General features: G+C 38.7%; 14 protein-coding genes and 5 long non-coding RNA genes across 25 annotated transcripts in view; 10 read left to right on the top strand and 9 right to left on the bottom strand.

Moving 5' to 3' along the window:
* LOC137199589 (Golgi apparatus protein 1-like) overlaps positions 1 to 4,333 on the bottom strand; it is a 31,713-nt gene extending 27,380 nt beyond the window's left edge. The window contains exon 1 of one of the 2 annotated variants that reach the window (XM_067614017.1): positions 3,944 to 4,333. In XM_067614017.1, coding sequence (XP_067470118.1) covers positions 3,944 to 4,282 — 339 coding nt within the window. In that variant the 5' untranslated portion in view covers positions 4,283 to 4,333. The remainder of the gene's footprint in view (positions 1 to 3,943) is intronic. The other variant, XM_067614099.1, reaches the window with a different exon arrangement.
* Positions 4,334 to 15,989: 11,656 nt separating this feature from the next.
* On the top strand, positions 15,990 to 19,605 carry LOC137189144 (troponin I, fast skeletal muscle-like). Its single transcript, XM_067598841.1, has 6 exons — positions 15,990 to 16,098; positions 16,189 to 16,225; positions 17,365 to 17,493; positions 18,607 to 18,696; positions 19,055 to 19,231; positions 19,415 to 19,605. Exons 1-6 carry the CDS (start codon positions 16,091 to 16,093, stop codon positions 19,499 to 19,501), a joined length of 528 nt encoding a protein of 175 aa, XP_067454942.1. The 5' UTR covers positions 15,990 to 16,090; the 3' UTR covers positions 19,502 to 19,605.
* A 1,070-nt stretch (positions 19,606 to 20,675) lies between these two features.
* aph1b (APH1B gamma secretase subunit) lies at positions 20,676 to 30,422 on the top strand. Its single transcript, XM_067613895.1, has 6 exons — positions 20,676 to 20,987; positions 22,825 to 22,995; positions 24,523 to 24,596; positions 26,286 to 26,408; positions 27,597 to 27,724; positions 27,851 to 30,422. Exons 1-6 carry the CDS (start codon positions 20,875 to 20,877, stop codon positions 28,016 to 28,018), a joined length of 777 nt encoding a protein of 258 aa, XP_067469996.1. The 5' UTR covers positions 20,676 to 20,874; the 3' UTR covers positions 28,019 to 30,422.
* A 4,303-nt stretch (positions 30,423 to 34,725) lies between these two features.
* On the top strand, positions 34,726 to 49,008 carry LOC137188891 (otogelin-like). Its single transcript, XM_067598479.1, has 11 exons — positions 34,726 to 34,784; positions 36,142 to 36,199; positions 38,335 to 38,493; positions 38,550 to 38,934; positions 42,315 to 42,416; positions 43,092 to 43,249; positions 45,477 to 45,598; positions 45,899 to 46,107; positions 47,027 to 47,157; positions 47,576 to 47,682; positions 48,837 to 49,008. Exons 1-11 carry the CDS (start codon positions 34,726 to 34,728, stop codon positions 49,006 to 49,008), a joined length of 1,662 nt encoding a protein of 553 aa, XP_067454580.1.
* A 289-nt stretch (positions 49,009 to 49,297) lies between these two features.
* otog (otogelin) lies at positions 49,298 to 109,857 on the top strand. Its single transcript, XM_067613781.1, has 45 exons — positions 49,298 to 49,415; positions 49,637 to 49,745; positions 50,189 to 50,235; positions 51,413 to 51,558; positions 54,088 to 54,220; positions 55,908 to 56,085; positions 57,396 to 57,520; positions 58,149 to 58,361; positions 60,234 to 60,399; positions 62,091 to 62,165; positions 62,973 to 63,016; positions 63,495 to 63,660; positions 74,361 to 74,468; positions 75,156 to 75,294; positions 77,735 to 77,869; positions 77,980 to 78,126; positions 78,521 to 78,640; positions 78,839 to 78,955; positions 79,356 to 79,512; positions 80,021 to 80,047; positions 81,308 to 81,478; positions 84,321 to 84,599; positions 86,451 to 86,568; positions 87,650 to 87,729; positions 88,834 to 91,688; positions 92,054 to 92,231; positions 92,463 to 92,614; positions 92,716 to 92,805; positions 92,909 to 93,095; positions 93,724 to 93,944; positions 94,406 to 94,544; positions 95,049 to 95,237; positions 95,538 to 95,747; positions 95,864 to 95,968; positions 97,180 to 97,284; positions 97,398 to 97,499; positions 98,856 to 98,954; positions 99,433 to 99,473; positions 100,036 to 100,111; positions 100,270 to 100,448; positions 101,149 to 101,253; positions 102,106 to 102,225; positions 103,352 to 103,397; positions 106,416 to 106,495; positions 107,730 to 109,857. Exons 1-45 carry the CDS (start codon positions 49,319 to 49,321, stop codon positions 107,928 to 107,930), a joined length of 8,577 nt encoding a protein of 2,858 aa, XP_067469882.1. The 5' UTR covers positions 49,298 to 49,318; the 3' UTR covers positions 107,931 to 109,857.
* A 16,358-nt stretch (positions 109,858 to 126,215) lies between these two features.
* LOC137199389 (uncharacterized) lies at positions 126,216 to 133,503 on the bottom strand. Its single transcript, XR_010931780.1, has 2 exons — positions 133,412 to 133,503; positions 126,216 to 131,684 (listed from the first exon to the last, which is right to left on the bottom strand). It is a non-coding gene; the product is annotated as an uncharacterized lncRNA (long non-coding RNA).
* On the top strand, positions 133,486 to 136,214 carry LOC137199204 (myoblast determination protein 1 homolog 1-like). Its single transcript, XM_067613368.1, has 4 exons — positions 133,486 to 133,559; positions 133,648 to 134,285; positions 135,199 to 135,271; positions 135,574 to 136,214. The coding sequence occupies exons 2-4, from the start codon at positions 133,740 to 133,742 to the stop codon at positions 135,765 to 135,767; spliced, it is 813 nt and encodes a 270-aa protein (XP_067469469.1). The 5' UTR covers positions 133,486 to 133,559; positions 133,648 to 133,739; the 3' UTR covers positions 135,768 to 136,214.
* A 1,058-nt stretch (positions 136,215 to 137,272) lies between these two features.
* Positions 137,273 to 149,826, bottom strand: LOC137199275 (troponin T, fast skeletal muscle isoforms-like; the record flags this gene model as incomplete). The annotated part of the gene is made up of 12 exons (XM_067613496.1): positions 137,273 to 137,501; positions 138,475 to 138,515; positions 139,964 to 140,054; positions 141,142 to 141,251; positions 141,409 to 141,522; positions 142,014 to 142,091; positions 142,253 to 142,369; positions 144,010 to 144,055; positions 144,150 to 144,168; positions 144,804 to 144,824; positions 145,085 to 145,102; positions 149,661 to 149,826. Coding segments are annotated over 12 exons (858 nt in total), but the record flags the coding sequence as incomplete, so codon positions are not given.
* Positions 149,827 to 152,569: 2,743 nt separating this feature from the next.
* On the bottom strand, positions 152,570 to 158,157 carry LOC137199346 (uncharacterized). Its single transcript, XR_010931775.1, has 3 exons — positions 157,987 to 158,157; positions 152,725 to 152,764; positions 152,570 to 152,584 (listed from the first exon to the last, which is right to left on the bottom strand). It is a non-coding gene; the product is annotated as an uncharacterized lncRNA (long non-coding RNA).
* A 4,689-nt stretch (positions 158,158 to 162,846) lies between these two features.
* LOC137198994 (uncharacterized) lies at positions 162,847 to 165,854 on the top strand. Its single transcript, XR_010931720.1, has 3 exons — positions 162,847 to 162,985; positions 163,385 to 163,426; positions 165,785 to 165,854. It is a non-coding gene; the product is annotated as an uncharacterized lncRNA (long non-coding RNA).
* On the bottom strand, positions 164,956 to 199,394 carry LOC137198781 (non-muscle caldesmon-like). Of its 2 annotated transcripts, XM_067612768.1 has the most exons (15): positions 199,156 to 199,394; positions 188,330 to 188,470; positions 184,974 to 185,229; positions 184,726 to 184,862; positions 183,281 to 183,521; positions 182,058 to 182,192; positions 180,107 to 180,130; positions 179,380 to 179,421; positions 178,938 to 178,969; positions 178,398 to 178,482; positions 178,018 to 178,158; positions 176,839 to 176,937; positions 176,439 to 176,522; positions 175,274 to 175,376; positions 164,956 to 165,231 (listed from the first exon to the last, which is right to left on the bottom strand). In XM_067612768.1, the coding sequence occupies exons 1-15, from the start codon at positions 199,377 to 199,379 to the stop codon at positions 165,206 to 165,208; spliced, it is 1,770 nt and encodes a 589-aa protein (XP_067468869.1). In that variant the 5' UTR covers positions 199,380 to 199,394; the 3' UTR covers positions 164,956 to 165,205. The 2 variants fall into 2 exon arrangements, with proteins under 2 accessions (XP_067468869.1, XP_067468946.1); XM_067612845.1 differs by lacking the exon at positions 176,439 to 176,522.
* LOC137198913 (proline-rich protein 33-like) lies at positions 167,894 to 174,187 on the top strand. The gene is made up of 2 exons (XM_067612969.1): positions 167,894 to 168,032; positions 171,113 to 174,187. Exon 2 carries the CDS (start codon positions 171,152 to 171,154, stop codon positions 171,899 to 171,901), a length of 750 nt encoding a protein of 249 aa, XP_067469070.1. The 5' UTR covers positions 167,894 to 168,032; positions 171,113 to 171,151; the 3' UTR covers positions 171,902 to 174,187.
* LOC137199044 (uncharacterized) lies at positions 181,613 to 187,292 on the top strand. Of its 3 annotated transcripts, XR_010931724.1 has the most exons (5): positions 181,613 to 181,696; positions 181,895 to 181,945; positions 182,054 to 182,243; positions 185,088 to 185,257; positions 186,404 to 186,493. It is a non-coding gene; the product is annotated as an uncharacterized lncRNA (long non-coding RNA). The 3 variants fall into 3 exon arrangements; XR_010931731.1 differs by lacking the exons at positions 181,613 to 181,696; positions 186,404 to 186,493 and adding an exon at positions 187,023 to 187,292 and having other exon boundaries at positions 181,861 to 181,945; XR_010931723.1 differs by lacking the exon at positions 181,613 to 181,696 and having other exon boundaries at positions 181,861 to 181,945.
* On the bottom strand, positions 189,703 to 192,698 carry LOC137199169 (uncharacterized). The gene is made up of 2 exons (XR_010931749.1): positions 191,896 to 192,698; positions 189,703 to 191,856 (listed from the first exon to the last, which is right to left on the bottom strand). It is a non-coding gene; the product is annotated as an uncharacterized lncRNA (long non-coding RNA).
* Positions 199,395 to 209,639: 10,245 nt separating the features above from the next.
* On the bottom strand, positions 209,640 to 217,550 carry LOC137198627 (macrophage mannose receptor 1-like). Its single transcript, XM_067612525.1, has 6 exons — positions 216,360 to 217,550; positions 215,983 to 216,150; positions 213,883 to 214,107; positions 212,587 to 212,810; positions 211,171 to 211,487; positions 209,640 to 210,133 (listed from the first exon to the last, which is right to left on the bottom strand). The coding sequence occupies exons 2-6, from the start codon at positions 216,141 to 216,143 to the stop codon at positions 209,942 to 209,944; spliced, it is 1,119 nt and encodes a 372-aa protein (XP_067468626.1). The 5' UTR covers positions 216,144 to 216,150; positions 216,360 to 217,550; the 3' UTR covers positions 209,640 to 209,941.
* A 722-nt stretch (positions 217,551 to 218,272) lies between these two features.
* foxr1 (forkhead box R1) lies at positions 218,273 to 222,930 on the bottom strand. Its single transcript, XM_067612648.1, has 7 exons — positions 222,697 to 222,930; positions 222,320 to 222,412; positions 220,634 to 220,839; positions 219,757 to 219,819; positions 219,473 to 219,600; positions 218,832 to 219,064; positions 218,273 to 218,352 (listed from the first exon to the last, which is right to left on the bottom strand). The coding sequence occupies exons 1-7, from the start codon at positions 222,815 to 222,817 to the stop codon at positions 218,324 to 218,326; spliced, it is 873 nt and encodes a 290-aa protein (XP_067468749.1). The 5' UTR covers positions 222,818 to 222,930; the 3' UTR covers positions 218,273 to 218,323.
* A 2,368-nt stretch (positions 222,931 to 225,298) lies between these two features.
* On the bottom strand, positions 225,299 to 233,348 carry atp6v0d1 (ATPase H+ transporting V0 subunit d1). Its single transcript, XM_067612428.1, has 8 exons — positions 233,142 to 233,348; positions 230,948 to 231,119; positions 229,327 to 229,505; positions 229,110 to 229,189; positions 228,682 to 228,759; positions 228,201 to 228,377; positions 227,890 to 227,967; positions 225,299 to 226,148 (listed from the first exon to the last, which is right to left on the bottom strand). The coding sequence occupies exons 1-8, from the start codon at positions 233,266 to 233,268 to the stop codon at positions 225,987 to 225,989; spliced, it is 1,053 nt and encodes a 350-aa protein (XP_067468529.1). The 5' UTR covers positions 233,269 to 233,348; the 3' UTR covers positions 225,299 to 225,986.
* Positions 233,349 to 236,371: 3,023 nt separating this feature from the next.
* LOC137188883 (protein NLRC3-like) lies at positions 236,372 to 246,837 on the top strand. Its single transcript, XM_067598468.1, is given in 10 exon segments — positions 236,372 to 236,460; positions 236,553 to 236,669; positions 236,836 to 236,952; positions 237,059 to 237,175; positions 239,349 to 239,427; positions 240,307 to 240,526; positions 240,821 to 242,870; positions 244,103 to 244,276; positions 244,368 to 244,414; positions 245,247 to 246,837. Coding segments are annotated over 10 exon segments (3,588 nt in total). The 3' UTR covers positions 245,825 to 246,837.
* A 17,758-nt stretch (positions 246,838 to 264,595) lies between these two features.
* On the top strand, positions 264,596 to 269,516 carry LOC137198365 (high choriolytic enzyme 2-like). Of its 3 annotated transcripts, XM_067612357.1 has the most exons (10): positions 264,598 to 265,077; positions 265,178 to 265,261; positions 265,629 to 265,656; positions 265,776 to 265,826; positions 266,228 to 266,359; positions 267,017 to 267,134; positions 267,735 to 267,913; positions 268,567 to 268,648; positions 268,961 to 269,085; positions 269,263 to 269,516. In XM_067612357.1, exons 2-10 carry the CDS (start codon positions 265,208 to 265,210, stop codon positions 269,265 to 269,267), a joined length of 774 nt encoding a protein of 257 aa, XP_067468458.1. In that variant the 5' UTR covers positions 264,598 to 265,077; positions 265,178 to 265,207; the 3' UTR covers positions 269,268 to 269,516. The 3 variants fall into 3 exon arrangements, with proteins under 3 accessions (XP_067468286.1, XP_067468458.1, XP_067468374.1); XM_067612185.1 differs by lacking the exon at positions 269,263 to 269,516 and having other exon boundaries at positions 264,596 to 265,077; positions 268,961 to 269,093; XM_067612273.1 differs by lacking the exons at positions 264,598 to 265,077; positions 269,263 to 269,516 and having other exon boundaries at positions 265,124 to 265,261; positions 268,961 to 269,093.
* The last annotated feature ends 18,842 nt before the right edge of the window (positions 269,517 to 288,358 follow it).

The raw sequence follows: 288,358 nt of genomic DNA, 5'->3' as shown, positions 1-288,358 counted from the left end.
GCTGATGTTACATCACTGTGTGCTTCCAGGTGTTGGAGAGTCCTACTGCACATGTGTCAAACTGTGTCTCCAGAAGAAACTGTGTGAAATCTGATAAATTGTCTCAAGCGATGTCACTTCAGTCATCGTCGGTTGGAGCTGAAGACTAAAAGATTGAAAATAAAACCTGAAATATCACCTCACGGTTGTCTGCCTCCGCCAGCCGCTCGAGCTGCAGTTTAACATCCGAGGAATCACTCACACAACTAATCTGTTCGTATGAGTGCTTCTCGCAGGAGGCCTCGATGTGTGGAATAAAAAAAAAAAAAGATGATATCTCTGGTTCTGCTGCATCGGCTTTGATCTTTATCTTTAAACTGTCCGTTGTGAGTCTGACAATGTTGTAGAAGTGCGATGCTAAATAAGCGGAGCAGTCTTTAAAACATGAAGACGTTAAAAAAAAAAAAAGAAGCATTTTTCAAACTATGTAATAGAGACACTGCTTCTAAATTACATCAAACATATCTTTGGCATACATGTACTAAATTATTCACCAACAGTTAGATACCAAAATACCCGTGATAAGCTAAAAGTGGCTTCCGTGCAGAGTAACTGAATTTCTGCATCGCTCAGGGCCGGAGGAGGACGAGGAGGAGGAGGAGGAGGAGGAGGGAGTGTGTGTGTGTGAGTGTGTGTGAAAGAGAGAGCTATAAGAGAAAAAAAAAAAAACGGACAGATTAAACTGGGTCACCATGCTTGTCATCACCACATCTGATGTCTTCCTCTAAAGATCAGAGTCCAAACCTCTGAGGGCGAAGAGAGGAGACGACTGCAGTGATCAGCAAAATAATCACGACATGATTATTTGTCAAATCGTTATGGTTCAACCGGTCTGTACAGTACAGTTTACACAAGTAAACACACACACAAACACACACACGGCAGATTTATGTGAAGTCTGTTTTAACAAAAGCACTTCACACATTAAAGGGCGGGTTCACAATTTATCAAGAGTGTCAGGTGTCCATGTGAGCAGTGAAAGAGGTTTTTCCTCGCTGTAATCAGTCCTCCTGTTCATACTGGATATTAAAAGATCCCCTTCAAATGTGGTTCAGATGTAAGTGGAGGCCAAAATCCACAGTGTGTCCATGCAGTCATTTAGTGCAAAAATGCATTTAAAAGTTGATGTGAAGCTTATATGAGGCTTCAGCAGTCTGAGTTAGTCATATCAAGTGGATATCTGACACATTTACAGTCTTTTTAGCATCTTTTAGCATCTTTGTGTTTCCTCGGACAGTGTTTCCCTGTTGAGCTGCAGGTGGAAGTATAGTAACAAAAAGAGGGACTTTGGCACTAAAAAGACTGTAACATTGAAAGATATCTACTTGATTTGACTCAGTTGGAGGCTGAAGCTTCATATTAGCTTCAAATAAACTTTTAAATGCATTTTTGCACAGAAACAGAAGGAGGACTGTGGGTTTTGTCCCCCATCACTTCCATTGTAAGGTCATTATGAAGGGATCTTCTAATGCTCAGTATGAACAGGAGGAATGATTACAGCAAGAAAACATGTTTCAATGTTCATTTGACAGACTTGAAAAACTGTGATCTCATTTAAAACAACAGCCCAAATGAATCTGTGCATGCATGTGTGTAAAAACAGTATTTTCATTTGGTTTGTTTGTATTTCATTTTTTAAATCAAGTACAACAATGAGAGCAGCAGGCCTCATAAACGTCTGTGGTTTCACCTGACCCCGCCAGTCATGTGACGGCTGGATGACTGAACACACGCAGGCACTCATGTTGAACCTTACTCAGGTTGATAATTAGTTCAGTGAGGCACATTTATAAACCACGCTGAGGTCTGTGCTGTACAGTCTGCAAACCTCAAACCAAACTCAAACTCTACAGTGAAATAGTTTCTATGACGACGTCACTGCCAGATGTTCTCACCACCACTGTTTTTATAAAAGTGTGTTTTGATACTTTAAAATTAAAAATGCATGAATAAATGATTCAAGGCCTGAAACTGACACATATTTACAGAATCTACTTTTACTTTTTAGACTTATTAGTTAATTGTTTATACAATTTTAGAACAGTGACAAAAGTCACTTCAGGAAGGAGTTTTTATTTCCTCTCTTTTATGTTTTTTCTGCTTTTTCTTCTCTTCCTGTATATGCTGCTTCTGTGTCACATAATCTTTCTGTCACTGGTGGCAGGAAACTCTCCAAAAAAACAGATTTTGATCTTGAGATAACATCAGAAAGAAAAATAAACACTCATAACAATAAAATCTCTTTGCTTCACCAGCTGCAGGACTGAAATATTTCATTCTGTTTTAAGGTTTGTTAGAATTAAGAAGTAAGAAAGAAAGAAATACTGTTTAATGTTGCAACTAATGATTCTTTCTTCTTCTTTCTCGATTCATCTGTTGATTATTTGTACAATTATTTGAATAATTTAATTTATAAAATGTCAGAAAATATTGAAAATGTCCATCACAGGCTTCCAGAGCTTCAGGTGATTTCTTCAGATTACTTGTTTTGTCTGATCAACAGTTTAATTATTCAGTTTACTGTGATATAAAACAGCAAATCCTCGTCTTTGAGAAGCTGTAGGACCAGATAATGTTTAACGATTTCACTTCATAAATGACAAACAATTAATTGATTATTGTCGTTATTTCATTTTCTGTCCATTGACTAATCAATTCATCTGTTTCTACTTTAAAATTGATTGTTTTTCCACCAGAATTTGTTTCCTGGCAGATTAAAGAGAAGCGTTTAGAGCTTCATGCTGGGAAATAAAACTTACAGAAAATCTAACTGAACAGTCAATTGACGACAAATAAAATAAAAAATTTTTTTTTTTTCTAAAATCCTGTGTACAGCCCTCATTCACAGGTCTTTTAATACACTGACAAACATATGAAAGTTTTCTTTTACTGGACCATATTTATACTGTTTATAAGTCAAACTAATCGATTATATAGGCCTCTGGACTCGATTGGACTTTCGACAGTGCAAGAAAGTAAAAGTGCAGCGGCTTCACAAAATGAAAAGAACATAAAAACTGCAAATCACTGCTTGAGTAAATGTTTCATCTGACATTATGTCTGCAGCAAGTTCCCCTCCAGACCGATGGTTTAACTACCTGGTCCAAGGCCAACCAGTCGTTAAATCCATACAGTATCTTTACAATCAGGCCTCAAAAATCTTGGACAAAAAAAAAGCAAATAAGTTAACCATCACTGCCGCATTGTAAGTAAATGGAAGATTATAAGTTTTGCAGACTTTATTGATTTTCATTATGTAAAGCTTGTGTTTTAAATGCTTCAGTAGTCTTGCTCCTCAGCCTTTCTGCAAATACAGCAGAAGACTACAGAGCTGCAGCAGATCCAGCAGAGAGGCTTCAAGTTTCCACATCACACTTGTGTAAGTTACTGGACCAGGATGTCACAAATCATTGCTCGTGTACCCGCCTCTTAGAATTGGATTTTCAATGAGCTCAGAGAAACTTTTGCACTTTCAGCAGATGAATGTGAAAAACAAACTCTGCACATACATCATTCTGCACAGTGAAGCTCAAACATCCAACTAATGCAACAAGAAGAAAAACATATTTTTGAGTGGAGGGGGACTTTAAGTTACTCCACAGTAATCTTGATTAATTTAACAGGATAATTTGGGGTTTTCTGTAGTTTCTGGAGTGTCAGAAAGGTGTGAAATCTGGAGGAAACTACGCATGAGCTGTTCTGGAGCCCTAATTTACTCTAATGTGTGTGTGAGTGCAGCTAGTGTAACTGGGACACTGGTGCAGGTGATGAAGATGGTCACCTCTGCATCAGTGTCCTGCTGACAGCCGGTGTGAGTCTGACCCACCGGGGCGACACACCCAGCTGATGCCCGACACCTCCCGGGACCGGAGCGGATCAGGCAGCTGTGCCGGCGGCCGCTTACCTCTCTGCGGTCCTGCAGACACTCCAGCACGGCAAGGTTGTTGGTCCAGGTGTGTTTGGGGCAAAGCCGGGTCAGGTCCTCCCTGCAGGCCTCCTCCTCCGACAGCTTCCAGCCGGTCGCCCTTCGAGGCTGTGAGGCCCCAGCGGCAGCGGCGGCGGCGGCAGCGACGGCGGCGGCAGCAGGTGCATCTTTGCCAGGGGGATCCGCGGCTCTGATGACGGGCGGGTTGGGTGGGTCGGCCGGGCCGCTGGCAGCCTTCAAGCCGAAGACGGAGCCGAAGCCGCAGAGACACACTGACGACAACAGCAGCAGCAGCGGAGAGCGACTGTACGCCGCCATCTTCACACCACTGTTGAGCTCGCGCTAATGAGACTGCAGCATTTCCGGTCAGCAAGTGCACAGTAAAAGCCTTAGTGACCGACACAGATACACCACTTCCGGTTATGTTATAAAAACAAAGACCTCATTTCATCCAATATGATGATAATAAATCAGTATTTCCTCCTACTCATTTTTACACGAGTACACTGCACTGATTGGTTGTAATATAGGACCATTAACATACAGTACTGGGTAAAGGTAAGAGAAATACGGTGGCCCTGAGGTGCAAAACATGACGACATTTAAAGAAATACAACATTTTGGAAACCTCAAAAACATTTTGGAAAATACAATATTTCACAAAACACAACAGTGTTTTTTGATTATATTGTTGTGTTTTGCACCTCAGGGCCACCATAGATAAATTCTTAAAGGTGCAGTGTGTAGACTTTAGTGGCATCTAGTGGAACAGACTTGGCATAAATGGAATATAATATTCATAGGTATGTTTTAATCAGTGTATAATCACTTGACAATAAAAATCGTGTTTCTGTTACCTTAAAATGAGCCCTTCAAATCTACATAAGGAGCAGGTCTTCTTCCACGTAGGCCACCATGTTGCACTGCCATGTTTCTACAGTAGCCCAGAATGGACAAACCAAACACTGGCTCTAGAGAGGGCCTTTGGCTATTGTTGCGAGTTTCGTGGCCACTGTAGGTTCTCCTACATGCTTGGAAGGGCAGGGTGAGGGGATGGGTATTTATTTGGTTGCAATCTGCAACCTCACCGCTAGATGTCACTAAATCCTACACACTGGTGCTTTAAAGTCTTCAAATATTGAAGCTAAATCTTTATGTACCTACTGTTTTTTACATTAGTACACCATGGATGTATTATAAGAACTGGATACCAGACTCAAAGATGGCACCTATTCAATCAAATGAGAATTGCATGAGAATTGCTACTGTGCATCCACAGATAGACCTACTTGGGCGCATGAACTTAAAAAGTTTCTAGCTTCAAGGTCAGACTCTGCCTTGTGTGGCCAACTGAATATGTGCAGTAGTGTTTCTCCTGCTGGCCCCGCACACAAGTTCTTGCTTGTCCCATAGTCTTTACATTGGGATGACGTAATGGTCTTTAAAATTGCTTTTCTTGGCTCGAGGAAAGTTTTAAAAATATAAAACTTTCATGGATTAAAAATTCATAATAGAAAGAATCATAATTTACCTTTTTTGCAATTGGAGGTGTCCTGTTATACATCCATGAAGTACACTGATTGTGATTTAACATACAGTATTGTCTTAGAGTCCAGGGTAAGAGAAATATGGGGGCCCTGAGGCGCAAAACACAACAACATTTCAAGAAACAAAACAACAAAATAGAAATAAGAAGAAAAACACAGTGACATTTCACAAAACATTGTTGTGTGTTGTGGAATGTTTTTGTGTTTTGTGAAATGTTGTTCTGCAGCTGTTTTCCAGCTGTTTTGCAGCTCAGGGCCACCATATAGAAATTCATAGTCTCAATGTCCTCAAAAATTGAAGCTGAACCTTTATATTTCTCTCAGGAAAACTGGTTTAACTGTAGATCATCATATCCAAGGGATTTATTTCATATATGAATCCTATATCAACAGTGAGCTCGTTTTATTATCAACATCCTTGTGGCCTATAATATTATAACCTTTAGTGCATCGTGTAGTTCTTGCAGTGTTATAGGGGAGTCCAAATATTCACTTACTGAGATGTTGTTACACTGATGATTGCATTCAAGTTAGAGATATAAACCTCAAAGAGAAATACAAACCATCTGGAAAATATGAACATCTTAAGATGAAAATTTAAATTAGCTTAAAATAACATTAATATAGACAAATTAACCTGGCTAAGAATCAAACCTTATTGCTGTGAATGCAACTGATGCCTGCAGATGGTACAAGTGTTAAAATTGCAGCAGCACGTCCCATAATTAAATCTTTTTGGGAGGTTATCTAGGTGGAAATTATTTAAATTTTCCATCGGAAAATACTGTAAATGTTCATCCATCCATTCACCTCCTTAATTTTAATAAAGGGACATTTGACTTGAATAAATTTGAATTTAAACTTCTGAGAAAACTTTTGTTTCTTGAAGGGAAATTTATATCACTGAAATGGGTTGAGTCTGAGCCCCCAATGAAATATTTAGTATTCTACCTGTAGAGAGGTTGTCTACAGTCCTTAGTGGAAGTGACAAGAAATTTAGTCAAATATGGAGTTCTTCTGTAAATCATGAACCACGGGGGGTTGGAAATACCTTGTTTGCAGGAATGACTGCTATCAAATTTTCCATTATATGTATCACATCCTAATAATACGAGAAAAGAAGATCTATTGATTGATAGAAGATGAAAGGTAAATGAAAGGAATTGCTGTAGAGATATTATTTTATTCATGTTGTAGCATAGTGCTTTATCTTTATGGGGGTTTTCTGAAGATAATATGAGGCTTCAGCGGACAGTGATGGACAGTGTTTTCCTGTTCAGCTGCAGTGAAATGATCATAACAAAAAGAAGGAATTTGGAACTGAAAAGACTGTAACTTTGATAGATATTGACTTGACTTGACTAATTTGCACAGCTGAACCTTCATTTTTATCTTCAAAACAACTTCTAAACACAGGTCCAGACACTCAAGGTAGGTTTATTTCAGTGGGCTGGAGTCATTAAAAACACACCAACGCGTGTCGGCTCATATATAGCTTCAATCCTGCAGACAGTTTATCGATGTCTTCTTTTAGTTTCTTCTCAAATGGCAATGTGAGCTGGGCTTTCAATTCCTTAATCTGTGTTTGTAAGGCCAATTTCTGTTTTCTGGCTTCCTCAATTAGTAAAAGAATGACTCTAGCCCACTGAAATAAAGGATCTAATCTAGGGAAGCATTTATTGAGAATTGCTTCCCATTTACCTTTGAATTCATCATTGCCATAGCCAAATGAAGGGAAGCCCACTCGGGATCATATCCTTCCTCCAGTAATCAGACAAGTTGACTGTATGAAAATGTATCTTAAGTTCTTTTTCTGAAAGTTTTTGGAGATCAAAGAACAACTTACAAAAGTTTACCATCTTTGCAGGTTCCTGATCCAGATCCAGAAGTGTGTCTTCAACAATAATGCTTTTGCCCTCATCCTTGGTAGAGGAGAATGACTTGTTTTTGGCCATATTCATCAGGTAATGGGTCCAAAAAAATGATATTGAAGAGCAGAGGAATTATGACCAAAAATGGCATAAAAAATCCAGGTCCAAGCACTCAAGATAGGTTTTAAAAGTAAAAGGCCTTTATTTCAGTGGGCTAGAGTAATGACTGTAGCCCACTGAGCTGGACCCATTACCTGATGACACATTAATACATTTACATATGGTCAACTTATCTGATTACTGGAGGAAGGATATGATCCCGAGTGGGCTTCCCTTCATTTGGCTAAGGCGATGATGAATTCCAAGATAAATGGGAGGATATTTTCAATAAATGCTCCCTAGATTAGATCCTTTATTTCAGTGGGCTAGAGTCATTCTCTTACTAATTGAGGAAGCCAGAAAACAGAAATTGGCCTTACAAACATAGATTAAGGAATTGAAAGCCCAGCTCACTGAATCAAAGGAACACAGATTGCCTTTTGAGAAGAAACTAAAGGAAGACATGGATAAACTGTTTGCAAAATTGAGTCAAAGCAAAACTGCTAAATTCAAGCAAGATCTTGATGATTACAGCACTGGTGCTATATATGACTGGGGCAAAAAACTCAATCAGACACAGAAAAGCGTCTTTTGATCTCCCTAGTACTGATGAAGATGATAAAGATGATGATGATAATAATAATAATAAGGACATTGATAATATGAATGACCACTGCCGAACAGCTGATACGCTCGATATGGATTTTTAAGTCCACCTTTCTACCCGGTACTACTAATTCCACACTGACTACCGTTACTAAAAAAGTGTCTTATAAGGTGTTTAATGAACAAAAAAAGCTTAGAAGGTGCAATCTAACGAAAAAAGAATCTGAAACACTCAAATGGATATCGGACAGAGATGACACCATCATAAAAAGTGCTGATAAGGGGGGCGCAGTTTGCATATGGGGCAAAGAGAAATATATTTCGGAGACTATGCGCCAGCTAGAGAACACCCAGTATTACTCTATGGCCCCATCAAACCCAATGGACAAGATGGAAAGAGAGCTACAGGAGCTACTCAACATGGCAAAAAAACACCACTGGATTTCCAAGAAAGAACATGATTTTCTACTATGACAGCACCCATGTTTTCCTTCTTTCTGCATGCTCCCAAAAGTCCACAAAAACTTAGAAAACCCACCTGATAGATCAATTATTAGTGGGAACGATTCAATCACAGAACCTGCCTCCAAATTTGTTGACTACTTTATTAAACCATTCAGGACAGCACTCAGGTCCTAAAGAAAGAAGCACAAATACAGAATATTGGTTCTTGCATTATGGCCACCATGGATGTGGAGTCTCTATACAGCAACATTGTACATGATGAAGACCTGGAGGCTTTGAGACACTATCTGGGGTCCAGACCTGACTACATGATGCCTCCTAGTGACTTTCTTGTGCAACTCACTGAGTGGACTCTCAAAAACAAGGTTTTCCTATTCCAGGACAAACTGTATAGACAGTTTTGGGACTATGGGAGGAACAACACTTTTTTTAAAATAACCCATTTAAAGGAAAAATTGTGTGGTGGGGCAGATACATTGATGTTGTGATCTTATTCTTTTCAGGCTCAGAAAAAGAGCATCTAGACTTCCATGTTTATATAAACAGTTTAAATGAAAACCTGAAGTTAAGCTTGGAATATGACCTACAACTTTCTGGACCTACGGATCTCAAAGGATGACTGAGGATACTTGCACACCTCTATCTTTAGAAAAACCACTGACTGAAACATCATATTGCATGCGGATAGTTTTCACCCCCCCCCCCCCCCCCCCCCCCCCCCCCCATGGCTCATCAAGAATATCCCTTACGGACAAATCCAGAGACTAAGACGCATATGTGATTCTGATCAGGATTTCCAAACTCAATCTATGGACATGCAGCAGCGTTTTAAACAGAGAGGGTATCAACCCCAGATTCTCACTCAGACTCACAACAGAGCTCTGTCACTTGAGAGGAGGAAATTGCTCAGCCCTAAACCAAAACAAGAGCAAACCCAGAAACCTTACTTTGTTACACGCTATAGCAAAGAAGCAGTCCAGATCAAACACATTATTAAGAAGAATTGGGACATCATTGAAAGTGACATTTTTTTACGGGAGATATTCACTGAACCCCCAGGGATCAGCTTCAGAAGGGCCCCAATGATCTAGGACAAATTAGTCAAGTTACCTTCCTGCTCTCAATCCTGACACTTGGCTTCGCTGACCCAAAGGCAATTTTTGCTGTGGTAATTGCAATTACTGTGAGAATATGGTGAAAACTGACACTTTTAGAGATGTGTTTAGCAACAAAAATTATCCTATCACCAGTTTCATAAATTGTAATACTACTCATGTCGTGTTGGCCTCACTAAAAGGAGGTTGAGGGACAGAGTGGCTGAACATAAGTATGCCATTCATACTGGGAACTTGAATCATCCTATGGCCAAACTGTACTGTACAAACATGGGAGTGATTCAACCCTAAGAGTGTCAGGTATTGAAGTTATCAGCTAAGATGCTAAGGGGTGGGGACAAAATCAAAAGCCTCAAACAAAGAGAGGCATATTGGATCTATGCCCTTAAGGCCACCAGTTGTGTTTCCCTCAGCCAATCACTCCCAGCCTGCCCTGTTGTCTCATCACCTGTTCCCCATTCCCTGATTAGTTTAATCTGTATTTAAGGTCTGGTTTTGAGTTGAGTCTTTGTTGGATCATTTGTTTTGTTCAGCTGTTTTGTTCTGTGTGGTTCTGTTTTGCCCTATCCTATCCTATCGTATCCTATCCTATCCTATCCTATCCTAACCTATCCTAACCACCTCAAGATTAAAGGTTTTAGTCTACCCTCCAATCTCTGCATGCTGGTCTCTGCAATTGCGTCCATTCCTGCTACTCAACCTGACACAAACATTGTTCTTTTGTTTCTCTGAGGAAACAAAAGAACAAAAAGCTTTTTTCCTGTTCGGGTCCTTGAAGTGTACTCCACTTGGTTTCCTTATTGAAAGTATTATATATTGATATTGTTATTGTTTGGTTGGTGGTTTTATTTGATTTATTAATGTTGTATTCTGATGTTTGTTTCCTTCTGTGAATTTCCTTCTTTGCCGACACCATCCTCAGTAAGTAAAGTGTTTTCTAACAGCCTTTTTTTTAACAGCCTGTTAGAGGGCCTTGGTTTTGTATTTCCTGTGTTGTATTTGTTGAGTGATGTCCTCAGAGGCCAGAGATAGAAAAAAAATGTTTCATGTACTCACCATTGCCACTAGAGACCAGAAAGAAAATGATGCAGGTACTTAAGAGTTACACACCTGTGGTGACTGCAACTATAATTACTCTGTTTGTTTCTTTGTGTCTCTACACTCTGAAGAAGGCGCAAGCTGACATGCGTTGGTGTGTTTTTAATGACTCCAGCCCACTGAAATAAAGGCCTTTTCTTTTTCAAACCTACCTCGAGTGCCTGGACGTGTATTTTTTATGCCATTTTTTGGTCATAATTCTTCCGCTCTTCTTCAATATTGTTCCCTTCCAGGAGCACCAGTAGTTTGAGGGACACCAGTAGCGCTCCTGTTTCTTCTCTCTTTAACTTCTAAATACATTTTACACAGAAGGAGGACTGTGGATTTTATCCCCCATCACTTACATTGTAAGTGCATTATGAAGGGAGGAATGATTACAGCAAGACAAACATATTTCAGTGTTCAATGTTTGAGCATGTGACTGGCAGATTTAAAAAATAGTGAACTTATACTTTTTTTTTTTGCCAGTATAGGAAGAAGCGATGTGCAGAGAGCCCAGTATTTGTATTTTTTCTGTATTTGTTGAGGCAGCAAAATTATTTGTATTTGTATTCGAATAAAAGTGGAAAGAGGCTTAAAAATCCTGTTTTTGTTTTTATTACGCTTTTAATTTTAGAAAATTAGAGATGAAAATGAAAGTGATGTCCAAATTAAGAAATATGCATCATGTAGCAGGTGGATGTGACTCCCCTCATTGAGACCTGCTGATAGACGTAACAGTGGCGCAGGGGAGAGAGACTGAGATAGTGACTATAACCGACCTGCTCGCTGGTATTTGACATGTTTTGTTTTTTTCTTCCCAAAAACAAATAATTTAAAAAATATTTGTATGAAACAAATATTCGTATGTGCTTTGCCGAATAATGTATTTGTATTCGGGCACACCCCTAATAGGAAGGACCACAACACGTCTACATCTGCAGGTCTAAACCTAAACCGCTGCTGACATTACTTCATTATTTCCTGTACAGTACGTGGGGACAGGCTCACAGGTGTAAAACTGGTCTGAAAATGACTGAACAGCACTCCCCATGTAGTGAATCTGCAGCCTGATAAACATGAGTGAGTTTGTGAGCAAGTTTCCATAAAAAAAAGAAAGATTAATAGTTCAACAGACCCTGAAATATTCATAATTCAACCCTAAAAGATGCAACAAATTAATTACCTATGCATTTTGAATAAATATGAATTAATATACTTCCCATTTAGTCAAGTGTTGGAAAAGTTAATTTTGGTTTTGCTTTATTTTATTTAGTTTATTGTTTTGTTTTGATGCACACATATGAAAATAAGCCGAAAACTCAATGCTTTAAGAGAAAAAACAATACTGGGAGAACATTTGTATGTCTGGTGTGTGTGTGTGTATCTGTCCTTCCCTCCCAGGGTGCTCGAGCAGCTAGATGTAATGGAAACCAGTATGAGCAATAAATCCTCCCAGTTTAGAGCTGACAGCTGCTGGGAGGCTTTTTCTGGTTCTCCACCAGCTACACATCCATCCTGCTCTCTGAGGCAGTTACAGCTTTCATTTAGAAGATATTTTATGGTATTACTTTAGTATTGAGGATTTCTATTTCTGCTACTTTTTTCTTCTGCTTCACTACATTTAGGAAAGAAATATTTTTACTTTTATCTGACAGCTACTAGTTACTTTTCAGATTAAGATTTTACGTAAAAAAACATACCACAAGTTTATAAAATGGAACACATGTTAAAGATTAAACCAATATTTCCCAACATTTTTGGCTTTTCAGATGTTTATGAGTTCTTAGTTGTTGATTTTCTGTCTAAACTTCTCGCACGGTTTCATTTAACTATTTCACAAATGCAAAGATTAGAGAAAAGTTCACAACATGAACACAGATTTGTGTAGCAGAACTTCTTCCCTTTCCTCCTCTCCCAATACTCGACCCCTCAGATTTATTTTGTGACCCTTTGAATGGGCCTGACCCCCAGGTTGGGAACCACTACATAACACTTATACATTGACAAATCAGTAATAATCTAACAATGTAATTTATAATAATTAGTAATTTATCAATCACAGGAAACATTTTTCTGCAGAATGAGCACTTTTACTTTTGATACTTTAAATATATTTCACTGATGATACTTGTAGGATTTTGAATGAAGGACTTTTAATCATAATGGAACATTTTTACATTGTTTACTTGTATTTTACTGAAGTAAAGGACCTGAGTGTTTCCTCATTTTAGGAGGATTTTTACCCTCATTCACACACGTCTTGTATTAAATTTGTATTTTGATTTTCATACTGGAATGACAATCTATTTATGCAAGTTAAAGTCACTACTGTGTATATACAGAAAACATATTTGTGATGATCTGACAGATGTGTGTATGAACATCTGCTAAATGTTTTTTTCTTCATATATATATATATATATATATAGGAGAAAATAGTTTCCACTGAAATCTGTTCAGATCTCTACAAATCTGAGTAATCAGGACATTATGTTAGGAAAAAGTGTGTCAAATGTCATATTTTGAGGAGCAGAATTTCATTTAATAAACTCTATTATTTCCATTATGTGGGTAAGTTACAGACTAGGGAATAAAAATGAGAAAGTCAAAAATTTATTTGGAAATATTGGCAAGAACAAAATACAGTAAACATGAACTTAGACGAATATTTCCTTTTTTAAATTGTTTTATAATGAACAACATATCTACCCACCTAAACATCGACTACACTCACCTAGAGGAACAGACATTAAAAAAAAAAATATATATATATATCTTCTCTAACTTATGAATTGCATCAGGTCATTCAACCTCACACACTTTAGGTGGATTTGTTGATTTCCAGTGTAATAATATTCTTTTTGTAAAAGCAATGATGTTTTGTCTTTTCCTTATTGTTTTCTATCTGTGCTACCAAATATGTCTGCTGCTGTATCGGAAAATCAATATTAAATCAATATTAAGTGCCTCTGATAATGTTTTAAAGATCACAGACCAGTAAGTTGCCAGAGCAGGGAATGACAAGAACATACTGGTGAAGCTGGCAGGTGTATTCAGACACCTGTCCTTAAGAGAATTTCATTTTGGAAACAAATCCTGATTTCTCCATTTAAATGGTGTTTACCTCTTAACAGTTCTTTATGTTATTATATTGTAATTCTTTGCTGACGATGGCTTCTTTAAATCTGATATTTACATTTATAAGAAAGTCATCTTTTTCCATTAAGCACAACTTGCTTCATCTTGAAACTCGATGACAATTGATATCAGATGCTTTCATTCTTATTTGAGTCAGCATCCACAGCAAGATGTTTTCATTTCTACTTGAATGTGAGTTTTAATTACTTCTTCACGTCACTGCTGAGAACTCATTGCTGTTTGTTAAGTAGCAGGAATGAAGCAAACTGAAGACAGATGAACGGAGCAGTCAGCTGTTACAGACCGCAGCTGAGTTGATTAACGCTGACTCAGAGGAAACCGAGGACAGCAGAGAAAATCCCTCCACGGTTCAGGAGACTGAGCTGTCGTTGCCGTTATAGAGCAGCGTTGGTTTTATTTTTTTTTCTGATCGGGCCCCCGGAGGACCCCCTCGGAAACGAGATGATGCATCTCAAGGGGGTTTATCCTCTAATTAAATATCACAGGACAAAGACTTTCTTTAACATCAAACACTCTACTGATATCTGAGTTCTGATTCAAGCGTCTCATTCAGTTATGGATTACCTTTAAGCTGATTTACCACCGACTGCTTCATGTTCTTGAAGCCACTTATATCTCTCACAACAATATCATAACACAGACATGTGATCCTCGGTCAGAGTACATGAACACGTTATTTCAAAAAGCAGGGTGTGAGGAAGCGTATGTTTAGAAAGAATTAAAGATTTTGTTGTTTAAATACACTTAAAATCACCAGATTAAAACTTTACTGTAGGGATTGTTTTGACCCAGTTTTAGTGTTATTTTAGGTAATTTACATATCAGTTTATTTACCCAAACTTAAGCTTGTTATAATCCGCTCTACTCTTTTTAAACTCACATGTCACAGTTTGCAATAAGTTGTTAATAGCTTGTGTATCTTTTGAATGTCATATACACATCATTTTGTGCAAGAAACAATACATTTGTGGCAGTTTTTAGCTAAAGCTTGTTGTGTGTAACACTGGGTTAAAATACCAGATTCTTACTGGGTGAAGTTAATGTTGTATTGGTGCTATATTGACACAAACTGGGTAAAATTTGAACCCAGTGATTTTTAGTGTGAAGAAAAACAACTTAATAAGATTTGGAATAAGTCAAAACTCAGAACATATGATGGAATAAATAAAAAAGTAATCTGCCAAAAAGGAAAAGATCTCTGTGTGCCCAACTGAGATGTTGTATCTCACCTTTAAATTTAAAAACAGGATGTTATATTGATATTGATTACTTGGAAGATGCCTGGTCATTAAGAAAAAATGTTTTGTAAAGGCAGCTTTCATATTGTTTTGATTGAACATGAATGTCAATTGCTGGAAGTTGTTGTTCAGATGTTGTATTATTGTGTGTCATGTGGGACATAAAAATAAAAATTCATTCATTCAGTTTACAGTTCACTCTTAAGGTTTTTATGGCAAACCAACAATGTGTTAGTCTGTCTCTACTTTCTGACATGAAATCCCTGAATATAAATCTCTAAAAACATGTCACAAATATATTTTAAAAGAAGGTTCATTAACTTCCTGAAACAGCTGGTCACTGTGGTTTTTAGGAAACGTTACTCAAACAGGAGGAAACGGTACATTTGTCGGGGACTATTTTCAGCTGTGGATTAATACATATTTGGTGCTCTAGAGAGTATTTCTGGCAGCAGGACGGTGTGTGTGTGTGTGATTGAGTCAAAATAAACCACAGTGTTTGTGTTCATGGTGATGAAGGAACATGTCACCAACTGCAACTGTGTAGCTCACTGATGTATTTTTTATAGTTTTTTGTAATAATAATGTATCACCAGCTGTATCCTTTAAGAAGAGATCATTTTAAGATAAATCCAAACCTAAAAACCTTAAACTAGAGTTCTCATCATGGTCCCACATTGTCTGGAGATGCTTCCAGAAGAAAAATTCCTGGAGCATTTGTTTCAGGCTCAGCTGCCGCCGCCGTCGACCCTTGTGTCTGAAATTCAATTCTGAGGACAACTGCTGCTGGTCCCTCACACACACACACACACACACACACACACACACACACACACACACACACACACACACACACTGAACCAACATCTATAAAGAGACCCCGAAGTGTTTCCGTTCATCTTTCTTCTCCTCTACTGGCCGCAGGCAGGAGTCAGCTGCAGTCAGGATGGCAGAGTAAGTTATTGATCACACTGAGGGATGACTCTCTGAATCCACAAAACTCACAGACAAACTCTAATCGTTCTTCTTCTTTTTTCTATAAAGAAAAAAGATGTCGACGTGCCGGAGGAATCATCTCAAGGTACAGTAAGATGGTGATGATGCCTTGAGTTTTTAAAGTTTCAAATTTGTGTTTGGTATGTTGCTCTCCTGTTATCAGTCTGAAAGGAAATATCATCATCACCATCATAAATTAAACATGGTATTTTATTAAGAAAAATATGATATGATAATAATGAGAAACCCACATTTTTTCCTGTACATACAAACCATTTATTTAGAGATTTACCATTTATTAAACAACCAACCAGATTAAGGAGAAAACAGCAGAAAAAGACTGTCAACATTAATTCACTGCTGCTTTTTTTCATTAAACTGACATTTCTAGTGCAACAAATGAATAGATCATGAAATATACAGTATTACTTTTTGCCCTATCAGCAGCTTCTGTGATGATGTTGATCAGCTGTTCATTGGTTGTCCAAAAGGTAATCAAAAGGCATCTCTCAAATTTATACATACAGTACTGTGTAAAAGTGTTAGGCACTAAAAGTGGAGTGAGGAGGCTTTCGAAAATAATGCCATCAATAGTTTTTTTTATTTATCAATTAACTAAAATAAGTAAACAGGAGAAACCTAAATGAAATCAATATTTGCTGTGAGCAGCTCGGTTCACCTGCACACAGTGTTTCAGGTACTCGGCAGGTCGGTTGTTCCTGCATCTTGGAGAAGTTGCCACAGTTCTTCTTCTGTGGATTTCAGCGTCTCAGCTGCTTCTGTCTCTTCATGTTAATCCCAGACTGACTCCATGATGTTGAGATCAGGACTCTGTGGGGGCCGAACCATCTGTCGCCTTGTTCTTCCTGTAGCTGAAGATAGGTCTTTATGACTCTGGCTGGATGTTTGGGGCTGTTGTCATGCTGCAGAAATACATTTGGGACCAATCAGACGCCTCTCTGATGGTGCTGCATCATGGATAAGAATCTAAACATCTAAAGTGCCTAAAACTTTTGCACATTATTGTATATGTTCACTTTCCTCATTATTCCCTCTCAAGTCAGAAATGTGTTTTTCTTCTTGTTCCTTCAGTTGGATGTTTGAGCTTCACTGTGCAGAATGATGTATGCTTAGAGATTATTTCACATTTATCTCCTGAAAGTGGAAAGTTTCTCTGTGTTCGGCATGAACCTATGAGCATGGTTTGCTCCTCTTCCTCCTCAGAGCTTGCTGCTGCAGATCGGTGAGGCGATGCTGAAGGAAGAGGCAGAGGAGAAGGAGAAAGAGAAGATGATGTACATGGAGGAGAAATGCCCCGATCTCTCCATCCCAGGCTGCATGCAGGAGCTCCAGGTAAACCTCGACCACCTGGACGACAGAAAAACACTCACAGATGTTCACAACACCCTTCACACAAACATGACTGACGTAGTTGTTGGCAGGATGAGTGTAGTGACTGTAGAGCTGATGTACAGTTTTAGTTCAAGTCAACTGGGTATGTGCTGTACTTATTCTATTCTATTATATGGTATTTCGTCTCAAGGCCATCCATTTTAATCATTTGATTCTGACAAATAAAGTTTTATTGTCAGGTTTTAATAGCGGAAGACTAAAGGAAGAGCATTGTGTTGTGGGCAGATGTGGCGCGTTCGACTACTGTTTCGGGCTTTCTGCCATCAAAAGGTGTTTTATAGCCTGTGATTGTAAAATGTGAAGTTGCTCATTTAATTTTATATTTCCAAGAATATGTGGCTGAGGATATTTAATATGAAGTCATCTTCCTCAATTAATATTGAGCCACGTCATCCAAGAAAGCACTCTGCCGTAAAGTTTTATCTGTGAGGAAGCTTTGTCAGAGACGACCAAATGAAATCAAGCAAACCTACCTTAACACAGCAGCTGTTGTATTGGTTTGTCAGATAAATAGTTACATTGTGTTTAAAAAGTCACTTTAGCATTTTATTGTGAAGTCCTTTTTAACTTGAATAATTAGGAATTAGGACTGTAACACGAACTAGGAAATGCACGTAACCCTGTGAACTGGGGCATTGTCATCCTGGAAGAGACCACTCTCATCAGGATACAAATGTGTCATCATAGGATAAAGGTGATCACTCAGAATAACTTTGTATTGATTAGCAGTGACCCTTCCCTCTAAGGGGATAAGTGGACCCAAATCATGCCAGCAAAATGCCCCCCATAGCATGACAGCAATCACACAATAATAAAGATCTGGATAACAATAGTGTGAATCCTGTCGAGGAATATTGTGTTGTATGTAAAAAGCTTTATTGTCTTATGCTATATTCAAACAAACACAGAGAGCAGAAGCTGTATGTCCATAACACAAAATGTTCAGAGAGTGAGTCCCCTGTTTAGTAAGTTGGGCGTGTTTGTGAAAAAAGTTTCCATCAGCAATATAAAGACTCATCTACTGTCTCTGTTTCCTGTCTGTCACCCCACCAGGAGCTGTGCCGAAAACTTCACAAGGAGATCGATCTGGTGGACGAGGAACGATACGACATGGAGATCAAAGTGAACAAGTCCAACAAGGAGGTACGTCTTCTAAAGTTTGACTTCCTGTCACCTGTTTGTTCATTTAAATACAAATAAACTGTAAACCCAGTAAGTTATTCTTCACAGTCAGTTTATTCTGTCTGTTTGTTTGACTCTCACTGATTGTGACAATGTTTTACACCATGTTTTATTCAAACTAGAGCTCATTTGAATTAGAGCTCCAAATTGTCTTTTTCTTAAATTGTGCATTGTGTTTCTGGACAATGAACAATATAAAACATTAAAGCTAAAAGGTTTTACAAGGCGACACAACCCGCCTCATTTAAGCCGATCATAGGTGTTTAGACATACACACTTTCCTACTACAGATAGTCTGAGTAACTGTCTTCTCCGACAGATCGACGACCTGAAGTTGATGGTTCAGGATCTGAACGGGAAGTTTAAGAAGCCGGCCCTGAAGAAGGTGCGGATGTCGGCTGACGCCATGCTGGCCGCCCTGCTGGGGTCCAAACACAAAGTATCCATGGACCTGAGAGCCAACCTGAAGCAGGTCAAGAAGGAGGTGAAAGACGAGGTGCGTACATTAGACACTGACGGACAGTTTCAGCATGATTACATTTGATGTTTGACGTTTTCTGTGTTTTTATCTCTGAAATCAAAGTTTAAGATAAAACAACAAGCCATAATCGTCGTTATCGCCACCTCATATGTGCTTTGAAATCTACCTGGTTCTTGTTTTTGCTCATGTTTCTCTCAGGAGAAGCAGACCGGCGACTGGAGGAAGAACATTGAAGACAAAGCCGGGATGGACGGCAGGAAGAAGATGTTCGAGACAGAGGCCTGAAATCCAGTGTGTTGATCTGCATTATTCATTTCTGTGTATTACTGTGCGTCTGGGTGTCCACATTGTTGACAAGTTGTATAAATAATAAAAAGGAATAAATCATGCAGTGTTTTTGTGTTTCATGGCAATAATTCAACAGAATTTAATTTAATTCATGACTGAAATAACATGTTCTACACAGGTAAATCAAGATACATTTCAGGACTACAAGTGGTAACAAGGAAACAAGAGAAATCAGATACTTTAAAGTAGAAAAATGAAATGAAATAAAACAAGATTTAAAGAAGGAAAAACAAACAAAACAGATCAAATACATCAGAACAATAAAAATCTAATTTAAACCATAAAAAAGGCCTTAATAAAGAGTTTTGAGAAGTTATTTACATATATGATGAATATTATTATTAGTATCATTATCATTATGTAATAATAATAGTATTTAGGGAACACTTGAAAACTGACATAAAGGTGAGTTTGCAGATTTAGCAGCTGGCAACTAAAACTCAATTTTATTCATTTCTGGCTGTTAATGATAATATTATTATTTTAATTGAATTTAATGTTGTGTTTTTTTAGTTAACGGCAAACTTTTGTTAATTGAGTATGTTTCTTTTTTATTGCCTTGTGTGAAAATCAAATACGTGCACATGACATTAAACAAACAAACAAACAAAATGTTTACATGTTCCTGCAGTTAAAGTAAAATGTAGAGTTATACATTTAGTTATATATTCTGAATAGTCAAATAACAGAAATGTTAAGAAAAAGAAGGTCACAGTGAGGAACGGAGGCTCTGGATGTGGGAAACAGCAGTTTGCAGTTGAGGGAGGATGTGTTGGGTTGTTGTGCAAAGTGTTTGCTTAACATGTGGGTAGTAAAATTGTGCAACCCATCATTTTATTCTTAATAGCACAGCTGGATTACCGAGTGGGAAACTGTCCTGAGGCCCTGAAAACTCCAGTCTCATCTCCAAAACATTAATTTAATTGTCCTTTTTCATTACCAAAATATTTTAATTATTTATTCATTTTTTGTTTAATCATTAGTATCAATGTCCTTTTTGTAATTACATTATAGTTTTGTTAAATGCTGTCAAACATTCAATGTTGGTGACTGTTTGTCATTTCTTCCCTTTTTCAATAAAGTTTTACGGTAATTTTTTTTTTCCTCGGTCACGTGAGGACGTGTGACGACATGAGCTAACCTGTGATACTCTGCTGAAAGCACTTAAAGGAAACCACAGCAGCAGCAGTGACAAAAGCAGGTTAACTAGTAAAATAATAGAAGTAACCTGCTTATCACCTTTTTAGAGAACAAGACAAGGCGCTGTGTGTGGCGCTGCTGGCCGCTGATTTTACCCAGAAACAGCCAAAATGACGGCGGCAGTGTTTTTCGGCTGCACCTTCATCGCCTTCGGCCCGGCCATCGCTCTGTTCCTGTTTACCATCGCCCGGGAGCCGCTGAGGGTCATTTTCCTCATAGCAGGGTGAGAGTTAACGTACCTTCATCACAGCAGAGTGACAGGAAACTTATCTTTGTCAAAATGGGGCGATAACAGCACTTCCGCTGCGTTTAAATGGATAAACGGCAGTGTTTACCACAGCTAGCCTGTGAGCTAACAGACCGCTTCAGTAGCGAGCTATGCTCTACTTCCATTATCGGACACTGTGCTGTTATACTTCATTTCCTTCTTACTGTAAACTCACACAATCACCCAGTCAAAGGTGTTCAGACCTTTATATAAAGATACACACATAAATACACTAACCATTCGACAACTTTAGAGTCCAAATATTTTGTGATCACAGCTTCCGACTGAAGACATTTTTCCTGATGTTCTTCCGATCCTTTTATCAGCTGGTATCGTACACTGATCTCCTATTTAATCATGATAAAGTTATTTTAGAGACAAGGAACAATAATGAAAAGGGCCAAACAAGCACTATCGTAGATAATGGAACTCCGATAATGTCCGATAATGGAACTGTCTATGACGAAGGGTTTGAATGGGTGGCACCGATTGTCTGTCACTTACACACAGGCTGAACTTAACTCAACACTTCAGTAGCCTCAGCTGCTTTGACATTATTAAGACAAATAAACGATCGTTTAATAAACAGTACAGAATCAGTACATTAGCTTATTGTTTTTTCTGACAGTGTACACAAGCAGAAGAAATTAAAGCTGCACACACAAATTGCACAAGTGGTGCTAAACTTGAAGTTCAAACGGCTGTCTAAAATTAAAGACAAACATATACAGTCATTTGACAGTAATTTAAAAGATGGGTTTGCAATTTTTCAAGTTTGTCTTAATACAGTCAGGAGCACAAATGAACATGTAATCATTCCTCCTGTTCATACTGACCATTAGAAGATTCCTTCATAATGATCTTACAATGGAAGTGATGGAGGCCAAAATCCACAGTCAAGTTTATCTGAAGCTAATATGAAGCTTCAGCGTCCAAATGAGTCAAATCAAGTAGATATCTTTCAACGTTACAGTCTTTTTAGTGCCAAAGTCCCTCTTTTTGTTACTATACTTCCACCACAGCTCAACAGGGAAACACTGTCCTCTAATGCTTTCCAGTCTGTCAGTAATCAGTAGTGGCCTAAAGTGGGTTTGTAACTTGGAGGTTGCAGGTTCAATGACCAATTCTTAACTTTAAAGCTCTCCGTGTACATAAAGTGTTTAAAATGTTGAGTTTGGTGACAGTGTGTGGAAGAGGTGTTGATTCAACTGAACTCAGAAGGTGTTTTACCTCCTATACAGCATGAACGAGGGGTCGAAGGTAAATATTAGAAACACCTGAGATTTAAAAGCTCATTCTTGACCTTGTAAAAAGCAGTTGACAACACAGCCTCAAATCGAGGTCCATTTAGTAGCTGCTCTGAAACTTTCTATCATTATCTTCATTAGCAAATGTGATTGAAAGTTCCAGAACAGCTACTAAATGGACCTTGAAGTGAGATTGTTTTGTTCAGTTTTGTTTTTGTTTTTTTTCTTATTATTACTTGGTGCTGAATGGAGCAACCTGCCATTCAATGTCAAGGGTGATGAAATTAACATTCATGTCCGGCTGTCTTGTGCTCAGTGAGTCATAAAGGACACTTCTGCCTGGTTTTGTACCTGAAATGGACAACCTGTTGAAAAGTGAATGCCCTGTGTGAATTACTTACCTTAGAGCACTTATTTAGACAGTGTAAGACAGTATGTCTATGTAAATATACATAGAATCAGGCTGACTTCATGCAAAATAATACATTCCTCTCTTTTTTTCATATAATTAATCATGTATGTTATGTGTGTTTTTTCCCTGTCAGAGCGTTTTTCTGGCTGGTGTCTCTGCTGCTGTCGTCTCTCGTCTGGTTCATCTCGGTTCAGATCAGTAACAAAGAGAGCGCATCGCAGCAGAAAGGTCTGCTCATCTTCGGCGTGGTGCTGTCCGTCCTGCTGCAGGAAACCTTCCGCTTTGCTTACTACAAGCTGCTGAAGTAAGTCGCAGCTTTCACAGCTGTTTGATGGTTTCACACACTGTTGTTCTCAATTATTCAGATTATATTCACTCTGAGCCTTTTACCATCATAATGATTGTTATCAGGTTTCCATCACGTCCTTTATGACAGAAATTTACTTTCAGAAACTATTAATTTAATCTTTAGTATCTTGTTTCTGACAGGTGAGTTTTTACTGCTTGTATTTAGAGCTGCAACAGTTAGTTGTTTAATCGATTAGTTGATCACCAGAAAATTATTACACAATTATTTTGATAATCAAAAAATCGTTTTTGTAACTTTTAAAGAAAAATGCCAAAAATAAAAATTAATTTTATGTCAGTCGACTAATAGTTGCATCCAGCTCCATTTCCTTTGTGCATTGCATTGTGGGACAATAGTCCATGGACAGCAAAGTCAAAAGACTTTTTTCAGGAGCCTAAATTGTGTCATTTTTCCAGCTGGATACACGACACACTCAGACCAGCTCATGTTATTGAGCATCAGCAGCTACTGGAGGCCTCTACAGTTTTAATATGTCTGAACGTCTTTGCTGCCTAAAAAAACAACTTATTGACTTTCAACACGCAGAGACTTGAAACTTATTTGAGTCATGAAATCCATGACGGTGCAGATAAAAACCGTCTGATGCCAAAACTCTGAATTTTAGAACTAAAGTAAGTTTCAAGTTTGTACAGGAAACCAGTGGAGGAGCAGAAGATTGCAACAAGTGTTTAAGACTGTAAAATGCTACAACTTTTCTACAGCAGTAGAAAGTTTGTGAAAAAACATGTAAAATCTCTGCCATATTTGTTTAAAGGTCAGTCAGCTGACTGCAGTGTCGAGACAAGGCGTCGATTGTGTGACAGTAAAAAAGACACAAAGTGAAGAAAACAGAAACTCCAAACAGCTCACTTTGTTGTTATGGAGTTATGTTTCCTCGGTCAAAAATCTGATGGACACAAAGACACAATGTCAAACAAACTTTTAAAACATTTTTTGTTGATATTAATTTATATTCAACTTTATTGTCATTACACACAGTAAATACCAGAAGCCAAAAGTACATATAGAGATATATACATATAAACTAATACACATAATTGATTATAGACCAGAGGTTCTATATGATAGAAATAATGGATCTAATTGTGATGTATAGAAAATAAACAAAACAATATACAAAAATGTAAAAGATATGAACAGTACGAACAGAACCTAATAAATAGTATGTACACTAGAGTAATATATAAGTAATATTTCTGCACACACTTCTGTACACACTAATCATCATCGTTATCACAACTGAGTAGTTTCAGTGTGTTGATCTTCTTTGGTGTCACAGTTCGTGCCACTTTTCCCGCCTTTCATCTTTTTCTTTAAAGACTCATTGTTGCAGCTCGTGTCGTCTTCCGCTCGCTGACATACATGTTTCCTATTGACGCTCTCGTTTTACGGCGTCACAGTGACACTAACAGCTGAGATCATGATGTGTGTGTTTATGTGTGTGTGTTTGTTTTCCTGCAGGAAAGCCAATGAAGGCCTCCTCACTCTCAGTCAGGAGGAGACCATGCCCATCTCCATACGGCAGCTGGCCTACGGTACAGTTCGTCTTCATATCTCTTGCTTTAGAAAAAGTTTTAATCCAGATTTTCAGCTGCTGATCAAGATGATTATATTTTTGTTGAAATGAGAGAAGGCACCATGGTTCACCTGTCGTCTCATCACCTTTGATATTTAGATTAAAGTGTTTAAAAAAATCAGTTTTTGAGGGGGAACTCCACTGATTTTACACATCTAATTCAGTTTATTTGTCATGGTCGCACTAATCAGCCTGTGAAAATATTTGTATGATGTCTTTTGTGGTTCTTTGTCACATCTGAGAACATAAAACTGAAGATGTCATCGGTGTTATTTTGGTTTGCGGTTGGTGACTTTAATGGAAAGCCTGTGATATAAACTGGGGGACTGGACTTGTGGGTATTTACCAGGCAGAGAGGATCTAATGAAATGTGCTATCAAGATGCGTCATGGGAAGCGTAGGATGAAGGGTGTTTGGAGTTTAACTAGAGATTAAAAGTCAGGATATCTCTGTCTCTGCTGCAGTTTATCTTTAAGCCTCCACGCTGAGGCCGGAGGATTTATGTTATCAGGTTGTCTGTCCGTCCCGTTTTCATGAACGTGACATCTCAGAAACGCCTGGAGGGAATTTCACTACATCTGAAACAAACGTCCACTTGGACTCAAAGATGAAGTGATTAGAATTTGGTGGTCAAAGGTCAAAATCACCGTGACCTCACAAAACACGTTTATTTCGCCATAACTCAAGAATTCATACGCTAATTATGACAAAGTTTCACACAAATGTCTAAGAGGATGAAATGATGAAGTGATGACATTTTATATCAAAAAAGGTCAAAGGTCAACTTCACTGTGACATCATAATATTCTGCAAAAACACTTTTCTGCTCATTATTCATAACACCATAACTCAGGAACAGAAGGAGAGATTGTGACCATATTTCATATTTGATCAGATACTGAATCAGTGACACTAATCTCGGTTCTCGGTTCTAATCTCGGCTACTTTGCAGCAGCGTCCATATCTGAAGCAGCGTGTACTGTCAGGCTACTGTCAGCTTTATTGACTAAACATGTGAACACATGCAAGGAAAAATACACTTAATACCTTTTTTTTATTAAATTCCTTTAACGTCTTCACAACAAATATTATGAGTGTGGACAGACATGGACGTAAACTGCATGTTGACTGGTTGGTGGAGGCAGACGACCATGAGGTTGTATTTCTAGTCTTTTTTTAAAAAATCTGTCTCACTCACGTCCCCCAATGTTATAGAGAAGCAATACTACCTCACTGGAGTAAACATAAACACATAACAACCTGTTCTCCAGTGGACAAAGTATGTTTCGAAATTACCTTCAACACATCTTTAGCATTTCTGTTGCTTATCGTGTGATATAAACACCATAACTGATATTGTGATAAGCTAATGTCAGCTGATAACGCAGCTAGAGCAACAATCACTCCATCGACAGAAAATTAATTAAATCAAATCTGAGGATTTGATGATTTCTTTGTCTTCTGTGACAGTAAACTGGATATTTTAGGGTTTTGAAGATGTCGCCTCAAACATTTTTCACTATTTTCTGACATTTTACAGCCAAAACAAGTGATTGAAAAATTAATTGGCAGATGAATCAGCAATGAAAATAAACAGCAACTGGACTCCAGTGTTAAATGTTCCTCTGTTTTTTTTATTCTGTCTCAGTGTCCGGCCTCGGCTTCGGCTTCATGAGCGGAGCGTTCTCCGTGGTGAACATCCTGGCTGACTCTGTGGGGCCGGGGACCATCGGGATCCACGGAGACTCACAGCACTACTTCCTGTCCTCAGGTACCAGTTCCCACAGAAACTTAAAGCCCCTGGAAAGGCAAATCCATGATTGGCTATTAATCATGTAATTTGGGATCTAATGTGCATATAGTAAACACCTAAAAAGTATGAGAACACAGCCTTAGACATAGTCTATGTAATTCTTTAGAAAGTTTCTCTCCCTTCACTTGTTACTGGGTTGCATTTAGGCGGGGCTAAGCTAATTTAGCTAATTTATTACATAATAAATACCTGCCCAGTCATATTTAAGATAAAGATGATTGACGTGGCTATCTGGCCAAGCTGACTTCACAACACTCTCATCTCTCCCATGAGAAAACAATGCACTGCACTTTTCTTTGCTTCTTTGCTAGCTAGAATGAGAATTCAAATTAGCCTGATATGGTTTGAAAGTTACTATGTTAAGCTAACTAGCAGACTTGGGTACACCATCCAAATCTGTATTAATCACTGAGTAGATAAGTAGCTCAAAAGTGTCTGGGAGGTATAGTTCAATAAAAACAGATATGTGTGGTCTACTCTAGTCTGCTAGTTAGCTGATTAGTCAAGATAACTAGTAGACCACTGGGGTAATTGATAATAAGCTCAAAAGTTTTGAATAGAAAAGCTAATGCTAACCGTTTCATGTAAGTGAATGGAGAATGCTAAAACGATTAGCATCATACTCCGGGAGGTATAGTTAAATAAAAACACAGATTTGGGTGGTCTAACCTGTTTTGCTAGTTAGTCGATTAGTCAAGCTTTCTAACCAAGTAGAGTCCATTTGATAGATTTGGTTTTTTATTCCATATCAGCAAAACTTTTTAGTGAATGAGTATAAAATAAAACAGTACTTGAGCTAAAAGTGAGCTGTCAATCAAATGTGATCTGAAATGGTTTGAGCAGCCAAATGAGCTGTTTTTGAGCTCAGTTTTCTAATAGTTATGAATGTTTATTTTCATTCTGATTTTTGTGGATGCTTAATGAGACACTCAACTTTCATATCATATATGCATTTTTATGATTTCAAGCCACGTTTCCAGAGTCTTTAACGTTTTTTGGACAAAGCCGAATCCATCAGCTATTAGCTACTCTATGTACTTTGCCATTTTGTCTGGGGGTTGTCAAAAGGCATTCTGGGAAATATGTTAGATGAGTCCTGCATGTAGCGCTACACTTTTTTTATTTTTAACACTTTCGTTTTTTCAGCCTTCATGACCATGGCCATCATCCTCCTCCACATGTTCTGGGGCGTTGTCTTCTTCGACGCCTGCGAGAAGCAGCGCTGGTGGGCGGTAGCTGCTGTCGTCATCAGCCACCTCATTGTTTCCTGTCTGGTGAGTAATGAGGGGGGGGGGGTTAGGGTTAGGGTTAGGGTTAGAAGAAACAAAAGCAAAAGGCCGTGCTGGTGTGGTTGTGAGGCTTGTTTGGTGTTGATTTCTGTTTCCTGTTTTCTCGTGCAGACCTTCCAGAACCCGGAGTACGTCGCCAGCCTGGTTCCCACCTACGTCATCTTGTTCCTGATGGGCGTCTGGGCGTTTTACTCCGCCGGCGGCTCGCTCAGGAACCTTAAACTCTGCCTCACCTGCAAAGACAAGGACTTCCTGCTCGCCAATCACCGGCCCAGATAACGCAGCACGCCAGGCAGCGTGCAGGACTCTCTATCCAAAGATCACCGAGTTCATACACACACACACACACACACACACACACACACACTAAACACAGTTAAGGAGTGTTAACCCTCTGTTAATCTGCTTTTTCACTTTACACCCACCGGGGTATTTCATCAGCTAATGTCCACAAGAAAAAAAAAAAAAAACAGTTAAAAGCAGTGAGTGTTTCCCGGAGGAGAGACGCAAAGATGGAGATTATTTTTTATCTCTGACAGTGATTCATGTCTAGTTCAGAAGCTCATTTTGTTTGTATGGATTTAATTCAGATCTGATGAAAGCATTTTATTCAAAAAATCCAAAATGTTTGGCTAATAACAAAGTGAACAAACTGGCAAAATATATTTCAATTCAGTCTTTAATTATTAAACAGATTCCAATGTTTTCAACTCTTATCAAAGCTCATCAAAGCTTTCTTCTTTCAAATGTGTCACATCTTTCAAAGGGTGGATTTATCATTCATGAACAAAACTCTTTGTGTATATATTTATGCATTTTTAAAAATGTAGATAGTCACAGGTTTTCACCTTTTTTTTAAAGTTGTGATGCATCATCTTTAGTCCTGCCTTTGAATTTAAATGAACACAGCAGCTGAGAGGAGACACGTCTGGTATTTATTATTATTATTTTAATCCCAGTTAATTTGAGATCTTCAGGACATGGTATAGATTATGTCATCATGACTTGTTGTGGTGAATTATTTTGATTCTAAACTGGACTATTTATCTGCTAATTTGAAGGCTAAAATGCTCAAAATTTCCATTTCAACAAATGAAATTTGCACAGTCATGGACATCACTATGTTTTTTTAATACTGTTCCAGCAGATTATCTGAATGTCAGCGCAGTGATCACAAGTTTTGTCTCATTCTAAAAGGCAGTGAAGATAAAGTGGAAACAAGCAGAAGAGGAATCAGAAAATTGGAATTGGTCAAGAATTCAGATTTTACCTTTGAAAGGCTCCGACACCTGCAGCTTCTGTCATTTACCTGACAGAAAATTAGCTTTTTTATGATGATTGGGAAAAGATAAATGTTTAATATCTCCAGGTTAGAAGATAATAAAGTCTTTATCTAAAGGTACCCAGAGTCAAATAAAAGCTCTCGGCTTCTTTTCAGATTAGCAGACGGTTTTTTGTACTTTGTTTTTCCTCACCATTATAAATAATATACACCATCATAAACTCATAAATAAGAACATAAGCTGATGAAGGTGATCTTTGAATGTTCGATTTCTTTGTTGCCTTTTTTTTTTATGTTTTAGCTGTTTGTGAGCGAGCGCAGGAGTTGATGTGACATGTTAGTCATTCCAAACAATGAATGTTTTTCTTTTGCACCTGATTTTTGTTGTGTTTGTGTGTCGTCGTCCTACTTGTACAGTTTGTGTCGGTTACAATCTGCCGTGTTTTTTTTAATGAGGATCGGCCGAGTTTTAGCGACTAGTTGTGTGTTCAGCGTGTCGGGCTGACGATTAACTCCAGATAGAATTGAATTTGAAGTGTTAACACATGTAAAAATTGATATATGATTGAAGAGAAGCGGCATATATATGGCATGTGTGCAGGCTAGTTGTTGATCATTTTTCCCACAATACATCAGTGAATGATTGATGTGAATCTTGTATCTTTGGTTGACTTTACCAGATGCACTCCAGATATTTACATCTTAATTTAAAGAACAAGTAGACCTCTGAGTTTGCTGATCTTGTTGTCATATTAAACAAAACCTAGTAAAAAAAACCCACCTAATTCTGTTTAGTTTGGACCTAAACCTTCACTTTCCACACGCTCATTTCCCATCATTCTCGGGGGCTCGTCCATGCTGATCACACAACCTGCGTCTTTAAACTCCACACAGTTTGTCCACTTTGATTTTCAGGCTGTTAAAGGATCATTCCAGTCATCTTTGGTTGTTCAATTCTTAAATAAATCTGATTTTTTTTTTTGGTGTTTTGGTTTCTCCTCATGTTTTACTTAGACATGAATGCCTGAGAATAAACAGGAAGTATGTAAGAAATGCATGTACTGTAAATATCAAACTGACTGTTGTAACTGAATTTTTATGATAATTGATCAGTTACTTAAATTGATTTAACTGCAGAGTGAATTTTGTGGGTTTTTTTTAAAATCAAGATTGAATAAAGAAAAAAGTTAAAATAATTGGAAGGATCCTTTAAATCAAACCTTTAACAGTGAGAGAGAGAACATGTTTGTTGTCTTCTAATGTTTATATCTTTTTATGTTTAATGTCTTTTAATCTAAACATCACAATCTGTTGATTTCATGTTGCTGCACACAAACCTGTTGGGAGGAGAAAGCTGATAAAGTTGTGGTCATGAACTATTAAAAATTAAGTGAAACAACAGTTTGGATCCACACACAAGCCTACTTTATGATTTATAACTTTATGTCAACAAAGACGCCATGAAACTCTTATTTTAACTCAGCAGATATTCTGGAAATATGTAAAATACTGATTAAATAGAAGCTTCGTCATGAAATGCAGTTTACTAGAAGATTAATCGAGGAAGGCGAGTTCATATATTTGAGCTTCTTTCTTAAATGAATTTTTCTGTTTGTATTCCTGAATCATTAATAATCATTTTGAATGTTGGGTGTTATCAGTTCGGCCCAGTTTGTGTTTAAAGAGAAATTAATGTTCAGCTAGATGCAACTAAATGTAGGTTTTGTAGGAAAGTTAGTGTAGTTTTTCTGCCATTAAAGGTTAATTAGTTTATATCTTATCAATAGTTCATTAGTACATTTAAACAATCATTTCATCCGAATTTAACAGTGTAGATGCAGAGTGAGGGTCTCTGGCACAACTTCACCTACTTCCAAGGTGCACGGAGAAGGGAAATAAGTCTAGAAAGATGAGAACTCCTGCAACACTTGTAGTATGAGGAACGACTTTATTAGTTGATCGACGCGTTTCGGCTTGTGGTCTTCATCAGGGTCATCATAAAACACATTACAAACACCATTTAAATAAAGTAAGTTGGGTATGAAAAAAGGTGAAAAAAGTTTAAAAAAAAAATATAAAAGACAACCAATCATATACAAAGACACATATCAGCCAATGGGACATCTATATCTACAAAGTAGATGTAGATGTAGAGTTCTCATCTTTCTATCCAAATTTAACATTGTCAGATTTTTATCAGCTTTATTTACCTTTGTTACATTCTTGTATAGATTATTTGTTTCAATTTCATGATTTTTGACTTATTTTTCTTTTGGAAAATGACGTAATATTTGGGATTAAGGATGCTCACTCCGGCTCTACTGAAACTTCTCTTCTTCTGAGTTTTTAAATCGAACCACTTTTGTTATCATCATCAAACAACCCAGCAGTCCAACATAAAGCCACTGATCTGAATAATTAATGCAGCCCTTCACAACAACTTTTCTTTCAAGCGTTGTTCTGCAGCTCAACAGCTTCATATTATTTTAACATAAACTTTTAAATGCATTTTTGCTCAAAACGAAGCTTGTGAATTCTGTCCTCCATCATTTACATTGAAAGCACATTTGAAGGGGATCTTTTAATCGCCAGTATGAACAGGAGCAATGATTACAATGAGCAAAACCTGTTTCAATGCTCATTCGGACACCTGACTGTTGTTTTAAGGCGGACTTGAAAAATTGTGAACTCGTCCTTTAAGTCCTGCTGCAACATCTCATTTGATGCAGAATCACATAAACTACAACAGAAAAAAAAAATGTTCTCTTCATGTCATTTGGGACCTTTAATGAACAGTCTGCAGGGCACAAAGCAGGCGCCAGGTTTCCAGCACTGTGTATGTATGTGTGTGTGTGTGTGTGTGTGTGTGTGTGTGTGTGTGTGTGTGATGGGACAAAACCTTGCATACTTCAGAGAGATGCTTGCTTTCACATCCGTGTAGACCAGGAGCTGGAGAAGAAGGTGATTAAGACACTGACAAGAAATAAGAAATTATTTTAACTTCTTTTTTTTTTTTTTTAACTTTGCTTCCTAAACCTTCCCTCCAGTCTGCCCCCCTCCCCCCTCCTCTCCTGGTCCTGTTTCCATTTATGAAAGCAGACACCTCCCGGCTGGGCGACACAAAGCCTGTCGGGGTCTCTGAGGGCTCCAGTCAGTCAAAGGCCTTTTTTTTTTTTTTACCGGGACAGCAGACAGACAGACAGGCAGGAAGTGTTTCCTCTGCCGAAAACCAGACTTTCACATGCCGGTGACACCGGGGTCACCTCCGCGATATTAAAGGGGGTTTTCTCCTGAGATTTGTGTTTCCTGTCAGGTATTAGGAGGCTGTATGCTCGGGTTCAGATCAGGTCGTCACGGTCTGAACACGAGTTCACCTGATGAGAGATAAAAGAGAAACAGATTAAGGGTTTCCCTTTGAAACGCTATTATGGAAAAGGTTGCTCCCTTGAATATCTAAAATGATAAGAGAACAGGAATAAAAGCCAAAAACTCCACTAAAGGCCCCCAGAAGCTAAAGTGTTCATTACATCAAAAATGCAAATGTTGCATTTAATGAACAGCACATAAACTGGGAACGAAAAGATGATTCAAATCGAAGTGAGCATCTTGTTCATCACTGAGCAGGTTTCTAGTTTGCAAAGTTGATGTTTTAGCCTGCAGGTGGTGTTAGAGGAGAAGATGGATAACTGAAATTAAAGATCCTCCCCAGACATGTTTTAAGATGTATAAAAATACTCTGTTTTTAATAATAATATGTTTTCTACTTCACTGTAAAGTCTGTTCACAGTGTTTGTGTGCTCGAGGCTTCAAGTTTCCACATCAGACTTGTGTAAGTTGCATACTGGACCACGATTGGCTCCAAAATTGTTGTGATGTCACAAATCAGGCTCAAAGGTACACGCCTTAAAACTGTGAAACAACAACGATGGTGTAAGGTTATTGTGTGTCACATTGTGTGAGACACTTATGATAAACTCTTGGTCACAGTCTGTGTCAGACTATTTGACATCAGTTTGATGCTGTCAGACTGTGAGATGAATGTATAGTGAATCATAGCGCTACGATGGAAATAGAAAAAAGTAAACGAAAGCAGAGAAAAGTCATCATCTCGTCATCCGTCTGCAGCTCTGATGTTTTGAAAATTCAGCAAAGTTTGTGGACGTATTTAGACGTATGAAAGTTTATGCTGGCTACATGTCATGTTGTGTTCTGATTGGTTGGTTTGTAGATGTGGGTCATAGCAGCAGCCACATTGTCACAATTTTGCTTCAACATGTTGGTCACCAAAGCTCCAAATCCGTCGTCCATATACGAATCTCACAGTTAAATCTAGGACGCTGTTTTTGATTGACAACCGAAGATTTCACTATTTTTCTTTCATGATTGTCAACTTTCTTCACCGACAGCCCAGAATCACACAGTGTTCAACAAGCACAGAACATCAACTGAAGGAACAAGAAGAAAAACACATTTTTGACTGGAGGGGGACTTTAAAGACTAATTTAAAGCTGTAGTGTGGGATTTTTGTCTCCTCCTTCTGGCAGTGAGAGTAATTACAAAAACACTGTTGTCGACAGGTGTTTACGTCATCGGCTCTGCTGTAGTCTACTCTGTCACCACAGTAGCAGCTATAAAACAGTGGATAAATTGTTTTAAGCGTCACACAACCCCTGCAAAATGACCCGCTTCACTATCAGAATTTGAACCATTCGGTCTGATAATATTTAGAAAGTCTAGAAGAGCTGCACGATTAAATTAGTTTATCCACATTCAAGTTATCAGAGGACTAACTGGAAGTTAGCTGGCTCAGCTGGCAGAAGTCTGCATTCATGCATTCATCCGACCGGAATATCAAACCTGACACCAGATTAAAATATATATACTATATACTGTGAAATACAGAGAGATATACGTGGTGGTGATTGGTTTAATCAGCATTGTGTGAACTCATTCGGCAAGGGCTTGAATGTAATGGATGTTCATTTATATGTAAAAGTTCTTTGTTGCATTTCATATTCATTTTTCATTCAATACATTAGTTAACTTTCTAATGTGCTGCAAACTGTACTATGCTTTATTGTATAATATTCATATAAATTTTAAATTAAATTCTTATTGTGTGAAAGAAACACTTTTGTTGTGTTTCAGTCTCAGTTCATCCGTCACATCAGAGTCACATGTGCAGCTCAGGAATAAGAAAATTGGATTCATCTTGTGAAAGATGCAGAATCTTGTTTTTATCCTGAAAATCCTTCTCATTTTCATTCAGTGTGATAAATTCCAGTCCCTCCACATGCTGCTGTAATGCTCCACTGACTGTGGACCACAAGGGGGCGATGTTCAGTCCTGCACAATTACACCTGTCAGGTTCAGGTGCTTTGAACACAACACGTTTCAATACAGGTTTGTGCGGTTAGATTCAGACTCAAACTGATATAACTTCACAGGTTTAGGTGTTTGGTTAGTTATATCTGGATTATGCTGAATTTTATTGGGAATTATATCACAAATTGAAAGTTGAATCCGGAGAAGTGGTTTCAGTTTCAGTTGGTGGCTGCAGTTTTTTTCTGCAGCAGTATAAAGTCATCATAGCAGAACACCTATCTGGCTCTCTGGCCCCGCCCATCTGCGCGCTCACCTGCGCATATTTTATGCTAATGAGCAGGTGCAGCGGTTCTTGAGGCGCGCGGCGGGCCGCTCGGGGATGAGCCGGATGGAGCAGCGCAGGGAGCAGCGGGAGTCCAGCCGGAGGGTTTTCACCAGGTGATGCTGTCCAAACCCGACTGACTGCGGATCCGCGAAACACGAATGGATCCCTATTTAAGAGTTAGCTGGAAAAGGCTTTTTCACTTATTATCTTTGTATTTTATCCTAATTCATCAAGGTGAGTCTCCTCTGAGTGAAAACCTGCACACGACTCTGATCTGCTGTTTACAGCGCAAGAAAAATGAGCTGTGATGTCTGAGTGAAAGTGAGAAATACAGAGATATATTTATATTATTGTTACATAAATTTAGACTAAATTAGGAACATTAGATATATATATATCACTTTATGTGGCAGCTCAGCCTACAGTTTTAACTGTTCTCATTGATCTTAAACTGGGTTTGCTGTTCAGTCTGATTCAGAGTAACATTTTCTCTTTATTTATTTATTTCTGTATTTATTTCTGTATTTCTGTATTTATTTATTTATTTATTTATTTTCCTTGATTTCAGCGCAACTTTCCTGGAGTGTTGAGAGAGTGAACGTTTCTAACTGGGATGAATTTAATAAGTGAGTTAATTTTTGATATTTAAGTAACAATAGAAATGTGTTTTTATAATTTTATTATATAATATTATGTTTTTAGATGTTTGATTTATATGGTATGATGTTATGTGTATTATATGGCCTATCAGTATACATCTATGTCTATATCTATCTATCTATCTGTAGTCCACAGTAATTTTTCATGCCTCACTATTCATATAGTTTATCATTTAGAATAATTTAAAATAATAATAATAACAATATTCAAGGTACATAACTGTAAACAGAGCTGACATTATTAGTCAATTAATCCATTAATGACGTAGTTGAGCAACAGAATATTTATCTGCAAAAATCTTGATAACTGATTAACCTGTTAGGTCACTTTTTAAGAAAAATGCCAAATATTCACTGGTTGTTGCTTCACTAAAGTGAATATTTGCAGTTTTACTAATTAATTGATTAATTATTAATAACGTACTGTTCTGTGAAAGTAAATTGAAAGAAGATATTTGTCTTTTGGATGTTTGGTTGCACAAAACAAGCAATTTGAATATGTCAGCTTCAGAAATTGCAAAGGTCACTTTCCATAATTTTCTGACACCTTTTAGACCAAACAATTAACTGGTTAATTGAGAAAATAATCAGCAGATTAACCCATAATGCTATTTTGCTAGTTGCAGCCTTAGTCCCTACTTATGTTTATTTCAAGGAGCAGGCAGTGATTGTTTGGTTGGTTGATAGTTTGTTTTTTTGGCTGTTTGGTTCTCTGGTGGTTTGGTTGGTTAATGGTTGGTGGTGGGTTTGCAGAGTCAGGGGGGCAAAGCAAGAAGCAGGGACAAACCTCTCCTTGTTCTCTCTGTCCCAGCAGCGGGAGCAGCGGGATAAAGCAGCAGAAATGGGACACCGCTTCCCAGGGAGGGCAGGTAGGCAGCCGCATTGATCATTGATGCTGACGGAGCTGCTTCGGGCGGCGAACACACAGCCAGAGATCACCAAAAAAGCTGCGACGCTCACGCCAAAACACAGAGCCAGAGAAAAGAAAAGAACTGTCGCCTGACAGCCTCTATTCACATCATTTTATTCCCAATGTTCCAGTATTTCAAGTAAAACTTCCAAGATTTTCACTATTTTGTTTACAGATATAGATTCATGTTCAGTAGATGAACAGTAAAATATACTATTTAAATATAAAAGTATGTAAATATATAAGCATTAATAGGACGGTGTAGCTGTAGATGTAAATTGTCAACATATTTTCTGAATTTTTTTCACAAAATTACACCTTAAAAAAGTGGCAGTGATTGTTTTTCATATTAGTTTAAAATGTCTCTACACCTGCTATATTTTGTGTTTTTTTGGACTCTGTAAAAATATTTTGGTTATATCCAAATTAATTTATATTTAATAACCTTATAAGTTTGGGTCATGTTTCACTTTAAAAACCCATGCTAGTTGAGTCCAAACAGCCTGTAGTTTTTCAGATTAGACAAGTGTTATAATAATATATATATATTTAGTATAAAGTATGAGTATAGTTAAGTATAAAGTAAATAATATGAATAATAAGTATACATGTACAGTATTCCTGCACAAAAAAGTACACATTTCCCATAAGAGCTGACTGACACTGTACCTAGATGACACATAAAGAAGACAATATATGACCTGAAAATCTACTTTGTTCTCTGCTGACGTGCACTTTTATTCAAGCTCCTGTAAAACCTCAGCATAGTGAAAAAGTGAAATAGCTTCACAGTGACATTTTCCTCTCAGAAACAGACATGTGATGGAGTCCCAGCAGGAATATACAGTAGCTGCTCTGTTGTCTCGCTTGTTCCTCTATGAGAGCCTCTATCAGCCTGAATGCGGTCGCTCCTTTTGTCCGGCTTCCCTTCAGAGAGGCGTGAGAATCCGGTCCAAACTATAGAAGTTTGTAAACGAACAAAGCAATTAGTAGCACAGGTCACAGGTATAGATAGCAGATTTATCTCATGTCAGATCTCTGAACAAAACACTTCACTCATGGTTAAATCATCGTATCTTGACGTCTCTGCTTTATTTGTGTTTGACCTGCTCAGTCTCGATATCTCTGATACTGATCGGTGATTAATAATTCATAGCCATCCACCCCCTGAACCCCCCTACTCGTCACCTTTGCCATCTGCTTTGTTCCTGCTCTTTGAGATGAAAGCCTTTGGTTTAAGAGCTCAGGTATCCAGGGAGGCTCAAAGTGTAGAAACAACATTTGACTGAGTGCTGATGTATTTTTAAACCAAAGCTTTCATTACTATTTACCCAGTCAGTTCAATATCTGATCTACGGATACGTTTTCATTGCTGAACATACCAGAAGTCAGTTTTATTCTTGGAAAACCCTCTGAAATCTTCATAATCCGTTCAGCCTAGAAAAACTTCCCCACGCTGCTTACAGTATCTCGTAGAACAAAGATCTTCCAAAATGGGAAAACACACAAGGTGGAGGCAGAAGAGGTGGTGTGGGGGCGGTGGAGGGTAGGGTTGTCGATCTGGATGGGAAAGCTGTGTTGGAAGTCACAGAGGAGTCATTAATGAAGGTTGGATGACAGGTCTTTTCTCTCGAGCCTCTTCTTTTCCCAGCGCCGCCTCAGTTCCATCCTCACCAGTCAGGACTCTGGTTCGGAAACAATGAGCGTAATTCTGGGAGGAATTTCGCCCTAACAAAACGTAGAATTGTAAAAGTTTAGGGTGTCCCACGTTTTAATCAAATCTTTATTAATCTGTCACCTGAGAGCTGAGCTTGTTTCTCAGATTTGCTTGATATTATATTAAACTCCTGGAACTTCAGTGGGATTAATTAAGAGAATCAGACTGCGTTACAGACTTAGTTTTGGTTTGCTGAAACTGGCTCCTCGCTTACCTTGTCAAACTGTGCCAAAGCCCAATGTGAAAATGATAAGATTTAATATATTTAGCTGGAAGAGGCTCTGAAACATTGTTATGTGGTATTAAGTTGAGTTGGTTGAGTTGGTTGCAACTCTTGCATGAAATACCTGTTGATGTGTAAGTTTCTCTTCTTGAAGGACCTTCAGATAAAAGCTGCTGTATTAGAAACCAACTCATCATCCTCCAGTGGATCACCAGTCAGCCGGACCCCCGGGTCCAACCTGGCGTCCTACAGCTCAGAGAGGCCGCCGACCTCCAGATGGAGCCTCAGCTCCGACCAATCATCTGCAACCACAGTACCATCTAGTAAAATATCATCAACAACAGCTTCAGCCATCCAATCACCAGCTAGCCAATCATCAACCACTACAGCACCAACCAGCCAATCATCAACCACTACAACACCAGTCAGCCAATCATCAACCACCACAACACCAGCCAGCCAATCATCAACCACTGCAACACTATCCAGCCAATCATCAACCACTGCAACACCAGCCAGCCAATCATCAACCACTGCAACACTATCCAACCAATCATCGACCACTGCAACACTATCCAGCCAATCATCAACCACTGCAACACTATCCAGCCAATCATCAACCACCACAACACCAGCCAGCCAATCATCAACCACCAAATCACCAGCCCGCCAATCATCGACCACCAAATCACCTGTCAGCCAATCATCGACCACCAAATCACCAGCCCGCCAATCAACACACACCAAATCACCAGTTAGCCAATCAGCAACCACCAAATCACCAGTTAGCCAATCAGCAACCACCAAAGTACCAGCCCAACAATCGTCAACCAAGACAGTGCTCCCTAGCCAATCACCAATCAGCAAAACATTATCCAGCCAATCAAAAACAAGCACAGCACCATCTAGCCAATTAACAACCAGTGCAGCACCAGGCAACCAAACATCAATTAACTCACCAGCATCCAGTCGATCACCAGTCAGCAAAGCACCAACCAAGACCAAACCTAGCCAATCCCCATCCCGCCAAACACCACTGAGCCAATCATCAACCAGCTCAAACACATCAAACAAATCCTCGCTCTCCTCAACATCTTCTAACCAATCACCAACCACTTTGATAACAGCTAATCAATCCATAAGCAGCTCAAAATCACCACACCACTCATTCTCTAGCTTTACATCTCTTAACCAATCACTGTCAAGTTCAACACCATCTGACCAATCCTCAACCAACTCAGTGATACAACCAAACCAATCATCATCTGGTTCAGCATCACCAGGAAACGCAGCCAACGGAGCCTTTTCACCAAATGAGCGTCCAGTTAATACTTCACTGCTCACCAGACAGACGAAAGAAGCTCTGAGGTCGTCGATTCGTAGGATTTCAGGTAAGTTTAGAGAAGTTCATATGAATACTGCCATGTGTGTATTTGGTTAAGTACAACATCACAGGTCTATGTACCTCAGACTTAAATATGTTATAGATTTTATAAGCAATTTCAGCATCTTTCAAATTATTCTAACTGTATATGATTTTGTTGTTAAAAAATATAAGACTCCTGGGGAAAATTGGTGCAATCTGTGTATTAGTTTCTATAAATGAAGTGGCTTTAAAAGAATGGCTAGACATTTTTGGAAAATAAATAATAAGACGGCGCCCATTTATTCCTATGAAAGTTGCTCAGTGACACATGAAGCCAAAAAAGTCAGATATAATAATAATGTGTCTCTTTAAGACTTTCCAACTTTTATAAGACCAAATGGATCAAATTCTGATAATAAAACCAGTAATTTTGCAGGGGTCATGATGCCCAGAAAAAATGTATTCACTGTTTTACAGCTGTTACTTTTCCAATGATTGTGTGACAGAAATGTTTTTTGGGTAAATGTGCATCACAAGATGGACCTGGAAGTTGTAATTACATGGTTTGGCCACTATGTCAGCCCAGCACTGTTCTTGGGGGCCTGGTCTGTGCACTAGGTTGTGTCTAGATGGTAACCCTAAATTTGCAAAACTCTTGCAAGATTTGTACGTGTTGTTCCTTCATTGTGCGTGTTGTTTGACACTGTACAAAATAATGATGTTTTATGATGTGACAACGCTGTGGTTAAGGTCTGATTAGGTTTAGGCACCAAAAATACTTGGTTAGGTTTAGGGAAAGATCATGTCACTTACGCAAGATCTTTCGCAAATCTAGGGTTACTATTGAGACACGACTGTGTACTAAGTAGAGCTATAGCCAGAAGTTGATAGCTTAGCTTAGCATAAAGACTGGAAGCAGGGGAACAGCTAGCTTGGTTGTTAAAGTTCAAAAATACATTTAGCAACACATCTGAAGTTCACTAAATAACACATTGTATCTTGTTTGTTTAATCCGTACACAAAATGAAGTGCAAGATCAACAAGTTGTGGTTTTATCAGAAGTTAAATGCTGGAACTACTTTGTGACGAATTAACAGCCTGGAGCAGTGATTTGCTGTAGTGTTGTTGTCAGCGTGAAGCTATACCAGGCAGCTAGCAGAGACTGTGCCTCTAGTTACAGGATGTAACTCCCTGTAACCACAACTTGTTATTTTTACATTTCTCTTTGTGTATGGAATAAAGAAATTAGATATGACATATCCTATAACTTAAGAGGAGAGTGCCAGGAAAGCTGTTTGCCCTCCTTTGGAGTCTTCATCATGTTAAACTAAGCTAATCTCCTCCTAGACTTGCGATACCAGACAATCCAAGATCTCCCCCTACTGAGGTCTGGGGATTTCTAAATGCACAGTGGTTGCTTGAGTGGCAGCAAGAACAGCTGCTAATAAACCTACGGCCCTTACATTTTGAGTAAGGACAAGCCTTACTGGAAATTATGCTCTCCCCCCATTCTCATAGCGAACTGCGTATCACCCCACCAATATGAAGGGCCTCCCTAAAGACTTTGGATCGGTTCTGCAATGCAGGTTTTTTTTAATTGTTGTTTCCACTCAGTTTTAACAATGAAACCTGGGAGATTGTCCTCAGTCTCTGTTAGCAAAAGGTTTAGAGACAGACGTGTGAATCTAATCTCCTCCTGACTCTAGCTAGCAAGAAAGCTAATAAGTGTTTTGGAAAATATTGTAGTTATGGATATAAACTAGCTAACATCATTTGCTTGTCTGAGATCGGATGCAAACCTCAATGTCTGTTGTCAAAGTTGGACCGTTTACCCACCGTCCACCATGCAACCTCCTTGGCCTTATCAACATGCAACATAAACTGCACACTACTTCCTGTAGAGTGTTTGGTTGCAGGATCATCTCATGTCAACATATTTGGTTGATTGGGCTACACTAAATAGAAATGAGTCGCTCTGTTTGCTCTTTTACCTGTTTTGTTTGTGTAAGGCATTAGAGACGTGACATCACTCTGCAGGAGTTGTAGATAAAGAGGTCTAACGTTCTCAAACGGTTACCCCCTGATGCCATTTTCGAAGCGCTACAGACTGTGTAATGTGTCTTTAAACAGAGCAACAAGTAAGCCCTCTGTTTTACTTTCCCCCTCAGAGTGAACAGAAGGAAAATAGCTTTTATCTGATTCATTAACTCCCCCCCCCCCCCCCCCTCCCCCCTCACTCACCCATCCTCTGTATGGTACCTGTGCTTGTGTGGGACGTGGCTGACTGGGCAGACATGCTGTAAGCTCACTGAGCAGATGGTGTTACTGCAGGATGAGGAGCCATCGGTCAGTGACTGGAACATTTGTTGGGGCCCCACAGCTCCCTATGAAGTCTGACAATGTAACCTGCAGATACTCAGAGTCAGTTGTCTGTATCAGTGGTTCTTAGCATGGTTGTTCAGAGACAGTTTTGTATTTGACAGCGATTTTGTGAGATATAAATGTATTAGCTTATCAATTCTTTCTTACTGTTTTTTACCTGTGAATTACTGAATGAAAAAGAAACCAGAAATCCTGCATATTGCCAGTCATTTTGTTTATTTAGTCACAATGTTTCAGTCAGTAGATCTTTATTTTTCATAGTAGGTTCAGGTGAAATAATGAATGATGAAATTGGTGCAATTGGTATCAGTGAAACAAAAATTATAAACAGTTTTCCAGTGTGAAGAGCAGCTGTGTAATTGTTTGTTTTCTTGTTTTTTTCTCAGTGGAGCCATGTGTGTTTCCCTGCCTGAACGGAGGACAGTGCGTTCAGTCGGAGTCATGTGACTGCAGCTTGTATCAGGCCACCGGACGCAGATGTCAGACAGGTAAACCGCACAGCTGTCCTTCCTCTTTATTGAGTCTAAAAATGTTGTGAATGAGAAACACAATCATTAACCAGTTCAGATTTATGTTCTAACACTACATGAACAACAACGTCGGGGCTTATTTTTACAGCATGAAATTAAAGCTTAATTAAGGTTTAATGAAAAATTGGTTTCTAAACTGAATTAAACATAAATTAGTTTTTAGTTTGTTTCTTTTTCTTGAGTTTATCAACATTATTTGTTTTCATGGGTAAGAATGTGTCACAGTGCATTAACACTGAACGTTACTCACACTTGTTTTGAAGGAAATAATTTTGTTTATGTCCTTTTATGAGTTATTATGAGACCAAATATGAGTTTCCAAAATTAGAATTCATTTTGCACAAAAGAAGGCAGCAAGGAACTAATTGTATTAGTTATATAATAAAGTCCATTATAGGATGAACCAAAATATTATCTAGTAACACAAGTCAAAAATCTGCTACAACTATCTTATAATAAGATATTTTCTTTTTAATATAAATCAACTTCAGTGTTGTTTTTAGTGCTGAGATCTGTCTTATTCTGCCTTGTTTAAATAAACATAGGTATTAGAGTTTAATTACAATTCAATTAACTGAATTATGCTTCAAAAACCTCTGATATTTATGTTTTCTCTCCTCTGACTCATCTCAGTTCCAAATCCCGGCTTTGAGAGGGAGATGACGTGCAGGACATGGGGTCAGTACAACTTCGAGACCTTCGACGGCCTCTACTACTACTTCCCCGGTCGATGCACTTACACTCTGCTGAAGGACTGTGAAGAAACCACTCAGGCCAGCATCGTCGTCCAGGTTAGTTCAGACTCAGCTGCACCGGCACGAAATAAATCCTCCTGACTAGAAGCTGCCCAGAAGGTTTCGGTCCGACGCCTGCTTCTAGTCGGGGAAAGTTTGGACTCAGCGGCATCCTGATCCAAAACACACTCTCCTTCTTTCTGACTACCGTGAGGTTCAGTCTCAGCCTGAGGAAAAGATTTGCTCTGAAGATTAGTGAAAGCTATCTGGTTATTAGAGTCAATTACCATTAAATACTGCAATTACCCACTATGCCTTGAAAGCATCTGCAACAGACCGGGACTTTGTTCCCCTGAAAAGGCAGCAGATACCGTATCTGTGTATGGGAAAACCAAACAGGGAACACAAAAAGATCCAAATGCATTAAGACCACTGATAGTAATTTAATGATTATAATGAAAATAACATGTTATGGACTAAAATAAAATGTAAAACAGGCTGGAAATGTAGAAGCGAGAGCTTGTTAGAAGGAGGTAAGATGACATTTTCTTTTTTAATGGATAAACCTGAACTTTCTTCAAGAATGCTGTAAATGGCAATCTGAGATGGGTAAAGCCAGCTACAAAAAGGTTTTCTCTCGTATCTTTTTTCTTCAGATTATTTCTTTTTATCTTTATACGGATCCCTAGTAGAAGGTACAGTACATGCTGCCCTCCCTGTGCTCCACAGAAAAGACATTACAGACATAATATGGTCAAAATAAAACATGTAACTCAACCCTCCTTGACTCAAAAGCTGAAAAAACTCTCTCAGACAGGTAAAAATCAGGCATTTTTTAAAGAGTTAAAAGGATGAGGCTGGTGTTGTTCTACATTTTTCTAAATCTCATGAAAAGACCCAAAACAACATGTGTTCGTCTGTCTGTCATGACTTTCCTGCCCTTTCTGAGGCACTCAGCCTTAAGCTAATTGGTTCCTCCAGAAGACTTAAATCTTTAAAAACAGCACACAAACATATAATTAAATTCTTAAAAAGGCTCAGTAGTTTCCTAAAACAGCTGCTCACTGTAACTTTTAGCAAATGTTACTACAACAGGTGGAACTAGTGAATTTGTTGGGGACTATTTTCAGCAGCGGATGAATACACATTTGATGCTCCAGTGAGTATTTCTGGCAGCAGGATGGTGTGTGTGACATTAAGTCAAAATAACTACAGTGTGTTTGTCACCCAGTGCAATAGTGCGGCTCATTGATGTGTTTTTAATAGTTTTTTGGACAACAGTGGAGCTTTAAACAAAGGAAAGATATATCAGACTTTGGACACACACACAATACTTGATAATAGGATCATTTCACTGTCGGTTTTTGGGTCTTTTCGTGGGTTTGTTGAGAACAAGAAAGATGTAGAAGACACACTTTATCCTTTAAAAAAATAGTGTAAATGTATCACTATATCCCAGTTAGTAAAAGTTAACTTTCACTTTGAGAATGCCAGACTGACATTTTGAAACATTTCATATTAATACATCACATTCAGGAACACTGAGCAAACTGATAAAACATAACAGCATTATTTTCAGTCCCTCGCTGGTTGTTTTAAAAGAAGTAACTGAAAGACAATTTTTTCTGATAGCTGTGTGAATGTTCAGAAGTCGACTGTCAAATCTCAGATGTCACAGCGTCCTTGAATGCAGCAACAAGGAAGAGCAGGGACTGTTTAAACTCTCTGTTTGAGATTTGATTTATTGAACAGGACAGCGTGTGCAGCATTAAGCATAAATGATGCACTGCACCAGAGTTAGCTTGAAGCTAATTTGCATCTGTAGTCCATCACAATCAAAACATACAACAGCACAACAACAAACAGTACAGAGTTAGAGGAATTATAAACACCATTCATCACCATGAACATTTATTCCCTTTTATTGTCAAAGTTATGTTATCACTGAGCCTAGTTTACATTATTAATTTTTAATTGACATTGTGGGTGTATGTGATGTGCTTTTCATGGTGTACTGAAATTTCTAAACTGGAATGCTTAGAAGTGAGGAAACCAGTCAAAAAACTGTGTGGAAAGTGGAAAGTTCTTTGTTGTTTTTTTAAAGATTTGTAGTTAATGGAGTAAAAAAACATGAAAAACCATCAGTATGATGCTTTAAGTGGTACAGAGCCTGTCACTGCTCCATTCTGACTGTTGGAGCACTTCAACACAAACTGTTTATTTTTGTGCCACTTCAATATAAATACACACATTTTGATTAAATGTTGCATCTTGCTATTTGCAGGTCCACAATGACCCGGGCTGTAACTCTGCTCCTTACACCTGCCAACGGTCCGTCAGCCTCTTCCTTCCATGGGAGGGTGAGGTCCGACTTCACGCCACCAACGTGACCTTCAAAGGCCAAAGGTCAGCGGTATAAAACAAGACAAAACATCTCTTTATATAAAAAATATATTGATGTTTTTATTGTTTCTAGATCCTCTTTCTCTCCTTTAGGAATTCTTTATATCAGGATCTTATTTCTTTTATTTGACATGTATGCAAGACGCTCTAAAAGTTTATTACATTTTTAAAATCTATACTTATTCTTCATTTGTATAATGTTTGTTGAAAAAGAGCTTAACACTATATATCAGCCAGTCTGAGCTCTTTACAGAAGAGAAGTTGGTATCTGTATCATCGTGGATTCACCGTCTCTGTATCCAGTTTGCAGCTGCCTCATCACATCCACGACCTGCAGCTGGAGCAGATCTCCCAGTACGTGCTGGTGACGCAGCAGCATGGCTTCACGCTGGCCTGGGAGGGACGCAGCGGCTCCGTCTACATCAAACTCAGCCCAGAGTTTGTGGGCAGAACTTGCGGCCTGTGTGGGAACTTCAACGCAGACGTTCAGGACGACCTGAAGACCAGCTACGGTACGGTTTTGTGTAAGCGGTGCTTTGCAGGTGTTGTTCGACAGCGTTTCGACGATTAGATTTCAACGTGTTGTAAGAAGCTGTTTCACACTGAAACACAGTCATCTCAGTGCTTCGAATGATTTCCAGCAAGTTACTTAACCGGGTTATCACTCGGAAAATCTGATCATGAGGTGTGAGAGCCGCCCAGCTTGTTCTAAAGTTTCGGGTCACCTGCGTGAACCTGGATTTTAGAGGACCAGATTATCATCAGAGAGTACTTAACCACAAAAGAATCCTGGTGTAATCACATCCAGATAGATTGTAATCTGTGTAGAGAAACCTCATTAACAGAAAAATGTAAATGAAACACAAACAGCCCACTCACAGCAGCAACAATGACAGACATCAGCTTAAGTGTTTTGATTGAAACAGGAAGCTGAACAAACAGGCGACATGGACAGTAGCCATGGATTTGTTTTAATAAATCAGATATTCTTTATTCTTCATCATTTTCTCATTTCCTACCTTCCAGTTGGCAACATAATCCATCACAGTCATGAGCTGTGTGTCTGAAAATCACATGCTGAAGATAAAGAATAAGGAAAAATATAAAAATGTTGATGCTGAGAAAAGATTAAGTTTAATTTTGTTGTTTCTTGCATTTGAAAGATTGCTGGTCAGCAGGCCAGTGTCAGTTATCAGATTTCGGCATGTCCATGAACACACCAGAGTATTTAAAAACATGCATTGCATTACTACACAACACATATCGTAACTTTGATCTAACTCATGCAATTCAAGCTCCACGTACTGAACTAAAAACTTGGGATAAGCTTGGGAAAATTGTCAGCTGTGATGTGAAGTTTACACAGCATAATCTTTTTTAGACATTGATGATGTTTTTTAATGAAACACATCCTGTTCCTTTCTCTCTCAGGTGTTCTGACTCATGAGATAGAAATGTTTGGGAACAGCTGGGTGGAGTCGGAGCCACATCAGACCCGATGTCCGGTGGTGTCTTCTGGCTTCTCTTCACCTTGCGCTGCAGTCGATGCTCACGTCCTGCTGGTGAGCTTCTGATACAAACTGTAGGCTTCTCTGCTGCAGAAAAACCTCAGTAAACACAACACAAAAACCTGACTCAGTACGTACACATGTCAGTGACACAGCAGGTTAATGAAGTGATCAGGAAACGTTGAAACAGTTGAATGTACTTCAGTCAAAGAGTGAATTGTGAGATAATGTTTCTTCTTTCAGTTTTTTAACAGTTGTGAGTGAATGGTTTTTGTATTTATTGGATGATAATTTCTTTTATCTCTGCACTTGTGTTCTTATTTATTGTGTTCTTCTTAAATTGTTCTTATGATGTGGTTTTTGCAGCGATTCCTTTTGTCCAAGACGAATTTCTCCTGAAGGAGACAGTAAATGTGACCTTGACCTTGACCTTGAGTGAAAACTTTGTCTTTGTCTGTTTTTGTGTCTGCAGAAAGTGGAGGAGGTGTGTGCCATGCTGCTGGATCCACCGTTTCAGAGCTGCCACGACTTCGTCAGCCCGCTGTCCTACATGGCCAGCTGCTCCAACGACCTCTGCATGTAAGAACAACAGACTCAGATTCCTCGCGATAATTTTGCTGTGATGGTGGCCTTCAATGAAAGGTCAGGAGGTCACCAAAATCACAAGGGTTAATCTGCTGTGGACCATGAATATCCACAGCAAGATTTGTAGAAATCTTTTGATTGTCCAATTAATTAAATAAATTAATTGTCCAAAATGTAAAGGACTTCTCCTCAGGGGAGCATGAATGTGCTGAGTTAATGTCATGGTGAGTTCTTGAGATATTTCTTGTGCACAATTGGAAATCACTATGGATTATCTTCTGGGGACCATGACTATCATTTCTACACTTCATGAACATCTGGCATGTTGTTGTTGTGGACAGTATTCTGTCTTGCCTGCCGCTAGTGAGACAAAATACTTCCTTTATCTTGCTAAATATATTTTAAATGCATCAGGAAGGTATTTGAAATGGATTTCCAAAATGTAAGGACATGTGAGAGTGTATTTCTGCTCATATATTCATTTCTGGTAAATATTTCAGAGACAGAAACACATTTCAAAGACTTTTTTAAAATGCAACTACATCATGTATAAAAAATCTATTTGAAATGTGGTCAAAAATAGATAATTAGCATATCTTTTCTTCTCATTTGGAAGTTCATGCTGGACACCTGATGCACCTGATGACCCCCCGCTGTGTTTTTTTCTGTTCTTAAAAAAGAAGAGAGGAGAGCGTTTCACTTCCCCTCAAGTGTTTTCCTTCACTGACTCAGTAGGAAATCTGAGTCGGACAGACGCGGGAGTGCTGCACCATCTCCGGGCTCTGATCCAGCACTTTAAACTGGCATCTAGAGCTTAACTTGTGGTTGCACAGGAAACACTTAGAGTCAGCATTTATTCAGTAGTGAAAGATGCGCAGTTAATCAATATTATTATTTGTTTCTCCTGCAGTAATTACAGCCGAGTTATGGTTCTGTATTATGGGTCATGCTCCAAAAATTTGTTCCAATGCCAAATTTTTTCAGCTACAATCTTTAGCTTAGTTGGAAGATTTTTTGTCCTCCATGATGGAGACACAGCTGGTGGATAGTTGTCCAGTCTGATAAGTTCAGCGTACCTGGCTCTGTGGCCACACCTCTCCTGGCTCCACTCAAAAAGTCCTTCTCTGTTTGTTCCTCCTTCCTTGAAGGTCGGGTCCCAACGGTGATGTGGTATGCCAGGTGTTCAGCGAGTACGCCCGGGCCTGCGCCCACGCTGACCACCCACTGCACGACTGGAGGCGGCGCATTCCTCAGTGTGGTACGTTTCCTCTCAGCCAGGTGTTTGGTACCTTGAGCCATGAAGGACTGAAAAGGTTGTGAGTCCAATCAAACACTAGCTGAAGTCCCTATTTCCCAGTTTCTGTTTTATGGAAAATGCAACAATTCTGGATTTTGAAACAATGAAATACAGTTTCCACTCTGTCAGGGATGCTAAACTTCCCTAATATTGTTTTAATTTCTCAAAATCACACCCTTCAGACACAGGAAGTGCTCGGTTCATTGTCAGATTCGTCTGCTGCATGGGGAAATCTTTCGTCTGTCTTTGCAGTAGAAAGATTTACGTTTTTGACGTCTGTTTCGTATTTCATTTTTGCGACCAGCGAAGCAGTGTCCTTTAGGTCTGCATTACATGGAATGCATCAGCTGCTGTCCGGCGTCCTGCAACCTGGAGCGGACGTGCATCGACAGCAAGCTGGCCTGCCTGGATGGATGCTACTGTCCTGACGGTGAGTTTGTAATCAGGCTGGGTTTTGTTGTGCACATTAACCTGAAACATCTTTCTGTAAATACACTTTTTGTCATTTTTCCTGTTTTGTCTTCTCTGAAATACCACCAATTAACAACTGATTAGACATAAGAAAAAAACGCATACTCCATCTTGTCTGTATTCTGATGTTTTCAACTCCATCCTGCCTCTAAATCTGTCTCTGTTGTTGTCTCTCCTCAGGTCTGATCTATGAGGACGGAAGCTGTGTGACGCCCTCCGACTGTCCCTGTGAGTACCACGGCATGTTTTACCCGTCTGGACAAACGCTGCAGGAGGAATGCAACAACTGGTGAGCAGCATTTGACCTCTCTGTCACTTCCAATCCCATTGTTGACTGTGGATGACAATATTTGATCTGTTATCACTGTGACATCAACCTGAAGAGGAAGTTCTGCTTGACCTGTGCAAGTACTATTCTTTCATCACATAAAAACATGCTTTTGCAGTATTCAAATAACATCTCTGACAGCACTCAATCACAAATTGACAAACATGTACAAACCTTATTTTCCCTAATAACTGTATTTCACTCCATTTGGACCTTAAATGAACCATTAAGACCATGCATTACATGTCATCATCATGCATAAAAACACAGGATATTATCCTTTTAATCTTCTCAGATCTGACCACCTGGATCTGTGTGTCCAGTTTCTGTCAGTGATCCTGTTGATTAGTTTAGCCTTTCATGTTCCCAGAGCCACCTGTGGACGTCTCTGCTTTCTGTTTCAGCACATGCGTGGGTGGAGTGTGGAACTGCACCGACTACAGCTGCCCAGGTTTGTCTGCTTGTCCTCTGTAGGTGGTTACATTTTTACTCAATCTGCACTGTAAGTCTCGTTCAGCAAAACACTGTGATGGGTGGCGATTATTTTGTTTCATCCAAAGATGCTCTCAGCAACTCGCCTTTGCCTCAGGCTTGGTTTCTAAATCTGAAGCTTCCTACTTAGGGAGCTAGGAAGGAGAAAATGTTTCCTACTGTGGGACTCATTCAATATAAATTTTGCGTTGCCTGTAAAGTGGATGAAGGGGGCTGCAGCAGGACAAAGGACTGCAGACATGAAGGACAGGAAATCATAGAAACATTCACATCCCATTAGATGAAATCCTGATTTGATAAAATGCTGTCAGACCAATTTATTCACCTTTTACCCAGTCTCCAATGATTGTTGTTTTAATGATTTTCTGTAGAAGAAAGAGTAGCCATCATGAACCTCAATCAGTAGTCAAAATAGGAGGAAAAGCAGGGACACAAGACTCTGGTTTGATCAGATTGGTCAGATATTTAGACTGTCGGGGCTTCACACCTGTACAGATGTGTCTTCAAGAATCTTCACATCCCACCTGCTACCTAAAGTTTTATGTTGCTTCATAGAACTTACAAGAATTAAATATTTCTCCTTTCTGGCTCCCCAACTATGATAGTTCTGCTGGTTCTAACTTCCTTGCGGTTTTATTATAAGCTCCTTTGAGATGAGCCAGGACTCGATCAAGGGAGCAAGGACTTCTTCCTTGTTCCCTCCATATGGTGCAAGGAGATTGGTCATGAAAGGCCAAACCTTCCTAGTTCAAGAGCAAGGAAGATGTAAGCTCCCTTGGTAGGGAGACGGAAGTTTAAGGACAGAGGGGAGAGTATGAAAAGAACAAACTTCCTAATTAAGATGTAAAAAGCTGTCCTGGACCAGTAGAAAGGAAGAAGGCTGCTTCCTAGTTAGGGAGCAAGAAAGACTGAAGAGACATTCACATACTGTAGTCATGATGTTACTGATATTATGCTTAGAGGCTTTAACTCAGGAAATCTGGCTTTGGCCAATCAATTAGAAGAGCTCCCACTGATTGCTGGTGAAGTTCTTGTGGGCAAGACATGTGTTCAGTGGCTACCATGTCCTTCTAAGTTGTAGTTTTTCTTGGATAAATGAAGAACATGTGTGAGAAATGTCTCATCCCTCTCTACAGGCGAATGCTCGGTGACTGGCGATATGTATTTTCAATCCTTTGACGGGCGGATCTACACCTTCCCGGCAACGTGTCAGTATGTCCTCGTCAAGAGTCGCAACTCAGGGAGGTTCACAGTCACCATCCAGAACGCCCCCTGTGGAGCTGTGAGTCATGTTTAATCTGCGTTATTGTTGTTTTATTTTAAAGATATGATCCTTCTTGTTGAGTTTAGATATTTTTTTTCTCCTTCTGCCTTTGAAAAAAGTGTCTCTACATTTCGGAAACTCTTGAACAACTCTTCCACTTTAGCCTCTTCAATCAAACTATTCATGCTAGCTTGGCTCACAGGTTTCTGCAATTTGTCTGTCATGTAGATCATATCATAATTTAAGTGCTCGCTAATCCCTGCTGAGCCCAGGTCGTTTTTGTTTGAGAGCCACATTGCGACTGAGACGGTGCGCGGATGAAAGCGTCTAGGAAACGTCTCGATCAACCCTGGACAGATAATGAACATGAAAAACGACAAAAGGCTGAGAGCTTCTTTTCCTCTGCCCTTCTCTATAAGCCTCCAATTTCCCAGCAGCCTTTGAGCTGCTCAGCAAACAGGGGGGGGGGGAGCAGGGGAGGAGGCGAGATATAAGATGTCCCACTCATCAGAGCAGAGGCCCGAGACCTCTAACAGCCAACTGAACAGGATTACCTTATCTGGCCTGACTGACAGAGCTGTGGACGGCTTTGTAGTGAAGAGGGAGGTGAAGAGAGGCACTGGAGGGGTGGGGGACTTGGACAGAGAGAAGGTTATGCAAAAACAAGAGGTGAATGATGGGAAGAATAGAAGAAGGAGGGGAGCGGGGAGGTGGGTGCTAAAACCTTTCGGCTATGGGGCTCTGCCACTTATGAAAGAGACGATTCATAGAGGCAGATTGCTTACTGTCAGCGATGCACAGCGCAGGCGTCCTTAGTTTGAAAATATCAGAGTGGCTGAGCTGGAAAGTAACTAAGAGAAAGTAACTAATTATACTAAGTGTTGTTTTGAAGTATTGCCGAATTCTTTGAGTATTTGCATTTTGTGACACTTGCAGAAAGAGGTTTTAAATGCAAAATATATAACGCACTCAAACAATATGATGCACTGTCAGATTTTAAGCCAGTCAGTGCTCAAAATGTAACAATTACACATCACTGTTCATTAAATCCATTTATCTGTCTATTAGATAAAGAAATCAAAGTAGATTTGATATTACATACATTTATCCTCATATACATATAAGAATATAGCTAAACTTCATTTATATATACATATATATATTTACTAATACATTGTGCCGACAGAACAACAGGAATTTATAGCTAATCACAGAGGATAAAGTAAGCTAATCATCTGACTACTTGCAGAAAGAGGACAAGCTGATACATAATCTTTTTCTTTATGTGTAATATAATTTTGCGTTTTTTTTGTAATGCATCCACCATATTTTTTATTTTGTGAGTCAGTTTCTGACCTCCTGAATAGTGCTTTCCCAGCTTGTTAAGTCTGGCGTTGTGGTCTTTTACCATCCTTTTGTGATTTGCTTCAATCTTCTAATATTCATGGTCGCTGGAGAATGAACCCTTTGTGACTCCTCCACCTTTCCTCTGGTGCTACATTCAGACCGAATTTCCATGTGCACATAAGACAAATGTAATTGTGCCGATTGCCATTAAGTTTGCTGAACACATTCAAGCTCTTCAGAGAGTGAATCCCTTTGTTTTAAATGACCCTCAAGACAAACATTTCACTTTTAGTCTGACTTCTGTTGGTGCTCATCATTCTGGAGGTCGTCCTTATTTTTCATGGTGTGTTCACACCAAACACAAAGCCAATTTGAATTTTGCATCTATTTGTGTCTTTGCATTGACTTTGTATGTATTCTCGACGCGTGAAAAATTTGCTTCAAATTTGGTGTGAACACTCCATGTTGCAGCCCCGCGGTCCAATCGCACAGCCGGTACACACAGCTGTTCAGAAAGTCGCTGGTGCTGCAGCTTGATTGGCTTTCTTGATGTGAGCACTTATCACAACAGGAGGAGGAAGCGCTGCATGGTTCTGATGACTCATGCAACAGGTGCTCTTTAGCAGAGCAGGTGAAAACACACAAAAAAACGCCACATAAAGACAAATATTCAGCAAGACTTCCTGGATTTTGTTTTTTTTTTGCTTGTGTTTGAATTTTTGAATTCGTCCCGCCTTCTCGTAGCACCGCCAGCTTGGTCCACATTGCCAAGTATCCCAGCATGCTTTGTGCAGCAAATTAGTCACTTCCCATAGACAATGAATGAGTGCGGATTTTGTCGCTAGTCAGTCGAACAGTGGGGCGCCACCGTAACAGTTTTGTATTGTGTGGTGTATTGCACATTGCAGCCTCTTGGGGCTACTGGTGCGGCGTTCATTAGGTTTAAAAAAAGAGAGATCTGTAGTAGTTTTTCCACCACTGCAGACTGTTAATCTGACAATAACAGTTCATCATATGTCATGAAGCAGATGATTTATTTGAAAGGTAAATTGTTTGCATCTTCCTCCCGCTTCTTGTTGTCTTGTCTTTCCCTTTCTTCCCATTATTTCACCCTCATTGTGTGTCCTGTTATATGTCTGAATTGCTGCAGTTTGGGAAAATTCCAGGGTGCTTTATCAAGCCACTTTGTCTCAATTGCAGAATTTGGACGGGGCCTGCATCCAATCAGTTAACCTGGTAATTGACGAGGATCCAAGAACGGAGATTACACTGAGTCATGTTGGAGAAGTCTTCATGGCCGGACAGTACCGCATCTCCCTGCCCTATTCGGACGGTAACCTCCTCATCTTTTATCACCTTCCAACATTGTTCACATCCGACGCTCATCTCCTTTCAGTACTCTGCAGGTTATGGCAGAGAAGGATTGAATGACAGCTGATCTATTGAATGGAAATGTTCCCAATACTTTACTGGGTTAGCGCTTGTATTGTGTTGCACAAAATACCTTCCCTCTGAGTATTGCTCCTTTTTCATACCAGTGTTTTCATCGCTGTGGTATTCTGTTGATGGAGTCAACAGTCCTTTGTGTGTTTTGTGCTCAACTGTGTGAGAATGATCAGATATTTTGGTACCTTAAGGAATACAAACAACACTACCACTTACAGCACTTTATGTTCTGTTACAAACAGGTTCCGACAAAGTACTTTGCATTCCTGACTCAATTTAATTGTTCTTCTTGACAATACAAACTACTCACAACAAATTACAGACATAAATGAATAAAAATGAAATGAAATCTTGAAGTGCAGACCCAAACAGATCCACAACTTGTGCTGAAAGTTGATCAATTAATCTTTTTTTAGCAGGAAATTAACTGTGTAAATCGTTTAAACATTTATCAGTCCAAAAAATGGCAACAAATTCACTAATTCCAGCTTCTAAAATGGAGGATTTGTTGATTTCCTCTGTTTAACATCATTTTGGTGTAAAACAAACAAACAAATAACCCCAAAAAACAAAGACACCTTGTGCTGCTGATACTTGCAATATGCATTTAACCTTCCTGTTGTCCTCCCGGGTCAAAATTGACCTGACTAAACTTTTACATATACTAGTCTGCCATAATCCATCAACATATTTTCCTCTGATCTCAACTATAGTTAAAATAATTCATAATTTCTTAGTCAGGATACTGTTTTGAAACCATTTCATTTTTTTTGATGACAGCACATAATGACACCTGTTGTCCTCCCGGGTCAAAATTGACCCGAGGACAACAGGAGGGTTAATGAACTAAATGATTGACTGGTTAATTGGAGAGATAATTGCTAACAGAAATAATAATTAGTTGTAGTGCTATACCCAAGACACAATACAAATCACTATAAAAACAGAGCAGGAAAAACACAATTTATAAGTTGATCTGATTGTCTGTAAATGCTGTTTAAATGGACATGGTGATGTCATGTTGAGTTTGAAAGCAGAAACTATTTCAGCGATCTGAAACAGTAAATCTTAGGTTTTCTTTAGGTTTCTTTCCAGAGTCTCCATTCTGCTCAGTCAGCATACAGAGTGAAATCATCTAACCTGATGCAAGATGGTTTGTTACACAGAACCATCTGAGAAGTCGTCCTTGTAAAACTGTTTGGAAAAGGGAAGGCACTTTCAAAAAAATACTTGGCAGGTGGTTGGATGAACCATCTGTCTGTCACCATCTTACCTTGTGAGGCAGCTTTGCAAGATCACATGAGAATCCTCACAGGACGTTGACTGATCCGAACCACCTTGGTCAGACACAAGCTCATAACTTGAAGCCTGAGATGGATTCTCACGTGATGTTATGACCGTGTGAATCCAGCTACCCAAGGAATCAACATCCATCAAATATCCAGGACAGTGTTCACTTCCTGTTGAAGGTTTTTGACCACTAGCAGCAATGTTTTTATGAAGGAGTCCTCATTTTGTTTGTATTATTTGCACATACACTTCTGTGAAATGTCTTCCTCCTCCATCTCTTACAGACATCTTCCACATCCAGGAGCTTTCGTCCATGTTCCTCCAGGTGAAGACGGCGTTCGGCCTGCATCTGCAGTACAGCTGGAAGGAGTTTCGTCTCTACCTGCAGGCTGACGAGCTGTGGAAGGACGACACCGTGGGGCTGTGCGGCACCTTCAACGGCAACATTCAAGATGACTTCCTGTAAGTGTGCGCCGGCTGACCACTGAGCCCGCGCCCTCCGTTAACCCCACCCGAAATAATAAAAAGAAAGAGCATGCTCCTGTTTCAGAGGCAGAGAGAGAGAGATGACGGTGAAGTGCTTTCTCTGTCACACTCTCTCTCTGAAATGCACACTGGTCAGGCGGCTCGGCATCAAAAGCCTCGCTTTCTGATCCGCTCTTTTAAGCGGGCCAGATGAGCGCCCAACTGGACGCGCCACTTCAACAAGGAATTTACTGTTAGTGGAATAGGGGCTCCACTGTGCCGTATCGCAATGTCCAGCTAAAAAGGGCGGATGTTGTCTTACAGCTGTAAATGGATATACGTACATCACAGTTGGTGACTGAAGTGGTCGTAAGCTACTAGAAAGAAAACTCACTTTGCCTGAAGCTCTTCAGAAGCAACTATGACGACTTGTTGATTCCTGTCTTCTGACTTCTGTTGTGTTTTTCAAATTTTGTTTTGGTTTTAGTTGCCTTTAAGCTGCAGTGGTTAACTTTTATCGATTAATAGGGTTTTTGTACAACAATAGATCAAATTTGCAGAAACAGAGGTAGCTCCTGTCCTCTGCTATTCTCATGTCAAAATGAAATATGTGGAAACCATCTGACCAATGAGGGCAAGGCAGGTCAGTCACACTTAGCCTGTTGGCAGTATCAAAGAGTTTGCTGCAGTATCAAAGTCCACCTGCCTGCTTCATCAGACTGCAGAGGGGTATTGAGGAAAGAGATGCTGAGATGGCAAAACTAAATTTCACATTTATTGGCAAATGTTCCCCAAGCGTACATAATCTTCCACCCTCCCCCTCATTTGTTGGGTTTGGTGGAAAATGGACTTTTTCAGGAACATTTCAAGATGGTACCACAATTAATATTATTATTAATATGTTTGATAAGTGTGTCTGAGCCTTTGGAGTCTTGTAACAAATCCCATGTTGACAGGTGTGAATGGAGGTGAATGAAAAAGTCAGTCAGTCATGACTATTATACAAACCCTGGCCTTGGATATAGCTAGTGTTAATGCTAGCTGTGCTGTTGTTGCACTAGATATCAGCGTGCTCACATTTGTTCTTTCACAGTGGAAATTTTGTGAAATATGCTGCAACAGCTACCTTTCAAACACAACAATCAAAAGGTGGCACATCATTCACAGGGGTAGCTGGTGTAGTATACTTGACAGTAGCAACACTTGATCGGCTAATCATCGGTTTTAATGTCGGGAACTGAAAGAGAGTTTTTGTGATGCATCTGTTTTCAAGCTGATAGTGAAGCTGTGCTCTTGTCTTCCTTCAGGTCTCCGTCTGGTATGATAGAAAGCACTCCTCAGCTGTTTGGAAATGCCTGGAGAGTCTCGTCAGCGTGTTCTCCCAGCCTGAGTACTCCTCAGCTCGACCCCTGTGACACTCACCAGCAGGCCGGTCAGTTTCTCCTTTTCCTTTAACTTTTCCTGTGTCAACAATTCCTATCTGATTGAATGTGAGTGAAGAAGAAGACAATGTTTTAAATGATGCTCATGTTTATTATCTTTAAATTTTACTCTATTTATATCCCCAAAACATTCCATATGTTCAATGTTACAGTAACATTAGGTAGAAAAGGAAAAGCTTCTCAATTAAAGCTATAATATAAGATATATGATATAAAAATATACAATGAATGAAGCATGTTTTTGAGACATAGATTTACATTTTTAAAGTGTACAGTAGCTTTGATTGTGAATATTTAAAGTATAAATCTTGAAAATGAATAAATTGAATTGGTTTAAACCTTTATTACCACTTTTTGTAGGCGGATCATTGATTGAGTAGTAAAGTAAAGACAGTGTGTTTATTGTCATCATGCAAGTGTCTGCAGCTGCTTCATGGTAAACTTCTCATTAATTCATGCCTTGCTTTCTTCATCTTCCTTTGTGAAGCAGCTGCAGTCAAATGAATGAATAAAATCTGTCTAACAGTGGGCAGGTAGGCAGTAGATTATAACCTGTTGTGTTTCTCCCACTGAATCTCACCTGTAACGTGATGCCGACCTGCTCTCTTCCCTGCTCAGTGGCCTATGCCTCAGAGATGTGTGACGTACTGAACCAGGATCTGTTCTCCGCCTGTCATGAGTACCTCAGTCCGACGCCCTTCCATCAGCAGTGTCGCTCAGATACCTGTAAGTGCGGGACGCCCTGCCTCTGCTCTGCGCTGGCCCACTACGCTCGCCACTGCCGCAGATTCTCCGTCATCGTTGACTTTCGATCGCACGTTCCCGACTGTGGTGAGTGTTCAGCACATTCTACCATGCTGACACATTTTGTCTGCAGGTTTGTTTGTCCCAGGATTCACAAACAACTTTTACTAACAGCTGGATTTATGAATTTATTATGATGATGTGTTCAAAGACGGGATGGATCATCGGGGGCCTTCCTTGAAATCTGATTAGCCATCTATGGTGCAGCTCGCTCTGTTGTTTTGTTTGTGTTATTGTGCCCAATATCCCAGCTCACTGTCGATGTTCACAGTTGAGTTTCAGAACATCAACATATGGGGATTTTGGGAGCACCATCGTAAAATCAGAGAGCATATCTTTAACTCAGACTGACCAGAAATCATCTGAAATGTAAAATTACCTGTTTTATAATAATACTTTATTTATTACCAGATGGGGAAATAAGTTGTTACAGGAGAACTAGATGGTGAACATGAACATATTTTAACAAAAATAGGTTTAATACCGGGCATTACTGATGCGAATTAGCATCTTAAAAGTTTACAGCTGTTTAGATGAGAGGGGATAGTTTAGCTAACAGACAAATGCAAACTAGTTGTTTAGCTGTGCAGAGACCAAATTACAGGTGAACCTCAGTCATTGTTTAACATGCACAGAAGAACCTACAAGCAGACAGACACAATGACAGTAATAGAAGTATGTACTTTGCATTTAGTACAGATAAATTGATGTACAGTTGTATATGTTAATGTATGTTTGTGTGTGTGTACGGAAGCAGAGAACGGACGGACTTGCAATTATTTCTGCAATGCCGTTATCTCAACATCACAAGTTAATTATTTTGTTATCTCAAGAAAACAGGATTTGTTATCTTGAGATAACGAGATAATCAACCTATTATCACAAGAAAACAAAAGGTCGTTTCCTCTTATTACGTATAATGTTTATCAGAAATCAGGAGTGCCATGCCAGCATGCATAGATGGTGGAGTACCCATTATTGATCAATACATCAGACTGTCCTTATATCAAGGTCTAACACAGGCCCGGCGCCATGAGGCATCTTAAACTGGCTTAGCCCCCTCTGTTGTATTTTTTGCCCCCTCTGTTTTAGCTTCATGTATCTATAGAAAAATAGCAAAAACAACAAAATTAGTGGCTGAGATATATGTAACTATTGCTAAGCTGCTGTTGTTTCAGAACCATGGACAGCACTACTGTTTGTTGTGTGTTGTGTGTGCTGCATGTCACATGACAATTTATTTTGTAAGAATTCTGCTGGTTTGGCGTGTCGGAGAATGACTTTGCCGGTATAATTTTAGGCTATTTTAGGCTATTTGCATAGGTGTATGCTTGGGCCACACTGTCCATAATCCTGAGACGGATTGGAGGAGCCTGAGTCAGTTATGAATCCTGACATGTCATGACAGTGATCTTGAAGGCTGAAATCAGGTGTGATCAAATGGACCTGTGATCTCGAGAAAACAAATGTCATTTTCTCATGATAAATTATCTTGTTGGCTTGGGAAATTGGCCTTTTGTTTTCTCGAGATAACAAGATAAATTAACCCGTTATCACGATAAAATGAGCTTTGATATCTTGAGATAACGAAATAATTAACTACTAGTAATAATTAATTATACCAACTAAACATCAACATGCTAGCATTATCATCCTGATTATGTTAATATGAGCATTTAGCAAAAATCTCTGCTTGAAATTGTTAAACCTGTTAAGGAAATTAAATGTGAGGATGTCGAGACATTAGAACAGAACATCAACAACAAGTAACTTTGTGTAATAAGTTAATCAAACTGAGCAGACTTTGGCCCTGTAGATTAATGAGGTAATATTGAAATCTGAATCTCACATTTGAGCAGTTCTTGTGGTTCTTGCTAAATCTTTCCGTTGACGCTGCAGCGGTCACCTGTCCTGCCACTATGCAGTACGGCACCTGCGTGTCATCCTGCCAGCGCCGTTGCTCCGCCCTCTCCGTCCCGCAGCACTGTGGGGAGGAGTGTGAGGAGGGCTGCGTCTGCCCTCAGGGATCCTTCTACAACCACCGAACACACACCTGTGTGCACAGGTAAGGCTGGCTGAGGGGGTGGGGTCGCCGAGTGGAAATAAATCAAGAAAAACAAATCTTAATCAAACTTCATTTACATTTTTTGTGCAAAATAGCAACACAAGGAGAAACTTATAACACTTGTCGTTGTAAATGAGACTTTCCTATAACATTTTTTAATGTACTCAAATAATAAAATTTCTGTTATTTTAGTGTTCAGTACAGAAAGCAGGTAGGAATCAGTGACCAGGTGTCCTTGTTGTGTATCGGAGTAGCTCCAGCTCTGCCAGCTGCGGTGCTGTGGAAGGTTATGAAGCCCGTTAAACGACTGTCTGGCTGGAGTCGCTCCACCAGACAAATCCTCTCAAAGTGATATTTGTATCTGCTCTGAAGTTTAGGTCAGCCTTTAAGTGGAAAGCCTTGTATCGTTCCTGCAGACGTTATAGAGCCAGAGGACCTCGGTAATTGGGCTCTGCCTTTCAGGCGGCTCTGCTCTAGAAGACATGCGGCTTAATTCCTCTTAAATGTCCCAGGTTTTTACGTCCTAGTGCAGCGCGGTGCCTTACTTACCATGTGATAGAGTTACATCAAGGAATTCACCGTGAAACCCCCCTTTCATTCCCACTCGGGTTGGGGACAACACAGATATCTGATAACCAGTGAGAAAGAATTTGTAGTACAGAGGCCGATGTGTGGCGTTGGCCTATATGTTACAAAGGCTTTCAGCCTCTGCTAAACAGTTTTACCGCAGTGTAAACCCTTACACTTACAACTTTTTTATTTTTTTAATTTTTAGAATTTTGACTAAGCAGAAGGAGGTTTAGTTATGGATGCAAGCATGCTTATTTGTCCTTTATCCACTCACCTGTAATAATCTGCTTAAAGGTATACTATGCAGGATTTTCCCCAAAACAATGTATAGACTCATACAAAAGTAACCCCTCTCAATCATCACTTATGACCCACGGGAAGTGTGTGGCGGTGTATGTATCTACAGGGACCCTGCCTGTATTTTCTTATATTCTTATGATTTTGGTGTGTTCAGGACGTTAGCCAATAATAGTGTGCAGGTGTGAGGTCGGGACTTGTAGCGTAGCGACCAGATTACACGGCTGTCTCCGTCTCTCTCCTCTGCTCTGCTCTCTGCTCTCTGGGTCATGGATGTATAAAGAGCTGCAGGTCTGTGTGTCTGCTTGTCCGAGGGCGGAGCTGAGCTACACACACGCAGAGCTGAGAGGCCACAGTGGGACAGGATGAAGCTCTGCATTCACACCAAATCTGGCAATGCAACACCTTCCTGCAGGGTTGTGCAGAAGTGTGAACATAACCGCCGTGAAACAATCAGAAATTTTTATTTCTCAGATTCACGGCTTTGGCTCTTCATTCCCTCTCTAGCTGCTCTCTGAACCAGAGAGGAGGGGCCAACTTTGAATGCTGTGTGTTTACGAACACCAACTGACAAATCCTGCATAGTTTGCCTTTAAGATAACACAGAGCCCGCTTTAGAATAATTAATTACACAGTAATGAACAAACTAAGCAGCATCTGGTTTATATCGCCAAAAGCCTGATCCTGACATCTAACAAACAGATGTTGCATCTCTCACATTCATAGTGATGTTCTCCGTTGAAGTCACATAATTGCATCATTGATAGTTGGTCTTGTGTGCGTTTGTGTGTGCTTTGTTTTTGTTTACTGGTGTGTTTTTCCAGGAGTGAGTGTCCCTGCAGTTTCCTCGGGGCCGATTACGAACCGGGAGATGTGATCATGACGTCAGCAGGTGTTCAGTAAGATCCTCCTCTCCATCTCTGTCTCCCTGATCTTAACCCTCAAAACATTCCTACATCTTAACGGACAATTTCAGCTTTTTGCTAATTTCTTTCACATTCCCCGATCCATTCATGCTACTTAAATATGACGATTAAAGACATTTTTCAGTTACTTCAGGCAACTAAGTTAGCAAACCATTAGAGACAGCTGAGAAAGCAGCTGGAGGCTGTAATTCAGTTAGTTAAGAAAATCCATTACTGTGGTTGAGAAGCTACAATCAGAGCACTGATTAACAGCACAGAGACAAAGCTGTCTACTGCTTAAGTTTCTGGTTCACTGTGGGTCAGATTTCCTTGTGTTTCTTCAAATAAAAAGGCTCTGTGGTTACAACCCAGACATGCAGACAAAGTACTCCTCCTTTTTTATTAGAGGGAACTCAGTACTTGCCTCAGAATATTTACTGTGAACAAAGTAGGAGTCTAAAGCTTCACTAGCGCTCCCTTACTGTAGGAGCTACAATATCTGTTACACCCCCAAAAAAGTGTTGGATAGTGCAAACAACATCCTGCTGTTCTGCAAGTCTTATCAGTCATGTGGGGGAAAGGGTAAGTCATAAAGATGGTGCTAGAGAGAAAGAATAATGAAAAAGAACAAATGTTTCCAATTGTGAAAAAAAGATGTGATGAAAAATGAACTCAGACTACAATCACACTGGAATCACCCTCAAGAGATCATTCTATTAAATTTAATGTATATTAACGTATTAACTGCCCATGTAATTAATGTGTTTACCTTCATTGTGTTTCATCTGTGTTCCCTTGTAGACTCTGTCTGAACGGTAAACTGGTGTCCCAAACATCAGACAGTGGTAAGTCACTCCGATCAAAAACTGTTATTTCTTGTTATTTCTTAAGCTGATATTCAGCAAGAAGATGCTTTGTTCCACATTGTCACATTATCATGTAATTATTCTATAATACTTAGAAAATCCATGTTCGTACGTATTTGTCTGTGTGACTCAGTCTTTGAAAGTAACAACCATGTAAACAGGAGGCACATCTTACCTGCCAGTCAACACTGACCTCCTCCTCTCTCTTTCCCACTCTTACACCACGATTAAGTACAACCGCAGAAATACACTGAACCACAGAAAAACTATACTAGTTTTGTAATTGTTTTCATTCTTGTATTTAGTTGACTTTAATTACAAGAAGCCTGTGGAGCACAAAACACAGGAGGAATAGGAATGGAGCAACACAAAATGTGTCATCTACTGTTTCTCAGAGATACTCAGAATTGCTAAACGCTCATCTTCATTGTGAGTTCTTCTTCTTCTCCTCTTGTAGACAGGTTGTGTCCAGCAGGTCAGCTCTACCAGAGCTGCTCCGAGGGGGAGGACGGCCTCCCGCCGGGAAGGGGCGTGGCCTGTGAGCGCACCTGTGAATCCTACCTGCTCAACCTCACCTGCTCGACACACGAGCCCTGCGTGGCTGGATGTACCTGCCCCCCTGGGTGAGTGACGTTTTGAGTGACTCCTTTCACTTAAAATGACGTTTTCTATTTTTGTGCGCATGATGTATGATAACACATTGTTCCACTGACAAATAGTTTTCAGTGTACTCTTAAGTGTAAAGGCCCGGTCGCACCAGAAAGTCAAACTTTGAAATTAATCTGAGCATCTTCGCAAAATACTTGGTTATAGCAGCCCGGTGATGTAATGTCTACTCGCAGGGTTTGTTGTTGTATTTTGTTTTTTGGATTGTAAATCATTTTGTTTAATTAAGAGTTTAATTGAAGATTAGAAAAATCTCTCTGAGCTAAAGGGGTTTGTGGTTGCTAACGGGACAATGAGTTCACACAGTTGATTCAACAGACATATTTGTACCATTAACTCCTGTCTCATAGCGGTCAGCAAGCTTTTCCTCTTTACTCTGGGAAAAATATTGATTTCAGCGAACACAATCTAAATTTGAATTTCCTTGTAAAAGCAATATCTAGCTAAATTTATCACACATTTTCTCCATGTGTTGCAACCATTTTTTCCACTGACTGGCCCTGAGGACATGTCTGTTTTTTCCTGTTGACTTCATTTTTTGGTAGGGGTGACATTTATATGTGTCAGTTCTTTAGTTGAAAGTGGAGAAATCACAGGAAAAGAGGAGACAGAGAGAGATTGGGAATGACAAGTCCGCAGTGAACCGGGGATTTTGATAGTCTTGCTTGGCACCTTAACACCTCGGTCACCATGGTGATTCTACTGTTTATGACCAGAGAGTTTTTGACTCAGAGGATGAAGGATTTTGTTACATAAATACAAAGATCCCCAAACTCCTGCTAATGTGTCACTGAATCTCCAAATGTTACTCTGCTGATTGTCGACTACTAGCCGACTGTTTGCCGTCAGGTATGAAGGTGTCTTAAGTGTATGAAGGTGATTCATGTTGATGCTGCAAAAGAGCACGACCTTTTTCTTGATAAATAAAGGCCACAAAATGAGTGTAATGTAGTCTTGGTGAAACCTAAAGCTGTGAGTTCACCAGACTGACCGTGTCACTGAAGCTGAGATCAGGAGGAGGTCGGGCTGCAGGCTCGTTAAAGACTCTCAGAAAATGTCACACAAGCCTCAGGGACCAAAAAATCCCCCCCCCTACCTGGTGACGCTGGTCACTACATTCAACACTATGTCCTGTGTAATACATGTAGTCAGAGTCTGGTAGTGACCATTTCTTGCTCACTATCAAGTAATAAATCACACATAATAAAATGGCAGACACATTAAATTGTGGGACCATAATGTTTCAGCCACAGTAGGCCCCATTCTTCTGTCAGACATTTTAAAGAGACTTAGCTACATGTGCCAACTATTTTTGCTTCTAGGACTCAAGGGTGTGTTAAGAGAACCGGATACTGTGTTCCTTCCAATGAAGTATTGCTCATCTGCATTGCATGCGCTCGTAATAATTTCTCAGGCCTCTGAGTTTTTGATTTGTAGAGCACTTGAGTCTTCCTGTGGCTGAACTGGCTGACTTCCTGCTGACTCATGAGTACCACAAGAATAATTTACTGATCCTGGTGGTCAACTTTTATTGGATCTAATGGCTCAAATTCTGATACCACAGAGAGCCGTGTTTGTGATGCTCAAAAAAAAACAAAATGCATACATCATTCAACAGCTATTCTTTTGGTAGTGATTGCATGGACTGCTGGTCAGAGTGACACAAAGCTCAGTCTGCTCTTGAGCCAAAATGTAAAGCCAAAGGGTATTAAACCATCTTTTTTTTTAAAGGTTTAAATTAAGCTTTCTGACTGCAAAGTCAGGTTGGTCGTTGACTTTAAAGAAACTTTCCAAGCCACGTGTTGATATTTTGAGATTTAAATAAATTATAGCCTTTCTGTTGAGCCTTGAAAATGACAAAAACTCTCCCAATACCTCAAATTAGATTAGATTAGATTCAACGTTATTGTCATTGTACACAGTAGGTACAGTTTAGCATCTAACCAGATAGTGTAAACAGAAGCAAGTGCCTATAGATATATAAATAGATAAATAAGGATAGACTGAACAGTATGTACAGTAGATTGAGTCTATGTAAAGTACAGTGTAAACAAGAAGTAGTTATACACTGTAAAACATGTATATTCCCTTGCCTTATGTGGGGATTTTTTAGGGGTGGTATTTTTCTTGCAGTGTAGTGGTAACTACATTATTATAAGAAAATAATACATTTTTGTACCACTGCAGTAACATGTCAATCACTGCTACTGGCCATGTTTTTACACAAGTCCTAGATTATCTGTGGGAGACAGAAATCCTTAAAACCAGCAGATGAGGTGGCCAGACATCATCAGGTAGATTACAGTCATCTGATCCCCGTAATCCCTTTTGGCTGTCGGCCTGAAAGGAGGGTTAAGTGGTTTCATTCTCTGACATCAACCAGGAGTCATCCTGATAAGAATATGCACAGGCAGGGGTCAGTTTAAACACGTCCAGGCTTATAACACTTTTGCACAGATAATATATGGTAAATGGTAAATAGACTGCATTTATATAGCGTTTTTGTAGTCTACCGACCACTCAAAGCACTTTACAACACATGCCAACATTCACCCATTCATTCACCGATGGTAGAGGCTGCCATGCAAGATGCATCAGGAGCGCTACAGTGGTTTTTATCCACAGTGCTTTACATTGTTTCTAATGCTCACTCAACCATCAATACACACAAACCAATGGCCCAGCCATCAGGAATAATTTGGGGTTTGGAGCTGCCCCCTGATATATCTGCCTGATGGTAGATCTACACCTAACAACAGGAGCATCTTTGGTTGTTAAAATTAAAGAATTGTGACTGACACATTTTTCGCAGTTGAAAAATAACCTTATCGGTGCTCTCTGGAGAAATCTAATGACCACATTGTTTCTGCATTACCTCAAATATACCTCAACATATTTGGCATTTTTGTATTGCAGTTTCATAATACTTACTAAGGCTGATAAGATAAGATATACTTTATTGTCTCAATAGGGACATTTTTCTCAGGCTCAGCGTTACTGCATCACAAAACATTCATCTCCCAAACATACTTTCATACATACATACCCTACATCATTCATACAAAAACAAACAAATAAACACAATAAGACCAATGACATAAAAACCACTACAGCTTATAAAACCAGGAATATAATATATGATAATATCGGTCATGCTGATGTATTGTTGGGATCTTGTCAACACAGCTGTTTTTGTTAGATATGTCTATTGGTTTTAAACAACCACATTATATAAAAGTTTATCCCAGAAGAAGTGGGCCCATATTTTGCGACAGTTTGTCCTCAAGCCAGTAGGTCAAAACTTTCAAAGGGATAAGTTCCATTATTATTCTGTAGCCACTATGAAAAGATGTAAAGGTGAACAAAAATCCCCTGAAGCAAAGCCTGGCTTCTAGCACCAAACAAAAGAACTAAAACACATTTTAATCTATGATCAGTTGAACAACACAGGTACAAAATGTCATTTATATTGTCAGATAAATTCTCAATTGAAACCTTCCTCAGGTCAGTCCCGTTCTATAAATAACATCAGTTTTTGTTCATCTATCATCATCAAACACACTGCCAGGCAGAAAAGGTTACTCAGGAACAGAGATACTGCAAGCTCATTTTGACGTCATTTCTGCAGATCTCACCAGCGTGATTCATGGATTCCCGTTCAGCGCGTTAAGCAACATGACCTTTATGGTGACACGAACCCAGCACACTTCAAATCCAGTCATGGGTTTGAGTGTTTAATAATTCCCTGGAAACCTGATAGAAGTTTGCAAACTAATTTTGTGTGTAAACGAACACAAAGAGATCTCATTCAGCCGGATGCTCCCACAGCTGTATCAAGTGCAGTAATGGGAAGGTGGAGGGGGATTTAAAGGTTTTCCCGGTGATTACCTGATGCATGACATCAGTCTGGAGTGATGAGTTTTTGTTTTTTAGTGGTTGTTTGGACAAAGACAGACTTTGAGTTTGGCTCAGATTGAACAAAAAAAGTTTGAGATACATAGCAGTTTGAATGAAACTGAATAAAGCTAATTATTGACTGTCTAAAGTTGTTTACAGCCAGTGAAGAAGTCCATGAAAAGCTGCAGCAGCAATTTAGTAAGATCTGGGTCAGAAAACAGTCAGTTAACACACATCAGTGTGCAGTGCCAAGCCCTTCAGGGTTTCATGTGTTAGGGCTGAGACATCCTTTTCTTGGGCTGTTCGTTGGGGACCATTCAGAGACGTTCTCCCGGCTGTTCTTTTGTATACATTAAGTACAACACAATGTTTTACATAATGTACAACTTGTGTGACCCTAACTGTTAAAAATAAAGCTTTTTTCTTCTCTGTTTTGAACCACATCCTGACAGGAGTTGGATCAACTTAAACATGTTGAGCTTTGGTAGGCGCACACATGAGTTCCTCTGTGAGCCCCTGCAACCAACCGTAACCTTTAAACAGCCGTCTCCTATAAATTACGTTCATATACGACTGAATTACAACAGCAAATATGTTTTGCTAATTCTGGATGAATTATGTTTTCTCTCAACATAATGAAAAAATGTTGTTAATGTTAAATGTTGTTATATTTGGCAATGTTGATATTGAACATATGAGTAACATTTTCAGTGACAATGCAATGCAGTACAATACCTGCTAGAAGAAACTACAGCAATATTCAAGTTTTAAAGGTTGGCAGTGCTTGGTTAAGGTCAGGGAAAGATCACGGTCTTGAGTCAACACAGAAGAAAGTCTGTAACGACTGAAAGCACAACATGTTTATTGACATTTAAGTGAAACCACAGTCTTTCACTAACCTTAATCAAAGTTCTTTGTTGTCCTAAACCGAACCACACATGAGACCTCAAGCTACGAACACCAGTCCCTGCTGTCAGACTCCTGCGTCTTTTACGCCTGCTATCCATCCTGGCGCCCTTCCTCCGACTTTGGAGTGATATATTAAAGAGGTGCTTCATTCATTTGAAGAAAACATTGCCTGTGAACAGAATCCAGGCTGCAATTACATTTGCCAATGCAATGTAATTGGGAAGACAACTTAGTAATATATAAACACAGGGTTGCCTTTAATACCATCCGTCTGTGTAGACCTGCAGAGACATTTACATGTATCTTTGTAGAAACATAATTCTAACCTTACATGTATGTTTTTAGTTGTGTATATAAAAATTCCCACCACAGCATTCCCCGATGAGAGTCTTTACATGAGAAGATGTTGAGGAACTGAACCTGATGGTTGACGAAAAAGCAGATTAAATCTATAAGTAAACATCAGGCCCAGAGCTTGTGTATGCAGACAATGTTTGTGTATATGTGTTGGAGGTGAAATCTGAAAAAATTACATTAAGTGAAAATTAATAGCAGCAGTAAGAACTTTTGAAGGAAGCTGTAATGCAAGATTGTTTTTATATGGATGCATTTAGAGAGCCGTTTTTCTCATGAAACAGTCAAAATTATAGCACCTTATTCTTCCCATTGATGATGATGAACACTAGCCAAAGACTTCAACAATATCACAAGATATAAATCCAATAACTCAGCTTTGTTTTTGAGTGTTCCATCTATTTTTCCTTCTATTTTTCCTTCTATTTTGCATTTATGGGACTGCAACAGCATCAATCACATTCCCAGCTTCCAAGTTTTGGTTTACTAAAACAGACAGCAGATGATAAGCAGCTGCTCCCTCTGTCGTACTAATAACTACACTTGGATGATTATCATGAAAACAGAACTCAAGTCATCTGCAAGGTATTTATCTGCAGCAGGACTTAAAAACCTCTAATGGGGAATAATTAGCTGAGGTGCTGACAGAAGAATCCATTGTGTTTCCATTCACAATGGCACACTTTGTTTATGATCAAAATGTAGACCATTCATTCATTCCTCATTCTGTGACAATTAGCCCAGCTGAACTCATATGAACCTGGACTTTGGGACCATACAGCATACCAGAATTTGGTTCTGGTTACAGTGCTTACACACTGTACATAAATCTGATGTGTGCCCAGTTTTTGGACTACGCTGGAGATGTTTGGGGTGTTATAGATAAATACAGAGTGATGCAGTATAGGAAAAGAAAAGCATAAGATACCTCAAACCTTTCAGTTAGTCGAGATGCGATTTGGGACGTCAACTGTCAGCTGTGTTGACTAGAAATATCAAAAGCGAGCTGGGAGAACATTTTGGGGATTTGGGTGATATTGGGTGCTACACCAAAACCAGGAAGTATATCTTGTTTTATTTAAGAATTGCAGAATTAGTAAAAAATGGTGAGAGGAAATTTCAGGCAAACCTAAAGTGAGAACATATCTACAGTATGTCATCCTTTACATGACCGCAGTACAAAGTTTGATTTGTGCCCAATTTAGATCTGGATCTCACATTGCTGAGGTAAATTGGAAGCATTTTATATTTCAATGTGGATTATATTGTGATTTAAGATATTTTAATACACATTGTCACCTGATATTTGATGGGTGCAGGCTTCTATATGTGTTTTCCAACAACTGATTTTACTTTGGCATTTGGAGCACTTTTTAGTGATAGCCATCCACCAATTGTTGTTTCAGGTATTTGATATTCTATTCTTTTGTGTTGTTTTGCTTGAAACAGTGTTATGTAATTGATAGAACAATCGTATGCAGCTTTTCTCAGTATCCACATATCATTCACCTATCACCGCCGCAATATTTTGGTAAGTTCAATGTTACTTAGATACCTGCCCTGTTAGCACAGTTTAGAAAAGCCAACTTTGGGCTTCAAACCGGCTCCAATGCAAACAAGTTTGAAAATGATCTGGAGTTAGAAAGAAGTGAGGTTACCAGACCTCTGTAGCCTGCTCCTAATCTCTGCTGGACGCTAGCAGCTGCAGGCTACATTAGCTGCTACTAGCATGGCACACCCAAATCTTTGTGACTGAACCGTTGGCGGTTGAGTTGCATTGGGGGTAATATAGGCTCCAGGTTTTGCGTGGAATAAAAAAGACGATATTTCATCCTCTCTTTCTCATTTTTGTTGGTAGCTTGTCTTTGTGCTAGCAGTTAGCAAAGCCAAGAAGCTGCCTGTTCACATCTTGTTAGCATATGCTTTATGCTAACAATATATATATGCTTTTTTTCATGCTTTATAACATAACAGCTTCTTTACAAACTAGAAATTACATTGTAAATAAATTTAATTTTTTTAATGGATTCAGATGATACTAGACATACGTTTGGGTCAAATAATTCCAAACTTGTGTTAATTTCAGGTATTTCCATAATACAATATAAATCCTGTTTACACCAGACACATTTAAACCATGTTTTTGAGTTGTCAGTCTACACCTGGCATTTCACAGCTTGTACTTGCTTCACTTGTGCGTCATGCATGCAACTCAAAGCTTATTTTTATGCTTCAAGTCTGCTTTCTTTTGATTTATGGCCGTACCTACTGTACGCCGACTGTGTCTTCAGCTGTGAGCGTTGTTAAAATGAGTTTGAGTGAATTATTATGAAAAAATCGAGGCAGGAAGAGCCGGGACACCTGCCTCGCTCAGTCCTCACTTTTTCTTTTATTTAATATGGGGAATTATTTCCACAGAATGTTACTGATATTATTTGATCAGTTGTACATTCATAGCTGTGTGACCTGTTCCCCTTCTGTGAGCTCATTAGCTTGTACAATGATTTCTGAGCAGGTGTATAAAACCTGGCACAGCACCAGATGTATCTCACACTGCAGGCAACCCATTGCACTGTCTGGCTCGCCAGTCGCCACACTATGCAACTACATCTTCCTCCGGCAGTTTTACATCGTCAGATAGAATTAAACTCAAAATGAGGGCTATGTTTACGAGGATTTATTCATAATGTGCACGTAGGTCAGGAGAATGAATGATTTTAGAATCTTTGATCAGAGTAATTGATACAGAAACTTGGCGAGCGGATAAAGGAAGCTGTTAACACCGTTTTATCTGGGGTGTAACTCTACTCAGATGAACCTGAGGTTTGTGGCGGGACCATTCAGTATGTCACTTCATTGTCTGCAGCCTCGCCAGTGGATATAGCTCAACCCTGGATATTACAAGATACTTATCAGCTTCGTCTCGCGGAGTGGAAAGCAAATGGAGGGATCCACACAAAGACTGTTTCTCTCTCTATCTCTGAGAATCCTAATTGTCTGGTTTTCTCATGTAGCTAACGAGTGTTACTGCTTTTCATCCACAGTCACCCACCCCCGAAACTCTTTCTCTCTCTCGTTTCCTGGCATCGTTCCGCTCTGGAAGCTAACCTGCCTTGGCTCTGCCTCTGTCGTCCTCTTGGCATAGGACGGTCCTCATATCTTGGTTAGAAATGAAACACAGGAACTTCAAATGATGATTATGTTACAACTTGATGGCATCTTAGTAGACCACAATTCTTGAATAATAACATCCATTACTCCAAATTAGACTGAACTGAGTTATGAGGCTCCATCGTTGGCCTATTGATGATTTAAATCAACAACTCGTCCAGGTGTGTTCTCACTCTGATCGACTTTACATCTCAGGTGGGACTACTGAACATCTATTGGTCGTCTTTTGTCCGCTGGTGAGAATTCTTTGCTTAAACGTCTGAGAAGTTCGTAGTTCATCGGTGACTTCCAAAACAAGTGTGTGCCTTGTAACTGTTCCTGAGATTACGTCTATGAGTATTTTTAGACCTGCCATGTTGTGATAATGGTCTGGTTAGGTTCAGCTCTCTAAAATTATTTGGATAAGATGAAGAAAATCTGAAGATGACTGTTGGTAGGAGATGGGATACAAACTCTTATATCACAGTCACACACCTGACATCCTGGTTGTTGGTTGGTTGTGTTGCGGCCGTATAAAAACGTCATGCTACTTATGACTAGGGGTACAACAGATCACAAAACTCACGGTTCAGATCATTTTTCAGATCAGCAAAAAAAAAAAAAAAAGGGAGACATATAACTTTGCTTTCCATTTATTCTGTAAAACACTTAAAGCAAGGAACTTTTGCCCATGGTCTTAAATGAAAACAACATTCAAGATATCCAGTGTTGAAATAAATTCTAAAAATATATAAAATATTCAATACTCAGCTGTTAAATTGAAGTGCAATATGAGCCATGAACAGCCTGTGTCCACATCATCAAAACTTGATGATAACTTATAAACATAAACACGTCTTGTCCTGCAGCTTGTTGTACAAGCCACCAAACAAACATTCATTGCGAACGTCATTTAACAGCTAGATAGCCAATTAGCTGCTCAGCTGCAGCGTATTAAACAGCGTGTAAACATACCTGCTGATGTTACTTTGGACCCTTTAGATGCTGTTTAGGTCGTTGCTATTAAAAATCCCTGTTAGTGACACACTGTCTGTTCATGACTAGCAGCTACAACAGTTTGTTTACTTTGTCTTCAATGAGACATTAAATTTTGCAGTTAATCTGTGGTTCACATGCATGCCGCATGTAAAGATCACGGATCAACCACACTCCGTTACACCACTGCTTATAACAGACATTTAAACATACAGTCAGGGTGTGAACTACAGGGGAGCCTGAAGGAGCTAATAGGACATGAGTTCCCCTGAAAACATGATTTGTGCAATTTTTAGGGGTCTCTAAAATATTGACAATATGCTCTTTTTGCCATGCATTTCTATTTTTCTGTATAATCATCATCATGGATCATGTGCAAATTAGGCTATTATTGATATATGATTTATGCATGAAGCTGATTCATCACTAATTTGCTTTAATTAAGATACTGGCATGCATGCTATTCCTGTCATCACCACTGAAGCGTGGCGGCGCAATATCATAAACTTAACTCACTTTAACTCAAAGATCAGAAAAAAACAAACTGCCTTAGTCCCATTTAGTACGTGTATTACTCCACATTTTTCCAAATTGCCATTACTCATTTCTCTTTGTCAGCATATAAATGTCAAAAAGAAAAAAAAAAGTGAGCTCCCCTGAAAGCCATGACGTAGTTTGCACTCAGCTCACAGAACTAAGCAATTTAAATTGTTTGAGCAAGCAACCAGTTTAGTCTTGTGATATCTTGTCATCACTCAGTGTAGACGTGCATTTTGCTGAAATGTTCTTGTAGTTGAACAATATTTTCCCACTAAATGGCAGCATTTTGCAGCAGCCTTTGAGGGCTATTTGATGTTATATTGTCGATGTGTTGAGAGATGTGCAGCATCTTCAGTGCATGTCTGGGTTGTTCAGTCTCTTTTTGATTTTTGATGAGTTTTCCAAGTAAGAGAAACTGCATCTTTCTTCCCTCTACAGTGTTTTCTCCTTGTTCCTTGGTTGGATTCTGCTCTCATTGCTAATTCATCTACAGTTCTCTTGTTACAGCAGTGACATAGTTAGCTTTATATATGGCATTGTGGCACCATAATTTGGTGGTTGATGTTATTATTCTCAATAGACAAACAAAGCAAAAGTGAATTTAGCATCTGGCTCATGGATGTTTAAAACAGGATACATCTGAGACGCTAAGACTCCTGAAATAAAGAGCCACAGCTGCAGGCTTTAAAACCAAGAGAAGATATTTGTGCATCATCAGAATCTGTTCAACTTAAACCACCACATCCAGGCTCCATTTTCATTATCAGTAAGTGCAGAGTTTGTCTGTAACAAAATGTGTGTTTGCCCCCAGCTTGCTGAAACATGGAGATGAGTGCTTTGAACCTGGAGCCTGCCCTTGTCTGTGGAAAGGAAAGGAGTACTACCCCGGCGACAGAGTCTCCTCCCCCTGCCACCAGTGGTAAGTTCACATGTTCCAGCGTCTGATATTCCACGTGCAAAATCACATCAAGCTTTCACAGAAGACTTTAAGTTGAATGTCTGGTGTTTCCACATGTTGACGGTAATTTATACATTCCTTTTTCTTCCTTACTTCGGTGGGTTTTCATCAGCTTTTCCATGGCATACAAATTTGTATTGCCTTCAACAGGCATCCTCCAACAATATCTGTCAGAATTAAGACAAATCTCCAACAATGTCGCTAATTTATCAAAGTCAGATTTTGCCTGAAAGCGATGAATCCTGAGATTGTCAGAGCAGCAAAAGTGGCCACCCGATATCCATAATTCTCTGTTATCACGGGGCAGAAAAAGGCTCGGAAAACAGAGCGGGCCCTTGTATGACTCTTTGATTCCCTCGGCTTCAGGCTGTTCATCGCCGGTGAAAGGAAACACTCTCCCAGTGATCTCAGTCTTTCTCCCATCCTTCAATTTCTTCTTCAAGCCACAGCCAGGGAAGAAGATGTAGATGACAGCCTAATAGTGCAATGAGCGGTGATTCAACCTTTTGACAATTAACTGACCACTTTTCTGCCTGCTGTAAAACCCGAGGCTCTCCACAAAAGGAGGCCATTAGACGTGAAAAAATGTCCTTGCACTAAGTGGGAACAAGTTGATGCTGAATCACTGAAGCTTCGCTGTCTTTGTAGTGTTTGCCAGCACGGGACGTTCCAGTGTGTGTTTCATCCGTGTCCATCCATGTGCACGGCTTATGGTGATCGCCACTACAGGACGTTTGATGGCCTCCTGTTTGACTACGTTGGTGCATGCAAAGTCTATCTTATAAAGGTACTGGGAATATTTAACCAAAACTGTGGTTTAGCATACTTTAACTTAACTTTAACTTGACTAAAAGAGTGCTGGGGGTAAACACATCTCAAAAAACTTATTCAGATGCTCGAGCAAAAAACAAAGTGAAGGCCAAAATCAGACACAAGATCTGCACACTGCACCGATAGCCCCGACAAATTTAATAGAGCAATGTTTCAGTCTAACAGAATCTTCTTCATTGTCAAACAGGTAACACAAAGCTGAACAAACAATAGACACATTCATCTCTCGGGTGATTGTAATCTGCAAGATTGAGAGTCAATCTGCTCTCAGACTGAACCGATCAGATCAGAGCTGGATAACGCTCTCTGATACTCCCATTAAAGGACAAGACATGCTGCTGAATAAAGGGCAACAATGGAAAAGCATTGAGCAAAATATACAAAAAAATACATCAAAAATTCAGCGTAAAGCATGAATCACAAAAATCATCCTAAGAAGAAACAATTATCACGAAGACCACTAATTGAAAAAAAAAAAAAAATACAGTTTTTGTTTTTGGGGTAGAGCGTTTAATCAGTTTTTATTGAAAACAATTTTTCACAGCAGTTTCTAGTTAGCAAGATCCTCTTGTGACAATGACAGCTCAGAAAATTATTGTGGTAATTAAGTGAGGAGAAACATAACATACAGTGAGCAGTGCCTCCAGAGTTCCTTTAAAGGTAAATTCTGGTATTTTTCAACCATCATTTTGTGTCTAAGTGACTTTTTGATTTTTTGGAATCAGTCTGGTATTGAGTGAGATGGCTTCAGCTGGTAATCCTTGGGGGCAATTGCGCCGGTCAAAGTACGTCCACTAAAAGTGCTTGTTTTAGCCACTGACAGGCTCACGTTGTTATTATAAGTGTCTGACAATGAAAGTAAACACAGGAACTAGCCACCCGTTGCAGCATTATGGCTAACTACATAGAGATCTATATCTAACCAAACCACCTGCATATTCATCCGTGCACGCCGGTTTGTTTACATGTATGAGGCTGACTTTCACCATGGTTAGACTGTAAGGAAACTAGACAGTTAGCCATAATGCTACTATGGGTGGCTGGTTCCTGTTTATTTTCATTGTCAGACACTTATAATAACAAGCACATTGACGTTCGCAATTGTCCCCAAGGATTACATTGCACTCGTTTTGCGGCCGCCAGCTGAGGCGCTCTCGAACAGTACTGAACCAATTCCAAAGCATTTTATCCCCATTAGTCACTCAAAATGATGGGAAAATAGGGTCCAGGTTGAAAAATGCTAGAATTTCCCTTTAAGTAAGTAAATAAAAATGAAAAAGTTAAGAGTTTTTTAAATCCAGTTTTCTCCTGGCTTTATTTGTTATTGATTTTTCCCTCATTTTTAAATAAAAAATGCATTAACTGAATGTTTACTGTGATATATTACCCATCTCAAGCAAGTTTCAATACTGATTTCATACATTACTGAAACCAGTGGAAAATCAATCTAAATAACAAAATGGTCCCCGGCAAAAGTAAGACGTAGCTGATTTGTCGGCTGTTTGTTGTTACTGAACTTAAACAAAAAAATATTTTTATGGATCTTTACAATAGAGTGCACCAACAGTATAAACTCATTTCTTAAGTTATTAATACCACAAGCAACAAAGTGGAAATTTATGGTCATATCTTTAAAAAAAAAACTGTGATAAACTGAAGACAAAGTCACGACCATAAAAAAAGACTTTTACTCTGAAGTAAGTTAAAAACACTGCTATTAAGTTAAAGGATGGGTTCACAATTTCTCAAGTGTGTCTTTTGAACATTGAAACATGTTTTTCTTGCTGTAATCATTCCTCCTGTTCATACTGACCTTTAGAAGATCCCTTCATAATCCCTTACAATGGAAGTGATGGAGGACAAAATCCACAGTCCTCCTTCTGTGCAAAAATGTATTTAAAAGTTCATCTGAAGCTAATATGAAGCTTCAGCGTCCAAATGAGTCAAATCAAGTAGATATCTTTCAACGTTACAGTCTTTTTAGTGCCAAAGTCCCTCTTTTTGTTACTATACTTCCACCGCAGCTCAACAGGGAAACACTGTCCGAGGAAACACAAAGAGGGAATTTGATGCTAAAAAGACTGTAAATGTGTCAGATATCCACTTGATATGACTAACTCAGACTGCTGAAGCCTCATATGAGCTTCACATCAACTTTTAAATGACTGTGTGGACACACTGTGGATTTTGGCCTCCATCACTTACATTGAAAGCACATTTGAAGGGGATCTTTTAGCCAGTATGAACAGGAGGAATGACTACAGCGAGGAAAACCTCTTTCACTGTTCATATGGACACCTGACTGTTGTTTTAAGACACACTTGAAAAATTGAGAACTTATCCTTTAAGTTATGTTAGATTCAGTGTCAACAGCACGTGTTTTCTCTCCTCCACAGAGCAGCGCTGACGTGATGCTCAGTGTAACGGCTGAGAACGTCGACTGTTTCGACAGCGGAGTCATCTGCAGGAAATCACTGCTGATCAATATCGGAAGATCCTTCATAGCGTTCGATGATGACACTGGGAAGCCAGTAAGAGTCACTTTTTAGTACATTCTCTAGATTCATTTAATAATCCTACCAGCAGCACACTGGCAACATAATCTTATAAAATGAATATTGAAATTATTCTCCCCATGTAGAACCCATCCAGTGTAGTCGACAGGAAGCAGAGGATGTTCATCTGGCCGGCTGGATACTTCACAGTGGTTCATTTCCCCGAGGAAGACGTCACCGTCCTCTGGGACCGTAAGACCACCGTCCACATCCAGGTTGGACCTCGCTGGCAGGTAGGATTATTGACCACTGCCTTTAACTGACTGACTGGATTGTTATGATGGCTATCAGTGAAATGTTAAATCAAATGTGCCGCATTATTTCTTCCTCACTCACCAACTGGAGTGGTGATCCGAAGTAGTGAACTCAGTGCTGCCGCTGCTGGTCAGATGCTGTATGTCAACAGCATCTGACAACACATAGAAAAGCATAGACTGTTGTTCACATCTACTCTGTTCATTCACACTCAAAGCAGAATAAGAACAACAGACGGTGAGGTTCACTCTGTTTGCAAACACTGAGATTATGAACTGAACTTTTTAAGAGGTTATGACATTTAGGATATTAAGAGGATATCAATATTTGAGTAAAGATCCGGCTGACGTGGGATGTTGGTGATGTGTTCAGGGGAAGCTGAGCGGGCTGTGTGGGAACTTTGACTTGAAGACAGTGAATGAGATGCGGACACCCGACAACATCGACTCCCCAACTCCACAGGAGTTTGGAAACAGCTGGACCGCAACAGAGGTGAGTGACACATCACCTGCATCATCATCATCAACCCTGTGAGGCCTTTTAATCAGTCGTTTGTTGTTTGTTTTCAACACATTCATCATTTATTAATTTAGTTTAAGCCCTGACTTCTTAACCTCCAATAAAAGTTGTAATTGAACACATCTGTGTGTGTGTGTGTGTGTGTGTGTGTGTGTGTGTGTGTGTGTTCAGTGTGTGAACAGTCCAGATATCAGACACCCCTGCAGCCTCAGTCCGCTCAGAGAGCCCTTTGCAAAGCGGCAGTGTGCCGTTCTGCTCAGTGAAGTCTTCCAGGCCTGCCACCCAGTGGTGAGTAACGGTACAACAACAACTCTACTCAGTCTGATTGCAAACAGATTATCTTTTAAAGTTAATAAAATACTTTTAACCTAATATAACCCAGATTGGTGGTTTTTGCATCTTTTTGTCTTGAATGAAACACTCACTCCATGTTATTTGCAGTTACCTCATAAAGGACAATATTTTTTAGATAATCAATATTTTAGGTAAATTAAATAAATCCACAGATAAATAAATAGATAATATAAATTAAATAGGTTAGATAGATTTTCATCAGAGTATCAGTTTAAAAGTCCTTTGTGATTAATTTTGACCTTCAAGGTTTGTGTAAGAATGGAGAACTTTTATACTAAATGATTGTTTTATTCTTAGTGAATGCTGAACAGTGTTTGTTTTTCTTTGCGCTCAGGTGGACGTTACCTGGTTCTACATGAACTGCCTGGCGGACACGTGTGCCTGCAGCCGAGGAGGCGACTGCGAGTGTTTCTGCACCAGCGTGGCGGCGTACGCCCAGCGCTGCTGCCACCAGGGCGTTCCTGTCGATTGGCGCTCCCCTTCTCTGTGCCGTAAGTCAGAAAGCAAGGAGTGAAAAACCTTCATTATTTCTTAAATCTCTGTTTCAAGAGATAAATCTGAAGCCGATAACCTATAACACCAATTAAACATTCATCATTAATAAACCCATTAGTCACAGCTCATAAACTCTCAAAGTGGTGTACAGATATGAAATACCAAAGTATCCCAGAGCTCATTGTCCTTGTCCTGTCATTTTGTCTTTCCTTTTCTATATGTTTTACTTTTTCTATGACTATTCTCTGCTGACTGGTGAACTCTTCTGTTCAATTTGTGCGTTTCTTATTGTAACTTTTTTCTCTGTGTTTTGATAAATCACATTTTATATATTGGTTTAGTTTTTGTTTCTTTTATAAGTTGTTGGGAGGTCTATTGACTAACTGACTATTGGCTAGAAAATGGTACCTATTTGTCTTAAATATGAAGCATTTTGTAACTTCTATTACAACCATCACTATTGTTATTAACTGTCTCTCTTCGTCTCTCTTCGTCTCTCTGCAGCCTATGATTGTGAATTCTACAACAAAGGTACGACAGTCTCTCCACTGACCTAAAAGCTACAAGACAAACTACATCACACACTCAAACACCTACATATACTATACTTACTGAGTTTAGATATATAAATGATGTGCACAGCGCTTACAAGGTATTGATAAAATATCCTGAGCTGAGTGCTGATGTGATGTCAGAGGGATTTGGGCGAAGATTTATTCATCAAAACATCAACAGTATTTTTTTCCGCAAGCATGATTTAATACCACTGTGAGATATAATATTGGTGCAGCAAGAACATCTGTGATTAGTCAGTGGGTTGTTATTGTTGATTATTTATTAGTGTGTAATGACTGTGGGAAATGTTGTAGTGAGTAGTTATGGGAGATAGTTAAAAAGTTATAGGAGTGTGTCCAGGAATGGAAACTGGAGACATTTGGACTCAATTACTGAAATTTAAAGGACACTACTCGTGTTTTTACAAGTTTAAGCTACTTCCTTGGATGTTTGTGTTTGTGGCAGCCAATAGTTTTCAACTAAAATGCATTACCTGGTAATTGTGTGGCGTAGCGTGTTGTTTAAGTGCAGATTCATTTAAAAGGTGTGTACTTCACACCACCATGTGATGATGGTATAATAGATAATAATGCAGATTTTCGTGGAAAATTAAACAAAAGTCTCAATCCAGGCTTCTGAGTTGAAGACTCCTTAATCACATGCCTCTGGGATGCATTGTGTCACTGCAAACTTCGTAGAATAAATGCATCATCAGTAACTCATATCGCATATTTGTGTCTGCCTGCGACCAGTGTAACTCCATGTCACTCTCACTTCCCTTTCTTTAACATTGACGCCTTAGATTCGGGGTCATTGTGTGTTTCAGATGTATTTCGAAATTTGCGACTCTCCCTTCACAACCCACAAGACGCACATTTACACAAGACAATTATTGCATAAAAAGGTCATAGATCATAAAATCTAAAAAATAAAAAAAATAAAAGCGATTGAATGAATAATTTCAGTCTAACAACAATGTTCACTGTGATAGATTACACATCTCAAGAGTCAAGAGTCTGCTAACTGATTTTCACATGATACATGACATGAATGGAAACCACTAGCTTCTTATAGTTGCAGGAAAAATACATCCAAAATTCAAAACTGAGCGGTAACGGTTTGCAAAATGGTTATTTGTGATGTAAAGTATTTAGGATTTGTTGCATATGAGCTAAAACTGCATTACTACTCTGTAACAGTAATCTCTGCTGCACTAACATGGCGTCCTGTCTGCAGTTCTTGGTAAAGGCCCCTTCAGGTTGATCCCCTTCAGGGATCGGACATCGCTGTTGGCAGCCACCAGGTCCGGCGGCTCCGTGTTTGTGCAGCGGGGAAACATCACCACCGCAGCTGGCTTCCTCTCGCAGTTCATGATGACGCCGGGCCTCAGCAGAGCCCGACCTCACGGTGAGTTTGTTTTATTCGAACTGCAGGGTTCAACTTAATTTACAGAGCAGGAGTCATTTCAATGCAAGAACTTTCCTCTGTGCAGCACTGTCCCTCCTCTCTCTGCAGTCTTCTCCTCCAATTTTGCTTTGGAGAAGATTTTTTTTATGTTTTTCAGCTGCCAGAAATCACAACTTTTATCTGATAATTAGATAATGTAAAGAAAATGCAAAACATGTCCTTAAAAGTTTTATAGTGAATGGCCTTGAAAGTTTGGAACCTAAAATCAGGTTCAGGTAATGAATCTCTCCCTGAGATCATTAACACATCAATTGTGTTACTGGATTTCATCAGTATTTCTTGATTGACAAGATCAGTAAAAAAAACAAGTACAAAAACTGTTTTATTTAACCCCAAACATGTCAATTATTGATTCTTTAAATAACTGCAAATCAAGAATATTTCTTATTCGATGTATCACAAAGGAGTTTAACATCATGCAAAAGACTTCATTCTTCTCAGTCTTGTGGTAGTAATATTACTCTCTATATGAATATTTATCAGAGATCTTTCTTTCCTCTTAAGAATTTATATTCTAGCGAAGGCCCACATGGAAAGAAGCACCAGATGTTACAGCTAATTGAGAATTCATATTTAAAAAGAGCTGTATGCATGAATTTCCCGAAACAAGACCTCTGCAATCATGGAAATGTCCCTGAATTTAATGTCTAAGTGAGTGTGGGAACCCTGTGGTTAGTTGAGAGGCTTCATAGTTTTATTTTACACTCATTTAGTGTCACTGTGGAAAAACAAAGTGTATGCATTACTAATGCAGGATACAATGGAAGCGGTATCAGTGCATGAAAGAGAACGTCTGTAGTGGAGTTTGGGAAAGTTTGATCATTGTGTAGATACCAGTGATATGTTTTCCTGTAAGCAGAATACAAAAGGCTGCTGAATAAAAAAAGAGTCACACAAGACTCACAAAAGTAGTTTGACTCCTACAACTTGACTGTATCCCGAATGGACTGTGAGAAATCAGTGTCTTAAGGAATCTCTTTAACCACAAGTTATCATATCTTAATGACAAAATAGGCTCTTTCCTTTTAAAATTGCCCAAATGAGCATTCGAGAAACACTTCATATCAGAGTTTTCTGATCCTCCACCTCTATGGCTGAGGTCTGGTTACGTTTAAGCAATTAAAACTACTTGTCTCCAGTGTCAAAGTCACACACTTTGTACATCCAACCATCCATCCAACATCTTCTTGTGTCGGTATAACATCGTTATGCTTCTTCCGTAATTGCAACCAAGAGAGGACACGCATCATTCCCATGATTGCAAGTGGTTGCTTGAAGAAAACACAATATATAGGATGTTTTAATGCAGTATTAATAGTTTTTTTGGCTACTTGCAGGCAGTGGAAAAAGCTGAAAACATCAACAACTTATTAAGTTGTGATGGCCTATCTAGCTGCAGGGAGTAACATTGTTTTACTCCTGAGAAAAATATCAGACCTTCCAGCTAGTGGTGAACTTTGTCTGTCTGCCATTGTGTCCGTTGGTGCTGTCCAGGTAATGCACAGCGGATTTATCAGCTGCCTTCTGCGGCTCAAAACCAAGTTAATGAAAGAAGTGAGACTGAACTAAAAGAGTAAAGTTTCCAAACCAAAACAAAGAGCTGAAAGACACTAAAACACTCTGTGGAGCTGAGGGGAACTGTCACATTACACACAATCATTTGATAAATTGTTAATATAAAAATTTTGATGAATGCAGCTTTATGTGTAAAACATGACCAATGTCTCCAATGATAAAACGTTCAGTGGTTCTGTGGATCCACACGTGTCTGCAGCAGAGCCTCTTCTAGATGTGAACAGTAATTACAATCATTAAATTCTTTACTTGATCTGGACCTCAGTAGTGAGATGTATAATAAGAAATTATTAGCTTGTGTGTAAAAGTACATAATGGTCAAGAGGATTTTTAAAAATGTCAGTTAGCATTGATGATTTCCATAATGTAACACAGAGCTGCCTTCCTGTGATTTTGTGAAAAAAACATTTTTATCTCATCGACTGTGTATCGTGGAGGCCAGTCAATATTGAAAAATCATTGAAAAGTACTTGAATTTGATGTCCAGATAATTTCCACCAAATATCAGGCGTTGACATCCGGCTCCTCACTGCATCATACAGCAGATTCATTCTGTCCTCTTCCTGTTTGATGGCTTCTCCTCCTCCAGCTAATCACAGAATCAAAGAGTTTCAGAGTTTCTTCCTGCTCCGACTGAAACTCAGCCTGCCAGCGTTCTCCTCTTCCACTATTTCCTCTGCGTTTGACATTATTTTGAATGATTTGTGCGTCCCAGTGAAAACATTGACGTGGGAGATGGACGGCACAGTGGCAGACGGGTGCAGGGATCAGATTGCCAAATGCTAATATAGCAACCTGAGCTACAAGTCAAGGCGAAGGCAGGTCAGCAAGCCAAGACTGGAACAAGCTGGTCGGTTTAGTGTATCTGAGATGTGATATCTGCTGCATTCAGGCTCATTCTTATAACAAATGAAGCTACAGTTTATACTATTAAGTATAATATAACATTTTTGCTTCATTGTTTTCTGAGAGTTACCAGAAGAGAACACACGGACATTTAATGCACCATTTCCATTAAAATTAAATCAATCTGGGAATTCTGTGGGGTTGATGGTTTGATCCCAGCTCCTCCTGTCCATTTGTTTTTGAGCTCAGTCAGTTCTGTTACAATCTGTATTATCAGTAATGGAGTGTGTTTGTTTGGGTGAAAATATATTAAATATCTCAGTAGCCGTCTTCTGAATGCTTCCCTGCTTTCTCTACACAGACACATCACGGGTTTCCTTTGAGGCCGCAGACAGACCCAACTACTTCCTGTATGCAAGCCCCAGCGGCCAGGTGAGGCTGGCCAAGTGGGAGGAGAGCGAGGCATTCTGGGACGGAGCCACCTTCGTGCTCCACAGGGACACCTGGATCTCCGGCTACGACTCGCTGGAGTCCCACGCCAAGCCCGGCTTCTTCATGCACGCCACCCTGCCCCGCCTCCACCTGCTCAAATACCGACACACCGACAGCTTCCGCAAGGCCACCCTGTTCAGACTGACAGGTCAGCAACACTGATATGACCAATGCGCAGTGAACACATCACACACTGCTGTTACTGGATTCCTGAGGATTCCCTCACACTGAAAGACGCAGTGTGTTGTCATGATAGCAGAGCTGCCGGTCACCCATAAAAATCTGATTCAACAGCGAAACAGATTAAAGTAAAACTGGATTTAAATTCATTTTTAAATTCATCTAAAACATTCAGCCTTTCCAAATGTCTTCTGCAGCCTCAGTAGGAACTGTTGACTTCCTTTATGCAGAAATATTTGCAGAATTGATCAGCTTAACACCAAGAGAAAAGAAAAACAACACAATAAAATCTCATAATTACAAAATAAAGGTTGTGTGATTAAAGAAGAGAGGAGATTATCATTTATACATTTGCTCAGGTATCTTTAAGGAAAATTCATGCAACTTGGATCTTGTTTTCATAGTTTTGTCCTCCACTTATTAAACTTTTATAATTCATAGATTTCTCTCTCGCATTAAAGAAGTCATCATTTTGATGAGGTCAGTTTTTATTTATATACTGTAACCCAATATCACAAATCCCAAGTGTACCTCAGGGGACTTTACAATCTGCACTGCAGCATACAACATCGTCTATGCTTAGACCCTTGATTCGAATAAGGAAAAACTCCCTAAAAAACCCCTTAACAGGGAAAAATATGGAAGAATTCTCAGGAGGAGCAACAAAGGAGGGATCTGTCCTCCAGGGCAGACAGATGTGTGATAGATTTTGTGTGTACAGAATAGACCAGATAGAAAAATTACAGTGTGGAAAAACAGTATGACAAAATGATAGATAGTTTGATAACATACGTATATGAAGAGTCTGTTCAAGTTATCATAAAGAGAAAATGTTTACAATTGTTTTTTTCTTTGGTGAATTCAACATACATCTGTAACACATTTTATTAATTGGCAAAGCTGGAGTTTTACCTGATGAGAGTTAGAGATATTGTCATTAAAAAGGCATGTTGAAGGTTCCACATTATATTTTTAACTTCACTCAGCCATCAATAAGGATCCAGGAGGTTCAGCTGGTCGTCAGCGCTCCTCTCCAGGGTCAAAGGTCAGCACTTGTCTGCCTGCATACTCAGCTCAGCGAGCAGCCAGGATGATCACTGCTGCTAAAAATAAGAGAGCATTTGTTTTAGTTAATGGAAAAGGCATAGCAGCCAATAGCGGATTGAATTTCTTGCTGACAGCAGTGAATGCTGTACGCGCTCGGAGCAGGAGATCGGAGACGTTAAGCAAACACTAATGGCTTTCTAAATTCATCACATAACTGTTCTATGAAAACATTTATGGACCATTTTTAGCCGGCCCATATTTGTAGTGTTATATACTTGTTTTGTAACCACATCAAATTTTCCTGCAGATTGAGGGCCATCAAGATGATTTCTCTGCTTACTGTATGAGCCGTTTTATTGAGACTATAAAGTATATTTTAAGTGTTGACACCGCTGCAACTGACAATAATTTCTTTAAAATTCCAAAGATACCAAATATGTAAAGATGAACAACAACTGTAAAATGTGAATAAATTGATGCATGTAACAGAATAGTTTCCATTTGATGTACTAATGCAACCATTAAAACTTAATGAGAGGTTTGGATTCACCTGTTCTGCTTTCATTTTACCTCTGAGATCAAATCAAATTCTAACTTATATTTCAGTATCATGCAGTGTTATGCTTCTTGGTGCACAGCAGTAACACATAGCTACACCTGGTTCTGAGAGAGAGTTTTATACCTAACTCAAGGCCAATTTAGACAAGCATACAATGCTGTGGTCATGTGATGTTGAAGTGAAATTGTTAACTATTTGTGTGATTTTTATCAGGCCCCGGCCCGGACGTCCCGCCAGGTCCTCGGTGTCAGTGGAGGTACGACTCCTGCGTCACCCCCTGCTTCAAGACCTGCAGCGACCCGTCAGCTGAAGCCTGCATCACCATCCCACAGTGAGACCTTTGACCTTCTTAACACAAAGCTACTCTCTACTGGACATAGAGGAACACATCAGACCTTAAATTAAACATCAGATGTCATCCAGCTTTCATCTGGTGGATCCTTGTCTTTGACTACAGCTGCAGTCTGCAGAAACATATTTTCTGAAACTTTCATTTCAACTATGTTTTTTATTTAAAGTGAGCAATGCATCCTGGAACCTCTTCACCTTGTAAAAAGGTTGTTTGTTTCATTCCTCGAGTCAGAATTATTAGTTTCAGTAGTCAACACTGTATGGCATTTTCTTTCTGGTACACAGAGATGATGGAGGACTCAAGTGCACGACTCTGGAGACAGTTCAGTTGTGAGATCAAATGTCTTTACTCAGAAACAGGGTTCGGTACACAAGAAGGCAGTCGGTCAGGCAACAATCCAGAAAAAGGGCTATGCAAAGATGAGGTCAAAAACACGAGCAGAGATCTAGAAAACCAGGAACAATAAACAGTAGAAAAATGCTGGAACGCTTGACACTAGGGATGAAAACAAACTGGCACAAGGAACTGGGAGCACACAGACTAAATACACAAAGGAGGCAGGTATAATTGGACACAGGTGAAACACATTAGGGCGGGGGCAGACGATCACAGGGGTGGGAAACAAACGAGGGTAGGAAGTAGGGATCTGAAAAGAGAAGAGAGGTGAGTAACACAAAATAAAACAGGAAGTCAAGCAACAAAAATGTGGAACAGAGAAAACATAACTTGAGACACTGGACGAGACATGACATACATGTTTTTCTATTTTCTCTTCTCTTCTTACCATAAATCTGTTACAATTTCAAAACAAAACAGAAAACACTGAAAACATGTGTAGCTGATGTTTAAGATGATTGAGGCTGAAGCTCATTCATAGCTAATGGCTTCTTGACGTGACAGAAACGAAGACATCTGCTGTATTTTTACATGGATATTACATGTTCAGACTAACAGAATGATGCTAATGGTAGATAAGACTAAACATCAAGTTTTACAGGTTTGTTTGGATAAGACAGTTTTCTGTGGGGTTCTTCATAGCTGTGTTTGGCTCTCTGTACAGAATTGAGGGCTGCCTTCCTGTCTGCCCTCCACACATGGTCCTGGATGAGGTCACCCGCCGATGTGTTAATGTTGAAGACTGTGAGTATCCCCCTGACTGATTTCAGTGGTGTTCTGTTTACGTGATTTCACAGATTTGTAATTAAACCAGGATGTTTTGTGGTGGGATTGTTGGAATAGGGAGGTTACACAAGAGATTGTTTGAAAGTAGGTAGGGGTTCAAAAATCTGTCAACATTTAATTCCATGCAGCAGATTCACCATAATGACCAAAAATCACCAGAAAAACCCCCACTGTATACTTTCCAACAGATATCACAACTTAATATCAATCCGAATTATGACACAAAATGTATTCACGCTCTACTGGCTGATCAAGAACAATTGCAATCAGCAAAACAATAAGAGTTAAAAAATGAATGAAGCAAAAAAAACATTAATTTGAGGTTGGAAGACTCTTGCATGGAAATCCTTGCAGGCAAAAGTTGCAGACAAAACAATGCAAAACCAGCCAAACAGATAAAACAATACAGAGAACAAAATTAAAACCTGCAAATTAGCAAAAAAACAAACAAACAAACAAAAAAACAAACAGAAACAACAATGAATACAATAAAATTTTAGTCACCTTGATTTAGGCCAAAATCACACAGTGTACATTACTACTAACTAGCTGACTTACTTCTGCTAACTTCTGCATGTGTTCACAAATTTCAATCAATCAATGTCATCAGGAAAAGTCCAAGAACGTCCGAAACATGAACGGGTGCGTAGAATCTAGGAGACACTGAGCTGCATTTTAAGAGATTTCCAGTTACCTGTCTTAAACTTAAAGTTAAACATAAAGTCTTAAACTTTGAACAATCTACTTTTGTTTATAGAGTTTAAACTGTTTTTGATGTTATTACTTATACAGAGTACAACAAAGCTGCAACATACAGACAACTACTCAGTTAACAAAATCTCAGGCGATCATTGTGTGAAGTCATTTAACTATATTTTAGCAGTAATAGTAGGATTTCAGGAAACATTGTTGATTATCATATTATTTATGATATTTTTCCTACTATAATTGTAGCATAAAAAATTGATACTGGCACATCTCTACTGCTAACCCAAAGCATTCATAATCTAAGTCTGTCGAGCTCAGCTCTTCTCTAACACACTTTTTTTTGTTTGGGTTCAGGCATTAAGGTCCCAGTTGCTGTAAAGCCTGTAACACCATCCATTCCTCAGCTGACATCTGCAGCTGTCACCACCGCGACCATCACAAGCTCTGCTGCCTCCACCACACCTCCCAGCACCACCACCATCACCACCACCGCATCCTCCACCCCTCCACACACAGCTCCTACCACTAAAATCACCACCACTGTTCCTGCCGTGAGCACACAAACAACTTCGTCTAAGGCACCACCCGCCCCTGACAAGGCAACCCAAACAGCCACCACTTCTTCTTCTGCAGCTCCTGAACTCTCCAGAACAGCAGCAACCCCACCTCCTCCAACAGCACCCCCTGCTGTCAGGCCAGAGGTGGTGGAGCTGCTGTCTACGGTCAAAGTGACTGAAGCCCATCCCACAGCTGTAACAGGTACAACAGATTGGACGACCAGTGCTTTAAGCTCCACTATCAGCCCCTTCAGCCCCAGCACATCCAAGACGAGCAGTGCTCCCTTTGCCATCACTGCGCTGTTCTGGCTCATCTCCTCCACCAGGCCAACTGACTCCTTAAAGCCACACTTCACCACCACAGCCACGACCCTGCAGCCATCTACCACCACAGCACCAACCACAAGCTCCATCGAGGGGCCAACCACCATCACTACCCCTCCCCCTGTGGTCGTGCACCCAACTGATGAGATCACAAAGGCTACAACACCTTCAGCTGTGGTTATTCCAATTGTAACCGCTTCTAGTCCAGGCCCAGTTGAGGTCTCAGAGACTTCTACAGTTACAGACAGAACTACTGTTCCCAGAGCAACCACTACCACGGTGTACACAGACACCAGCACAAAGCCTGTAACAATGGAGAAAGTTCCTCCAACAACGACTACACCCATCCCTCCTGGTTTACCAAGCACATCCTCCACAACCACCTCCCCTCTCCCGACCTCACCTCCTGTCGAAACAGGAACTGTAACTCTGCCTACAGTCTCTTCAGCAAAGACTACAGAATCAGTCACACCAGTTGCACCTTTCACCACCAGTAAAACAACACAGCACATGAGTCCAGAGACAACAATACCACCTGTAGCTGTGGTTACCACAGAGAGGATTGTGCACACCACCCCTACTGAACTGACAACCTCCACAACAACTGCTCCTGAGTTACCAACGTCAACCCCAATCCATGTTGCACTGACTACAACTGCACCGCCTGCTACCTCAGCTACTACAGACTGGCAAACAACAACAACAACAAAAGTGACTATACCTGAATCCACTGCGTCTAAAATACCTACGGCTACCACAACAACGGCTGCACCTCCACCTCTGAAGATTACAGACACCACAATGCCTTCTACTGTGTCCACCTCCACAACCTATACTGAGAGGACCTCTTGGTCTGCCGCCATCCCAACAACAGCAAGAACCACTCCGACCACAACCTCAAGACCTCCAGAGGTTCCAGAAACTTCCACAGGTTCTCCTGCCACAACAAAACCAACTGTACCACCAATGTCCCTTACAGAAACTACTACTGTACCACTATCGACAACAGCAGAAAGCTCCACCCGTCCTGTGTCTACCACACGGACCTCCCAGCCATGGCGACCACCCCATTGGGAGACCTCCTCCACCCCGGTCTACAGCCCCACAGCAAAGACTACACCAGAGCTCACCTCTGAAACTGTCATCCATGTGGTCAGTTCCACTAAAACTACTGAAGTGCCTCGCCTTCCAGCAACAACAAAGCTGGTCATCACCTCTGCCACATCAGCTGCTGCCACAACCACCACTGCCACAACTACAGCGTCTCATGAAATCACTACTGCAGAATTTACAGTCACCACAACCAGGAAAATAGTTACACCCCAGCCTCCACCTGTGCCTGGTGCTCCTGAGACACCGCTCACCACAATCCCTACAAGCGCTCCACCCAGCGTTGTCACCACCACGCTCAGACCTATCACCGTACAACCAATCACGGAGACAACAAGCCCAGTGACAGGCAGAGTGGAGATGTCAACAACAACAGCTACAACTACACCGCCTCCATCTTGGTCTCCGCTACTCACAACTACTTCTGCTGCAACTCCAAGACAAACAACTTTTGCAGAGAAAGTTACCACCCGGTTGGTGTCAACCGCAAGAGCTACACCTGCTCCAACAACTACCACCATAACACGGACAACCACCCTCAGGACGACACCCAGAGTTCCTGTCACAACGAGATTTACTCCCAGAATCACGTCGACTGAGAGGTCAACCATCCGGCCAGTCACGGCAAGGGTTACCATTGCAACAAGACCCCCAACAGTGGCTGTTAGATCAACCACTCTCGGCTCACCGACTGTCACGCCAAGCCCCGGCACAACAACAGTGTCAGAAGTGCCATCTACAACCGTTGCAACATCTGCTGAGCCGGTCACTACAGTGAGCACGACTGAGCGTGCCAACACAACCATTGCAGCTCCCGGCACAACTACCACAACTGCCCCAGGTCGAGTGCCTGTTCCCACGCTAACGACAATCACAGTATCTACAGCTGTGCCAACAACGGCCACCAGAGAGTCAACCACATCTGAGAAAGCTGTGACAACCAAAGAGACTGAGGCATCACCATCCACATCCCAACCAGTGACTCCTCCACCTGATGTGCTGATCTCCTCCCAGCAGCCTGGTATCCTTACTCCCACTACAACTTCACTCCCAGCAGCCACATCAGTCCAAACTACCACTCCAGACACAAGGGGTTATACCAGTCCAGCGGCAACGACTCCTCCTTCACCAGCGTCTCCTTACACACCACTGGAAACGACCAGACACACAACAGAGGGCACAATGTCCATGGCTGTATCACCTACAAGGATATGCACTGTGGGTTCTGTTACTTTACATCTTCCTTTTAATCTCATAATTCATAATCAGTTACAGGACAGCTCTATAATTTAATAATATGTCCAAGTTCTATATGTTTCCCACCCATTTAATGTTAATTCTGAATACATGTACATTTATTTGTGGACCAAAAAAAGCCACAAGGACAAAGAGATGTTTTGAAAGCTAAAATTAAAAAAAAGAAAATATATACAGCAGCAGCCACTGTACAATGTCTCTTTCTTGTGTTTTTCTAGCTTTAGTGTAGCAGACATATTTATTTATACTATTTCCTGCTTACGATTACCTCTGTGCTTTATTTTTCATTTGTATGACTTCCAGTTTTTTTATTTCTTTCCCTCCAGCCTCCATATGCAGAGATCGTTGATGATTGCACCAAGTACATCTGCGTCAACAACCAGCTCGTCCTGTTCAACAAATCCCAAAGCTGCCCCTTCACCCCCGACCCGCCTAACTGTGGCCTGCTTGGCTTTGCCATACTGGTCAATGGAGACAAGTGCTGCCCTCAGTGGGACTGTCCATGTGAGGAAAACACACAAAAGATTTCACTACATTCTATGTATGAATTTACAATCGTGTGCCAATTAAGATCAGAGAAAACTCTGTTCCAGTATCAGACTCCATTCATAAGCCTGCTTTAAATTTGACTGGACTGAACAAGCTCTTGTTTTTAAAATTATGCAGACCGATGTTATTTCCCAGAGAGGTATGGTTGTGTCAGCTTTTCATCGTCATCTCTCCTGTATGTTGCAGGTCGCTGCTCGGTGTTTCCGGACCTGAATGTGATCACGTTTGATGGGAACAGCATTGCCATCTACAAGGCTGCCTCTTACATAGTGACCCAGCTGCCCAATGAGACTGTCAGTGTCCTGGTTCAGGAGTGCCCTGCTGACTCTGAGTCACCAGTGAGTCAATATTACACTCACAGGGGTTCCTTAAGTGAGATGTGAATGTAAGTCACTGATTTTATTTGTGACTTCACCTGACTTTCTTTTCCTTTCCTCAGCTCCTCTGGAATTTCACCAACCTGTGTCTGGTGGCGCTCAACATCACCCACAAATCTGACCACATCATCATCAACAGGCTGCAGAGGAGGGTAAGGTAGATTTTTACTTCTGTCACATGAGCACATTAAAGCTTTACTACTGATAAATACATCTGCTAATGTTGACTTTTCTCTCTCTTTTTTTTTTGTTCAGCTCTACGTCAACTCACGCTATGCCAAGCCTCGATTCAAAAAGTTTGGCTTTGAGATCTACGACACAGGCAACATGTACCTGATCCGCAGCCCGGCAGGTCTCAAGCTGCAGTGGTACCACAGCACCGGAATGATGGTGATCGACACCGAGAACTCCAGCAACAAACTTCCCACCATGGGCCTCTGTGGTACGAATAGTCTTGTAGTCCTGCACTGGTATTAGTTGTTTTTTGCATTGTGCACAACTCTTAAGTGCAAAATCATTGTTTTCCCATGGTTTGATCATTTGTGTTAATTTTTTTATTTGAAAGTGGAGCTAAACATGGAGCCTACAGTCACTTCAGCATGTCATTTTGTTTATGAAGCCAAATTTCTCTACATTTTCTTTGTTTGTTTAGATTAATTGAGATAAGAGCTCTAAATGAAAAGAAGGTGGGAAAGATAAGTGCGTAGTTGCCTCTGGGTTTTGATTTCCTTAAGATTGAATTGAATCTTGTGGAATAGGTAACTTTAAATAAAGACTGATTGGTAAATTTAGACCTCTGATTTACAGACAAACAACAATTTGTATAGATGTTTACAAAAATATCAGTGAGAACTGCGATATAGACATCAGGTTCCACCAATATCCTGCTGATAAGTGTGCAGCAGATGGCAATATGGTGACCATTACCATTACTGGTCAAAGCCTTTTCATTCAGGAAAAATGTGTTTTAATGAGGAGATTAAAAATACATAAAATTAGAAGAGAAATATTTCACTTGACTGAGATCATTTCTATCTGTGTCTTTGCGAACCTCCTCACACCCATCCAAGGTTTCTGTGATGGAGACCCAACCAATGACCTCACTTTGGCCAACGGCACCACAGTGGGCGGGAGCGAGGATCCGGCTGTGTTCATTGACAGCTGGCAGGTTCCCAACACCACCAGCTACATCAGCCACAGCCGCCGCCGCGAGCTCAACTGCTCCACCAGCGACTGCTCTAGCTGCCTGGTCATGCTGCAGGACCACGCCTTCTCCTCCTGTCACGCCTTCGTATGTTTAGCCATCTGTGAACTTGTTTCCAGGTTCCTTTGCATACACAGGGACCAGTATCTTAGTAGTTTCCAAACTAGCCAGAGACTGTGTGTGAACCCAGACAGGATGTTGTTCAGGTATTAAAGGTAATACAGATTGTATTTCCTGGCAGGACGAAAAGATTTACTATAAATACCTAAATGTATTTTCAACCAATTATCACAACCCAACTGATGTATTTACTTTATCAGCATTGTTGCTCTCTGACTTCTGAGAAAAAGATGTTTGATGAATCAGTCAATAGATGTGCATAATTTTAAATCTCCAGCATGACATATATCAGAATAATTAGATTACTTAAGAAGAGCAGAGCTGTGGTGGTGAACTGCACTTCACTAGTGTTTCCTAATATATAATGATAAGATTACTATTAATGAGTAGCTTTGAATACAATTTATCTGATTGTTTTTTGTTTCCAGGTCCCGCCGAGCACATTCTGTGAGGTTTGGGTACGAGACTCGGAGTATGTCAACAACCATTGTGTGGCGCTGGCTGCTTACGTTGCTTCTTGCCACAAATTCAACATCTGCATTGAGTGGAGGAGTCCAGATTACTGTCGTAAGATTTCCGGCTGCTGTTAAAACATTCAAGTAGTTGCAGTTTCTCTTTGAGTAGTAAACAGAAACAGTTCTGTTTACACAGCCTAAAATAGAGATTGTTCAAAATGTTTAAAAACAAAACTTTTAGCCGAGTTGTAGTTGACATCTGTGACAACAGCAAAAGTGAGTGGTTAACATGTAATGTGATTTGATTGTACTGTAATTGGAGCCAAATGTACTGTATTTACATACCTATTGAGGCTGCCAGCACTTGAATAAAGTGCAGGATCACTGAATCTTAAAAATACAAAATCAATCCATCAAGCTGGAACCAGATAAAAATGTATGCAGCGTCAAAGCCACTGTCCTCTTCTCGGGACTGTGTGGGCATGTACAGACCATTTTTTCAATCAGCACAATCCAGAACATTTGCTTCCACCATTACTTTTTAAAGTAAATATCTAGTAGGTAGTAAGTAAGTAATGTGTTTGAGGCACTGACAGCTTTATCTCTCTTCTTGCAGCCTTCATGTGTCCCGACACTCTGCGATATCAGGCTTGTCTACCTGCCTGCACATCTCAGTCCTGCCCCAACCATGACTTCGACTCAGACCCGGACCAGTGCTCGGGCCTGACCGAGGGTTGCGTGTGCCCTGAAGGAACACTCCTCCACCGGCCATACTCCGCCCTCTGCATCCCCCCTGACAAGTGTGGTAAGAACACATTTTACCTGTATATACAGAGCAGGAGGCATCATAGAGGGGCATGAGGTCGTTTGGGCAATTTACATACCTGAATCGCCATGACTTTAAAGTTTTTGATTAATGCTTTAAATTTGATAGAACTTGAAGAATAGATTCTTAAAGAAACCAGCGTTGCAGAACGACGGCCTTATTTTTAAATTAGACAGTACCTGTTGTTGTTACACAGCATTTAGTCCCTCAATACTGTCAGCTCATAACTAATGAACTAGGTAATCATAGTTGTATGTGTGCATGTGTTTGTGTGTGCAGCCTGCACCGACAGCTCCGGCGTTCCTCGTGCACACGGCGAGGTGTGGAAGGCCTCGAAAGACGCCTGCTGCATGTACCGCTGCGACAACGACACCATCGTCCCCGTGGAATACAACTGTTCCAGCGTTGCAGCACCTGTGTGCCGTCGAACGGGGGAGGTGATCATTAGCCTGGCCGACGACACCAGCTGCTGCCCGCACAAAGTCTGCGGTGAGTAACTGATTCAGCTTTGCGGCCACATCAGCAAACCTGATTGATTATCAAAACTGAGGCTGAAGCAGATGTGAAAAAAAAAAAAGATAATGAGATGATTTGTGACTCTGCAGTGTGTAATCAGACCCTGTGTGACCTCCTCCCTCCTGAGTGTAAATACGGGGAGAAGCTGGTGTCATACTACAGACAAGACTCCTGCTGTCCGGACTACGCGTGTGGTGAGTTTCTGTCTGATCAACACACTCTCTGATGTGTAAACTCTCTGAACAATAGACTCTGATGACTTTACCCAGTGTTAAAACCTCCCTGTATTAAAAAAAAACACAAGGGTCTACATTGGTGGAGGCATGTTGTTTCAGATACCTGTACAAAGATGAAATACAATCCACTAAGTCCATTTTTAAAATCAGTATTAGTAACTTTCCTAATCACAAAACACTACAGTCTACGAGGTGAACATCAATTACTTTAAGTCAAGTGTAGAAAGCATGTTCCTTAAAAGCTCCCCTGTAACATGTGGACTGTTACACTGATGCAAGTAAAAACACGTTTTTGTAATATTAAGAGGAATCATCTTGAATCATCACAGGTTAGAAATGCACAGATGTTAAAATGTTAACATTATACATTCAAAACTGGATGGTCATAGAAAATTTCCCGAAAATAAATGAAAACATAATTAACACCATCAGCTTTCTTAGACGGATAGAGTTAGCTCCAAATCCAAGTATGTGTACAGCTGTGGACTTACAGGAAACTGGAAAACCCAAAAAGTCACGTAATTGAAAAGAGACGTTTCACACGATACACAAAACAAGCATCCAGTTTGCTTTTCTTGTGCAAACGCAGTGGTGCATAGAGTGCATATCTGGCAGACATTGACAAAATTTACGTCATGCGTACCTTGGCTGATCCTTGATTTGTCCTTTTAGATGAGAATATAAATAGCACTCTCATATCTGTCTCTTGAATGTGAAGCTATAGGTAGCAGACGGTTAGTTTAGCTTAGCTTAGCACGAAGACTGGAAACAGGGGGAAAACAGCTGGCCTGCCTCCGTCCAGCTAAAGCTCACTTATTAACACATATATCTTGTTGCTTTAATCCCTAAAACAAACAAAGTGTAAAAAGAACAAGTTGTGGTTTTATGGCAGGTTATGCTGTGCTACTTCTTGGCCGGGAGCAGTGACTAAAGGGAATCTCCCGCGGCTGTCTGGCAACAAGAGACCAGGAACTCACTGCATCTGGCCAAAAACCACTCAGGCACCACTATTCCCTGTAAAACCACAACTTTTTGTGGTTTGGACACGTCATTTATATTTCACGGATAGACATGGGTGTGGTTTCGATATTCTCATCAAGAAAGCAAATAAGTTTATTTTGTTGAACTCTTCCTTTAATGTTTCTGTTTCTGTTGTTTGTGTGTTTTAGAGTGTGATCCTGAGCTCTGTGAGTCAGAAGTTCCCGCCTGTAGAGACGACCACACTCTGATTGCCACAAGAGCCGACGGCAGCTGCTGCCTGGCCCACATCTGCAGTCAGTTTAAAAAAACCAAAACTATCTTCTGTAACAATTTAACTGTCAATGAATCATCAGCAGGTTAACTTAAATATCGTCAATGTGATGAATGAAGTGTGTGTTTCCTGCAGTGTGTTCTTCGTGTCCGGAGACGCCTCCTCTCTGCCAGGACGGGGAGGTGCTGACGGTGGACAGTAACACGACGGACCGCTGCTGTCCCAACTACCAGTGTGGTCAGTGCACACACACATGCACCCCACAAGTTTGTGCATCTATCCTTGTTAGGACCTTGCATTGACTCCGTTCATTTTGTACTGCCTAACCCTAACCCTAACCCTAACCATAACCCCTAACCCCTAACCCTAACCATAACCATAACCCTAACCATAACCATAACCCCTAACCCTAACCACAACCATAACCATAACCCTAACCATAACCCCTAACCCTAACCATAACCCTAACCATAACCATAACCATAACCCTAACCATAACCCCTAATCCTAACCATAACCCGAACCCTAACCCTAACCATAACCATAACCAATTCATGACTAACCCCTAACCCTAACCATACCCCTAACCCCTAACCATAACCCTAACCATAACCCTAACCCCTAACCCTAACCATAACCATAACCAATTCATGACTAACCGCTAACCCTAACCATAACCCTAACCCTAACCCTAACCATAACCCTAACCATAACCATAACCAATTCATGACTAACCGCTAACCCTAACCATAACCCTAACCATAACCATAACCAATTCATGACTAACCGCTAACCCTAACCCGTACCATAACCATAACCATAACCAATTCATGACTAACCGCTAACCCTAACCCCTAACCCTAACCCTAACCATAACCATAACCAATTCATGACTAACCCCTAACCATAACCAGGACCTTAGAAATGACATTTTTCTGCATTAGGACCAAGCTTTGGTCTCCATGAGGACCATTGGTCCCAATAAGGACAGAAAAACACGTACACACACACACACACACACACACACACACACACTTTTTTATATTTTAGCTAATTTTATCAGCGGTTATTACAAACTCGTACCCTCTTAACTAATCAACCTCACAATGTTTTTAGTTTTTCCCCCTTGTCTTTTCACTTTTTTAAAAACATTTTTTCAGTTTTATATTTTTACATTTACAGTTGTCCATGTATTAGTCTTGTCCCTGCAAATGTTCTTTTATGTGATATGTCTCTGGGATACACTACAGAGGGATTATGAGATGGTAAATATGTCATTCATCTTTTCTCTTTCTTCACTTCTTTTTTGTATTTTTCCTTGTCTACTATACTTATGACTTATGATACCTGAAGGGTGGGCTGGACTTAAAAATCTGATTTCTTAATTCTTTTTTTTGTCTGATGAGGGGAGAAATTTGAAGAATATTTGAGGAACTGTTCTTAACATACTCTTTTTCAATAAAAATATAAAGACACAAACAGCATACAGTCATACAGATAAAAACACAGCTTAAAACAGCTACGAATACATAAATGACTGGCATGTTTTTACTTTATGTGTGTGTGCGTGTGCGTGTTTTTGTGTGTGCGCAGTGTGTGAGCCCTACAGATGTGCTCAGCTCAGTTGTCCTGTCGGGATGTCGGTGATGTCCGTGTCCAGTCCAGGTCGCTGCTGTCCCAACCAAACATGCGGTACGACTCGTAAAACCACTGAACACAGCAAACATGTAATAATATGATATGAAATGATGCATTTGTGTCACGTTGGACGAACCAGAACCGCCTGATTTCACCTCACTTTACTTTAATGGCCATGTGACCACGTTTTCAGTACAGCATAAAAAAGAACACTTTGTACACAGTGTCAACAGCAGAAATAACATATTACACAATAAATAATTATCACAGTATTTCTGGATAATGGAGATTTGCATGTAACACAATAGACAATGCAAGAATTATCAGATTGTCTCCATTTGCTTGGTCTTGAAAAGTTTGTTAAAATGATTCAAACTCATATTTTTGTTTTTAAATTAATGAGATCAGATCCATTTCAATATAAAAAGGAATTTAAATAGCTAAAATCTGATTTTTTTTTGTTTCTACTGATATAGAAAAATGTGTTGGTTGAAATATGGAGATGATGATGATTCATGTTTTCTGTTTTCAGAGTGTTCCTGTGACAAAATCGCCTCCCCTAAATGTGATTTGGTACGTCCTGACTTTTAACATTCAGTTTGTTTGGACGTCTACAGTAATTATGTTTTTTTTATATGATATATGATATGATATACAGAGGAACTCTCTGGGTGTGTGTGTGTTATTATGTATATCCTGTCAGAGAGAACTGATTCTGGTGGTTTTCATCTTCGCACACTAATCAGAGGACATCATGTTTCAGCTGAGAAGGCCTTTCTAAAACTAAATACACAAAAAATGCATAAAAAACTGACAATAAAGCTTTAATCTTAGTTCCAGACATAACTGACATCCTTAAGATAATACCCAACAACGCAACTTAAAAGTGACTCTATGTACTCTACTGTGTTTTGAATGCAACTACATGAAATTTCTATGAATTTTCTCTTTAACACTGCCTCTCTGTGTGTTTTAATCACATTCTCTGTGTATGTGTGTCCCTCGTTCTCTGCATGTTTTCATGTAGTTGCTGTATACATGTGTCTGTGGTTCTCATGTGTATCTTTATTGTTTCATATGTCTTTTTTTCTCCATTTCTGTGACCCTGGCTCTGTTCTCTCTTTGTGTTCTGCAGGGAGAGGCCGCCCAGCTGGACCGGGCCTTCCTGTCCGACCCACAGAACCAGTGTGCCTGCAAAAGATACAAGTGTGGTGAGTACTGCTGCGTGTGTTACTGGCAACAAAAATAATATTTAAAGAAGATGTTAATTGGAAGCCATTGTAGATATTTTTGCCAGTTTCCAAATAACCCTGTGTAAAACCCCTGACCTCCACTGTGTGTGTATGTGTGTGTGTGTGTGTGTGTGCAGTGCGGGAGGCGGTGTGTGTGTACGGCGAGCGGGGAGTGTTGCGGCCGGGTCAGACCCTGGTGGAACACGGTGATGACGGCTTGTGTCACAGCAGACAGTGCAGCCGCAGCCTCGACCCATCGAGCGGCTTCCACCTGCTGCGCACCAGCAGCACCAACTGCTCCGCCCACTGCCAACCAGTAAGACCACAACTCACACACCAGTACACCCCGACAACAGATCCAGGCATGAAGTGCTTGAACTTTTATAGACCAATTTTGTCTTTTTCCTCATCCTTTTCTTCTATTCCTCCCTCTTCCTTTTCTTTTTCAATAACACTATCTGAATTTAGAAAAGAACCACAGCAGCCAAATCTCCTTCACACACAAGTAAACTCTCGCCCATTATTCAGGCAACAAAGATTTCACCATTCTACCAGAGGAATGTGCATGATTGATTGAAGTTTCAAGCCTCTGCAAGTTAATTTTCTAGGTAGAAAATAAACCCCAGGCTCTCTAATTTTGTGCTTTTGGTACATACATGCACCACATTTGTTTTGTGATCTGTATTTGTATGCCTTATAGAGGGAGGAGTAGTGTCCACACCTTCTGAAATGTAATCCTCTTCATCAAACTAATGCCACAAAACTACCAAAAATATGTTGGACACAACCATACTATGTGATGTTGTGCCTTTATCCACGTTGACGCAACACACTAAAGGAATGCGTGTCTGCATCCACAAAGGCACTTCTACACAACCAAACATCTAACTCATGTAAACATTTTTTTCCCTCATTGTTCTGTTTGGTTGCTTTCTCTGCTTGTTTCTGTTTTCTGATTTCAGTTTATTTTATTTTTTTAACTAACAAATCCAATCTTGAATGTTTGTGTGTTTCAGAATCAGATCTACATCCCTTCCAAGGACCAGTCGACCTGTTGTGGTGTTTGTAAGAATATTTCCTGCCTCTACGAACATGAGAACGGGACGACAGTTCTCTATAAGGTAGGACAAGTCGTTCTGGTTTCACATCATTATATATTATACAGTTTATATATCATATATACAGTATTAATTTATCCTGAATATTGTCTGTACTTTTTTAACCCGTGTAACCTGTATTTTCAACAAAGCTACCTTCCAAAGTCAGTCTGGTGCTAAAGACGTCTTAAAATCATGAAATAAATGTTTTTGACAAAATACTCTAGTTCTACTTACTATTTTTTCTGGAGCATTCAACCACATCTCATGGTCTTCATCAGCAGATGAAGTTGTGATAATGTGACTCAAGTAAGGAACTTTAGCCATGTGACCCCCACCCGTATACGACCAGCTGTTATCACAACTGAGCCGTCTCCATCCACTTAAGAAGACCATTAGATGTGGTTGAAAGCTCTTGAAAAAAAACAAACTAGCAAGTGGCCTGTTTCTAAGGTCAAGAATGAATTTTCACATTCAAGAAAACTGTTGTGAAAATGATCTTATTCATTAGTCATTGTATATCCAGTGTATGCTATTATTTAATTTAATCCAGTACAATATTTTGTCATATTTATCAAATTGTATTTTGTAATTTGATCACGATTAGCTAAATTAGCAAATGATGCTTATTCAGCTCACTCCAGTTGATACATGTTTTAGTTTCAATACAGATGGATGAATAATCCTTGAATCTGAAAATGTTTGTTTCTAAATGATGCACTGCAGTTACAGTAAAGACATTCTGGCTCCACAAGCTGCACACTGTCCCTCACTGTGGTTTCATTTCTCATTGGTAACTCTGAGTCGGAGCCGTGAGCAGAGCTACTGTCTAGTCTTAATTGCAGCACATGTTGTGTCTGCCCGGTGTCTTTACAGCCGGGGAAATCGTGGGTGTCAAACTGCATGAAGTTTGACTGCACAGACACTCTGTCTGGACCGACACTCATCTCCTACTCCTTCAGCTGCCCACCCTTCAATGAAACTGAGTGCATGAAGGTCAGCATGAAGCAACTCTTACACACACACACACCAAGGCACGTACACATAAAGAGACACATACATACATCAACACATGCACACAACAGGAAGTGAATGGGATTAGTGTCTCACATCGTACTGATTTATTTAAGAGCTCATGAAACAACTTTTAAATCATTATTCTCATCCATCCATTGATAGTTTTCATACATTTGGGCAGAACAAACACTGGATTTCAGAACAATGAGTTTGTTTTTATGCTGTGTGATACTCTTATGATACTTATAGGACATACAAATACATTTATATTTAAAAGATAAAAGTTTTATGATTGTTCTTTAATGCTGTAGATAGACCTGCTTACAGGTTTTATAAAACACTGCAGGCTGCTTGAATCACCTTAAGGTCTGTTATGAGGTATTATTTGTCTTCCATAAGAAGAAAAGAGCAGACATTTTTGACATATTTAACATGTAACGATAGTGATAATGATTTTTTTTTTGCACTACAGTTGTTACATGATGGTCTAAAAGGTGTTTTTAGCGGTTTAAGTCCTGAACACTCAAATGTGTAAATCATTCAGAACTTAAAGATATTGAGTATTTGTCCAAAATACCAGCAATCAGGGACTTCAAACAAAGAATATCAGCCTTTAAAAAGCATATTAGACAAACTCTGATGCACACAAAGACAGAAAAATCTACTAAATATTTCACATAAAGGAAAAGAATAACTCTTGCAGTGTAAAGAAACAATGTTGCTCCTCTTACACATTAACATTTATATATTATTTTATTTACCCCTTCTTCCCATTTAAAAAAAAAGCTGTATTTGTGTATTAATATTTATCTATTTTTATTTCTTCGCTTCTTCTTTAACCCATGATAAATACTGTGATAATGTCGTATGTCATGATCAAATCAGATCAGAAAACATACATATTACATATACTGAAATCATGAAACAATCATACACACTCATAATAACACTAATTAAAACACAAACATTATGAAGAATATCAGCTATTAAAACTTTAGTCCCTCAGAGGAACGATTGTCTCTAACTTCAAGCTGTTGTTTAAGTATGAAAAAATAATAAAGGAGAATTTCTTTCGTTTAACATTTTGACTTCCGTGTGCTCTCAGATCGGTGGAACTGTCGTAAGTTACATGGACGGATGCTGCAAGACGTGTGAGTATCTGATCTGAGCGTAGCGGCAGTTTTGTAGTTAGAAGTAGAGCTGTAGGCTGCAGCTGACACTGAAGAGCGCCTCCACCTGCCGCTCAACATGTATCCAACATGTTTGCCCTTCAGTTTGTCCGTTTCAGTCCAAAATCTACCTCGACCACGTTGTCTGAATTGGCGTCTGTTGTTTTTTCTATTACATTTGTCTTCTGTTTATTCAGATTAGTGAGATCTGTCAGTGTGCTTTTCAGTGAATAAAAGACTTGTGAGTAAAAAAGGCAACGGATAACCTTTTCAAAGTGCCAAACGACAGATGTAGCTGTCACTGAAAAGCATCTGAAGACATGCAAGTGGCTTTGTGGTTTATGTGCTGCAGCTTACCATCATGTACCAATCCCACCAGGTACTGGATTCTCTCTGTTCCCTTTCCCCGTTAGCCCCTTGACTCCCACAGTTAACACAAACTGTGAAAGAGGTACCAAAACAACAAGGCTTGTCAGTGCTATTGTTGATATTCAACAATGTACTCCCTCCAAAATATTATATTATATAAAACACACAGGAAACCCCAAAGTCTGACTGCAACCTACTCCCCTCAGCAGGACAGTCCTCTCAACTGCTGTCTCATTTCAGGCTCTAATTGAGAAAAGAAATCTGTAGAAATGACATTCAATGAATTCAAAACAGGCTACAGAATTAAAATTAGATTTGTAACAATTATAATGCTGATGGTGCACTGTCCTCGCTTCATAAAGCCTTTACATTCTGGCTTGTGAGTTTTCTTTTTTGTAAGTTAAAAAGAAGTCAAACAATATAATTTAAAGATAATTTTACACCTTAAAACGAGGCGGGGACCACAATCCTTTACGTAGGCCAAAAAATGATGTCACACTTGAGAGGACAACAACAAGTATTTACTCCCCGCCCCTCCCTGTGGATCACCTACATCTACATAATAAACCTTTCCCCATTTAGCACTGTCTGGGCAGTGCATTGTTGATTGCCAACAATGTGCTGTTGGTAGTGGCCCAGTAGTCGGGCTTAGACGTCTGCATGTGTCAGTAGATACTGATGTGGGTTGGTGTCGGGAGTCTTTCGCTGAACGTTATAGCTGCTGTAGAAGATCTGCATGCTGCTGCACCACAGCTGCTGTGTTCTTTCGCCACCATGGGGAGCTGTGTGGGGAAACTAAAGCTGCTATGTGAAGCATTTTACCATCAAGAATCATCAGCACAAACAATAAAAACGGAAAAGTCAGTAAATTTATTTAAGGAAATGAGAGTTATTTTTGAGTTTTCCTGAAGGAAAAGAAACTCTCCTGGTTGAATCATCAGTACAAAAGATGAGCACTGTGTTAGAAAATATCTGTTTTTTAATAAAAAGTTAAAGTTACAAGCCTGTAGACATAAAAACTGCGATCCTCAAGGAGTCTTTCCCCAAGAAACATGGTAAATGGTAAATGGACTGCATTAATATAACGCCTTTCTAGTCTTCCAACCACTTAAAGCGCTTTTACACTACACGCCACATTCACCCATTCAAACACATACACTGATGGCATCATAGGCTGCCATCAGGAGGAGTATAATCATTCACACACAGACTCACACACCGATGTCACAGCCTTCAGGAGCAATTTGGGGTTCAGTATCTTGCTCAAGGTCACTTCGATATGTGGACCGGAGGAGCCTGGGATCAAACTGCGATCTTCCGATTAGCGGACGACCCGCTCTACCTCCTGAGCCACAGAGCTTAAAATTCTGTTAATTGTAGCACTAATCGCAGGCTGAAGCTAAAGATTGGACATAAACCTGATAAAATATTCAGCATTTTAAATTTGTTCACTTTCAGATTCTCGGTCAGATTTTGATCACTTCAGCCACTATCATACAATGTTTTGTCCCCAACTTCAACAACAAAACGTTCTGAATCTGCTGCAGCTCTGAGTCCGTCTTTTGACTGGTGTGTTAGCCTTAGCAGTAGCCACTGAAGCTGATGGGTACTGTAGTATCTGGAGCCATTCTGCAGTTCTAATCCTGGTTCAACGATGGCCATAAATAACATAAACCTATCGTGTTTTTGCTGTCCAAGAGGTTCCTCTGTTGCTATATTAAGGAACATTGAGGATGTTATTAAAGGATCAGTGTGCAAGATTTAGTGGCATCTAGTGGTGAGGTTGCAGATTGCAACCAACTGATTACCCCCTCCCCTTTCAAGCATGTAGGAGAACCTACGGTGGCCACGAAAAACGTGAAAGCCCCTCTCTAGAGCCAGTGGTTGGTTTGTCTGTTCTGGGCTACTGTAGAAACATGGCGGTTCAACATGGCGGGCTCCGTGGAAGAGGACCCGCTCCATATGTAGATATAAATGGCTCATTGTAAGGTAACGAAAACACTCCAAGCCCGTCATCATGACATCATGAGGGTTATCAGGGTCTCAGACCAGAGCCAGAGAGGACATTATATATTAAACTGTTCTACGACAAGAAAACTGATCTTGATGTGTAAAATGCCAAACAAAGTGAAGGTAGCACCTTCACTTTGCTTGTTTTGTTTTCATTTTTTGTCAACTGCCAGATGGCACAAGGGTTAACGGGGCATTTTCTGGGAAACTGGTTTTGTGTTTTAATCATCTATTCACGCATTAACTTTCAAATGCTAAAATTTTAAAACAGGTTTGTTTGAAGCCGTTTTATGTCCAGGATGAAAGCATCAAACATTATTCTACAGTTGTTGTTGTTGCTCTCTGCCTGAGAAACTTCCTCCTTTGCTGCTTTCTAACTATTAAACTATTTTCTATTTTGTTTATTTTTTACTTTATTCCTGGACTTTATTTCTTCTCTTCCCTTATCTAACTCATCCATCCACTATAACAGCTTGTCAGCTTGCGCATGATCAGCAGCCTTGGTGCTTTCTGTCCTCTCCTTCCTGGTGTTTGCTGCGTTTTACAGCAGATTAGATGTTTTGCTCTGGACGTGTTATGTGAAACTTGTAGCAGCTGATTTGATTTGTTTGTTGTGAACAGGTAAAGAAGACGGGAAGTCGTGTCAGAAGGTGACGGTGAGGATGACCATCAGGAAAAATGACTGCCGAAGCAACAGGCCGGTACGTTTTGTGTGTGTGTGTCTCTGTTGTGATTTGCTGTTCTTATGTTATCTTATGTTGTGGTCCAACACTAATTGTGATTCATGGTCATGGTGTGGTTTCATGCAGGACATCTGCAGGTCATAAAAAACACTTCATTAAAAAAAAATGCCTCAGAGGGTTTTGCGAAATCTTAATTTACAGAATTCCTATATTTTGCCTGCTGTAGACAGAGTTAAATGTCAGTTATAAAATGTTTTTGTATTTATACAAAGAGAGACTTTTGCAACAGTGGATTGTGCTGCAGGAAGCTGTTTAATCCTTTTTTGTGGAGTTTCAGTCAGCAGCATCAGACCTGCAGCAAACATGATCACTACAGCAGCTCATCCACTCACAATGGACAAAAGAGCAAAAACTTAAATTAATTAAAATGAATTCATAATTTTTCATTGGTTGATCCATCTATCTATTTTCTGCTGGTTGTCTGGGTCCAGATTGCATTAATTTAATTAAATAATTTATGAGGAATTATTGTTTTATACTGTTGCGCACTGAAAAAAATGTATATGATAGGCCATATCATCCTCTCTGGTTTCCCACTATATATCATGCAAGCATTAAAGTACTCTATATGTGGTATTCAAAAGGTCGTAAAAAGTTTAAAATTTAACTCATTAAACACCTGCAGAACGCTGTCATGGCGTCTCGACTTTGGAATTCAAGAATAATTCTTTAATTTTTACAACCTGGGTGTGTTATCTTTTTCTATCTGTTATCATTTAACTTAATTTAATTCAACTGCTCAACTACTGAGATGTGGGATTGTGGGGAGTCAGTTTTACAATGAATCCACAGCAGCTTGAAGTGCAACACATCTCAACTGCAACAATGAGATTTGCACTTAATGCTCATAACACACACTGGAGGATGAAGGACAGGACGATATGCATATCCAGGGATAAAATATAATAAAACGGATGCCTTTCTGGAGAGTTCTTGTGAGTTGACGCTGGGAAATAGAACAGTCATGCATCCTGACAAAATGACATGCATCCACCTGTGACGACTGTGTGGCTTATGTAGAAAAAAAAAAGTATATATGTGAGATAAAAACAGTATGTAGTGTAAGAGCAGACTTTCACATCCACCAGATTAAGAACAATAAAAGCAGGAACATTTTATATGGAATAACGTCTACTTGAATCAGTGCTTTTTGCAGCCCTGCTACCTTCTGTACTGACTGTCTGTCCTGCAGGTGAATATCGTGTCATGTGACGGGAAGTGCCCGTCCGCCAGCATCTACAACTACAACATCAACACGTACGCTCGCTTCTGCAAGTGCTGCAGGGAGACGGGGCTGCAGCGGCGCTCCGTGCAGCTCTACTGCAGCGGCAACGCAACCTGGGTCAGCTACACCATCCAGGAGCCAACTGACTGCTCCTGCCAGTGGTCCTAGACACACATACTGCAAACACACACACATACACACACAGATAAACACACACACACACAGTGTTCAGATCTACATCCTCTAAAACCACAAGACACAGAAGATAAGTAAGAAGAAACCTCAGCCATGTTGCTACAGGATGTTGGGAGAGTGGAATACTGAGCTGTGATTGGCAGGACTGATGCAGGATGTGTAACGGGCTCCGCTGGCAGTTAATTATTGTACAGTAAGTTGTTCTGGCGCCTCTGCTGGTTGGGAGATGGTACTGCAGAGCAGCTGAGCAGGTCATTTATTCTTACTGACCACTGACCTTTGACCTCTGACTTCCCTGGGTTGTGGAGAGGGATATTTCACCCTTCAGGTGAAGTAAGTAACGAGAGTCATGACACCACATTCAAGAGAATTTAGATTTATTGGAAGAAATTTGTGAGGCTGCAAGATTCAAAATTACTTAAAAATAGTGGTAATACTATTATAAGTTGTTCAGTGTATCATTTTAACATCAATATATCATAAGGTTGGTATTCTACTTTAAAATAAGCCTGTTGTGAGAACATGGTGGACATAATTTATAACCTGTAATTCATACTAGTGGTATTAATATAGTAACGCTAATTTCTCTGTAGAAAAGACCAGATTTCCCATCAGTCACTCACACAAGACACAAAAGATGGTGTCTTGTTTGTTTCGGGTTAAGCCTATCATCTGCAGTCCATTCAGTTTTCAGGGTTTACTTTACAAATATACGATATGACACGTTTTTACAGCTGTCAGCGACTGAAAGATTGTTCAAATTATTTATATGGAAGTAAAAAAAAGGCTCGCAAAATCTGTTTCAAGATCAAGATTTTATTTTATAATAATTTTTTGTATTTTTTTATATATTTATTTGTCTCTGTGGTGAATTTTATTTTGGACTCCACACTGCAGTCCACAATATGTTTCTTTACAATTCCACAATGTAAATTCACAAATAAACACTACAGAGCAACAACACGGGCAGTAACAACACATGAAATAAAAAACAGTAGCACACATTAGCATTAAACCACCTTTTTAAAAGTTCAAAGGTCCATCAGTTATACTACACACCCACACACTTAGCATCTTTCTTTTCATGGTGTTTAAAGTCCTGATACAAATATATATGTATATGCAGTAGTCAGGTCTGCTAGCATTTTTGTTAGCATTATGATACACTATGAAAAATAATTAAGATTATGCAGATTAAGATTGTGTATATTTGTAAAATAAACTATAAGAGCACAAACCAAGCGGCCATAAAAATGCTGACGTTTTAGTGACGTTTTAACTGGCATTGCATTTTTTTGTCCACTACAGCAAACATGCCTAATATTTTCACAAAGACCTTTTTTCCTTTCTTTTAATAATAAAAAAACTATTAACAATACATAAAAAAACCCATTTTGATATTATTGTCGACTGCAAAAGGGAATGAATAAATGTGATTTTAGTTGGACTATAAAGGAAGTCATTAGGCTTTTATTACCAATCTGTCATCACAAGAAACCATTTTCTCTGCAGCAGAACGGTTCCCTCTTCCAGTTTCGTGTAAGAAACCCAGTAGATTTATTATCCACCATGTGAAATACAAAGTTGTAGTTATTCTGTTGTCTCTCAGTAATGTGCTTATAAGTTAATGATGTTGAAATGATACATGAACACCTTTAAAAACACGTCTGTTAACGGGACCACAGATCATTTTAAGCGTTCTGCTGTATAATGCTGCTGCACTGCCGCCTCCCTGCCAGCCTGCAGAGAAGAAGAAAATGTTCAGTGAAGGAAAAAGTTAATCGATCTTTGGTTTTTGAGTTGGACCTCGTGTCTCTGCTTGTTTTTTCAGAGCGCTTCTGTGTGCTGCGTTGGCCAAAGAGTAACACAAATTTAAAAATGTATTTTTAAAGCATACTTTTTTTTAAAAAAGTGGTTGTGATGCATAAAATCAGGAAACGAGCCCTGAGGTGTGATTGTGTTCAGAAAACACCTGGTTCAGTGGTGGTTGAGTCCATCATCATCATCATCATCCATTTGATATATCAATATTTTACCCAGAATTCCTCAAGTTGTGCCTTGTTTTTTGTAAATAAGTCAATTTCCTAACTTTTAAATGATTTGCAATATCAAATTCGTAGATATTTCACTTGTAGAAAGACGACAATAAACTGTATATTCAGTGATGTGAGATATACTTGGTATAATCAATCCTAGTGAGGTGTATTAAGTGATTTAAATCCAGCTGTATGTGGAGCACTTTATTTATTTATTGGAGTTTGATAGAGCACAGACACTAAGAGAAGAGAAGAAGAACAAACAAACCAAATTGGATCCAAAAACTTTGATTTGGTTTTATTCCTGATTTACAGAGAAGTGTGAAGGTGAAGTAAATATCAGGAGAGCACATCAGCTTTCACTCCAGAGGACTCAGCAGTGTCTCTCCGTGGACCGAGTTCTTAATGTGTTTGTCCAAATCACACAGACCCACCTGGATAGTCGAGTTAAAGAGGATTTGTATCATACAAATGTACATTTGCATTTTCAATAAATATTTCATTTGGAAAAAAACATCTGTGTTTGATTTGTTTATGAGTCAACAAGACAGTGTGCAGTAAAAATGATATTTTTACTTATATTTTTATTGCGTCAGCTTTTGTCCACTTTTTGTGTGTGATACAAGTGATTAAAATAGTTGTGAAATTAGCTGTGAAAGCTGTAACATCAGAGGGTTAAACATAACTGAGCACAAAGCTGCAACAAAAGACAAAGTATGTGCATCAGTAGTTCCTATCACACATGGCATTATAAGACACAGCTATATATGACAGAAAATATGATGCATCTTCCAGTAACACATTACAAAACCAATATATATACATACATATATATACATATATACACACACACACACACACACACACAGACACACATATATATATATATATACACATATACATATATATATATATATATATGTGTGTGTGTGTGTGTGTGTGTGTATATATATATATATACACACACACACACACATATATATATATATATATATATATATATGTATATATATATATATATATATATATTATGTACAAAGTTTCTAATAAAATATGTATTGAATAGCAGAAGAAAGACAGAAAAAAAACTATGGACTATGGACTTTTTTCCTCATTTCTCTTTCTCCAAGTAACTGACTAACTTAAATGTTTCATATGTGAAATGTCAACTCAATCTTGTGTTTTGATGTTTCTGTATATTTTGATATTACTATACTGTGTTTTAAATGGCACAGAACAAGTTTGAGTAAATGTAATAATCAAATACAGTAATAATTAATAAATCAGACAAAATCCTTGCTTTGAAATTTTGATCTCATGGATCAATGATTTATATTTGAGACAAATTAGTGACTTGAAGTGCCTCTAATCAATATTTTTATAATAATGCATGAACTGACAGTGTGTAATGTGTTGGTCATGACTCGTACTGATGAACCTACAGAGAATTATCAGTGACTCTGCAGCTCCCCTCGGCTTTTATAGTGAGTTTCAGCCCATTGTTTATCTGTCCAGCTGCAACTTTACTGTTTTGGTTCACTCTCAGCGCTTTAATAGCATCATTTTGGGCCGCAGCAGACAGCTGTTTTCAGAGAAAAAGCTCTAAAACCCCACTGTACACTACCTGCTCAGCACCAAACAGCAAACAGACACAGTTAGCTGTAGACTAGCTGGTGAACATAGTGGAGCTTTTAGCAGTTAAGAGCCAGATATTTCCCTCAGGAGTTGGTAGAGAGCAAAAACTACTAAAATAGAGTGAATATTGGACTTACATTCACCAGGTGGACAGAAACACGACTCCAAATGAATGCTAATGTTGCTCCGTAACTGCTGGATGTGGAAATAAGCACAACTGTTTGCTAACAAGTTCAACATAACTTAAAAAGGTGATGATATGTCAGTGCTGTTGAAAACAAGTGGCCAAAAAGTCACTTACTGCAGGTTTAAGATCTAATATTTGTACATTTAAGACATTTTAAGGATGCTTGCAGGGTGTCAGTTGTGTTTTTATCATCAGGGAAATAAAGTTGCCTAGTTAACACACTGAAAGTTTGGGCTTGGTATTAAACTCTTTACCAAATCATGTCTCAAACTTTGCCTTTCTTCTTAATATTAAATACATATATTTACTTCTCTCCTCTCTGATTATTTTTCATGTCATTACACATATGAAATTATGGGGAAATCCTTATCCTTACTTTGCAAGACTCTACAGCAGATGTGAGAAAGCAAGATTTGGGACTGCTGAGACCATATGAGAACATTACAGTTGCTTCTTTAATTTCAGAGAGTGTCCAGTATCAATCAAGTGCTTAACCAGATGTGTAAAGGAGGATACCCAGAGGAAGCAGGGCCAGTATATCTGCTCTTCCCTCAGATTGGTGTTTCACAGCCTGCTCAGACTCCAGACTCGCTGGCTGGTTGGTTAATTACATGGTGCAGCGTGTTGGCACGGGCAGACAGGAAAATGATACTGAGCTTTGAACCCACAAAATCTGGGGGACAGTTTATAGCACAAATGTAAGCCTGGTCACCGCCGTTTGTATCCGATTCTGTCCTGAGACAGAGCGAGCTGCCAAGAGGAGATCAGGCACAACTGAAACTACAAGCTGTGATGTCAAGAACAGGGTGGCAATTTAGGTGTTTTGGTTTCAACAACAATCTAATATAACAATACAACATAATATCAGACTTTGTAGAACGATAAAGTCATGAGCCGTTTGCACCAGATGTCTGTAAGTTCAAACAGCCTCTTTATGACAAAAGTGTTTACTAAGTGCAGATTTAGGCATCACTAAATTAAAACCAGTTGCACAACACAAAGCAGTTGTTTGGAAGAGATTGGTTGTTACGAAATATTTACAGCTCCTAACTGCTGGGTGGAACTGTTGCTAAGCTAGCTGAATGAACCAACCAGCAAAGCTAATGTTAGCATGCTAATATCTGACCTTTAAACACAATTTCACAGAAAAAACACCTCAAATTACAAAACTTTATGCCAATAACATTTGACTTATTTCTCCAGATATGCTGTTAGTCACACCTACATTCACAAAGAATTGGCTGATAAGTTTATTTTATCATTTAGCCCCTAAAACTGTTATATTTTGAAGTTATGTTACAGCTTGTGATGCTACAGTGACTTCCTGTTTACATAGTTGGTTGCTTCTTATTGGTCCAAATGCGATTCAACATTATCTATAGCACTTTGGTTAGGGTTAGATTGTGATTTCACTTAAATGTTAATACAATTTTCTGTATTAAACCAAGACCATGATCTTTCCCTTAACCTTAACCAAGTGCTGCTAGTGCCTAAAGATAAAAAAGTTTAATAATGACGGAGTTCACACAAACGGATATTGTACCGCAAGATCGGATGTTTTGGCGGAAAAAAAAGAAAGACATCACTGAACTTATTCTTGTGTGTTCAGTATCAACATTTTTGTGACCAGCTAGATACATTAATTTACAACATTTTCTCATAATGTCGACAGAAAATATAATTTTGCCGGTGTTACGTTCCCTTCAAAGCTAATTGCTAGCTTGTGCAATTTAGTAGCTGATAATGTCAGCTGACCAGAGTGTCTGACCTGAGCTCACCCAGTTACACCTCTCCTGTTAGCCTGTAATGAGAAGGGCACATAGTGATTGTCAAAGTGCAGATGATTGCTGACGTCCAACTGGTTGGACGGCCTCCCATAACGCTCCTGATGTCACCAAACATGCACAAAGAAAACGAACTGAGGCTCATATGTTCAGACAGGGTCAGGAACGCACGATGGGTGACATATTCATACAGCAGTGTTCTGCTGTTGCTGCCTGAATTTCTAGATGAAGTCATGCTCTGTTTTTACTCTCTCCAACGCAACTGCTAACACTTTGATTCTGGACATGTTGATTAAAGAAAAACACTCGTCTGATCACCAGTTAAACTTGGATTATCCACAATAAAAACCGACTAAGGACAGTGTAGACCTCAGGGAACCCAAAGTGCGTAACACACAGATTTTAAACATTGAAATACAATTTAGATGTACACGAATGAACCAGTGAGTAGATTAGACTGAAAAAAACAACCCAAAAACAAAAAGTAAGTCATTTCAGACACCACTCACCACCAGTGTTGTGTTATTGGTGGAGGGGGGGTTGTGGGGGCTGTGAAGGGTCGACTCTGGTCACCCTGATAATCCTGCTACAACAGCTGCACCCCCAACCCCCACCCTTTAAGAGCGTTGATATTAAGGTTGTCAACCAGCAATGTTTCAGCACTGGAAAGCCTCATAAAACAAGGAACTGACAGAATAAAGTCAAAACAAAAACATGAAAGAATAACATTCCTGCAGCAAATGACAGATGTTGTTAACTTACAGTATCATGTTTATTAGTACTTATTATCCATTAACCAATAATTTTTGATTTCAGATAGCGACTGTACTTACAGCACAATTTCTCTTGAAGGAGTACACTGGTGGTTTTCCATGTTTTATGCCATTTACTACAAGTCTCATATACTTAACATCAAACACACTTCTCAGCTAACCATTTTGCAAACCATGCTGTTGTTTTAGAGCTTTAAATGTGTATTTTATTTACTGTTTCCAGCATCTGTTGGTATGAAAATCTATCAGAAGATTCTTGAAAGTTGACTGACTTGATGTATAACAAACATCAAGTCTGCATTAATTGAATTAAATTCATATTTAGTTGCATTACTGGGGAGCCCTGAGAGCCTAGTGATTAAGACGCATACTGCAATGTCTGTGGTTCAATACTGATTCTGATTCTGACCTTTGTTGCATGTCATACCCCTCTCTTTACTCCTGTTTCCTGTCTTTGCACTTTCCACTACTGAATAACAAATAATAATAATAATAAAAAGTTACATTATTGTTCTATGGTAAGACCAGCCAGGTGAAACAGAACACACAGACAACACCATGAGAGCGCTGAGAGTGAACCAAATCAGTAAAAGTTGCAGCCGGACAGATAAACAATGAGCTGAAACTTGCTATAAAGCTCCGTAAAGCCGAGAGGAGCTGCAGAGTCACTGATTATTCTCTGTAGGTTCATCACTACGAGCCACAACCAGCACATTACATACTTTCAGCTCATACATTGTTATTATTAAAAAATATGAATTATAGCTGCTTTCAAATATGGATTTAATAATAAAATAGTAAGGAAGTGGTGGTTAAATATTTGTAAAAGGCTAAAGGATAAAAGGAAAGGCTCATATTGTACCAAACTGGTTTGAATCCTTCTTAAAGGACAGAGACTACTTTGTGTCTATAGTTAATTACACATCTGAGCGGACAAAAATGACCTGTGGAGTTCCCCAGGGCTCCATTCTGGGGCTTCTTCTGTTCATGTATGTTACCATAATTATACTGACAACACACAAATTTACACAACTATATCACCAGAAGACTATAATCCCATACAAGTACTGAGTAAGTGCATTGAAAAAATCAATGATTGGATGTGCCAGAATTTTCTTCAATTAAACAAAGATAAAACTGAAGTAAATGTTTTCACAGCCAAGGAAGAACAATTAAAAGTCAGCACTCAGCTTCAATCGATAATGTTAAAAATCTCAAACCAAGCCAGACATCTTTTTGTAGTAATTATTCTATTTTGGCTTATTTTTTATTTCCAATTTAATACTTTTTAATTGTATTTAAATGTCTTTTTATTTTGCCCTGTGGTGCTTTTATATTCTGCCTTGATGCCTTTTACGCTCTATGTAAAGCACTTTGAATAGCCTTATTGTTGAAATGTGCTATACAAATTAACTTGCCTTGCCTATTGACCTCTGGTATGTATATGAAATTTTCACCCAATAAAAACGTTAAGATTTTGGGATGTCCCTGCCAACACACTCATTAGCACTCTGCATGTACCAGATCTCCTTCCCACTACTGAGCTTGTCAGCAGAGTCCCTGCCAGAGAGAAATGCATTATGGGTTAATGCTCACAGTGACATCACTGGAAAAGTGACTGTCAAGCTTGACAAGCTCAAAGCAGCTGCAGAAACACACACACACACACACACACACACGCTCCCTTTCGCTCTCTCTCGTGCTTGTGTGACACAAGTGAAACACAAGTGTGGGACACGAGGTGCAGAGATGAAGGAGGGTCTACATACTCCACTAAAAACTCACTTTCCATCGTCGTCATGCTCTTCATCATCAGCAATCAGCTGCAGCAGAGTTTTCTGCATCTAAAAGATTCTGATATTGTGTGTTAAATATGAGTTGAGTCAATGTGTTGTGCTTATATGTATATTCCAAGTGAAATATTGTGAAAGGAAAGGATGTTTTTGTTTATTTTTATCTGCCTCCATCTATTTCTGTTTTTATCTATATATTTTCAATAGAGCCTTTTTTTCATACTGTCCTTTAATATACAGTATGTTCTTGTTTTAAGTTATATCTACCGTTCCAGGAGTTGCAAAAGTAATTTTGTTGTGCTGGAAATGTGCAGTGACAGTAAAGGCATTCTGGAGAGTTGAGAAGTGTGAGGGGCCGCTGGTTGTGGAAGTGTTTTTCCCCCGTTAAAATTTTTCCTGAACAATATCCTCAATTTTACTTAACACAGAAGGTAGGTTTATACTATGACCACCAGTTTCAATTATTTCCACTTTTCTGTTTCTGAGAAATCACGTTTTGTCTGTGGTTTTGGTGGACACGTAGGAATACTACAATACCCATGAGCCTCGACTGCTGTTGCTATGGAGAAGAAGCCGTTGACACGAATCAGAGCATAATAAATTCAAAACACTTTGTCACTGAAGTTGCTATAGTTGCTGATTTCACTCAAAAGTAACCCAGAAATGAAAAGTGACCTAATTCATTCTGTTAATTGTAAAATCACTTTTCTCAGCACCGTAATCTTTAGCTTCCGCTCACCGTTAGCGGCGCATTTGTCCGTATTTTAAGCTCGGTCTTGTACCTTCGACTTTCTACTAAAGAACAAGATATTTTCTAACACAGTTGTTCAAATTGTGTACTGATGATTTGACCGGAAGAGTTTCATACTGATCAAAGCCGTAGAAGTGCTCAAACTGGAAAGTCATGTAACGTTGTCTATGGGAAAAATAAATAGGGTTTTAGATTTCTGGAACCAGGGGCGTCCAAAATAACTCCACTCACTTTGCAACCCTATTTTCTTCTATTTTATTACAGTGATCGTCAAGTCTGTGTACATTGTTGTCAAAATTGCATCATTGCTGCTCTGTAATGCAGTTTAAGTGCATATTAATTTGAAAAAGTCTGCACTTTTTAATGCAACTAAAACTAAAATACTAAAATTATGCAGACTTGATGTTCACTGTCATGAATCACATAACTTAGGAAAGTTTCAAATGTCTGCAGGGTTTCTCATATTCAGTCTACCTTAATTCATATGAATGGGATGGACAAAATATTAGAAACACCTCTCAGTATACAGCAACATCTCTCTGCATATATACTGCAATAGTTTTATCAGTGTACCTAAAAAACTGGGTATATTAGTGTTTCCAAACTGAGCTCAGGTGCATTTGTCAGGGGGCCAAGACTGATATTGCAAATTAAGGTAACACCTCTGAGGTAAAATCAGACAACCTATCCAGTCAACGTTCATGATATCAAAATGCCAAATGAGATGCTGAATGGTCTGTTGGCATTTCATGCTATCACTGGACATGACACTACCAGCCAGTTCACTGGAACAGGAAAAAAGATCACATGGAAAGTGTTCCAGCAGTGTGCTCATCTTCTCCACAACTTTAGTGAAGATGAATCACTGAGTCCGGTAACTCTATCCTTGGCAAAAATAATTATATACAAACTGTATGACTCAAAATAAACCAGCAACTCAATCCATGTAGTTCTCTGTGCCCTGTTTCAGAAACTGAAAGCCAGTGTTGATACTTTACCACTAACAAGCGATACCTTGACTCAGCACATCATGAGGGTCCACTACCATACAATGGTTTGGAAAGAGTCACTAGTGTCCCATCCATCAATTGTGGTTTGCACAGGGTGGATGACATGCTAGCCCCCCAGCTTTTAACCAAGGAACTTGTACAGACCAGAGCTGACAATCTGTGGATGCAGGGAAAGTGGAAACCAGTGCAGAACCAGGCATTGTCTCTGTCGCAGAAGAGGAATGTATTGCAGTGGGGCATGTGGATGTGCAGCTTGGTGCAATAACTCATTTGACAATGAAGAAACTAACTACAAAGGAATAGACCTTGATCAGGATTAGTAAAACTCACAGAGACGTTGTGTTAAATGTACACAGAAATTGCAATACATTTGCTTATTTTGTTTTCAAATTTGACCTTACTATAGACTGCAGAGATGCTTTATATAGATTACATAGAATATTTCCATTACTGATAATATAATACTCAGGTACAGTTAGCCACATCAGTATTGACATTATTGTGTCAATCCTGTAAATCCTGTTGGTGTGATGCATCTTCTGCATTGTGTAAATTAATGCTTTTTATGTCAACACCACTACCACATTGTAAAAATATTGTAATAACATTCAAAATAACTTTCCTTATTAATCTTTTATCTGCGTCCTTTAACATAAAAAAAATTAAAAATGAAAATTTAAGCACATGCATATTAAGTTAAATTCGACCATTTGACCATGTAGCATGAATTGAGTATTTGAATATTAAAGGGTTTATAAAAGTCACCAGAAAAAAATGTCAACATGACAACAACTCTTTTTATATCAGTCCCTCCAAAAAAATATATTGTCAGTTTTTACCCAAATATGTTGTCAGACAGATTCAACTGATTGGATATGTTTTTGAAAGGCACACACCTGCGTTAATAAGGTCCCACAGTTCACAGTGTTTGTCAGACCAAAAAATCAGTTTAATCCTTAAAATCAAATCTAAAACACAATAAAGTGTGAAACTAACGAACAGGTCTGAATTCTCTCTGAAACGCTGTGAAACTTTGACAAATAAACTTCTTCAGTCCTTTTTTAAAGTGATAAAAGGACAAACGTGTGATATTATTGCTAAATAATTTAGTGTCTTTGCATCAGGGCAGTCACTGTATTTATACTTATTATACTTTATTTTACTACAACATAATTGCAAATCAAGATTTTACATTGTTTTTTCATTTAATGTGTTTATTTTTTATTTTTTTGCCTACTATCTAAATGTTTGTTTGTATCCAGTAAATCTTCCACGTTCATGCTTCACTGAAGTCCTGCTGGACTTGTTGAACTTCTCTCTCAGACTGTTTTCCAACCTGCTGCCAACTGTACAGTCTGAACGTTGATTACGAGCACATACAGTAATATGATACGCGGTCTGCGGTGACTGCAGTTCATTTTTTCTTTTGCGAATGAAAGTGATCTGATTCCTTCACGTGTCCAGTATCCGTGCTCCAAGAACTCTGACATGTGAAAGATGAACTTCAACTCTCCCCTGAATGTGAGAGAGAGAGCTGCACTGAGTTATTAGTTTACCACTGAAACAGTTTTATTACTTATAGTTAATGAGCTGGAGATGGAAAATCAACTGCAAGTAGCATCCGCCGTGATTATGAATCTCCCAGAAATTAATAAATATCATCAGAGGCCACGGACAAAAACAAGTGTAGTTATAATACAGTTTATGTTTTTACTCTTGTGTTGCTCACATTTTTATATTTGCTTTTATAGAATTTCTTCTTTGCTAAGTAATACAAGTTATATATTGATAGATAATCTGTTATTTCCTCTTATATACTTTGCACAGCAGGGAAACATTTCACTGTCATTGTCTTATATAATGTGTATGTGACAAATAAAACTTATTTTACTTACCTTACCTTATATTTTTTTAAAAAATAGGGAGTATAGACACATATTTGGTGACCAATTACTAATTAGTTGAATGCAGTGGTGGAAAGTAACTGAGTATATTTACTCAAGTACTGTAGTTAAGTACAAATTTACGGTTCTTGTACTTTACTTGAGTATTTCTATTTGACGCTACTTTATACTTCCACTCCACTATATTTCAGAGGGAAATATTGTACTTTCTACTCCACTACATTTATTTGACAGCTTTAGTTACTTTTCAGATGAAGATTTGACACAATGGATAATATAACAAGCTTTTAAAATACAACACATTGTTAAAGATGAAACCAGTGGTTTCCAACCTTTTTGGCTTTTGACGTCTTACAAAAAGCAGGGTGTGGTCGGGGTCACATGTCTATGAGTTGTTAACAGCTTCATCAATTGATTTTTCCCTCTAGACTTCTCACATGCTATCATTTCAATAAATCTTCAAATGATCTAATATTTCACCAAACCCCCCCAAAAAACTGAGTATGAATAATCTAATGATGTCATATATAATAATATATGAGTCAGAGGGACCAAACCACTACTTTTACTGAAATACTTAAACTACACCAAGCTCATAATACTGAAGTACCTTTACTGTAGTAGGATTTTTCATGTAAGACTTTTACTTGTAATGGAGTATTTTTACATTGCCTTATTGGTACTTTTACTTAAGTAAAGGATTTTAGTTTACACTACAGAGCTAGTTCATCCAGTTCGGACTATTTTGTCAGAAAGTTGTTTTAGTCATTTTTGTCTGATTATTAGTGGATTCGAAGGCTCAGTATAAATGCATCTTATGTCATAATAGGTATTGTATAATGATTGCTATTATTTATTTATTATTACAAAACACAAAAAACTGTCTTGTCAACTTTTATCTAAATTTCTCTTCATGTACTAAGATAGTTTTGGCAAAATTAATCTTAAAATGAATAGTGCTGAAATTATTTGTGGATTACTTGATTAACAGAAAATTCATCTGCAACTGTTCTTCCGTTTTATATCTTTGTGAATTAAATATCTTTGGTTTTTGGACTTTTGGTCGAAACGTAACAAGCAGTTTGAAGATGTCAGTCTGGGTTCTGGGAAATTATGATGGCTATTTTCACTATTTTCTGACATTTTATAGACTAAACATGTTATTGATTATTCAAAGAAAGAATAAAAATATTAATTGAAGATGAAATAATAAGTTGGAGACATGAAATATTAACTCACTGAGCCTTCAATCAATGTTAATGAGACTCTTTTTTAAAAACATCTGATATTTGTTGTACGTGAATATAAACCAACCCCATCACCATAACTTAATATAGCCATTTGTCCTGCCAGTAAAGCATTTGACTATATGAATTTGTCTGTGCTAGTCAACAAGTTAACAAGTAGTTTTTCTTGATATTTATTTAGCCAGATAAAAAAAACAAGAGCAGATTTTGACTTTGACTGATGAATCCTTCCTGTTCAGGTCACATGCTCATAAAACATGTCAGCACTGTCACCGCTTCAATCGCTGCTCCTTTTGTCACCGTGTCTTTGAACAGGACAGCAGTGTCGCTCTGATTTATATCTGTGAGGAGGAGGAGGAGGAGGAGGAGGAGTGAAAAAACATCCCGACGTCAGAGGCTGCTGATGACAAGGCCAGACCCCGACCAGGGCCAGGTGACGTCCCGGGACAGAGAAGGAGAAAGAGAAGGAGAGCTGGACATTTGTCCCCTCTACAGGAAGTGACCTGATGGCTTTGTCACAGCAGGAGCAAATAGAGAGAACAGGTTGAATTGATTTAACCTTTGACCCCTGAGAGGAGAGAGATGGACCTGATCTGTTCTCAAGACCGAAACACAGTGAGGAGTGTTGGGAGAAGACAGTTTGACGCTGCTGCTTCCTTCAACTATGAATCAGGATTATTAGTCATTAGTTTATTCTGTAGTGGTGGAAGTAAAAGAAGAAATATACTACTGTAAAAATACAATACTACAAGTGAAATATAAGCAACACAATGTACTTTATGCATCAAATGTAACAGAATTGCCCCTTTCAGGATATTATATTAGCCTATTATATAATTTAAATTATTATTATTAATGCAGTAACATGTATGGAGCGTGTTCATCTTGTAGCTGGTAGAGGTGGAGCTCATTTTAAATATTTTATATATTGTTGGGTAGTTCAATCTAATGAAATTAATCATATTTTATAAGATGTGTTTTGTATGTAAAATCTAAATGTGTGAAGTATGCAGTAAGTATAGCTAGCAGATAAATGTTTAAAAAGTACAACATTTCTCTCTGAAATGTAGAGAAAATTTTAATTCAAAGTACAAGTAATTATATTTAAGTATGTATAGCATATTCAAATATAGGGAATGTGACCAATTTTAATTTTTGGCTGGAGTGACCCCTCGAAATCTGAAGAAAATTTTGTTCATATTAGTGAAACTGAAGGATAAGTTTAAATGTGTCATAAAAGGTATATGGGATAGTAATTTAAGTAATTAAATTTATATAAATTTTAATTACAAAAAAAGAAGGTTTTTAGATTTATAAGAGTGTTTTCCCACTGTGTTTGCCGATTTTCAAATAATTTCCCTAATTTTTGAAAGATATGCCATGATAATTTTGGAAAAAATCATCATATTATTATGAATTTAATCTTTTTAAATGCATCATATTTTATAAGATGATCACTTGTTTTGTATATAAAACCTAAGTGAAGTGAAGTAATGAGTAACTATAACTATTATTTAATGTAGGACAATTTTTAATGTATTTTATTATATTATAATAAGTGATTATACTTAAATACAACACTTGAGTTAATTTTCTTTTGCTTTATAAATAGTGATTATGAATCGTCACGTTCTTCTGTGCCTGAAACTTTAATTTTGACAGTCAGTACACTTTGGCAAACATCTGTGTAACCATGGTAAGAAGCACATTTCTGTGGTTTTCTCTCAGCTGTGGTCACTAACAACGCCACTGTTATTTCATAACAAATGGGGAGGACCATGAGAATTTTCAGGAACAATGACTGAAGATTTAGTGTTGTTCTTTTTTCACAGAAAACTGAGGAGTAACACATGAGTAATCAGAGGAGGATGTCAAAGCAGGGCCAGCAGCAGCTGCTGCTGCACGTTGGCCTGCAGCCGAGATCAAACACTGTTACTGTCTGCTCACTGACTGTATGTGTACCTATACTGTAGTGTAAAATACAGTAATACAAACTACATTACACATACAGTGTGGTTACAATAACACAACATTTACAATGCCGCATTACACATTTTGAGCACAGCTACAGTGCTTACATTTACATCTTGGGGTTGTTTTTACTGTGAAAACAGGAAAATGAATAAGATCTTCTCTCAAATACTGCTGACTGGCATTTGAACTATTATGACATCTATGATGACATCTTGACAGCATTGTTTGCAACAGTGATTTAAGGTGCTTTGAAATGTTTGTTCACCACTATAGTTACAGCACAGTTACAATATCTAAAAGCTGCAACTTAAAAACTTTTTTTTACTAGTTTTTTGCTACAAAGAGCTCCAGAAGTGAAAAAAACTCATTAAAAATCACATTTGTGATATTTATAATTATGTATTTGTAAATCCCGACCCACAACTTAACCTTACTCAACAGTACATGATGCTGCTTTTACTTACATATATCATCTGCATCCCTCCACCACTGCTCAATATAGAAATAACACAACAATGCTGTAGGTTTACAGTGTGTTATAGCCACCAGTTTAAATTTCAACATCAACTTTGTTTCTGCAAAGTCACGTGTTCTTTTTTTCATTAGTTTGGTGGAACTAACTAAATATGATACTCATGATTTTCAGCTGCTGTTGCTGAGAAGACGGTAAGAGCTGTATTAAAATTCAAAACGCAACGGTCGTTACAGGTTGGAACAAAACACAGCGTCACAGTGGTCGTAGTCAATCCAGACTGACATCTGAAGGTGAACTGCAAGCGAAGCCGTCCTCCAGTTCGTAATGTCGGTCAGATGATGACAGCCAGCGAACTCCGCCACAGTAGACGTGGCGTGATGTGAGTTCCTGTGTGTAGTTTTTCCTCTTCCCAGGTCTCCATGGTGATGGAGGTCCTATTAGATTCTTCATATATGTTATAAATCCATTATAATTTTGTCTTCCTGTTCGTCCATGCATCACTGTTATTTGGCTTTCTTGGTTCTGAACACACATCTATATCTGTCTGTCCTCTCTCCCTGAAGTTTTTTCAGTTTTTTCCCCGCTAAAGGTTTTTTTAGGGAGTTTTTCCTTATTCGAATTGGGGATCTAAGGCCAGAGGATGTTGTACAGTTTGTAGAGGCTTCTGAGGGAAATTTGTGATTTGTGATATCTGGCTATATAAATAAAAATTGACTTGAGACCACATTTCTCAAACCCACTTTTCTACTCTTTAATATTCTCATCATGCAACATATAATGACTGTTACAACTGAAGTAATAAACCATAAATACACATGCATAAAGGATTACACTCTCAAAACATCACCAAATCTTTTTAAAACCACAGACGAGGTTTAAATTCATAGATACCTTTGCTGATAAAATCGTATGTGATGACATCAGTGATGCATTGATACATACTGTACAGAGTGAGAAGGGACTGAAGGATGGAGGCATGGTTAACTAATCTGTGTGTATGTGTGTGTGTGTGTGTGTGTGTGTTTGTGTCTCAGCAGGCTGGTCACATCCTATTAGAGCAGTTAGTCGCACCCATCACTGTGTGTCCAGAGGTCAACCACCTCACCACGCAACAGGAAGTAGTAATTCACCATCAGCCAGCAGCAGCGTCACTCAACCTGTCCAGAGAGAGAAGTTGTACACCTGTCAAACTCCACCTTCGTCGTCACATCACTACGACTTACAGCAGCTGCCTCCATAACGGTCGAGCAAACTTGAAATTTTGTTTCGTAACTGTCGTAGTAGGAGGCTCTGATTGTGTCTCCTCCTGCTCTGTTAAGACAAAGAAAAATCTGTGAAGAGCATGCTGTCATAAGGTTAGTTTCCACTGACCTGTTTTTATCTGCATTTGCAATTTGTACATGAAAATAACGAGTAGATAATGAGTGGAAACACACAAAATTCTAAATAACTTGACTGAGGAGGAAAGGTTGGTACATCGACAAAAGCAAAACACAACAAAGTGAAACGGAAACAGATTTAGAGATTAAATCATGACGTAACATGTGACTCAAATTAACACATGACACAAAGAGAAACGTGATATTTCCATCATGTTTTCATTATTTTCCACTGTCTGAGTGTTTGACTGAAAGTTATCTCTTTGCACTTGTTTTTTTCTGAAATGGGTTCATGACCCCGACTGGAAAAATAGCTCCACTTATCTTGATGAATCAACTCCAGATATTCTCAAAACAACAGTGGATGGAAACATAGATTAATTAGAATTTTCTTCTCTTTTCTATTCTGGAAATTCTGTCAAAATTTGGGCTAAATTTGGATGGAAACTGGTATATTGACACATTTTCGATATAGTCTCTCTTCATAGGCTTTTCATGGTGTGGACTTGTGGTTGCACGCTTGAAATCTAACTGTAGAAGTGAAGAATGAAAAACAGAGTTTGAGAGAGACACTCACACTCATCCTAATGGCACACCTACACACCTATGGTAGCAAATCACTGTAAAATGGCCGTAACTGTCAAGTCGTCTGCCAGTTACAAGAAAAGCAGGAAGCTGCTCGCTATAGTTTCCGCCATATGAAGGAGATATAAGACGCTAGTGGTTATTTAATTTGAAGCAAACTGTGTGTGTTCAGTGATTTCTTACTGTTGTGTTTGATTGAAAATAACGGGAGAAGGAGTAAAACATCAAAAAGGGTGCTGAGAATCAAGAGGAGTGAAACACCTCGTAACCCAGACGATGGTCAGTTTGTTGTGACAGTTAACAGGAGTCGTAAAACTGAGGAGGGGGGTAACGGTGCTGTGTACGTGTGTGTGTGTATGTGTGTGTGTGTTGGAGTCGAGCTACGATCCATCTGGAATCCACATCCAGCAGGTCCGGCAGGATGTCACCCCGTCCTGTCCTGCGTGTCCCAACACGTCCGCTCACAGAAGATCAGATCAGATTGAGGTTTCATGGTTTCCTCGTTTGAGCTTTGATGATGATGTTGACGACAGGTGACGGGACGGAAGATTTACTGTTGTTTGTTTTCATTTGAAAGAAAAACTAGAGCAGCAATTGAAATAGATGGACCAACATTATTAGTTAATTATTGATTATGTTGATCAGTTTATAAAGTACAACTACCAAACATTTAAAGCTTCAAAAATGTACAGATTGGGTTTTTAAACATTATTATTGTTTTTTAGTTCTTTTATTTTTTGGCTAGTCCTCAAAAGGTCAGCATGGAAGTAGGTTTGCACATATAACGAGTTTGCCTTTGTGTTGTGGTGCGTAACAGTCAAAAAGTAGAAGGAAAGAGACAACTCAAGTACCTATACAAGGTAATAGAACAATACAACTACCACAAAAGACAGGTGTAAATATCTGAATGAAGGTTACAATTAATCTTAAGTTATCAGAGAAACAAGCTGAGCAAACGTTAGCAGCAGCTCAGCTAGCAGCCTCTACTGGACGTCCGTTGCCAGCTGAACAGCATCAGAGAAACACTGATGTTTTACGTGAAACAGCTTTATTCAGCGTTTCTGTCTGTTTTATTCACCGGGTCCGTTTGTTCTGGAGAGGAGGAGACCTCTGCGGATAATTCGGCTCCCAGTAAAAACATCCTGAACGATGAACGATGGAGTAATCCTAACCTGAAGAAGCTGGTTGTTTAAAAATGAAGACAACAACTCCCATGATCCCATGCTACTTCACCCCATCATCACACTCTGTCTATTGTTATTGTTTTGATTGAGAGACCACATTTGCAGGTCTATAGTTTTAATCTGTGGCTCAACTGGAATATTTTTGCATGATTTACATTTAAAGAAAAAACTCTTCCCACCACTCTCGAGGCCACGTCAACAAACCATGAAACAAACTATAGCAGTAGGATTTCACTTCTTTTTCTTTCGCTTTATTAGAAATGTCAGTTTCTTAATCCGATCTGAAATATAACAGTACACAACACAAGCAACACATGGAAAAACCTTAGCAACGACCTTAGAAACCAAGAAACAGATGTTTATGTGTATGCATGAGTAACCAACATCAACAATTATCAGCAAGATAGAAAAAAACATCACAAATGGACAGTTCAGAGCAGATTGAGAGCAGAAGCCCTGGGTTTTGACTTGCAGGCCACATTTCTACATATGTTCACCTCAACTTTTGGAACTTTGACCATGTTTAAGATAGATATCTGACATTATAACAGTATATAAATAACAGAATAACAGTTTTAAATAGAAAACATATTTTGGAGCATTCATTTGCCATTTTACAAACTGTGATAGAATAACCAATCGTGAAATATTTGTTAGTTAAATAGGAATTCTTCTGCTTTAGCAGAAATTTTGTTATAATTTCATTAATGTTCCTTCAATTGAATCCAGTTTTGTTCCATTTTTTTATTGTCTCATGATAAAACCTCATAACAAATCTCCACAATTTATGAAAAAGACACAGAATAAAAAATATATCAAATACAGCAACAACAGGAGATGCTAATCCAATGTCCCAGCACCAACAAGTGACACACATACCCACACACCTTCAGCATAATAAAAATATCCTCGCCTGGTACCAGACGCTATAAACTGATCTGGCATCAGTCCCTGGTGGGATATCAAGGGCCCATATGAAATGTGAGACGTTTGCTGTAACACTGAGCAGACGGAAATGGGATTAACAGCTTCAGCCAAACTCAAAAAGCAGAGAAAATCTGGATTAAAGAAGAATGGTACGATAATACTGCCAACTGGGAAATTACCTTGCTGGATCTCTCTGTTACTTTTTAGTCAAAAAACTCTGTTCTAAAATGGGATTTCCGTCATTTTTGCTATTGACATTAAAATGGAAATAGTATTTTTTTTAAATCAATGATTGATCTCCTTGGTTGTTCCCCCAACAGTTTCCTCACGGTCTAAAAACATGGTGACGGTGGCTCTTAATAACAAGTAGGTGTGAATGTGGTTGTCAATGTGTTAGCCCTTTGACAGAGTGGTGATCTATCCTCAATGTTCCCTTTCTCTCATCCAGTCCATGCTGAGAAAGACTGAACAGTCTTCAACAGAACAGAAAATGAAAGAATGGATGGGATCTATATTCAGGCCAACAGTTTCTATATTTAGCTGCTGATATGAGCCAGTAAACGAAACCCAAAGTCGAGTTTGAGTCACTTATGTGAGCTAAGGCACGTCTGATGACTTCCCCACCTCCCCTTCTCTGGTAGCTTACCATAGACTAATGTTACATTGCCTTTATGTCCTGTCCTGTTAATAGCTTACCTGTAGCGAATTCTATGTTAGCTTTGTGTCCTGTTTATTTATGTTGAATTTGCGGATGCATTCCACACATGCGCAGTAGATTGGCGTCTATGGGAAGATGTATGGATGGTATGTTGTGAAATTGGAGGTACATGGATGTCTGCACAAAGCCTACATGTACACCCTCTGATGATGAAATTTACGTCACGCAGACCCTAGTGGACCGTTGTATACTTGCGGACACAGAAAGTATAATTGCTGTTTGCGGGTGCAACATAAACTAGCAAGCCACACCTGAGCTTGTTGGTCTGGACACGTACCTGATGTACAATATTATATAAAACGTAATTGTTCTTGTACTGGTTCGGATTTGCTGCACGAGGTTTCACAATCAGAGTGGTCCCCCACAGCTCTACAAGGATCTCCATTTTTTAATACAGACAATAAACTAGTATCCTATTATGGCCATCATCATAATCTCACAGTTTGAGTTTAGATGTTCTTAACATTTGTATCTCCAGTGAAACTGTTTTCACGTCTTAAGATGACTGTGTTAACTTTGTTGACTCCAAGCTAACGAGCACATGCACAATGTGTAAACACTGAACTTCCAACATATCTAATGTTTAGATGTGTACACTATAGCTGATGCAACATGCTGATGGAAGGAGTGCAGAGGAGTATTGTTCTCACGCATCATACTCATACATGTATTTGTTTAGGATTTTAAAGAATCAGGGAGGAGCGGGCTGTCATTCAAAAGCAAGACTGAAAGTTGTCCTTCTCAGGAATCAGCAGAAAAACACTGACATACCAGCCGAGTATCACAAGATCAGCAGTGACTCACTGAGAGTTTCGGTCTGACAGTGTTACAACAGATTACAGTAATAAACACTTAATGGGTGAGGTTAAGAGAGATTTTTGCTATTTTTCCAGTATCTTGGTTTAAAACAGTCCCATATGAACACTGAAACAGCTTTTGCTTGCTGTAATCATTCTTCCTGTTCATGCAAACCATTTACAAGATTCCTCCTAACATGCTTTTAATGTAAATGATGGGAAATGAAATCCACAGTCCCCATTCTGTGCAAAAAATGTTCTAAAGTTTATCTGAAGTTTGGCGATTCTGAGTTATAAACCAAATGATTAACGTAACACAATATAGTTCAAAATTCTCTCCTCTTCATTATTATTCCTCATCCGCCACAGAAAAACTGTTCTTTTGGGCACCTGACTATTGTTTTAAAGGACCAGTGTGTAGGATTTAGTGGAATCTAGTGGTGAAGTTGCAGATTGCAACCAAACGAATACCCCTCCCCTTCCCAAGCATGTAAGAGAACCTACAGTGGTCACGAAACCCGTGAAATACGTGAAAGGTCCTCTCTAGAGCAAGTGTTTGGTTTGTCAGTTCTGGGCTACTGTAGAAACATGGCGGTGCAAAATGGCGGCCTCCGTGGAAGAGGACCCGCTCCCTATGTAGATACAAAGGGCTCATTCTAAGGTAACGAAAATACACCATTTCTTATTTTCATGGGATTATACACTAATTAAAACATACTTATGAATATTATATTCCATTTCTGCCAAGTCTGTTCTGCTATAGGTGCCACTAAACATGTGATCCTATCCTTTAAGTGTAGTTTTAAGGGAATTGTACCTGTTTTTTGGAGTATTTTATATTTTGTTACTAAATTTTTGAAGGAAAAATTGTACCTTTTTACTCCACCACATTCATTCAACAGCTATATTAAAGTTCACAATTTTACATTCAAAACATATGAATGTTTAAAATATAATCCGCTGTTGTAGATTTTTTAAAAAACTCAACAGCATAGTAGAGGTTAAAATTTGGCTCAGTCTAAGGTAACAAAAACACAACGATTCTTATTTCCATGGGATTATACATTAATTAAAACATACTTGTGAATATTATATTCCATTTCTGCTAAGTCTGTTCTGCTAGATGCCACAAACCTTTACATTGTTGTATTGCTGCTTTCACTTGAGTAAAGGATCTGAGTATTTCTTCCACCTCTGTGATCTCATTAGGCAATTATTGTTTTGTTTTGTTTTTTTTGCATGACACGCATTTTGTCCACTATAAATTTTGTATATTTTGTTGCAAAAAATGCACGTTGGATCATCTGAAACTGTCAGTCTCCATTCACATGACTGCATGTTGTGCAACATGTTGCAGAAAAAGATGAATTTGGAATAATTATGACGTAACATCATTTCACTACTTACACTATTAACAAATCGGACTTCATAGCACATTTTATGCCACAAAATATTTCTTTGAACTATTTATTTTGTTATTTATCATGTGAACATGCTCTTCTGTGAACTGTGTTATTTAACGGAGCTGGAAAAATTCTAAATTATGCCAAGAGTGATACCTTCATCGTAGCAGTTGATTCCTCTGCTCTCAGGTTTCTGTTCTTTTGGTTCATTTGAATGTGTCCCAGGAAAAAGAGGGAGCATGTGGGAGTTGGGGTTATTCCAAAATAATACCCGCTTCAGCTAGAAGGGCACTTGTCTTAGATTTCACAAGCTTCTAAATTTAACGCACTGCCTTCCCATTAAGCTGTGAGGAGTCTGAGATGTGAGCTGTTTGGTCTCTGAAGCTGTGAAGAATCTCACATTTACAAGACAAAAAACATAAAACAAGTTACATAAAAGGAAATCCGGTCAAAAAGAGCAGTTCAGTCTGAAATTAGTATGATACCTAAAAAAATCCCCTGACTTTTACTGTCCAACAAAAATACACAAAAAAACAAAAATTCTCAATATTGTATGACTTTAGATTTGCATCAAATAATGAAATTGCCATCACACATTTTCAGGTAAGTTTTTGCTCAGTTTTTGGCTTAAATTTAAAATAAAATTGATCATTTTTACAGTTATTTTAGTTATGGTTAGGTGAAGGGTTTGGTCAGAGTGTCATAACTAACATTAAAAAAAAAAAAAAATTCTGGTCGACACACCTTCCCCAATTTTTCATATCAGTGGTGATTTGTCTTAATACAAATTTCATAAGATCAGGCCCCATTAAAGAAACATATAATATTCTATCTATTTCCACTCTAACTCTTAAAATGCACAAAGACAAAATATATAAGAGAAGAAAAAAAAAAAAAAACAGACGACCACTTCAAACAAACCTTACAACAAAATCAGTCTGTCAGCGAGTTGAGATCATTTCATTTCACCTGTTCGCACAAATTGTCTTAAACTGTTGTCCAGTAATGACCCTCACACACACACACACACACACACACACACACACACACACTCTCCTCAGATCAGAGACCTGACGATCTCGTGACCTTCTGACCTCCTCAGCAGGACAGCAGACTGAAGCACTTAAGCAGCCACGTCTCTCTGTCACTGTCCAGTCTGATGTAACTGTGAACAAACACAAATATGGATTTTACATCTGATCGCCTAAAATACTGCAGTTATTTTCATGTAAAAAGTATAAATTAGTAAAAGTGAAAGTATAATTGTTGGAAATTGAACTTTCCATCTTGCTGTAAATCTAAAATGTATTATAAGTTCCCTTAAGTACAGTAAATACACCCTGTCTGAATAATTAACAGCATAGTTTAAAAATCTTTGATGTTTCTTTTTGTTGAACTTTTAATTACAGCACGATTAAAGACACTAAAAACAAGAGAAAATCAGTTTTCATCATTGTTTTGGTTTAAATTGTCAATGGCCAAGCAAATAATTTAAAAAGAAAAGAACATATGGCTATATTTTTGCTATTCCATCAGTGCGTTATCCAACATTTTTACTACTTACAGTAATAATGATAAAAACATTGCAGAAAACTACATTACAAACTGTAATGTTGCCACTTGAGCTGTCAGCTGTCAATATGATGCTTTTCATTCTCTACCAAGTTGTTTCAGGATGGATTTTTATTTAAAAATATAACCTTTCCTCACATACACCTTTGGGACATATTTTTGCACTTACAAGTACGGCAGCACAGAGCTGCCACTTTTTGTAAAAAAAAGTTTGTTTCAACAAAAAAACATTTTCACTTTCATAAGACAGGTTTTTGTTGTTTTAATGAGGAAATGTTTTTTTTTTTACAATAATAAGGTTTTCTCGTAAAAGTAATTTCTTTGACTATGACAAATACATTCCATTAAATTTCAGAAACCACCTAGTTCCCCACTGTGGTTTTTTTTCTAATGAGATGTGATTGGAAAATATGCATGCTGCTAACAACTCCTTCAAGACCCTAAGAGCAGAATTTCATTGTGTGTTTGCCCTAAAAGAAAGTAAGACTTGATCAATTCATTCAAACATTCACATGCCACCATTTCATTTATAACAAGAAAACTGTTATATTTTCTCGTTAATCGAGCAAATATATTTTTTGTCATGGTGACAGCAACACGTTAACTTACATAAGTGTTCCTTGAAAAAATAAAATGAAATTAGAAACTGTGACAGATTTAATGTGTAAGTAAAGTAGAGAAAATGTGACCAAAAATTAACAGGTGTCTTATAAACACCCTGTGTGAATTGAAATTTTAACATCTTTAGTAAAAATGTGAAAACTTTCTGAATTTCACATGAAACCTTTAGTTTGGATAATAAGCAAAATGTACTTAAACTGCAGTACGACATGTTCAAAAGTTGTTCCATGTATCAAAATTATCTCTCTAAACATTTGATTATCAGTATCCAGTTACTTACTGAAATTTTATTTTTACTTAATCAGAAATTTAAAAAAGTAATAGTGCCATAATGGAAACAGTTTGACTTTTTTTTTTTTTTTTTTTTTTTTTTTTTTACAGCAGATAAACTGATTTCCTAATATCTGCCTTGAAAAGAAACTTGCAAATTGAACCCACACAATCCAGAATTTTATTTCTTGATTTAAGGAAAAAAAAAACTTGGTGTTAAATCAGTCAGCAACATTTATTTATGTATAAACATCAAAACATCGGACTGAATGATTTGTTAGGATGGACTTGATTGCTTTTTTATTGCTTCCTTTTTGTTGCTGAGTTTCACTTCTGTGACCCTAACACACTCTACACACACACACACACACACACACACACACACACACACAATCACACACCACACCCCTCAGTCTATTGGTTACTCACATCACAGCCCCGCCTCCACAGTGGCTGACTCCTTTATAAACACCAAACACCGAGCCAGAGCAGCTGAAGTTACACAGACTGGCCCTTTAAAAACACTCCTCTACTCTCCTCTGCAGACCACTTCTACTTTTTCTACTTTTTCACGCAGGTCAGCTGACTTTGACAGGAGACTTTACAGAGAGACCTTTAATTTTTTTTGCCGTTTTCCTTTTTTTTAAATATCATTCTCTGTGTAGTTTAACAGACAGACGCTGTTGAGGAGACATTAACTGTTTCAGTCATCAGAGAGAGTCTCGTGTCACTCAGAGGGAATCTTCTGCAGAGTCCGATGGATCTGTCCGACCTTCCCTTCCCTCTCTCCTCTGCTGATGACCTCTACGATGACCCCTGCTTCAGCACCAGTGACATGAACTTTTTTGATGACCTGGACGCCCGGCTGATGCACGCCGGCCTGCTGAAGTCCGAGGACCATCACCATCATCATCACCACTACCATGTCCCCATCGCAGAGGAGGAGGACGAGCATGTGAGGGCCCCCGGGGGCCTCCACCAGGCGGGACACTGCCTGCTGTGGGCCTGCAAGGCCTGCAAGAGGAAGACAACACACGCAGACAGGAGGAAGGCAGCAACGATGCGAGAGAGGCGACGACTCAGTAAGGTCAACGACGCCTTTGAGACCCTGAAACGCTGCACGGCCTCCAACCCCAACCAGCGGCTGCCAAAGGTGGACATCCTGCGCAACGCAATCAGCTACATTGAGTCCCTGCAGGCGCTGCTGAGGGCCGGCCGAGACGACGGCTTCTACCCGCCGCTCAAACACTACAGCGGGGACTCGGACGCCTCTAGCCCCCGCTCCAACTGCTCTGATGGCATGGTGAGTCCAACAACAGCTGAGCAGTTCATGTGCTGCCTCATGAAATGTGAGGAATGTGTTTCAGATATTTATTTTTGGCCTCAGTGCTTAAATACAATTTCAACGAGTTGGGTCTTAAAAATGCACTTTAAAAGCACATTTTTGGATCCAATCCTTTTTTGACTGTGAAATGTTTTAAAGCTTGATATATGAACTTGTTCTTGTCAAAGTCAGTCAGCTTTAAATACTTACATTAATACTTAAAAATTGACTTGTTGTACATTTGTGACAGTTTTGAAAGACATTTGAAACCAAAATACAACATTTATTTTGTGAAGATTTGGAAAGATAAATGCATCATCTGATCTTCTAAATTTTGGAAAGCATTCATGTCAGATACACACCTGAAAATATATTTATCAGTTATTTTAATACAGAATATGTTTTGACCTGTGCCCTTGATTTGTTCATGTTTTGTTAGACAGGAAAGTTCTGATTTTGGTTTAAATATGAATTAGCAGCAAAGATGAGTATATAAACACTGAAAGTCAGTGTTGCTTTAAACATTTGACAGGTTCTTATCTGAAACATCTGCCTTTTTGATCTAAGATATGCTAATAACACGTTAAAATGTAAAATGAAGAGTTTCACTGACATGTGCACAGTGCAAGAAACTCTGCAGGACAAATATTTACTGTTAATTTAACATTTATAAAACCTAGATTAAGTAATTAAATGATGAAAAGTACATGTAAGTGTAATATGGCTAATCTTAAACATACTGTACATCAAGAAATTTGAGCAAAAAAATTGCATCACTTAAATTTCACAGCTCTGTGAGTCATTTTCATTCTGGGGAGTTCCTCTCTTCAAACACCGTCTGATCGATTACATGTTTGGCTTGTTGACTGATTGGTTGATCTTTTGTGTTCAGATGGATTTCATCTCTCCGTGTTCGACCAGAAGTGAAAACAGTGACGGTTCCTACTGCGGCCAGACACCAGACGGTCAGTTTTACACTGAGTTCCTACTTAAATATGACCTGTTTATACTCTGGTAGAATTGATCGTTCTCTACATATGACTAATTTCAATGTCTGCTGCAATATGACTCATTTCTGGTATGTTTCTCCTTAAATGTCTGCTTTCATTTTTAATGAACCTAGGTTCCTTCATAATTCAAAGATGATGATGATGATGATGATCATATGACTAATGTCTCTTAACTATGACCACACATGATCGGCTCCTCTTGTTAATATGACAAATTTCTCATTATCCATTATTTTTTCTTTTTCTTTTTTTTACAGACGCTAGTAGCAGCAAGCCGTCACTTATTTCCAGTTTGGACTGTTTGTCCAGCATTGTACAGCGGATCAGTACGGACCCGGTTGTGGCCCCACCAGGGGACTGCGTGGTCCCTCAGGGCCCCGGATCTCCTCAGAACAGCCCTGCAGTCTCCAGTCCTTCTGATGAACCCAACAGCATCTATGAGCCACTCTGAACCCGAAGGACCCGAGGACTCATATTCCACAAAAAGACAAACCTTTTTCCCTACATTTTAAGGGAGGAAAGTGCAAGTGTAATATTCCTGTCTTCTGCAGTGAGTCACAGAAATATGGGCTTACAACATATGGTAACATTGACATTGACATTTTTGTTTGGGTGAAGACTTTTCCACCAAAGTTTGAGTCACACTGGTGCTCCAGTTTTTAACCTCTTGGATGAACTGAAGGCTGCTGTGTGTTCCATTAATGTCAAAAGACAAAAATGATAAAAGGAGAAGAAATTTTCTTCGTTGGTTGGAGGACGGTGGACCATTTTGTACAACTGTAAATAAGAGCTGCTTGTTAATACTACACATACTGTATGAAGGGATTGTTGTGTCAAATGTTTCTATATATTATTTATGAGTGAATGACATTTTAATAAATAAATATTTATATTGTGACTTCCTCTTCTCAATATAATCCTTCAAAGGCTTTCATCTGCTCTGATATTTCATTAACACAGCCTGTGTTATAAGTCTCTATAAACTGAAATGTCTCCTGCAGACCTGCTAGCATTATGAGCTCTCTATTTGAGTCCTCTAAACCTTTTCCTCCTTCACTGACTCAACTTGTGACTTGAAAAACAATAACTCACTCTGTGTGTTTGTAACAGTAGAAAGGTATGGGATAACATAACACAGAGAAAATTGTGATAATAATAAATACTCTTATGTATGTTGGCCTCTGTATGAACACACGGTTATTTAGAGGGCTGGAAAAGTGCAGACCAGCAGACAATATTGGAAATGATTAACTCCACAAATCATCCCATAATCTATACACACAATGTCCTCAAATTTCAGAAAAAAAATCAAATCTTGCATAAAGCAATAACGTGATGTTTGATCGCAGGCAGAGCAGACGTCACACTGAGCCTGATTGCATCCTGCTACACAACACAAGGGCCACAGACTCAACAACAACCCACGTTAAAGTCTAACATTATTTAGCAGGCTAGATAGCTACTCAGCTGCAGCACATTAAACAGCAATATGCAATATTGTATATATTCTTTATTTAAGCTAAATTTCATCCAGAAAACTAGAGGGGTCTCTGACAGCTATAGATTTATTGTGATGTTTCGAAAGAAAATTTGTAAAAATGTGTTACTATTCTGATTAACATGTATGCTGAAATAACTTACAAGATGCTCTCAAAGTGCTTCTTCTCTTCCCCTAAGTAAAGATTTGAATGCAGGAATTTTACTTATTTGTGAGTGTGGTATATAGGATAGTTTTCAAGTACTTCTTCAGACTGAAAATAAGGCATGACAGAAGCCCCATGCCAGAGTTTGCCTGGGGTCCCAAAATCACAAAAGCCGCCTTGCACATGAAGCTAATTAATTATATTGATCAGATGTATAGATACATAGATAGATAGAGCATTCAAACTAGGGCATACATCTTGAAGGATGAATCTGTCTGAACCATCATATCATATTTACACAAACACATTGATGTAAAACTTTTTTATTTCTTTATTGGAGCTAAATTCATCCAGAAAACAATTTTACTCAATTAAGCAAACACAGGCGGTAAGACGTCCAGTTGTTGCCGTGGTACCGGAGCTGCAGGTGTCTCGGTGGTCTGGGCCACTGCCTTGGCCGAGGAAACGAGCCTCCTGTCCGGCCTGAACGGCACCGAGGAGCCGCTCACTTTCTGCGGCGTGAGGCGGCTCCCTTCTTGCTGCTGCAAGGCGCAAAAAGCGCAAAAACAGAGTCAGATCTGCAAATTGATCCTTTACAGAAAAATACCAGAATATCAACACATCAGGGGTTAAACTAGGCCGCTGTAGCAACACTGAAGGAATATTAGATTCCTTGAATATACTGATTTTCCTTTGGAGCTACAGCGGCCTCTAGTGTCCAATCACACTAATTAAAACTTTGAAAATACAGAAAATAATTGATAACACTCTAATAATAACCAGGTAAATCAAAGTCAGCTATAAACAGGATTACACCTGGTAACAAGGAGAAAAGTATAAACAAACTAGTAAATAAGACACAAATAAACATATAAAGAAAGTGATTTGTTTTCATTCAAACAAGTTTTTTTTTTAGCAGTTAGTGTTTTAGATATTAAATAGAGCTGGATGATGCTTTATTTTACATGTAATTTCTGGATAATTTTCTTGACATTTCCAAGGAATCTCCTGAAAAGAATTATGTAATGTTGCTACTTATATTGACAACAGGAATATCCTCTAAAGAAAAATTCAATTAAAGTACTTTTTAAAATTTATTATTGGAGACATATTTTTTACTGTAAGCCTTCTTGGGGACTAATTTCACATTTTTGCTTGTTAGGCTGAGCTGCTCACTGACTAAAATACTCTCTAGATTATGCAAACAAGTATTTGGACACTGTCTCTATTTTCCCAGTAATTAATATCAAATGTTCTTTCAAGAGTTCTTTCCAGGACATGTCTCGGAAATTATTGTGAAATTATTTTGAAATATTAGAAACCTGTAAAAACAGAGTTATCCGAAGCTGTTTTTTGGGGGGATTTCACATAAACTGTGAATTTTGTATGTACGTTGTGATTTTTTAAGTTTTATTCGATGGTGAAACTAGTTTTCTCTGATGTTGTCTGCAAATGTCGTGGTGTCAATACTCACTGTTTATCTTTATTTTCATATTTATGAGAGCGGGTACTTACTGTTTCTGCAGCTCATCGATGCGGTTTCTGAGAGAGATCACCTGAAAGACAGACAGGTGTGATTGAAACTGACAGATACTTCTCACCTGAGTAGCACTTCCAACACAATTCTAAACAAATTTACCCATTTATTTACTTTTTTCCTTATAGTTTGACTTTTAATGTCAAGGTTAATATTATATTGTATTAATATATATTCTTGTGTTTCACTTTTTTTGTATTTTCATCCATTTTTCTCTCGATGCATTTGTTTGTTTTCTTGTTGTTGTTGTACACTGGCAAATGCTTGTGATACAAACTTTGACACAGATATAAATGTTACCATACACACCAGATAGTCTCCCAGATAGAGTGTAAACCAGGGTGGTTTAGGTGATTCACATCGTCATAATTGGATTAGCCCTTTATGTAAAGTTTTAACCACCTACTGTATGTTTAAGTTGTGCCACCTCACAAAATGTAATCATTAATTAACCTCTTAAAGGGGATATATAATGCTTGTGATTATCAGTTATTTTTATACTGTTAAGATGTCAGATGTCTATGTAGTACATAGTAGATATATCATAGTTCATAGTAGAGTTCCAAAACTTGAGGTGAATGTAAAAATCCTTCCTAAAAGTCTTCAGCCTGCTCTGATACACCTGCATATTTTGGATCAGATTCGGGCTCAAACATGTACAGATGTATTTGAGAAGTTTCTGTTTTGAGTAGGGAACGAGAAAAATACATAAAATCCTGCCACTACTGTGTGTTTATGTGGCCTCCAGAGCTGGAGGAACCAATCAGAACAGAGTGGGCTCATCGGGAGGGGACGGGAGCTAAAACGGCCTGTTTCAGACAGAGGCTGAACTAAGGGGCTGCATAAAAGGCCAGTATGAAATGAATAAGGAGTTTTTTGAACTGTAAATCATACAAAGATATTCCAGTAGAGCCCCAGAATATAAATATAGAGCTGGAAATGGGCAAAATATGTCCTCTTTAATTTAAAAAGTCTATAGTTATTTAATTTTTTTTTAGATATGATTGGTAGTGAGAGGGAATATCATGTTGTATGTCACATGACTGTCCATCCTGGATGATTTAACCAGAGAAGAATGTGAATGTACAACATCAAACAGAAACTGACGCAGGCAGATGTGTCACTGCCGATAAATCAAGCAGGAAATGCTCCGACTGTTTTCTGCAAACCACACCAAACTATCTGTGTTACCAGGGGAGAAACAGCCACATGCAGGAAAAGTCATTACGAGATAAATACATTTCACACTAAAGTAATCACACATTCATCACTTCCTTTGTAATTTTGAGCATAGTGTGGTAGTAAATCATGAGAAATGTTCTTATCAAGGAAAATGTGGTAACTTTAATATCTAGATATACTTGTTCCTAAGTTTCAAATGAAATGGGCAGACCAAGAAATGTGGAGAATGTGAGTTTGTTGCAGCACAAAATATACAAAATATCCTCATATCTCTTTCTCACTGACCTCATATCTCTGTCTCTTGAGCCTCTCGCAGTAATCGTACTTAATTGCCTCCAGGTTGTGCAGCCATGACCACAGCTCCTTCGCCTTTTCCCTGACAAACAACACAAACCACAAGCATTCAATAGGCAATCTCTGAATGCAGCTAGGAATAAAATGTTTTACCTTATGATTGAGTCTTCATCTGAACCCAATCATTTTCCTCATATTATATCAAAATTAGATTAGTGGAGCAGGTAGCTTTAAACATAACACATGGATGAGAAACCAAATGATTACATTTGGCTTTAATTTGGTTGAAAGGCCAGCACTTTAACACCTGAACATGCTGAACAATACCTCAAACATATCATAATGAAAGGGTATAAATATAAAGGGGGGGATGTGTCTACTGTTGTTATTTTTAGCCATGCTAGCAGCATGACTGTAGGAATGTCATTCTGTTGGTCAGTCCATCACTTTGGTCCAGACTGAAAGATCTCTACAGCTGCTGGATCGATTGCCATGAAATTTTGAAGACGTTCATGGTTCCCAGAGGATGAATCCTAAGCACTTGGTGACTTTTCTGTCAGCACCACCAGCTGGTCAAAGTTTTCACTCTTTCAATGAAATATCTCAGTATCTACTTGATGGATTGGAACCAAATTTCAGACATTCATCGCTCACTGACATTATACTGTAAATGACTTCTGTGACCCTCTAGTGCCACCATATGGTTTTGTAGTGTAATATCTCAACAACAGACATTTCATGACCTTATCATGACATTCATGGTATTATCATTGTGAGCATGTTGACGATAGCGTTCAACTCAAAGCACCACAATGCTCAAGTACAGCCGCTAGCATGAGAGTAGACTCTTGTTAATTTATCTTTTTTTGAAAAAGTTGCAGGAATAATTTAATGAAACATTCCTGTAATTGTCCTAAAATTGCCAATCAGTAAAATCTTATCAACAGAAAAAGATGGATTATTGGGGCAGAGCCATCTTCCTTCCTCCGACTTCATTGTGGAGAAGATTTTAAATAATTCAATATTTCCTGTACTGACAGCTGAGAGATGGCAGATTTCCCCCCCCTTTTTTATTCTCATATGTAAACTTAATAATGCATGTCCTGTGTGGTGTCACTGCTTTATTATCTAGACTGTGACTTGTCTTTTCGTTCCCTGCCGTGTGTTACTTCAGATTGTCCTCGCTGAGATTGTCGATAGTCAGGGGTTTGAGTCTCTCTGCCAGAATCTTCTTCTTCTTTTCTCTTTCAGTCTGCTTCTTGCCTCTCCTCTGTTCAGCCTACAAAATTCCAACCAGAAAATCAAAACAGGTTAAAAACCTCCATATTTATATATTTTTTTCACTTTGATACCTGTTTTGTATGAAGTTGAAGCAGACATCTGAGAAACACATTTAAAATCCCAACAATAAAAAAAAATAAATGATGAAAAGTTACCCTCTGCAGAAGGCCGCTGTAGCCGGACCCCATATTTGTCAGAGCTATCTTCTTCTTGGCTTCATCCTCAGCCTTCCTGTGGGCTTCGGCATCCTCCTTTCTCATCCGTTCAGCCTGCCAAACGAATTTCAAGGATTATCGTGATTCGACACCATGACAAGTAGAAGGACAGCATGAGTGTGGTTTTATTTTTTCCTCTTGCTAGTAATGTCCACAAACAGTTTTAGGAGTAACTTAACAGCAGCTAAAAATCTTGTTAGTGCTACCCTCCAGTGGTTGAAGTTCTCAACTTCCTGCAGCGATGCAGAAATGCACTCTGTGGTCAGTACACTGTGACATCACTACCAGGTTTGGTGAGATGTGCAACATGCTTGAAACTGTGACCCAGATGTTAGTGAAACACTGCTTTTCAGCTTGATGTTAAATTACTCTTCAAATCCACCGTCTTTACTGAAAATGACAACTACAGATGGGTGTTTATAAATGTGGATCAAATGAATCAAATCAATTCATCTCTTTGAAATGCTTCACCAAATGTTGAAAGAACAGAAAGAATAAAGTCACAGATTGAAGCTGCCACGATATAAGAAGCAGGAGCTGCGTACCTCCCGCCTGGCCTGCCGCTCTTTATCCTTCTCAGCACGAATCCTCTGCTGCTCAGCTCGCTCAGCGCGGCGCTTCTCCTGAACACGCAAACCAAAAGACAACATCGCAATTAAATAGAAATTAAGATAATGCTGTAGTTGTCTTGTTTATTTTCATACATCTGGCTTTAATTGATTGGTGATCTTCAAAAAGTTATCATTTTGCATATGTAATCAATGTGTTTTGAGCAAAATCTCACAATTCTTTCTTTGAGAGCAATGAGCTCCTCTTCTTCCTTCTTTCTGCACTCAAAGTGAGCATCGATCAGCGACTGCAGCTCGACCAGGTCTTTGTTTTGACGTTTCTTCTGGATGTCCTGCAAGAAACAAACAGAAGACAGCAGTTACCAAAAGATAGTTGCTGTAAACACTGTGTAAACACTTTCATTTAAACCTAGCCAAAGTGCAGATGAAGAGATCACAAATCTTTCATCAAGGATTGTAACCTGTCTTGACTGAAATGTATTCTGTCTCATACATCAGTGATGAATATTATTTTGTAAGTTTTCTTGCAAACAGAGTAAGAATGTCATATCCTAATGAAGATCCTTTGTGTGACCATTGTGGGGTATTTCCTGCCTCGTTGGGGCACATGTTCTCGCAATGCCCAAAATTGTCCAATTTTTGGAACTCCATATTTAAAACTTTGTCTGATATCCTGGGACACATGGTAGAACCGGAGCCAGTGTTGGTTGTATTTGGGGTACCAGGAAAGGAGTGTTCCCTTAGAGGACTCACTTCTTCTGTGGAAAGTTTCATAACCCTTATAGCACACAGATGAATTCTACTGAACTGGAAACAGTTGATCGAAGATGTTACGCAACATCTTAAACTGGAAAAACTCAGAGTCACTTAACAAGTTTCCGCTAAGAAATCCCATGAGACTTGGCAACCCTTCATTGATTATGTAGAGGCTACGCAATAAATATCCTATTAACTCTTTGCTACAATAACAAGGCTAATGTAAGATGTCAATAATCACCATGTAAAGCAGCTTTGTACCTTGGTTAATATTTATACTGTGTATGCACTGTCTTATTGTTTTTACGTGTCTGTGTATGTAAATTCTGCACTGTTTTTGTATTTCCTATAATTTGTATACAATGTGTACTGCTTGTTTAACTAAAATACCAATAAACAGATGTAAAAACTGTTGTATGTCATGACATATTTATACTGTATGTGCACTGTCCTATTATTTTTATCTGTTTGTGTATTTAATGTATTTTATGTAATTTGTATACAATGTGTACTGCTGGTTTGTTAACTAAAATACCAATAAACAGATGAAAAAGAATGTTACTGATGTATGTCATGACATGCATATTATTATAGTACAGAAAGTGTTCTGACTGGACATCGGTTGCTGCCACATTTTGACTGGAACTAATCTCAAACCACCTTGTTGTGGTAGAGGATTTGGTTTCTTGGTTCGCATCCAAAGTATGACAGAGGGCTGTGTCTGAAATTCCTCTCCATATACTAAACAATACACTATATTTAGCCTCTGCCATCTGGTGTGTAATTTTATCCACCTGTGTATATAGTGCACTCAAAAATGTAGTATGGCATGTGCACTGCTTTTAGATAACAATCCCACAGTGCAATGCGTTGCATTTTACAGATGCAGTTATCGCTGTATGACTTTATTGCTGTGATGACGCAAAATGATCATCAGTGAGTAAATGTCTGAAATCTCTATTTACCGCTCACTATTGAGTAAACTACTGAGTGTCTATTAGTCTTAGTCACACTAAGGAATGTGTCACCCAGTGCGGTGGTCTGGCTCATTGACATGTTTTTAACAGTTTTTGGACAAAAATGGAGGTCTATGGCACATTGGAAACGTTATATCAGAATTTAGATACACATAATACTTGTTAGTAGGATTAGTTCATTGTTCAAAGGCTACACATTCAGTTATTTTTTCTTGGATGAGTATCAGTTGACAACTTACATCAAAGTCTACTTTCTCGCCATCAGGGATCTTCGGAGCAGAGGGTCTATTGAAGGAAATAACATTCATATTATAACTTACACATGTCACCGGTGTGAAAACATGATGTTTCAGTCAGAGAATTTAGAGAATTTACTCACTTGAACTTTGGCTTTTCCTCTGGTAATTCAGCATCAGCATCAAAACAGCAACAGGGAGAGAAGAGAGAGATCAAACTGTTAGAGACACGAACGTGGAGAGAGACGCAGTCTAAAGAGCTGCTGGTTAATTAGGGGGGATGTTCCATGTAGACAAGCTGAGTTACATCTGAGGGCTGCAAGTTGTTTCACACTTCCAGTAGATCATTGTCGTGTGAGTGTGAGTCTTTCTAACATCAGGGGCCTGACTCCTGTATGTTAGCCTCTCCTTTAAGTACTGTAAGTACACAGTGTTACCTGATTTTTCTTTTTCACGGTGTTAATTTGTTGTGCATTAGTGTGTAAATCAAACCAATATCATCTGAGTCGTTTCAAGTGCTAATCAGGATCAGTAAACTGTGCCATAAATCACTACAGAAACTATTTAATAGTTTAATTTTCCGAGCATACTTACACACACACTTTTGACACTAAGTTTGACTGTGTAATTACTGTTAATTGATGTGCAAGGTAAAAAAAACAACAACAACAAAAAAAAAAACAACTAGGATTCTAACAGGAACAAATAACAAAGTTTGTGACCCTCACACTAAAACAATCAACACGGGAAGAAAATGCAGGCAAAGAAACAGCGACTCAGCAGGAAATACAAACTACCATCTTGATCTTCGTCCTCCACTGGCAGGACACAATTATGCAAAAAAGAAAAGAAGCAGAGATGAGCAGTGAGGCCCGTAACCATGACCTCAACCTTTTCCTCCACGTCACCTCCGTTGGCTAACTACATCAACTACATCAATAACAGGTTTAAAGGGGACACAGGAAGTGTGAAACAAACGAATTGTTTGAATTGTTCATGTGTGAAAGACTCACTGGCCAACAGAGAAACAGATAAAAGGTCCAAACAGAAGAACACATAAGAATCCGGATCAACATACCTTCTTCTTCATAGGCCTCTGCGTGCAGCAAGCATCCAAAGCGAGGGCAGAACAGAAATCATTAGTGATTGAACTCGGCGCTGGCAGCCTGTTCCTGTCCTCTTTATGATGCACAGCTTACGAAGTACATTTACTAAACTGGGGTGTTTATATCCTTACTGTGTAGTGTAGTGGCAGCCACTGCACAAGTCCCATGTCATGCATTAATACTGCATTAATACTGCAGACTGCTCTTTCTTTCCTAATGTTCCTTTTCTTTGGCGAGAACATTGCATGTTCCTCCTGACTGCATATTAATAAGGACGTTCTGGTGAACTTCTTTCAAAATCTAATAGCCTTTCAGATCATCTTTATTGGCTTTATTCCTTAGTTATTTTCTATACTATAAGGACTGATTGGGAGAGAATGAAACTGATGAACGTGGCACTGTGCAGAAAGAGTGGTTTTACTTGTGTAGCTGTTCTTCTCCCATACAGAACACCACTCTCATGCTGTAATCAATCAACATCAATGGTTGACCAACCCAAGAATAAACTGACACTGTTAGATAACCAATGGTAGTATTTGTTATTTGTTTAAACCATGGTTAAAAACCTTAAAATGACCTGTGTTTTTCTGCCAAGTGCCCTTTTGTGGTTATGACTGCTGAGAGTAATTACTCTCCAGTCAAAATAGCAAAGATGGAAGTAGCGTATCCTTGTTAAACCTTCGTAAAACCTCCAGTCGGTAGGTCAGGTTGGATGATTCTGCCAACAAACTGAATGACTTTGACACCGGAGATGTTGGTTTACATTCTGCCTCCTACAACAGTAAATGCTGATTTCTTTTAAAAATGAAGGCAAACGATCCCTAACCTTAATATAGCTCATAAGTGTAAACAGGCACTGCAATTCAGATGGGTGCTCTGCCTAAAAAAAGTGGCGTCTATATTGTAAGTCAGGAAAAAAGAAACACTCCATAGTTTAAAAAAAAACAGCACAAAGAATCATCTCATGTATCGGTCTATGAATTTATTCACAATCAATAGGCTGACACATTGAGAATAAATTCATCTAAAAGACCAATACATCATTCTTTTTGCTGTTTTTTTTCCTTCCAACTATAGAATATGCCTTTTTCCTGACTTTGCTCTGGAGAATATAGACGCTCTGTAACCTTAACTTGGTAGTTGTAGTTGCGTCAACCTAACTAGACCTTAACCATAGACGCAGCAGATCAGAAAACACTCGATGCAGGCACAGCACCAGTAAACTACCTATTCTGATCTCTTAACTTATGTGAACTTATTGACTAAACCTAGTGAACACTTGTCTTACATTCAACATGTGGTGAGAAAGTAAATTCCAATGGCTGTTTTCGTCTTGGTTCTGCTCAATGTTAACTAACTAGACAAGTTTTTGCTAACATAGTACTAACTAAATTAGCAAGTATTTCTGCCATCTAGTGGTCAGCAATTGTTAAACGCTGATTTATCAACTGTGTACCAGACTTGAAATGTATCAAAACTTGATGACTTCCAATCTGACACTGCTGAGGCAGCGACATTAAAAGATTAGTTCAGTAAGCATACATTAAAAGCCTGGGACTTCTGCAGTGACTCCACTCTGTGTGAAACAGTTTGCACAGATAATAAAAGCATTTGAACAAAATAAACATTTCCTCTTTATACTTGAATAGTCAGGATGATTACTTTGCATCACAACACCCCACTGTAAATGCTTTAGAGCAGTTTGCCAGTGTCACTCTTCATCTACACACAGAGAGAAAGATGCTAAACATGGTGTGAAGGGAGGTGAAGAAATTGCTTTTACATGACTGGGAATTACCCATCATCCATTCTGTTACAGCCTTAAAGATTGGTTCATGAGCATGCCAAAAGGCAGTCATTAACAACAAGATGAGACATAGGAAGGAATGATTCAAGGCCTTGGATGAGACAGTGTTGTAGATTCATGTAAAGGCAGCTGTTTTTCTTCTCCCTTTCAACATTTATATGCACATCTCATATTCAAAACACACATGTGGCATTGTGCAATAATGCTGGAAACAGGACAAAATGTTTTATTGTGATCATGTGTAAGCTAAAACTGATGCTGATATGATGTAAAAACTGTGGACATTGTATAAAGCAAAGCTCAAATGTTCAAAGAAACTAAAAGGCACTTTAGGGTTCTTCACCAGAACCACTAATACTAAAGTGCAACGCACACTGGCCTTGACGTGCCCAACAGATCCGGGAAGCGAATATGAATAAATAAACCAATGCTCTCCGGGAAAGTCTATGTGCGTAGATGCTGGACAGAAGGGCGGTGATGTATCCAGAAAATGACGCAGATGTTATTTGTGCTAACACAGAAAACAATGAGCCCATGTGTTTTGAAGCATTATATACCTTTCGGACTGACACAGTGACCTGAGGTCTGAGGTTGGTCTAAATGGATTAAAATGTGTTTTCTGGCCTGACTTTTAAGATGACTGTTCAAGTCTGACTTAAAACAACAGTCAGGAGCCCAAATGAACAGTGAAACATGTTTTTCTTGCTGTAATCATTCCTCCTGTTCATACTGACCATTAGAAGATCCCTTCATAATGCACTTACAATGTAAATGATGGGGGACAAAATCCACAGTCCTCCTTCTGTGCAAAAACGTATTTAACAGTTTATCTGAAGCTAATATGAAGCTTCAGGCATTTTTGTTACTATACTTCCAGGGAAACACTGTCCAAGGAAACACAAAGAGGGAATTTGATGCTAAAAAGATTGTAAATATGAGGAAAACCTCTTTCAGTGTTCATATGGACACCTGATGTTTTAAGACAGACTTGAAAAATTATGAACCCGTCCTTTAATGTGACTTATAGTAGATACTGGCAGTGAATTAAAGCATTTGAACTACTAAGTTCCACTCCAAATTTTGGAGACATGTGGATTTTGTGTTCTTGTTCTAGTTTATCTAAAAATCTAAAACTAAAAAAAGAATCTGTTCCTGCTGGGAGTGCATCCTGAAAGTTCACAAATTCTGCAGATTTACAACTTTTGTAATACTGGGCAGTTATGAAGAGGAGGTAACTAAAGGGCTGAAGGGTAACTAGAGAATTAGTGAACTGCAAATATATCAAACTTCACAAGACAAAGATTTTCAAAACTATTTTAGGATGATTCGAGTTTCTGCTCGTTTCCTCCATTCCCTCACAGTTATAAATCACTTTGAAACCAACATATCTCAGAGTTATGACAAAATGTCTAAATATTAGCAGTTCCTCCCAAAAAAGAAGCAATATATGTTTATGTACTTTGGTAATATACAAAATGGCAGATGGTCGAGAGATTCCAGACCTCATTTATAGGAAAAAAAACAACACATTGGTTCCAATAATGTTACTAGTTAAATTCTAGTAACACCAAATGCAGTCTGACATAAAACATAGAGCTAAATATTGTAATTTCAGCAGCTTTTCCTCAACACTGACTGTCAAAAGTTAAACTATAATGTAAAATTTCAGTAGATTTTCAACAGTTGCGTAATAGAAGATATGTTTGATTGTCCAGGAGTCCAAGACCAGCTGCAGTTTGATAACAACATGCAGCAAAGACAGGAATCAAACTTTTCAAAAGCTGGCAGTTACATTAACAACATCACTCTTTCTGCGCAAGTTACTGCCATAAAGTTAGAAATTTGGGGATTTTGGTGTGTCAAACAGACCCAAATTTTCAGTAAATATTGTGCCACAAAGTGATGACATGGCAGGAGTTTAAAATCTATTCAAACTATGTGAGAAAATCTTTCTTCATGTCTTTCCTCAGACTGTGGGTGGACTCCTTCTTTGGTTATTCTGAGGTGGAGCTTAATAAAAAATGCATTTCCTAAAACACATTGAAAAAGAAATTTAGGAAATCAGAAGTGCAACATTGCTCTCAAGTGCAAGACTGTCCAATATCTCTTGGACCAAGTGCAATAATAGACCATCCTACTGAACTGAACTCCATATTTCTGGGACTAAGTGCAATACATTGACTATTTTTTATCAATTAACTTTTAAAAAAACTTGTTTTATACTTATTTATGTGTGTAGTCTAAAATATGAAGTGCATATGTTGCAGATTCTGCTGCTTGTGTTTTGTTTTTATATATATTGTATGCACCAGTCAGGGGAGGCACTAAATTTCGTTGTACAGCTGTGCAATGACAATAAAGGCATCCTATTCTATCCTATCCTATTCTATTCTATTCTATTCTATTCTATTCTATTCAAAATATAATTGTGTGCTCCTCATTCCTTTACTGACTGAATGGAAAGACTCCAGTTATTATTTCTTTTATATTTAGTATTGAAATAGAACAAATTGACTTGTGATATAGAAATTAGATTTTTTTTAGGAAATGTACTGGAGGAATGTAAAATTGAAAGGACGAGCAAAACCTCAAATCATGCTGAATTATCCTTTTAGACTCGTTACTTTGACTTGTCAAGCAGGATATGTTTTGCAGCGTGTTGATGGCGACAGACCTGACTATCCTATAGAGTGCTGAATGTCCTGCAGGAGAAGGGTGAACAGACTGCCCATGCCACGTACCTTCCTCCTCAGGTTCTGGTTCTGGTTCTGGTTCTGGCTCTGCTTCTGGTTCAGGCTCTACTTCTGGTTCTGCTTCTACCTGGGCCTCCGCCTCAGGGGCTACTTCTACTTCTACTACCTCCTCCTGGGCTACGGGCACGCAGCATGCACCAAAGGGTGTCGGAGAAGGCCGTTAATGAAGACCACAGACATGACAGAGCCATTAGAAACCATAAGTGAGAGATTACTTTAGTTACAGAGATGATGGATGGGTGAGCGACGGACAGCACTGCTGGAGAACAGAGAGAGAGAAACAGGTGATGATGAGACAGAGTCATGTGACCTTATTCACACAGCAGCGGAGGTGGAGCTACCTGAAGCCAGTTATGTGCTGATGTTACGTACAAAGATCATATGAACATTTCACCAATTCTGTTTGGAAACCTGTTTAAATGAATGGTCCTGATGGATCCAGAGTATGGAAACCTAGAGCGGCCATAAATTGAGATAGGTAAACTTTGTTAAGTAAACGTTATTTCAATCATTTTGTCAACTATTATTGACAAAACTTTACATTGTGAACAAAAAAGATCATAAATATTTAGCATTTGTATATTCAGCAGAAATGTGACATGAGACTGCAACAATGGAAACTAACAAGCAGAGGAGCATTTACAGAAATTGAATGGCCTCTGCTACAAAAAAGTCAGTCTGAAGAAAACTTGATATATGACTTTTTATATGATAATAAAATCTTAATAAATATTAGCAAAGTATTTTTGCTCCGTGCACAGAGTATTAAAAAAGTGCCCTCGGGTGCTAACGACAACAGGACTCATGTACATACTGTATGGGGAATATTGAAACACATCTCTCAGCGTGTATTCTTTGACACTATTCATTCAAAATTACATTGAAATTTGTAACTAATACTCAGTAGTATTTTTGTATCTTTGCAGCTAAAACGTTAGAAAGGTGATGTTAGAAGACAGCGTTGGTGGATATCATAGATATGGGAGAAATCAACAGTTATAATGATGTAGGCACAACACACTGCAGTGCTGGAAAAAAATGAGCCATGTACATTTTTTTGAATACTTAAAAATTAACTTTTTAACTTTGTTAAAAGCATAAAAGGTTCAAATTCTAATTGCAAATAGATGCTAATTTTAGCCTTTTATTAATGTTAGCTCAATGTTGTTTCCAAATTGTTTTATTTGTGTATTTCATTGTTTTTATCTTTATTGTATTAAGTTATTTTATTACTTTTTTTGTTATTATCTGCCAGCTTTTATTTAATTGAGGCACTGATTTGTTTTAATTTTTTTTTCTTTGTAAAGCACTTGGTAGGCTAACACTGTTTTAAAATGTGCTATATAGATAAAGTTTATTATTATTTTTGTAATCAGTATTAATTTATCTTTAGAATATAGAAAGGAAACTCCAGGAACACATTTCACGTTTTCAGAAATACCAATGATAGAAAATCCAAAATAAAGAAGCTACAGAAGCTGCTAGAACAGCCGATTGCTAGCTAGAAGAGTTTTAAATAGCTAGTTGTTATTAATACATCTCATTACAGCTACATTACAGCTAGCTAACATCTTGAAAATGTATTCTATCTTCAGTGAAGTCTCTTGTGACTTTTGGAGTAGCAGCTCCAGTTTAATGAGAATTATCCACGTAGTTTTCCACCTCCACTGTTTAAAACACTGCAGTTGTGTGAATGAGGTCAATGACAGTTATACTGATGTGACATTTACAGATGACAATGTGAACATGTCACATGCCAAGAAAATAAATGTACAGAGCGTATAAGCTCGGTCACATTTTCCTCTTAACCATGTGAATCAAAAAAACATCACTCAGTCAGAAAAAGTTACCCTTAACTTAGAAGTGTTTGACTGACAGCTGCGTGTTAGTTAGCTTTCTACCGACGTAACCATAAGATAAACATCTTACTCATCTTATCTTCCTTTTTGCACAGAAAATCAAAAAAATCACTGATTAGACGAGAAAATGACGAGCAAAAACGTCTTCATAAAAAAGGCATTTATAGATAAAATAAATCTATAAAGGCTACTTTTAATGTAACCGAGGGTGAATAAAGCAACGAGGTAGATGTATTCAATCAATCTCGTTGACATTTATCACCTTCTAAACCAAAATAAGGTTTTCAGTCACTTTCGGCTCTACTTTTAGCAAAACCCTGCTAAATCAACTTACATCTGTGCTAGTTTACAGCCGGCGTAGAAACCAGATGTCAGTGTCAAACACTTTAACTTAAGCGTAAAACCCAGAAGCTGACAAAAGTGCAAAGGAGAAAAGAATCGATTCAGTCGTCTTTACCTTCCTCGTCTTCAGTTGTGGAAAGTGAATAGAAAGCATAGAGAGGAAGAACAGAGACAAATATGTCATGGTGTCATTTTATAATTACATGTAAACATCTCCTCTTAACTGACTTTGACATATATTATCTCACGCACAGTTACATTTTTAAAAAATTATGTAAAAATATGTATGTGACATACTTTATATTATGTACTTCTAAATGTGTACAAAATATAAGGCAAAAAATATTAATATGTATATATTAACAGTGCATTTCAAACATATTTCCACTATATTAAGAAGAAAATTTAATTATTGTAGGAAGAAGAGCAGCTTTGAGATGACATGGCTGCTTTTACCAAAATCAAAAGCGGTGACACAAGAGCTAATTTTGTCAGGTCAAAGGTCACTTTCATGTCTGTTGTGTACACAAAGCCTTTCAAAGTCACTAACTGTGTGAGGTGAAACTAAAATAGTACATTTACATACAAATAAAAACATATTAAATCATTGTGTGTCATAATTTTGGATAAAGTCTTATAGCCTGATTATTTTGTTGTGAATAAATAAATCAAACATTTCTGAGTAATGGTCACTTACCCTCGTACTGATCCCTGAAATGTAAAAAATAAGAAATTCAGAGATCAATCAGACATGAAATCCTTGCTGACGGTTTCTTTTATTAATGTTAAGACTCATCAAACCACATCAAACAGCAGCGTGTGTCGTTACTGACAGAGTCGGATTCACTTACACTTCCTCAACGTCAGACATGGTGACAGCAGACTTCACACCTGAGGGGAAAGACAAAGAGCCCGATGAGTTGACAGGATTGAAATAGCAGCAGAGAGACTGTGTCGATATGAAAAGGTTAATCCACACAGAGACAGTTGCTGCCAGTTCACCTGCTCCAGTTTACTTGTAATTTCCATTAAACTGTACTTAGAATAGAAAAGCAAAGCAAAGACTTTGAAGAGGGAGGATTTGTTTTAGATGGTTTCTGGCAAAAGTTTCTGCACAGACAACAGGAGGTTGGATCAGTTTTATTTCATAGTATTTATATTTGATTCCAACACAAACTTTTACACAAAATATAAGATACAATTTGCAGTATCATAATACACCTGCCCTCTTCTCCAAACAATAACATAAATAATCTAAGACAGTCTGCCAGTACTTTCAACAATCATTTGAGACACGTGTGCACACATCAAAACACACTTACACACAACCAGAGACAGAAAACTAAACATTGACATTACTCATTTTATTCATATTGTCCAAATATGTGATTTCTATACATTTTCTTAAATTGAATAATACTTGAACATCATTTGAAACGATTCCCCAGAGAATATCCACACTGACACACTGAAGTACACATCCGCTTTAATCCTACATGCATGGGTTTCAAAATAAAATTTCCCTCTGTGATCTTCATCACCTGATCGAAACACAAGCAGCATCTGTAAATTTTCAGGCAATAATCTGTCACTTCAAGGCTCCGATGGACATGAATCATCCTGGTTGAATCATCAATACAAGACCTGAACAACTGTGTATGAAAAGATTTGGTTATTTGATGAAAAAAAAAGTCTGAGTACATAAAAAAGTTGAGGAGAGAAGTCAACTACGACTCCAGAGGCAGTTTGGTGAGACACATCCAATCACAGATCTTAAAATTGTTTTTCATGCTCCTCTAATGGCAAACTTAATCTAAACATTACACTTTGTACAAACTTGATAAAACATCTCAGTCAATTTACATCTCAGTGTCTGTTTCTGGGTCAGCTTTGCATGGATTTAGGTGTTGTGTTTATTCCCATGTGCAATGACACACCATCCTAAATTTGCTACGGCTCTGACTGGCATCTTTGTCACAGCAACAGCTGCTGAAGCTGAAACCAAGCGATACTCACAAACTCTCTCTTAAATTGTTTTGAGGATATTAAATGCTGGACGGCATGAAAGTAAAACAGCAGGTCTTATTGTCTGTCCTGAAAATGTCCCTACAGCTATAACAAATTATCTGGAGTCTCTGTCCTCAAATCTCAGTACCTATGCTAGCAAGGCCCCTTTACACTGTGTGATTTTGGGCTGTCTGAGATGAAAGTTGACAATCGTGAGAGAAATGTAGTGGTCGTCAGTAAAAAACAGTGTCCTAGATCTCACTGTGAGATACGTCCAGCAACAACCAGCCAGGAGCTTTGGTGACCAAAAACAGGCTGAGGCAAAATTCTGACCGAGTCAGATATTTAGGACCAAGTTCTGTGACTGCTGCTGCCACCCACATCTACAAACCAACCAATCAGAATATGACATGAAATGATAAAGAGTATACTGGGCAGTGTGACATTTTGTGAGTGCAGTTTTTTGAATAAAGTTGGCTGGTGTTTGGACGATAATCTAGTGCTCAATGTCGAAGGAGGTGATTGCCGACTTCAGAAGGTCACAGCCTCAGAAAACACCCCTCAGCATCAGTGGCTCCACAGTGGAGAAAGTGGAGAACATCATGTTCCTTGGAGTGCAGGTCTTGGGTAGACTCACCTGGTCGACGAACACCGACAGGATTGTCAGACGGGCCCAGCAGAGACTGCACTTCCTTAGGAAACTAAAACAAGCAACACTCCCCTCCTAACATTCTCACAACATTCTCCAGAGGCACCGTTGAGAGTGCGCTGACATACTGCATCTCCACTTGCTACTCCAGCTGCAATAACAGTGACACTAAAGACCTGCAGAGGGTAGTCAGGGGAGTTAAGAAGATCGCTGGAGTCTCCCTGCCCTTTACTCAGGACCTCTACCAGTGCCGACGCCTTCACAAGGCAATTAACATCGTCAGGGACCCCCCACACCCTCTTCACAAACTCTTTGATCCTCTACCATCAGGCAGGAGGTTCCGAAGTATCAGAGCAAGAACCACGAGAACGTGACTAACAGCAGCATAACTTCATATAAGACTCTTAATTTGCTTGTTTTTCGCTGGATACCCGTACTGAACACGTTTTCATACTTACTCTACTATTGTTTTAACTATTTTAAGTTGCACTCAACACATCTTAGATATGCAGGCTCAGGGACTGTGTTGCATAAGTGTTTCTTGTATTTAGTAATAGAGATTTATGGTAAAATGACAATAAACTTGGGTTGATTTTGATTTGATAAAGTTTTGGGAGAAAACACACTTGACTTGACTCCATGACGCACACAAACCAAAACGATGTCGGTGACATTTAAAAGAAGTTTTTGTGACTTTGCTGCATTTTCAAAACATCAGAGCTACAGATGGATGACGAGCCGATGACACGTCTCTGCTATCATTTACTTTTTTTCTATTTCCATCGTAGCTCTACGATTCGCCACACATTCATCTCACAATCTGACAGCGTCAATCTGACACACAATCTGACACAGACGTTTTATCGTAGGCATCTCACACAATGTGATACGCAATAAACTTATACGATCGTTGCTGTCGCACAGTATAAAGGTGCCTTCAGCACAACCTCAGCCTTGTAGTCTTGTTCTTTGTTTGTGAGTACTTGTAATGAAAACCATTAACAGCAAACCCTGTGGATCATCCAGAGGTGATTTTTCCAAATAAAACCCACAACTAAACGCAACATTAGATACCTCTAGGGTTTAATATAAATCATATAATTATGTTTTGGTGTAATTTGGATGAACTGACCCTTCAGTGTGACATGTTGAAACATTTATATCACTGGCTCACCTTGATTTGAAGTGAAACCATGACTGCTTTCCTGGATTCAACAGCAGCTTTCACAGATCATAAAAGTTTCAAAGAAATACAGGGAAACCCCCTCTAATCAGTGTTGTTACAAATGTTTCTACAGTGTATGTTGAAGCTCAGTAAAAGTCCCAACATCACTGCCAATTAAGTCCAAGGGGGTGAGGAGCAGCTCTGTTGGAGCCAAAGTGGGAGGATTTCTACTCACTGTATATACAACTATATCATATTTGATATATATAAAGTGTCTTTGGATGACTCCTTCACACTTTGTGGTGGGCACAGCTGCAGAGGACTCAGAGGATTAGTTCTAGATCGTATTTCTACCCATCAGCTGAGGAACGGTGTCCAAATAGCTGCTTTAATCCCTCGGCTCGGTCCAGCGGGAGGATCCTCTGCACCCTGTCAGCCAATCAGCATCAACTTCCAACAAATGAGCTCTTTGATCGACTGACAGCAGTCTCACCTCTGTGCATCCAGCGTTCACTCAGTGCATACCAACACTTCATCACTCTGTATATTTAGTGGATGGTCACTTCATTTCTTCAGTATGAGAACACTGAATGCTGAGAAGTGTTTCTGAGTACTTATGAAACTAAAACTCGGTGCTGAAACTGAACGACTGATGAAACAGGTGAAAAAAAGCATCCTCAGCCAAACGAAATCAGATTTAGATTGAAATGATAATATGAGACGGATTCACAAGACCATCAGTGTGGTCCGGAGAAAGAGAAGGTGTTAGCTGGATGAAGGATGGTTATTCCACTTCTGACAGCAAACAGACCCTCCTGTATCATCACTATCTCTAAATCTCATGTCTCCAAAATGTCAGACTAGAATTCAGGTCGAGCTTTGCGGGCGTATCAGTTTAAAGTTCAACATACTGACAAGAGGTTACAGGAAGAAAATGTCTCAAGTTTTTTGGTTAAGATTTCATAATTTGTATATATTCATATAACAGTTAAAGAAAAACATTTAGAGGAAAAAGTGATGCAGTTATTGTGCAGGAGAGGCCACAAGTAAAGCAGAAATCTGCAACATGATGCTAAATCTGTGAAGATGCATGGACGTCATGTACAGATGTTCATATACAGCTGCCAACATACTTATAGTAAATAATGTTAACATGTACAGTCTTAAACTTACAAATACAGAATATGCAGGAAGCAAAGAGGAAGAGAAGCCAACTTTCAACCATGGAAACAATAATAAATATCAGAAAAGATCAATCTGTGTGGTTTCATAATCAAAGAATGAGTGTCTTTTGTTTTTTTTGTTGTTTTTTTGATTGAAGACCACCGATAAGGACAACTTGTAGTTGTGCTCTTGGAGGAGTGCACATTGACTACCCATCTGTGAGCTACCAGTATAGTGTCCCCAAAATTATATTCATATTGCAAGAGATGCTTTATATCCAGTGCAGCTATGTTTAGTAATAAAACAGGAGATGATATTTGGAAGTGAATGTGAGTGAAGATTTTGAGAGATTTGTGTAAACTGAAAAATTGACTTTAAAATATATAAATCAAATTATTGTGAACATTGTTAGAAACAATATCAAAGAGAAAGGAAAACATAAAAACTAAGTTTACCGGCAGAATTTCCATTTATCTCTGAAATTCAGAGTTTCCCTTGGTTTGGACAGTCTGAGCTGAGCATCAACATCACATAAAGTGATTTAAATTTATAGAGCATTTGGCATATTTCATATACTATCTACTAATATTACTACTACTTACTACTATGTACTATACTGTCTTACATATATATGTTAAACCTTTGATTGATGAAAAAGGGCTCCTAACTTTCACTACATCTTTTCAAATGATGATCTATGTCTTTAAAGAGTCCATAAAAATGTAACTAGTCATTTTAATTTGAAAGCTTCTCATTAAATTACATTAACTGACATGTTTATTAACCTGTTAATCAAACTGTGGTGACGAAACCGGACACCTGCTTTTCAACAAGACTGTTAACCATCCCGAACATAAACTACACATGTTTGACACGTTCAACCGCAGCAAAACATGTCTATGTATATTTCAAAGTCCCTCCTGAGGTTACAGCCTGCAGCGTCGGAAAAAAGACGCTGATCTGTGTTTTCTCTATTACGACACCTGATGCACACAGATGCAAAAACAAAACAAAACAAAACAAAACAAAAACAACTAAATCCTCAACCAGAATCTTAAAAAAGAGAAACAAATTGTCAGAAAGATGTTGTTGTTGTGCTGAGGAGTGATTTCAGGTCTGTCGTCTTACCTCAGAGAGGAAGAGAAGTTCCTTCAACGATGAAGATGAAGGTCTGTAAGAATCTGCAGGCTCCGCTCAGAGAATAAGTCCTTGTGTTATAGTGAGACTTGAGCTCATCAGTCCCTTATTGGCTGTGGGATGAGAGAGGTGTGCGTGTGTGTGCGTAGTATATATGTTTGTGTGTGGAAAAGGTGGGGAGAGGAGGAGGAGGAGGGTGGGGGGGTGGTGATGGGTTGTGGGGGGGTTAGTGATGACCCTGGAGAAGGAGATGGATGAAATACTGTGGATGGAAGAGGAGGGCTCAGGTTTTGGAAAGGAGCAGCTGAGAAGCTTCTGTTGCTAAATTTACAGTGATAGAAGGCTGAGAGGGGGGGTTACACATCAGCTTGGCATCCAGACAATGGAGGGAAAGTGTGTGTGTGTGTGTGTGTGTGTGTGTGTGTGTGTGTGTGTGTGTGTGTGTGTGTGTGTGTGTGTGTGTGTGTTTGTGTGTGCCAGCTACATCATCAACCAGTGAGTCAGTCAATCAGTCAGACACTCAGTCAGTATAGTGTTGTAGAATAATAGATTAATAATAGAACTTGACTAAAAACAGGATTGTTGCAACCAAACTTTATTTTAATGTGACTTATGGATCAATAGAAACAGACAAAAACAAATATTTATTGAGATCTGTTTGTACAAACCAGTGCTAGCTTCATTTATAGCTAACAAGTCTGACAATTGATCCAAAAAGCTACAACAATAATTCTTGCTCTGTTATACATCCAGAAAGGTCAAAATATACAGAGTTGGCCTGACTGATAGTGGTGTGAAGCTCTGGGGTTTCTGGAGCAGTTTTCACATACAGTTCAATTTACAATTTCATTTTTCTTTTAGCAGATGCTTTTATCCAATGTGACGTACATCTGATAGTTGATACAACACAAGCAAGGACCTAGTCAGGAGAGAACAATGTGAGTGAGTGCCATAAACTAAATTCAACTCCGATAGGATGTAAGTGCCAACGGGCAGTGCACAGAGGCAGATTAGAATAGTACCAGTCAAAAGTTTGGACACTCCTTCAAGATTCAAGATTCATGATTTAGTTTATTGTCATTTTCTTGTTCATTTGCATACACAAAAAAAAACAAAATGCTGTTCCTCCCAGCCCACAGCAGTGCGACAACAACAGAAAGGATAAAGATATACTGTATATCTAAAAAATCCCTTTGACTGGTTGGTCTCAACTTTAGCAGTACCAGTCAGGTTCAGTCTCATTTGGTCTTAAAGTAGTGGGTTTAGGCTGGACTCAGGTCTCAGTTTCAGGCCTGTGGAGGACTAGTTTAGCCAGTGAGCAACACTGCAGGCAGATTTTGCTTCACTTCAGCAGAGAAGATCGAAGGATTTGCTAACAGACTGTAAAGGTTAATTTTGTGTGTGTGTGTGCTTCTCCAGCTGCAGTGGTGTGCAGAGATTGTAAGAATCTGTATTTTTAGCAAATACATAACATTATATATTTCCTAAGTTACAACATTGAATAGTACTTAAGGGGACACATTCTACATCATCAAACAAAACCATAGTGCCAATTTGCACCAAATTCTGCCAACACAGCTGATTTTCTTTTTTTTTTTTAACCTTTATTTATTCAGGGGAGTTTCTCGGAGAACAATGCTCAGAAGCACCCTGATCACATTCACAGTTACGCATTCATATCTGGAAGCTGCACAGTACAACCATAGTCTCAGTGAGCAGCTCCACTGGAGCAGCTGGGGTTAAGGGCCTTGCTCAAGGGCACCTCAGTGGTGGTAACGCCCACCAAGATTTATCCTGCTGGGCTGGAGGTTTGAACCTGCAACCCTCTGGTCATGAGCGTGCTTCCCTAACCTTTAGGCCACCACTGCCAACTCCAACAAATCCTTCAAATTAAATGACAAAATATGTCAATAATTCAGAGCAACACACAGGATGACATCATTTTTTGTCTTCCAAAACTGTTACAAATCTACAGTCACCCTCAAGGCTGGATTACCAACCAGGCAAAGCAGGCAAGTGCCCGGAGGCCCCAAAGACCCCAGGATCATTTGGGTCTATATAATCTGATTAATCAAAAATCTGTTAGAAATTTGCACCACTTAAGTACAATATAAATATGACAGGACCTCCATCCTCCATCTCGTTGTCCTGGTCTTGAAAAGAGACTCTGTGTCAAAATCTAGCTTTAAGACCTTAATTATTTTTAAAGTTTATATTGAGCTCATTTGTTTTTAAGTTGTGTTTTAGTGTATAAAATTTCAGAAAATTCTGGAAAATGAATCATCATTCCTAAAATCATTATTTACTGAAGCTCAAGTTAACATATTAAGATGATTTGTTTTGTATGACAAACAATAAAAAACCCAAAGATGTTAAGTTTACTATCAACTTGGAAAAGAAGCAAATATTCACATCTGAGAAGCTGCTACCAGAGAATTTTTTTTGCATTTTTGCATTAAAAATGACTTAAATTATTAATCAGTTATCAAAGTTGTCGCCAATTCATTATCTGTCACTTGATTAATCACCTAATCATTTCAGCTGTAGAGTACTACCATGTATAATCAGGGTTGGTTGGGGCGCAACAACAAACTTGTACCCCAGGGCCCCATAGGAGGTTAATCCGGCCAACTCCTAATGAATGTTAATGTTGCTAATTGTTTGCTAACATGTTGCATCCATTAACAACTTTGAAAGTTGGTGGCAGGCCTGTTGGCTGTTTCTCTGTCAGCTCATTTGAGCATTTTGGTGGCCAAAATTTATTAATACAGCTTTAGAGATATGTTACATGTAAACCATCTTATTAAATGGTTGATGGACTGTCAAAACACCAAGGATGGAAATAGAAACCTCTGACAAAGTCTGATATGTTGCATTTTTGAGTGTTGTCAGTAAACCTAAACCAGTAACATTTATTAACTTGATACAAAGGAGCATAACTTTCTAAACTTGCAGACTGCGCTCAGATTTGTTGCTGGTGTTTATTTATAGGGGTGTGCCCGAATACAAATACATTATCCAGCAAAGCACAAATAGTGGGTTTTATATGAATATTTGTTTCATACAAATATTTTTAAAATTATTTGTTGGGGGTGTTCCCCAGAGATAAAGCTGAGCTACTGACACACGTGAAGTGCTCCCAAGGGACTCTCCATAACCTGTTGTTTCCCTTCTCCTTTCCACAAAGTTAGGTTGTAAAAAATAGGCAATAAATGAAAAGTGCAAAGCAATAATCGCTTTTGAAGTTCTTCCCTACACGTTACATACTGTGCTGTCTCTGTGTTATGGGTGTATAAATAGGTAGAGGTCTGTCTGCATTGAGGCGATGAGTTAAGTTTTAGCTCAGTAGTCAGTGCAGTCCTCTATGATCTGGGAGACTCCAGTTCAAGACCCGGTGTGGGGACCTCCTTCGTAAGGTAGTTTATTCATGAACACTTATTGTAACACTTTAATTTTCTAAAATTAAAAGCGTAATAAAAAAACAAAAACAGGATTTTTAAGCCTCTTTCCACTTTTATTTCAATATAAATACAAATAATTTTTCTGCCTCAACAAATACAGATACAAATACAAATACTGGACCATCTGCACATCCCTATTCATTTATTAGCTGAGATACCACCTGATCTACCAACAGCTAGCTAACCTGTCAATAGTTTAGTGCAGTAAAATGCAGTTTTATTCAATACAAATGACAAAATTCACAAAACTATGCTACACCGTTACATATAGTTGAAGTAATTCTTATCTGTTGCTCCTGGGAGCTGACAAGTGTAGCGAAAGTAGTGATTATCTACTTCCAGGCCCACTTCCTGAAGCTGCCTCCACAAAAATAAATTCCCAAGGTAATTAAGTTTTATGAGGTAAAGTGACACTGTTTGCAGAACAGACGCTGCATGGATACACACGTTAATAGCAGCAGTTAAGAGCGGATATAACTGAGATCAAATTACAAGTGTGCACTATATGGACATCATATCAAGTACTGTATAGGTTCATAGTTTTTCAAGTCAAACCTGATTAAAATGTTGTACAATTGTACATAGAACAACTTCAATTTATCTATCATTTTGTCATACAGTTTTCCATACTGTAATTTTTCTATTTTGGTCTAATCTGTACACACAACATCTACTTCATATCTGTCTGTCCTTACTTTTCCTATGTCTATTGGAATCAAGGAATCAATCAATTCGAATCAAGTCTAAGGATAGAGGATGTTGTACAGATTGTAAAGCCCCATAATGAAATTTTCTGTTTTATGATATCGGGCTATATGAATAAAAATTTACTGACCTGACTTCACTATTAGTTTTGGTTTTGAGAGACTCACGATACTCTTGCAGCCTCTCGCTGGACTAAAACACAGTCTAACGGATCATTGTTTATGCCTTCAAAAGGTGTTTCAAATCACCTTTTAGGAAACGAGAAGCTCATGATATAGTCACACAAATGCAACTGATAAAAAAGACAATCTCAAACCATGTTTTCAGGACTATTTGTCTTAGCTACACAATCTGGGTCCACACAATCTGACTTTGTGGTTCTTTGTGGTTCTTTTCTCCAAACCAAATGCATGATGTTGTGCATAATTAACGATTATGGCAAACACCAAGTTTAAGGTCAAAAGATAGTGATCCATCCTTGTGTGCTAGATGTGTGGTATGAAGGGCCTATTTGTCTTATCTGCTTACATAGTGGGTGTCTCACCGCTGAGCTGCTGCCGACAAAGGCGGCCACCTTCCCACAGGTAGAGGTGGCTGCCGGCTGCCTGTAGGGGCTGCACCTCAACCATTTCCAGGTGGCCTGGAAACCCCCATCTGCCCCTGCAACGCGCACTGAAGGCAACAGTTTTATTTTTGGAGTGACCACGGGCACTGTGGCTCACTCCCTAAGGCTCCAGTTCACTTCAGGATGAGACGGCCCTGTGGCACTCTGAGCTGGGATTAACAAGCAGAGAGCAGTTTGTCCCAACAGCCGCTCGCCGAAGGTAAACCAGTCAAACTCAGTGTCTGTTGATTGACAAGCTGGTGGTACTGCAGCGTGTTCCTGACCAGACGGCCAGGCGCTAACCTGCAAATGCTGCATAGGATTTGATATTGGAACGTGCACGATCTGAAATCTTAAACGCATGATGCATATCAGACATTATATCCATAAGAGGAAAAGCTTGTAATGCAGTGTTTACCATGTTGTGTTATTGCACAATTGTGTTCTGTTCTTGATAAATGTAAGCATGAATCAGCGATAAAAAAAAATCTGTACACCAGCACACTGATTAAACTTTCCCCCCTCTTTTTGTGCTGTTTGTCCACTTTTAGTTATAAATGGTAAATTAATTCATTGTCTCTGTACCTCCCTCTTTACACTGAACTGTTATTCTTTGCAGCCTTTCGAGCAAAACACTAGCAGCACCTATTTCCACCTTCAGGTAAGTGCTCCCTAAACTTATCATCTAGCAACCTGATGATTAATAAAGAGTTCTGCCTCCATTTTGTTTGATTGAGATCTTTAAATCTAGATTGGATGAGGTCATGGCACAGTTTTTATTGCAAAGCTAATCTTATACTTTCCTCTTTTGAGCTGCTCCAGTGGAAGCCTCCCAGATATCCAACCCCACCGCCTTAAAAGGGGGACTTCTCATATGTCAGCTGGCCTACATGTCACTGTGACTGTAGGAGTCACTTTGACAACGGGGATTCATGTTTACTCAAAACCAAACAAACATCTCGCAGTGTTTAAATTTCATGAGAGAGACAACTATTTCTATCATGCTACTTCTATTCATTCCTTTTTCAAGTCAGAAATTGAGAAACTTTTATAAAATACCTCATTAGGTGTAATTATCCCGCTTCACTCGGACCAAGCTGTCTTGAACATGACATTAATAAACTTTTAAGAGAACCATTGCTCCGAAACATGAGGCTAAGCTCACTGTCGGAGCAGCTCTGAGAGGATTTGGGCCTCGGATTGATTTCCAGCAGACTGAGGCTGTTTCTGTGAGTGTAGGACAGCAGGCAGCAGGTGTGCGGTGTCAGAATGTTTGCTCTTATTTCCCTCAGACTAAAATTAGACCATGGACCTTTTCTAGTGTCACCCAAAGATACTCCAATATTCAGGCAGAAAGGAAACAATTCAGCCCATGTTGCCACTCTAGACAACCAAGGACATTATGTAGTAAAACAAAACCAGTTACCTACTAAAAATGTAATCACAATTGAATATTAATTATCTTTTGTGATAAAATAATATCATGTAAGCTTTCATGCAGTCTGTGCCTCAAGTTCTTTCTCTTCTCTCCCTGCTGAACACATCTAATATAATCCTAGGTGCAGGGGAATGTATGTTACATTTATTGTCAGTTAATTATGCTTCTGATCTCTGACCTCTTTCCTTTTGTTTGCTTGTATTGTCAATGACCAAGGGATTTAGACCCAATTTACTGCTGATCACATTTTAATGTACTCTGAAAATGAACATTAGTTAAATGCTACCACCCCTCCTTCCTGTGTGAACCTGGTTACCCTCCTGTATGTGTCAGTCAACTCCGTTTGGGTTTACTTATACTGCCTGCAGAGGTCATTTTTAAATCCGACAGTCTCCTTGAGATACTATTTTCATAAGTAGTTTGTCATCATTTCAAAGAAGCCTTGCCATAAGCAACAGCTTTACATGCCTTTCTATTTCCAAATGTGACGCTTCTTGTAGCCATGCAGCATCTTCAGGACTCAATTAAGAGTTTTGAAACCTGCTAATGAGCCCGTTGTCACGAGAGCTCATAGTTTCTAAAGCCAGCTGCAGACTTGTTTCAGAGCCATTAGCACCAGTTAAGTCAATGCATACAGTAAGCAGCTGGACATACTAAACTAGGAACACAGTGGTAGATGATGAGCTCACCTACACAGTAAAAAACAATGGAAGCAAAGACCAAAACTTCATGACAGGATTGAACACCAGAAATCCTTTTAAAATTGTTTTTATTTCATTGTATTAAAAGATAAACTACTACTGAAATACCTCAACATATTATTCACAGGATAAAATATGTGTCCAGTAAACAGGGAAAGGTTTTTGTAAAATTATGACAAAGAATGACAGAGTCATTTGTAACCTAATGATTGAAATACAGAGAATGATGAAGTGATAGTGGCTAAAAGTTGTGCAGTATTAAAGATTTCCTTTTTCAAAATCCAAAAGTCCAGCATGTATTTTACAAATCCTCATGGAACTGTCCATCTGAAAAAGAAAAGAAAAAAAAACATTAGCATTTTTCTTGTCATCTAAACAAATATACTGTATATTACACTCATTATTATTTTTTAAAAGCATACTGAGTGATTATTTGGCCAGCTGCTAGCATTAAATATCTACTTTCTAGCCCGACTTTTTTTCACAACAAAACTCTTGTGAAACAAGATTTCCAGCTGCTCAGCAATTGAGAACATCACACCAGGCGAGCAGCATCTCATCAAATTCCTGCTCTGAAGTCTAAATAATCTAGTTCCAAAGCAAATGCCAAAACAGTTTTATCATCAAAGTCATTACCAAAGTGATGTGTAACCTCTTCATTAGACATTCTGTTGGATTTAACCTTTGATTTTCTCTTTTTAGGGAAACTAATAAATTACTAGTATTGACGTCATATAATGTTAATGTTTGTCTTATTATCACTAAAATATGACAGGCCCCTTTTGATGAGTAATTTTACTTTTTTAAATCTGCTTTATTGTTATAAAAGTCACTTTTTGGTTGAAGATAAATAGACTGATCTGTATCATTCATTTTGCAGAAATCTGTTATGCTGATGGAAGTAAGCTACAGTAACGGGCTAGAGCCTGACCTTTCCCAGCAGTATCCTCCGCCCTTACTGCCAAAACCAGGCAAAGACAATGCAAGGCTTCAGAAACTCAAGAAAAAGAGAGCCAGGAGAAAAGGTAGCCTTTCTCAGACACCCATCCCTTTTCGCTCCTGTTTGTCACCTGTCAATGAAGCGAGCACAGACCTTGAACACAGTGACGAGTCCAGCCCACCAAGGACACCGGATTCAGTCTACGTCGCAGACTCTTCAGTGTCCAGTTTCCCATTTGGCTCCCTATACAATCACTCTAAATCAGCATTCCCTTATCCTCAGAGCAGCCCCTATGAAGAAACTGGCAGCTTTCCCTCTCAGACCTGTACAGCTCAGATCAAGACTTCTGAAGAGAAGGTGGCTCCACTGTATGAGTACGATTGCTCCTCGTTTTTATTTGATGATGCGACTCCTTTCATGATGCCACCTTCAGCTTCACCACCCCCATCATCACCTGAGCAGGTCCCAGTACCAACTCCTCCTTCTGCTTCCAATGTAACCATGACACCAAATTCCCATGGGTCAGTCACAACAGTCCCTCCAGTCACTGTGTCGCAGTCCAGCCCTAAAATATCAACTCACAGCATGACTCTATCCCCAGCCGCCCCCAACTGCGGCCAAATCCCGGCACCTTCTCAAGTTGCAGACTTACCTCCTGTACCAGTGCTGCTATCAGTTTCAAACACCCAGACGCAACCTTTTATTCCCAGCCAGAGGGAGACAAACGCCAGTTCAAAGGACAACCCTCCAAGCCAGACATCATCATCTTGGACTGCCACTAATGGCAACTTTGTTCCAAGCCAGATGTCCCCTGATATAACAGCCTCAAAAATATCACTTGTTGAAGCAGTGAAAGAGAGAAGGCCTGATGCCCCACAGACCAGGATTTACACGTCAAAGGCAACTTTTTATGAGATCTCTAAACCTCCCTCCATGCAGGAACTCACAGTAATAAACCCAACCTGCCAGGAAGCATCATTATCGGCTGTAAACCAGGAGAAAACTGCTTTGTCAGTGGTGAAAACTGATCAGAAACTATCTGTGTCCAAGACCCAATGTGGAAGATCTAAAACTCCCCCTTGCACACCTTCAAGAGTATCCACCCCCTTCATTGAAATATCAAAACCTAACCCACTTTTATTTGCTTCAAGTCCTGCTTTCAACTGCTTCCCTGATTTACAAGCTTCTGCTACTCCCAATGAGGCTCCTAAACACAAGCCAGTAATTCAAACTAGCGGTATAAGTAAACCCCTTGCTGCTAAAGAAGAACTGAAGTGGACTGATGCTAATCACATTACTCCCATCAAACAAGCTAGCAATTACAAAAAGAAAGAAATTCAAAATATTCAAAAGAGCACATTAAATTTAAGCTTTGCTAACACTGAGCTGTCCCCCAAGGAGAATTTAGCATCAAGCATTACTGAACCCGACTCCGCTGTCACTAAACCAACACTAATAGAACCTGTTACCCCAAACCTAAAAACAGACCAAGATCCAGACAGTGAGGCTTCACATTTGCCAAAGGTTCCATCATTTCTCTCTACTGTACCAAAGACTTCAAATCTTAGCCCTACAAAAGTGATTGTACAAGCACCAACGAGCCCAAGCCCCCTGTCATCCACCTATCGTCCGCCTGTGGTCAAGGCACGCAAGTCCTTGTCATCACTATTGGAGACTCAAATGTCATTAGCAACCTCAAAGTCCAAATCCCGATCAACGTATTATGGGCTTACTCCAGCCGAGTATGCTGCCTACGGTGGGATTAGGAGTATCGCATCACATCACAGCCCTGTACCCTGCAGGGTCAACGAAACCTCTTCAAACAAAACACAGCCAGATATAGCTGTAGATGTCTCAAAGTCTGATGCAACAAAACAACTCAATGGACATCAAGATCTTCTCTCTTCGATGGAGGTGTCTGCTGCTCACATTTTACAACCTCTGTCATCTTCAAAGGATTCAGAGCTTCCAGCAGAGCGGATGGTCAAACATAGCAAAGATGTGTTTGAGGAAAGTCGGTCTGAAGCTCACAGTATTGGAATGCAACCGGTTAAAACATCTAGTGTGGACTCAATAAAACCTGAGCTTCCCCTTGGCTTGGTACAGAAAAGTATGCAACAATCCACAAGTGACGTATCCACATCAAAAGCCTCATACTCTGAGGCTCCAGTACCAATACCTAAAGCAGGTGAGGTACACACACAGAGTGTGGCACTGTTTCCTATAGAGACAGCTCTAAATACAACTCAATGTCTGACCAATAGCAGTGGTCTGTCTAGTTTTTCCTCACCATTAGTGAAAGTAGATTCAAATGCAGAAACACAGCATATTGCAAAAGTCAGAGATGTCATAGAGAATGGTGACAAACTTGAGAAAACATCTACTATTTCTCAACCTAATATAAACTGTAAGGGAGAATCCAATGTCACAAAACTAGAGTCAGGAAAAATAGAGACAGCTCCGATCCAATCTTACCAAACTGCCAGTGGTGTTAGTCTGTCAGTAACCAATGGTCTCAATGTTCAACTCACTGCCAAGCCTGTAAAAGATCTAGTTGATGGCAAAAACCTACTTGTTCAATCTCCTGCCACAGAGTTAAAACCAGTGCAAAATGGTGCAATCATTTCAGGAATACAGCAATCCATCAAACTAGTTTCAGAAACACCATTGCACTGTAAAGTGGCTACTGAAACTGTTTTACACAAACAAAAGGAAGAGTTTAACCAGCATATCAAGGCAAGCAGTGAGGTTGTTCTACCCAATAAGACAAACATGGGGTACGTTTTGCCTTTTATGAGTGCTAATAAGGAACATATCCTTGACCAAACAAACACTGAGCCCCAAGTCTCAAATAAATTCTCTAAAAACCAAATTATGACTACCACAGGATATATGTTGCCACATGAGCCTGTCACAGCATCTATATGTTCTGCAAAATCCAATATCTGCACAGTGTCTTCAGATGAGCAAGGCAGCAAATTAATGCAACAGCTCAGCACAGAAACTCAAATTTACAGACACAGTGAAAAAGTAGACAATAAGATCTTTCAAAAATCTTCCCAAGCCCCAGTTTTACCAAATCCAACTGCTGTAAATACTGTCTTAATAGATAAACCTACCACAGAAACCAAACTACCTGACCAATCCATCATTTCAACCAAATTACCCATCGTTTCAGACATTAAATTCCCCTTAGGGACTGACACGTCAAACTTAGAGACAGACCAACAACCAGCAAAAGAGCCCCCAAAGATACACAAAACTAGTGACAATGTATTTCCAAACAGCAGCATGCGACCCGGTTTCAAAGATAAACTTGTTCATGAAGTAAGTTTCTACCCAAACAACAGCAGAGCTGTAGTAGAGTCTCCACGGGCAACTGAAAATAATCCAAACATCCCTGTTAAAGATGCAATACTGTCGAGCCAACCAAATATAGAAACCACACTCCCAACTTATAATAATACTGACACTAACAGAGTAAGCAGCTCAACAGTAGACAAAGAAGTGCATCCACAGCCTACCACTGGACGAGTAGGTCTATTGACTGGTAAAATACCAACAGAGTGTCTTCCCACCATACCTATTATAGCAGAAAACATTCAAACTAAATGTGTTATTGAAACGAAAAATGCTTCTAATCTTTCAAATGGAAACACCATACTGAACATACCTAGTGGTGAAACCAAACTATCCAACAAATCATGTGCAGGATCACTTACTGTCAGCAAGTCTTCCACAAACATGGTTTCACCTGGAAAACCAGGAGGTGTAGACGCGATTCAACATGGCAGAGCAGTTAAAGAAACTGCACAGTCAAACAAATCAAATTTGGGCAGCAATGCTCACAGTATTATTGCCACTGAAAGCAACCCCCCTAACAAGCTTTACACAGAGGCTGTTCTGCCAATGATGACAGACCCAGCAATGAGCGGTAAACCATCATTTAATACTGCACAGGTGCCGTCAAGCCCTACCATCAGGCGGGTCATTCCAAAAAGTCCTCAGCTGAGATCAGAGAGACCTGACAGTCGATCTGCAACAAAGCCAGTCATCGATGCACAATTGGTTTCTGGCTCCGTTGCCCAAACAAGATTAAACTCAAGAGCAGGCATTAAACAGATTGACCCTGAGACATCTGCACCTCAAATTACTGCTAAAACTACCGTAAAAGAACAATCCTCTATCAAGTCAATTATAGACAAAACAACTTCAACAAGTCCCCACACACAAACTAAAAGTTCTGTAACATCACTGACTGAGACGAGAATTTCCTCCTCTTCTGGCTATGTTATGGCAAACATACCTAGTATCAGTGTACAACAGCAATCCACTGCATGTCAAAACACTTTGTCTGGAGATAATGTTCAAACCTCTGTGGATTTAATTAGCTCTCAGACTGGAGTGAAACAGATAAGGCAATCTGTCACTGAAACAAGGAAATCTATAGACACAACTGTTCATAGTGCAAATGCTCAAACCCTCTCACACACTGCTTTAAATAACTATGCTGCTACAAATATTCATCCTCTTGCTGAACCCATCAGAGATGTTAAAGCCCCTCTTAGCCCTCCAAGAGAAATCAGACACTTAACCAGACCTTGGGCTGCAATAAGAGCCTCCCCACTACCAGAACCAAGAGTGTGTAATACCCCTATACAAACATATACTCCAACCTTACCCCAGACCTCTAAAACTCCTGTCTCTTTTAACCATACCACAGAAACTAAACCCTCTTCAGTCATAATGAAAGACCACACACAGATTCCTAACACACCTACTAGCACTCAACCCTCTGCTAAGTTAATCACAGAGAGTATTTCAAAACCAGAATTAAAACAACCCACAACTAAGGACACTTCAGTTATGACTAACAGTGCTGGCATAAAAGTACATTCCCAAATGCAATACGTAAAAACAAACCCAAATTCCAGTGCAGAAGGAAAACTCCCCTCACTGAATACTAAAACTAGCACTACCATCCATACTACTGATCCTGTTTTAACCAGTAAACCTGCTCTTAAAGCACAACCTCCTACTAAGCAGGTAGAAACAAGACCATCCTCTGCCACTGTAGAAACACAACCCTCAGTTGTAGAAACCCCTGATCTGGTACAGATTAGGTCGCACACCAGTAATGTTCAGCCTTCGACAGAGCTACCAGTAGAGAGCACATCTCCTGCAAAGCCAGCAACAGATACTGTCATGAAACCATCCATAGTTAAAGACGCTGTGACTGATTCTGCCACTCCTGCCTCTCTGCCTCAGGCCTCAGTCTCAGTCAAAGCTCCATCTCCAAACAGAGGAATGTCACCGCCATCTCAGCAAAAAACTGGACTCACAGACAAGGATGTTCTGAAGATCAAAACTACACCTGCAACGACGGAAGCCCCGGCAGTCGAACCCTCCACGAAGTCAGCGACATCAACTGCATCTTCAACTGCTGACAAAAAGGTTGTTACAGCAGAGAAATCCTCTTCATCCACTGAGCACAAAGGAGCCCTGAAGCCGAAAGGCCTTAAGGGTATGCTCAGCGGATGGACACGGCTCAAGAAACACATGGTCGTTGAACCAGAAGAACCTCCATTTCCAGAGCCAGAGGCCAAATCTCAGGATGATTCCAGTGGCAGCAGCGAAAAAATAGATCAAGTTGGTAATGATAATTTGTTAGTAGACCAGTGTGCCAATCAGGAGGTTGTTGATAACAAAGATAGTCCCAAGGCACTGAAGATGTGGGACGCCCTCCTCTTTCAAATGTTCTCCACCAAAGAGAAAATCATGCACCAGATAAACACGGTCAAGAATGATTCAGACAAGAAAAAGGTCCCAAAAGAAAACCAGGCAGAAGTTCCTTCTTTTGTCAATCGCCTGCCAGTTTTACTTTACAGCCCCCGATTTGACGCCAGAAAGCTCAAAGAGGCGGCAGCGAAGCCACTCACAAAAATAGCAGCAGTGTTTGAAAGGGGGCTGCTGAAACGTAAATCTCAGGAAGACGAACAAAAAGACTTCAACAGAACAGCCAGAGGATTTGGCTCGTCAAAAACTAAAAACATGTAACTTAGACTGATACAAAAGTATGTTTGAGATTGATAAATGACATGTGATTTGTAATTCATTCTCTTGATGAATTATGTAATTCATCAAAACCATTTATGGATTACTGCAACAGAAAAACTGATCTTTAGGAGGTAGATTATACTTGAGGGGAAAAAGGATTAAAAGTGTTGATTACTGCATAATCACCAACTATTTGACCCAATACTGGAGCTAGAACTTTTCCATGTTCTTTAAATTTAAATTCATACTGCAAAGAGTGTACAAAGTTTCACTCTGTAGTTGCTCAAAGAAAACTCAACCCTTTACCATAAATATATATTGATCTGTCTGATATTTTCATCAGTTGTGGTTATTTAAGTTGTATAAAATAGTGTTAGTTTTGGTAGGTTTTAGAGGTCAAAAATATTAATATAGATGTAATACAAGGGTAGCATCTTTGCACTTTTCATAAAATCAAATGACAAGTATGTGATTTGATAAAAAGTAAAAAGCTAAGGCAAAGAAAGAAAGGAACACTCTGCAACTCTACTTGGTTAGATCTTTTTTTCATTTGATGATGGATGTAGTGTTGAATGCATGTACTGAAGATACTAAGATTGTTTCATTTGTCATGCTCTTTTTCTATTTTTCTAAACAAAGTAAGGTTTAGTGTTCACCGCTGGTAGGAAGTTTTTAATCTATGTAATATATAGAGCTTTTACATTCCTGGAACAACAGGGCAGGTGGATTTTGAAGGAAGGAAAACAGAAATGGTGAAGGTCTAGACAGATTAAATAGCTTCTGCAAGTCAGGTATGGATAGAAATGTAGCAGGGGATGTCTGGGCTCTCAATCAGGGCAGGAAACTACAACCACACAGGCTGGAACATCCTGGGACTGGGCAATATGGAAAACTATAATGGTAACTATAAGACCTTATTTTAATGTCAGTACATATGACTGCGCAGTATCAGATTTGTTCTATAGGTATTTGGTTGATGATCAATGTCAATCTGTCAGTCAGTCGGTCCACCTCTTTGGTCCAGACCGAAATATTTCAGCAACTATTATTGAAATTGATTGCAATGAAATCTTTTACAGATATTCACGGTTCCCAGAGGATGTATCCTAATGCCTTTAGTGATCATTTGACTTTTTGTTTTAGCGCCACCATGACATTCACATTTTAGGTTTTGAGTGAAATATCTCAAGAACTATTGGATGAATTGGCATGAAATTTGCTATGAATATTCAATATCCCTGGAGGATAAAACCTAATGACTTTGGTGATTTTCTGAATTTTCATCTAAAGCCTTCAAAATTCAAATTTGTCCCCTGCTTTTGTTTATGACCAAAAACTTGCAAAACTAATGACTTTCCTATTCCCAATTGCACTTTGGCCTTATTGCTAATTGGCAAATGCTAGCATGCTAACCAGCTACACTAAGATGGTGATTCCAATAAATATTACCTGCTAAACATAAGCATATTAGCATAGTCATTGTGAGCATTTTAGTATACTGATATGCTAACTACGTGGCTGTACACCTTTAATCTGGTCTCCATTCGCTTATGCAGTAATAGGAAGTCAAACTGCATTCTCAAATGTTTTGAAAACTGACATTATAATTGCTTTTTTTTACCATCACATCATACATTGCCTAGCCCTAGTGCAACTAACTGGAACAGAATTTACAGTATTTTCAGTTTTCAATAACAAAACATCATCATCAAGTTATATATTGTTCCAGAAAGTTGAAGATCCATTATTTTCATCCAGCAGTGATGATATGATGATAATATTTGCAGACAGTTTAACAAATAAACTTGCTGACTTGCATTGCTCTGCTGGTGGTAATTTCCTGCTTTGTGGTGGATAGTCCAGGACTTGTCAACCGTATTACTGAGTTTAGATTGTAATTTGGAGGTGAAAACGAATGAATGATGATGATTAAGGTGATGAGGCCATTGTAGGAACACAGACTGAAGGAAAATGGAGTGATAGCTGGAGAGGAAGGACAGATGTTAGATGTGGTGTGTGATGTCTCACAGGTTTGGAGGATTTTGCTGCTGCCACAGCAGGTGCTGTAACTGTTTTGACCTTTTTGTCTCAATACTCAATTTTAAAAAGGATTGTTTTCCCCCAGACAACCATCATGATGTGGAATTTCTTTTAGGTTTAAGCTAGCTAGCTAGCTAGCTAGCTAGTCACAGCCACATTTATTACACTGGTGACTGTAATGACATGATTGTAACATGTTTTTCTTTACTGTGTGATTCTTTAAAATGCATAAATTTGAATGTGAAACTCTTGTCTCTCTTGTTTTGTTTTGTTTGTTTTTTTATAACAATGCTTCAAATTCTAATTCAAAAACTTAAAATTCAGCAATATTTCCAACAGAAGTAGTTCCAACTGTAGGTTTAAAAGGTGACACATCATAGACGATAAGTTGTTAAAAAGTTAAGGATGGTGATAGTTGATATTTTTGCTATTGTCAACAAATCCCATGAAAAGACCAAAACCAACAATGTGTTAGTCCATCTTTCAATACTTTCAGATCCTGTCTGTGATGCTCATGTAAAACATTTTTAAAAACAGGTATAGGTACAGATATATAGTCTCTTTTTTTCAAAGGCTCAGTAATTTCCTAAACCAGCTGGTCACTGTAGTTTTAAGCAAATGTTACTCAAACAGAAATGGTGTATTTGTTGGGAACTATTTTCAGCACTGGATTAATACATATTTTGGTGTCTTTACTCAGTATTTCTGGAAACAGGATGATATATGTGGGATTGAGTCAAAATAAACTATAGTCTTATACAGTATATCTTACTGAATTAAATTCTCTCATTTTAGATGAATAAAATGAAACTTCTCACCAGGTTAGCACATTTATAAATGGGGTTAGAATTTAGGTTTTTGAATGCAAGCAGTAACTAACCAGCATCAGTAACAGTAATTCTTCATAATTACAGGGATTTTGTGAAGATAAGGCACATTTTCTCTATCAGTAATGTTAAGATAAGTAAGTAAGTAATAATAATAAAATAAAATCTTATCCTAAATGATTGTATTTGTCCTTGTTTTATTGTGAATGCTATGCTATTCTTTACTTTTATATTAAGTAGTTTTTGTTGTATTTTATGCATAAATTGTACTATAGAAATGAAGTTTATTATTATTATTGTTACTATTATTATTATTATGATCATTAACAGTAAAAGTTATTTATAGCTAGAGAACTTTTATAATGGAAATACAGCTCAAAGTGCTTTATAGTAAAAATGAAAACAATTTAAAAGAAATAACAACTTAAATTAAGACAAAAAACAACAACAACAAAAACTTCCTTTATTTTCCTACTTATGATGGTTTGTCGAGTGGATGTCTTACCTGACTGGCAGTTTGCATCTTCACCGCAGTCGTCAACAGAAACCTTCTCGTACTTTCCGTGACCCGTCACCACAAATTTGTATCTTTTACCAGCAGAGCTCTCCTGAAATTAAGTTGATAAAACAGTCTTTGTCATAGAAAGCTTGACCGACATTTACACTGTACTTTCAGTGTTTCTTCATTCAATAAGTGTTTCACGATGCCGCAGTGTTTCAATAGTGGTCATGCCAACAATTCAACTTCACTATTAACTTCCAGTGTGATTGCAGTTTTTGTTCATCTTCTGCAAAACCTTCCTGTTTTCATCATTTTTTCCAGATTTGATTATATCAGCAAATATTGCTTAAAATTACAACTTGCAGTAAATAAACAAGCAGCAGTTTAAAGCTATAACTGTGTAAAATGCTTTTGTTAATCTGTTTGTGTGATGGATTTATTATTTATTTATTATTATTCATTTTCTTATATCAACTCTCATGGTGTCCCTTGAATGCAACACATTTATTTGAAATTATGAATAAAACTTCTGTCAAAACATTCAATTTAGCCTAAGTTAACATTAGAGGGATAGAAAATGTAAAAGTGATTGTGCTTGTGGCATCAAAATAAAGCTGTGTGACTCTCTTGGATTGCTTCAATATAAAGTTTTACAGGCCTGATGAGGTAAAAGTTTCCAGTATTACAAAATAACAAAGAGCATTTGTGCAAGTATAATACATATAAATAATAATTCTGTGGTACAGATGTTTTCCCCTTCAATCCTTTAGTGACCCTGAGATTAATTTTAGGGCCCACTGGGGGGGTTCCTGACTGGCTGGTTGAGTGCCACAAATTTAAATTACACTTTAAGGACTAATGTCTTTTGCAAAAGTTCACTGAGGCTATCAGCTGAATGAGGTTGTGGTCTCTGGATGGAGGAAATATTACAGCATCACAAATTATAACTACCCCAGTTAAAAAGTGGAAGTTGTCTCATGGTAATAATGTGCATGAAGCAAAAAATATTAATATAAAGTTGTGCGTCTAACAAACTATTCTTGAGCAAGACCCTGAACCTAACATGCTCACTTATTGCATGACTGTGGAAAAACAGTCATCCAATAATGTAAAGAGCAGATAAATTTACCAGCATCATTCGACAGATTTTTGGCGTGTGAATGCATACTTTGCCTTCCTTTCCAGGGGATAAAGTGTCAGTGAAACCCTCCCATAAGTTCTTCTTGTTTAAAACATCACCAGGTTTAATGTCCTGCAAATATAACAAAGCACAACACACATTTGTCTCTGTTTGAATGATCTCCATGTGAATGATGCTGCTGCTGCCACAAGAGGGCAGACTTCCACTGACTGACTGCCAAACTGAGCTGAGATGATTTACATCGAATGAAAAGATGAAATGAAAAGAGGCTGGGGGTGTGGTTGAATGACGCAAAGAGGAGCAGTGAATAATGCTGATTGAAAACAGTCATGAAACATAAATTACCTCAGATAAAGTAAAGATAAGGAACTGATCAGACAGATAGATGAGAATGGAGAAAAGACGGAGATGGTAAATTCTGACTTACTGCTGGTTTGGAGGGTGAGCTGCACCTGCTTCCATCTTCTCCTCCTTTCACCCACTGGTTGATGAGATCAGCCACTCCGACTTTTAAACCATCCGCATCCTGAGACAGTAATGACGAAATGTTTATCATTACAGTGAAAAAAACAAATATCTGACTTTATGTGCCACAATAAAGTCCAATTACATCTTCTTCATCAAGCCTGAAGACAGTTCATTTTTGAATGTTATATGTAGCCAATAAGAATAGAGGGACTCATTTAAATGCATCTCAACCATCTTGCAGACCCGTCCTTACAGTTAAAGTCCACACATATCGACCCTGATGCAGGACAACACTTTACACAAAAATATTAGTGGCAGTGAGTGTGTTTGTCATGGAGTTTCATACACTCTGTGGTGCTCAGTGTAAACTTCTTAGAGACTGAATGAAAAGTTATTTAAAAATACTCTTTGAAAGAATATTGTGAAACAGCCATGCTAGCAGCTCTGTGGGGCTGTACAGTACTTAGACATAGCAGTGCTATGAGCTAATGTCTGCATGCTTACGTGTTAAAAATAATAGATGTAATGTTTACCACATTTACCAAATTTCAGCATGCTTTTGTTTGTCTGGCTATGTGTGTTGTACAGTATGTCTTTGTCCTTGTGTTATGCTTGGCTATGCTTGTTTTCTTTCTCTCTGCTGTACTCAGGTCTCAATTACATTACCTGATTCAGTAAAGGTTACATGGACACAAAGTCCCACTGAGGCTGATGGGAATGCCATTATCTGTGAAGGTATTTGGCCATAAACCAAAGTATTAAACAAACTGAAACTTTGACCTGATGATGGAGCTAGATGAAAAGTCAGGGGATCACAAAAGTTATTACATTTTGTCCAGAGGGGAACATGAACATATGTACTTAAATTCCTGACACTCCATCCCATAGTTCTTGAGACATTTAGCTTAAAATCACAATGTCAACCTCATGGTGGTGCTAGAGGAAAAGTCGGGGCATCACTCAAAAGATCCATCCTCTGAGGATCATGAATGTCAATCCAATAGTTGCTGAGATATTTCAGTTTGGACCAAAGTGGACTGACAGACAAACAATCTCTAGAGCCACACTGCTAGCATGGCTAAAAAATAACACTCTAAAAACACTGTAACAAACTGATTAAACTTCTGGTCCTGTTGACCTTAGATGGCGTGACTGAGATGGCGTTTTGGTTCCAGGCGTCTCCGGCCTCAAACAGGTTCTTTTTGGAGGCGACAGGTTCGGTTGGACTCATCAGATCCGTCAGCACCTGAACGCCTGATCTGCCTTCCTTTGAGGAAAGCTGTGAAAAATAAAAGCGAAGTGCAGAAAGTTGATAGTTTGAGTCAAAGAATTTGAGGATTTTTTTAAGGATTCAGTTCAGTAAATACTCAGACAGACTTTCAGACTGACAGTTTAGTCTGTTTTGAAGATCAGAAATGATGTAATGTTGAATCATCATTTGTGGAGGGACTTTCACAATTAGTGTGTACTGCTGAAGACAAAGAAATAATAAAAAGGGTCCCAGTAATGTGGTTTTACCTCGAGAGCATGTGTGTACTGCTCCAGTCTCTTGTCAATCTTGGAAACAGGGACAGGTGGTGGTGTTTTCTTTATAGTGCTGGTGCTTTAGAAGAATGGATAAAAGTCCAGACCATTAAAGGTATATTTCTCTGATACGTCAAAGAAAAATAGATCAGATAATCAAAATACAAATCTAGTTTTCTGCTGCAAGTCAGTTCAGTCATTCAGAGGAAAGATTTATAAATAACAGACGTTATGCTTTATTTAGGCAGTGTGTCTGTTTGGAAAATGTGAGTGTTGCTTCTGAATCTGAACACCACTGCAGTTATATGTGTATGTCTGCAAAGAAATATTTAATGAGCAAAATAAAATTTTATTCTCAAAACATTCCAAACATGTGGAACACCACTAACTGTTGAGTGAAAAAAAAACTGTGAGCAAGAACAAAGAACAAGTTTTCTGCAATTATAATGTTATATAATGTAATGGTATATGATGTAGCATGTGAGGCTAATTCTGTTTAGCTATTCTTTTATGTCTTTTATAACACAGACTCACCTTTTTCTCAGAGACTCTGTTCGCTCTGTGATCTGAGGAAAGGATAAAGACAACACATGATTAAAACCACAGACTGTTTATACAGTCTATGATTAAAACTCACAGGAATTCTCCTTCTAACACTTTGGAAATTACCCAACACACTTAATACCGAGGCCGGCTGCAGTTCAGACCTACGGGCTGACAGAAGGTTGTGAGCCAACTGTCTGAAAAAAAATTTAATTGCGGATAAAATCATTAGCAGATACAGTGTTTGTTATATTTGCCAAACAGCTGGTGAAAGAGACTTGGTGTCTATTGGCTTGACTGAGTTTTGAATGACATAAGGTGGAAGAACAAAAGACAATAAGAAAAGCAGAGAGTGGTAACGGTGACCTGCAATCTCTAATCTTTAGGCAGCTGCTGACTTTTGACCCCGACCCTTGTCTACATCAGCACTCACCGTGCATTTACCGTCTGTTGAGACTCTGCTGTTCACTTCATCCTGTAAAGAGACACAGATTAGTGCAAAGCTCTGTTACACTCGGCATGTTTAATATCAGCAGGAATAATGGAAATGAGCACTCTTTGTTTAATGTGAAAGGTTGCGGTTCCATAGTTTGAATCTTAATCTTTTTAGTATTTTAAATGTTACACACTCTAAAATGTTGTAAAAATATGTCTTGTTTTAAATGCATTTAGTGCAATAACTAAATATGAACTTTAGGTGACAAAACTTTACTTGTCATTATTGCAAGTAGGGTTTTTTTGGGTTTTTTGTAGCAGATATCAAAGTCGAGTGATAAATTATAGCACAAAGAAACTCCAAATGCTGCTGACGCATGCATTGCACCGTAAGCTTTATAACAAGTTACTGGCAAACAAGTAATTAAGTTATATATACATATATAATAACTTAATGATTGGGAACTTAAACACAAAAATTGACATCCAAATAAATGAACTCAAGTTTTGCCAGAAGTTTATCTATTTGCTGTAATAACTACCCGAATGTGCTGTACTTTACTAATATAAAGAGATAGAAAAGATAAAAGATTATGAAATTCACTACTGTTTACTCTCTAAACTGTTGAATCAGGACATAAACAAGCATTATGTGAAACACAGAAAAAAATGAACTACATCCCATCACAGTACAAATCGTAATCTTATATGTTCACGGTACTTACTGGGTAAAACTGAATGAGGAGTTTCTGGTGGAGCAGCATGAAAGAGACAAAACATTTTAACAAGGTTAACATGACGCAACATTAAATCATTTTATCATTGACAAATTGTTGTATGAATTTAGAGACAATGGTGACACCATCACTGAGAAGACAAAGCAATCCAAAACATTTTCTGCATTTTTAGTCAAAATCTAAACAACTGCATTATCGTAAGAAACAGGAAGATGCTATTCTTCCAAAGAAAGCTGAGAAAGTGGCAACATACGTATTGCAGCAGGGTTTGTGGGGAATGTTTGTGTTTAGAGTTGCAACAATAAGTCGATTTATCAATTAGGTGACAACTATTAAATGAATCACCAACTTTTTTGATAATTGATTAATCGCTTTGAGTCATTTTCTGAGAAGAAAATTTCCAAATTCTCTGGCCCAGATCCGGCCCACACCCAACACTTTCAACACTTTCATCCAGCCCACATACCGCAGGGAATAATGACACATGGGAGGTCCGCTTCTGTTTCCCAGATCTGGACCACAACCAAGCCATAGCAATGCCATATGTCAGCCAGGAACAAACCAGATTAGCCAAAACCGGCCCACACCCAGTGAGAGCACCAAATGTGGGCCTTACCAAAAAAGGCCCACATTTGATTTGGGATATTTGGGCCATATTTGGTATATTATATGTAGGCCATTTCAGGCCCACAGGCCCACTACAGGCCCACTTCCGTTGGGACAAAACAAGACATTTGAGGATGTCTCCTTGAGCTTTGGGAAACAGTAAACAACATTTGTTTTCTCAAACTCTGAATTTTTTCCAAACTTTATTGAACTTTAATTTTGCACTGTGTTATCAAGGAAAATAAGTATCAGATCAGGGTGTGGTATCTGTATTGTTTACTTCATCTGTATCTGCTTCAGTTAGTCATTGAAAAATTAATCACATTACTTTACGAATTACTAAAAAGCAACTAATTAGTTGCAATACTCATTATTCTACTTTAATTCCTCAGCAGAGCTCATTTAAACCCTTGTGAGGCAAATTTGTGATTTGTGATACTGGACTATATAAATAAAAATTGACTTGTGACTTTAAACAACTCCAAAGCCACCACACGTCACATATTCTTTATTTAACGTGTGGAAATAGAAAACAAGATATTGGTTTGACAAGCAGTCAGCCTGAGGTTTGGAAGTATTTGCGGAGAGTCAAATGCGAGTTTAACGTTAGCTTACGTGACTGCACGCAGCACTTCGGACTCGGCCCTGTCCTGACTGTAAAGCTACAGGTTTGCACAACCTCTAACTCTGAACAAACTGAATCTTGGGTGAACTTTGGAGTAGTCTGAGAGTCTAATCCCTCATTACCAGGAGGCACATTTCTCTTCTTGAACAGACGCTGACCACCTGCAGCCGCTGCGTCAAGCTAACGTTCCACATCGGTTTGTCCATTGAGACAAACCTGAATCCTCCACTTAACTCCCAGAAAGACAGCCAACAAGTCAAAGTGTTGAAGTAATGGGGCGTTACTGAGATTAGTAACTGTAAAAAAAACTCTAACATGTGCTTCAGTGATGTATTACCAACCAACAAGTAAGAATCTAATTTCAGTGGTTGAATTTTGGTCGATGTGGAGTTGCGTTATAAGGCAGCGAGTTTTTATCAACTGAGAAAATCTGGTCTATTATATTTTAATATCCAATTCTGCTGCAAATGGTTTCGATTTGGAGGAGTTGACACTAAAGCCTGATGCTTTATGGCATTTTTTCCTTCCATTTTGACAAACAAAAGCATTAAAAATACAAGTGGAGTGACATAGAGGCTGCCAGTTGTCAACACCAGGTTTGGTTACCATATTTAATCTTAAAAAATGAAACGAATGGCCTATTTTCCTTCTAGTTGAATCTGGAATACTTTATGGTGTGTACATAACATTTTTGTTATCCACAGGTACCTTGAACGTCGGGCTCATGGGACCGTAGCAGTTTAATGGCTCCTCGCCTGCTGCAGCTGCTTTGCTGCTGCAAAGAGAAGCTTCAGACCTCATGTTCACCTCCTCAGTTCTCCGGTCTCTGTCCTCCATTGACCTCTGGACAACATCAACATACAAATCAACATAATGTCTCTATTTTATAAGCAGGTTTGTTCCTAATTCTGCTGCTGTGGTTGTGTGGGTCTCAACACTTTCCATCATCTTATAACTACGTGGGCCCCAGTAGCTGTTCTTTCACTATCATTTCTATATATTTTTAAAAACATGTTCGCACTGCTTTCTGTTATTGTGTAAAAAGTTTAATGAATATCTGGCAAACAGTTGGTGCTAAAAGTTGGAATTTGTTGAAATATATTGCATCATAGCTGCTTTCGTCAAGCTACATGCCTCATTTCTCCACCCAGCGAGCCAAAGCTGCATTCTTTTCCTTTACAGCTTTTGACTTGGAGCCAAATTCTGCAAACTGCGTGTTCTTTAATAAGCGTGCATGTGTCTAACAAAATCTCTTATTAAACACTACGAGAAACACGGCATGTTTGGTGTTATGTCAGTACGCTACTAAGTGTTGAAGTAGAAGTATGGAATAACATGAATAAAAATCCGTAAAAAGCAACCCTCTATAACATTCCACAATGTTTAAGAGTTGGACAGAGCTAACAACATCTGTTTTAGAGATTCAGTGAGGGGGGTAAAAATGTAGTCAAAGGTTTTCCCTAATGGCTTAAATTGACTCACATTCAAAAAGCATCAGCTTCTCTCTAGAAATACTAAGTCATTCATTTATTTCAACAAGCCATCATGGTCAATCGCTAAAGTCAGACCCTCTAATAAGTGTGCCGGTGGTCATTTTGGAAATGATTGCTCCGTTAATAAGATTTGAAGACTTGAAGTAGCTTTGATGTCTTCAAACCAATGGGTGATGTCATGTTTTGACCTGACGATGGCGCCAGACTAAAGTTCAGATCTCCAAATTAATTAGGAATCACCCTTTAGAGAACATTAATTTCCACAGCAAATGTCGTGACAATCTGACCTGCAGTTGTCAAGATATTTGGTGTGGATGGATAGAGAGAGCCACCAACTTAAAAACGTCCTTAGGTTTGCACCAGTAGTAGTGCGAGTAATAGTAGTAATGTAAGTAGTAATATAAGTAGTAATAGCAGTAGTAGTAATGGAAAGCTGACCTCATACAGCATCCTCTGCTCTTCTTCTTCCTCCTTTTGTCTCTCCTCTGTCATGAAGTGGAGATCTTCCTTTTCTTCATGTGTGAAGCTCAGCTCTTCTTCCTCCTGGTCGTCCTCATCTGTGAGGTCCTTTCGGGTCTCTGCTGACCTCCACACTCTCTGCACAGCTGCCTGAACCTCTTCCTGCTGCGCCTCCTGCTCCTCCTGCTTCACCGCTCCGTCCAGCTGGCAGGCCCCTCCACTTTGGACAAGATATCAAAATCAATCAAAATCAAAACAACTTTACTGTCCACATTTGTTGCACACAAGTAGAAATTCATCTTCAGCTTGCGTGACATTCAACACCAATACCACATTATTTCATCATACATTACTAAAACAGTAACACTATATTAGACATTGGGTAACACTTGACCTCAGTCACCCTATTTAGCATTTATAAGCAGTATATAAAATATAGTATAGTATATAACAGAATATAACTGTGTTCAGACAGAATGCAAAGTGAATTTTAGATGCACTGTGATTACATACAAAGTCAATGGAAAGATGAAGAAGTTCTGAACTGAACACAAACACACAGAAACAACATCTGTTACCAGCTAACTAGTCTATTAGCTAACTAACAGACAGTTGGTGTTTTGACCGTTTAGCATGAATAAAGACAAACTGAATACCTTTTTTTTTTTTTACCTTAAAATTCTATTAATTTACCCAATAATAATGATGGAAATAAGTTATTTTTCAAGGACTTTTAAGGGGATATTTAATGGATAAATTAGTGGATAAAATAATTAAGATATTTTTCAATGGATTGATTATTTGTACTGATTACGGGTTTTTTTAATGGGTAAAAACCCTTTAATGTGTTAAACAACACTATCCCACCCGTGGAACACTTCAGCTTCTGTAACTTTTGTTTATGATCACTTTTACTCATTCTGACTCTTTGGTTGTAAAATTTAAAGAGCTTTTTATTTTGGGTACATTATTTTCAGGGTTGTGCACAAAAATGGGCCAAAAACCATGAAAATCAAAATTCAGGGGTGGTTTTCATGGTCTTTGGTCCATTGTAATTCTTTTTTCATGGTGGGTCCAGAAGTCAAACTTGATGCGAATGACGTGAGGCAAAAATTTGCTTCGCCTTCTGTCTGAACACACCATAACTTCTGTGGGCATCTATAACTGGAGGCTGGTGTATAAACAGATAGTAAATGACAACATAGTAAAACACAGTTGTAATATAACATAAAATATGTCTTCCCAGGAGAAGTTATTATGGCTGACAAATATTGTACATTAATAACTACATCATAGTGTGTTATAAAACATTTATTAAATGTTTATATACTGCTTATAGATGATGAATAGGGGGACTTTAAGTGTTACTGGTTAGGTTCATGAGAACATGCTACATATAAATAGATAATGAGTGGAGGACACACCGTGGCTTCATCGTCCCTGCTACCAGGTAGGTTGTCCTGTCTACTGGTTGGCCGGCGGCGTGCTGTAGTCTGGCGTCCTGCGGCAGGAAGACCGATGAGCTGTATGATGTCCTGACTTCCTTTTTGTTGCTGGACAACTAAAATGAACCAAAAGCAAAGTATGAATGTGACAGAAGTTATGAAATAACTGGTAACTCCAAGTGAAAGCCCCAGTATTGATTGATTGATTGATCAGATAGGCAGTGTACCTTCTCTGGAGGTCTTGTTGAAGCTTCCAGGGATCGGCTGCTTCGCTCTGGCTCCCATCCTTGCTTCTCTTCATCCTCCTGCTGTTTCTCCTTTTTGTCTGGTTTCCACTGTAGTGTTGAAGGTCTCTGCTCTCTGGTCCTGCTGTCACATTGCGCCTCCGACTCGTTACGGTTCTCCAACCTGTGGCTCCAGTCGCTGAAGCCCTCGTCCTCGTCCAGAACCAGGCAGCAGCTGGGCTTCAGCTCCTCGTCCGACCTGAGAACCAGCAGTGGAAAGTAACTAAGTACGTTTACGCAATTTTAAGATATTTGCACTTAACTTGAGTATTTCCATGTTCTGCAACTTTATACTTCTTCTCCAATGCAATTCAGAGGCAAATATTGTTCCTTTTACTACATTTATTTGATGATTTTAGTTACTTTGCCAATTCAGATTGATAATGCAAAATATAATTAATAAATAAATTATGATGTATTATTATATATTATAATAAGACTTTATTGATCCCTGGAGGTATATACCAGCAGTATTATAATACATTAATGCAGAAATAATTGTAATCCAATAAAATAATAATTGTTATTCTGCATAATGAGTACTTTTACTTTTAGTACTTTATTTTGATGCTAATACTTGTACTTTTACTTATTGTACATAAAATTTTGCAAGCAGGACTTTACTTGCAACAGAGGATTTCTACACTGTGGTGTTCCTACTTTTACTTAAGTGAAAGATATGACTACAACTTTTATTTTAAAGACATGCAGATGTAGGACGATCATGTCAACGGCTTAGAGAATTGATTTAATGTGTTTTCTGGCTTGCATTAGTAAGACCAAAACCCTTTATCTGGGGCTGGATGAACCCTTGAGCTGAACGTTTGAATCCCAGCAGCAGACACATAAAACACTCCAAGAACTAGGCATGTAAGCTGCTGCACTCTTCTACTGCGTGACACGTGGGAGGAAATGTAGACCACATGTAGAGTATGAGTATGATTGTTCGACTACAGATCTTTAATAGTTTGTTTAAAAAAAAATAGGCATATTCTCTCTAAACCTGCATTAGATGATTTTTTGGCCACTTGTTTTCAGCAGAAACAAGTAGTGAACACACACTGACATATTATCACCTTTTAAGTTGATATGTTGAACTTGTTAGCCAACATTTGCTTATTTCCACATGCAGCAGTTATGGAGCAACATTATCATTTATTTGGAGTTGTGTTTCTGTCCACCTGGGGAATGTAAGTCCAATATTCACTCTCTTTTGTTTTTGTTCTTTACCAACTCCTGAGGGAAATATCTGGCTCTTTATCTGCTAAATGCTCCACTATGTTCACCAGATAGTTGCTAACTGTGTCTGTTTGCCATTTGGTGCTGAGCAGGTAGTGTACAGTGGGTTTTTAGAGCTTTTTCTCTGAAAACAGCTGCTTGCTGTGGCCGAAAACGACACTACAAGAGCGCTGAGAGTGAACCAAAACAGTAAAGCTGCAGCCGGACAGCTAAACCCGAGGGGAGCTGATAATTCTCTGCAGGTTCATCACTACGAGTGACATCTCTCATATTAAACAATGTCATTTCATACATTGTTGTTATAAAAAATATATATATTACAGCCACTTTAAATTGTTAATTGTTAATTGTATAAAGTACCTGTAATATTATTATTGATGTTTCATGACATAATTATTATAAGTATTTTGTATGTGTAGTATTTTGAAAACTTGTATTCTGTTATAACCAAACCTGTGTTGTATACTATATGTCATAAATGCATGTTTGCGTTTTTTTACATACTACTTCTCACAATCCCACAATTTTTTCTTGATGTGTGTCAATTAATCAAGCATTTAGTTTGTTTGCTTCAAACATGCTAAACCCAAACCTGACTGATGCCACTGCCATGTTTTTCTGTTCTCTGTTGTCTACAGTTTTGTGTTTGAAGAGGCTGCTAACAGCAGCACAGGGAGGGAAAGTTTATCTGCAGTTTCTGCTGACGAGTTGTTTCCCCACCAGGTGACCAGGTGCCTTTGATGTCACCCATAGGTTTCCAACAGGACACAATGTTAAGCCAGGTGGCAGGTGGCAAATGGGACCTGCAGCTTCAGGCTCCATGGAAACAGAGATGGTACCCATGGAAACATCAAACAAAGAGGCACTGCTGCCTCCTGTTTCAGGTCAGCTCAGATCAGCAGACTGAACCTCATCAGAACTAACAAAACTGCTAAAAAATTATGTTTCTATGGAGGATAAAAAAATGACTAATTCATCAACACTGAAATGAATACACAAATAAATAAATACAACACAAATCTATATTTGTGTGTATGTGTGTGCTTATGTTTTCTGCAGGTAAGAGTAGCGCAGCCAGACAGGTTTTTTATTTCGTCTCATTTGGCTCACAGCCACAGTGAGTCAGTGGGGAACTGTGGGGTTGGAAAGCGAATGTTTGGTTTTGTTTGTTTCTTTGATTTGGTGCCTCCCGCAGCTCTTTTCCTTTTGTTGCTCACCTCATTTGTTTAACACTTGATTTCTGTTGATTATTTAATGGTTATATATTGAGCTGTAAGCTTGTAAAATGTGTCACCAAGGCTATAAACAGGAAATGGCTGTGCTTGCCTGACCACATCAAAGAAAAAGTAAAGACATATAAAAATACAGAAATAAATGAATTTAGATTTGTAAAGATGTAGAAATAAATTACATGTATGTATTGATTTAATTTATTTATTGATGAATAAGCCATTTTTGTCCTCCAGAGTTTCCTTCAGAAAATCTCCGGTGGTTGATAAATGTTCAGCATATGTTTTCAGCCTTTATTAAAAGCTCAAAGGAAACATATCACGCACAGTCACACTTGCTTATGGCTGTTAGTTGATCCGTTATTATAAATATTATGACTTCCATTAAGGTTATATATACAAATAAAGTTGCCTGATTTTTTTGCAACTCCCCTATCCTATTATTACTGAACCACTGACCCACAGTATACAGTGTTTGACGAGTGAACCGCATTTGAATTCACTGTGTTGTAAATGAGTCTGTTCAGCAGTGCACACTCTGGTGATGGGGATGTTTTCTTTGCGAGACCTGCTCTGACATCACATCGCTGACTAATCAAGTGGAAACTGATGGTACAGCAGATTTCTCAGCTCATTCACCTGCGAAATCACTGGACAAGTGCAAGTGACATATATTCCCCTGTAATCAGCACTGCAGATGATGGAGACTCAGCTGTAAACATCACAGGCAGTTTTACATGTAAATACAATCCAATCCAAAACATGGCACTCAAATCTATGAGTCCCAAAATGTAGTATAACATGAAGTGGTGTGACAGTTTGCGTACTCACATTGTGTTGTGAGAGAGGCTGTTGTTTTGGGGGGGCTCTGGCCAGGAGGGGCTCCCCTCTCCTCTCTGCTTCTCCCTGGCTCTCCTCCTTCGCTCCCTCTCCACCTCCTCTGCATCCTCCTGGCTCCGCTGGGCCGTCACCCTGCAGCCAGCATCAACACCAACAGAGTGTCAGCACACCCTCCTACACCCGACAACACACGCGGTTCATTTAAGAACCTTGCAGGAACCAGTTAAAGGACTTGGCTGGTGATTTTCTATATTTTTCTTATTGTCAACAAATATAATGTGCAGAGCTAAACACAAAATGAACTTATCCTACCTAAAAGTATTGTGTATGTATCAAAAGACTATTATATCTTATACCTCTGTGCCGTGGACCTCCGTTGTTGTCCAAAAACTATTAGAAACATGTCAATGAGCCACACTGCTGCACTGGGTGACATGTATCTTCAGCCCTGAAGATAATGGTTACCATAGTTTGTTTAGAAACGGCTCCAAAAAGTAAAAACAGGGATAAGATTGTAAACCTCAGACATGAGGTTCCTAGTATGGCAGATGCCACTGTGAGCTTTGCTTGCTTGTTGTACTAAATATTACAACCTCTTGACTTTGTACTATATTATCTACATTTCTCAAAGAATTTCAGTACAAAGTTACAATCTTATCACTGTTATTAGTCTTTGTGCCGTTTCTGAACTAACTGAAGTAACCAAGTTTTTGGACAAAAATGGAGGTCTATGGCACAGAGGATTAAGATATATCAGGCTTTGGATACACACAATACTTGTAGGTATAATAAGTTCATTGTTGGTTTGGCTCTGCACATGAGTTTTGTTGACAATAAGAAAAATATAGAAAATCACCAGCCAAATCCTTTAACATATTAAAACTATAAACTAAGGATAACACCCTAAATAAAGCATTCCTTAAAGAATCTGTATTTGTGGAAAGTTTGAAGCAGCACCAGGATTTTGCAGGGTACCTTTGCATGTGTGAAGAAAAGATGTATAGAGACTTGTTTCCAGAGGGAGCTGTGTGAAATCTGATAGTTGCCTCAAGTGATGTCACTTGAGTCATTTGGGGCTGAACACCACAAGTTTGAAACTGAATCTGGAGGTGTGGAATTAGAAAGAAGTGAGGTTACCAGACCTCTGTAGCTCCTAATCTCTGCTTCAGGCTAGCAGCTCCAGGCTACATTAGACACTACTAGCATAGCACCCAGATCTCTGACCGTCCACCAACTCCAACTGTTGGCAATTGAGTGGCATTGTGGGTAATGTAGGCGCCAGGTTTCAACAAGGAAGAAGAATGTATGGAATAAAAAAGAGGACACCTCTGGTTCTGCTGCGTCGATTTTTATACTTTTTAAAAAAAAAAAACCTTTCCATCAGGATCCAACATGTTATGGAAGTCCAATGCTAAATCAGCTGAGTACTCTTTAAGTAGCTTTAAGGTCAGAAAACATATCTTATTTCACACTATCTGACAGAATCAGTCTTGAGTTTGAATGTACTTATTGATTACTTTCTTATGGATGACGCTGAAATTGTGAAAACACTTTGTGAAATACAGCAGCTAGTGGAACAGAGGCTAGGCTGGATGTGACGTCATGACTTCAGCTTTATATTGTCTAAAATATTATTGTAGTACTACCCAGACCAGCTAACCTCCACTCATGGGGCAAAACAGAGGCACCAACATGCCCACTGTGCTCAGAATGTGGATCACTGAAGCACATACTGCATGGCTGCCCAAAAGCAGACAGGAGATATCAATGGAGCCACAATCAGGTTCTGAAGGTCATTGCTCAAACCATCAATGAAGGACTGGAGTCGAACAGGTGTACTTGCTCTTCTAAGCCCATCAACTTTGTCAGAGCTGAGGAAAAAACAACACCTGCCACACATCCTGGTCTCGGCAAAAGACTGGAAGTTGTCTTCGGACCTGGGGACTCAGCTAAACTTCCCCCAGCACATTATCTCGACCACCCTACATCCAGATGTGTTCTCTGGTCAGACTCCACCAAGCATGTCATCCTACCGGAGCTGACGGTACCATGGGAGGAAAGCCTGGATGAAGCCTATGAGAGAAAACTGGCTAAGTATGAAGATCTAATCAGCCAGCGCAGAGAATCAGGATGAAAGGGGAAGTATCTACCGACAGAGGTTGGATGTTGAGGATTTGCTGCCCGTTTACTGGCCAGAGCCCTCAGCACACCAGGCATTGGAGGAAAAAAGAAGAGAACAGCCATTTGCGAGACCACCAGCACCAGAAAGAGCCTCTACATGGCTATGGCTGAAGAGAGAACAACCCTGGGTGCAGGGTCAGCCTCTGCTGGGTCACCTGGGAGAGGGAGTATGATGCTGAAAGACTTGAAACTCCCAATGAGCCCAGCAACATCACTGATAATGTGTCCAGCAGCATCAGTACACAAAAGTACACAAAATTATGTGCACATGGGTGCATATAAAGCAAGTTGATATAATGAAGATGGATACACCAAGAAATTAACATAAAATTATACATTTAACTTACTCTTGTCTGCTCTATTAACCACTACGGCACCCAACTACACATGATCCAGATTTGTTATGTGACTGTATGTGTGGATTCAAAAAATCAGAGGAAAAAAATGTGTTGGTGTGCTCTGTCATAGAAGGCTTGTTCACTTCTTCTGTTTGATCGGTTTTTGGTTCCTGTGGGCAGGACTTGATAACAATAACTCTTTTTATTGTTGAAGCACATCTGGTAGAGTTTGAGCCAGCTGCTGTGCTGTTTCACTTAATTTTAATCTCTGGAGAGAAACAAAGCGCGAGAGGGAGGAGGTGAAGAGCTGGAGGAGGAGCAGGATGGAGGAAGGAGAGAAACTTAAATCCATCTCGTCATACTTATGGAGGTCTGGAGAGAATCTTGTCAAGAAATTGGAATACAAAGACATTTGGAAATCTTCAGGCAGCCATTTGACTGGCTATGAGATTGAAATCACAAACAAGTTTTCCATTCTGGTGTCAGTGGTTTTAAAGGATAATTACATTTTTTAAAAACTTGGATTCTATTTTCATAGCTTTGGCTACCATTTTAATCCGTTATGATAAAACGCTGTGCTCACCAAAGTAATTGCTGAGTTCTGGGAACACAGCAATTGCTAAAAAGAAGTTTGACAGGAAAAAAAAAAAAAAACACAAGCAGTCAGATGATCAGACAAGCAATCCCCCAGGTGTGCTAAACTTATATGGAGGATAAAATGAAAGCAAAAACTAATATTATGAACCAAACAGTTTCGTATAAACATCCGTTACAGTTAACAGGTTCCCTTTTCATCTATGACCTGCCATTTCAGGTGCGCCCACCTTTTACTTCCAAAAAGAACTGTAAGGGGACATATCATGTTGTTTGTTCATTTTCTGTCATTTATATACTGTTATGATGTCAGATGTCTATGTTAAACATGGTCAGTGTTCCAAAACTTAAGGTAAATGTATGTAAAAATACTCCCTGACAGTCAAAAGCCGGGGCTTCAGCTTACTCTTAACACATTGTTTGCAATGTTACCTTTTTCGCTACGTAAGGTTGTTCCAGTGGTTATTCGCATTGTCCACTTGCATATTTCAGTTTGGACTCTGGCTCAAACATGTACAGATCTATCTGAGAAGTTTCCATTTCCAATAAAGAATGAGAAAAAGAAGTGAAATCCTACTTCTGTTGTTTGTTTACATAGCCTCTGGAGCTGGCGGAAGCTTCTGGAAGCTGACCAATCAGAACAGAGTGAGCTCATTGAGAGGGGCCCTTAACGAGACAGGAGCTAAAACGGCCTGTTTCAGACAGAGGCTGAACTGAGGGGCTTCATAAAGGGCCAGCATAATTTAAAACAAGGAGTTTTTTTGAACTGTAAATCATGCAAAGATATTCCAGTTGAGTCCAAGAATATAAATATAGACCTGGAAATGTGCATGACGTATCCCCTTTAAAATGTCTTAAACTAAGTCTGATTTTATAAAGGTACAACATTGACAAAGTGCAAACAAAACACAGAGTCTGAGAATATAGGAAATAATCTGGATAAATAGTTTGCTTTTCTACAACTTGTCTGATCATCTCACCACTTATGTTTCTTTCCCTGCTCAACTTTGTTGTAGCAATGTCAACATATCCCCAGATTTCAGTAATTACTTTAATGAGAACAGTGTTTTCATAACTGATGGGCTTGATGGCCAAGACTGTATGGAAATATAGTGCTTGTTGGAATAAACCAGACTTACTCTTAAACTCTAGCATACAGTAGCACTTTTCTTTGATTGTTATTGTTATTTGGGCAGTTTTATGGTTTAATCAATAACTGACAGTAGAGAAATGACAGGAAATGAGGGGAGAGACTGAGAGACTGAGACTCCCCACTCTGTTCTGATTCATCTAATTTACCACCAACCCTTTTGGCAGGTAACCATCTTTGTTTGGAGGTCTCAGAGGGGAACCTAATTGACTGGTAAAAGCAGCCTTTGAATTTTGTGATGATCCTGGCTCTGCAGCAGCATCATGGAACAGAAACAAGCCAAAGCCTCAAGCTTGTTGGTTCTCATTAAGAGAACACATAAAACATGCAGATTTTGTCTTTGTATCGGCCAATTGAAGGTCAATGCAATACAAAAAAGGCCTCTGAGAAGCAATTAATTTTCCCAACATTTCAACCCCTCAGCCCATCAAATATTTGGCTGAATGAGATCATCACAAAAAATATCTCTAAAGTACAAATATGAAAGCCTGATGTCATTGGTTAAGTCTGTTGGTGAGGACACTGGCCATGAGCAGTTGTGAGTCAAACATGCTGCTGTCATTATTATGTGGGAAAGTGACCTACATAAGATAATATTCACTAGAGATGCAGTGGGAGCCATATTGGCAAGAGTCAGTCTTTAGTTTGCTGTAAATCGATTTGATTTAGTGTCTGTGCTGTTTTTTTCTCCTCAGTGAGGACACTTTTTCGGGGGAAAATGGGTCAACTGGGGATAAGGTTAGATTGTCTGGACCTCATCATTGCTGCGTGAAATGCAACAAGGGGAAAGAGTATGAAATGCTTAAAGGACCATATCAGTGCTGTTGCGTATTTTGGCCAAATAACTATGATTCACATTCACTTTGCAGTACATCAACAATTTTTCCAAAGCATAACAGTAGTTTTTAGATTGATTCAGTCGGTTCCAGTTCTGTACAGTAAGCCATTAAAATGAAATTGCAGAGACTTGCTGGAGAAAGATAATGAATCACAGTGAACAATTCTTTGATTTTACTGCATGCATCCTGTTTACACTTCATGTGTCTTGGGTGGATAACTATCCAATATAAAAAAAACAAAACAAAACAAATGTAAATACAACTGTGAAGTTTTAGAGATGGACTGAAAATCCAGCATCTTGCCAAATGTTAAAAAGCTCTAAATGCATCTGTCTCTTCAATACGCATACATAATATTTACTCCACCCAAGTACAAACAGTCAGTAAATCATGCATCTGTTCCCTGTGGTAATGGCAGCTGAAGAGACACTGAAATTATGCTTATAACATACATGAGGGAGGCAAAATATTAGGAACACTTTCCAAATTAATGCACCCCAGTACACCACCACCATCAGCCATAGCCATGTATCTGGATTGTACCTTTATAATTCTATTTGTGGCTGCAGCTGATGATCGTTTTAATTGTTGATTAATCTATCAATTGTTTGCTCAATTGATCGATTAATTGTTAGGTTCATAAGATATCAGAAGGAAATTAGGAATGCTCATTGTGGATTTTGTGATCCAGCAGAGATGTATAAATGTGGCTAAGTATAAATGAAAGTTTATCTATCGCATCTGGATTTTATCCTGATTTGATCTGAAATAACACACATATCTATCTATCCAAATCTATCTTTGGACATTAATGCTGTTGTGAGCAGGCAGCATTGTTAAACTTTTAAACAAAAGAAATAATAGATTAATTTAGATTTTTATTTTGTTTCAGAATATTTACTATGAAAAACAACTAAGATGAAGGAAATACTGCAAATATCTCCTAACCTGTAGCTAGAAAACTTCAGTGATGACAAATGACCTTTATATCAACCCCACAGCTGGAGGCAACAAGTCACGGCTCCCTCTCCGAAGGTTATCAGAAGGGGAAGTGTAGAAAATCACCTACTGTGGTAGATGCAGACGAGGGACGTCTGCTTAGTTTCATTCACACAGTTACAGGGTATTATCACTGCAGGTCATTCTGTACTTCTAGCTATCTGCAGAGTCTGCTGGGACAGCGAACGTGATGCTGTGGAGCATAAATGTGAAACGAGCAAATTATGGAGGAAATCGGTCTAATACGCATCACTTTTTCCACCATTTACACAATGAGGCAATGGAGGCCTGGGGAACGGCATTTTCTTTGTGTGGGTGTTGGTGTGCCGCTGAGCAGGAGGGGGTTCAGGAGTCAGCCAGATGATGTCATGGCCATTAAGGAAGTGCAGCTATAAAAGAGGCCATTGAACTCGGAGTACAGTGTCATTTTCAGTGAAGTCTCACAGTAATGTTCCACCGATCACAGAGGCAACAAAAACCTCACTGACAATGACGAACAGTAGTTGGAAGAGAGCCTAAAATATAAAAAACAACACTAGGAACATAAACAAAGGAGACTAGCAAGAAATGAAGTCATGATGGTGTTGTGCTTTTAAAGGAAATAAATCACAAATAGACTATCAAGTGGTGAAATGTAACAATAAAATAACTGTAAAACCAAAAAGAACAGAATATAATTCAAATATATTCAGAATAATAAAGCAAAGCAATATAAATGGATTTATAATTAATATAGAAGATTTTGGATAACTTAGTATGCTCTTTCCTGTTTGCTTACATGAACGAGAACAATATATATATATGTGAGATTTTAATCTAATTTCAGAGCTTCTACTCTCTTTCATAAAAGTACTGCACTGATTTAGCATTGCACTCTAATAACATTGGACAGTTCTTTTTTTAAAATAAGGATCAAAGGATCTTTTTTCCTTGTCAGAACCTGGCACCAACATTACCCACAATGCAACTCGACAACCCACCTACCCCCCACTCCACCCCAGCACTATTATCACTCACTGAATATAGTGTAAAGCTTACTTTACAGTTAATCTGTTCTATGGCGTTGTCAAGATATCAAAATGCTGCAATGACATTAGAGCTAGTGATAAATTACCAAAGAGCTGCACAGATCAGAAAGCAGTTGCACCACAGAGATAAGTTACAACAAAACTGAAAGCAACAACTAAATATCTACACACATGGTGATTTACCATGTTTACCTACCCTAGGTAGGTGTAAATCATAAAATGTCAGTGAACTCACTTAAGGTAAAACCGCAGTTTTTCTGCCACACAGCATCATTTCTTCATTAATTGATGCCATTTTACAACAAGGTAATCCAGTAGAGACCTAATTTATTGATATAACATTTCAATATTGATCCAATGTGCCATGATGTCAGATGGCTCATGCTTGCTTTCACATAGCTGGTGCAACATAGTGCAGTTTGTCGGATCAGCTGACATGACCAGCTGATGTCTCCCCAGCTAGCGTCCGCAACCAGCCAGCTGGTGCAACTTTACAAATAGGTGTTATTTGGATAAACTGACCATATACCGTACTGGGAGTCTACATGGTTACTTTCTCACCTGAAAAAATATTAAAACTTAATAAAGTGACATATTAATTGTCCTACAGAGAAAATTACAACAGCATTCAGCCTGGCTGAATGTGTCCTGTAGTACATAGTGGTATTACGAGACAGCTAGCTGGTTAGCATGCTAACTCCAGTAGATATCTCTGTAACACAACACATACAGGTCATTGACATGAATTCAAAACACACTCTGTTGATAATTTTAGTTAATTTGGAAATGTTGTAAACTAAACTCCTGGCCAATTCTTACACATTAAACCTTTAAAGAAGACTCCTTACTCTGCTGGAATTGTTGATACTACAAGAGCACGCAGTCTAATGGCAACAACAAACAAAACAAAACTGAGAGAGGAAGCATCTTCCCTCACATCTGATCTTTGTCTAATACAGGCAGCAGCTCACACAGCACACTTCACCCAGACAACAGACTTGTTTCACTTAGCGTTTGTTAGTATCTCACGCCTTTTACCAACAAAAGCACGATCAGTGCCAGTTAAACTAACTGCTGCTTGAATATTGGCATTGATCTTGGCTGATAATAAACCAGCCAAAAGGGTGTTGTCAGGAAGGGCATCCGGTGTAAAACCTATGCCAAATCAAAATGTGGATCAGAAATCAGATTTCCATAGCAATGGCCACCACCAGTACTGTTGACCAGCAGGGTACTGGTGGAAACTATGTTACTGTTTGGGTAAAGGAGAAGGAGAGGGGGAAGGCATGTCAGGAGGAAGGAGAAAGGGTAGAAGTGTGGAGGTGAGAGTCAGAACTTTGAATGTCGGCACTATGACTGGTAAAGGGAGAGAGCTGGCTTATATGATGGAGAGAAGAAAGGTAGATATACTGTGTGTGCAAGAGACCAGGAGGAAGGGGAGGAAGGCCAGGAGCATCAGAGGTGGGTTCAAACTATTCTGCCATGGTGTGGCTGGGAGGAGAAATAGGGTAGGGATAATCCTGAAGAAGAATATGAGTGTTGGACTGAGTGATGAGTATGAAGCTGGAAATTGAGGGTGTGATGATGAAAGTGGTCAGTGCATATTCAGTAAGTTGTGTGTGAGATGGAAGAGAAAGAAGAATTCTGGAGTGAGTTGGATGAAGTGGTGGAGAGTATATCCACGGAGGAGAGAGTGGTGATAGGAGCGGACTTCAATGGGTATGTTGGTGAAGAGAACAGGAGGTGATGAGGAGGTGATGGGCAGGTATGGTGTCAAGGAGAGGAATGTGGAAGGACAGACGGTGGTGGATTGTGTGAAAAGGATGGAAATGGCTGTAGTGAATACATATTATAAGAAGAAGGAGGAGTGCAGGGTGATGCATAAGAGTGGAAGAAGGTGCACACAGGTGGACTATGTCTTATGAAGGAGGTGCAGTCTGAAAGAGATTGGAGGCAGCGTCACATGGTGGTCTGTAGGATGACTTTGTAGACCAAGAAAAGGAAGAGAATGAAGGCAGAGCCAAGGATCAAATGGTGGAAGTTCAGAGAGGAGTTAAGACAGGCGTTGGGTGGTAGTGAACAGTTGCCGGGTGGCTGGGTAACTACTGCAGAAGTGGTGATGGAGACAGCTGGGAAGGTACTTGGTTTGTCATCTGGACGGAGGAAGGAAGACAAGGAGACTTGGTGGTGGAATGAGGAAATACAGGAAAGTATATGGAGGAAGAGGTTGTTGAAGAGGAAGTGGGACAGCCGGAGAGATGAAGAAAGTAGACAAGAGTAAAAGATGTGGCCTAAGGTGAAGGTGGCAAAGGCTAAGGAAAAGGCGTATGGTGATTTGTATGAGAGGTTGGACACTAAGGGAGGAGAAAAGGACCCGAACCTTCATTCCCCAGGAGCTAATTTCACTTGTTGTAATGTGTTTTTACAGAAACAAATTGATCCATTAAAGAGATATTAAGACACACCTCCTCAAAATAAATGCCATCAGCTCATCAGGACCCGACTTAGAAACAGATGTGGAGAAGGAAGGCTCTCAGATCTTCTGCTGTTGTCCATTAAGAGGGACATTTCAATTGACCATAACGAGATCATTAACATTTGCAAACTTATTGAACAAAAGAATTCTCCTTTGATTTCACATCTTGCTTCTTGCTTCTCTAACAAGAATGCTCAAATCAGCTAATTCTCAAAGTGTTTAATAGTTCCATGTTTTCACTACAGATGTGTTTGAGAAATAAACATTTAAAATGTTACCCATTCCCTGGAAATTATATTACAGAGATGTTTGCAAAAATAAATGTCTGAAAAGTCAATCCTATTTAATACAGAGGTGTTGTTTCTTTATATTCTGAATCACCCTATAAAATGTAAATCTTAATTGGGGATGTGGCCTTTTTACCAAACATGCACTGTTGTTCTCTGCTGATGGGGGACCACTGAATGTATCAGGTGCCCTTTATATTTTTTTGCCCCTGCCCCTCAGACAGTCTGAGTCCACCACTGGGTTATTTAATACCATCCATCCATCCATTTTCCGCCACTTATCCGGGACCAGGTCACGGCGGCATCAGACTAAGTAAAGGAGCCCAGACATCCTTCACCCAAACAACACTCTCCGGGCTCCTCCTGCGGGATCCCAAGGCGTACCCAGGCCAGGAGAGATATGTAATCCCTCCGGCATGTTCTGGGTCTGCCCCGGGGTCTTCCACCAGTTGGACGTGCCTGGCACACCTCCAGAGGGAGGCGTCCGGGAGGCGTCCTAACCAGGTGCCCAAACCACCTCAGCTGGCTCCTTTCAATGCAAAGGAGCAGCAGCGTCATGACTGTTATTGTCAGATAAATGTTGTGAAGTAAAAAGTGCAACATTTCCATCTGAAATGTAGTGAAGTAGAAGTAAAAACTGAAATAACGGGAATACTAGAGTGAAATACAAGTACCTCAGAAGTGTTTTTTACTCACTTTAATTAGTGTAGTTACTTTGGTTTATTCAGGTTTTGTTTTATTTTGATGAAGCTGTAAATCAATCTGTTTTCCTGAGAAACAACCTGTTTGTAAATTCCCTGATATCACCTGACAGTCTATCAAACTCCCCCGAATACACCCCTCAGAAAATTACAAATTTCATCCCGCAGGTACAAATATAAAATAATAAATCCGTGACCATCATCTGTTGAAGTTTTTCTCTCACCTGATGAGGTTCAGCAGGAGCTGTTTGCTGGAGCTTTTTCTTCTGATGGAGTCTGCCATGGTGGACTGGGCTGCTCCTGCTCCTGCTCCTGCCCCTGGATCTGGTTGTATTGTAGCCTCCAGTCTTGGTCCTGGTTCTGATCTTGGTTCCAGTTCTGGTTCTGGAGTCTGAGAGACCTTTCCTACAGCTGCTCTCTTGTTCTTGTGTCTGTCTCTGTGGCTCATGTTGGCCTCTCCCTCCCTCTCTCCCTCTCTCTCTCCCTCTCTCTCTCTCTCTCTCTCTCTCTCTCTCTCTCTCTCTCTGTTTAGTCGCGGCTCTCTCCTCCCTCCATGTGGTTTTCATTGAAGCATTTTGACCCCCCCCAGCCCCCAAACCCCCTCACCCTAACGCCATGTGACTCTCCCAAGAGGAAAAGTAAGATGATATCATTTGACTGGATCAGTGACAATATTATATGCATGTACATTGTATATATTTATATTGTGAGGGGAGTGTCATGGTGGGAGGGAGCGAGTATGGTATTGTGTTTATATACAGTCATTTTCTAATCGCGTGAACAGCTCTATTATGGAAAACTATTATTAAATTAGAGTCTATTCTATTGTAAGATAAATTATTAACTCTCGAAAAATACAATGGTAACTATGACTTGGAGTTTCAGCCTTTACTTTGTTATTTTCAGAATTAAAAACACATTCGTCTGTGTTTCCAGACAGTAATCAGTTTGGAAAATTTCTGAGAAATAAGCCGTTTCTCTGAATTTTACAGATCAGAATCTGGACTGTTACTTTACCCACAGTTCTTCAAAAAGCCTGATAGTTGGTGGACGTTTCACCTTTTAACGAACCCGTCTAACATGTCCAGTAGATGCACAGGTTTTAAATATTATGGGTCTTTAATTTAACCAGTAAAGAAAATAAATAACTGGAAAAAAAACATTTAGAAACAACTTAAATTCACTATAATGTGCATATGATGGATGAACATTTTGTTTCTCAGATTTCTGTGTTTCTCAGACTCTCTGTTGTTATTATAATTACTTTCAAAAGCATTTAGCAAAAGAAAAAATAGATGAAATTAAAAAGGATCTTAGGAGGAAGAATCCTCTAACAAAACAAAAGCTGACTTACTTAGTAAATCTGATTTTTGAAAGAATTTCTGGAAGAATCCTAAATGATTCTGGGAATGAAAGCTGAAACTAAGGAGGTTGTTCAAGTTCAGTAAAAAACATATAAGCAAATGCTTCTTGGATGTGGCGACAAAGTGACACAAAACAGGTGCTCTTGACGCATGGATAAGCAATCAGTGTCAACAAAAAAAGAGGAGTGATTTCCCGAAAACATCACGGCACACTGCTGCGTCAAGTTACAAACATTAAAAAGCTTTTTTTATTATAGATCAAAACAAGACCGATGCACATCGACCACTCTTTGTGAAATCATCCCTCTTTTTTTGTGGACACAGATAAAATTCACGTTTGTTCTCTGTCTTTACGGTCTCAAACGTTAATTGATCATCACAGCTTCAAATGAAAACACCATGTTAAGACTTTAGATGTGCATAAAATTAGAAACAGAAAAATGCCTTGAAATGAACAGAACTTTAGATCATAGAGGAAGCTGTTGTCTTTGTTCAGACTTTATAAAACTCAAGATATGAGCAGCAGCCTGAGAAGCTGAGGGAGTAACGACGGTGTTGGATCTGTTTACTGTTCAGCAGGTTATGAATAAGATATGGCAGCTCAGAACAGGAGCAGCTGCTGGAGGCGACAAGCCGATCGGTCCGTCTCTGACTACCGAGTCACAGGGTCACATAACCGTTCATGCCACCGAGGCTGCTGTCCGTCGGTTTGTTTGTTTGTTTGTTTGTTTATATATATTTAGATGAAGATAAAGCACTCTGCTCTCTGCTTCGTAGCACAAAGACAAAAGTGGAACTTTTCTCTTTAAAAACTCTCTGCGTCTATCAGTCCAACACACACAGATGTGCATTAGGTCACTCAGGCATTTCCAGCCAACACTGATTTACACACACACACACACACACACATACACACACACACGCACACACACACACACACACACACACACACGCACACATTCATACTGTTGCCTGCTCACCCACCCCCCTTAAATCCCACGGGAGCTTGAAACACTCACAAACACTCCACCAAATGGTTGCCACAGCAACACTCCCACAGCACTGTTTCACAGTCCGACTGTTGAAACAACTCTGCATGAGGCTGATGGGGACGGACAGAGCCGCCGCCCCGACCGCCAACTTCCACACTTTCTCCAATGTTCCCCCAAAGGAGGAGTTCAGTTTAGAGAAATAAAGTGCAAAAAAACCCCCCCAAAAAAACCTATAATACAGCAGCGGTTGGCAAACTAAGGCCTGTGAGCCAAATCTGGGCCTCCTGCAAAAATATTACACCCCCAACACCAATGAAAGCTGAAGTATTGACTTTCATAGTTTAGATCAAAACTTCTACATAACTGATCACAAACAATAAACAATTTATTAACATCTATTACTGCAGACTTTAGTTACTTTCATCAATGACTTATTAAATATAACTGCAGATCTGATGACTTAGAAGACGTGAAACAATAAATTGTTAATAAATGGATTTTCCTGCAGATGCTCCGCAGGTCTTTCCAGAAGGTAAGTGGTTGAACAGAACATTGGAGGTATCTTCCTAAAGAATGACATAAAGCAAATGTTATGGGGGTAGGCTATAGAAAGGATGGATTTTTCACAACCTGGCAACCCAAAAATTATGCTTATTAATGGCTTATAAATTAGTTCTAAAGCATTATTGAATTAACCATTAATTAATGCTTATAAACCCTTTATAAAAGGTGCCTTATCAGAAAGTGGTTAATACCGTTTTAGTTCCACAAGCTCAGCCTGTTGGACCAGAACAGGTTTGTTTTTAACACAGGTGGGCGTCAGTCCAACAGAAATGGTGTGTTGATGCCATTTTTCTCTAAGGAAACAACAACAGCAGCAGACTTCCAGTCAACGATAAATGAAGCAGAACGCTGTTTATCAAGTGCGAATAACCAAGTACGTCTTCAACTTTCCAAGTGCAACACAGAACATCGATTCACCAATGAGTTGTTTTTTAACCAAATTAAATTAAAATAAGCTGTAACTCTGTTTTTCACTTACTAAAGGGAAAAATAACATCTGTCCTCAGATACAATCCTAAACAGTGTTATAAATCAACTCTATTCTGAAATAAAGAAGGCAGGATGGGAGGATTTGACTCCATCTAAGTCTAGTTCTTTTCACCTCTGACCAAACAAATTTCCTCTTTTGGATAGTGAAGTGGAATTTGATTTGATTTGATACTGCTATATTTATTACTACTATATGTTTTCTGGTTTCCATAATGATGCCATAATCACAGTTTGTAGTTAAATTAAGACATGAGGGATATTCCAGAGTTAGTAACATTATTAAAACATGTTTTAGATGTGCATATATTTTTATTACAGCTCAAAAAACAAAATCCAGGAACTTGGTAGCTGTGGTCTTTACAATCAATAAGTTTGAGATCAATTTGTTTGATAAAATAAACAATGACACAAACCTCCTGATGGGAATTGTAAATTATAAAAATGCACTTTGCAGCACAAACCTGCTGTTTGTTTACTTGTTGGAAGATTTTCATCTGTTAGCAAAAGTATAATTGTTCTCACTGGTGGTCTGTTGATCAATTTATTGACCAATCTGTAGATGGATGCCAGACTTGAAGTTGTCCCATTGAGTTTTTTTTCCCTGTTTATAAACAAATAAAGTTATATTTACATTCAGTGTTACTCAGAACGCGTGTGTGCATCAGTACGGCTCAACTCATTTAAGAGGGGCTGGAGGGTTGTTTATAGTCAATTATTAATTTCAAATTGCCGTGTCCTTGTTGAAATGGAGTCATTGTGTGCGTCTGGTTGAGTCTTACATTTGATGTCACAAACAGGGTCAGGATCAGTTTACACAATGTGTAGAAATTCAGCAAACAGGCTGAATTGCCTCTTATTTTCTTGCATCATGCAAACTTCTCATGAAATTGAAACATTCTCAACTCAAGCAGATGTGTCTCCTCAGTTCACGTCACCTGGAGTGAACCTGCCTCTGCTCCCATCATTGACTTTGCATCGTAACGTACAGATTATTCATCACTCTTAGTTTTTTTGTCACACTTGTATATGTTACTGTTTCATAACTTTATTATACAATCTAAGAGGGTTTCAGCTCTGTCCTCCCCTCTGGGCCCAAACACCCATCAGTCTCTCTTACTGCACAAAACGTTGCCAGCTGTCCCGTAAAGACGGCGTCACGAAGAGGAGAGCAGCAGCTGCCGATCCGCTCCAGACTGATGAGGGAATGGGTTCAAGGTGAGTGACGTCATGCAGGAGCATTCAACAGCTAATCCGAGAAAGGTGAGGTGCTTGTTGGAGGTGATACGTAGCTTGGAAGGGAAAATGTCTTTGTTTCTCAGGCTAATGTAGTCAGGCATCCATAAAATTTGTTGCAGGAAGTGTTGAAATATGAACTCACAGGATGGAAAACAAGCTTCATAACGACTTGTGTAAAAAATGATTTCAGGTGGGTGAAAAGAACAAAGGATTTGATTTTGCATGGTTTCTATTGACTTTCATGAACATCACCCCCTTTCTTTCAAAGTAATCCATGTTTTTTGTTACTTTTCACCTGCCTAAAATAGTTTTAAGCCATGCTAGCGCAAACACAGATTGGCCATCGGAGGTACTGTGGTGCCAATGGTGAGATAAAAATTTTTTTAAAAACAACAAAAAAACAGAGAGGGAGCACAATTATAGCATTTGATATGTTATGAACAGTTATGTTAATATATTATCATTTTATCTGTTTTGTGTCTTTGCTTGGTTTGTGCTGCCTACTTTATGTTTGCTTTTGATTCTGTGGTTGCTTGTTTTTTTTGTGGATCACATGACTTTTGTATTTGCTTATAATGCATAATGAGGTGAGATTACTACCATTAACCTCAAGGGTTGTTCTAAATCTCACCTGCACAATTTGTCTCTTCTCTTTTGTTGTTGTGTTTATGCTGCTTTGTTTTTACTGTGAAAATAAAAATAATCCTAAAAAAATAATCCTGAATTTTACACTGTATGCAGATTTTATTTTCATGTATCGTTCTACAAATTATAAAATTATCAAATTCTATTTGCAGCTTAATTCTAATGGTTAGTGGTGTATCTCCGATGTCTGGGCAGATTTTTATTCCCACTCTGCACCTGTGCTAGCAGCTTTATATGACAATGTTAGTCTGCTGGACTCAGCTTTCTTTGGTCCAGACTGAAATAATAAATATCTTGAAAATGTTTGGATGGATTCGCTCAATTTTACTGACTTTTCCTCACCAGCATGAAGTTGATTTGTGGCTCAGAGTGAAATAACTCAACAACTATCAGATGTTTGAATAGTGATAACTTTGTTGATCCCTTAACCTTTAATGTAGGACCACCTTCAGGTTCAAATTTCAATTGTCTAAAATTTTAGTTCATGAACAAATATCTGCAAATCTAATGGCATACACTTTGTGTTTTGTGCTAATTAAGCATGCTGAATGAGATGTTTATCATTGTAAACACTATGTGTGAATACAGCCTCATTGACCGTAGACTCCTGTTTACATGTTATCAGTTGCTAAGACGATAAAGAGGAAGACCTGGTGAGATCATACGTTCAACAGTTCTCCTGTAATAAATTGTAAAAATGCCCGAGTGACTGAAATAGTCGGGTTTTCCCCTGACAGCGATCCAGGACCAGGATATGTAGTCTGAGGGTCGTGGATCAGGGCTACAGAAAGGGCTCTCTGTAACATCACACAGCTGTAGCCTCCAGTGTCTGTGTCTGCATTCATCCACAAAACAAAAACTCTGATCTCAACTTTTCCAAAGGTGAGGGTGAGAATGAGTCATGTTGGTTCCCTCCGCTACGTAGTCAATAATCCATTTTAATCTCCTCTTCACTTGAAGCTCTTTTTCTTTTTCTTCATCAAAGCTTGTGCAAAAAAAAAAAAAAAATGCTATTAAAGGATCTGGCTGGAGATTTTTTGTATTTTATGTTTGTCTTATTGTCAACTAATCTCACGTGCAAAGCCAAAGTAACAATTAATTGTTCCACTTACAAGTACTGTGCCTTTATCCAAAGTCTGATATATCTTATTCCTCTGTGCAGTAGACCTCTGTTGTTGTCCAAAAACTATTAAAAAGACATCAGTGAGCCACACGGCTGCACTGGGTGACATGTTCCTTCATCATGAGGTGTTTGGGCAAGTAAACAGAGCTGTTATTAGTCTTTGGAGCCGTTTTTAGACAAACTAACATGCACAAACTCTTCATTATGAAGGAATATGTGAGCCAGTGCAGCCATGTGGCTCACTGACGTGTTTTTAATAGATTTTGGACAACAGAGGTCCACAGCACAGAGGAATAAGATATATCAGGCTTTGGATACACATACAATACTTGTTAGTAGAACAATTCATTATTGCTTTGGCTGAGATTTGTTAACAGTAACAAAAATATAGAAAATCCCCAGCCTTATTAAGATAGTATAAAATTATTTGGCTGAAATCAAACTTAAATGTCAAATGAATCAACAGCTGTATCTGTTTTGCTGCTAACAATATAACCACCAAGTTCTACCAGTGGCACGATATACTGTCGGTCGTAACTGTTTGAGCCAACTGGAAGAGTCAGGGTTCAGGTTTCTCTTGATGTTGGCTTCTGGGTTTGAGTAGTAAAAGGTGTTTCTTTTGGTTTTGTGCTCAAAGTTTTGGGAGCATTATATTTATTAGAGAAGTCAAAGATATTTTCACCGTCACATCTCAACAACAGAGACTGCAGCATTGTAAACACGACCTTTATTTTCACCAGTTGGGTGTAGTTTGGTATTTGCATTTGAAACAGGCCTTTGTGTGTGTGTGTTTGTGTGTGGGGATGTTTCTGTGTTTCAGCAGCTTGGCAGAAGCTCAGTGTCTGCCACCTGGTGAGTATCTGATGGTACTGCATGCTGCCTGGAAACTGAGTGAGCTGATGTTCCTTAGATCAAAGATCCAAAGTTGTTTTAATCATAATGAAACTATTACTCTGTTCATTCAAACATGTTTTTTTTATTTGAAATATAGCTGAAATAAACATCTGAAACACATGTTCATGTTCTTGAATGAGCTGATTACATCTGACAGGAAATTTGTGAGCAGAGGTCATTGACCTGATGATGAAAAGTTCACTACCGGCATATAAATAATGAGTCATAAGAGCAGCTACTTAGTGGACTAAGTGTAGTAAGATTCTTTTGCCAACTAAGGTCTTAGTTCTAAGTCCGTTTTTGAAGTTAATTTCATCCAAAGAAGGAAACAAACTAATGTAGGATCACAAACCAAACAACACCAACCGAAACTATTATCAAAATCTGTAGTGCCCTGTATTCAACATAAATAAATATGATTTACATCCAAAATCTAAATGAGTGTAACTGTATTGATGTTTTAATCTTTTTTACAAAAAAATGTAGCTTATTCTAGTTAATTTTGTACAAATGATGTGCACCTGATGTACACCCACCACCCCACCCCCCTTCCAAGCATGTAGGAGAACCTGAAAGGCCCTCTCTACAGTCTGGTTTGTCTACTCTGGGCTACTGTAGAAACATGGCGGCTCCGTGGAAGAGGACCCGCTTCCTACGTAGATATAAGGGGCTCATTCTAATCTAACAAAAACACAACAATTTTTTTATGATTTATGCCAAGTCCGTTTTGCTAGATGCCATTAAATTCTACTTGCTGCACCTTTAAGAACCAGTGTTCTTTTAACAATAACCACAATCGTTCCATAACCTGAACACAAGCAGTTTTTGTGTGTAAATATAACCCGACCTTAATTGTAGCAGATGGTGGCAGATCAGAAATGGTTTCATGAATGTGTTTTGGAAAGCAACAAAGTTTAAAGTTTAGTTTAGAGGACTTGTTATTTGTGAAATGTTGAGTTTTTTTGCTTTTTTTTAATTAGTTTTATGAATTGTTGTCTGTTATTACAACTCCAAACAGCTGTTTTCTCTAAGCTGATTCAGAGACAAAACACATTCATATAATTTTCATAAACTACCGACTGGACTAAAACGAAAGAAAATCTCAACAGTTTCACACAAAAAAAAATGATGTGTTTTGTTCTAAACAAGATTCCAAAAAGTTCACACTCACACCACCAGCATCGCGTTCAGAGAGACCGAGCTTCTATCATTCTACCCGAGAGGTTTTCCATCACTCTCTCATAAAGAGCACATGACACATCTGTGAAACATTCATGACTGAACAGCTGCCAGCTTCGTTAAACACAGCGAGGGATTAAAGAAAAATACAATCTCAGTAACTCCCAACATATACTTTGTCCAGCTTTTAATACTTTCCAGATCTCCTTGATCTTGTTTTAATTTATTTTTTATCCGTTTCCAAAATTAGAATCCAAGATCTTCTCGTCCATCTCAGACTTTTCACTCCCAAGATAGCTGGACAGGAATCCCAGCAGCTTCTCGGCACGCTGACGCTTCTGTTATACTAGACAAGCCTTGTGTGTGTGTGTGTGTGTCTGATTTATCCTACTTTCGGTGACACATTTCAGATTAGAGACCAGTTAATTGGTCATTTTTCTGTGTCCCCAATTGGTAAAATGCTGATTTTTGGGTCAGTGGTTATGGTTATGGTTAGGGTAAGTCTCCAGGAAGTGAATGTAAGTCTATGTAATATCCCCAAAGGTGACCCAGGACAATGTGTGTGTGTGTGTGTTAGCCTGCCAACACTGAAACTCACTCATCCAACTGACTGCAGTGATTTACAGTGAATATGTTTCCCTGCGCAGCAACACTCTGATCACTGGCAAGAATCGGTTTCTTCCAGTGTTTCCATTACAACATGGATACAGTTCACAGTGAGTTATGGGTGAGTAACAGGTTTTTGGAGTGTCTGTTTCCATGTTCCACCACTCCATCCATCTCTTCTCTTAGCAAGCAAAACAGCGTGAAAAGCGAAACATGGTAACAAATGAAAAATTACAAGAGAACAGCTGCTTGTAGAGAGTTTGTTTTATCAATCATCAGTTCTAATTTTAAATAAAGGGTTAGTTTATGAAGTTAATTTCATCCAAATAAGGAAATGCAAACAACCAAGCAAGCAACCCAAAATTTACTGCTCAAATTTGAAACATAAATAAGCATAATTTGCATCCAAAATCAAAACTTAACTTAACTTAACTAACTTTTGCTCTTTGTATTTATTGCACAAACCTTCTTGGGACAGAGATTCTGTGTTATGTCACATTTCTGCCTTTTTATTGGTCCTATAAAACACAGGAGGAAAATTCAGAAATATTCAACAGCAACCTGTCTTTCCAGAAATGAGTCCCAGTTACTTTGGAGAATAAACAGACCTCTGTCAGCAGGTTTCATGGGGACTATTTTAGTTTTCCATGAAAAATGAAAACAGTGAGGAACAATGAAAGAATGTGTGTTTTTTTGTGATTTGCATGAATTAACCATATCCAAAAGGATGAGTTCACAGTTTTTCCAGGTCTTTCTTAGAACAACAGGCAGGAGCCCAAATGAACATTGAAACATGTTTTTCTTGCTGTAATCATCCCTCCTGTTCATACTGACCATTAGAAGATCCCTTCATAACCCCTTACAATGGAGGTGATGGGGGACAAAATCCACAGTCCTCCTTCTGTACAAAAATATATATTAAAAGTTTATCTGAAGCTAATATGAAGCTTCCAAATAAGTCAAATCAAGTAGATATCTTTCAACGTTACAGTCTTTTTAGTGCCAAAGTTCCTCTTTTTGTTACTATACTTCCACCGCAGCTCAACAGGGAAACACTGTCAGACGAAACACAAAGAGGGAATTTGATGCTAAAAAGACTGTAAATGTGTCAGATATCCACTTGATATGACTAACTCAGACTGCTGAAGCCTCATATAAGCTTCACATCAACTTTTAGGTGCATTTTTGCTCTAAATGACTGGATTTTGGTCCCCCATCACTTACATTAAGCACATTTAAAGGGGATCGAAACCCTCTCTCTACTGCTGTGCAAATCTTCTAAATAGCTTTTTTGTTTGTTGGAAAAAATGTTTTAGCTACATTAAAGCTACCACATTTTATCTTTAATGAACTAATTATTAGTTTCTTTATTGATTGCTGTGCTGATTATTTTCTTAATTAATGATTTAGTCTCAGCGGCCATGCTGATGTCTTCAATTTGCTTATTTTGTCTGACAGTCCAAAACCTCAAGATATTCAGTTCACTGGGTATACTGTATATATGACAAAGGAAAAAAGCAAACTGCCCGTGGATCCAGAGATTATTTAGCATCCTGCTTGAAAAGTAACTGAAATGATGAACTGTTGAAGCTTTAGTAATGAACCAGATATTTTATCACAGTTGATCATTATGTTTTAATTAGTACTTACAAAGCTGAGCATTATAATTAGTGAGCTGATATATAAATAAAATGTTACAGATTAACATTTTAAGGAGTTTACAGAGATATTCTCATATTATCACAAAGCTGGTCAAACATTTGTAGCGTTATTACATATTATGGGACATTACAGTAATGCATTAAAAACCTTTTGTACACCAATCATCTAAAGAAGCTGTGTACCACATTTAGTAGCATGTGAACATAAACCTGTTGGATGGAGGGATGCTCCACCATGATGCAGGGTAGTGATGTCATTACGTCCATCCGTAACACAGGAAGTTCATTTTCTCTGTACAGTCTCTGATCTCCAAACCGCCCATCTCATTCCTGGAGAAGGCTCCACATTGCTGCATTTTGAGGGGGCAGAGCGGCAGGTCAGAGTACAACATATCCGCCCCGTTCACCCACAGCCAATGACCGGCCAGGAAACGCAGGCCTGCCCACACCTGGGGAAAAGAAACAACCTCTGAGACTCATGATATTGAGTTGGTTTTTTTTTTACCTTATGTGGTCATCTTTGTTGCTCAGTGCCCATCATTGTTTAAGATTTTGTTTAAATTTAGGATGTTCAAGATTACTGTGATTGCCTTGTGACAAAAAGGCAACCTGTCCAGGGTGGACCCATGTTTGTTGGGATAAGCTCCAGCCCTCCTGCATCCCTGCAGGTATAGGTAATACTACTTTCTGACACTATAAACAAAACGATTAATGGAAAAAAAATAATCTGCAGATCAATAAATAATGAAAATAATCGTTAGTTCCACCCCTAGAGCAGAGAATTGTGGAGATTGTAGACGTAGCGAGGTGTGACATCACCCGTTGATTTGCATTGGAGTTGGTTCGAAGCCCAGAGTTGCAGCTTATGGTCGGCGCCATCTCATCCATTTGGAGCCAGGACCTTCTAAATAAGGAGTGTGGGGTGTTTCCTTTCATGGTCTGGAAACATGCCTCACTACCTCGGACCCAGGCTAACACTAGCTTACTGGGAACACACTTGGGCTAACGTTAGCTACTTGAGCTAGATTGTGCTAACAGGGCAGATATCATAATCAAGTAACACCAAACTTAGTGAAATATTGCAACAATAGTCCAACTCAGTTCAAGTCCCGAAGCCGGGGAGAGCAGCAGGTGAGCCAACTGTCAATCACAGCTGTCAGTCAACGTCCACATGGGCTACATCACAGCTACTATAAGTCTTCAAATCATATTAATGGAGCGATAATTTCCAAAATGACCACCAGCACAGTTAGATTTAGCTAGATTTAGAGATTGAGACCATAATGACTGAAAAAAAATGATAAACTTATTTCTAGAGAGAAGTTGAGGCTTTTTGAATAGGAGTCGGTCGGAGCATCTTTAAGGTAATTCTGCCTCAAGTCATGTTAGTTGTAGTAGGAAGCTGCTGCTCGACCTCCACATGTAGCACCTGTACAGCAGATTTCATGCCAGCATTTCTTATAAGTGTTGCAGAATATGAACGCACCCTCTCAGTGACGGCCTCCTTGACCTTGTTCATCACATAGTTGTTGTCCACTCCAGGCTGCACGCTGACCAGGTCGTATCTTTGATAATATAACTTCAGGGATCGGCAGTGTTCCAGCGCCTCCTCCCAGGTCTTGTTCTCCTTTACCAGGACCAGGTTGTCTGTGAAGCAGATGGAGGGAAACTGGGCAGCACAGTTTTGGGCGGCCATCTTTTTGCTCACAGAGGAGATGGAGACGCAGTCGCCTTTGTTCCCCGGCTCATTTACTGCCCAGTTTCTGTACTCAGACAACCCTGAGCTCCATTTCCAAGCCTTACCTGCAGACAGATGTTGAAAGTTCAGCAACACAGATGAGATGGTTTTCTTAAGCTGTGTTTCACATGTTTTCCAAAAGTTTTCTTTATGAAAGAAGTGAAAGAGACTACTTTAAAAGGCTATATTTTTTTGAAATATCAATACATGAGCTGAGAATTATCAGCAACTCTGCAGCTCCCCTTGGCTTAATGGAGCTTTATAGCGAGTTTCAGCTCATTGTTTAGCTGTCCGGCTGCAAGGTTACTGTTTTAGTTCACTCTCAGTGCTCTCATAGCATTATTTTCGGCTGCAGCAGGCAGCTGTTTTCAGAGAAAAAGCTCTAAAAACTCAATGTACACTACTTGCTCAGCACCAAATGGCAAACAGACACAGTTAGCTGTAGACTAGCTGGTGAACAAAGTGGAGCTTTTAGCAGCTAAAGAGCAAGATATTTCTCTCAGGAGTTGGTAGAGAGCAAAAACAGAGCTAAAAGAGAGTGAATATTGGACTGACATTCACCAGGTGGACAGAAACACAACACCAAATGAATGATATTGTTGCTCTGTAACTGCTGAATGTTTAAATAAGCTAACAAATTCAACATCTCAACTTAAAAGCTGATAATATGTCAGTGTTGTGTTCACTACTTTCTGTTTCCACTGTCCCCAAGTGGCCAAAAAACTTGCTAATGTTCATGTCATATTGAATTGATTGAATTCTCTGAAAGCTCAGATAGATCAGATTTGGTGCTTCTTAGTACGGAAGTTCCTGAAAATCAAGCAAATGGGGAAGCCATTCAACAAGATTAAACCCACATTTACTGGACATGGTGTTATATTGTCAATGCACATTATTTTTAACTCTCACTCGACCAACTTTGTAAACATACAACCATCTTGAGTTGTCCTGTTACGTGAACGCTCGTAGGCTGTAGACATGGGAATCTGTGTCTCTACCATCCATCCCATATGACGTGAATGCAGCATTCACTATTTGAGATGGTGACTTAACAGATTTGGTGCCATCCTAGAAAAAAAATCTCACTAATGGATAAATTACTGGACTGAATACAAAGTAATATTTCATAAAAACATATTAGGCTGCGACAGTGTGAGTCTTTACCATCTTTGTATAGTCCAGTCCAGACTGGAAAGTCCATTGATTTGAGAGCTGACATCAATTTGTCGTAGTCTGAAAAAGCTGCCAAACCATCATAGTCTTTCCTGCAATAATCCTGGGCTTCAGACCATGTCTTCGACTGTGGTATAAATGTGTACTTGGAGTAGGTATTTTGGAGCTTTTGACAGAAGAAGAAGAAATTTCCTTTGCAATTGGCGCCGTAAATCCTTTCAAGAGAAACATAGAAACATGAACAACAAAACAAACATAAAAAAGTGTGATACATAAATCCACTTTGTCCTTTTTTTAAGGAAAAACATTCCAGTGTTGACTGTGTTAATCATTAAAGGAATATACCAGTGTTTTTGTTGTTGTTTTTTTTTGGCCCATTTACTACAAATATATACTTTGCACTATTGCTATTGCTTTTGATTTTTGAGTGTAGTCTATCCTAAACCCTACTACTCTGTGGTGGCCGAGAGCCACAGCTTAATGCACTGCAACTTAAGAAAATACATGCAAATAGTCAGAACACAAGCAAATTAAGAAACACGTTCACGAATCTGACAACACGTAAGGACACTCCACAAATACATCATTCTGCACAGTGAAAAGAACTACATCAAACTGGAAAACAAGAAGCAGAACATATTTTTGACTGGAGTGGGACTTTAAAATGAACATAGAAAAATGTTAAAAACTTGTGTTTTACCTATTTGCTTGTGTTTTCTTACATCCCTATCCATACCACTAAATATTCATAACTAAATAAGCAGCAATCAAGGTCAAAGTTCAGAAACAAACTTCTGTAGTCAGTTTAACAGAATTTCATATGATGAGCTAATCTGCTTCATCATATGTGGATGTGATTTACAGTGGCCACAACTGTCAAAAGATTTAGAGCTCAGACAAAAAGACAGATAAAGAAACATCAATCTAACCATAACTGTTCTAACTTTGGCAGATAATGTGTTCATGTAAGAAGCTAATTGAGAAAAGTTTTCAGGGTTTTTAAGATGCACCTCGAGACAACCATCTGTTTCCATTCATTTCTGCATGTTATAAAAATCAACTTAACACATCTTTAATAACAATAACAGCAGATAAAAGCGTTTAATTGTAAAGAAGAGAGTCCAAAGGCTGCTTGGAACATTTAAAAAGAATATCATGAAATATAAAACATGACAGCATGCTTATGAAAAATATTCACCAGTAATACAAAGTAAATGTGATTCGAATTAAATCTAATTAACATGTGAAAACACAGTATTAAACAGTGTAAAAACAGTCTCACATTACCGTCTGCCCTTGTGAAAGGCATAAGCACAGACATCAGTGCTGTCCGGCTCACCGTACGCCCATTTGATGGAGTAATTTTGTCCGTCAGACCAAATCCACTTATTGTGAGTCGAAGAAGAGGTGTCCGTGTCTTTATGAAGGCCGATCCATGCACGATAACGTCCCATGTTCGTACTGTCTGCATCTGACTCCGTGTAGAAGATGGCCAAGTCAATGTAGTTGTTTCTATTTGGACATAAAAATCAGACACTTTATTTGCAAAGTGATCTGTCAGAACACAATAGAAGGCAAAAAAAAGAATAAAAGGCAAAAATGCCAAAAGAACAATCTTTAATAGATAAATAAATAAATAAAATAGTACTAACAGGAGAAGATGTTTTGTGATTTGTTTACACTGTGTGTTGCATTGTGGGACAATATTGTCCACGCACAGCGAATTCAAAAATTGATATCACTATAGTATTTAATGTACCAATTATACTATATTTAATATATGTCTGGTTTGGGTAAACTTAATTTTGTCACTTTTCCAGCGTGAACACACATTTACGCCACTGTAGCACTAAATGCTAACGTCATCACTCTAACATGCTCACAATGACATTGTGGATATGCTGATGTTAGGTACAACTGTACCTACCGAACATCAGTGGTCACCAACTTAGCATCTTTAGCATGTCAACATGCTAACATCCGCTGTGATGGGAATGTCAGTTTTGTATGTGTAAGTAATGAACACACATACATTTTCAGTAATTAAAGCAACTTAAGTGATGAAAAAGAGCAAAGAAACTCAGCAGGAAATAAATATAGAAATTTGATTGGTTTTAAGTCATCATGATTAGGGTTGCAATGATGAGTCAATCGCCAGAGAATTAAATGGACTGCACTTATATAGCGCCTTTCTAGTCTTATGACCACTTAGAGCGCTTTACGCTACATGTCAACATTCACCCATTCACACACACACATTCATACGTTGATGACAGAGGCTGCCATGCAAAATTCTGTGACTTCAGCTTCTCCAATGTGAGGATTTGCTGCCTTTCTCTGTTTTATATAATGGTAAATTGAATATCTTTGGGGTTTGGACTGTTGGTCTGATGGAACAATACATTTGATGACACCACCAAGGACATAGGGAAAATATAATGGACATATTTCAATATTTTTTGATATTTTATAGAAATGAATCATTTATTAATCGAAAAAAATCATCACCAGATTAAAATCGATAATAAAAGCCATTAGTTGCAGCCCTGATCATGTTTATCCCACCAAAGTTGAAGTGCCTGCAGTCGGCCAGTCCAGCTCCGCTCACTGAGGTTTGAATTTTAGGGGCGATAAAGTTGGTCAGTTGCAGAATGAAAACTCAACAAACGTGTGATGGATTGCCATGAAATTTTGTACAGACATTTATGTTTCTCAGAGGATGAACCCTACTACCTTTGGTGCTCATCTGAATTTTCCTCTGGCGCCACCGTGACATGGACATTTGTGGTTTTAAGTTAAATGTTTCTTCAACTATTGGATGGATTACCATGAAATTTGGTACACACATTCCGGTCCCCCTCAGGATGAATTCTAATAACTATGGGGATCTTGTGTTATGTTTTCATCGAGCGGCATCATCAGGTCAAACCTTCAGTTTGTCTAATACTTTAATATAAGACCAAGTACCTGCAAAACTACTGACATTCCCATCAGCCTCAGCTCTACTTTGCAAAATGTTGCTATCATGCTAAACTAAGGTGGCAACCATGATGAACATGACCTGCTAAACATCAGGATGCTAATATTTCCATTGTGAGCATTAGTTTGCTGGTGTTAGCATTTGGCTCAAAGCATTGATGTGCAGACTAACAGAGCTGCTAGTGTTGCTAAAGTGATGAAGTGAAATTGTTCTGGTTCACATAGGTGATTTCTGTGTGATGCAGATTATAAGTTATGTTTTTGTTTATTTCCATCAGTCAGGATGATTCTACAGTTTTTAAATATTTACTTTTATTTAATGTAATGCCAAAAGCTTTACTTTGTATAATCATAAATAATAACTTCAAATAGCTACTGATGATAATGTGAATAAAGTGTGAACCCAACCTCCTGCAGAAGCTTTGCGCCTCCTTCCAGGTTAAATGATTTCGGAAGACTGTATACTTTTTCCACACCACTGATCCCAGTCCAGACACAGTACTGCTGAGGAGGAGGAGTAGGAGGAGCAGGAAGGGTCCTGAGAGGCAGCTCTTCATCATCATCATCATCCTAATTCTGTTGTGCCAGTAACAGAAAGCATCATAGTTAACCCAGAATAAACTGACTTTTTAAACATTACTGAGATCAATGCAGTTATTCATATTTGTGAGCATTATAGTTGCAGAGATTTGACAGTTTTTACTAAAAACTAATGGTTCATTACTTTTAAAATTAACTAAAAACTTTACCAACCACCTTAACAACCAATAGCTGAGTGTTGTTACCTGTCCTCATGTGTTGTTGTGAGAAACACCTGCTGCTGCTCGATGAGCCTCCAGATTCCAGCTGAACTTCCACTTTAAGTACCACATATCAGTAAAATCATTTGACTAGCAAACACACTTAAATTAACTATCAGCTCTCCGTCACTGAATCTGCAGAAACCATTTGACTATTGGCAAATGAAGGAGGGATTTACGTACAGGCATGAAAAAATGAAAGATATATTTTGTCCTAGAGACACCAGGAAGCAGAGGGATAAAACTACTGCGTTGCTGCTGCACTGTCAGGACATCTTAAACATCCTTAAAATACAGTTCTGTTCTGAATTACCGTGCAATATTGAACTAGGTTAACCATAAAACTTGTTTATGGTCACAGTGCTTTCTAAGAGAGATGAGTTTAGCAGACAGAGGCTAAGCAGACTTACAGTAATGGCACTGCATAAAAATAACTACATGTGATGAGATAATGTAATCCAGAAGGGCCAGTTTGAGTAACACATCCATGAGTCTGAAGACTTATCAGTTTATAATATATAATACTATCTCTGTCCCGTATATGTGTGGTTTCTTGTCTCTCCTCTTCTGTATGTGAACGGTGTAATGTGATTTTCCACTGTGTGTTTGTGCAGTCTGTCCTCTTTCCAGGTCTCCATGGTGATGGAGGTCACGTCGCTCAGGTCTTATTTGTTTTTGGTGGAACCTGGACATGTTATCAGTCTATCTTTCATTTTTTCATGCTGTATTTCTGTCATTTTACTTTGTCTGTTTTGTACACACATCCATTTCCTGTCTGCCCATCCTGGAAAAGAAAGGGTTCCTTCCTCTGTTGCTCTTCCTGAGGTTTCTCACATTTTCCCTGTTAATGTTTTGTTTTTTTAAGGGAATTTTTCCTTATTGAAATTGAAGGTCTAAGGATAGAGGATGTTTTTATTGCTGTATTGATTGTAAAGCCCTCTGAGGCAAATTTGTGATTTTGATTAAAAAAAAATTGAATTGAGACAAGATTTTACAACTGTGGAAAGTTACATCACATTATAAAATGATTGTTTTGACATCTGTCATCACAATCAAAAAGGTTCATGTAACAAAATAATCTACCAGGAATGTGCACTTGCAAATATTTGATCAAAGCAGCACCTTGCTTGAGAACAAGACATTGCAACAAAAGTTGAGCCAGGATCAACTTTTTTGCTGAATTATCCTCTTATTTGTTTGTTTGTTTTTGCTTTTTATTGCCAGAGCCCTCTGCGTTACTGGCACCCTAACGTGACAATGCAGGAGACAATATGTGACATGGTGCTAAAGTTTGTGAACTGTCAGCCAGCTGTTGCAAGGTAGTCATGTCTGTCGGCTTCATAGCAGTGAGTCATATTGACATGATGGTGGAAAAATCAAGGGTCAGTTTGTTATTATCCAGGTCTGAAATTAGGAGACGAGTGATTTGTTTTTCCATCAACAGCGATTGGCTGCAGCCACGAAGGTCAGTGCAGCTCAGGTCAAACAAAGGGAGGAGATGTGCACAAAAGCTGTTTTTTCATGATAATGTGAATAATCCTGCTCCTCTTCCAACGCACCTAGCTAAAACTTTAGCTAGCTAGAAAACGTGAAATGCATCAACAAAAACTTGAGATAACATGTTTGTATGAACAAGAAAACATCCCTCAGTCCCTCATAATAAATATATGCAAACAATCAGTCTTGATTGCACATGAAAAAGTTTATTAAGGGATGTAAATTTAACTGATGACATCACAGTGCAACTCACCTGACTGCACTATTCTTAGTGATAAATAAATCAAAATTCTCCTTATGGATCTCCAAATATTTACAAGAATTAAACCGAATGAATTTCATCAAAGTAGTATTATAGAACATAATGGAGAAGATTCATTCTTCAAGAAACATTCTGCATATTAAGATTAATGATGCATCAATTTATTCTTTGATACCTTTTTCAACTGCAATCACAGTGCAAGTAAACTCTGAATTATACCTGAAACAAAAAGAAGACAGTCATTAGTAATGAATATTTTCTGTTTATCACATGCAGAAACTCATGTGGTCAAGTCTTCAGATTTAAAGCATTTTAATTAAAAGCCTTCTTACAGATCAACACCCAACAGTTTGCCACAGGAATGAATTCATGACATAATGTATTCCCCCAAATTAACTAATGAGTTACAGATTGCAGTTCGTCTTTGGAAACCACTGGTTTCATATTTAACAATGTGTTGTATTTTAAAAGCTTGTTATATTATCCACTGATTCAAATCTTCATCTGAAAAGTAACAAAAGCTTTCAAATAAATGTAGTGGAGTAGAAAGTACAATATTTCCCTCTGAAATGTAGTGGAGTGGAAGTATAAAGTAGCATCAAATGGAAATACTCAAGTACAGTACAAGTACCTAGACATTATACATAGGTACAGTACTTGAGTAAATGTACTTAGTTACTTTCCACCACTGCTTTCACCTGGGCAGGACATGCTCCTCTCCAGCTGCTTTAAAGATTCTCCTGTCAGCATGCGGATCTCGTCCTTCAGCCGGCGCTGGCCGTCCAAAGTCAGGTGCCAAAAGCAGGACTTCCTCTTGCCATCTCTGCACAGCTGGTTGCAGGTTTTGCGGAAGCTGCTGTTGAAGCAAAGGTTGTGACGAATGGTGTTCTTCCAGCCCTCAGGAGCTGTCTGAAAGAAGGGGAAGTGTTCTCTGGAAAAGGACATGAAGGAAGATGATTGAGGACCACAAGGGAGCTCAAACCCCGAAAACTGGCTGTGATGCTGCATGTTGCTCCAAATACAACTTCATCATTGTGAATGACTAACAGGCCCTTTGAGGTACATTTTGGAAAATACAAAACAAGTATTTGCTATTAAACACATAGCCATATGAAAAGTTCAATATTAATTTAATTTGTGTGTGACCTATCCAGAGTTAGGTTTAGCCTAGCTTAGCACAAAGACTGGAAGCAGGCGGAAGCTGCTAGCCAGAAATCATTCAGCAACTTTAAATATGTCTATTTGGTCGAATGTTTGTTGTATTATCTCTCGTCATGGGACCTTAAATCTTTGTCTTTAAATCATTGTGTAGTATTTTGCTAAATTATTAAATTCTGACCTAGTGAAGTTATAAATCTGCTGGACTTTGAGGCTTCCGGTGTGGCTGCTCTTAAGTGCCAAAGCGATGAGGATGCAGTAATTCACCGGTGGACGAGGCCAGCATCCTGGCTTCAGGGTCTTACTGTCCTGGAAACATACAGACACCAAGTGAAGATCCATTTGAATCTGATCTGAAATACAGTTTTCCATTTTAAATTTTCCAGAGCATCCAAGAAACATTTGAGGATGTGCTTTCTTGAAAAGGTCCAGTGTATTTAGGGTGCCAAAGCCGAACATCCTCACCCTGACTTTTGTGGTTCTCCCTTTGCGCCTGCTCTTGGTTGATCGACAGGAGGCGTCTTCATCCTTTATGCAACATTCAAGAACAAAATACACACATAAGCACATTGATTCCTGTATTAGTGTCTGTGGTCTTAATGATTTTTAATAAGTACATTTACTCAGGTACTGCACTAAGGTACGATTTTGAGATACTTATACTTCACTACATTTCAGATAGAAATATTGTAATTTTTACAGCTTTACATACAAAACATATCAATTTATAAACTATGGTGCATTGATAAAGATGAATCTACCCAACAGTTTATGAAGCAGTTATCTACATAATTAAAGTGTAGCTTACAAATTAAAGCAATAATAATAACAATAACGATCCAATAATATGATAAACATTGAAGGGTCCATTCTTCATAATGAGTACTATTGCTTTTAATATTTTAAGTCATTTTATGTATTTTTAGTTACATAAAATATTGAATGCAGGACTAATAAAAGTGTATTTTTATAGTGTGGTAAATGGTATGGGGTTGCAACTAACGATTACTTTCATCATCAATTAATCTGCATATTATTTTCTCAATTAATCGGTTAGTCTGGAGCAGATGGTGACATCAACAAATGTCTTTTTGTCTGACTAACAGTCCAAAACCCCCAAAATTTCTTTACCATATTGTAAGACCAAGAAAAGCAGCAAATTCTCACATTTGAAAACCCAAAACCATCAAATGTTTGGCCTCTTTGCTTGAAAAATTACTTTAAATGATTAATTAATTATTAAAATAGCTGCAGATTCATTTTCTTTTGATTGATGATTAATTGACATTAATCACACACACACACAAGCAGGTAATGTGAAACAGATGTCTGCAGTGTATACCAGATACTCAGTGGAGGACACAGAGTGCAGCAGTTTCTCCTGGAGAGGAGCATCATGGGTAGGTGGACGTTGGGTCTCTGCAGATGTTCGGATTTCCTCTGCATGTTCACAGAGACTCAGCTGATCTGCTGCAGTTTGTCCGTACTGGATCGGGCAGGCGATGTTTGGATTCACTAACAGCCACAGGTTTGGCTTCACAAAGGTGTCTGATGGACAGAATAATCATGGCAGACATTCGAGGTGTTACAACAATCAGTTCACTGTAATTTATTTTGGCAAATTAGAAAGAAAGACGTTGCTGTTTTTCCAGAATAAAAAGAAGGTTTTCAAGGTTTCTGGCAAAAAGCGACAACAATAAAAGTTTCATTGGAAAAAAAGAAAAATCAGTGCCAACATGTTTATCCTCATCAAGAGGTGAGAGAAGAAAACAACAATACTGATGTGTTAATGATGGCGCTTGATTGTATCTGCCAATCTTTGTTTTTCTCTTTTTTACCATTCCAACACTTAAGATGCATTTTGGGATTTTCCACACACACCAGTGACTCTATGGAGCAATGTTTTGATCAGCAGGTCCCTGTTGTTTGCATCTCGTCCCTCTGTTCCCTGTTTCTCTGACTGACAGTTGAATAAAGAAGGATGGTAGCTGATGCAAACAATGCTTTGAAATACTGAAAAACAATATTTTATGAGGTAGGAAATGCAATCAACATATTTGTTAAGTTTTATTAATACATCTGCGTTAAAAAAGGTATGGTAGCTATGTGTGTAGACTGTAGCTACACTGTAGCTGATGCGCTACAGAAATCTAACTATACGTTGGTGCAACAGCAGCTACAGATTAGATTTTCACTTTACTTATTAGCATCGTTTCATTCAGTTCAAAGATTAGAGTCACTGACTTTGTGGTTTGTTCACTTTTTTTCCAAAACTAAGCTGTTGCATCACCATTGAAGTGCACTTCGGTATGTACGTCACCATTCATGGCCCTATGATCATCACGTGTTCTGACTGTCTTCAGTTCAGTAGTATGTTCAGACTTTTCTTTATAAAACTGGCCTACACACGCACATACATTTAATAGCTTAGCAGCCTATTATGAGATATCAGATTATGATTATCTCTGTAGCTTTCACATCCTTCTAGTATGCTTTCATGAGGAGGTGAAGTACTGTGAATCATGGCTGTGCTGACAGCAGCGCTCTCAGTCACCAGTGAGAAGCTCCGCTGATAAAAGCTACTGATTCGGTCAGTGACAACAGAGATTCAGTAAGGCCAGTTCACTTTGAAGATTCATTGATAAAGATTTGTTCATTCATGTGCTGAACACCTGTACAACAGATGTGTGATGTGGGGACCAAAAGAACTGTGACTGATTAGCACGAGCTGCCAGTGTTTTCTCTCTCTCTGTGTGGAGGCTGCTGAGATTGAAGACAAGATGAAGCAAACTGAGAAAAAGCTTCTTTTCAGTGTCACACATGATGATTCATCCATTTAGTGTTGAAGTGGCGCTCAATGGGAGGCATCGGACATTTACCTTTAAATGAAAACCTACACCGTATATCTATGGCAGGAATCCCGTTAACCACTCACATCGATCATAAGTGCAGCTTTAGGCCTCAAAGATAAACAATACATTGTGACATTCTCAACTTAATTTCATTGAAGAACTTGATGTTGACTCACCTGATGTTTTATCGTACCAAATGAATTCATCTTTTCTTCTTGAGGCTCGTGCAGATGGTCTCTGCACCACGTATTGATCACTCAGTTTGTCATCTGTCATCAGTGAGAGAAAAACACACTGACAAACTGCACTTTTTGCACTTAAAAACAGTCAATTCAACATTCAGACGGCATTCAAAGTTCCTGAATATATTACGAATCCTTTAATGGAACTACTGGGGAACGTTTCTCTTGTCATTATTTATGTTCTAATTAAAGCATCAATTGAGTCTTCAGCTGTTGTCTTTGTTGTTTGGAGTGAATGAACCTGACAAATTTAATTATCGTCCTTAACTTAAAGTGAAGTCAAACAGCAAAGAGGAAAAGACAACTGTCACCGTGATAAAACTGGTCGGTGGTTGTTGCCAGTTTCAGCTCCTTGTCCATGTCCCAGTCCGTCAGGCCGACAGAACAGTGCAGGTCAAAGAGTCGAGCTTTGGTTTTCAGCTGTAAAGTCATGGCTGGATGTGTGTTACAGAAGCTCTGTGATAGTTGATGCAGGTTGACTGACGGACCTGCAGCAGCTGGACCTGAACGGCCTGATTGGACTCAATTAAACCTAAACAGAGTTCAGCTTGTACTGAAACTCTTTCCAGGTAAATATTTGTACCTGCAGTTGACAAAGTTGAATTAAATAGATCAGAATTTGCTTCAAACATTGAATTTAGTAATAATTATGAAATTTGTGTGTAAGATTCTCAAACTGAATTGAGTTTGACCATTTAAATACACTCACCTGTTGTCATGTGATTAATGCTCCATACATAGTTAACATAACTGAGCTATCTCCATGACAACTGAGCAAACTCCACCCGCTGAGGAAGACCATGAGAAACCATTGAAACCTCCAGAAAAAAAGCTGGTAAGTGAGTCTTGATTTATGTTTTAGTTTTTCTAAATAAAAAAACTACTTTACAAAAAAAGTTCAAATAGGGGTGGTATAAACTCTTTCAAATTCAGATTGAACTTTCTGAGACGCTATCTGAGGGTTTTTAAGTCGTGTTGAGCTCTGAGCGGCTTCAGGGCATCATGATTGTCATTTGATTGATTGATAACCTCTTGTTTCTTTGTTCTGTTTTCCTGTGTGACCAAAAAACTTTTGGTTTGTTTGTTTGGTCTAGACTGAAATATCTCAACATCTTTGGATCATATAGTTTTATACAGACATTCATGGTACCCAGAGGATAATTCCTACTGATGTTGGTAATCCTGACTATATCTTGAGTCCCACCATGATATTTTAATTAAATGTCTCATAGATGGCGTGTCATGAAATCTGTTACAGACATTCATGTCCCCCTCAGGATTAATTGTAATTACTTTGGTGAAATTTTCCTTTTACCAACTGATCAAAATTTAAATTTGTCAAACCCTTTGGTTTATGACCGAATACCTGCACAATTAATGACATTCCCATAAGCCTCAGCTGTAAAATGCTCAACTTGTTTTAAGTTTTTTAAATTTAATTCATTTTATTGGTTTTACTATATTTTAATCATTATTTCGTCGTCTCAAATTGTTTATGTTTGCATCTGTATTTCCTTATCAGCTTGTCAGTCATCTGTAAAGCACTTTTATTGCACAAACTTATACAAAAGGTGTGATACCAATAAAGTTTGAAGATGGTGAACGTGGTAAATTATACCTGCTAGACATATGCATGTTAGCTTCGCCACTGTGAGCATGTTAGCATTTAGCTCAAAGTACTGCTGTGTCTAAGTGGCCTAAGAGATCTACTAGCATGGATGTACTTTTCTTTTTGAGAAATAAATGAATCTTCATCTTACTGACACTTGGATCACATTTACATGTTCAGACATTTTACATTACAAAAAGTTCTGCTTGCTTTATGTACAAAAAAAAGCAAACATCTTACTATTTCAACTGTGTTTTGGGTTTTTTCACACTTGCTAACGTAGAAACTAGTTTCTCTCAAGTGCAGTTCACAACAAAAACATTTAAGGAAGCAGACTTTACCACTGAGTAAATATTTAAACCACTTCTTCCTATTAGCAAAAAATTACAAAATCTCACTCTCCAATCACACACATGTACACAAACATACAAAAAAAATATTTCAACATCGAAATCCCAGTGCAGGTCACTCGCTGACATGTAAGAGCTGTCTACATCCAACTGAGACGTGTACTTTTCTCTTTATACGCACTGTGCTGCTAACTGCTTATTCTTTTTTTGTTGTTTTTTTCTCTCTTGGGATTTATGTTTTTATCTTTTTTTTTTTTTTTTTTTTAAAGAATTTTTTAGATATAAAGTATATATCTTTATCATTTCTGTTGTTGTTGCACTTCTGTGAGCTGGGAGGAACAGCATTTCATTTTTTGTGTATGCAAATACACAAGAAAATGACAATTAACTAAATCTTGAATCTTTTACTCTTCTGAAAATTGACTATTTTGCTGATACATTTCTGTTTACTACATCTGTCACTTTAATAAGAGAAAATGATCATTTCAAAGCCATTTTTTAGTTTCTCCAGAGCTGCATCAGTGCAGTTTAGTCTGTTTATTTTTTTCACATTTACAATACACATTTCACAAGTAAGAAACAGATCAAAACAGCAACAAATCAATTTGTACAGCATGAGAAAAACAAAATCATATAGTCATCTTTAAATATCTATATATCTTTTTATAGTTTAAACATTACGTCTGTCATATACTCACAATATTTTGCCTCATTCCAGAGATCAAACAGGAGCAGTGACGGACAGAAAACTCCTGTTCAGCTGGATTGTATTTTTAATATCCGACAACAATCTAGTTAAGACAACAAATCGGGCGGGGCTCACACACATCTCACTCGTTAGTTTTTGGGGAAAACCACAGTAACAACCAGACATGCTGACAAAACCTAGCACTAAAACAAAAATAAATACAGGTTATATAGAGCCTGGTGGTTCTGGTACTGAGCAGAGGAATGTTTTCATGTCCATTTGGAGTTGGACAATCTGAGGGTCAGAGTTGGGACGTTAATTTTTTAAATGATTTTGATACATGATAAATCCAGAAACAAATATACTGGACCTTTAACTGTTTCATTCGCCTGGAGATGAACATAATCTCAAAAAGGTGATTAGTGTTTATGTGCTGGAAGTTCAGGGGAAAAATGAATTTAAGCTTCACCCACTCCAAGGCTTTGCTGTTGCAAACTCTTCTTCTGGTTTATTTTACCAGCTGATGTGTCAGGCGGACAGGGTGTGCTGCAAAACACAACACACTGAGCCTGAGAACGTTTAGACAATAGGAGTTAAGTGTTTTGAAAGTCAAATGAGTTGATACCACAGCTTACCTGGGGAGCTGGTTACAACATGCCCCAGCCACCTTTCTTGCACCAGGTTTATATTATTCTTTTCTTTAAGTTAAAAACTTAAAGTTGGTTATGTTTTACACTTTGTAAGCAATAATGAGCCTGACTGGAACTTGCTTTACAACAACCAACTCAGGTGTCGAGAACCAATTTACACCAACGAGTAAAGAATGGAAGAAATTTAGCATCGAGGCGTCAGGATCTTTAACACCGGGGTGGGATTGGAGACACTGTTCAAGATGTAGAACTGAATGAAATGCCGATGGGATGAAGGAGAAGGTGGTGGTGAGGGGGGGAGGGTTTAAAAGATAGGAATGTAGTTGTCGATCTTGGCGCGGTGCCGCTGGGCGATGCACTCGGCGATCCAGACGATGTTCCTGCACTCCTGCTCCTTCAGCTTGACGTAGGCGTAGAAAACACTGAAGTGGAACTGGTTGAGGAAGGCCAGCTTGTTCAGCTTCACCTGCAGATGAGGAGGAGGAGGAGGAGGAGGAGGAGGAAGATGAGGGAAAAGATATAAGAAGAGACTGATGAGTGTACAAACATCACAACACCGGTAATGAGAAGAACACTCATGACTTTATAGGGCAACACGTTTATTGCAAAAATGATCATCCTGAATATTTTTCTCCATTTTTGGATTATTATTATTATTATTGTCATGATTAAAGAGTAACCTAAAGAACACCCAAATGATTTTAAACAGAAGACGTATCATCACTGGCCTCAGAATAAAACAACACTAGTAATTTTATCAAAAGTTAAACACATATGTGCCAGCAGAAGTAATAAATTTAATAAAAGTCTGGCTCAATGCGCCACCTAGAGGATGAAACTAACAGAACCTGTTAATTTTGAAATGTGAGCATGTATAATCGTACCAAGACATGTCATTAAGAAAAAAAAGAGCCCCTGTAAAAGCAGATTGGTGAAGATCTGTCCGAACACTTTGCAAGATCATGATCTGCTCTCTTTGTCTTATTGAGACGGATCAGATTTTGATTAGGAGAGTTGATCTTTGGGTTTTAGCTTATAGCTTTAAGATAGCTTAAAAACTGTAGAGTATAGAGTTATTAATCCTAAAGGAAAATTACAAAGTTACAGCAGCCGCTAAACATAAATAACAATAAAAAAACAATGAAGTAGGTAAAAGAAACAAATACAATTAAAGGTTAAATTATATACAATAACTAAATAGACTAACTCAAATATAAAAAAAATAAACAAATAAAAACAGAACAGACTAGAGATATCACCATAACTACAATATACTATTTGCTGAGTAAACACTCTTCAATGACATTAATACGCTATAATACACTGTACATTAGTGTAAGTCAGGTGGATATTGCTAAGGTAGTTAGGTGTATGATTGTCCATGGATGTGAGAATTAAGTGTTCATTGATGCATGAATAATTTACATAATGTATATACATATGTAACAGTATATACTAACAGTACTTGAAAGACTATATACAGATGGATCTGAAATAGAACAGATGTGATGGAAAATGTAACAAGTCGTGTTTTCCATTCACTGTTTATCAGTTCCGGGTGGCTTTTGCACTGTTGCTTTGCCAGAACTGCGGCTCTGAACTGTAGTTGGAGACTTGTGTTTCTAATTTAGCCTCCTAGCTGTCATGTAAATGGTAACGTTAACAAGCCTTCATGGACACTTTTGGAGAGATGGCTACGGACACAAACAAGTGATTTATTCATCCTCTGGGGTAGTAAACACAACACTTTGGACCGCTGATAAATTCAGAGCTTCACTTGATATTCAGGGCTGACAGACAGTAACGATAAAGCGCATCAACACATCAGGATACAGCACAGTTGTGTCTGCCCAGTCTCATCCTGGAAAGCAGCTGTTCTGTCATATTCACTCCCTGGGTCGGCACGTCCTGGCTGACTGTACCTTCACTATTACTTCCATTAACGCGGTGCATCAGGTGAGCGACGCTGCATGATGCGGCTGGGCTACTTATCGACTTTTGGGAACTATTTTCTGAATTGAACAATTTAAATGTTATAAAACACCTTCACACCCTTTAAATAACATTCCCTGCAAACTGTGTTAAAACAGCAACGGCAAATTAATTACTGCATGCTGAAAACAAAGTTCAAGCAGTGTTCAGGTAACTGTAAAAGCCAACGATATAAGTTAAGTAAGCTTCTCTGCTTGGCTGTGTGTGTGTGTCACCTCGTGCTCGAAGAAGCGATCCTCCAGTGTTTTGTCTCCCGGGTTGCTGCCGGCACCTTCAAACAGCAGTTTATATTCCTGAGGATGACATAAGCAAACAGGTTCAGACACAGTGACAGGATGCTGAATAATAAACTGCATGTTGAACTTATTGAAACAGTGTTTCACAAAAACAGTAACAGACACAAAAAGGGACAAACTGGACACAAGACATTTAGACTGAAAAGCATCAAACAATCTCAAGAAACAAGTTAATAATATTTAAATTATATTAATATACACACAAACAGTTCACTGGCATTTGGACTTACAGGATAATAATCAGCCACAGCCTTGACCTGCTCGTAGTCATCAGCCCGGGCCAGCTGAGCAAGGCCTTCTGGGTAAAGCTTGCCGCAGTGGGGGAAGAGCTTGGCACGGTCCTCCTTAGACAGCTCTGTGCCAAACGAGTTGATGGTGATGATGAAGGCTCTTCTGTCGGCCTCGAACTAGAGCAGAGACGGGAAGGTCAGCGGAGAAACATCAAGTGACGGAGCTGATATTTTAATCAACGGCCACAAACACTGAGCTCATTTATATTAACACGAAAGAGTCGACGTGAAAGACCTTTTCAAGTTCACACTTACCTCACTAAACCCATTTTAAGTACAATAGTGCTCCAATATAATGAACCATACTTTGTTGACAGTTTACGTAATGTTTGTTGTTGTTACAACAAACATTACATAACATTACACAAATTACGTGTGTGTGTGTGTGTGTGTGTGTGTGTGTTAAACAGCACAGACTCACCTCCAGAATAGGACACATGGTGTCAGCCGTGGTTCCTCCCAGGTTGGAGCAGAACTTATAGAAAGCCTCCAGATAAGCCTGAGAGGACATGGATCAAAATGTCTTTTAGGCAACCAATAAATAAACAAAACACATAAACAAAATCATCTCAGGTCTTGATTAAAATATTATTAGTTTAAGAAAGACTATTAATTAAATGACATATCAAGTTGTAAAGTAAAACAAATCATCTCACTGTATATTGTCTTATAACTTTCAACAAAATGTTTGATAAAAGTTCATCTTTTATCATTTTTAATCTATTTGCTTCTTTTCTCTTCATTAAATTTACTTTGTTGTATCTCTTGCTGTCGTTTTAGTTTATCCTGTAAACACTTCCTTTTTAATGCACATTTCAAGAGTATGATCATGATTTTAATATGTTTTACCTTGTAAAGTGTGTTACGAATGATTTCAATGTTCATTTCATCCAAGTCCTGTTCAGATATACAGTCCTGGAAGAATGCAGCTGCAAACAAAAGACACAATCTACATCAAACCAACAGAAAGTAACATTTGGCACCATCTCCTGTTCAGTAAGACTCATTACTATTTAGTGTTCACATCCTCTTTGGTTTAAACTGCAGTTTATTTAGAGGTACATACCAAGGGGTGTGTCCACCAGAATGGCGTTGTAGAGCTCGGCGGGAGTCTGAGCGATGTTGACCGCCTCCATCTGCTCGAAGCTGCCCAGCGGGTGGCACTTTGGCACCAGTTCAGAGATGGCCCGCTGGTGCAGGGTGCCCGTGATCAGCAGGATGACGTTATCGATCATATAGCTGTACCTGAGGTCAGCGGGTAGGAGGGGAGAAGTTGTCATTACAAAGAGAAGAAGTCAGTTTATCTCTATGCGATCTGTCTGTCACTGATTTGACCATTTCCTCTTTTTGTTTTTTGTTTAAATGATTGTTTAGGTTCTAGAGCATCATTTAACCCATTAATAGTACATACTACACATTATACTTTCCTTTACTGCTGACTGTTTTTAAAGCATAACTTATAATTTTAAATGTAGAAAAAGTAGAAAAAAAATAAACCCGCTGAAACATGAAATTCGCCAGAAATAAGAAATATATGAACATTTAATCAACTTCACTGTAATGTAGGGCTTTGGCAACATCTGGAATTACTTTGATTAATTCAATTTTTTTGTTTTTGCACTATGTGTGAAACGTCTAAGTTGTAAAGTTGAGTTATTACAACATGCACAAAAAGATTATTTTTAGTAAAAAAGTAACTAGCTGCTACATAAACCATTTGAGTCATGTCAGCCTTGTAAACTGTGAGGTGATTAGTTTCACTGCATGTTCACCTGCTGCAGTTTACGAGACTCGTGGACTCCACACACTGATCTGTGCTCCTCAGTTTGTGTTAGCTGATGAGGTATCATCTCTGGTTAGGAGAGGTGAGGCGCTGGACAGGAACTGAACAGTTTCCAGATGCTACTCTGTACAAATTGTCCTACCTGCTGGGTAGCTAACGCTAGCTAGCAGCAGTCTGCAGATGTCTTGTAAAGAAACACAAACCACAGCAGATTTTTTCTGATCTAGTTATGCTGAAACTGATTATCAAACTTGATGTGATCTGATTTAAGGACTACTGGACAGCAATATTTTTAAACCAAGAATATCTTCATGTGTACTTTTTGTGTTCTGGGTTTGGTTTTTTTTCCGGCAACGTACCTCATCAATACATTTACAGCAGATGACTGTTCTTTTTATTCTCTCTCATTTTTAGATGTCAGAGTATATTTGAATGCACCAATGAGTTTCTACAACAGTCCACGCTTTCAGCTGCAGCATCATATGACAATATAAGTTTGACAAAGAAAAAAGCAGACTGAATATTCACTGCTATTTCAAACAAGTTTCAACTATATCCAAGCTGACTTCATCATGTACTTATTTGTCTCGTGGGTAAGAAAACAACCAGAAAACTTATGGTATGCTTTGAAAAATGGCTGTCATGAGTGTTGACAGCCGTATGTGCAGCGTGCATTTAATGCGTTAAAATATGCCATCAGTACTTTCTTCATTTCTCTGACTAAGGATCACAGAGCTTCAATGAAGTTTGAACAAGTAACATACAACAAAATATGTTGGGTTTCTTTGCTCAGTACAGAAAAAGAATTTATTCCAACTTCAAAGCTACATACAAGAAAATTAACAGGGAGAGTCATGGTTCGAGAAGTTAGAACTTATTTTAAGACGGCAGTTTTTTTGCTTACGTGATGAAATCCATGAAGCTGGCCAGCGGCTCATAGGACTGGTTCCTCATGTGGCGAAACTCCACCACCATCTTCTCCTTCAGCTTGTCGTCAATGACGGACACGGTGAGAGGAGATGCCTCGTTCGCCAGGAAGCTGCCATAGTCTGTGCTCTGCAGGTGGAGCTTCAGGTCTACAGAGGAGAAATACGAATAGAGAAAGTGTAGACGATTAGAGAGCCTCATTCTCATAAGTGTTACTAAGTGTTTGCATGGAAGAAACATAAAATTAAGATGCAAGACAAGTAAAGAACGCTGCTCATCCTACTCGTCAACAGACTTGTGTATCAGAGAATGACTCTGAAAGGCCTTATTGCTTTGTTTTAGCTAATATTCTACATCATGTACACTTCTTATTCTCCAAAACAAGCTGCAGTCTTTTTTTGGGTGGTTTCACTTCTTTCCCAATTTGTAATGTCCAATTCTGCAGTCCCAGTCGCTGCCAACCCCACCGTTAACTTGGTGAAGACTGTAGACAGACGCTGTCTAGGCTGTCTATGTGAAACAAAGTGCTACTTTTCACCTAATAATACTTAGGAGGTCCATGCTGTCCCACCATTGACTTTAATCCCTTCTGTTCATGTTTTTCTTTAAAATAGAGTAACATCTCTTCAGAAGGTTTAATACTGACAGCCACTGGTTTTAAATTTACTATGGTATGAAAGCAATTTGTAAAGTTTTTTGTTTGTGTGTTTGAACAGGCTTTTTATATGAATCTGCACTTCCAACTGCAAAAATACAAAACATAAAACTAACACTAGTGATTTAGGTAAGACTGAGGACGAAGTCCATTTCATGTTTTATTGCTCATTACATGATGATTTAAAGGCTTTAGTAAAGTGTCTCATTTCTGATGAATTTTTCCGAATGAATGATTATAAAAAACTTGGGCTGTGTTTCAGGAAGGGAAGCTTTATTGTGGCTGATTTTATCTGTTTTGTACAGAAGACAAAGGTCTTTGTTTGCAGTGTAATGTAGGAAGTTTTGTTCTTGTCTGTTTGACAAATGTTTCACTGCCACAAATGTATTGTGGTGTCTTGTAAATCCATGTGTCTGTATGTTCATGACACAATATCTAACTGAAGAGAATTTTCATTGTGATTGATTGTGTTATCTTTCACTTTCTGATTTTGATGCTGCACAGAAATTAATAAAACCACCCAGAGAGTAGTAAAATAGAAATGGTAAAGTACTAAAATATGTTTTTGAAAATGGTCCACAACAGTGTGAAGTATAATTTTTTGTGATCAATCATTTATTGTATAAATAAAGAGATACAAAACTGATCCAGAGAGACGTAACAGGTGCAAACACGGCATATAACAAGCCCCTCCAACCTCCAAACAAGCAAACAAACAACAACAGAAACAACAAAACAACTCTGCCAAGCAAGTAATGTTTTGCGGTTTTGTTGCCATTATTTTATCAATAATAAATGTGGAAATTGTGAATGTGAAGATAAGTTATTTATGTGATCTTTTACAGACCCTTAATCCATATCATATTTCTGCTTAGCTATGAACAGGAGGAATGGTTACAGTAAGGAAAAACCACTTTCACTATTCATATGGACACCTGACTTGTTTAAAAACACACTTGAAAAATTGTGAACCCGTCCTTTAACTCAAATTAAATGTCTGAAGAAAACAAGTCGCGTTTATTGCAATAAAATATCAGTTAAGTTACATGGAGGGTTATCACAAAACGGTCATTAGCAGTCCGTTAAATCGTTAACAACCATACTAAAACTGAAGGAGTGTCAGTGCAGTAGAGCTAAATATGTCATCATGGCAAAGCTGCAGTGTGTAACGCAACAGCGTAAAATCTCAAGCAATTTCACTTCCTCTAAAATCCAATTATTGATCAGTAGCTACATAAAATGAACGCTCTTTGCCTAGCTTGTCAGCACTATGCTATTTAGCTAAGCTACCTAAGGTTCAGAGGTGAATGGTATTTCTCCTTGAATTTGAATAAAGTGGCGATATAGAAATTAATGACAGGCACTGGGTGACAATAATTCAAAATGGAGCGATGGCTTGTGCAATAAAAAGGGATATTATTGTTAATATGAGCCGAGCTAAGTGGTTCAGAATGACAGCTAGCATTGGTGCAGCTAGCCGCTATTAGCCGTTAGCTATCTTCTGTTTCCAACTCACCTTCTAGGGTCTCGCATTGAACAAGATTTAGATAATCCGCTTGGGACAGTATCCCCGCTTTAAAGCCCCTGACCAGCCCCTCCAGGTAGCCGTTATCGACGTTAAAATACAGCTCGGAGAAAGGCATCCTGTCCGACCGTCAGATCCTTCTCTACCGCAGGAGAACCGTCCGTCCGGCTGGTTAGCGTCAGCTGACTGAACCATGTGACCGTCATCTGATCAGTCATCTGCTGTGTGTGTGTGCGTGCGTTTGTGTGTGCGTGTGTGTGGGTGTGTGTACACTTGGTTTTATGGTTAAAGGACACGTTCACAATTTTTCAAGTGTGTCTTAAAACAGCAGTCAGATGTCCATATGAACACTGAAAGAGGTTTTTCTTCGCTGTTATCATTCCTCCTGTTCATACTGGCTGTAAAGATCCCCTTCATAATCCTCAGTGTGTCCACCAGGGGCGGCTGTGGCATAAACTACATTGAAGGTAGCCTACAGCAGTAGTTCTCAACATGGGAGTCGGGACCCCCACAAGGGGTTGATGGATTAATCTAAGGGTTTGCAAAATGATAGGACAGAATAGGACAACAGAAAAAAAACATGCATCTGACACATAAAATTATTATTATTATTATTATTTTCTCAAGCTTTCCTCTAACTTTTGCTTTATGTATTGTGAATTACTGTATTTTATCTAATTAAGCCTCTAAAAGGTATTAAAATTAAACAAAATAAATCCTCTTTCATTAAAATGCAGCGTGTGATGAGGGGTCCCAGGTAGACTTTGTTTTATTTTATGGGGTCACAAGCCAAAAAATTTGGGAACCAAAGGGCTATGGCAGCAGATAAGGGAGGGGGCACTAAGTGAGTGGGACATGTTTTTCTTTTGTTTTTTTCTTGACACCCACTTGCCTTTTTGCACAGAGGACTGGGAGAACTTTGTCTGGGCTGGAGGTGCCATTGTTGCATGGTTTTGGGGGCTCCATTCTAAAATCTCGCTGACGACCCCAGCATAGTCAGAACCAGCCCTGGTGTCCACAGTCAGTTTGTGCATTTAAAAGTTTATCTGAAGCTTGTATGAGGCTTCAGCACAATTACTGAAAGTGGCATGAATGAACATAGTACTTTCCAAAAATTCGAAAGTAGGTTGACAATTTACAATCTTTTAACTCATCTTTTCCCTATATACAGTATAAATATGGGACACTCGCATACATTTTTCAGTGTCATGGGAATACACAAAGACATAAATAAGGCCTTTTTTAAGATAAAGGGAGATTCAGCCGCCCTCTTCACCCCAATTATGTTTGTACTCTCTTCAAGGTCAAGTGATCATAGCTGAGTCAGAATTGTTGAATTCACTTTATATCATTTGAAAACTTGGAATTTAAATTTGCAAAACCCTCTTTGAAAAAAAACTGAATATGAACTGCAGCAAGTTACATTTATTTTACTAATGTGACTTCAAGAAAATGTCACTGCAAAGAGAAGATATGTGAATCTAAATGTGAGCCTGTTGAGTTCAAGAATGAGCAATGCTAAGAATCAAAAACGTGAGTTTATTATTGTTTGATTTAAACAGCAGTTAGAGGCCAGTATTTTGACTCAATTCATTATATGAAATCTGCATTTGCAAAGGAATTACAAATCATACTGAATTTGGATCACAGAGAGTAAATCAGTCATTAAACAGGTGTTTATTGTTTTTTGACTGTTATTGACAGTCAGCATTGTTTTGGAACAAGTCTATTCTCTACACAGGTTAAATTACTATTTTTGGAAGTGAAGTAATCTATGAATGAAGCTTAGATAAACGTTAACATTAATGACAGTTTTGAGTAATATTTGAGCAATTAATATTTGATATACATTCTGTTTCCAGTTTATTAAGGATACACTTAAATCAAACTAATGTAGTCTAATAACTCCTAATTTCAGCACAGTAATAATGTTCAGTTTTTACTGAAACTATTTGAAAGAGGTCACCATTTCATTGGTGTTTTCAATATTTTGACCACATTTATATCAATGAGGGCAGAATGTTTTGTCTCGGTATTGATCATTTGACCCACTTTAGGAATGACACTTGGTTTTGGTGTTAAGGTTTGGTCAGGGTTAAAATATTAAATTAAATTATTTATCTATAACATTCAACATTTGTGACTAAATAAGCAACAATAAAGTTAAAGCTTTGGGTGAAACAATATTTTTAGTTATCATTAATTAGGAGTTTAACCCTCATCAAGACTGTGTGGGTGTGGTATGAATTGATTTACAGCATGTGACATCACCTTTTTCCAACTGAGCCCACTTCAAACCAGTAAGAGGAGCACAGACAAAAACAGAAATTTCTCATATGAAAACCAAAACCTCTTCTAACCTTTGAAATTGTGTCTTCATGCTGGACGTCATTGCTTATAGGTTTCATGACCTTTAGGACTACTATAGGTCAAAGTTTGGGCTTTGGCGTCTAACATTTGCTGTATGTTTGAGGTTAGAGTAATCAGATGAGGTAATTTACCACCATCTAGTGGAGAAAATGTAGAACAACATCTTGTGATCTGATATTTTGGCCTTTGCCTCAAATTGGATTGGTTTGTGAAATTGAAACTAAAGTTAGGAGCATATAACAAAGAATTCAGATGTACACAGATAATCAGGGATAAGGAGGGAGAACGATGAGTATTGTCAGTTTTTATGCTTTTTTACAGTATTTTTAATATGATCTGGATGTGAGTGTGACAGGTAAGAACAATACTGGAAAAATTATAAATGTATGATGAACTGTTTTAGACTTTAGACAGAAATATTGTGATGGTACTGATATTTTCTATTTGGTTCATGCTGAAGATATGAATATATTTCCAACATTTGTCTCATAGTTTGAGATTAATGATTTAAAAATTATTTATTCACCTTCCTTACTTTACTCAGGTAGAATCAGCACCAACTTTTCTGTTTGAAAAGAAGTTTCAGAACTGGTCAGACAGCTTGGATGAGGTTGACTGAAGTGTACTTTATGTACTAATAATACAAATAAGCAAAAGTCAACAATATCATATGAATACAAAGATACACTTGGTTTCATCAAGCTCGCTGTTAAAAAGCAGGTGTTTCAGTGTTTTGTATACTTGATGTGTGTGTGACTTCTGATACGGGTGATCACATCCACTGTGGTTTAATGGAGTCCTTACCATGACAAATCATTCAGGCTTGTTTCTGTAAAGGTGAACACTCTACTATGAGTGTGTCTGAGGAGACAGAGGACGGGGTCTTTACCTCTAAAGCCGATCTGTCTGGGCAATATGACAGCCAGACTGAAGCTATGGGGTAAGATAAACATCTTTCTGATTGTCAATTACTGTTCACTATCTCAGAGTTCAACTCTGAAATCAGCTTCTACGGTTTTTGTTGTGTTAAAGCCCAGTGAAGCAGAAGAGACCAGACTCATCTGTACCCAGCTGTGTGTCCATGACAAGCGACCAGTCTAAACGTGAACCCATTGAGTTCAAGCAGGGAGCGCAGATTGTGGAGCCAAGGTGAGAATTTAAAGCACATGAGTGTGTTATTATATGAGTCTGCTGACCTGCAGTTAGAGGTTGAGAGATTACAGCAGAGCTAAAATATGAATTTTGACATTTGCTTTTATTAAATTTTGATTCATGTCGTGGAATTTGAATGTTGATTGTTTATGTTGTGTTGAAGCCAAGTGAGTCAGAAGACACCAGACTCACCTGTACCAAGCTGTGTGTCCATGAAAAGTGACCAGTCTAAACGTGAACCCATTGAGTTCAAGGATGGAGGGCAGATTGTAGAGCCAAGGTGAGAATTTAAAGCAAATAAGTATATTATTGTATAAACCCCAATGACATTTGCTTTAATGCAATTTTTATTCATAACCTTGATGATTGTTTATGTTGTGTTGAAGCCCAGTGAAGCAGGACAGACCAGACTCACCTGTACCAAGCTGTCTCTCCATGAAAAGTGACAAGTCTAGACATGAACCCATTGAATTCAAGGAGAGAGGACAAATTGCTGAGCCAAAGTAAGAATTTAAAGGGTTTTTATTATTAGTCATTGTAGGAATCTGTTGACCTGCACTTAGAGAGCAAGAGATCACAGCTGAACTCAAGTCAGAAATTAGATTAGGTTCATAGTTTTTCAAGTCTGTCCTAAAACAACAGTGAGGTGCCCAAACAAACATTAACACATATTTTTCATGCTGTAGTCATTCCTCCTGTTCATACTAGCAATGCAGAGATCCCTTCATAATGCACTTACAATTAAAGTGATGGGGGTCGAAATCCAGTCTTCCATCTAGTTTCCATCCTGGTATTATTAGCTGTGATTGCAGCGTTTTATACCATTGACCATAACATTTTAATTGAAAGGCTTGAGAAGTGGGTAATATTTTGCCCCCTGAAGTGTACAAAATATTAGGAACCCCTTTCAATATAATGCACTCCAGTACACCACCACCACCCACTACGACCTCAATAATAAACAGAAAGTAGAATTGTCACCCTTCAGACAATGTCAACAAAAACTGAAAATGTAGAAGCTTCATAAAAGCAGAATTTATGGCAAAGCTGTTGTACTGGATTGCATTTGATTGCACAGGTGTACCTAATAAAGTGCGCATGTATGTACATATATGAGTGTATGTTTTTGGTGTGTTTAGGCTTTTATCTGTCAAAGTTACAGTATTTTTAGTGACCGGTCCGAAAGTGAACACCAAGTTCAAGGTTTGGCTTTGGGTAAGATTTAAAAACATGAGAGCTTAGAGCAGAAGTATATTTTATCTAACTCATGTGACTTCAAGGAAATGAACTGCCTGGAAAAAGAAATGCCAGTCATTCATTAAACAGGTGTGTATGTTTTTGGATGGCACTTACTGGCACGTACCTGTTGGACAACATTTTACTGAAACTGGTCTATTCTCTAAGCTGCTATTTTTGGGAAGGAAATTAATCTGTAAAAGTGTAATTATAAAGCATAATTAAGACTTTGCCTGATTGTAACAACTGACCAGCTGGTGACTCCCTGTATGGAGTTTGCATATTCTTCCTGTACCTGCGTGGTTTTCCTTCCACAACGTTGTTACTCTAAAGTGCTGTAGTTGTGAACTGGGCTCAGCTCCAACTACCTCAAACGATAAGCAGGTATACCGTAAAAAATGGATGGATTCATTATGACAATGAGATGTTATTTCTCAGTGCAGTTAGAATGAAGGTGGCAATTATTCTAAACTGAAATCAGTGACTTCGAAAATGTCTACTAAACTCATTTTCCCCTCAAGACATCACATTCACATCATCATAGTCTGTGTGTATACTAATCTGTTTACACAAAGTCAAATTATGGGGACTCATCTTGTATTTGGAGAAAAAAGGACAGGTTCACGACTTTTCAAGTCTGTGTTAAAACAACAGTCAGGTGTCCATATGAACAGTGAAAGAGGTTTTCCTTGCTGTAATTATTCCTCCTGTTCACACTGGCTATTAAAAGATCCCCTTCAAATGTGCTTTGTAAATGATGGAGGCCAAAATCCACAGTGTGTCCACACACAAAATGAGTCACCATAATTTGACTGTGTTTTTAAAAGTTTACCTGAAGCTTATATGAGGCTTCAGCAGTCTAAGTTAGTCATATCAAGTGGATATCTGCCACATTTTTAGCATCAAATTCCCTCTTTGGGTTTCCTCGGACAGTGTTTCCCTGTTGAGCTGCGGTGGAAGAATGATAACAAAAAGAGGGACTTTTGCACTAAAAAGACTGTGACGTTGAAAGATATCTACTTGATTTTACTCATTTGGAGCTTCAGATAAACCTTTAAATACATTTTTGCACTGAAGGAGGATTTTTTTTTGTGGATTTTAGCCCCCATCACTCATTATGAAGGGATCTTCTAATGGTCAGTGTGAACAGGAGGAATGATTACAGCAAGAAAAACATGTTTCAAAGGTCATTTAATCATTTGACTGTTGTTTTAAGACAGACTTGAAAAATTGTGAACGAGTCCTCTAAAACTTGGTAAAACATTGGCATGTAACAATTACAGTTAAAGTAAGGTTAAGCCTCCAGGGAAGGATGATGTAAGTCAATTAAATGTTCTCATACCATAGTGAGTACGTTGTTTTTACGTATTGTGGGGACCCACCTCTCTTTTGGAGAGAAAAAGCAAGTCTTAAATGACTTCACATTTTCTGGGTCCACAGACATCACCGAAAGAGGTCCGAAGTTCTCAGTGGTCGGCCTGCCTGGAAGCATCAAACAAACTTGGACTCAATATTCATGGTATGTAAAGTACACCAGCGCTTTTTACATCATACAGTGCAAACAATTAATTTGTATGTGCATTAGTGAAAATGAATGTTGTTTATTTCTGTCTGAATTTATTACAGATTTAAACACACTCAAAATTAACATTGTAAAAATTCTAAGACAACTGAACTTTCTGCATTAGTCTTGGAAATGTTTTCCTCTTTCTCAAACCCTCTGGAAAGCACCTCTCATTCAAACCTGTTTGCTCACAACTTGATGTCACATGATGTCGGTTACTGTACATGTATTTGCTGAGCTGCAGGTGATACACTTTATGTAATAGTCGAGACATCAACTGCAAGTGTCACGCAAGGAGGCAGGTGTAATGTGCAGTCTTTAACAGCTGATAAACAACAGTGGTTCCCCCACTTTACTTGATTATGACCAAACTGGTCCAAACTGGTCATAATCAAGTAAACTGGGGGAACCACTTATTGTTTGCTAGGATAATCACATTACACCTTTGATAAAGTGGTTCCGTCTTTGATTCACCTCAACCAAATAAGATTTGTTAAAGGTATAAAAGGTTCCTCAAACAACATGAGAAGGCTCTTTCATGCAATGTCCAAAGCTGCTACCCTTCAGCATCCAACGGTAATGTTATCCCTGAATGCTGAAAAAGCATTTAATAGAATACAATATTTATGCTATTCTATTGTATTCCTTCCTTTTCAGCTATCTAGGTCTACTATAAAAAGGAGCTTAGTTTCACCAATTATTTTCATTTCAGCATTAGAACGTCCAAACCCCCTAAACTAACGAGAAAACATTATATAAATCATAAAAAAAATTCTATCATTTTTTTCTCTATCATTTTAATCAAAGTCTAAATACCACATTGTGCTTTTCTAGCTGCTTGAAGAGAACATCATGACTTTTGTGAAGAATGAGCTGAAGAAGTTCAAGAAAGTTCTGAGTCCAGAATGCTCAGAGAGGTTGAGAGGAGGTGATGAAGTCATGGGTGGTGAAGAAGAAGAGCAGAGCAGCAGCAAAAGAGAAGCCTTTCTGAAGATCGTTCTGCATTTCCTGAGGAAAATAAAGCAGGAGCAGCTGGCTGACTCTCTGCAGAGCAGTAAGATATCTTTAAGAACTATATATGAACTCCAGATTTTAACTACTTTAATTAGTCTGATGTCTGAATAATTTGATCAAAATATGAAGTTGTTAACGTGGGGTCAAATTCCTGAATTACCTTCATTTGAAGTAAGATTTGTCATGAACACTACTCTTTAGTGTTCATTAAAAGTCATTACTTCAGATTAAGGCAATCAAGATGTATTTGCGGTGAGCAGAACCAGAGGGTTGAGAAATGTATACATTCATCAGGTCAACATCCACTGACTGATTTTATCGTTTGTTTCCTCAGAAACTCTGACTGTGGTTTGCCAACATAAACTAAAGTCTAACCTGAAGAAGAAGTTTCAGTGTTTGTTTGAACGGACTGCCAACGCAGGAAACCCAACATTTCTGAAGCAGGTCTACACAGAGCTCTACATCACAGAGGGAGGAAGTAGAGAAATCAATGATCAACATGAAGTCAGACAGATAGAAGCAGCATCACGAAAACCATTAAATTCAGAAACAACAATCAGATGTGAGGATATGTTTAAACCTGTACCTGGAAGAGATGAACCAGTCAGAACCGTGATGACAAAGGGAGTGGCTGGCATTGGGAAAACAGTCTTAACACAGAAGTTCATCCTGGACTGGGTTGAAGACAAAGCCAACCACAATATACAGTTTATCTTTCCATTCACTTTCCGAGAGCTGAATTTACTGAAAGAGAAAAGCTTCAGCTTGGTGGAACTTCTGCATCACCTCTTTACTGAAACCAAAGAAGCAGGAATCTGCAGGTTTGAAGATTTCCAGGTTGTGTTCATCTTTGACGGTCTGGATGAGTGTCGACTTCCTCTGGACTTCCACAACAATGAGATTGTGACTGATGTTACAGAGTCCACCTCAGTGGATGTCTTGCTGACAAACCTCATCAGGGGAAAACTGCTTCCCACTGCTCACCTGTGGATAACCACACGACCTGCAGCAGCCAGTCAGATCCCTCCTGAGTGTGTTGGCGTGGTGACAGAGGTGAGAGGATTCACTGATCCGCAGAAGGAGGGGTACTTCAGGAAGAGATTCAGAGATGAGGAGCAGGCCAGCAGCATCATCTCCCGCATTGAGACATCACGAAGCCTCCACATCATGTGCCACATCCCAGTCTTCTGCTGGGTCATTGCTACAGTTCTGGAGGATATGCTTAAAATCACAGACAGAGCAGAGCTGCCCAAGACCCTGACTGAGATGTACATCCACTTCCTGGTGGTTCAGACCAAACAGGGAAATGTAAAGTATCACAGCAGAGCTGCAACATATTTAGTCTGGAACAAAAAGACCAAGAAGATGATTCTTGCTCTGGGAAAACTGGCTTTTGTCCAGCTGGAGAAAGGAAACCTGATCTTCTATGAAGAAGACCTTAAAGAGTGTGGTGTTGACATAAAAGCCGCTTCAGTCTACTCAGGACTATTGACACAGTTCTTCAAAGATGAGCGTGGGCTGAGCCAGGACAAGGTATTTTGCTTTGTCCATCTGAGTGTTCAGGAGTTTCTGGCAGCACTCTATGTCTTTCAGACATTCATCGATACTGGTGTCGATCTACTGAAAAGAAGCTTGGCCTCTAAATGTAAACATCTCTATCAGAGTGCTGTTGACAAGGCTCTACAGAGTCCAAATGGACACCTAGACCTGTTTGTCCGCTTCCTCCTGGGCCTTTCAATGGAGACCAATCAGATTCTCCTACTAGGCCTGCTGAAAAAGACAGAAAATAAACCACAGGTCAAAGAGATGCTTGTGCAATACATCAAGAAGAAGATAAAGGACAGTCCCTCTCCAGAGAGAAGCATCAATCTTTTCCATTGTCTGAATGAGCTGAATGACCATTCTTTGGTAGAGGAGATCCAACAGTACCTGAGATCAGGAAATCTCCCTGATAACAAACTCTCTCCTTCTCAGTGGTCAGCACTCGTCTTCATCTTACTGTCATCACAAAAAGATCTAGACGTGTTTGACCTGAGGAAATTCTCTGCTTCAGAGGAGGGTCTTCTGAGGCTGCTGCCAGTGGTCAAAGCCTCCAAAACATCTCTGTAGGTGTACAGATAACTGGAGGCATTAAATATGTTCATTATGATCATTTCTATGTTAGAGAACAAGGAAACATTTCACATTCAAACTTATTTCTTCTTCTTCAGGCTGAGTGGCTGTAAGCTTACATGGAGAAGCTGTGAAGCTTTGGCCTCAGTTTTCACCTCCAAGAACTCTAATCTGAGAGAGGTGGATCTGAGCAACAATGACCTGAAGGATACAGGAGTAAAGCTGCTCTCGGCTGGACTTGGAAGTCCATGCTGTACATTAAAGATTCTCAGGTCCATATTTGTTTAATAGATTTCATTTAAATAGATTAATAACAAGTTGCAACCACTCACATTGTTCAAGGATATCTGACCTCTTTGGGGTTCTGATCTCTGGATATCAAGGATATGAAGGAGAGGATATTTCATAATTTCCTCTCCTTTTTGGTAATGGTGATAAAACCAAAAATACCACAAAGGATTTATGACAACTGAGCAAAATGAGGGTAAGACAGAGAATGTAATTGACAGATTTTTGTAGTCATGTGCAGTGTTGTACTTTACTGTTGTGGTAAAGAGTCAGTCTTTCTGACAGTGCCAGAAATTTAGGACCAAATTCACACATTCTGACTGCTGCTACAACCCACATCTCCAAACAAACCAATCAGAATGTGGCATGAAATGACTCAAACTGATCTGACAGTCTGTGATCGAGATTTTATTACCGATGTCTCTCACAGTGTGACATGCAATAAATTTAAGATGATCGCTGTTGTCGCACAGTCTAAAGTCGCCTTTAATACCTTCCCAACATTTCATCGAGGTATAAGGTGATAGCTTGCTTGGAATAGTAAATTATGTCTGTTTTCTCCACAAAAAATGTGCACATCTAATGGAAGGAACAAGAAAAAACATTTATGACATTTGCAGCAGCTAAAACCAGTTGTGCACGGTCATCTTGTTTCAATAAAGTTACTTGGAATTGTCAGTGCACAATAGTGGCTGGGGGATCCATGCTTACGTTCAGTGTGAGCATCACGTTGTGGCCCGTCAATTGATCGGTACGTTGTGAGCATGAAAGTTGCCATGTAGAAAGTGTGAGTTAACACAACATACAAGATTAATAAAACCACACAGTGTCTGTCTAACCTAATGGGTGATGCACTTTGAGGTGTGAATAGAGGTTTGATGTCTTACCCTCCTTTGCCACAATTTTCTTGCAGAAAATAGTGTACACAGCTTCATCTGTCCCAACGGCTACCTGCCTGCACCTTCATTTGCCTATATCAAGACCTCTGGTGGCAAGTGTTGTGCACCACAATACCTCACGTTAATAGAGCATCTCTGTGTCAGTTTAATAGAAAAAGGAGCACATGTTTTTGACGGTATTGAAAATAATACCTTCAGGATTTCTAAATACCATTGAATACCTTAACATTGTGATACTGCCCAGGCTTATCTTTCAATATAATGTTTACTAATGCAAATGTAACTCCAACATGACACTTTTGTCTATGTGTTCAAAGGTTGTCAGGCTGTCTGGTCACAAAGGAAGGCTGTGCTTCTCTGGCTGTAGCTCTGAGCTTCAACCCTTCCCATTTGAGAGAGCTGGATCTAAGTTTCAATCACCCAGGAGACACAGGAGTGAAGCTGCTGTCTGCTGGACTCAAGGACCCACACTGGAAACTGGACACTCTCAAGTAAAGTAGATTATATTATTGTACCGATACATTATACATTACGTCTGTGTTGATATGTCTGTTCACTGACACTTCTCTACCTCTTTCACAGCTTTGACAATCATGGAGAGTGTCGGTTGAAACCATCTCCATTTAGGTGTAAGTTGTTTTCTAATGTCAAGGTTATACACTGTAACTCTAGTTCTATAAAGACATGCAGAGCCCTCTAATAGTCCTGAATTGGGTTATGATTTCAGTGTGGTTGCAATGCCCACAGTGTTAACATGGATGTGTGATCTCATTGATACTATATCATATCCTACTGTATCTAGGGGTGTAACAGTACCCAAAAGCAAAAGATGCACAGAAGACAACATTTTTATAATTTATTTTGAAATATGTAATGCTTGCTCATTGGCCATAGGTTTCACTGTAAGAATTGCGGCCATATGTACCAAAAACTTCAACACATCAATGAATTGTAAAACAAGGCCTGTATTTCACTGTCTGTGTGAAGAGTGAAAGAGGGGGATGCGTTAATGACTCCTTATGTCCACAAGATCCAACTGTGTCGTCTTCTGGCTGCACTCTGGCTTACTTGCTTGTTTTAATGTCCACTGGAAACATCTCAGAAGCGAACTGTCTATTCTTCAGTAGCCACATACAGTATCTAATATAGTTCAGAGTTGTTTTGCCAGTATTTTTCGTGTTTCACAAGCATGTTGAATACTTGTTTGCAAAAATTCAACAAATATACATGTTTTTGCTTTAATAGCACACTGGATAAAAAGTTAAGAGATCATCAAAGTTTTTAGAGTTCGTCCTGAGGGGAACATGAATGTGTATGCCATATTTCATGGCAATCTATCAAATACTTGTTGAGACATTTTAGTTTGGACCAAAGTGAATAAACACCAATAAATGAACTACTGGCAAACAGAAAAGGTGTATTAGATTATAAACCACTTGTTGTTTTTGTTTTCTCCATCAGATGCTTGTGAGGTTTCACTGGACCCAAACACAGCCCACAGAAATCTCATTCTGTCTGAAGACAACAAAGCAGTGATGGTGGGAAAAGAGAAGCAGCCATATCCTGATCATCCAGAGAGATTTGATGAGTGGAAACAGCTCCTGTGTAGTGATGGTCTGAATGGATGCTGTTACTGGGAGGTACGGTGGAGAGGAAGGGTTAATATCGGAGTGACATACCGAGGAATCAAGAGGAGAGGAGACAGTGATGCCTGCTGTTTTGGATGGAATGATCAGTCCTGGAGTCTGTTCTGCTCTGACAAGGGTTACAGTGCCTGGCACAATTACACAGCAACAGACATATCTACACCCCCGCCCTCTGACTCTAACAGAGTCGCAGTTTATCTGGACTGGCCTGCAGGCACTCTGTCCTTCTACAGTCTCCCTTCCACAGTCTCTTCTATCAAACACATCCACCTCCACACCTTCCACTCCACATTCACCGAACCCCTCTACCCTGCATTTGGGTTTGAACGAACGCTGGAGTTTGGGTCTGACTGTAAATTGTTACCATCGTCTGTTTATCTGTCACCAATCTAAGAATCAATGTAGCCTCCCATGTACAACAGTGGGTTTGCTAAAATATGTATAACAAGATTTATTTCCCTTTTTTCATCTTCTATACATTTTTAATGATGTTTCACCACAAAAAATGGGCTTACTTTTTTAATGTATCAAAATGTAAGAAATAAGCCATTAATTACCTTATTAAAAACTGTTATATATGCAGTTATGCGACAGCTAAGATGATGACAGTGAGGGTCAGTCTATGGTGGATAACAACTGATTTGTACATGTTGTGTTTACAGTTGTTCCAAACAGCTATACTTTAGCTGATATTGTCTCATTAATATGCATTTAAATATACCCATAGTATCAAAAAATCTTTATGCAGGCTGTTGTATGGACTGTGGAACTGAAGCATCTGTCAGAGCAAGTGAGGTGAAAGATTTATCTCTGTAATAGAGTGCAAAGAAATTCTGACACACATCAGCTCTCAACATGGACTAGGAACGATATACCTCACCCTGACAAAAGAACTGCAGACTGTACAGTGAAAGCTGCTTGGTGTCAGGCTTTCAGTGAAAAGAGGAAGCTAGCTGCCCCACAGCGAATGCATGTGCAAAGAAAAACTAATGTGGCAATGAGTAAGCTCAAGAGGCATCTCGAAACAAAACACCACTGTGGCAAAGAGATTGAATACTAAAGGTTTGTTCGGACGAAAGCGAAGCAAATTTTTGCCTTGTGTCATTTATGCAACTTTATCTGGACTGTAACAGCCAACGTGCCAACTGTACATTAGCTAGCAATGGACACACTAACCGTATCTGTGGGAGTGTGTCTGTGCATTTGTGTGGCAGCTGAGACTCAAAAGGAACTCCAGTTCTTCATGTTTTTTTCCCTCTAGCCTTTCCCCTTTGTCCTCTTGTCTCTGTATGTTTATGAGGCAGATTCATAACAGTTACAGACAAAGTCTTAGCTCAATTTGAAACATTTTCAACTTGTATGGTCTTTGCAAATGTACAATGTAAGCCAATTTAATATTTATTGTTTAGTTTAAGTTCAATATTTATCTGCAAATCTGAGCATCGCCATATCCTGAAACTGCTGTCTGCTGCTGCCTTTTTCTCAGAGTGATTAAATAACAGGCCTACATTAATTCACTCTATATTGATATTAGTTCATGTTCTCTATTCTATGTTATGTATGGAGGGGGTGTCATGAAAAATAAAATCACTGTGAAGGGGGGCTATGGTTTAAAAGAATTGGGAATCACTAGTGTAGAGAAGTACTCATAGTGAAAACCTATTGTATGGCTTATGGTGTGCAGGATCACCAACACACACACACACACACACACACACACACGCGCACACATTACTCAGCATGTGAGTGTTTGATTATGAACACATCATATTCTCAAACTTTATCTTCATTCTAACTTAACCTCCTCCCTCATAGTGGGAAGCTGAATGAGAATATACATTTTCAGGGTCCTTAGAGGGGATATAGCATGCTTTTTGTGATTTTCTGTTACTTTTACACTGTTATGATGTCGAATGTCTATGTTCAACATGGTCAAAGGTCCAAAACCCAAGGTGAACGTATGTAAAAATGCTTAAATGCTAAAAGTCCGAAAGTTACCTCTACTTCCTCCTCATGAGGACATCAGATTGTTCGAGCATGGCCACAAACAGCGGTCTGTTCTGTAGCCTTTGTTGCTAAGGTTGTTCCATGGGTTGTTTGCGTTGTCCACTCACATATTTCAGATCAGATTTTGGTACAAAATTAAAACAAAGTAAACAAAGTATTTGACAACTTTATATTTTAAATAAAGAACGAGACAAAAGTGAAAATTGAATATTATTGTTTGTTTACATAACAGCTTAACGAAGCTGGCTAATCAGAACAGAGTGGGCTCATTGGGAGGGGGGCCTTAAAGAGACAGGAGTTAAAATGGCCTGCTTCAGACAGAGGCTGAACTGAGGGGCTGTATAAAGGGCCAGTATAAGATAAATAAGGAGTCTTTTGAACTGTAAATCATGCAAAGACATTCCAGTAGAGCCCAGAATAAAAATATTATGGAGCCCACCCTGGGGTCAGCTGAAAAAAAAAAGACCCCTGTGAAAATGTGTACTTTCAGTTTAGAAATCTGTGTGCATGGTGTATAAACTGTGCTCACCAATTTATAATCTGTGTCCTTGAATTATGAACCCATGCCAACAGATTTGTGAACTGTAAAACTTTTTTTTTTCTCAGCTGACCCCAGGGGGGCTCTGTAAAATATAGACCTGGAAATGTGCATTGTATGTCTCCTTTAAAATGATGCATTGCTGTGAGTTGTTTGGACTAGAATTAATATATGGAATAATATATTTCTCTTTGAACCACCACTGTATATGTTTGTGTTGTCCTTGAACAGTAATGTGCTAATTAATGACAACATACAGTCAAATCTAACAACATTGGGTTTTATTGGGATATGGGCACATTCTCCAATTTATATCTGGAAATCACAAAATTATTTAGCTGTAGTATCTCAAACAAAAACTCCTGACAACTGGTCATTAATTCATTGTTAATGCACTAGTTCCAAAAAGCATCACCTACATCAACAAATCTTCAATTAAGTCTTAAGTCTTGTTGATGTTCTGCTCTTCGTCTCCATTGTTGTTGTTGTTTTCATGACAGTTGCAGATATTTACTTTACTGTGTCCAGAATCACATATAAAGGTGATCTAACTTCTTTTTAGTTGTGATTTTCCTTTAACTAAAGTGCTTTATACTGTTTTGGCCAGTAGAGAGCAGGATATGCTCATTTTTGCTATAATATTTTGAGGGCATCAACAAAGCTGTTGTTTCACAGGGAATCTGTTAAATTAACTCAGGTCATCTAAAGAAATAAAGAATAAAGTATAGGACAATTTTACCAACTTCAAATTTAGTATCTTCCTGTTATAACAACAGATTTTTGTTCACATCAGAACGAGACAATATATCACATGTACATGAGTTACACTTGTTTCCTATATATTTTCTGAGTATACAGAAATATATAAAGTACTACAATGCTTATACTCTGATTCAGGTAGCGATCATTACTGAATACTACAAAGATTGAACACTAAACATTCATAGATGTAAGAGTTTATGTTCACATCAAAAAGTATTAATGAACATGACAAATCTCGTCTATATGATCGACATACATACAGTATAATAGAAGGGCTGGGTACTGAACTTTTATACTTTCATGGCACCAACCAAATTGCTTCGATACTATTGAGTATTGAAAAATGACTTGACATTCAGTACCAAATTTCGAAACCTAAGGAGTGCGCAGGTGAGTGGTGGTGCATACTGCAGTTGCAGCAAATAACACCGACCTGACCCACGGTGATGGGCCAGCGTTGTTGTGGAAGTGTCCGATTCCCCCCATGTTGCTCCGGTGATGCTAACCCCTACAGCAACCCCTGTTCGCACTGTTAGCTCTGTTAGCACTGTTAGCCGCCTCCATTACAGCTCGGCCACTTCCGTGTTTACATGTGATGTCGGAGGTTGGAGTCAAGTACATGCTATCCTGACTAGCCTGGAAGATGGTGACCAAAACACAGTGGAGCAGCATTCTAGGCAAAACACGGAGTGTGTACAGCATCATAAGTTAGAGGCGTGTGCCTCGCCTAGCCCCGAAAACAAATTTTTCAAGCTGTCCTCCACAACCGGCTCACCGGGGGACAAAGCAAGGGATCCTTGCAGCGAAAGTATCGTTCAGGAACCGGTATTGAAGTCAAGTCAAGGTATCGGTACTGGTACTGGTTATGAAAGTTTTTGAACGATACCCAGCCCTATATAATAGCTTACAAAGCCTACAATGTTGTTGTTATTTTAAGCTCATTCAGCTCACTTTAAGTCAGATTCTCTGCTCAGACTCATTCACAAATCACACATCAACAAGTGGCTGAACAACCAATAAATTAGCTGCAACAATTAGTTGATTAATCAATTAGTTGATCAAAAGAAAATTAATCAGCAACTATTTGGATAATTGATTAATAGTTTCAGTCATTTTTCAAGCAAAAATGCCAAACATTTGTTCGTTCCAGCTTCTCATATATGAGAGTCTGCTGTTTTTCTAAGACTGGGTTGCACCAACAAAGATTAATTTAATCTAAGATTAGTTCTAATCAGAGTTGAGCAAAACTAGGTTTAAACTGAGTAAATCCAGATTTAAAATTAAGCAGAACTCTGTCGCACAATTGAAAACTAATCTCCATTTAGCAAATTCAAGTTTATTGATTTAAACCAAAATGAAATAAAGTTTAATCAGTATGTAGATACTTGCTTACCCAAATTAAATAAATAAATAAGGCTAAATAAATTTTTAAAAAAAGTAAATTTGCATGCTGTCTGGATCTAGTAAGTAAAAAAGAGGGAGGGCGGACCGTTACAATCGTTAACTTTCAACTGCTCTGTATTAACGCTCTATATGCTATATAAACGCTCTGTATAAACATTACATTGTTTGCTAACTAGCTAAAAAGTTACTCATGATGGCTCTAGAGAGAAGCTCTAATTTCTCCTCCTTTAAGAAAAACTGTAGAATCCAGCAGCTGGTTGCCCTGATAGAGAAAGCCAGATGTACTGGTTCTTCAGACTTGCTATTACCCTAGATACCCTGCCGACAATTCGGCAGAGAGTGGAGTTGTGTTGGCCAAATAGGTCCCCACCCACCCTCTGGAAACATCCGGTGACATAAAATCTCAAAATCTCTCTCTTAAGGGTCATGAGGATTTGGAGCATTGAAGGTACAGCTGCATTTCTTTCACTGTCGTGTTTGATGGTTGGTCCAATTTTCCTCCTCAGCTCCATAACAGTTTTCTTGCTGAACTGGTATTTTGAAAAAAATTCAGCAGCATCATAAATCTCAGTTGGGTTGAGTCTGTCCCTTAATTTTCTACGAGGAACTGGATTATTTTGCTCAATCCATCTCAAAAAGGCAGCCATTTTAAAAGTTAAACTTCCTCAAGTGTTAGTTTAAAGTTAATACTGGATCACATTTTAAATTTGAATTGAACGTTTTGGTGCAACAGAATAAAATTTAATCTAGGTTTAGAGTAAAAACTCAACTGATGTTTAAAGAGAGATTTAAATTGAATCTTTTTTAATTTTCTCAGGAGTTGGTAGAGAGCAAAAACAGAGCTCAAAGAGAGTGAATGTTGGACTTATATTCGCCAGATGGATAGAAACATGCCTCCAAATGGATGATAATGTGGTTCTGTAACTACTGGATGTGGAAATAAGCTTAAGTTTGCCAAAAAGTTCAATATAATAACTAACGAGGTGATGATATGTCAATGTTGTGTTCACAACTTGTTTCTGCTGCCCCCAAGTGGCCAAAAAAATCAGTTAATGCAGGTTTAACTGGTAACTGTTTAATTAAAGGATGCCAACTTCACCTTTCTTCCTTTTGGTAGAAATTGGTTAAGCTGCTATATCATGTTTGACTACACACTGGCTGACAGTTAGCAACTGTTAAAACCCAGAGATGTGCTGTTTCACACATTTAAGGAATCTCAATGAAAAATTGGTAGGTATACCCGCAACAATTAAATAAGTGTCTATTATTTGACAATCTTCTTTGTCAAATAATAGACACTACATTTTATGGGGGCTGCAGAGGGCTCCAGGCTTGCTACAGGGGCAATGGCCCCCTCTGCCCCACCCACTGCTCCCTTATTGATTCTACTTGTCCTTTTATGTGTTATGAGACGCACCCTAAATATCACAGTGATGTGTGAGAAGTTAGTTGTCAAAACATATACAACATGATATTAAATTTAGTATTCATTTTATGGATGAGAAACTGAAAGATTAGTAATATCTATCTAATAATAAACAAGTAACTACCCACCAGCAGTATTTGTCTGTTTTCACAGTTGTTTGTCAGTGGTGGAAAGTAACTAAGTACATTTACTCAAGCACTGTACTTCAGTACGATTTTGAGGTACTTGTACTTTACTTGAGTATTTCCATTTGATGCTACTTTATACTTCCACTCCACTACATTTCAGAGGGAAATATTGTACTTTCTACTCCGCTACATTTATTTGACAGCTTTAGTTACTTTTCAGATGAAGATTTGACACAATGGATAATATAACAAGCTTTTAAAATACAACACATTGTTAAAGATGAAACCAGTGGTTTCCAACCTTTTCGGCTTTTGGCGTCTTACAAAAAGCAGGGTGTAGTCAGGGTCATATTTCAGATGTCTATGAGTTGTTAACAGCTCCACCAAATGGTGATTTTTCCCTCTAAACTTCTCATATGGTTTCATTTCAATAAATGTTCAAATGATCCGATATTTCATGTAAAATCAAATATTAGAGAAAAAGTCAAAAAGCTGAAAACAGATTTGTGTATCAGAACTTTGTTTTTTTCTTCTTTCCTCTCCCATTAATCATCTCACCACCCCTCAGATTTATCTGGCGACCCTTTGGAGGGGCTCGACCCTTAGGTTGGGATCCACTGGACTAAACTAGCTAACTGTATATAAAGTAGTTGAAACTAGCTCCACCTCCAGCAGCTACAACAGTAACATGCTGCTCTAACACTGATGCTTCATTAATAATCTAATTATATTATTAACAGTGGAAACCGCTTATAGTGATCATGGTTACAGTGATCAACCGCTTATATGGATCAAAAAGCTCAGGAAAGAATCATTCCTACACAAATGCTGTTTAAATAATTTGCTTATAGTGATCAAGTAGTCCACTTACAGTGTTCATTTTGGGTCTTTTCATATATGAAAATATATGGACACATTTTTTAAAACTACGGTAATTCTGTTTTTCTGCCATGATACATGTATGATATGCAATTAGCGGCTGCGGCACCATTATCAGGAGTTGCAGCACACGTCCGCAGTACATCAAGTACGGGAAATTAAACACAGACATCCTTTTGTTTGCCAAAAGGTCATGCACAGACAAAGAAATGAACAGTATGTTATCCTACATGACGTACTGTGTTTTAGATTTGGGAAGGGTAGAGCTAACTAAAGTCTACTGTCAGCATCAATCATAGATAAAGAGCATATGAAAATTAATTGTATTAACACGTTTTCCAGCTTAGGTCTCCAAAAGCCCAAACAGAAGTAACGCTTCTTTTTATGTAAGCATGTCATCAGTTCAAAATCATGTTTATAAGCAATTATCATACAACACAACACACATTGCCTTCACTTATACTCTTTCATGGTGTGTTGTCTATGATTACTTGACTTTCAATTGATTTTTATCAGACTATTATCTGTATATCGGTTATCCACTATGTGAATCTTACTTGAGCAGTAGATCCAGCACCCGCCAACTCAGACAACACAGATGAATCCTGCTCTATTTTTGGCTTGTTTGGTAGCAGGCTTGCTACAACTAACCCTGCAGTTACATTTTATATCAATGCCACCACTCACCTCTCCTTTGGACGGCTCTGGATGCTTTCAGCTAAGTCAAAAAATTGCCAAACTGATCTCCAAACTCTACCAGATCCAATATGAGCGACTCCTGGACTTGCTGGCGGCAGAAGCCTCCCACATTCCCTGAGGTTTGTTTATATAAATCTCTGACAGACTGCAATATATTGTTTTTCATTTTTTAAAGTCTTTTAATCAATGTTCTTTGCTTTCCATTCAAAGCAAAACACTTTTGAAAATTATAATTAGCATTATCAAAACATTGTCAGTGTATGTAACACATTTCTTAAATTCTCGCTGTCAACTATGATATGGTGACTTTGTGTCATGGTTATGGCAAATAAAATATGTTTAAGTTGGGGTTAGGTAATTAAGGTACTTGGGTAAGGTTCAGGAAAGATCCTGGTTACGGTTAATAAAAAAGTGATGCAAACAGTCAGACATTCCACATGCTTACCGGGGATTCAGACCAAAAACCAGTTTTGATAGGGGTATGTTGTTTAAGTTACCAGTGAGACATGAAATAAGATCCAGAAAGTCCATTTGGAGAAATAGATTGATGCATTTGAAGGTATATGAGACAGCAGAACACTGCACAGCCGTATGTAATACCACCAACAGGATTTTACAACTCTGGAAAGTTATCAGAGCAGCAACTATCTTGCATCACAATGATTGCAAGATTAACAGTAGAAATACAGCATTCACATTAGAAAATAATCCATCATGAATGTGCCGTTGCATGTATGTGACTGGCCAATGCAGTGCCTTGTCAGATGACGTCACATTGCGTTGCTACAAAAATTGAGCCAGGTTCAACTTTTTTGCTGGATGATCCTGCATTGTTTTGCCAGAGCGCTCTGCTTTGGCACCTCTGCTGGCTTCATTCAAATGAGAGGGGTGCATTTTTTTACACAGGGATGAAGTCAGTCTGATGGTGCCCTTAGTTTCTTTTTTACTGTCTTCAGTCATGTTATTGCATTTTTATTGTGTTTATGTTTGCCTTGCTGCAAGAATTCACTCTTGTGCACTTCAAGGTACTTCTGCATTGGCTTCAGAAATGTACATAAAGTCTTGATCTTAGTATTTCTAAAATCCTGGATACGACACTGGTGTGCAAACAAAACATTAACAGTAACATGATGCAGGGATGATGTTATTATTGTCCCCAAATGGACAATAATGACAATATTGTCCCCAGAGGGACAATTATCATTTTATGTTACAGCCTGTCAGTTCACATTCCAAAACATTTACAAACCACAACACTGAAGGTGCACATGATACCTGGTATCATGTACACACGATACCAGCACCTAATTATACAAGAGAGCAAAACAACTCTGGGTTCTGACACAATATGTAACAAATACATATAAGAAGCATGAAGATCACCTCCGAATGTGGTCTGAGCGATCGGATCTCAATGCGTCCTCAATGCATCTTGGGTGCATTCACACCTGTACTTAGAGCTTGTGATCGGATCACCTGATACACATGTTAATGCCAAGTGTAAATAGGGCCACTCAAGTTCTCATGTCAGTTACACACACCTAGTCATTTTCACACACTGGTATTCATAATCCCGTGCATTTAAGATGTACTGTACTGTGAAGACAACTGTACATGCCGAACATTGTTGGCTTATCCAACGTGTTTTAATCACTGCTGTAACCTGCTGAGCCAGCAACATCACCGCAGATTATGACACACGAGAAGCTTTTCAGATGTCTTTTTGGAAGTGAACACACTTAACCCTTCTTCAATGTCTGGTTGAATTGTAGAAGTTGTTGTTTAGTTTTGTTTAGAGTTTCACATTTGCTCCTTCAGATCATACCCTAAGAATAAAATACACAGTACAGGTTCAACTTTTTTGCTGGACGATCCTGCATTGTTTTGCCGGAGCTCTCTGCATTGACACCTCTGCTGGCATTGCATTGGCACTGAATGTTTGCACTGGAAGAAAACAGGAGGAGAGTGCTGCACCTGTAGTGACGAGCAGCACTTTTACTGTCTTCTATCGTATTTTTGTGTTTTTATTGTGTTTATGTTTCATGGTTTTGTGTTTTTATGCTACCTTGCTACAAAAAAGAATTTCCTCTTGTGGGACAATAAAGATCTGAAATGAAATGAATAAAAACTTGCGCTTTTTCATTCTTTGAAGTGTCTTTATATTATATTACTGGAATTGGTTTTATCTGTTATAAAATCTGTTTATAATAAATTGAATGATTTTATTAATTGTCCATTTTAATTTTCTGCCTTTTGTGAAGCACTTTCTAGTATAATATCACGAGGCGCAGAAACGTTCAATATAGACATAACTCCTAGGGATACTGGGCTATAGTTTGTTAGTCAGTGAGCACCTGATCTGCCACCTCAACAGTGTGTTTAAGGTCTGGTTAAGTTCAGCCAATTACACTTAACTAAATATTTAAATAAATATTTAGTTAAGGAAAAGATGTCATGGTTAAAAGAAACCAACATCAACTGTTGGTAGCAGAGGAGAGACAGTCTATATTCTTCTGTGTTTAATTTGCACACTTTGTATGTCCAACCATCCACCCTGGACCTCCTCCCAAGACTTTTGTTGTAACATTACAATGTTATCTTAGTTTTGACTTTGCTGCTGAGATCGTTGTTATTTGCAGGGCAAGAGGTCAAAACAAATGATGTGTGTTGATGATGTGTTGCTGTGATGCTGTTTTTCTGGTTTGAACAGTCTGTCTATAAAATACAAGGAAACTCCTCCTTGTCAAAGACTGTTTATATAACAGTCCTTACTGGTGCCACCTTACTTGAACCAGCCGGTAGAAAGATGATTTGTGTTTTACTGCATGAGAGAGGGGTGATTAACTCAACAGAAAAATGTTTTTTTTGGTATGAAAATTGAAGCATTACAGAAAAAAAGAGTGATATCACCTGTAGGTAAGATTCAAGATGTTCATTGTCACATACACTTGTGTGAAATTCTTTTGTTGGGAGGCTCCATTACAGAAACGAGAATATAACAATAAATAATATAATATATATAAGGCATATAAATATAAAAACGAATAAAAAAGTATAAAAGCAGTAAAAGGTATAAAAGGTGAGTTGTCCTGACACCGCTGTTCCAGGGCGCTCACCTCATATTGGGAAAGAAATCCTTTTATGACCTTGTCACAAGCTGAATGAAGACAGATCTCTACAGCAACACCCTGCTGTCAGACTGGGGTATTACAGCCTTCTGCTGATGATGACTTCCAGTACTGGTTAGATCCCAGTATAATCCAATGAATCTCCTGTTACCTGGACTTTAAAAACCATGTATTTGACACTGTGTTTCACTTTGATTGCTCATATATCATTCACTTGGCTATAGAGGAGATCCTTGCCTAACATTAATTTTCCACTCCCAATCATTTAGCTTGGCAGGATTCATTATGTGGATTTGTGATGGGAAGGTTCACCGATTTGCATCGGTGCACCGGCATAAGCGTTCTCAGTGCAATTGCAATTGCAAATGCAAAAGCAATTTAGGATGAATTTGCCATGCATCATTTCTAACATCTTTGCATCTGTAAAATCCAATTTATTTATAAATAACTATTAGTAGAGGCCCTGTGAATTTATTATTAGAAATGTGACCAATAATATGTGACAAATAATTTGATATTTAGATTCCTCCTCTCTAAACTGTCTCTTAAGTGCACTAGCATTCTACAGGTAAGTGGTGCGCTGCCAAAACACTCCAGGTGAAAGTCAAGCTTTAGAATTATTGTTCCGCATATCTGAGTAAGTGGATTATTAAACTATTTTGATGGTAATTGTTTGGTTCACGGAGCGTATGCATGTAAACTGGAGACAGAGAACACTACACTACAAAGGACTTGTGAAAGGGCCTGTTTGTGAAAGGTTATTTTTTTAGAAGTCAAAAAGAAACAACATAAATGAGATGCTTACTGAGTTGCAGTACTAGAGAAATAAATATGTAAAGTAAAAATGGCACCTTTTTAGTTATTTAAGATTTGCTGTATGCTTAAGAAATAAAATCAAACTCTATCATATTGAATTGTATTGCATCATTCTTTTGCATCGCATTGAATTGCATCATATTGCGTAGAATTGCATTGTGTAAATCAAATCTTGTCAAATCGCACTGCATCGTAATGGGGTGAATTGTATTGTATCGCATTGGTAGTGGTTTTATATGTATGGATACATATCTAGGTGGAGCTCTGTGTTTACCTTTTTGTTCTTTCACTTTTTGATGCTTGAGACTTTGATGTCTTGTGCCGTGCTTGGTTTAATGCATGCATCTCAGTCATCTGAAATAATCCCTCTACTAAAGGAAGAAATCTCTGTATGTACTGTATGTATGTACGTACAAGATGTGGCCAAAAATATTGGTCCTGTTCCACCTTTTTTAAAAAAAACTAAATGTTCTCTGAATTAAGTTGAAATGTGAGTATATGGTATCCATCGTTCTTCATTTCACATTGAATATAACTGAAACTTTGCTTTTATTTACAACTTAACATATGATTTAATACAATAAAACAAATGAAAATGGCATTGCCAAAAATATTGGCACCCATAATTTAATATCTTGTAGCACAGCCTTCAGAGGCGATAACTGCAGTCAAAAGCATTCTGTAACTCTTTCTACACTTCTTCACTGGTAGTTCGGCCCACTCTCCTCAAGCAAACTGCTCCAGTTCTCTCAGGTTTGATGGGTGCTGTCTCCCAATTGCAAGTTTCAGCTCTTTCCACAGATGTTCAATGGGATTCAGATCAGGACTCATAGCAGGCCACTTCAGAACAGTCCAACGTTTTCTTCCCATCCACTCTTGGGTGCTTTCTGATGTATGTTTTGGGGTCATTATCCTGCTGGAAGACCCATGACCTGTGACTAAGACACAGCTTTCTAACACTGGGCTGTATGTTCAGCTCCAAAATGCCTTGATAGTCTTCTAATTTCATTGTGCTCTGCACAGATTCAAGGCACCCAGTGCCTGAAACAGCAAAGCAACCCCAAAACATCACTGAGCCTCCTCCATGTTTCACAGTAGTCATGGTGCTCTTTTCTTTGAAGGCTTCATTTTTTCTTCCGTAAACATAGGGTTGGTGTGATTTACCAAAAAAGCTCTAATTTAGTTTCATCTGTCCAAAGCACATTCTCCCAGAAGGACTGTGACTTTTCAACATGCATTTTGGCAAAGTCCAGTCTGGCTTTTTTGTGTTTCCCTCTTAGAAGTGGGGTCCTCCTGGGTCTTCAACCATGGAGCACCTTTTCATTCAGACAGCGACAGATGGTGCGACTTGAAACTATTGTACCTTGAACTTGAAGATCAGCTTGGATCTGTATTGTTGAGTTTTCCTTGGTTCTTTCTCAATCATTCGAGCAATCGTTCTGTTTAATCTTGGGCTTGTTTTCCTCTTGCAACCACACCCAGCAGTGGTCACAGGAACATCAAGCTCTTTGGAGATGGTCTTATAAGCTTTACATTAACCATGCTTGGCTGTTACCTTTTTTTCTGTCTTCAGACCACTCTCTAGTTTTCCTTCTGTTTTCCATGTTCAGTGTGATGCACACAGTGGCACAAAACATCAGAGTGAGTAATTTTCTCCTTTTAAACTGGCTGCGTGGGTGATTATAAGATTGAAAACACCAGTGATACTAATTAAAACACACTAGTAGCTTAAACTATCATATCATTTCTTACAACTCCTAAAGAGTACCAATAATTTTGTCCAGACTATTTTAGAATATCTTTGTAGAATAAGCATGAATTCAGTTATTTTCACAACTTTTTTGTTTTGTTCCATTGCAAACCAAACATAGACATGCATTGATAATAAAATGTCTTTTAATTTTAACGCTGTTCAGGGCGAATGGTGTATTATTTTAATAAAATGCAAGGGTACCAATAATTTCGGCCACGTCTGTATGTCATTCCTGTATCTCTTAAACTGTTCATCCGATCGACTCCACACTTGGCGGGTGAATGGCTGAGGAACAGAGGGAGTGCAGTTTCAATTTTGTGTAATTTTGATACAATTAATATTAATAAACTTTGAATAAACCAGCAATCAGCAAGCCACTTTGCTCTGTGCAGGGACAGGGTGGCGCTTCAGGGATCTGCCGACTGACTCCAGCATGTCAGGGCGAGAACAGAGATGAGGCGTGACACGAGTCAGAGAAAAGTGCTCTAAAACGAGAAAAGTAGACCGCGAAAACAGAGCTTTTAATCAAGAATGGATACTCTTACCCTGTGTCTAGACAGAAAGTGTAGTGTTAACAGCACGTTTGGCAGATTAGCAGTGAGCGTTGACACAGGAGGCGTTCATGTATAGAGTTGAGCAAAGGTCACACAATGACTTGAGTTAAGCGTGTAAAATGAAGGAAATACTTTCCACAGGGAGTTCAAAACCAGTTTGTGTCCTATGCTCCGTGACCGTGGTGAATGTGAAGCACCACTACAGACAAAGCACAAATCTTTGGAGCAAACATACCCACTCAAATCCAAACTGAAGGCACAGAAAATAGGAATGATCTAAGAGCCCAATATGATCGATCCACTTTATTTTAGGATGCATATTATTTTATTTTAGGCTACTTGAAATGAGAAAAGAACATTTACGTACTATTAGAGTCCTTACATAACATCTGTGTATAATAGAATGTTAGTTTCTCTCATGTTGTTGGTGTATATACTCATTCTCACCTCACATCAACTGTATTAACTTTTCTATGCGTTGAAGTAGCGGCCGGAAGCAAAGCAGTTGGTCCGTTTTGAACAGGCACTGCACTAGTTGCTAATAATTTCAAAAGTATGTCAGGGTTTGCTGTCTGATGGTGATTTGTGTGTGAAGATGCCTCCTCTGCCCCGCTGATATGAGAATCAAATAACTCATTTAGACTTAAAGGGTCACTGAGTATGAGAAACATGAATGGTCACACTCTGTTTTTATTTTATTTGTTTATTTTGTTTCTCTATTTCTTTATTCTCTGTGCAATGCTGTTGTGTTTTTAGGATTGAAATCCCATTTATTTTATTCTACACTTTTATTAATTTTCTCACTGATCCTCATAACTTTGTCTGTGTTTTCATTTGATTGTATCTCTCAGTCTCTGTGAAGGTCTTTGGTTGTCTTTTGTTGTTTTTAAAAGTGCTCTATAAATAAACTGACTTGACTTGAATTTGCGAAAGATTTCCTGAGAAAGGGGAGTGTTCTTGGAATATGTCAGAGAAACAGATGTTAAAAGTGAACCAGGAACTGAAACAGCACGTAAATACAGAATTCAAGACTGGGTGGAATTTACAAGAAACTGTAACTTCCTGACATAAACTTACTGAAAGAATAAAAAAAACTTAATTACTATAAAAACTTATACAGATCAAGATAGATAGATAGATAGATAGATAGATAGATAGATAGATAGAGTACTTTATTAATCCCAAAGGAAAATTAAAGTGTTACAGCAGCCACTTGACATAAATGAAAATATAAGAACAATGAGGTAGGTAAAAGAAACAAATACAATTAAAGTATAAATAATATATACAAAAAATCCATCTGTTAACACAAGAAATGGTTGATTACTGATTGAAGCGCCAGTTATACGACTGTACCCACCAACAGCTGCCTTTACACGTTAACAGCGTTGGCCTACACTGGCTACCTAAACATATCACTGAAAGAAGACTCTTTTCCTACTTTTTTCTACCTACTTTTCACAGAGTCAATGTTGTTATTATAATTTTCCAACAGTTTTCGCTTCTATACAATATGTGGGAGGACATGTTAATATGATTGATGGATCTGTTCATAATATCACACAACTCAAGCTGAACCATCTCTTTATATGTGTAACAATGAAACAGTAATGAGTGTGCAGGAACTACTGATGACTCAGCAACTGTTAAAATAACATGAAGGAAAATTAATCTGTTCTAACAATAGCAAGCTAGTCTGGCTAGTTCCTTGCATTTAAGCATTTCAGACACTTTTATGATTCATATTAATAAGGATTGACAGAACTCACAAACTCATGATGGTGCTGATTAGATAATTTTCCCACAAAGCACCTGGATCAGCTGCTCATGTTACTGTGATGCTGACTGGTCACAATATCTTGGTATTTGTGTTTTATTATCATTAAAACACAAATACCAAGACATTGTATGTTTTATTATCATTAAAACACAAATACCAAGACATTGTGTGGTTCTTTTGAAAAAGTTTAAAAATATTCACAATTGTTGTTGTATCCTTATAGTTTATATTTTCTCCCACAAAAGTGATCATTCAAATTTTAATTCAACTTTGCCCTCATAGGAATGGTCCATTAATTTACAAACAGGTGCAGAGACAAAACACGTGCAAAATGAAAACACGTTTTCTTTCATTCCAGCACGTGGAGGCCCTTTTTAGGTGATTATGTAACACAAAAGTCCTGAGGGGTTTAATTACAGATAATAAATAATTAATTTCATTAATCAGGATAATCTTTCCAGTTGTATATCAACGTGCACTGTGTGCCAGTGTTACCAGTTATTCAAAATTTTGCACTTCGGTCCATGATATAAACAAACTCAGAAAATTAACTCACTCCTATAAACTATACCTATCTTTTATGTACTGCATACTACTTTTCTCTCCGATTATAATTTGTACCATACGATATAAGTACAAGTAGTCATTGTCCTCTCCACAAGAACAATTGGACAAGTTACATCTCAAAAAATGTAACTAAGGGGCCCATAAAATAAAGCTCCACTGATCAATTCTGATTTCTTGTGCGTGTGTTTGTAAGTTATGCTGTAGTAGTGTACGTGTAAACAACAAGGTAAACTATAGGTCACACAGGTGTACCCAACAACATGCAGCCAAGCTACATTCCCAAGTGATTCGGAGAGCATTTTGTCTGCCAAACTTGAATGTCAATTTAAAGTCTGAGTTCACTTGCACTGCAGTATAATTGCGGTGATGCCCTAAAGCTGCCAGTAATCAGACAACTTTATTTATCCCAGAAGGGCAATTAAGTTTCACAGTCTACCCAGTTCACATAAATAAAATAAAATAAAATACAATAAAATAAAATAAAATAAAGGGTATATAGGTAGACTGCTGGGTCGCACACTGTGAAGTGCCCCTGTAGTCAGTTTCCATCCTAACCCTGCTGTTTCCAACCTGTACAAGTGACTTTGTGTAATAACAACCTGACACGTGTGATGATGTAATTGGGTTTTGAGTATCAAAACATACTGCACCTGTACATTTTTTCCGACTAGTCATATGAAATATTCTGAAAGTGATGATTCATCTCTTCTCAATAAGAATTAATTTCCTGGTGAACAAGTTTGGTTGAAGCTGTACATACTACAACCTCAATAATAAACATAAAGTAGAATTATCACCTTTCTGACAATGTCAACAAAACCTAAAAATGTTTAACTGTCGTAAAAGTAGAATTTATGGCAGAGCTGTTGCATTGGATTGCGTTAGATTGCAAAGGTGTTCCTAATAAAGTGCTTGCTGAGTGTATGTTTATTTTGTTTTTTCCAAAAAGTCATTAACAGACAAACAATAACTGTATGATATCCTATTTATTTTTGCTTTAAATGTTACACCTCCTATTCACCCCTACCCCTCCACTCATTCAGCACCAAGGGCTGGCAGTCACTGAACTCCAACAACTCCAGAGTGTGTATTTTTCAGAGCAATGGGCCTTTGGAGCAATGGGCGTATGTTTTCAGGATAACAATCCGTTGGACTAATAGGCTTTTGGTCCAATGGGACATTTTTCAAACTATTGGGATTTTGGAATAATGGGCCTTTGGACCAATAGGTAGTGCCCACACTGCTTCATAGTCAAATAAATAAAACAAAAATAAACAACAAATAAGACACACAAGGGGAAACAGACATAACATACAAGTTAAAACATAAAATACCACATGCTACGTAAATGTCTTTCTGAACAGATTGGTTTTTAACTGGTTTGTAAAAGAGTCCACAGAGTCCAGAGACCTCAGACTTATTGGGAGACTATTCCAAAAGTTAGGTGCTGCCGCCTGGAAATCATGATCTCCCCATGTCTTAAAACGTGTCGGAAGGGTCACTTAGAGGACCCTGGTTAGAGGACCTGAGAGCTCAGCTTGTGATAGTTTGGGGTGCAGAAGATCCACGATATAATGTGGAGCTTGGCCATGTAGGGCTCTATAAGTGAGCACCAAGATTTTAAAATGAATCCTAAAATTAACAGGAAGCCAGTGCAGATAGGTTAAAGATTAGCGTCTCCAATTCAGCTCTTGAGGCTGGAGTGGTCATAGATTGGTCAAAAATCACCCCAAGATTATGCAGATTAGACTGAGAAGACGAGGATAACGCACAAAGGGTCTGCCTGATCACTGAGTGAAGGTAATCAGTAGCAATAATCAAGACTTCAGTTTTATCTACCTTTAACTGCAGGAAATTATTTGCCATCCAGTTCCCGAGTGCATATATACAGTTGTTCAATACAGAAAGTCTATCAAGCTCATCAGGTTTGAAGGAAAAATATAACTGGATTTCACCAGCATACAAATGATAGGAGATGTTGCTGAAACTACTGATAATCTGTCCTAGTGAAAGTATATGGAAAATAAAACAGGCCCCAAGACTGACCCCTGGAGGACGCCACATGACAAAGCAGCAGTATCTGACACAAATTCACCTCCAGAGACAGAGAGTCCATTCTGTGAGATTGGAGGAGAACCACTCCAATGCAGGCCATCAGGTGTTTTAGCCTGTGGATTTATATGGTGTTACCAGTATCAAATGCAGCATGAATGTCCAGTAAAACCAAAACTGAACTCTCTCCAGCATCTGCAGCCATTAAGATATCATTTGAAACCTTAAGGGGAGCCGTTTCAGTGGAGTGTACTTTATGAAAACCAGACTCAAATTTGTCACACCCTGTGCAAATCTGGTGTTTGAACAAGTTGCTTTTCAACAACCTTTTTTTCATTTTAGAAAAGAAAGAGAGTTTAGAAATAGGTCTATAGTTCTCTGGAAGGAAGAGATTCAAGTTTGGTTTCATCATCACAGATTGCTTAAGATGGCTTAAAATAGATGGGGACACATGCTGGTAAAAGATAGCATAATGAGTAGTAAGTGAATATAAGTAAGCTGTAAGTGCTTCCTTGTTTTCACATCAACCCCTAACAATGGTGAACAATAAGCTATTTGTTTGCTTGTCATTCACATACATTCTTCTGTCTAGTCAATTATCTTACCCAATGTTGACTGATGAAGATTTTTTATCTTTAACCTGCTGAGCAAAGTATTCAAACTTATCTTTACTTTGGGTAAAAATATCCTCATACCCAAGAAGAGAAGTTTTGCATTTAGAAACATGCACGTTAAATATGCTGAACTCAAACACTTTAAATGTTTCTAAACGCATTCCTTGACTACCCAACGCTACAAGCAGTTTGTCATAATGGGTTTTTTTTGACACATTCTTCCCACCAAGCTCAAGGGCTCATTCTTTTTTTTTTTTTTTTTAATTCTTGTCTATTTCTTTTTTCTTGCTTTTATTCTAATTTTCTTTTCTTCATTCATTGATATGATGTCTTGATATCTTCACTGTGATGTGATTTCCTCCCTGGATCACTGGCAGTTCAATTGTTCTATTCGAGCAGCCTTACATAACCAAGTATTTGCCTGATGACAGTTCTCGACAGATATTGGCAGATCTTCTGCCACACCTTGGGCGAGCTGCCTATAAAAAGCGAGGAGCTGAGCACCTGCAGCATCCAGCATCAGACTCCTGGTACAACAGGTAAACTTCACTGATCTCCTTACATTTACTTTTTTGGTCTTTCTGATTTAGCACTTATTCCAAACTACCAAAAATGTTCAGATTTTGACTGTATTTTCAGATTGAAGTTTAACTGGAAAAGACCTCCATCATGGTTCCAGCTTTCCTCTTCATCCTCCTCCTCTCATTGACGGCTGTTCCTCCGGTCAGACTGACAATTTCAACACTGGCATTATGATGTTACACATCATGTGAAAATCATGTATCTCCAAAATGGCAACTTTCAGTGAACTAAAAGGGGGAAAAAAGGGTTTTCATAGGTTTAGTGACAGAGCATTTTTGAGACAGTTCAATCATTAAAAAAAAAAATTATTTAAATGTATTTAAATGTAGAAGTACTGTCTGAACACATAAAAGAGCATGTAATTCTTTAACATGGATTTTTCTTTTAATCAACAAATACTGTAAATTTTGAGATACCTGGTGTCACTGCATGGCAACAGCATCATAAAATGGTTAAAAAAAACCCAACATGATTATAAATTGTGCATTCTTGTGCCTCTGTGTTGTAGGGCGCAACTGATGATGGAGATGAGGCAGGTGAGTTGAAGTTATTGAACTTTTGATCTTTTCCTCTCAATTCACATCTGACATATGGATAATAATGCTGGTGCTTGTTTCTGATATTCTACTTTGTCTCGTTTTTTTTTTCTCTCCAGAAGATTCTTTGGACGCCTCTGAAATCATTGCAAGAGCAAATGCTAACATACGTAAGAGAGTATAATTTTATTTAATTTTTTAAAATGTCGAAGATTATGACAATTTAACGAAGAATAATTACAAACAATTGCTGGTTTCAGCTCGTCATATGTGAGGATGTACAGCTTTTTTTCTCCAATATTGTATTTTGGATTTTGGACTGTTGGTTAGACAGAAGCAATTTGAAGATGTCACCTTTAGGTCTCGGAAATTTTTTTTTTTTTTTACAATTTCAATTTTCTTACATTTACATACAACAACTGATCAAATTATATAAACAATGATGGACATATTAGCTGATTAATTGATCAGTTGAGCCCTATATAAAAATGTAAACATCTAGCAATCATGTAAAATTCAAGATTCACCTTCCTGCTTTGAATATTTATATGACTGTCTGTTTGTTTTGCAGCAACGAACCTGATTCACGGTGACATTGTCCCAAACATGAACAGGAATGCAGACCCTTGCACAGCCCAAGGCTGCAAATGGCCTAAATCTGGACCCTTTGTCATAGTGCCTGTCAGTATCTCCTCCTCCTACAGTAAGTCACTTAACTTTTGACCTATAAAAACCAGTCTAGTCAGTGTCAGGTTTGTGTGGTTCCAGTCAGAACTACTAAAGTTTCATTTAAGTGAAAAAGAGATTATTTTATAAAAACAAAAATCTGCCAGCCATACGCAGAAATACTATCTTAACATATATGTTGTTTATAGTAGGATTCACTTGAATAAACAATTGGAGAATTGAAAAAGAATCAAAAGCCTTGGCATTTGAGTTTGTTATGTATTGTTATGTAATTCAAGAAAGAAAAGACAAGGAACTTCTTTAGATAGATATCTAAATAGACTAACTCAAATGTAGGACTAGTGGAAGTGTAGAAGGACTAATGAAATGAAGATAATAACGACACTATAAACTTGAGGGTATAAATGATAAATCAAGGGAATAATTTAAATAATTTGAGGGTTTAAATTAATGAACTGAGTGTCAATAGCATATTGAGCACACAGAGGGAATGATTTATAATTTGAGGACACATTTTTTTACAAAGGTCTGTGTTTACCAGCTGAGATAAAAGGTGCACTTTTGAATTGATGAAGAATGATTTCAAAAAAATTGAATCATCCTGAAAATGTGAGTTGGGATGCTTGAAAGAAGTGTAGATCACTTCTAATCAGTCTGTTCTTTGTCTCTGCAGGCAGAAATGAGCGCAACACCATCATTAGAAGCCTGTTGACCTTCCACCGCACCACATGCATTCGCTTTGTCTGGCGGCGATGGCATCATAACTACCTCTACTTCTTCTCTGGCAGTGGGTAGGCAAAACATATATGTACACAAATACTGTATGTTACCATGAAAAGAACAGACTCATGAAAAGACTTTCCTAGAAACTTTCGTAAATAAATCTCATCAATCTGTGATTGCATTTCAAGAGTTAATCTGTGTTGCGGGTTACTTTTTTGGTCCCTTTACTAAGCCAATCTATGTACATCTACCCTCATTTTCTGATCTATGTAGGTTGCCTGTGAGTGTAGAAGCTGTTTTCCCACCTATCGCGTGTCTTATGTCCTCCCAAGAAAATAACAGCATTGGTTGTTTCAGCAAATTTCCAAAAAACAACATTATGTTAGGTTCAAGATGTCCAGCAGTCAAAGGAATTATTGTCAGTCAATAGCAAAGGGCTAAGTAGTGAGATGCTGTTATAAAGCCACAAAGTCTACAGAGGAAGGAGGTTGGAATATAACCAGTGATGTTGCATCTTAACCACTAGGCTGCAGGGCACCCCATCCATTTGGCCAGTTAACTTCAAAATTCCTCAAACAACCCAAGAGTCCAGGAATCCATCAACAATAACTGTTTTTTTTTACTATGATTTCACTGTTTGTGTGTGTGTTTGTGTGTTTGTGTATCAGGTGCTGGTCCTACCTGGGCCGTCAGTCAAGAGGACAGAGGATCTCCCTGAGGAAGAACGGTTGTTTGTACACGGACACCATACAGCATGAGGTTCTCCATGCTCTCGGCTTCCATCACGAGCACGTCCGCTCTGACAGAGACAGATACGTCAGAATCCTCACTGAGAACATCATGTCAGGTCAGCTCACCCACCAAAATGTCATTTTACAGCTCTGGTTTTATGTTTTATACAATGCTGAGAAACATGGGGGGTGAGTTTATAATGTATACTGCTTGCATTCATAATTTTGTGATGTAACTAGAGTGTGATGGGCCTTTTTGACCAAACACTCACAGGTAATAACCTCAGGAAGTAAAAATATGTATACCTTTAGCTAATTAGCCATGCTAGCAGCTCTGTTAAGCACATCATTGCTTTGAGCCAAATCAGCATGGTAACATTCTTACAGTGACAATGCTAACATACTGATGCAAAGCAAGTATAATGTTCACTAGAACATGTTCACTATCTTAGTTTAGTGTCTATAATATATTGATTTAAATTACTTGGGTGAGACACAAGTTGTGTTTATTGTCACGGGATGATTATTTTTTTGCTTTTCTTAAAGCAAAGATAAAACAATTTATCATATATACAAGACCAGCTACGTGAATTAGTGAATAGATTTATAATATATTGATTTACAACAATGTTTATTAATGTACTTTGTCATGGCATTCAGCTTTCAGCACCAGGTTGCATTGAAAAAAAAAGAGATGAAACCACAGGCAAAATATGAAAATTTAAAAGCTTTGTTTTTATATTTTGGTCTGTTCTCTCCTTCTGTGCAGGAAGGGAATCAAACTTCGAGAAGGTGGGGACTAACAACCTGGGTACTCCCTACGACTTCAACTCTGTCATGCACTACAGCAAGTGAGTGCACACAAATGTTTTTGAATGTATAGTATATTTATATATCAGTTGTTTTTATTGTCATGGGATGGTTGTTTTTTGTGTCTTAAAGCAAAGATAAACCATTTTATCATACATACAAAACCAGCTACATAAATTAGTGATTGTCTGAATTGGTAATGCTTAGATACTTCAGGTCAAAATTCAAGAGTCTGAAAAAAACACCTAATTTGCAGTAACATAATTGTGAAAGGGGAGCCGGTGTGTGTTTATGTGTTTGTGTGTGTACAGCTGTGTATTATATACTAATAATGTTGTCTTTGTGTCCTACAGATTTGCCTTCTCCAAAAACAGGAGGCCTACCATCATTGCCAGGAGCAATCCTAACCTTTCCTTCGGACACGCCAGAACGATGAGCGCCAATGACATCGCCCGTGTCAACAGGCTTTACGGATGCTGTGAGTGAAAAACGAATTTTACTACCAAGTCATACTGTTGTTATTTGTGAGAACACAGCATATACAGCCCACTACTGATTGGGTTTCTATGTAACAGCAGCAAAGTAAAATATATACATGTATATCTGATTGTCAATAATCTATTAATCACAGTCTCACTGTTTTCTTCCCAACCAGATTGAGAGGGTCGGCCTCCAGATTCTTCAACTCTTGGCCCGTCATGATTATACCAGTGGCCCACACCTGTTCTACTTCAAGAATATTAATAATTAATAAATTAATTTCTTCTTTTTCGTGGTGTCTAAATTTGGGGTTTCTCTTTACTTTGTTTAAATCCTGGAAATTTATCCGGTTATGATTCATAACCAATTACTTTGTGTTCATTTCTTCAATGAAGTGAGACATAAATAAAAAAAAGCAATAAAAATAAAGGTGTGATGTCATTTTTCTGCCAAAAGGAGGCAGTGTCCCTCTGTCATTTTAACAGGAGTGTACAGCATACAGTTCATCAGTTTAACCTCAGTTTGTCAGTATAAGCATTTAATATCAATTCACTGTTTTAAATGGCATTTCCCACAGACTTGAGTGACAGAATAAAACTAATGCTCAGTTTCAGTAGCTGTTCTTTGAACAGTATGATGCACACAAAAAATCTGACATGTTTAATATTATAGTTTTTCTATTTGTGGATTTAGTGTTCCTGGGTGAATTGTATTTTTTTCATTCACACATTTAATTTTCAAAAAATGTCTCCTGCTTGTTCAGCCACTTTTAATCCAGGCATCACACCGACTCATATTTTGTCACCTGCAGGTTACAGACACGACCGTGACTCACTGGTGTCAGGAATAGCAGTCAGGAAGACAGTACTGTATCAGCTTGGCTCTTATGTCTCAACTGGAGTGATAGGTTTTTTTTATTTTTAGATGCAGTAATGGTGTGTCCTGTGATCAACGCTGTCTGTGGTTCAATTAGAGATTTGAGTCACTTACCTTTGTCTGATACTGATACTGATACTGATACCTTCTACTCTTATTTTACTTTATGTTGGGTTTAACAGGAGTTGGCTTAAATCTAAATAGATGCTTATAGTTGTCATAAAGCTTCAAATGGAATGTATCAGGTGACTGATGTTTACATAAATAGATGGAGATGTTTTTAAGTTGTACATGGTCATTCATGGAGTAAAGATGAAGTAATGATAGCATTCTAGTTTTAGCAAGTATACAAGCTAGACGCCCATTTTTTGTGTCTATTTGAATCAAGAATTGGTTGTGTTAGCAGGAGCAGGAGCGAAATATTAAAACCTTTAACAAACATGCCAGATTCTGTACAAGCAGTTCAAGTTCAGCAGTTCACTACAAATGTGACCCTCATAGTGGTGATAGACAAAAAGTCAGGGGATAACCAAAAGATGAATCATTTTTACATTTTCAGAGTGAGTGAAGGAATTAGGAGAGAGGAGGCAGGAGTGAGGAAGAATTGCAGGATGTAATGGTGTTGAAAGAAAAACAATCCCCACTAACCTCATATAGTGACTTTCTAGTCTTCCAACCAATCAAAGCAGTTTACATTACATGCCACATTCGCCAATTCACACACATTCATCCGCTCATGGCAGAGACTGCCATGCAAGATGCCAACCTGCTCATCACTCAACTCACACACTGATGGCACAGCCTTCAGTGTGCCTGCAGGAGCAATTTGGGGTTCAGTATCTTGCCCAAGGACACTTCGACATGTAGACTGGAGGAGCCGGGGATCAAACCGCCGATCTTCCGATTAGTGGACAAGCTCTGAGCCACTGCTATCCCACAGCAACTGACTACTGCTGAGAGAGGAAACTCATATTCATAATGTAAAAATTATGGTCAGGTAGGGTCCTGGATCTCCCTTATTTCCAAAGCCCAATGTTGACAGGTATGAACTCATAATGTCAAAAGAATAAGCGTAAGATCAAACATTTTCATCAATGAATACAGTGAAGAACTCACTAATGGACACCTACACCTATGACATTGGCATCACAACATTGGTGTCCAAGTTTAACGACTTGGTTACACAACAAAGGTGTCGCCTCTCACATTAATAGAAATGTTGTTCGTAAGTCTGGAGTTTTTTTTACTGAAATATCATCATATAATGCACCCTTACTCGATGCAATGGAAACGTATTAAGCGGACCTCGAAGACTTGTATTTCAGTACCCCTGCACTAGAGGCATAACCCAATGATACTGTTCACACACAGAGAGAGACAGACAAGAGGTGAGGGTGAGTCTCCTTGAGGACAAAGATCCAAATCCAAGATCAACAGCCAAAGGGAGAAAGACAAGTCCCAGGACGGTCAATGGCCCAATGCAAAAAAGCCTTGTTACAGGAAACAAGAGGATGAGGGAGGAGATACGCAACTTGAAGACTCATGGGCTCATTGCTGTTGGACAACAAACAGAGAGATTAAGTCTTTTTCAGAAGGTCTACAACATTCTGGTCAGCTGGACCATTTATCAACTCAAAACTGGATTTTTCTGTCACGATGAAAACACTTTGGCATATTTAGAAAGCAAAATATTCTCCAACTGGCAGCTGACATCAAGTGCAGGGACAGTCCACATAAACAGATAATTTCTCTAGCTTTTTCTGGTCTCTGCTGTTTATCTGACTGAAGTGACTCATCACTCAGTAGCGCTGGGACTCGTCTCCCTGCTTAGCAGCGTACTCTCATTTCCCTGGCAAAAACAAAAATTAGGAAAAATTTTAGCGCCAGCAGTTAAGTGTCTCTCCACAGAAAGCTTTATTTTGAGAAGCATCCCCCTCATCTATGCTGCAGGCATTCACATGCATATGTGTACAAAACACCAGTAATCCCTACAGTGTCTGACTGTTAGTGTGAGCAAGAGGCAGAAAATTTTACAGCCTTTAGCTGCGTTCACATGGATTCAGGCAGACGGTAGACAGACAACACCTTCTGATAATACAAGAAAAACAAACAAACAGTCTGACAGAATGGCAGGACGGCAAAACGAAATACACCATGACTATATATTGCTATAGTGATGTCGTACTGTTTACAAAGAATGGAATAAAATATATTGACCCTCCTGTTGTCCTTGGGTCAATTTTGACCCGGGAGGACAACGGGTATCATTATGTGCTGTCATCAAAAAAATTGCAATGGTTTCAAAACAGTATCCTGACTAAGAAATTATGAATTATTTTAACTATAGTTGAGATCAGAGGAAAATATGTTGATGGATTATGGCAGACTGGTATATGTAAAAGTTTAGTCAGGATACTGTTTTAAAAACATTTCAATTTTTTTGATGACAGCACATAATGACAGCTGTGGGTCAAAACTGACCTGAGGACAACAGGAGGGTTAAATGCACTATATGTAATTTCTGCCGCTAGGAGTCTCTCAATCAAAACAATAACAATAGACAGAGTTTGATGATGTTGTGAAGTAGCATGGGATTATGGGAGTTGTCGTCTTTATTGTTAAACTGAATAAAAGTCAATCTATGACAGTTTCTGGCAGACAACCACAACGCCAATGTATTATCTTGTATGTGTGTAAGCTTTGGTAGAATTGGTAAAAGCTATGAATTACACATATGATGTAAGTCAATTTATATCACCATAAAAAGTCCCCTGTTTTATAAAATTACAAGCATAAAAATAGTAAAGTACCATTTCGTTTTGAAATTGCTCAGTAAACTACACAATATACGTCACCAACACGGCTGTCACCTTGACACGCACAAATGTATCTTACCTGATGTGTTTTATCCAGCAACTCCTGGTCCTTTTATCAGCCGGGAAGCAAAAGAAAGAGTAAGACCTGTCACAAGCATCACGTTAACGTTAGCTTCAGTGGCTCTGGGTAGCTTCTGGAGAGAGAAAGTTATGACGTTACTCACGCAACTTTTGGGTGTGTAGTCTTTCTAATTATGTATTTTCACAGTCTTATACTTCAACAGTTTTACGACAAACTGCAACTTTCTTGAATTGCAAAATAATTTTTTTAATTGACGTGTGTAATTCATGGCACAATTCAAACAGGATCAAAAAATGATTTTTTCTCTTGCCGTTGACTACTGTACATATTATTTCTGAAATAAGTTCCCATTGTTGTCCAGCGGGAGGGGACGAACTTCGCCTCTCTCTGCCACCTACCATTACCGTTGCTGTTATTCTCTACCAGCCTCGCCTAGTTTTTCCATCCTGCTAAAATGATATCCAGTTTGCCATCTACCATCTGCCTGAATCCATGTGAATGCAACAATAGTCTCCCAGTGAATATTACATGACTACTCAGCCAATGTGATCAACAACAACATGAAGAACAGTGATCATCCAACCAGTGCTGTTTTAATGGTAATGAGTAAAACACATTTTGTTGATTGTAAACCAAATGCTAACTGATCTGATGACATTCAGTAAATTGTTTTTTAAAGGGTCATTTGTTGAAAATTACATATAATGTCATTTAGACACGGAGAGAACATAGATTTTCCGCAGTCTTAAATAGGATAAGCCTGGCTGTATTGTATATTTTTCCTATTGTCAACAAATCCCATGAAAAAACAGAAACCGGCAATGAAATGATCTACTAACAAGAACAAGTGTGTGTGCATTCAAAGCCTGATCTATTTTATTCTTCTATGCTGTAGACCTCCATTGTTGTCCAGAAACTATTAAAAACCCATCAGTGAGCCACACTGCTGCACTGGGTGACATGCTCCTTCATCACCATGAACACACACACACACACACACACACTGTAGTTTCTTTTGACTCAACCCCACACACACCATCCTGCTGCCAGAAATACTCACTAGATCAGCAAATGTGGATGAGTCCACAGCTGATATAGTCGCCAACACACATACTCCTGTTTGAGCAACGTTTGCTAAAAACTATGTGTCCAACTTTTGCCTCTGTAGGACACGAAACTACATATTTGTGACCCATTTTTAAAGATACACTTCATTTAGCCAAAACACAATCAAAGAGAAACATAATTGTTGTCTGGATTTTGTTGGGTTGTAACGTTTTTTCCAAAGAAGGAGGTACAACATTTTTGTACCACTCACAGCTTTGGTGCATAGTAGACGTACAAGTTGCAGGACTTTAGTACCAGAGGCCGGGTTCACGTCTCAACAGATATTGAGCATCGTCGACAAATATCTCATCTTGTCAAATGTCCGGTGTAACTGCTAACACTGGTGTTGTCACAAGTTTATCAGCTGGTGGTAATTTCCTCACTTTGGCATCCCTAACTCCTATCAGCCTCAACTTTAATATATTAATTTGCAAATGTTAGTATGCTAACAAGCTACACTACGATTGTAAACATTACATGCTAGTCATTAATATGTTAGCGTTGTCATTTTGTATATGTTAGCATTTAGCTTTGCCTAAGTACAACCTATGAATTTGAATCTAAGTCTTGTTATAATGTGTATTAAATTGATGTTTGCTTTTTTTTGCCAAAACTGAACTGAGGAAGATGTACATAGACATATTGTTGTTTCAAAAGTCTTACCATGTTGTTCTCTTAACAGTCATTATTTCAGCTTTCAAGTACAGCTGAAGCGCGTCGGCTTCTACCGACTACAGTAGAGCTACCCATGGGCTTAAAAGATCTAGTAGTAAATCTACTACTGTACTGTTATAAAATGTGAAATCTTAAAACATTATTCCATCAGCATTCAACAAGAAGCATATCTCATGGGTGTCAGCTGCAAGCTGCTACACTGTCAACTGTTTAAAGAGTTGTGGGATGTAAATGTTGGTGTTTGAAGTGTCTCAGTTACTCTTGGGTCAGTCTGATGCTCTTGTTTAATTTGTCTCCAGGTTTCAGGAGGCTGGAATGTGTCTGTAGGCGAGTGGGAGGCAGGAGGGGAAAAAAAACACCTTTCTTCCTTTTCAAACAGTGACCTTTAAGGTGGCGAATGGGTGTGGAGGTATGATTTACACAGAGGTATGTGTGTGTGTGTGTGTGTGTGTGTGTGTGTGTGTGTGTGTGTGTCAAGAGTAGTCAGAAGGGAGAAAAGATCTCTCTCTCACACACACACACACACACACACACACACACACTGGGCTGGTTGTGTGTGGAGGAGTAAAGATGAGCGGCTGGTATCTTAGCAACAGCACGTTAACGGAGGAGAGGGGAGAATGCATCAGTGAAGGTGGATGGTATACCAAACTACTGAGACTCTGCACGCACACACACACACACACTCACACACACTCTCACACACACATTCATGTCAAGACTCACCACTAATGGGATAGTTTGTTTCTGGAGCCCCTGGACAGCAGACAAAAGGTTTTCTGTTAAAGCTACCTGATGTTGTCATATGAGTTATGGAGAGTTGTTCAACATTTTCACTACTATGTTTTAAAGCTGATACACATTTAGACATTTGATAGACATTTTTTGGTCAAAATATACTGATTTTTTCCCCCAAAGTTAAAAAAAATCTCTAATTCTGACAACTTTCATGCCAACGTGTTTCAAGTTTTTACAGCAAAATGCAAATTTTCTTTGCAATGTTTTCTCTAAAAGGTGTAGACTGACAGTGTTTTCCAAAGTCTGGGTTGCAGACCAAAGGTCATAGGTCATATACTCCACATTTAAAAAAGAAACTTTAATCTGATGGCATCTGTAAAATCTGCATCACTACTGTGTCAGTGAAGTATAATCATTAATACTTAATATGGTAATGAAAATTACTAAATAGAAATAAGTTGTTTGTGGAATAAGCATGGGAACTCTGTAGCCTACTAACTCTCTTTTAGGCAATTAAAATCGCAGTTGAATTTGAATATCATACCGTGCGTGTTCCCTGTTTAATTCTTGAATTTCTTTGCAATGACTTCTCTTAAAGGATTAGTTTGATATTGAGTTGTTTTCCTGCTGAGAGTTAGTGAGGTTGAACTGTTCTTTTAAACACAATTAATATCTACTGATTTCTATAAATGCATCAATATCTATTGATGTGTTCCAGGCGGTTTTTCTGTCACTGTGTTTTAGGAAGGAACCTTGTCAGTGATGCACAGCGTTGATTGACTGGCCAGCAGTCAGTCTGATATTTCTGCACATCATTACACACCAGTCTGTCTCCAGTCGCACAGAGAGAAAAAGGCTCCAGGTGAAATTTACAGGATAAGACAAATCTCATGTGCAGAGCCAAACTAACAATGAACTCGTCCTACTTACAAGTATTGTAAGCCTGATATATCTTATTCCTCTGTGCCATAGACCTCGGTTGTTGTCCAAAACCTATAAAAAAACATGTCAATGAGCCGCACTGCTGCACTGGGTGACAGGTTCCTTCATCCCTGAAGACGGTGGTTACTGTTGCTTGTTCAGAAACGGCTCCAAAAAGTAAAAATAGCGATAAGGTGTAAATAGAAGGATGAGTTCATTATTGGTTTGGCTCTGCACATGAGATTTGTCAACAATAAAAAAATTTAGAAAATCACCAGCGAAATGCTTTAAAAATGAGACTACCATCTTTTTTCCTAAGCCATTGTCTTACTCTTTGTGTGTTTCCCTCAACATCTATCAAATCCAAATCTGTATCTTGTGGCCCACCGTGTTGTTTTGATGTTGCCTCTTCACTTCTTTCTCTCTCGCTGCCTGCCTCACTTCCTCCATCTCACACCCTAACACACTTCTAGAAGGTGTTTCTGTCCTTGATGGGTGTGAATGGGATATAATTCACCAGGGAAAAGAAAAAGGTGCATGGATGGATAAATGGACTGATATGGAGGTGGGGGGGGGGGGGTGGATGCACTTAAATAGGTAGGCGGTAGGTGCCAAAAAGTGAGAGTGTTACTGTGTGTAGAGAGGACGCCAGGTGATGGATGGAGAGAGTGTTGGAGATAGAGATAGAGAAAGAAGTTTTCCATCTGGGATACCACAAATACACCTAAACCTATGTACAAATACCATGCTCTAACAATGCACAATAAATCATTACTACACTTTAACTTCCTGCTAGATCACTAATGTTCTGTTACTAACAGGACAAAGTCTCTTATTCAAATCACATTCATTGTATACAAAATCTCTTTTAACGTGACTGAAATTAATCTCTGCTGCTAAACATTTGAGAGTACCAAACTACACCATTTTCCTACATAGCTAGCTAGCTACTGAGCTACATCCATGAAAAATAGCGACAGAAAAATGAGGAGATGGATGAATCTGTACAGGTTTCTCTAACACTTTCAGAAATAACAACTCTTAAAGGACCAGTGTGAAGGATTTAGTGGCATCTAGCAGTGAGGTTGCACATTGCCACCAACTGAATACCCACCCCTTCACCCTGCCCTTCTAAGCGTGTAGGAGAATCTACTGTGGCTGCGAAACTTGCGAAAAACGTGAAAGGTCCTCTCTAGAGCCAGTGGTTGGTTTGTCTGTTCTGGGCTACTGTAGAAACATGGCGGTGCAACATGGCCGCCTCCGTGGAAGAGGACCTGCTCCCTATGTAGATATAAAGGGCTCATTCTAAGGTAACGAAAACACAACGATTCTTATTTTCATGGGATTATACACTAATTAAAACATACTTATGAATATTATATTCCATTTCTGCTCAGTTCAGTCTACTAGATGCCACTAAATCTTACAAACTGGACCTTTAAATTGACAAAAAAAAATTTTATCAAAGAGAAAAATGTGTGTCTTCTTGTTCCATCAGTTGGATGTTTGGGATTCTCTGTGCAGAATGATGTATGTGCAGAGTTTGAAACTAGAAGGCTGTTTTCACATTCATCTGATGAAAGTGGAAAGTTTCTCTGTGATCATCATTCATCAAAGTAGAGTATTTTATATGCATCTAAAAACATTTAAGTTAACTGCTACTATAATATAAAAGATATATCAGCCTTTGGATAAAATACTAATTCAGTTTGTATCACAGGGTTTCAGATAAAAATGGAAAGTTTCTAAAACCCAACTAAGATAACTTAACACATCATGGTATTTTGACGTATGACTAATATACATTGAAAGGGGCGTTTTGTGTATTCATTGTGTCAAAATCCCTTTTTTCTCTTGTTTACATTTACTAGAGTGCCATAGTTGCAGTCTAACAGCCCATTCAGACTTAATTATGTATTTGTATTTTATTGATTTATTTCTCTAGGGGAGGTGGGGAGATTTTAACATTGCTTGTGATGGTCAGTGATTTTCCTCCAGTCCAGAGTGCACCTCAGTAATAATTACAGCTGTAATGACCTCCTGTTTTGTTTTGTTGTTGGTTTTTTTGGACTGCATTTTATCAGCTCACATCAAAATGTTTCTGCTAATCTGTTAGATAGAAACATGTTAACACCAACATAAATGCCAATTTGGGAACAAATACAACGATTTTGCTAGTCCTGCTGAATGTCCATGTCCAGAACAATACGTTAAATTACTGAGCTTTAGTGGTTGAAATGTATTCAGTTTCCCACCTCTTGGTCCAACAACATGGGTGAGGGTGGTGTGAAAGTCAACAGAGCGAACAGAGGGTTAGCATCCAGCTCCAAATCACTTAAATCCTCCAGAGACAAGTCGCATCCACTGTCAAGACATCAAATCCCTCCTGAAATCATACCATGGCTACTGCCGTTTCACTTGGAAATATGTAATGTTGCAGAAGCTAAAGATGAACTAATACTGATGTACTGAAATGTCTTAAAAACAAGGGCATGTAAGGAACAGGTTTTGTTCTAGACACTGAGCACTTTAATGCACCTGCATGAGAAACACTACATGTGCAGTTTGTTGTCTAAATCTGTTCAAAGATGTGCTGTGTTGTAAAATCTTTTTTTTTTTTTTATTCTCAGCAAGAAAAGTGATGTCTAAGGCATCTGCTAACAGGGATACGAGGAGGGGGAGGGGGTTGTCGGTTAGACAGGAAGGGGTGGTGAGAGAGATGGAGGGTGAAGGACAGAGTGACAGTTCATGTAAAAAATATATCAAAGTGAGGTGGAAAGGTGAGGAAGGAGGATGACAAGCAGATATGTTCAGAGAGGAAGAAGGTCCTTGGCAGTGAGCAATATCCTTCTCCCATTGGGTGTCATTACAGATCCAGAGCCTCTGATCAGTAGCTTTAAAGACTCCCCAGGGCCTCACACTGCTATTATTAAAGTATTAAAGCACATCATTTTTTGTTCCCTTTCACCTGCTGCAATTTCCAGCCTACAACCTTCAGCATTTCTGACAGAAGAACCCTGCTAGAACAAAGCCAGCTTTCAAGGTAATTTACGATTTCATGTTAAAAAGTTGCTTCACACATTTTTGGTACGAACAGTGGTGATCATTTACTTGAGTAAACTGGGTGGCTGTGGCTCAGGAGGTCGAGTGGGTCATCCACTAATCAGAAGATCGGCAGTTCAATCCCAGGCTCCTCCAGTCCACATGTGGAAGTGTCCTTGGACAAGATACTGAACCCTAAATTGCTCCTGAAGGCTGTGCCATCAGTGTGTGTGTGTGTGTGTGTGTGTGTGTGTGTGTGTGTGAATGAGCATTAGATTAGATCCTGATTAGCAGGTTGGCACCTTGTGTTGACATGTGTTGTAAAGCACTTTGAGTGGTCAGAAGACTAGAGAGGTGTTATATAAATGCAGTCCATTTATTATTAACCAAAAAAATGTTCTTATTGTCATCTGATTTTGATGTTTGAGCTTCACTGTGCAGAATAATGTATGTGCAGAGTTTGACTCCAGAAGGTTTTCACATTAATCTTCTGAAGAGGGAAAGTTTCTCTGTACTCACCAAAGGTCTGAGTTTAAGGGGCGGGGCTATGAACATGACTTGTGACATCATAAATAGTTTGGACCCAATGGTGGACCAATGTACACAACTGTGATGTTGAAAATTGAAGCCTCCAGTGCACATACACTGAGAATGGATGTTACAGAGAAAAATGAAAATGAAAAATATTAGCATATTCATAAATGATTGATTTTTAATGAGGAAAAAGGAATAAATGTAATTTTAATACATTTTTATTAGTTAACAGAACATTTTGAGGAAAACTTTTCATCTTTGGAGACAAACTACCATAACCATAATCTTTGTGGTGAATGAACATATCACCCAGTGCAACAGTGTGGCTTCACTTCCAGTTTCCCACCAACAGTCAATATTGGTTTCTATTAACTATGCCCAGATAGCATACGGAAGTGGGCCACTTCAGGCAATGATTCAGCACTGCTGGCCTTCTTCTGACCCGGACAAAATGGATGTGAGCCTGAAATAGCCCACATGTAAAATAGCAAATATGGCCCAAATATCCCAAATCAAATGTGGGCCTTTTCTGGTAAAGATGCAGTGCTCTCAGGTATGTGTGTTCTGGATGTGGGCCAGTTCTGGTTTATCTGGCTTGTTCTTGTGGTTGACATACGGCTTGCTTGTGGCCCAGATCTGGGAAACAGGAGCGGACCGTCCAATGGGCATCGTTCCATGTGGTATGTGGGCCAGATGAAAGTGCTGAAAGTGTCAAGTGTGGGCCAGATCTGGGCCACAGCAATTTTTCTATCTGAGTGATCACAATTGTTACCTAACCATAACAAAATATTTATTTTAACCCAAACAGCAATCTTTCCCGAACCCTAAAAAAGATGTTTTTGTGCCTAAACCTAACCAAACCGTAGCAGCAAAAACACCTCAACTGTTGTCATTTAATTTGTCCTTTAACTGACCTGTAGGATGTGACACATGAACATAATCCAGGCAGCAAATGGCAAATCATATTAGAAGCTTACATATTTATTTTGCAGAGGTAAGGTTGATATACAAGTGAAAGAATGAAAACGTCATCTCAGACTATTAAATAAATTCTCCCTTGTTAACTATACATATGATGGAAACTGTGCCAAAGTAAACAACAATGCAGCAGCACAGCATACCTCGTTATAATTTGAACAAATCACCTACCTTGGTATTGTGTTTGCTTGTGTGTTTCTGTAGTTGTGTATATGTGAGAATGTGTGTGTGTGTGTGTGTGTGGGTGTCAGAGTGAAGATGAGAGGAGGTGGCTGGATCTGGGGCTCGATCTGCAACACAGGCTGTCTGCTCACACAACACACACACTATAATTGGACTCAGAGGAACGAGGAGATACGCCCGCAGGCTTCGGATTATGCTGATATATGGCATATATTGCCAACCTAACATTCCTATCTCATATCTGGTCCTATTGCGGGCCTGCACTTAGTACACTGGCAAAATAAAATAAAGATAGGGTAGAACGACAGCGTGCCCAATAACGCAGCAGGGCCAACTGTCATCTAAGAGGCGATCTGGGATGTCTTGACACAAATCAGCTTCTAGCCTCTTGTGTTTTATTTCTAGAAACATTTTTATATCAAATAATAGATACCTCCTCAGGGGGGAAACACACACAAACACTCGAAAGACCCATTTATCACAGTCAATTGATTCTGACCGCGCCGTTGATCTTAATTCCTTGATCTTCATTCAAAATCAAAACTGCGACTAAATGCTTGGGAGGATTTAGGAAACCCTCATTAACAAGTGCAGTGGAGAGGGTGCAGAGTCTCAGAAGTGGCAAATGTTGCTAAATGAATAAAAAGTATTTACATTCATGAATAGATAATAGAATGAACTTAATAATTAAAATGGATTGTGAAATAAAAAACAAATCATCTCATTTGCCTTTATAATTTTTAAAGCTCCCCATGGTTTTCCTCCTTCTTATATCTGATATTTCTGGCCTTGTAAGCCCATATTTTCATCAAATCTAATTAGATTTGATGACCAAAAGGTATTAAAGACGACATATTCTGCACATTTCCAAGTCTTTATTTATATTCTGGGGCTCTACTGGAATATCTTTGCATGATTTACAGTTCAGAAAGCTCCTTATTTAACTCATACTGACCCTTTATGCAGCTCCTCAGTTCAGCCTCTGTCTGACACAGGCAGTTTTAGCTCCTGTCTCTAAGGCCTCCCGAGGAGCCCACTCTGTCCTGACTGTTTAGCTCCCAGAAGCTGTGGCACCTCCAACTTCCACCCACTCAGGAGTCAACGTCAACAAACAATGAGACGAACTAAAATAGTAGGATTTCACTTATTTTTCTCATTCTTTACTTGAAATGTCAACTTATCAAATACATCCATACATGTTTGAGCCAAAATGCGATCAGAAAAATGAGAGTGAACAATGCGAACAACATGGTAAATGGTAAACAGACTGCATTTATAGCGCCTTTCTAGTCTTCCAAGCGCTTTTACACTACATGCCGCATTAACCCTGCCATGCATCCTGCTCATCAGGAGGAGTCTAAGCTAAATCTAAGCATCAGACACCGACGACACAACCATCGCGAGCAATTTAGGGTTCAGTATCTTGCTCAGTAAGGACACTTCGACATGCAGACTGGAGGAGCCGAGGATCGAACTGCAGATCTTCTGGCTAGTGGACGACCCACAAACACACAACACATAGAAAAACCTTAGCGACAAACCTTAGCAACCACCTTAGCATGTTAATCGGCATGCATGACAGTCTGACGTCAGCTCGTCAGCCGTGTTCACAGCAGGTCAGGTCTTTGGTTGTTTTGTTGACCATCCATCCACCTCGACCTCCCTGTGTGATGTTTGTTGCTATTTAACGATGTCACCTTTTTAATCCTGTCATAATTACTGGGGCCGCTAGAGGGCGCTGCTATTTGATCGTAAATGCATTTTACATTCATTTTTTTATTCCTTTATTGGGTTATTACCCTAGCTGTATATTTTCATTGCTATTTCATATTTTGTTATTATTTTTGACTCTTTGTTTTATTCAGCATCACTTTGAAACAGTTGATGCTACAGAATTAAATTTTTAATTTTCTACACACCTGATATATTATGCAGGAGTTAGACTCTGTTCGACGTGATGCTAATGTTTAAGTGGATTCATATGGTGAGAGCTTCAGCTCAGGGCACAAACTGAACACACCAGGTGTTTGATGTCTGAGCGGCTTGCTCTCCATCACGTTCGACCTTTCACTTAGAATTCAACTCATGAGGCTGTTTTGTCCATTAATTTGTTTGAGTGTGAATGGTGGCGGTGGGGTGAATGTGTGTGTGTATGTGTGTGTGTGTGTGCTGTAGTTGAGTGGCTGACGTGCTCAGTATTCATGCTTTGTTAAGGGATGTAAAGTGTTGCCATAGAAGAGAGCACAATTAATTTGTGCTCATTGTGCAGCTGAGGTGGGCTTGCTGTGGAGCTGTCATTAGCAGCAACTCAGATGGAGGTAATGAGAGAAGTGTTTCTCCTCTACGAAGCTCTTTAAAACCTGAGGGAGTGGGGGTAGATGGGCTCCGCAGACAGGCACTTTACCTTGGGACCAAACTGTCAATGGAGATATATACTGAGTAGGTATAAGGACATACTCATATACATTCAAGAATAAAAAGTGCTGGTTGCTGGTGCCAAAAGCAAGAAAAAAAGTGAGTAAAATCAATAAACCTAACTGTTCAATAATTAGAAGAAAAAGAGTTATTGATGAAGCATTTTGGATTTATCTGCCCATTTTATTGCTCAGTTAATTTTTTGTCATTTCAAGATTAACTGGCAAAACATCAGCAACCACAAGAGTGAAATATCTGTGCAACTCCACTACATTTTAGAGGGAAATATACATGTACATTCTACTCCAATTCATTTATATGAAAGCTGTTACTTCACTGTTTCAGTAGACATATGCTAAACTCAGATAAAATGATGCTAAACATAATGGAGCTACCTAGTAAAAATGCTGTTTACAAGTTTATAATTTCTAAAAGTTACAAAATTTGAAAGGGTCCGTTCTTCATGATGGTTACATATAGGGTTGCAACTAACAATTATTTTCATTACTGATTAATCTGACAGTTATTTTCTTGATTAATTGATAAGTTGTTTGGTCTATAAGATGTCAGAAAATGGTGAAAAATGTTGATCACTGTTTCCCAGCCCAAAGTGACATCCTCAAATTTCATCTTTTCTCCCGACCGACAGTTAAAAACTCAAAAATATTCAGTTTACTGTCATAAAAGACAAAAAACAAACAAACAAAATATTCACATTTGAAAAGCTGGAATCAGACAATTTGGATATTTTTTTCTTAAGGAATGACTACAAACCATCAATCACTAAATCATTGGTTTATTGGTATTTAATAGTCGGCAACTAATCGATTAATCAACTAATCGTTACAACTCTATTTCCATATTAAATTTGCTGCTAATTTTTATGTATTTTTATTTAAAGCCACACTACTCAATCTTTTTATGTTAACAATGGATCAAATGACTATAAGGGAACAATTGTAATGATGAACTGATGGAGTGAATTATCATTCAGTTTCCTTCAGTTCTGTGGAGCATTTTGGTGTCTTTCAGCTCATTGTTTTGGTTTTACCGCAGCTTTACTGTTTTGATTCACTCTCACTGCTCTCTTTGTGTCGTTTCACTAATAATCCCACCTTACACTGCCTACTCAGCACTGAATAGCAGACACAGTTAGCTGTAGACTAGCTGGTGAATATAGTGGAGCATTTAGCAGCTTAAGAGCCAGATATTCTCCCTCAGGAGTTGGTAGAGAGCAAAATTTCAATATTGGACTTACACTCACCAGATGGACAGAAACACGACTCAAATTAATGAAAATGTTGCTCTGTAACTGCTGGATGTGTTTGCTAACATGCCTGAACAGCTTGATAAGGTGATATTATGTCAGTGTAGTGTTTATAGTTTGTTGTGCTGCCCTCTAGTGGCCAAAAAACAATTAAGGCAGCTCTTTGAATGCAGTATTTTTTTGCTGCAATACCGCCAGTGGCCACTGGGAAAAATTGGCTGCAAGGCTGAGCAGCAGCGCCCTATCCAGCTCTCATTATACATCCATGGGACCAATATAAACTCCCGCAGGGACAGAAAAAGGACCACAATGCAATGCGACTACAGCCAGGATCTGTTGTCAATAATGTGTGCAATACAATGACCTCTCCAGTGACATTTGAGTAATTAAACCAAAAAACACTTCAGCAACAGCAAGTCTCTCTACAGCCTCATATTTTGTTGACTCCAACTTATTACTGTATCACTCTCTCCAGCTAAAGCTGCTGTAAAACCCACAGCTGAGTGTTTGGATTGATTATGATGTAGACACAGAAGAGGCAGGTTGAGGGAAATTGGATAAAATAAAACAGTAAACACTTGACTTCATAAAATAACTCCTGGAATCAGTGATGTGATAATCACATGGTGATACCTATAAACATTAGAATCTCCAGGGATAAAGATTTTCTTTTAATTTCACAGCAGGTGTTTGCAAACACCAACTTTGTCAATGATTCTTCTGCTGTGCCTGATTTAGAGTTGATTCACTCTTTAATGAGGATAGCGCTGCGTGAATTGTGTTGGTGGGTGTGGGTTTTGTGTTGGAGCATGCATGCGTGGAGATCAATTTAGGTGCCTGAGAGTCTTGATGACCAGTCAGTCGATAGTTGCTGGTCCAGGAGCTGAGGCTCAGCAGCTTTAGATGCTCCTGTCAGCTCTGATCAGTGTGATGGAGCAGAACGCAGGCGAACAGGGCAGCAATGTGCCACAAGGGTTACTGCAGTATCAGAAAAACCAATATCTGTCTTTGCCAAGTCTCAACTTGAGAATATATTGCTGGTCTCCTGGGAAACCCTTTTAACTGCAGTTTGGGTGATGTTCACGTAATATCAGCTGAAGTCGCCCTGCTATGGGGCGACAAGACTATAAGATCTCTTTGGCTTTCAAAATACATTTTAACTCCACTTGTGAAATTTTAACAAAATACAGTCATGCTAGCAGCTCTGTGAGGCTGTACTGCTCATTACAAAGAAAACACAAAAACATTAATTATGATCTAGGAAGTCCAGTTTGAGTAACACAGCAATAAGGTTTTAAGGCTTATCAGATGCCAACACACGGCACAAAGGAATAAAATACTATATATATATAATAAAATACTAAGAAAGGATTTTACAATTTTGAAACGTTATGACAGCAGCGATCATTTTATCAACTGTCTCAATGATATGACACTGAAGTAATACTAATCATGCTAATGAGTTCTCTGAAAGTACTTCAGATACGGATGTTGCATTGTGTTGGTGCAAAAGTCGAGCCAGGTCCAATCCATAGACTGTATGTAAAGATAGATGTAGCAAGCTGTGACGTCACCCATTGGTTTGCGTTGGAGCCGGTTTGAAGCCCAGAGTTGCTGCTTATGTGAAGGAGTGCAGGTTGTTGCCTTTTACACTCTGGAAACAGGCCCCGCTACCTCGGACCAAAGCTAACGCTAGCTTACTGGGAACACCGAGAGCTGCACACTTTGGCTAACTTTACTGCTTAAGCTAAATTGTGCTAACAGGGCGGGTATCATAATCGAGAAAAGTATGAAAACATACAAGTATACTTCCTAATATGTTGGTCAAATATTGCTTTAACTTGAACATCAGGGAGTGAAAGTCTGTTCTCTAAAGTATATATTTGCTTCAATACTAGACAAAATAAAGACTGTTGAGACAGTCAGCAGTCAACATGCATGTTAAACGTTTTGCTTGTTGGTCCAAATCAACTTCATTAAAAAAATCAATTAATGTCAAAGAGTTTTTCCATCAGTGCCAACATATCAACAGCATCATTATGTATCTAATCTGTGTTCTTCATGTACCGTTCTGGTAAAGTGCACTCAGATGTGCGGCGTGTTGTTTGAGGCAATCTGTCTTTGTTACCATTAATTCACATGGTAACATGTTGGCAGTGAGCCAGCCTATCAGGGAGCCTCTGGAGAGCAGCGTGGGAGCTTTGTCTTTACTCAATAACAGCAGACGTGCACACTCCACTGACCTTGAGAGAAAGTGTGACTAGTTTTCTCTGCTTCTTTTTCCTTCCTTTATCCATGATTCTCTGCACATTTTCATGGAGTGTAAAAGACATCATCAAAAAAAAATGTTTCCATTGATTAGTGTTCATTTAAAATGAAGGGACCTGACATTTCTCAGTACATGGGAGCCTATTTGGAATATCACTAACAATATCACTTGAGAAATTTGGCACATAATTCTATACTTTAGTCAGTGGTGACACCAGCTGTCAAGTTCAAACTTAACTTAGTTATAAAATACTGTAAGTGTTTACTAAGTGTAGATTTATGCATCACTAAATTAAAACCAGTCGCACCACACAAACTAACTGGTACGTATGTAGAGATTAGTTGTCAGGTGTCACTAAGCTAGCTGAATGAACCAACTAACAGGGCTAACGTTAGCTTGCTAATAACTGTCCCTGTTTAGACTGAAGAGTAAATGCAAAATAGAAAAGTAATATGGTCGACATATCTGACCTGACACTGTTGACACAGTAACATTAGTTATTAACAATAGCTATTAATGTCAGTTAGCTTAGCATAATCGGATTCATGAATACTGCTACTACTGGTTGTTCTTCTTCTTCTTCCAATGAAACGCTGCACTACTGCCACAATCTGTTTTGTTACCGATATGACAGCGTTTCAACATTTCTTTTTTTCACCACACAAACTACAACACCAAGCAGGCATTTTCAGGTTTACACACTTTGGAAGCCATTTTGGAAAAGCTCTGTTTTTGGAGGAGAAAAAAGGCTGTTTTAGCCCAAAAAAAAAATTAGCTGGCTTAGTGTGGACATGGTCTAAAAATTTGGAGCTGCTTTTGTCCTTTTGGTAGAAATCAATGCCCCCGTGGTTACAAAACATACCCCAAATTTTAAAGTTTTCCACTGTTGTTGTTGGAAACAGTGCTAGATTGGAAATCTTGACAGGCGTAGCAACAGTAAATAAGGGTCGGCTGATGCATTAAAATTCTTATTAGTTTGGGAAAATACTCAGTGGTCTAATTACTGATTACAGGCATTGTCAACTAAATGAAACAAATTTGACAAAACGTGATCTATTATTGCTCTGTGGTATTTAATTTTCAACAGAGATAACAAGAGGAGATGAGAGGTGATGTTCCTCTGCATGTTTACAGACACAGTTGTCCTATATGAGGATGTTCATTATCACTCGCAGCTAGTGGTAATCATTCAGACTGTCATTCACAACGTCCTTGGGGAAGTCTGATTGTGAAATGTGCCTGTGCATATTTTCTCACAAGGGACAAAGCATCTGATTCTATTTACCGACTGCAGCTTTATCCAATCGCTGTGTGGATTTAGTTGCATAGTGATTGGAAGTTCTTTTAATTCAAGGACGCACACCGTCT

This window comes from Thunnus thynnus, chromosome 1 (assembly GCF_963924715.1).
Source record: "Thunnus thynnus chromosome 1, fThuThy2.1, whole genome shotgun sequence".
Lineage (NCBI taxonomy): Eukaryota > Metazoa > Chordata > Actinopteri > Scombriformes > Scombridae > Thunnus > Thunnus thynnus.
The sequence above is the reverse complement of the archived record's forward strand: the minus strand, read 5'-3'. Positions and strand labels throughout refer to the sequence as shown.

Excerpts from the sequence above, each read along its gene's own strand:
- LOC137189144 (XM_067598841.1), top strand. Across the intron at positions 16,226-17,364 it reads GCCGGAGGAATCATCTCAAG|AGCTTGCTGCTGCAGATCGG; the intron begins GTACAGTAAGAT and ends CTTCCTCCTCAG. Across the intron at positions 17,494-18,606 it reads GCTGCATGCAGGAGCTCCAG|GAGCTGTGCCGAAAACTTCA; the intron begins GTAAACCTCGAC and ends TCACCCCACCAG.
- aph1b (XM_067613895.1), top strand. The coding sequence starts at position 20,875 with ATGACGGCGGCAGTGTTTTTCGGCTGCACCTTCATCGCCTTCGGCCCG. Across the intron at positions 22,996-24,522 it reads GCTTACTACAAGCTGCTGAA|GAAAGCCAATGAAGGCCTCC; the intron begins GTAAGTCGCAGC and ends GTTTTCCTGCAG. Across the intron at positions 24,597-26,285 it reads CATACGGCAGCTGGCCTACG|TGTCCGGCCTCGGCTTCGGC; the intron begins GTACAGTTCGTC and ends ATTCTGTCTCAG.
- LOC137188891 (XM_067598479.1), top strand. The coding sequence starts at position 34,726 with ATGAGCCGGATGGAGCAGCGCAGGGAGCAGCGGGAGTCCAGCCGGAGG. Across the intron at positions 42,417-43,091 it reads CGGACGCAGATGTCAGACAG|TTCCAAATCCCGGCTTTGAG; the intron begins GTAAACCGCACA and ends GACTCATCTCAG. Across the intron at positions 45,599-45,898 it reads GTGACCTTCAAAGGCCAAAG|TTTGCAGCTGCCTCATCACA; the intron begins GTCAGCGGTATA and ends CTCTGTATCCAG.
- otog (XM_067613781.1), top strand. The coding sequence starts at position 49,319 with ATGGAATGCATCAGCTGCTGTCCGGCGTCCTGCAACCTGGAGCGGACG. Across the intron at positions 93,096-93,723 it reads TCCCACCATGGGCCTCTGTG|GTTTCTGTGATGGAGACCCA; the intron begins GTACGAATAGTC and ends CACCCATCCAAG. Across the intron at positions 103,398-106,415 it reads GGACGGATGCTGCAAGACGT|GTAAAGAAGACGGGAAGTCG; the intron begins GTGAGTATCTGA and ends TGTTGTGAACAG.
- LOC137199204 (XM_067613368.1), top strand. The coding sequence starts at position 133,740 with ATGGATCTGTCCGACCTTCCCTTCCCTCTCTCCTCTGCTGATGACCTC. Across the intron at positions 134,286-135,198 it reads CCAACTGCTCTGATGGCATG|ATGGATTTCATCTCTCCGTG; the intron begins GTGAGTCCAACA and ends TTTTGTGTTCAG. Across the intron at positions 135,272-135,573 it reads CTGCGGCCAGACACCAGACG|ACGCTAGTAGCAGCAAGCCG; the intron begins GTCAGTTTTACA and ends TTTTTTTTACAG.
- LOC137198913 (XM_067612969.1), top strand. The coding sequence starts at position 171,152 with ATGTCACCGCCATCTCAGCAAAAAACTGGACTCACAGACAAGGATGTT.
- LOC137198781 (XM_067612768.1), bottom strand. The coding sequence starts at position 199,379 with ATGAGCCACAGAGACAGACACAAGAACAAGAGAGCAGCTGTAGGAAAG. Across the intron at positions 179,422-180,106 it reads TCCTCATTCAGTTTTACCCA|GATGAAGTGAACAGCAGAGT; the intron begins GTAAGTACCGTG and ends GTCTCTTTACAG. Across the intron at positions 175,377-176,438 it reads CCCCTGGAAAGGAAGGCAAA|GAGAGCTCTGCTGGTAAAAG; the intron begins GTATGCATTCAC and ends ACTTAATTTCAG.
- LOC137198627 (XM_067612525.1), bottom strand. The coding sequence starts at position 216,143 with ATGATGATGATGATGAAGAGCTGCCTCTCAGGACCCTTCCTGCTCCTC. Across the intron at positions 214,108-215,982 it reads GCGCAAAGCTTCTGCAGGAG|AAACAACTACATTGACTTGG; the intron begins GTTGGGTTCACA and ends ATGTCCAAATAG. Across the intron at positions 210,134-211,170 it reads AGGAGGCCGTCACTGAGAGG|GTGTGGGCAGGCCTGCGTTT; the intron begins GTGCGTTCATAT and ends TCTTTTCCCCAG.
- foxr1 (XM_067612648.1), bottom strand. The coding sequence starts at position 222,817 with ATGACTTTACAGCTGAAAACCAAAGCTCGACTCTTTGACCTGCACTGT. Across the intron at positions 222,413-222,696 it reads CACCGACCAGTTTTATCACG|ATGACAAACTGAGTGATCAA; the intron begins GTGACAGTTGTC and ends CACTGATGACAG. Across the intron at positions 218,353-218,831 it reads GAGGAGCATGTCCTGCCCAG|GTATAATTCAGAGTTTACTT; the intron begins GTGAAAGCAGTG and ends TTTTTGTTTCAG.
- atp6v0d1 (XM_067612428.1), bottom strand. The coding sequence starts at position 233,268 with ATGCCTTTCTCCGAGCTGTATTTTAACGTCGATAACGGCTACCTGGAG. Across the intron at positions 228,378-228,681 it reads CCATGTGTCCTATTCTGGAG|TTCGAGGCCGACAGAAGAGC; the intron begins GTGAGTCTGTGC and ends TCTCTGCTCTAG. Across the intron at positions 227,968-228,200 it reads CTGTGGCTGATTATTATCCT|GAATATAAACTGCTGTTTGA; the intron begins GTAAGTCCAAAT and ends TGTCATCCTCAG.
- LOC137198365 (XM_067612185.1), top strand. The coding sequence starts at position 265,208 with ATGGTTCCAGCTTTCCTCTTCATCCTCCTCCTCTCATTGACGGCTGTT. Across the intron at positions 265,262-265,628 it reads CATTGACGGCTGTTCCTCCG|GGCGCAACTGATGATGGAGA; the intron begins GTCAGACTGACA and ends TCTGTGTTGTAG. Across the intron at positions 265,827-266,227 it reads AAGAGCAAATGCTAACATAC|CAACGAACCTGATTCACGGT; the intron begins GTAAGAGAGTAT and ends TTTGTTTTGCAG.